At 38.7% G+C, this 288358-nt stretch overlaps 11 protein-coding genes and 2 non-coding genes across 14 annotated transcripts; 7 read left to right on the top strand and 6 right to left on the bottom strand.

Annotated features, from left to right (window-relative positions):
* The first annotated feature begins 40603 nt into the window (after positions 1 to 40603).
* Positions 40604 to 40675, top strand: Trnaa-cgc (transfer RNA alanine (anticodon CGC)). The gene has a single exon. It is a non-coding gene; the product is annotated as a tRNA-Ala (tRNA).
* Positions 40676 to 41901: 1226 nt separating this feature from the next.
* Positions 41902 to 89824, bottom strand: LOC134679940 (serine/arginine repetitive matrix protein 1-like). The gene is made up of 7 exons (XM_063538892.1): positions 89614 to 89824; positions 64117 to 64391; positions 52721 to 52962; positions 51867 to 52123; positions 50588 to 50793; positions 48327 to 48545; positions 41902 to 43029 (listed from the first exon to the last, which is right to left on the bottom strand). The coding sequence occupies exons 2-7, from the start codon at positions 64375 to 64377 to the stop codon at positions 42940 to 42942; spliced, it is 1275 nt and encodes a 424-aa protein (XP_063394962.1). The 5' UTR covers positions 64378 to 64391; positions 89614 to 89824; the 3' UTR covers positions 41902 to 42939.
* Positions 54881 to 55084, top strand: LOC134663293 (small nucleolar RNA U3). The gene has a single exon (XR_010098135.1). It is a non-coding gene; the product is annotated as a small nucleolar RNA U3 (small nucleolar RNA).
* Positions 89825 to 101573: 11749 nt separating the features above from the next.
* LOC134679939 (SHC-transforming protein 1) lies at positions 101574 to 114090 on the top strand. Its single transcript, XM_063538891.1, has 8 exons — positions 101574 to 101970; positions 102095 to 102165; positions 102383 to 102781; positions 105232 to 105366; positions 106533 to 106633; positions 107235 to 107392; positions 108739 to 108861; positions 110424 to 114090. Exons 1-8 carry the CDS (start codon positions 101875 to 101877, stop codon positions 110553 to 110555), a joined length of 1215 nt encoding a protein of 404 aa, XP_063394961.1. The 5' UTR covers positions 101574 to 101874; the 3' UTR covers positions 110556 to 114090.
* Positions 114091 to 114665: 575 nt separating this feature from the next.
* LOC134679942 (lysine-specific demethylase 6A) lies at positions 114666 to 170773 on the bottom strand. Its single transcript, XM_063538893.1, has 12 exons — positions 170547 to 170773; positions 170080 to 170185; positions 169145 to 169253; positions 167177 to 167285; positions 139307 to 139614; positions 137596 to 137821; positions 135293 to 135550; positions 134226 to 134421; positions 132819 to 132878; positions 132563 to 132677; positions 124308 to 124449; positions 114666 to 117900 (listed from the first exon to the last, which is right to left on the bottom strand). The coding sequence occupies exons 1-12, from the start codon at positions 170609 to 170611 to the stop codon at positions 116370 to 116372; spliced, it is 3225 nt and encodes a 1074-aa protein (XP_063394963.1). The 5' UTR covers positions 170612 to 170773; the 3' UTR covers positions 114666 to 116369.
* A 283-nt stretch (positions 170774 to 171056) lies between these two features.
* Positions 171057 to 185494, top strand: LOC134679937 (dual specificity protein phosphatase 13B-like). 2 transcript variants are annotated; one of them, XM_063538888.1, is made up of 5 exons: positions 171057 to 171224; positions 173219 to 173305; positions 176834 to 176964; positions 181146 to 181372; positions 181821 to 185494. In XM_063538888.1, the coding sequence occupies exons 1-5, from the start codon at positions 171207 to 171209 to the stop codon at positions 182015 to 182017; spliced, it is 660 nt and encodes a 219-aa protein (XP_063394958.1). In that variant the 5' UTR covers positions 171057 to 171206; the 3' UTR covers positions 182018 to 185494. The 2 variants fall into 2 exon arrangements, with proteins under 2 accessions (XP_063394958.1, XP_063394959.1); XM_063538889.1 differs by lacking the exon at positions 173219 to 173305 and having other exon boundaries at positions 171069 to 171224.
* On the bottom strand, positions 185481 to 186031 carry LOC134679938 (large ribosomal subunit protein mL42). The gene has a single exon (XM_063538890.1). The coding sequence runs from the start codon at positions 185955 to 185957 to the stop codon at positions 185616 to 185618; it is 342 nt and encodes a 113-aa protein (XP_063394960.1). The 5' UTR covers positions 185958 to 186031; the 3' UTR covers positions 185481 to 185615.
* A 237-nt stretch (positions 186032 to 186268) lies between these two features.
* Positions 186269 to 209557, top strand: LOC134679948 (microspherule protein 1). The gene is made up of 8 exons (XM_063538900.1): positions 186269 to 186448; positions 186537 to 186867; positions 187247 to 187465; positions 188800 to 188956; positions 189470 to 189581; positions 191033 to 191183; positions 208575 to 208790; positions 209435 to 209557. Exons 1-8 carry the CDS (start codon positions 186354 to 186356, stop codon positions 209522 to 209524), a joined length of 1371 nt encoding a protein of 456 aa, XP_063394970.1. The 5' UTR covers positions 186269 to 186353; the 3' UTR covers positions 209525 to 209557.
* An 8-nt stretch (positions 209558 to 209565) lies between these two features.
* On the bottom strand, positions 209566 to 220303 carry LOC134679946 (protein PF3D7_1417600-like). Its single transcript, XM_063538898.1, has 2 exons — positions 220202 to 220303; positions 209566 to 220044 (listed from the first exon to the last, which is right to left on the bottom strand). Exon 2 carries the CDS (start codon positions 219930 to 219932, stop codon positions 212145 to 212147), a length of 7788 nt encoding a protein of 2595 aa, XP_063394968.1. The 5' UTR covers positions 219933 to 220044; positions 220202 to 220303; the 3' UTR covers positions 209566 to 212144.
* Positions 220304 to 221125: 822 nt separating this feature from the next.
* LOC134679936 (lipid scramblase CLPTM1L) lies at positions 221126 to 231681 on the top strand. The gene is made up of 8 exons (XM_063538887.1): positions 221126 to 221473; positions 221916 to 222105; positions 222698 to 222834; positions 223643 to 223925; positions 224410 to 224598; positions 226666 to 226865; positions 227714 to 227965; positions 228843 to 231681. The coding sequence occupies exons 1-8, from the start codon at positions 221205 to 221207 to the stop codon at positions 228934 to 228936; spliced, it is 1614 nt and encodes a 537-aa protein (XP_063394957.1). The 5' UTR covers positions 221126 to 221204; the 3' UTR covers positions 228937 to 231681.
* Positions 231682 to 237362: 5681 nt separating this feature from the next.
* On the top strand, positions 237363 to 261381 carry LOC134679928 (putative phosphoenolpyruvate synthase). The gene is made up of 23 exons (XM_063538875.1): positions 237363 to 237651; positions 238664 to 238924; positions 240807 to 240975; positions 241613 to 241723; positions 244750 to 244849; positions 245737 to 245873; positions 246203 to 246330; positions 247431 to 247592; positions 248304 to 248482; positions 249008 to 249156; positions 249557 to 249832; positions 250489 to 250636; positions 251286 to 251552; positions 254394 to 254525; positions 254800 to 254949; positions 255388 to 255552; positions 256213 to 256432; positions 257176 to 257417; positions 257782 to 257936; positions 258499 to 258726; positions 259067 to 259256; positions 259583 to 259700; positions 260120 to 261381. Exons 1-23 carry the CDS (start codon positions 237540 to 237542, stop codon positions 260266 to 260268), a joined length of 3948 nt encoding a protein of 1315 aa, XP_063394945.1. The 5' UTR covers positions 237363 to 237539; the 3' UTR covers positions 260269 to 261381.
* LOC134679929 (uncharacterized) lies at positions 260123 to 275017 on the bottom strand. The gene is made up of 12 exons (XM_063538877.1): positions 274890 to 275017; positions 274248 to 274298; positions 273705 to 273820; positions 273235 to 273329; positions 272621 to 273087; positions 271783 to 271932; positions 271393 to 271520; positions 269708 to 269769; positions 269170 to 269282; positions 268624 to 268832; positions 261795 to 262021; positions 260123 to 260248 (listed from the first exon to the last, which is right to left on the bottom strand). The coding sequence occupies exons 1-12, from the start codon at positions 274930 to 274932 to the stop codon at positions 260230 to 260232; spliced, it is 1680 nt and encodes a 559-aa protein (XP_063394947.1). The 5' UTR covers positions 274933 to 275017; the 3' UTR covers positions 260123 to 260229.
* A 377-nt stretch (positions 275018 to 275394) lies between these two features.
* Positions 275395 to 283704, bottom strand: LOC134680434 (uncharacterized). The gene is made up of 6 exons (XM_063539566.1): positions 283425 to 283704; positions 278065 to 278115; positions 277442 to 277550; positions 276672 to 276805; positions 275899 to 275949; positions 275395 to 275570 (listed from the first exon to the last, which is right to left on the bottom strand). The coding sequence occupies exons 1-6, from the start codon at positions 283549 to 283551 to the stop codon at positions 275395 to 275397; spliced, it is 648 nt and encodes a 215-aa protein (XP_063395636.1). The 5' UTR covers positions 283552 to 283704.
* Between the last annotated feature and the right edge of the window lie 4654 nt (positions 283705 to 288358).

Raw genomic sequence — 288358 nt, 5'->3', positions numbered from 1 at the left:
CCTGTCAAAAGATAAGTGATCCATTGACAAGAAATCATTATAATAGGCTCCTCCCCATCGTACGATACGACGCGAGTACTCTTTCACAAAAAAATGTGTGTCAATCTGCTCGCTATAGTTCGTTTTTTTTAGCATTAGAAAGAACTTCGCAGAAGTAAGCTTGTGGTTCCAAAACCGGCACTTTTAGCGGTAATAATTTGAAGTAAATTATATGTATTGACCATGCTACATTAGATAATTCAATAATTATTAACAATTAAAGAGCCTGATAAAAACTGCACGCTTGCTTCTGTGGAGTTCTTTCTAATGCTAAAAAAAACGAACTATAGTGTAATGTGAGCTCCATCCATAACAAGTTGAATAGATATTATATCGGTACCTATTTCGTATTTTTCAAAACCGACTTATATCATACGAGGGCACTCTTTTATTACAAGCTTTTATTTACTTTCACCTGACCGTTGTCTGTCTGTCTGTAATCAAATCTTGCAAGTTAAATTTGATACACTTCCCGGTTTCCGATTGAGCTGAAATTTTGCATACATACGTAAGTCGGGTGACAATGCAATATTATGGTGTCATTGAGCTGATCTGATGATGGAGACCGGAGGTGGCCATAGGAACTCGATGAGTATTAGTTGCCTGTGGGAAGAAAAGTACAGTCAGCGATAAAAGCTTGTACCAAAAATGAAATTTTACTATCAGGGAACTATTTAAACAATAAAGGATGACTCACGATACGAAAGCGCCGGAAGCTCCGGCCCGGCCCCGGCAGGTCTAGCAGCTTCCGGCGCTTCGTTTTCCATGGAAATCACCACGTGATCACCGATCAGCTGTCATAGAAAATGACATGGGACACCTCGGCCCGGTCTAGCGTGAGTCATCCTTAGATTTAGTAACACTGGTGGCTGTATAGCGGTGCTCTTAGAGAGCATTGCGAACTACAGACTAGCATTTTATCTGGTGATGCGAATTGTTCAATTGAATACCAAGGGCGGCGGGATCATGCTTAGTTACATTCAATGAACGATGGGTTGGGAAATTTAAATAAACACAATTATTAAATATATACTCGTATATATTTCTAAGCTACTTAATATTCTTGTACGCACAACTGATATAGAATGGTATCCCTATAAATATATGTATATGTAGTAGATAAATAACCAAGGCAGGGATGAAGATTATAATCACTCTACTTTTCATTTCGAATACGAAAACATGATTGACTACTCGTATTTATATTAAAACGCAAGTGAAAAGTAAAATGCCATAGAGCAGAAACGTATTACTTTCTGTAGGTTTTTTCAGAGCATATGATATGATTTTTTTTAGTATTTTGCAATATTTATATACCCAAAAAAAGGTTGAATCGTTAATTGTACTCGTATTAATACATTTTATCAAAATAACCAAGGTGCCCTTATTGTCTTCCAATGTCAGAAACTTAATTAAAAACTTGTTTTGAATATTCCGTTCAGTATTTTTGGGATTACCCTACACAAGGGCAGAGTCAAGAATGTGAAAGTGTAGGGCAATGTCCACAAGGATATAGGCAAATAAACAAATGAGTCAGCAACCTTTGGTAATATTCAGGAACAGAATATAATTCCAATTTCATACGAACCTCAGTGTATCGATACAAGTGCAACAACTACACGTAAGAACGAGATCGAAGCACTCACAATAAAATCATATCTACGTTGTTGAATATGCTGCCCCTTTGTAAGGGGCAACAACAATATACAAAACTCTTACATATATGTATGTATTAAAACCTCTTAAGAAAGGAACACTTATTCTTATTGCCTCAAGTGTACGGAAAGTTTTAGTTAGAAGCTAGAAGCAGTTACTTTCCACTTCTAAAGTACGTACTTAAATACAAAAGTGAACATTGTTGACATTATATGAATATGTGGTGACATATTCGCCACTAGGCGCTGTTTGTTTTGCAACTGTAAAATTGTAAATCTCGGTTGCATTGGGCACTGGTCCCACCGCGAGCTAGTAAGCTATGAGCTATCGGCTATAAACACGAACAAAAGATAAGCTGCACTCCCGTGTAAATAAAAGAGATACGGCGATATTTATAGTTACTCGCCCAGCGGTGAGCTATAAATATCGCCGTGTCTCTTCTATTTACACGGGAGTGCTTATCTTTTGTTCGTGTTTATAGCCGATAGCTCATAGCTTACTAGCTCGCGGTGGGACCAGTGCCTTGGGCTAATAAATTATGCCTACAAGCCAATTTGAGTTTTAGTTATTCGATCTGTTTCCAATATTATACTGTACGGATATGATGGTCATATTTGTCTGCGTGACAGCGTGATAAAACGGTGTCCGACTCTTTCTATCCCGCAGAGTTAAAAAGTGACAGTTGTTTTATCACGTGGATAAATGTGGATAAAGCGATCCATAATAGGCTTGCTGATCTGTCAGTGTCAGTGTCAAAAGTGTCATTTATTCAACCAAAAATGTCACTTTTACACAGATCAGTATCATATCGGAAACAGATCGAATAACGAAAACTCGAATTGGCCTGCTAGTCAATGACCGCTGTCGAGCTCTGTGACGCCCGCAATATTGATCGGAGAAGTGGCATCTGAAGTTTCCCATCACGTCAAGTGCCTTATGTAGCTGTATCATAATACAAATCTGATATCGATGAAGTTTCTATGGCTAATTGAATTACTTGGTACTACAATGCCTCAGGGGCCTATTTTAAATTTAAGCTAGTTATTAATTTCGTTTATTTGTACCACTCCCATCTTACATATTGTATGTAAATAAATGATTTTTGGTACTTTAAAAAAAATTGGATTACTTAGGTATAATGTTTGAGAGAAATTACAATCTTTCTTAAAAATGTAACCAAACGTACGATTATATTATCAATTTAGAGCTATCAAATAAAATAAATTAATTCTATATAGGTAGGTAAATATATATATAACCACGAAAATATTACCACTAGATAACGGACAAAATTAATAGGTATTTCATAAGTAAATAATTAAAGGTGAGCTAAACACCTGCTTCCTGAAAATAAGCTGTTTAACTAATATACCTATTGCTAACTACGTACAAGGTTAGGAGCTGCACACATAAATAACAATGGAAATATTTGCTTTGGTTTCTAAAACCATTAACAATTAGATCTATGTTGCTAAATGTGTTTCTGTTTATGCTTTGAAGAATACTGATTACGAATTAATGGCTCTAATTGTTTCCGCATTGTTCTTTCATATTTTGGTCCTGGAAAGAATTTATAGGTAATGTTGATGATGTCCCAAAAATATGTAAGCAAAAATAAAAAACCGGCCAAGAGCGTGTAGGGTACGGAACCCTTCATTATGAGTACATAATGAAGGGTTCCGTACTTTTATATGATATAAAACGTACCATAAAGACGTATATTCTTGTCATTTACGGCCTTTTAATAAGAAAAGTTTATTTTAACTCATTCACTCGGACAGACAGACAGACGAAACTATAAGGGTTCAGTTTTTGCCATTTTGGCTACGGAACCCTAAAAAGTAGGTACAGAAACCCATTCTAAAAGCCTCCGACAATAGTGTGTACTCTGTATGGTAGAAATATATAGTCAACAATAGATAGCCATCACAAAATTACGAGTATGTCACCATTTAAATCGAATTCAAAACGCAAACTACCCAAATCGGAGGCAATCAGTAACTATCGTAGATGAACTTAATTAAGAAATATATACACATAGGTATTCATAATCATCATCATCTCATCTCAGCCTTACGACGTCCACTGCTGAGCATAGGCCTCCCTCTTGGACCTCCATTCGTACCGGTTGGAAGCGACCCGCATCCAGCGTCTTCCATAGCGCATAGGTATTGGACTAACACAAAATAACAATACAGAGTGACTGAAATTACCTACAGTAGGTACATATCCATTAACTTTTAATAGGAATTTATCTTTTATCGCCCATTTCTGTGCGTAGGCCTCCTCTTTGAGTACCGAATTACTTTACTCGTCTCGCACCTGAGTTAATATTATTCAGAATTTCGAATTTTCGATTACAAATACACTATAGGCATTAAAATATCATACATACATTGACAATAAAAATATTCTGTTGAAATAATATTCGACTGCTGACAATATGTGATTTTTCTTATTTGAAAGTTACATCTTGGACCAACTTTCTCTGCACTTCAAACGCTGCTGTTAATAAATGGATTCTTCTTTTGTATGTCGACAACCTGTTTAGGATGTGTACTTGATTGATAAGCACTTGAACGACAGATTTCATATTCTAAATTATCATTATGTTATGTGTGAACTATTAAGTTTTCTATACTAACTCGTAAGTGAGTAAGGCAAAGGGACAAAGGGCATGAAGATGGATGAGGTCTAGGCGTGAATAGATGACATAATCCATTGAGCAACGTGTAGTGTAAATTACCTACATTGTAAAGTGCGTCAGACCTGCATTGTATAGCCTTCAATGGACAGTTTTTTTGTTCAGGCAATAGGCTTTTTTTAATACTTCGTCGGTGGCAAACATTTATACGGACGGCCTGATGGTAAGCAGTCTCCGTAGCCTATATACGCCTGCAACTCCAGAGGAGTTACATGCGCGTTTCTGACCTTAACACTCCGCAGTCCGAACCCTCGTTCAGCTCTGGCAACCTTCCCTTTATAAGATCGCCTGTTGTTGCTTAGCACGTTATGATAATTATGATGTATTTAATAATATTGTTTTAATTGTGCACAAAAAAGAACTACTTACTACAAAAAAAGAACTATGTACTACTACGTCTACTACTACTTACTCAACGGCAGGAACACAGGAGGGATCGGACTCTCGTATATTTTACAAACTTTTTGCCTTAGGCAGTGAATATCTAGAACTTGTGAACTTGGGTAGAAAAACTCATTTTTAGAAATTAGTGTGATGGATATGATTTAGGATCAATTTCTTCTTATTGCTTCAATCAATGATTATCATGTTTAATGTCTATTTACGTGAAGATATATGCGTTATGGTAGGTATAATAAAAATAACGTTTTATCGCTAGTTTAACCAGCTTTGCATAAACAAACAATTTAACAAAATAAGTGCATAAAATTACTTTAAAAGCACATTTATATTGCATGCCAATCGCAATTCTCGGCACGCAATGCCTTACGTTTGTTGAACAATTTATGTGCTGCGTTGGTAAAGCTAATATAACAGTCGTAATAAGGCCTTCATGACCTATTAACATAACACAACATCATAGCTTATGCCAACTAGGAAATGATGCGATCTGTGGAACCCTTGCCTATATATATCAGTCCATCTTATACACGGTGGCCAAAAAAATAAGTGCATTCCCGTTGCCAGGGAGGTTTTGGGATTATACTGAGCAACTTTTACTATGAGACCAACCCCGAAATCGCGAAAACAAATTGGCGGTTTCACACATTTTGGCTGGTCCATTTCCTATGGGAGGGTCATTTTTATTTCGCGATTTCGGGAATGCACTTATTTTTTGGCCACCCTATGTATAATTTCTGCTGAATAGTTGAAGAATAGCGTCCGCCCGCGATTTCATCTGCGTGGAATGGTGATAATGATTGATAAAAAAAAACTATCCTATCATCTTTCTCAAGTTTCAAACTATCTCCATACAAAATTTCATCTAAATTGGTTCAGCGGATTAAGCGTGAAAAGACAGAGTTAACTAAAGGAATTGTGGATTCTGTAAGAAAAGATTCACAATGAATGAATACCGCGATGGCTCTATAAAAAGACGTGACGTGATAAAAGTTTTGAATTAGTTGAGGCTATTTAAGAGCGCTTTCACAAGAAAAGTCGAAGTAATGCAAAATTGATGGTATTCCTCGATAAAATTCAGGACTTTACGCACATTATGAGAAACAATGAGTACTTGTTCCTTATATTTAGTAATATCGTTTTAAATATTAGAAAAAGGACTTATCAAATTAGTAATGATGTTACCACGTGAGCTCTTATTTGTAAATGTTGGGACGTTTACTCTGCTAATGTCTCGATGTCTCAATGGTCAAATTTTCTACCTCCAAATAATCACATGGCGGGTTCTAACAGTTCCTCGAAACTAAACAGTGTTTTTGTACTGTAGATAATTCTTGATTGTTCGGTGTTATTTCACTAGTTTCTCACCTATTTAATACCTACACCACGTATACTTTGTATAGTTCATAACGACTCAACACTTCAAGTCTAGCTGACGCAAAATGATCTTACATTTACAATAAAGTTTATCTTAATTATAATGCACAAAGTTGAACCGTCGAATGTCCGTATTTAATGTCCAAAAGGCATGTTTATATTTCAATAATCAAACCCTCAGTTTGGTGACTTGGTTATTAAAATTATCTTAGGCAACTAAGTATTGCCACATTTACCTAGCTTCCTTGGAACTTGGACTGGACACCACTCGTGCATTGACCGCTAAAACTAGCATCCAAAGTCCAAAGACCAATCTCAACTCGCAACTTACCGGACAAACTGATAGTAACTAAATTAACTTGTGAGTATCAAGTGCAGACTTAATTATATTCGATGAATAAAATAATTTTAGGATAGTATTTGCTCATGGTTATTTATTTTTCTTGCTGTGCATACCTATTTTGGATGGCATTCCTAAAAAGCCTACCACTTTAATTGTAGTCAATGTAATCATGTATTGAATGTCGACAAGTCTGTTCAATGTGCCTTATAAAAAAATTAAAAAAGATAACAAAGCACACGACAGAGTTCTATTCAAATATAAGTGCTAGGATAACCTTATTTTTTATATTTTTAATAGATGCAATTTACTAAAACAACGGTTATAATTGTTATAAAGTTAGTTGTAATTCGAGAAACGCGCTGACCTCGACAATGACCTATCAATCTAAAACTTGCACAAGACTTGCAAAACACGGTGCGTGCGCACGCAAGACACACCCATTCTTGCCACACGGCGCGGCGACGTGTAAACGACACTAGATTAAAGTAGATTTCATGAATACGAACTTTTATTACAGAAGTAGTTATTAATACCGATCTGATTGACCACATTTGAATAAAAGGTAAAGTGCTATTCTAATATGTATTACATTATTTATAGTCATGACCATCGGCATCGGCATAATTGGCTCGTCAATGTTAATCTATCTTTTCACTTTGCTCTATCCCTGATATCGTCATCGTACTTACATATCTGAATTTTCCTTAAACTTACGAAGTATAAGCACAGATTATAAAATAGTTCTTACGAAGTAAGTAATTACTTCATTTTGACACACTCTGGTTATCTTTGCTGTTTCATCTCTGATCTCTCTACTGAAAAATATGTTTAAGCGGAAGTCTCACTTTATGTAAGCAGTTTCCCCGGATGGCTAATGCGTTTCGAAGACAGGAAGTACATAATTCTGAGCAAACATCTACGACCTTTGTCTGCTGCGCAGACGCCGATGCCCAACCCAACCTAAGCTTGTTCTTCAAGGAAATTGTTTTTTTGTACCTACGTTATTAAAGCAACGATATTTACATATGGCATAGAGTAAGTTTATTTTGGAATGACATACTCTTCGTTGGAATAAGTCGTTAAATTCTGTTCTTTATAGTTGTCTTATCCAAACAAACTAAAAAGAATAGCTTACAACCAATAGTCACAAGTTTATTGACATTTCACAATCGGGTATTATACTGTATTTAAAATAAATTGTTTAATAAATCTGATATAAATATAAAATTAGGTGAGTCGACCGTGACGTCACGATCTCACGATGTAATGTTTCTTAGATAAATTATGATGCTGTTTTTTATGATGTAAATTCATATTAGCAAATCGTTTTGACAGTTTTAAAAAAGTAACTGATTTGACTAGTAGAAAAATACCCTATTGAACAGTCAAGATAGTCCGATAGCAATAACTTTTGAAGTTATAAGATTATTAATGTTGCCTATTTTTTACATATAGTTTTCAGACCACATACTAAACCTAATAATAATAATTTGTGTCATCCTAGGTATTTGCTTAGGTAGAAATTTAGGTATTTCTTTTTTTAAACAGCATTCGGTAAAAAGAATATTCGAGATGAAATTCTTTGTTTCCCTGTAAAAGCAAAGTGGCTTCCGACGTACACACGCATTTTGTGTCATTTTCATCCACGGGTATAATGACATTTAATAAATACCTAATAGTGAACCTAAAATGCCTAAAATAAAATTATAGTCGGTAAGTGAAGTGTTGTACTTCACAGGATATTATAATATGTTATTCAAACAAATGTGTGTCAAATTCATCCACCGCTTTTATTTTTAATCATTTTTTTTCTTATAAACATCATGTATCTGCCACAAAAAAAAATTCATGTTATTAAGTTTACGTCTACATTATTATAATGCCACATCGAGACAACATTCATAATTTGGGTCATTTTCAACAACGGTTTTTTACTATTTGGCAAAATAAAACTTTGCATGAACGGCGTACGCGGGGAAGGCTACCTACGCGGGTAGGGTGCTTGTTAGATGAACATTATGGCTCCTCTACACGATGGGCCAACGCCGGCCACTCCAAGGGACGCATTTATGCGTTAGAGGGAGCAAGTGGCCGGTGTAGAGGAGCCATTACAGTGTATTTATTTCATTCGGAGGCATAATTATTATATTAAGTCTTTTCATAGTGTGGGAGTAGGTATGTTGTAAGTATATTTAAAAATAAAATGTAGGCTCCTCATACTAACCAACATTCGTGACGTTCGCAATCAAAAGGTACCACTTTATCCTTGCCATAAGGACTCTCTGACAGGTTATTTGTATAAAGATACAATAAAATTTCGTCTTTATGGTAAAGGACAAAGTGGTCCCTACCTTTTGAATGAGAATGTCACATCAGCGACTTTTAAAAATAACTTTCATTCGATATTTAGTACACTTTTTAAGATTATTTTAAGACGCAATGTATTGCTAATTTTGTGATTTATAAAGCGTGGCAAGCAACGCCAATTACAATGATGATGGTGTACGTTGAATACAAGACTTCATAAATTTTAAAAGTTATTGAAAAAAATATGTTCCTTTGTGGAGCATAATATTTTCTGTTAGAACGATTATGAAACAATTGAATGAATGAATGATTTTATAGGACATTCTTAAACAGATTGGCTTAGTCGATAAACAACGATATTATAGAATACAAGAAATTATGTATATATATAATATACTATAAGATATTCCACTGCGAGTAAAACGATGATAGTTGCTGAAAAACACCGAGCTGAGGTTTTTAATTTGAAGAGAAATGTAATGTTTGACATTTTAGTAATAAAGGACGCATAAAACTATTTATTTATTAGGCATTATAGACCTTTACGCCCATGAACAAAGATAACTGCAGAAAAAACTCTTAGCGTTAATGCTTTAAAATTTAAGGGCAAACATTACAATGTAGTAATATAGGTCCCAGAAAACTATTTATTTGTTATTATACACCGCTAAGTCCATGTTATTTGTTTTAAATTTAGAGTTTAGAAACTAATTCGTGGTAGTAAACGATACAAATATTTAAAAAGTCCTTTACAACCTTGTTCGCTTCATATACTTATGGTAAAATAATTTTAGGGCGGGTCATAAAGGGCAAGTAAAATAATAATTGTCACTAGTAAAATATGTCCTTTACGACCATATTGACCTTACGAGATACGATATGAAAAATCATCAAGACAAATGAAGGGCTTAAAGGACGACAAAAGACATGTAAGTCATTTACAATCATATTTATATTTAGCGGTAACCTTAACGATAATATCTATGAATTTCTAATTTATAACTGGTCATTTACGCCCCTTGAGATAAGCTGTTTTTGCAAGCTCATTGTGCAAAAATTGGGTCGTAAAGGCAACTTTTTAAGAGATATAAAAATTTTCACTATACAGAACGAAAGCGCTTGGAATTCTGAACAAAACTGTATATAACGACTACCGTAGGCTCAAAGGGCGTAAGGGACAAAAATTGCAAAAATGCTGTTATACTCAGTATTTTTTTTCTCTATCGAATAGTATATTTAACGTATCGATAACTTGAAAAAAATGTCCGTTAAGCCCTATGAAAAATCAATGCTTGAACACAGTTTTCCAACGCATTTGGCCGTATCTGCCAATTCAAACTAACTCCCAACTTTGTGTACGATACGCCGTTTGCATCGGAAATTTTTGAGTGCTAAATGTACGTTATGCCCACAACTAATGTAAAAAAATGTATAATTATTGTATATTTATTAGTGATGTACCGACTATTGATTTGGCCGACTAGCCGACTAATCGGCGCTCGGATGGCCGATTAGTCGGCCGACTAGTCGGCTAGTCGGCCAGATCATTAATTTCCTCCAAGTTCGGTACAGATGCACTTAAAAACAATCGTTTTACCGCTATCGTCGCGCTATTCATCTATCTAAAGGCAAAAAAAAAACCTAAGGCTATATTTCATACGGCAACCGGTCGGACATAAAAAAAGCGACCATACTGTCAATAATTCGAACAAAAGTTTTCGTAAGCACCCTAAATATGAATTTGGGTAAAATAGGTGAAAAGCTAATGTTAAATATTAGCTGTTTATTTCATTTTGCCCTGTTTTTCTGTCACTTATAAAGTGCCGACTAATCGGCCATTTTTGCCGACTAGTCGCCGACTAATCGCCGACTACAAATGAGGCCGGATAGTCGGCTTTCCCGACTAGTCGGCGACTAGTCGGTACATCTCTAATATTTATGCGAGAGAGAGATTCAATGTAAGAGATACGCCCGCGCCCCCATACTATGTATAATTTCGGGTTTATAATTTTTGCTTTTTGTGTTTAAGTGGGATGACCTAGTTATACCTACTTTCCTTGTCAATTTTTTTGTTAAGTAGGTACTTGCACTACCTGCTCATATGCTCATTGCTTTATTTATAGGGTTACTAAATTTTGACAATTTAAACTGAACTAGTGGGTACTTTTTAGAGATGCACCGGATATCCGGTTACTATCCGGTATTGGCCTATACGGCTATTATTTTACTATCCGGCCGGATACCGGATAGTAACATTGCTTGATTTCGGAGTAATAAAATTGGATTTAAGAAACAGACACGGTCATAATCGTACTTATTTATTATTTTAAAACAATTTAATCATTCCACTGACTTGTACGCGCACTCATTTCGAACCTAGAAATGAGTGTGCGCGAACGTTAATTAGGAAACAGGTCAAACCTGCAGAATGCGCACCTGAAAAATCGAAACGTAGGTATAGTTCCTCTGACCGGATATTCGGCGGCCGGATGCCGGATATTCGGCCAATGGTCAGGCCGAATATCCGGTATCCGGCCAAACAACTATCCCTTGCATCTCTAGTACTTATTCATCAGTTTTATAAAAATAATAAAACATGACTATATTCAAATGATAATAAAATTATGGCGTTTAATTAAGGTTAGACTGATAACTATTAGTTTTGTTTATGACTGGGTCATTGGTAATATTAATTAAGACGTAATATTAATATTTTTTTGTTTAAACCCTAATTTACAGGATTAATCTTATTTATTTATTATTTTATTTATTTTATTAGTCAAATAAGTAACACAGCATTACAGTAAAACCAAGGCACTGTGAAACTACAAAAAAAATATAATACAAAGAAACTACAAATAAAAACCAAAGACAAATTAAACATTAGATTTGGGCGACGACGTAACAGCGTGGCTCCGTTGCGTCGTCTGACTTGGTGTAGGATTCGGCAGGTTGCCCCGGTACCGCCGAAACACCACACCCTTCGGCCAGAAGTCCGCGCTTGCGATGGTGTCCTGCAGAGGCCGCGGCACGCGCACCACAAATGAACTGAAGTGCACATAGTGACGCGACTGTAGCTGGTGCACCCTCAGCGTGTAGCCAGTCTTCCGGCGGACGTACTCCACCACCTCCTCGGCCCCGGCGGAGTAATGCAGGCGAGACACGTAGAGCGCCTTACTCGGTGTCGCAATTCGTAGACCAGAATTAACCGGTTCCGCAGTGCCACACAGAGTCTTACGGGGCGCCCTGCGCGCCTTGCTCTTCCTTTCCACCAGTGTGAATCCCTCCTTATCCACATTGGTGCGGGAGGACTTCTCCAAAAGGGGAGCCCGTGATTCACACACCTTAGAAGGCTTATGAAAGTTACTGTCTAGGTATAACGTTTGCATTTAAAATCCATAGAAGTACGTAAGCCTGGCCGCATGCCTTTTTCTACTCTAATATAATGTCATAAATATGCGATCATATTCAATAAGTTTTACTGAATAGACATACGAAATTTCAAAACTACTACTGTACCTAATAGTACTTTAGTATGTAAAAGTAAAATTTATAATCCAATTAACATTATAAACAGAAATAACGCATAACACTTTCTATAGTAAAATTAATTTGTTACAAATTGTTGTATATCAATATCAAGGATCGGACAAACGCCCGTCATTTAGGTAACATACCCCAGTTCCGTACAGTAGAGACTTCCTCGTTTTATGATGTTAACATATTTTATTTTTTAAGATTTATTAAATAACAATTTAACACAAAATATCATCTATTGAGCATTACTAATTCATCGATATTTACCTAATTAATATAGGATATCATCACACCAGATAAATACATACACATAGGTACTTAATTTTAATGACATTGTTTACTACTGGCCATTTAGATAAAATACGTAATATTTCTATCACACTTGTCACACTTTGACGTTGTCTCTTTAGAAACGTATTTTCTTTAAGCAATATAATTTCTTTTAATTACAAATTATGCCTCCCAGACGTCCGGCAAGTGAAAAATGTATACGATCATGGATTTCTTCCTATCCAGATTTATTTTTCGACGGATTTCAATTACGTTGCCGTATTTGTGATAAACGCCTGAGAACCTACCGGAAATCTGATGTTCAGGGTCATGTTGAGTCAAAAAATCACCTGAAGAACCGGAGTAATTCAGAATGCAACACAGATTTTTATATGGATTTGACAATTATGATGATATGTGCTAATATTCCCTGGTCTAAACTGAGCAACTATCATTTTAATACCTTTTTGCAAAAGTATTGTGGTGTCCGCGATATTCCAAGTGAATCAGTAATACGTAAAATTTATTTGGAAAAAGCCTATAAAATGACAATGCAAAATATAAGGAGTGAATTACGAGAGGCTGATAGTTTTTGGGTTTCTATTGACGAAACGCGTGACTGTTTGGGTCGAAAAATTGTACATTTTCTATTGATGCCTTTGAATTTAAACGCTGGTAACAGATTCTATTTAATAGCATCCAAGGTTTTGGAAACGGTAAATGGTGAAACTATTTATCAGTTTTATGAAAATACACTGAACTGGCTATGGACTGACTCTGCTGAAAATTACAAACGGAAAGTATTTATTTTTTCATCGGATTCTGCCAGTTACATGTTAAAGGCTGGAAAATTGTTGAAACGTGCATATTCTCAAATATTGCATGTAACTTGTTTCGCACATGGCCTTCATCGATTAAGTGAAGAAATACGTAATGGATTTTTAAATGCGGATAAGATGATTGCATATATAAAACAAATATTTTTAAAATCGGACTCTAGAGTTAAATATTTCAGAGAACAATGTCCTGGTTTAGCTTTACCACCTAAACCAACAGTTATTCGATGGGGGACTTTGATCGAAGCCGCATGTTACTATGCAGAATACTTTGAACAAATAAAAAGGGTGATAAATGGTTTAAAAAACGAATCTTCCGCGATTCGAAAGGTTAAGAAATTAATAAAAATCCGAAGTCTAAAAAAAGATTTCCTGTTCATCAAAAGATATTTCCAAGTCATTCCACAAAAAATTCTTGAACTACAAAAGACGAAGTTACACATAAAAGATTCATTTAAAATTATTAAAGACATACATACTGTTTTACGAAATATTCCCGGGAGTTTTAGATCTAGAGCTATATCAAAATTTCAATCAATATTTAATAGGAATCCTGATTACGTCACCGTGAAAGAAATTCATGAAAAAATTATCTCCGAGGCACAAGCATATTGGAAGAACAATATACCAATGTCAACGATTACATATGCCCCTATGACGTCCGTAGACTGTGAACGGACTTTTTCAACGCATAAATGGGTCCTCAATTCACGTCGTTATAGGCTCACAAAAGAAAATTTAGAAAAAGTAATGGTTATTCTATTTTACTGGCGAAAGTAATTTTAGGAATGTTAATAATTAAGTACTTTTTCTTTGGATATAAATTATGGTACAATAAATGTATAAAATATATTTTTTTACTTCTTCTTCTTCTTCCTCGCGTTATCCCGGCATTCTGCCGCGGCTCATGGGAGCCTGGGGTCCGCTTGACAACTAATCCCATGATTTGACGTAGGCACTAGTTTTACGAAAGCGACTGCCATCTGACCTTCCAACCCAGAGGGTAAACTAGGCCTTATTGGGATTAGTCCGGTTTCCTCACGATGTTTTCCTTCACCGAAAAGCGACTGGCAAATATCAAATGATATTTCGTACATAAGTTCCGAAAAACTCATTGGTACGAGCCGGGGTTTGAACCCGCGACCTCCAGATTGCAAGTCGCACGCTCTTACCGCTAGGCCACCAGCGCTTTTTTTACTAACATAAGGAAGTCTCTACTGTACGGAACAGGGTTATACCACCCAAATGACGGGCGTTTGTCCGATCCTTGATCAATATATACAGGGTGTCCAGTAATGAATGTACAACCTTCTAACCATCGACAGGGCACCTCAGGCTGGTCCAGAAAATGCACTTATAGGTCTAGTAAAAGTTTCGTGGTTTTCGAGATAATCGCACTTTTATGTCTTTTTACTAGTTAGCACCATACTTCACTTTAATCACCATCTAGGCCATATCTTTGTTTGGAGAAATGTAAATAGCATGTGTGATACCATTTTAGAATCAGTATTAGATAAACTATTTTTAAGAAAGTTGGCCACTCTGTTCTCCATACGTTTTTTTTTCACCACAAGCGATCAGACTTCTTAAAAATGTTAGAGTACAATGTATTGCCTATCGGTTTGGTTAGCAGGCCTATTAGAGAATATTTTTCAAAAAACAGAAGGTAAAAATCTTTTCATTTATGTCCTAAGCGATCATTACAGTAAAACAAGGAACCAAAATTAGAAAAGTGCGATTATCTCGAAAACCACGAAACTTTTACTAAACCTATAAGTACATTTTCTGGACCAGCCTAAGGTGCCCTGTCGATGGTTAGAAGGTTGTCCATTAATTACTGGACACCCTGTATAAATGGTAGGACAGCAGTGATTCTGTTGAAGTAATCATCATCATCATTGTTCTTAAGAGCCTAGCTCTTGTCGGTGGAGTATTCGCCATTCCGTTCTTTTCTCTGCCACTGTTTTGAGCTCCTGATGCGTCACGTCACTACATTAATTTTCTCTTTGGCCTGGTCAATATATGCACGTCTCGGTCTTCCTCTGCCTCTCTGTTCTTCTATTCTGCCTTCAATTATAGACTTTATGTAAGTATCGTGACGTATCAGGTGCCCCAACATGTTCCCCCTTCGGTTTTCAATTGTTTTTAGCAGAGATCTCTTCTCACCTACCAAATTTAATTTAATTAATATACTTGAAGTAATATAAACAAATAAAAATAAACATTGTTTTTGTAGAGTGTAAAAAAACATTGTTTTCTTAAAAACGACATTTTCCACGTTTAAGTATCCAAAATAACAAAAATGGGGAAAACTTGACAGTGAATACATACATCTCTATAATTTTTCCGAAAAAAAAATGTAAATTATAGTACTTAGAAGTATAGTGTTCCCTAAATGCAAGTTGCCAATATTGCAACGAAATTGTTGGATTTACGCCAAATGGTACTAAAACAGTTGAATTTTAGTACATTACGCTCTTTTTCTGATAAGATAAACATTAAAGAAGAGGCGTAAGGGACGCCTTTTTAAAAATAGTCGTGTTTTTTGGCGTAACAGACATGCTATTTTTGTAAATAAGCATTGTATTCAAGAAATCAGTTTAAAAGACCTCAAAAAGTTAGGAATAAGCCACATACAGGCATCAGTTAATTCAAACAAACAAAAAAGGTCTGAATTTTTTCTCAAAACAAAACTGATTTTTGGCTCTCCTGGAAAGATATCCTGGCGTTTTGTCAGTTAAGCCCTTTGAGGCTACGGTAGTGGACATAACTCATTTTCGCCAAAATGTCCTTTACGCCAATTGAACCCAAAGGTAATTATTATTCAAGAAGCTTGAACTATCAAAAGTATTGGTAATTATTATTTAAGGTAAATGTATTCAAAACATCAGAATAAACAGGCACAGGCAGGAAGAGACAGTTAAATAACCTCAATACGTGTACATAATTAATAATATCTATTATAAAAAAAATGCTAAGAACAAAAAATACATTAAAAAAATAATGTGCATAATTTACGTTAATTATGGAAAGACTGGTTTGTGCTATTTATAATGAAAAAAAAATGATTATATTAAAATTTATTAGTCCATATAATTAAGATATATTGAAGTTAGACTTGATTAGATATTAGATATAGAAATCAAAATATTGATAACATTTATATAAATAAAATTAAGTTCAAGAAGTAATATTTTTATCAAAGAATGAAAGTTAGTAAAGTTACCTCAAGTCACGGTATTAATAAGCAAATTTTACTCAAGTGGTACCTTTTCCCTGTCATTGTCACAAGTATATGATGCGTAACCGTAATGTGTATAGATATAAACAGCCCTTAATTCTCGCAATGAGATGTACTTACTTACAGTTCTTTTGCTAAATGGTGACATTGTACAATATTTATAAGTTCTCTTTGTATTAGTATAACTTTGCATAAGTTGCGTTAATTTGGCGCGCAGGCGAAGTAAACATGCGTTGCGTACGCATCGTGTGGTTTTTAGAGAGAGGCCCTTACCCGCCGCCATGCCAAGGTCGCGCCGCGCCCGCCGCGCCCGCTCCCCGTGCATGGCCCGCGTTGCCCGTTAAGAGCCACCCGCTAGCGTCGTATGAACGCGAACATTATTTTTGTATTATTTGTTTATGCAATGGATGAAACTGACACAAATTCATATTTCTTATTTATCCCACCTTTTATATTAATAAGGTGTGAACTCTAGTAACCTTAATATTCTTTTGTTATGGTAATAGCTTGTTAGAACAAAATTATCAAAAATCTTATGAAGCTGTGCCTCAATAAGACACAAAAACATGTAATGTACATATTGACACGATTAAATGCGACGTCAGCAATTTTTTTTAACTTTAATTATTTTTTGAGTAATTTTGAATAGTATGACATAGTATCCGATTGCAATGGACGTAATTGACACAAACTATGTTTTCACATTAAAAAAACTATCTTAAATGCGACACAGTTACATGTTTTCTCTCGAATATTCTTTTCTCCAAAATAATTCAAAATAAAAATAATTACCACAAATTATTAAATAACTGAAAAAGCAAATAATATCTGTGACACAAAACAAAATGTAAGATTAACATCTTAAAACAGCATACGTAAGTGAAAAAAAATTTGACTTTAATATTACTTTAAGTTAGGGCTCAAAATATAGCCAGCGCTACGGGACTAAGAGGGCTGTAACAGAGCCGATACTTCCCTTACATCTGAAGATATACCTACATATTAGGTATATCAGTCCATTATTTGATCATTATATTTAGATTTATTATTTGATTTTTTATGCTGATAGGTAAATCAATTTCGAAATAAAATCATATGACCTATCGGATGTTCAATGTGAAATGGGTTCAAAGTGCAGTAGTAGCAGTTTAGCTTTTCATCGGGCCAAGCTATATTTAAATACTTGGAAATATCTCAGTCTAAATTTAGCAGTCTGGTATAGCGCCAATTTAATAATGTTCCGGTAAAGTTTCAATTCGTTAGAATCGTGCGCTTATCTGCTAACCTGTTGAAAATGTAAACAATCAATATTTAGGAAGCAAATAAACTGTATCGCACCTTAAAAAATAAGTAACTTCCTCAAATTATTGCACATAAGTAGGTATTGCTTGTATATATTTGCTAATCTGGGCATGGATATTTAGTTCACACGTAAACGCCACTACCTCATCCATGTTTACAAATCTGTGCGGAACTTTACAATGGTTCTCGCCATAATTATTTGCTTGAGCTATATTTGATGAACTACTAATGAGTCGAGCCTAACGTGCTGTCAATATTATTCTGTTCTCGAAAATTCTTTTCTTCGAACGTTGGAACTTGTTTTCGTACGTTCACTGGACTTTAGCCGGTTAAGGTCATGTTTGAAATGCGTCCTTTCGTTGTTGATGTCTCTCTTCTGCAGGCTTCATACGGCTAGTAGAAGTGAAAAGAAACATTTTGCAAGCGCGCCGTTCAAATTATTCGAACCGTAACCTTAATTGTTAGGTGCTCGCGGTATCGTATGTGTTGATGTGCAAGCCGAAGCTGACGAACCCGTAGTTTGCGGAAATACCTTCGATTTCTTAACAAGGACGGAAGATTAATCAAAAGGACCTTTACAACAACTTGTTTATGAAATACTTATTTATTATTAATTGCATAGAGACCCAAGTTGTAATTAACACATCCTGATTTCTTATTAAGAATAGGAAAAACAGTTGTTTATAGGTAGATTGACCTTAAGTTTCAGACTAACGGCTCGATTCGGAAAATGAATTAGATCTCTACTAGACCTCAACAAGTTACGATATGGATAATTTAAAGATATTTGTAAGATAGATATGTCAAATTTGACGTTTCCGCGATTCTGGAGGTCCTCTTGAACGATTTCGACAAGTTATGACTTAGATATCCATGTCACATCTAGTCGATATCTAATGTAAATCTAGTTGATCTCTATATCGTCTCTAGATCTTGTGATTATCTCGTTTCCCGAATACGCGTGTTAAGGTCCTTTTCTTTGAAGGCCACATACCTATAGCTCCATCACGCATTTACTTTTCTTACCCCCACGGCCTCGCTTTTAGCGTCCATTTAGAAGACACACAACCTTTGGCTGAGAAGGGCCTAAGTGTGGTCAGAGAGGGGAGGACACAGGACGTTTTGGCCGAGCGTGTATGTGCGCAGTAGCTGCAAGGAGGGCCGCGTGGCGCAATGAACGCGCATGCGTCCTCGCGGGAAGGCCGCGCTTATGTCACACGCACGACCTGAGGATTGTACTTGTCTATCCAGGCAGGCATGCAAAAAAACACCTATTGTACCATATAATACCATAAGTAACCTGGTGAACTTATATTGTGTAAGAAATATACATGATATTATACCAGTCAATCCAGTCATACCTAATTTATAACTGGTATACTACCTATATAAATAACTAAATGAAGATCTTTTAAATATAATAAAATTAGGACTCTATAATCTATAAACTAGGCATAAAATTAGGACTCTATAATCTATAATTTTCTAGCAAATAGCTGTTGAAAACAAATCACCATATGCACGTGAACGTGCACGAAGATCGAACTCTATACTTATTCGATAAGTCTTATTCAATATTCGACGTACTTATTCGATAAGGTCTACGTTTTTAGAGAATGAACCCATGTTCTAAAATATTAAATGCTATGATGAATGATAACCAACTAAATTATTAACCAAACCCCCTTCTATAAAACAATCATAACTTAATAATCTCCTTCATTCGCCACTTCATCCTTGCCCACTCTGTCCATTATCTATGGTAGATAAATAGCAATAAACTAACAAGATGTGACAACTTAATAACCCACTAAAAATAAACTGTTATCAAAGTTATCATGTTATCAACTAAGTACCTATGTCATCGTGTGATTTAAACTGTGGGAAGCAATTTTAAAGCATGGTGTGCGACCTAACAACATATTACATAATAGTACATTTCGATGCTAGTGCGGAAGGTATGTCATTACTTCACGAGTACCGAGATATCTTGCCACGAGCCGCAGGCGAGTGGCAAGACTCGGGACGAGTGAAGAATGACATTTCCGCACGTGTATCGAACGACGTTTTTTAATACAGTTGCGAAAAAATAAGAAAAACATTGTTAATCGTACACTAAACAAAAGTGGTAACAGTGACAGCTCGGTTAGACGTCGTCTTTAAGTATATTATATCTATGGGCGTTTGGCAGCTATTCCGTTCCATTCAGCCAACTTATTAAGAACGGAATTTTCAATATTGAATATTAAAAAATAAACGTGTTATAATGATGAAGAGGTAAGTAATTAAATATGAAATATGTAATATTTTTCGTATTCTTACATTAACGGTAGGTTTTTATGCTGATTACGACGTTTAAAGGAAACTAATATTAACACTCATCAATAAGTAGTCGTGAATTGGAACAAGTATAAATTTAAAAAAATTGGAAAAGTAAAAAGCACTAGTTCGAGATAACCAACTTTCCGCACGCTAAACAGCTACGTAAAGTAGCACTTTTTGAGCAACTGTATTAAAAAGAACTTTTCTGCAATAAATATTCTAGGCGAAGCTTCGAGCAACACCGGCTTCCGACGTGTTGCTCGAAGAGGCGAAGTATCAACCGCAACTGCGTTACCGGGTCGTCGGCACTCGGCACTGCATCTGCGTTATTCACCAATAGATTTTTTCTTTTGACAATGAGAAAATATGGCATTTTGCACTAAATGTTATACATTGTATATTTGTCAACATGTTTGTCATCTGTGTTTGTTTGTCATAAATATATGTTTTTCTATTCTATTCTATTCTAAAATACATTTATTTACATAAAAGATATATACAGTGGTACTACTAAACTAAATTAATAACTAGCTTAAATCTAAAATAGGCCCTTGAGGCATTGTACCAAGGATTTCCTCAGTGTTTCGCAATGCTGATACGTTTCTCTTCGGTCACAAGTTACTTCGCTATTTCTGCAAACATCTTGTAAAGGACCCCATGGACCTAGAGTTTCAACTCCAAATACTACAAAATGGTACTCTTTTTATCATTAGGCCCGATTCTGATTACAACATTGTCATGGTTTCAGTCCTGTTTTGATACGATCTTGATATTCACGCGGATTGATGACATTCAGCCCTATTCGGATTTCGAGATAATCACAAGATCTTGAGACGATTTCGAGATCAACTAGATCTACATTAGATATCGACTAGATGTGACTTGGATATCTAAGTCATAACTTGTCGAAATCGTTTAGTCGTTGTCAGAATCGATTCTGGAGGTCCTCGTCGGAAACGTCAAATTTGACATATATATATCTATCTTACAAATTTAATATCTTTAAATTATCCGTATCGTATATAACTTGTTGAAGCCTAGTAGAAATCTAATTCATTTTTCGAATCGAGCCGATTGGTGTGCGGATTGATGACATTGGTGTGCGCATTAGTCGTGTCATTACACGCCTAAAATGCCAATTGAAGAAACAGAATCTAACTCTATGTGTTAGGAGGAACGATATACCAAGTACAATAGTTTAGTACTTGCATTGCATTGTAGTATACAAGACACGTGTAGACAAACTATTTTAGTGTTTATGTTGTTTTGCCCTTGGTTTAGGCACGTAGGTAAACTATTAATAAATTGGACATACAACTGACTAAATTGAAGTAAGAAATATTCAGGGTAAATGCGTCTCTTGTGGTAAATGCGTCTTTTGAAGATATCTTTCAACCCCAACATATTACAACTATTGTAGGCGTCTACACCAAAATTTCAGTGACCACACTCCGAACACTTCCGTTTAGACGAAAAGTTTAAAAGACGCATTTACCTCAAGAGACGCATTTACCCCGGTTGACCTTAGTTGAAGTTCAAACCATAACTAGGTTGTGATTATTAGCTTTTCCCATGTCCTATAGTTCGTTTTTTTTAGCATTAGAAAGAACTCCACAGAAGTAAGCGTACAGTTTTTATCGGGCTCTTTTATTGTTAATAATTATTGAATTATCTAATGTAGCACGGTCAATACATATAATTTACTTCAAATTATTACCGCTAAAAGTGCCGGATTTGGAACGACAAGCTTACTTCTGCGAAGTTCTTTCTAATGCTAAAAAAAACGAACTATATAAAAAAACAAAAATACAGATGTAAGCAATTAAAATGTCACGTGGCCTCTTTATATACGGATATTATTACTTACAGGCATGCAACGATAGTTAGGTAGGTACTTTTATTGTTGACCTGCCATTTCTTTCAGAGATTTACAGTGCTGAAAAAATATAGCTGATTGTGTTAGATCAGATAATTGCGTAAAGAAGTGTAATCGATTGCAATTACCTAGCCTTACTCGTGTATACTAGTATTTTTTGTATATATTAAACATTATCAGCACTCAGCACAAATAAGTGGAGTCTGTTTTTATTTTATAAATTTAATTGTACATTGATTTAACTAAATTTGTGGCCGCCATTGCAATGCTTAATTGACTCAAGAAGCTGCCTATACAAGAAATTCCACATATTCTTTGGCTGCTTTGATACCCGTTGCATAAAAAAATACAATAAACTTTTTCATAACAAAGAAAATAAGACGTCTTTTTATGAATGGCCACTAATGAAACGCTAGTCAATAACATAGACGTGAAAGTGTGTCTGACGGCGCGATTCGGGAAATGAATTAGACTTTAACTAGATATGAAATATGTAGTAACGATATGTGACGTTCCACGGCAAATGGTACCCTATGGCGGTTGGCGCTTACGATATTGTTAACGCCGCTCCAATATTATTGCGGCCATAAGGTACTTTTGCCGTGGAACGTCACATGTCGTTACTATTTCATATCTAGTGAATGTCTAATTCATTTCCCGAATTGCGCAGAGACTTTCACGCCTTCCTGTTCAGCTAACCCCGTGTCCACCATATAAAGCTCGTTGCCATAGAAACACAACAGTGATTTTATTTACTTAGATTAGAAATTCTGTTCAAATCTACATAATAACAAAGATATAACCGTTATCGATAATCCCAACGAATAATAAAAGATAAATATGTCATTTGGTGTTTATACTAATAAATCTATATTAATTTAGATAGGGGTAATATAATGATGTTTTCTATAGCATACCGATTGTCAGAAAGTATTTTAATACAATCTATTTTATGTACTTTGACAATGAAGAAAGATTCTGCCTATCGCATTGTATATTAACTGAATTACCTTGAAAGGAAGCTTGATTACACCAACATTTGACCATAAATTTAATCTACTTAGGCCCACTTGCACCATCCCACTAACCCAGGGTTAAGCGGTTAAACCGTTAACCCAGTGTCAAATTGTACTGATAACCATGTTACTCCAGGTTTAACCGGTTAACCCCGGGTTAGTGGAATGGTGCAAGTGGGCCTTAGTTATTCTTCCTAGATTTAGAAGGTACAACTAAACGAGGTAGTCTTTCACTCATAGAGACAATATAGATAACTCGTAGATAAGTGTACTAGGTACTTTCTGGCCGTCTATAGCCTTGGAGTCTTCATTCTAAAAGTTTCTAGAAGAAGGTTAAGAGTCACGCGAACCTAGCCGCCATACAACCGAAGAACCGAAGTATGTTTAAAACGACATTCAGAAATAATATGAAATAACAACATACGTATATGTATGTCTGGTACTAGTATTTATTCATTGCTAGTAATTGAAATACAAAATATCTGTAAGACATATAAAAACTCATAAATTTGCGTTTTCCCAGAGATAAGACCTAGCACATATAGTATCATTCAAATCGTTAGAGCCGTTTCCGAGATCCCCGAAATATATACAATAATTGCTCGTTTATATTATAGTATAAGTAAGATAAATTAGAGCAACTATAAGGTTTACCTATTTATAAAAGTAAGCAGTGGTGGCCGAGTGGATATGACGTCTGACTTTCAATCCGGAGGTCGCGGGTTCAAATCCTGGCTCGTGAGTTTTTCGTAACTTATTTACGAAATATCATTTGATATTACCACTAGCTTTTCGGTGAAGGAAAACATCGTGAGGAAACCTGCATACAACTGCGAAGAAATTCAAAGGTGTATGTGAAGTCCTCAATCCGCATTGGGCTAGCTTGGGGACTATAACCCAAGCCCTCTCGCGCATGAGAGGAGGCCTGTGCTCAGCAGTGGGACGTATATAGGCTGAAATTATAATGAAAATGATATTTTCTTTGTATAACTACTTAACAATTGTTAGCAACAAAAACTAGTACCAGACTTATGTACGAGTATGTTTATATATGTTACTTAAATGTCCCTGCCATTTAACATTTATCGTTTTATAATGAGAAGTGAAAACGTAACTTTTGGCAGCGGGTCCGCGTGACTCTTAAAAACCAATGCACAACATCCTGCGCGAGCGCAGCTATACACCATTACACCAAGGTATCTCAGTTCGTGGCCACATCCCTTTTAGCTACAATGCGCCAATTGTTACACAACGTGGAACCATCTGGAACGCCCGTTATGTCACGGCCCAATTCGAACAATGTTTATAAGACGTCACACCGATACGATACTCATCTGTCAGTGTTAAAAGTGACATTTCTTCAACCAAAATTTTTGTCACTCGGTATCGTATCGGTGCGTCATCTTATAAGCATTGTTCGCATTGGGCGGTCAGTACATTTCCTCGGGTCAACACGCGAGAGCATCGCGTGATACATTGAGCGTCCTTATATTGTCATAAACAATGCGCCGCGAGACAAATGCAAGCGTTGAAATTCAGTCACAATCATTGCTACAATTAGTACCCATGGCTAACCAAAATTAGAGTCAGACCAAGAAAAGTCTGCAGAGATTTTGACAGCACACGTAGTGCAAGTGGTATTCATAATTTCATATTCTTCTATACAAGTATTATGCATACTACAATTATATATGTATGTGCAAAATGTATGTTACATAATACTTGGTATACAAGACAAGGGAAACTTACAAGAAAAATTATAATAAAATGCATTATAGATATAGATCATCATCTTCCTCGCGTTGTCCCGGCATTTTGCCACGGGTCATGGGAGCCTGGAGTCCGCTTGACAACAACTAATCCCATGATTTGACATAGGCACTAGTTTTTACGAAAGCGACTGCCATCTGACCTTCCAACCCAGAGGGGAAACTAACTAGGCCTTCTTGGGATTAGTCCGGTTTCCTCACGATGTTTTCCTTCACCGAAAAGCGACTGGTAAATATCAAATGATATTTCGTCCATAAGTTCCGAAAAACTCATTGGTACGAGCCGAGATTCGAACCTGCGACCTCCAGATTGAAAGTCGCATGCTCTTACCGCTAGGCCACCAGCGCTCCATAATAAATAGCATAAATGCATTATAGATAATAAATTAATAAAGCTTGACGTAGGTAATCTCAATAATCCTAATATCTCATATCCGCGTGTGGTTGAAATATATAGGATTACTTGTATCCACACTGAATTGCAATTTGATAATGATAGATGTACCAGGATTATGCGAAATAGATAAACAAACTAATTTAATATGTTTATCATAACAATACCACAGAATAAATAATAGTACTAAGTACAGAAGACTCACTCTCTAACAAAACGCGTCTGTTACGATCACCACAGATATGGCCGCTAGGTGGCGACAGCGCCACGCGCAGCTTATGGCAAACCCCAAAATTGGGGCCGAACGGATGTACTTTTAGCTACCAGTAGCTAAGCGACGAAATCGCGGAGTGAGACACGCCTGACAATACATGAAGTTTGCGTACGAAATGATAGATTACAGCAGTAATTAAGATTTTTAGGAATAATGGTCACAATCTCTATGGAAAGAACCTAGTTCAATAATAAAGTAATTATTCATATTTATATATAAATATTCAGACATATGTATGTATTAGGGTCAGGTGGGTAAATTAAATTTAAGGCACGGGTTAAAATAAGACAAAGTTTTTAACACTCAAATACTTATTATAATTATTTCATTCCTATTCCATTTAAAAAGACGTGTGTAGACTTCTTTTTAAATACAATGAGTTTTCCAGTATTAAAAGCTTTGTCTTAATTATTCCAGTGTCATATATATATCCACCCTGACCCTAAGTGTAATTATTTAAAAACGAACGAACGATCTACCTATTTGCGTTATTGACTTGCTTGACCTGATCTCTAATTAAGTATACATGTATGTATACTACTATACTAGTAGAGCTAACCTCGGGTGATCTTCAGGGCTTAGAGACTATCTGTTAAACAAAGCCACATTTAACATAAATTTTCATCACATTTGCTCATAAATGAACTGTTAAATGTAATTTGAACCATGTAGAAAAGACGATAACATTGCTTTATAAGTTTTGGCTCAGGCTTCTTCAAGTATAATGTTCTACTTTGTTATTACGCGAGAAAATGTTCTATTATCTCCATTTATTTATTTTTCTTCTTAGGCTAGGTCATTTATAACATGAATATAAAAGTAAAATACAAAAACACATAAAAAACAATAAAAAATAAGTATAAACACATTATAAAAAAACCTAACCTAGGGTGCCGCCAGCAGCGGGGCAGGGCCCAAGCTGCCGGTGGTCAGGGCCGCAGAGAGAGGAACCGGCGGACTATCCGCGCCGTGTCCAAGATCACCGCCTTCTGCATCTGACCCTTGATCCAACCACCTAGCGAGAGTCTCTGTCTCTCTATTATCTTATTATTATCATAATACTTAAACCATCCTGTCCTGTCATAGAAAAAAACTTCATTCATTTCAAGCCGGTATACCTTATTTAGTGGGACATTAACTTAATAACATCCGTTTGTGTCATTATCATATAGCTGTTTATTGATACGTAGGTCATGCACCTGCACTCTCGTCATCAGGCATTTCCATTTTGACTATTTACTTTCCATTTAATACCTTATCTTGTGTTAAGTTATAAAAACTGCTTGGTAACAGGTGTGAAACACATGATGATCGAATAGCTTTTTATGTAATGGCGGATAGTCGATAATTTGCAAATTTTGCAACATTTGTTTGACGTCACACGCGTATAGTTCATTAGTACCTTTATTGGCTTTATTATTCGGATAATGGCAAATTTATCAATTTGCAAATCAGTCATAATTTTACACCCGTTCCCGTTTTTTAAGGTAATGAACAATAAAAGTGATGTCACCTGTCGTAGGAAAAAATTGTTATTGACATCATGTTTGACAGCTTTCATAAATAAGTATGATCACTACATAACACCTTACAAAACAAAGTCCCCCGGCGCGTCTGTCTGTTTTTGTGTTTGCGATAAACTTCTGAATTGATTTTCATGCGGTTTTCTCCTATCAATATAGTGATTCTTGAGGAAGGTTTAGGTGTATAATTTGTATTAGACTCGTACGATGCCGGGGCAAGTCGCTAGTAGGTAATATAACAAATTATTATCATAAACGATATAAAGTAAAAGATCATGAATACCTAAGTATAAGTACGCCTTCTAAAATTGTTGATTGACTAACAATAGTGTATGTCAATTGTTATTTTTTATATGTATTTGTTACGCTTCAGGCAACATACTCCTACTTAGACTTTTTTGTTTCACTGATCATTTTTTATGTGTCAATATTTTTTTAATTTTCGTGTTGTTAATGTTATGTAAAAAACATTGGTAAACTTTGGAGATAAAGGGTACTTATATATGGTATTTTTTGTACATTTTTCGCAGTCTGCTCAGTCACTTTCTTAAATTTTCATTTTAAATTATTACCGGCAAAGTGAAAACTTCCTTTATTTCTTGTGATACGTATTTCAATTTTTTTAAAGCCTTCCACAACATGTACGTCCGTTAATTTTCGTGTATCAATTAATAGATAGGTATAAAGTAGCTGTTTATGCTTTTTTAAATAGCATTTTATGACTTTATCTCTATAGAATACTTTAATTATTTAAATTTAGCCTTAATCTAAGTAAATCAGGGTAAGGGACTTGTTGTCTAAAGTCAACATACAGGGTGGAAAGATAAGTCGGGCCCTGGAGGGAAACTACCTTAAATCGTTAAGCTGGCTCATTTTACTTAAAGGAGACATTCCTTTATTTTTAAAAAGAAACAAAACTGCATTCTAAGATTTTTCTTTTTTTCTTCAATTTTGCTTGTCTAAAAAATCTTGAGTACTAAATATTAGATTTTATGGATATTTTGTACGACAGACGAGTGTAAGACCTTATGTTTCTTGGAGAAATGTTATCATTAACATTAACTGTATCGGCTAGTGTAATAAAATTGCGAGTGTTTATTTTTTGGAATTTTTAGTCGGTTCGAGTCCCGGGCGAGGCCGACCGGCCGGGCCGGGAGAAAATCCTTGAATGCAGTTTTGTTTTTTTTTTTAAATAAAGGAATGTCTCCTTTAAGTACAATGAGCCAGCTTGAGGATTTAAGGTAGTTTCCCTCCAGGGCCCGACTTATCTTTCCACACTGTATATCAGGAAACGTTCACCTGACTACCTACATGACTTATCAGAGTGCCTAGCCAACATGCCAATCATTTGCGCCGTAGCGAACGAAACGGTAACATCTCTATCACTCTTCCATATAAATGTGACAGGGAGACATTCATGTAAAGGTAAGATACTTTACACTATATACTCAGTGTATACCTACACCAAAGACATATGTAACTTCGTATAAGATGAATAAAGTCTAAGAAGTCTAAGAAAAAAACGTGCCTCGGAAATCAAGAATAAGTAATTCTCGGATAGATGGCGCACACACCTTTAGCCTATTCTCGGCTAGATGGCGTGACGACACCGTTTCATATTTAACAATTTTAACACATAGATATCAGTGAATGAAAATGGGTCAAAATGATATAAAAATAATAAAATAATTTATCCATTATAGTAATCAGTTTTGATAATTTGATGGCAGTAAATTTACAGTGACTACAACATTTACTGTGACATGACCCCTCTATACTATCTATTCTTTTTGCCTACACCTAGTGTCTCTGTATTAACGCTAGTGTTAGATTAGAGACACCTCTAGGTGTCGTAGTTTAGATACCTTTACATTCACTACGGCACAAACGATTGGCTTCATGACTAGAGATTTCAATACAAACAAAGAAAGACAATAGAGTGGCTGCATTTAGCAAATAGCACATTATTCCGTTCCAAATAAACAAATTTTGTCAGACTTATATTATCCCCCTTAAGATTAAGTAAACAGTTTACGTTACGACAGTGACTTCCCATACAACCATTTCCAGTCGCCGTTACGACGCGGTGTAGACACATCTTGTGTCGACACCGTCTGTTTCGGTCACAATTCCAGTCGCAGAGTCGTCGCCGTGTCGACACAGTTACCAGAAATGGGGAAGGGTCGACACATGACACAAAGTGACATAAAGTGTGGTCGCCGTGTGCACACATTGTTTCGGGTTTGCGACTACTTTATGCCAAAATCATTCGTTCATTCGTTCATTTTGTTCCTGTCAAATGGAAACTGTCAGATGGAAAAATACTTAAATAAAAATAAGTGACATTAATACGCCATCCCTAAAACGGATTACAAGACGTAATTATATATTGTTTGCATTTATATTACAAGAGGACTTAAATTATTATGGGGAATTAAACTGCTCGAGTGATTTGATAAACTAAGTGTAATATAATCAACGCGCCACCATATTGTTTTAGTTTAGCCGGAAATGAAATTGTTTACTTCTCAGTGCCTGTGTTCATAAATATATTATTTGATGCATTTTTAGTACTTCGATGCGTATACTATACTTAAATAACAGAAATAACGCTTTACATACTACGAAACTTGTTAATTATGATGTATAAATATGGTTTAAGGCTGAGAAATATTGCAGTCACAAAGTAGTCGCAAATGTTTCGACTTTGTGTCGACTCTGTGTAGACACATGACACGCGCTGTCAAAAGTAATAACAAAGTTACTGGATTTGCAAAATGGCTCCTTGTGTTCATTTGTTTTCAGATATTCTCAAAGTGTAAAAATGCCGCGGTCAGAGATGGGACTTGATAGATTAACTGTTTATTCGACTAACTAATGGAATAAAAAAGTTAATCCTCAAATTTTAATCACGATAAGTTTAGTCGACCTAACATAGATTGAAATTGAATTAATCTGAACATTAATCGAATAAATTATCGATTAAATCTCGGTTGGAAGTTGACAGGGGGCCATTTTTGTACGTAAAAATAATAGAAATGCCTTGCATGCAGATGGTAGCCAAACACTTTGTCATAAAAGTCGAGATGGGTGTCGATTTATAGGTTTTAGGGAGTGCCGATTTCGAAAATGATGACCATTTTGGAATCCAAAATGGCGGCCATGCACTGTGTCATAAAAGTCGTCATGGATGTCGTTTTATACGTTTTGGGGGGCCCCAATTTTGAAAATGATGACCATTTTGGAATCCAAGATGGCGGCCATGCACTATGTCATAAAAGTCGTCATGGATGTCGTTTTATAGGTTTTAGGGGGCCCCGATTTAGAAAATGATGACCATTTTGAAATCCAAAATGGCGGCCATGCACTATGTCATAAAAGTCGTCATGGATGTCGTTTTATAGGTTTTAGGGGGCCCCGATTTAGAAAATGATGACCATTTTGAAATCCAAAATGGCGGCCATGCACTATGTCATAAAAGTCGTCATGGGTGTCGTTTTATAGGTTTTGGGGGGCGCAGATTTAGAAAATGATGACCATTTTGGATTTCAAAATGGTGGCCATGCACTATGTCATAAAAGTCGTCATGGGTGTCGTTTTATAGGTTTTAGGGGGCGCAGATTTCGAAAACGATGACCATTTTGGATTCCAAGATGGCGGCCATGCACTATGTCATAAAAGTCGTCATGGATGTCGTTTTATAGGTTTTAGGGGGCCCGCTTTCGAAAATGATGACCATTTTGTAATCCCGAATGGCGGCCGTGCACTATGTCATAAAAGTCGTCATGGGTGTCGTTTTATAGGTTTTGGGGGGCGCAGATTTCGAAAATGATGACCATTTTGGAATCCAAAATGGCGGCCATGCACTATGTCATAAAAGTCGTCATGGATGTCGTTTTATAGGTTTTGGGGGGCCCCAATTTTGAAAATGATGACCATTTTGGAATCCATAATGGCGGTCATGCACTATGCCATAAAAGTCGTCATGGGTGTCGTTTTATAGGTTTTAGGAGGCGCAGATTTCAAAAATGATGACCATTTTGGATTCCAAGATGGCGGCCATGCACTATGTCATAAAAGTCGTCATGGATGTCGTTTTATAGGTCTTAGGGGGCCCGCTTTCGAAAATGATGACCATTTTGTAATCCAGAATGGCGGCCATGCACTATGTCATAAAAGTCGTCATGGGTGTCGTTTTATAGGTTTTGGGGGGCGCAGATTTCGAAAATGATAACCATTTTCGATTCCAAAATGGCGGCCATGCACTATGTCATAAAAGTCGTCATGGATGTCGTTTTATAGGTTTTGGGGGGCGCAGATTTAGAAAATGATGACCATTTTGGATTCCAAAATGGTGGCCATGCACTATATCATAAAAGTCGTCATGGGTGTCGTTTTATAGGTTTTAGGGGGCGGAGATTTCGAAAAAGATGACCATTTTGGATTCATAGATGGCGGCCATGCACTATGTCATAAAAGTCGTCATGGATGTCGTTTTATAGGTTTTAGGGGGCCCCGCTTTCGAAAATGATGACCATTTTGGAATCCAGAATGGCGGCCATGCACTTTGTCATAAAAGTCGTCATTGGTGTCCTTTTATAGGTTTTGGGGGGCGCAGATTTCGAAAACGATAACCATTTTCGATTCCAAAATGGCGGCCATGCACTATGTCATAAAAGTCTCATGGGTGTCGTTTTATAGGTTTTGGGGGGCGCAGATTTAGAAAATGATGACCATTTTGGATTCCAAAATGGTGGCCATGCACTATGTCATAAAAGTCGTCATGGGTGTCTTTTTATAGGTTTTAGGAGGCGCAGATTTCGAAAACGATGACCATTTTGGATTTCAAGATGGCGGCCATGCACTACGTCATAAAAGTCCTCATGGATGTCGTTTTATAGGTTTTAGGGGACGCAGATTTCGAAAATGATGGCCATTTTGGAATCCAAAATGGCGGCCATGCACTATGTCATAAAAGTTGTCATGGGTGTCGTTTTATAGGTTTTAGGGGGCCCTGATTTCGAAAATGATGACCATTTTGGAATCCAAAATGGCGGCCATGCAGTATGTCATAAAAGTCGTCATGGCTGTCGTTTTATAGGTTTTAGGGAGCGCAGATTTCGAAAATAATAACTATTTTGGAATCCAAGATGGCGGCCATGCAGTATGTTAAAAGTCGATATGGATGTCGTTTTGTTGGTCATGGTCATCATTTTCGAAATCTGCTCTTCCTAACACCTATAAATCAACATCTATGACGGCTTATATGACAAAGTGCACGGCAGACATCTTGGAATCCAAAATGGTCATCATTTTCGAATTCTGCACTCCCTAAAACCTATAAAACGATATCCATGACGACTTTTATGACAAAGTGCACGGCACACATCTTGGATTCCAAACTGGTCATCATTTTCTAAATCGGCACTTCCTAAAACCTATAAAACGATATTCATGACGACTTTTATGACAAAATACGTAGCCGCCTTCTTGGATTATAAAATGATCATCGTTTTCGAATTCTGCACTCCCTAAAACCTATAAATCGACATCCGTGACGACGCAAGTTATCTTTATTTTCAGATCTAACAAATTGCTACAGAATACAAAGGACAAAAAAAGAAGCGAGGAGGTAATGAAACAAGCAAAAATACAGATGATTCCTCGACGCAATTGGATGCTTCTTAAATTGTGTCCAGATTTTTTTGTCATATAAGTTTTTCTTTTTCACATAATACTCTCACAAGTTCCGTGACATTTCAACCTTGTAATTTTTTAAGTAAATGTTTTTGTTTATCTATGAGGATCTCACTAGAATAATATAATCAAGGTATGTTTATATTTGATGATTGAAATAGTAACGCAAAAAAAATATATATTTGTGTCTTATATTCCTGCCGAAGACTTTTATTTTTCCTTTTCCTTCTACACAAGTTTGGTCAAGTAATAAGAATTTAGGGCTCTCAATTTTATTTTGACTTCTACAACACTAAAGCTACGAGGCCATGTTTGGTATCATTTTCATATAAATTCGCAGTACCAAATTTAGTTATGGTATCACATTGACACCATTCCAAAGTAAAAACATATAAACTTACTTTCTTTTAAACTCCTCTTCACGCTTAAACTGCTGAACAGTTTTAATTTAAATTTAGTACACATATATTTTGAGTCCCGACTGTCCCGAGACAGGACATAATAAGTTATCTCAAAAATCATCCTTTAAAGGTGTGAAATGAGGTGTAGGGGGGAATTCAGAATTAACTTCTTGAATTAACTTCTTCATTTTTAACTAAATCAAAGATGTAGACCATCCCAAATTTAATATAAATCGGTTCAGCGGTTATTGATTTCCCGTACAAATTTCCACGCCACTTTTCACACCTTCAAGAGATGATTTTGGTTATAAGATCTATCCTATGTCCTGTTCCGGGACGCAAACTATTTCTATACCAAATTTCAACGAAATCGGTTCAGCGGTTAAGCGTCAAGAGGAGTTTAAAAAAAACCGGCCATGTGCGAGTCGGACTCGCGTATTAAGGGTTCCGTACATTAAGTCCGACTCGCGCTTGACTGCACATTTCTAATAGGTTTTCCTGTCATCTATAGGTAAAGAACTATTTTGTGTATTCAGACGGACAGGCATAAAGACGCACGAGTGATCCTATAAGGATTCCGTTTTTTTGCTTTTGAGGTACGGAACCCTGAAAAGATTTTTTTTTAATTTTGTGGAATGGTGTCAATGTGATATCTTAAATGGATTCAGCAACCCAGATTTATACGAAAACGATACCATATACGGCCTAGCACCTTCACTGATGTAGATATATCAAGATAAAATTGAGAGCCCTAAATAAACTTTCAAGAGCGGATATCTCAAAAACTATTCAACATATCGAAAAAAGTGACTGAATAAACTTGTATCAAATTAAATTAACTTTCATTTTGTATAAGTGGCCATGTCGCTAAGATGCATAGTTTCCGAGATATAATCGAAAAACCGGAAAATGGGACCTTCAAAGCCCCCTCTCTTCCCCCCGCTCAAGGGCTACGGCCGGGGACTTTTGATATGTTCACCTCCTAACTTGTCCAAACCAAGTTACAGAGTCAAAAATTGTGTTCCGAGCATTTCCCTCTACTACTTTTTGGAGCATTCGTTGGCTGACCTAATTAGCTTATTGCATTTCTTTAAAAACTTTTCTGTAAAAGGTTGACGGGTGTTGGGTGTTTATATGGTTTTGGTCGATTATTATCATTTGCATCGCCCATGATGACTCACTAGAATTACTTACGAGCACACGAGACACTAATAGTAGTTTGACAAACCTTGGTTTTCAAGAGGTATTTTATATTGACATTTGCTGTCACAAATTTGCTGTCAGATTTAGTCGCAAACCGCACGCAAAGTGCACACAAATGTGTCGACACCTTGTTACGGAAAAGTGTACACACGGCGACGACACTTTGTTTCGAAACAATTCTAGACACATTGTGTGGACTCTGTTACGACACATCTGACATTTAGTTACCACTTTGATGATTCTGCGACTGGAATGGTTATATGGGTTAACACGAGTAAATGGACCGAAGGTTAGAAGCGGCCATTTCTCTATTCAACGCTAATTCAGACCTTACTAGTGCAGGTGCCACAGAATAGATTTGAACAGATCTTTTACAGGCCCGGTGTATCATACTGAAATTACAGTCAATTCCTGATCATCTGGGGGTTTGCCCAAAAACATCGACGGAAAGAAATGGGTTACAGTATTTGTAGGACTGTAGGTTGATTCACGAAAGCTGGCACGAATAGAATGAACGAAACTTTCATTGTATGAGTGACACCTGTATCGGTATCGGTATACAGTCAGAGCCCACTATTTTATTAGATATTTAATGTGAGACACAATTATATACTTTCATTCACTCACTCACTCCATTCGTGCCAGCTCTTGTGAATCGATCTAGGTATAGAAGCCTCGCGCAACGGAGGTTTTTAATAGTTTGAATCCAATTTTATCAGATAAAGTAAGATTAAGTTCGCCTTTTGTACAATTTTTACTGTGCAATAAAGTTTAAATAAATAAATAAAGCAATGTGTCTGGCGACCTACGTGAAGGGTCATATTTCGCCCAAAGGCTCAGTTTAACCATACAGCGGGGTAATGCGGCCAGTGTCCTGGGGACTATGCCCCAGGTAACATTAGTGGTCGTCGAAAATTGATTTAGTACAATACATATATTGTAAATATAAATGGTCAAGCAAATCTTGTCAGTAGAAAAGGGCGCGAAATTCAAATTTTCTATGAGACGCTATCCCTTCGCGCCTACATTTTTCAAATTTGCCGCCTTTTTCTACTGACAAGATCTGCTTGACCAAGTATATATATATTTACAATATTTATACGAGTATATGATTTTGTAATTAACTTTGTAATAAATGAATAATAAATATCCTAAGATAAAAGCAATGCCTTGTACAAATGTGCATACAACACATACAGCAACATATTTAATTTTGTATTTCCTCGGTTAAGTAGAAATTATATATTTGCCGGACTCTATTCAACCGAAAATCGTGCATCAAAATTATATTTTCTTTTTGTTAACTACATAGACTTAAACCCATAATTGCATTATCTGTGTCTAAACTTTGTTTCTAGCAATGTGTATTGTCTCGCATAATACATACGTTTAGCAACTCATCAACCTAGAAGGATTGGACTTCGATCGGCCCCTACATTGAAAAACAAATCGTGTAATCTATAGATAACATTCAAGTAGTTATAATTGTAAATAGCGCTATTCATTTGTTTCATCCGATATTTGATTGCATTGGTATTATCAATTATCTAATCTCCTAAATATTTGTTTTGTTACCTACCCTTGCCTTAGTAGTTTAGCCTTTTACTATTTATATATAATCCCTTTAGCTCATTTCTCAACAATGTCTGATAAAAAAAATACGATCCTAAAAGCGTTTATATTCACAACGACGCAGTGGCGTAGCTAGAGGATATGGCGCCCGGGGCAGGCACCAAATTTGCAGGAGGGCCAGATTACCATCCGCATTTCACACTTCACAGTGGTGGTAAATACGACTGACGAAAGTATCCCTGCTGTGCCTTTGGCAAGGCGGAGAGGTAGTATTTTGCCCATTTTGGCGCCCCCCGTAGGACGGCGCCCGGGGCACGTGCCCCCTCCAACCCCCCCCCTAGTTACGCCACTGCAACGACGGGACTTAATCGCGTAAAATTAACTGAGACCACGGGGCAACGCCCGTCCTCGAAACGTCAGAGGTAAATTTTAAACTTAATTTTACGAGATTAAGTCCCGTCGTTGGGAATTTGACGGAGTGGGAATGCACTCACCGTTCCTTGTCCCTCTCTTGGCGAGAGGGAAATCGTGAAAGCCTAAAAGCATAGTTCCTGTAACCTATCTTTTCTTGGCTCGAATCATTCCAACACAGACAAAACATCCTCCAGACTGAGCAAGTGAGCATAGTCGCGCTACCCCCTCTGCCACGCATACGGTAATTTTACTCCATGTTCGAGTCGAAAGTGTCTTTGTGTGACGTCCGTGTCTTTGAACGGACCAATCACGGCACGGGACTTCGCTCACCTCGTCCCGCCCCCCGCACCCCCGCATTTTTGGCATCATCGGTTGCATGAAATAATATATTGCTCTAAACTCGGTCTAGAGGATTTCTAGTCTATGCGTTCCAAGTATCCAACTTTTCAAGAACTTCAGTCGCTGATCGCTGATTGTAGTCTAATGACTGTAGACATTTTTAATTACCTGCTATGATTCATTTCCAGATCTAACTGATTCTTCATTAAGATAATTATCATTAACTAAGTGGTCACAGACGTGAACCGCAAATTAAAATCTCGTACAATCAAGAACAACGTATAATGTCAGGCTATTATTCTAGGAAGCCATCATCAGCAAGTAAAACTTAGTGCGGTTTCTTTCGCGCCGATTTTGTTTGATGGCACCGTCATTCCAGTAACAAAACAAGTGAAAGATCTCGGCCTTGTATTAGACTCGAGCCTTACCTGGAACGACCAAAAGTCTCTGAAATAAGTCGGAAGGTTTGTGGTACATTGCGTTATCTCTATAAATTTAAGAATTTTCTCCCAGTAGGTACCAAGAAATTATTAGTTCAGGCTCTTATTTTGCCAGTTATTGACTATGCGGACGCGTGCATGACTAATATCTCTCAGGAGTACCTCAATAAGCTAGACCGTCTCATTAATAATGGCATACGTTTCATTTTCGGCCTGCGCAAATACGACCATGTTTCTTTTTATCGCCGTCAGCTTAATTGGCTCTCCATCCGTCGTCGTAGGTCCCTTAGAATCCTGTGTATTTTATTCTCCATCTTGTTCGAGCCTGCCTCTCCTGGATATCTTAAATGTAAATTCACTTTCATCACCCCCCGTCCAGGATGTGAACTTCGTTCCTCCCGTTCTCTCAAACTTTCGATTCCTTCTCACCGTACTGGTTTTATGTCCAACTCTTTCGCCGTTGAGGCAATCCGTCTCTGGAACTCCCTCTCTCTATTCGACAAGCCCCAAGCAAACCTGTCTTTAAACGACTACTCCGCAAGCATCTTCTGTCAGAAGAATTTAAATAATGTTCTCCGTCTTCATATTATACAATATATATATATATATATATAATTTATATTTATTACTTTATCTTTGTACATCATATAAGTATTAGTATTTTATCATAATTTTGTAGGTTTATGTTATTATGTTTATATATAATATTTGACTTCTCGGTTACATTTCTCTTTATAAATTATGTATCTCCTGCACCAACATTTGTCTCTGTTTGACCCAATGGTTGACTGGTAGAGAATGCCTTTAGGCATTAAGTCCGCCATTTGTATATTTTTCCTGTGCTTGTGCAATAAAGTTTAAATAAATAAATAAATAAATAAATAAATAAATGTAACGTTAATGACGGCTCTGGAATTTATTTTAATGACATGGTAATTTTCTTCGTCGCATATATTTGCTTTTAACACAGGAGAAAATCTTATAGCCCAACGTTTAAGCTACTTATTATATGACACGACACGAGCTAGCTGAATGGTGTAACATGCGTGTTGCCGACGGGATTGGGAGCTCAAGTAGTAATTTAAACGTCAACTTAAAGTCACTGACCCCAGAATGACCTTTGAGTAATGTCGTTAGGTCGGTCACTGACGTCACAACGCTACTATTAGGGATACCCTTGGTTGATTGATAGCTCGAACATCTCAGATAATGTCTGATACCGTTTCCCATTTACTACAAACATTATGGCTCCTCTACACGAGGGGCCAACGCCGGCCACTCCAAGGGACGCAGCCATGCGGTGGAATGAGACAGCAATATCACTTGCTCCCTCTAACGCATAAATGCGTCCCTTGGAGTGACCGGCGTTGGCCCATCGTGTAGAGGAGCCATTAAAGTTAGGTACAAGACCGCCTTCCTGTACGGTTACCATCAGTCTGTCACTGACATAAACGCCGTCGAGAACGTAATTTACTTTCTATACATCTCGCTCGCACTCGCATATTAGTGCAAACGGGATATATAGAAAGTAAATTACGTTCTCGACGGCGTTTATGTCAGTGATAAACTGATGGTAACCGTACTGTTGGTGTGACAGAGACGCATTTTTGCGTGATGCATATTCAAAACGTCCTGACGACAAAGAGCGCTGCTATTTTAGAAAGCAAGTGTCGGCTTCATGTCATACCATCTTAAAAGTTTATGGCGTATAAACAGCAACAGTCTTAAGGTCTTAACTGTCCATCGGTGGTCTTTTGTAATAATTTGATATTTATTGAAATCAAATTAATAATGTCCACCGATGGATATGATAGTTAACAGGGTGGCCGATTGTACGCTGTCAAAGCAACCTTCATGCTCTCATAAAAGGTGTATACTCATCCTCCTAAGGCCCAACCATACAAATGAAAAATGCACAATTTGCCATAGAAATTTGAACCTACAATGTAGGAAATAGAGTTGATTTTGCGTTGTTCAAAAACTGAACGAGACCGCAAAAGTAGGTAGGACCTTGGGCCTTAGGAGGTTATGACGGTCGAAAGATCAAATCAAAGGATTACAGGCCGTATGTTGTCCTCTTTGACCTCACTAATACGTCATTAAACACTGTATAACAACGATTATCCGATGGCATATACGATTGCATTATAAAATAATTATGCATAATTACTCCATGGAATATAACTGAATCCCGCTAAATGCTACCGCGTGCCTTTGGTGCAACAAGTTGATTTACATACATGTACAAAACGCTGACTATTACGTAATCAACATAGTATAGGTAACTATGGGAAATATTACCTGCACGCAGAGAATATTATGAGTATTGGTTGTATTCAATTTGCAATATGTATGCATAGACATTGTTGCATCTCATTGTATAAGTCATTTCAGCCTCATAGCGCAGGTGCCTCAGGCAAGGCAGGTTTATGGAACAATTTTTCCGTAGAATTAATGACCGTTAAGGCTGTATTTGATTAATTTTTTACTGTTCTCAGTTTGAAATTCCTCAGACTAAAAAGCAGGAAATCTACTACGAAAATTTAAATTTCGTTATCTGCTAACGAAACAAAGAAACAAAAACTAACAAGTCCTATATTTTCCGAATATAGATTAGTCGACACGTCAACACAAACGAAAGCGACTTAATTGGCACTAGATTACACCTATTTTTAGAACTACCCACTCAATCATCGAAACTTCCAGGTCATTTACCCACAAATAGATAGGTAAATAAATAAATATTATAGGACAATATCTGTGTCATCAACTCATCACACAAATAAATGCCCTTACTAGGATTCGAACCCAGGACCATCGGCTTCACAGGCAGGGTCACTACCCACAAAGCCAAAGCAATATGTATTACAATAAAGTTTCCCATGATCTATGACCGACGCTATCCAAAAATATACGCCTAATTTTAGTAAAACGCGTGGCTTTATTGCGTGTATTGATAATATATCACGATTAGGATTAGTATAACTAAATGACTTAATAGAATTACTTTTTACGAGCACATAATACCTTTTAGAATGAGGCGATGCATGCCAACACGCGCGGCCTTTCACGCACAACGCGCATGTCCAGTGCGGTCGGGATCCAAATCTAGAAAAGTGGGATGTGGCGTGATGCGATGGCGTGATCGCTGTAACGGTCTAAACGGGATGGCGACCTTATACCAATGTAATAAGAGCTATTGTTAAAGAATGGTCATTCAAATAACCGTCAAATATAGGGCAGCGGCTTTATATCAAATGTATAAGAGCCAAATTCGAGGGTTAGGTGGACAGATCACTTTTACGCGGTGCGTACGGGATCGCAAATCGTAATTTCGACATATGTAGTTATCGGGGGTGTAACTCAGTGGTAGAGTGTCTGCTTCGCATGCTGGAAGTCCTGGGTTCAAATCCCAGCTCCTCCAAAAATGTGCTTTTGTTGTTTTGTTAAAACAAATCTTATTAACTTAGTAACATTTAGAAAAAAATACATGATTAATGCTTATAATCAAAAAATCCCGTAAAAAGTTCAAGCAAAAGAAGTTATAGTATTATGTCCAATTGTCCACAATGTTTCTTTTATTAGTTATCATATACCACTTCTTAGTTTCTAATCAGACTGCACGTCGTCAAAAGCTCTAGCTTATGTTTCAAATTAAATTGGATGGTGATGTGGGAAACCGCCGTTGGTTACGCCATCTATTAAGTTATGTTGAAAACTAAAATAGTGTGTTGGCGTTGGCGCCACTGTAGCTCTATAGGTAGGACAGCTTACGCCATCTATCGAAAGTTTTGCAAACTAATTCAAACTGGCGGAAAATAACAAAGAAAATGTAATAAAACAGCCGTAGTAATGCAATATTTTAATGAAAATTCAACTAAATGTATAAATCTTATTTATACTTATACAATAAACAAGTAAATGGATAAATCTATTTACATGTTGTTGGAGGAATCGCGTACATTGCGAATTACCTTCCAAAATTGCACTAACAAAAATACGGGACGCTAACGCGTCCCCATACTCAAAGGGTACTTGGGACATATGTTATAAATAATATTATTCAATGATAAATAACAGTTTTGGATTGTTCCATGAGATCATATTTCAAAAGCCTTAGCAAATAAATTAATAAAAACTCTTAGGTCTATGTCAACTTTGGCAATACTGTAATACAAAATTGGTCTCTTTAACGAAGGTATAAGTCCCAGTAACCTGTGGAGCGTGCTCAACGAGTACATTATTTTATTATTAATTGTATAATAGATATTATATCGCAGTCTTAGGACGCCGGGGACCGGCTTCGCCTTACCCTAGAGAGACCGCTCTACTGCTACACCTACTACGGCGCTACATGAAGTACTTGATATTGATACAATGAGCTAAGTAAACGTCTAAGCTGCTGGGTACGTACCTACTTGTAGAAAAATCTAGAAGAAATGGTGTTTGTAAGACTCCAAAGGCTATAATCAAGCGACGTACGAATAAGTATGTATCACTTGGTGTCACTAAGAGTATTTTAGTGTGATATAATGGTAGATCCACTCCTAAGGGTGGTATTTCAGCTATCCAATTTCTTTGTCCAATGAGAGAGTGAGACGCAATGACATTGGACATTGCGTCTCACTCTCTCATCATACTACCCTAAGAAGTTTATTCAAAGCGGTCAATAAACAAAGTGATTTGCCTTTCAAAGGTCTAAAGTCTCTAGGTAAAGTATTTTTTCTGTAGCTGACTAGCAAGTTTTTTTTATTTTTAAATATCTCTTCTAGTTTTTACTACAAACCGCCATCTATTTCATCTAATCTATGCTACCTAATAGAAATGCTACAATTATTATTGGAAGATAGTTAAATGGCCTCGCCTATACGAAACGATAACAAAGTGACTACAACACTTACTAGCCTAAAGATCTACACTAGAAAACGAGGAGGGACTAGAAAACAAATATAGAAGACTACTGGCCGTTTACATTGTCTTTTTGGCAATATGAGGATTCTATAATCATAATTAAGAGGACTTAGTTATGCACAAACGTTCCAAGGATCTCCTTGTGGGTTGGAACGTTTGTGCATAGTTATGATATCTCCAAGATATCTTACCCTTTTACAATGGAATGTACGGTTCGTGTTCATTCTAGTTACAAAAGTGCCAAAGTGTATATCACAAGATACTCCCAGGTAGTTAATCATCATCCAGTAAGCTGCACAGGCGGTGCCAACACACCCTGGCCTGGCCTGGCCTGATGATGTAAGAGTACCTAGGCAGCGATCAAACCTTAAGCAGGCCCGGATTGAGAGACCTAAGGCTCCTAGGCACTTTCTCCACTAGGAATTCAAGGGAGTTAATTTAGGGGAGCGGGGGAGGATTCTCCACCTCAAAACCATCGCTAGGTTGCCTGGGCCCTTAGACCTGGGCCTTGTGAGCCTAATAGGTGGAAATCCGGCCCTGACCTTAAGTATCTCCCACTGGGAAGACAAAGCATTCTTGATCCGTGGCTATAAACTTTACTCCATCTTTGAAAAGTATTCCACTGAATTGACATCAAACTTAACACGCTTTCATAAAAGAACCTATTTTAAAGTTGAATGTTACAAGTAAACGGCCTATTTGGCTACATGGCTACACAGAGGTCTACAATAGGTTTGGCAGGGACGGGAAGAAACGTTAACATACAGCCGTTGCAGGCTATAGAGAGTCGAGGCGGGTGCGCTGTACAGCCAGTAGGGCTGATTGTTGCTGGAGACTCTTGCGCAGGCCTTCTAGTGTTTGGAGGACCTGTGGAACAAATATTGGCAATATTAATTTTATTGGCACACGTATTATGCATTGGTACTCTTGGCGATAACTGACTAAGGGAATATTATGGGTCGCAACACGCATCGATCACATCTTAGATTTCTATAAAAATTGGTATGCTGGTAAAGTACATGAAGCTGAAGCTGAAAGACTGGACAACTCCCACCAATTTTTATAGAAATCTAAGATGTGATCGAAATGTACAAACTTTTTGAGAATTGCTCTAAAAATGCCGGCGGTAACTGACATCGCGGAAAGCTCAAAAATTAGAACTTTATTTAGTGCAACGGCACTTATATTTTCAGAGGGCAATTAGTTGCTTCCAACTTACGCGAAATTACGCTTTCGAGCTTATTTACTACTCACAAATAATTATTATTTTAAATGATTAGTTTTTTTATGTAATAGTCAGAAAACGAGCAGACGAGCCGCCTGATGGGAAACGGTCATCGTCGCCCATGGACATAAGCAACACCACAGGAGCCACTTAAGCGTTAGTTACATGGAAATGGGAAATGTACCGTAACAAAATATGCAAAGTCGGCTATTGATTCTCAAGTAGGTAGTAGCATATAAGGACAAGATAATTTCAAACAAAAAATATAAAAGTATGATAAAAATTATTGCGGACAAGATAATTTCAAACAAAAAATATATAAGGATGATAGAAATTATTGCGGTTTCGTTCCAGGGTCTTAGAAAAAACTTCCAAATTAAGAACCTTGTTTTTGACGTCAGATCCATTAATCGAACCGGATTATGGTTATTACGTAAAAATTGAAAATTCTAGATCAAAACATTAATTTAAAATTTCCGATAATTGGTTTTTAATGTATGTTTTATAGTTTTACATCTTTGTTTACTATCAACCTCTAACATACCTACTCGTATTGTAGGTAGGTATAGATAGATAGACGATTAATTAATTAATACTTATGTATAGAAATTGACGTCAATACTATAAAACGTAAGTCATCATACATATCGTCACTGAAAAACCTCGTATCTCGCACTGCTACTCAAAGTTAAAACGCAGTAACTCTGTATGCATGTCATATATTATTTACCACATTTTTCTCTTGATTGACAGAAAAAGATACGAGTTATTTTCAAAGTAGTCACGATATTATAAACATTTTACGATGACTTGCAAAGGTTTTCCAAAATCCGTGAAACCGGTTAATGTAGTTCTAATGGACAAATTGCGGTTGTAAATATGTCTAGCGGCTGTCAGAACGTTAATAGGTATAGCCCCGTTGTGTCCGGTTTAGTAACACTCTTATTGGTTGGGAACTTTTTGCCTTGCCTATGTTTGATAATATATGACCGTAACGTCCCCATGCCTGGCCTCTATGTATAAGATAGTTTTTACTTAGGTAGGTATACTGATGGCCATTATCACATTGAAGCAACCTAGATAGTTGCTTCATCAGTGTGATGTTTTTGCTTCACTTCAACAGATTGGCCTTATGGAACGGGATTTCTAGGTGTAAATATTTTCTATACCTATTTAGTTTCTCTTACTCTTAATTGAGTTATTCTATGTAATCAATGTATGGGAAAATGAAACAAATTAATATAGTTTTCAAACCTGTGTGACGTGATACGTCTGGGTGTACTGTTTAAAATGCACCACTCTCCCCCCCCCCCCTCCACCTGACGCTCGACCCCCCCTCACCTTGAAATGTGTCCCCGTTGGTAGTTTTTTGGCATTCTCACGAAAACTATAATAGATATCTAAAAAGTGTCAAGTACAGAATTAATCCTCATTAAATTTAGAACAAAAATGGTCTTATGTGTTTTATTATAAGTTGGACGGTATTCAAGCTATAAGCACAGAATAAGTAATAGTATTATCATACAGAACGGACACGCACCGCCCCGCCCCGACTCGGATTACCTCGCCCCGCGACTGAGTTCTGACGGACTCCTGACATACTCTCAGTTCGGCTAGCAACGCCGCGGCGCGATGACGCAACGTTCAAAATGCCGATGTATTTTGCGATGTATGGTTGTTTTTCAAATTCACTAAATAAAGAACATTTATTTTTATTATACATATATTAAAAAGTAGCGTTTTGTAATTATTTATATTTAGTCCAAGCTAATTGTGTATCGACAATTTGACATGACATTTTTGGTAATTTATTGCCGCATCATATACTTTACGTAATATTTTACGGCCTTTACGGGTTACGGGTGAGTTCGCATATACGTTCAAATAATATTAGCTGTGACCTGTGAATAGAACAGTTTATTATAGCAAGGATGTAGGAGAAAATACCATCTTGTAAATTATGTTTGTTTCTTTCATTTTAGGAATAAAAATGTTTGATATTTACGTTACGAGTACAACGATAACGCTCCGTGAACTCAAAAACATGTAAATAGTAGCCCTAAGCGACTTACTCACACAATGACGCGTGTACAGACGTGCCGTTCACACATATACACGCAAACGAGTTTTGATGTATGGCGTGTCCGCCCTGTGCTATAAGTACTTGTATAACCTTAAAATAACAAAATAACCATACTGGTATGACGAAATGCAGAATATCTTCAAAACGGCTAGACCGATTTTAATAAAATATGCCTAAAAAATCACCGCAGTGAAGCCAGCTATCAAACAAAAGAAACTACATCAAAATCGGTTCATCCGTTTCGGCGTTACGAAGTCACAGGTAAACACAGAAATACAATTTTTTTTCAACTGCACCCAATAATTTTGTAAACCGATTAATTTTGATCAATTATTTTAATGGGATCATGTCCCTTGAAGTTTTAGCTTTACGAAAAGTTAAAAAATATGGAAAACGGCCCAGTATTTTTCAAATTATCGGCATTTTCCCGATTTGTGAGTGGTTTCGTGTTATCACGCGCACGAGTTGCCCTTGACCCCTATAATACGGGGGGTAGGGGAGGGGTTGTTATCAGTCACTTATCAGAAGTTGACCGGTACACATATCCGCATATTTTCCCGTAGAGAAGACCTGTGAAAAATGGAAACCACTGAAGCTGAAGTCCGCCAAGTCGTCCAGCTCAGCTCCTGCAAGAGGGGCATAGCCAACGTTCAGTAGCTGCCACGCTGAATTTAAGTCAATCTACAGTTTGCAGAGTTTACCAGAGGTTCCAACGGACTGGATCCTTTACTTCAAGACCAAGAAGCGGCCGCAAAAAGTGTACATCAGAGAGGGACGACCGCTTCATTGTCACAACATCTCTCCGAGATCGACACCTGACAAGCGTTGCCATCCAGCAGCGTCTGCGTGAGATACGAGGAGTGGCTGCCAGTGAGTGGACAATAAGAAGAAGACTTAAGAAAGCGAACTTGACACCCAGGAGGCCTGTAACGGGGCCCAGATGGCTGGCGCGACACCGTACAGCCCGAAGAGAGTTTGCAGAAAATCATATGGACTGGACCATTGAGCAATGGGCCCCAGTTCTCTTCTCGGACGTGTGCAGAATATGCTTGAATGGATGTGACCGAAGAGGAAGAGTCTACAGAAGGCCAGAAGAACGGTTCGCCCAATGTTGCTTCTCCGAAAGGGTCGCCTATGGCGGTGGATCCGTGATGTTCTGGGACGACGTTTCCTACGACGCGCGAACAGAGCTGGTTTTCGTGCCTGGTGGGGGCCGTTGCGCGACCCGTTGCAGGCCTCCTGGGTATCAAGTTCGCTTTCTTAAGTCTTCTTCTTATTGTCCACTCACTGGCAGCCACTCCTCGTATCTCACGCAGACGCTGCTGGATGGCAACGCTTGTCAGGTGTCGATCTCGGAGAGATGTTGTGACAATGAAGCGGTCGTCCCTCTCTGATGTACACTTTTTGCGGCCGCTTCTTGGTCTTGAAGTAAAGGATCCAGTCCGTTGGAACCTCTGGTAAACTCTGCAAACTGTAGATTGACTTAAATTCAGCGTGGCAGCTACTGAACGTTGGCTATGCCCCTCTTGCAGGAGCTGAGCTGGACGACTTGGCGGACTTCAGCTTCAGTGGTTTCCATTTTTCACAGATTTTCTCTACGGGAAAATATGCGGATATGTGTACCGGTCAACTTCTGATAAGTGACTGATAACAACCCCTCCCCTACCCCCCGTTTTATAGGGGTCAAGGGCAACTCGTGCGCGTGATAACACGAAACCACTCACAAATCGGGAAAATGCCGATAATTTGAAAAATACTGGGCCGTTTTCCATGTTTTTTAACTTTTCGTAAAGCTAAAACTTCAAGGGACATGATCCCATTAAAATAATTGATCAAAATTAATCGGTTTACAAAATTATTGGGTGCAGTTGAAAAAAAATTGTATTTCTGTGTTTACCTGTGACTTCGTAACGCCGAAACGGATGAACCGATTTTGATGTAGTTTCTTTTGTTTGATAGCTGGCTTCACTGCGGTGATTTTTTAGGCATATTTTATTAAAATCGGTCTAGCCGTTTTGAAGATATTCTGCATTTCGTCATACTAGTATGGTTATTTTGTTCTTTTAAGGTTATACAAGTACTTATAGCTTGAATACCGTCCAACTTATAATAAAACACATAAGACCATTTTTGTTCTAAATTTAATGAGGATTAATTCTGTCCTTGACACTTTTTTGATATCTATTATAGTTTTCGTGAGAATGCCAAAAAACTACCAACGGGGACACATTTCAAGGTGGGGGGGGGGTCGAGCGTCAGGTGGAGGGGGGGGGAGAGTGGTGCATTTTAAACAGTACACCTAGACGTATCACGTCACACAGGTTTGAAAACTATATTAATTTGTTTGTCTGAAAACATATAATGACTGTATTATCTAGAACGATACCCTGGATATACTCGTAGTCTATGATCTTTAAGATAAAATAACTTAATTGCTATCGCTTTATACCTCTGAACGCGAGTTTGTCGCGGCTCTCGCGCGTGAGTTGTGCTGCCAACACGCGACAAGCCCTCAAGTCGGTAAGTTATGCTAGAGGTGCTGTATCTCCCGTCATCGCATTATTCACTTGCGCGGGGGTGGCTAATAGTGGCAGGGAAAACGTGGATGCTTCTTCTTGGTTTGCTTTTCCTCTTACATTCGTTCATATTCATCCCTGATACCTTTCTCGTCATGACTTTCTTGGTCTCTCCGCACTACATGTTCATAAACCACACCCGCCAGGCTACCACATGATTGGTGCGACAGTATCTTCGTCCCTCTTTTTTTAACATAGTTAGTAAAAGACGGGTATAGTCTACGTCGCCGCGAGATACTGTCGCGCCAATCATGTGCTAGGTCTACTGAAAGGTTCTCACCTCATCCCTCTGGTAGGCCTTCCTCTTCGGCGGCTCGGAGTGAGGTCGGTCGGGGCCGGGCGCGGCGCGGGGCCGGGGGGGCGGCGGCGGGGGCGGGGGCGGCGCGGCGAGCGGGGAGCGGCGCGCGGGGGTGAGGGGCTGGCGCCGCGGCTCGGGCGAGTTGGCGCGCATGAAGTTGGTCAGGTGCGTGCGCTCGGGGCTGCGGCGGGGGGCTTCCACCTTTGGGGGGACATAGGACATAGGGACATTAGAGGTGCGAGTCTGGGGTCGGAACCGAAACCGGTTTTTTTTTACTTCTATTGTAACAAAACTGATTAGAGTCAGACCTAGAAAAGTCTGCAGCTATTTTACTAGCCCACGCAGTGCAAGTGTTATATACTTATACGTCAAAATTTCATAGAAGTTTGACGTTTAAAATAACACTTGCACTGCGTGGGGCTATTAAAATCGCTGCAGACTTTTCTTGGTCTAACTCTGTCTTCGCTGGATGCACGACTATAGTGTCCATAATCCTTTTGTATTAGTACTTAAAATTAGTTCCAATGGCAATAACGTGTGTTTGTGACAGTCAGCCCCACTTCTCCCTCCACATCCTTGCCAATACACAGACCTCCTAAGCTCTCATACACGAGCAGGATTGGACTTTATATGGAGATTATTCCTCATACTGGACCAAAGCAGGTTGCTGGGCACTTTCCATACTTTGAATTTTTGGATTTCTTCTCGGATAAATTCAAGATTTTTCGGTTTTTCCTTCCCAAAAAATAAATGATTAAAAAACCTAAATTATAAACCGATTCATTGTTTGAGTAAAATTACCGGTTCCAACCCTAGTAAGGGTGCAGTGCAGCATACAGGTTAGGTATAGGGCTCCTCAAGCTCATTGGCCCTCATGTCAATAGGTGGGGGTTGCTTCATTATTGATATACCTAAAGCTACAGATATATACATAAGTGGTACCTAGGTTTATTAAGAGGTACTTATTTGTATGGCATTATCCTTGGTGAGAAACAGAGGTTCGTGAGCTTTCACTTATTCCATATTTGGCATAGGTAGTTTGCCATGTTGTACAAATATTCGACATAAAGAGCTTAAATATGTTATGTTACCACTAATATATACTCGTAATTATAAGCTCAATCTCATTGACTGTTACAAGGAGTGAAATAAATATAAGTAATGAGAATGCTTGCTCTATCGATAAGTGGATTTAACAAATAATACAACGAAAGAGGAATCCTATTGGTTTTACTGCGTGAAACTGCCCAAAAATGGAATTATATTATAACTTTTAAAAGTACGTAATTTGAAGACTACTAGCGCCATCTAGTTTGACTTTCAGTATAAACCAACAGTATTGTAAAACACAGACAGGTTTGGGCTCAGATGTTGGGTGATACGTCTAGGAAAATGCTGAAAAAAATGAATTATGATTAGTATGGATGACATACACAAATGAATAATGAACCATTGATAAGAGCCGTTTGTCTGTAAAATGACTTCTCTAAGAACGCCAATGTTTATCAACTTTAATGTTGTTGGAATTATGTATTGCAGCTATGTTTTGTATAGGCAACAGTAATGAAATGACGTTTAAATGGTTAAATAAGACGATGTTTCCGCCAAAAGATGGAGCCGATCACAATGATTGATAAATGATAACAATGGGAATTTTATACGGTCATTTTATAAAGATGATTCCCACCCAAATGAGATGGTGCGGTAACACAAGCATTGTCGCTGACAACGCGTGGCTTCTATTTAATAGGAGATCACGGACGGAGCTATGTTTACACTTACATCCGTAGCCCTGGAGCTTGGACTCTCAGGGCCTCGTCCTCGTAACAAAAACCAGCGTTGCGTTCTCGTGAGTGAGCTTCTTGTACCTACATATTATTTACCTATACTTGGTCAAGCAGATCTTGTCAGTAGAAAAAGGCGGCAAATTTGAAAAATGTAGGCGCGAAGGGATAGCGTCTCATAGAAAATTTGAATTTCGCGCCTTTTTCTACTGACAAGATTTGCTTGACCATCTATAGTTGCTATTCCTCATATTCGACACCAACCTCCACCAGCAGATGGCTTAATACCAACGATACAACCGATTGTAAGAATTTTCCACCAGTTTGTCATGGACTCTCACATTGTAGGGGGTCGATGGGTACCAGTACCAGCTTCTCGGCTTCCCCGTTGCTCAAGCAACACGTCTCAAGCACGAGTAGAAGTAAATTTTGTGTTTCCCTACTTATTTGTTTACTTACCTCCGTAGCCCTAAGCTCACGAACTCTAGGATTGTGCGGTGGCTCGATCGGAGCCCGCGACACGGTGACTAGCAGCTTTTCGGCCTCGCGGATGAGCTCGCGGTACTTGCGTTCGGCCTCGCGGTCGGCCTCCAATAACGGGTCGCGCTCGCGGACCGGCGGCGCTGATGGAGCGTGCCGGCGTCGAGCTCGTGGTGGTGTTGCTCCTGAAATGTAATTTGAATAAATAAATCACTACACATGTTGTTTACCTATACATGTCAAGTATTCATAGTCAATAGGTATCCCATAGTCATTGCTCCCTGAATGTCCCATGAAGCCGTAGGTTGGTTATTCCCTTGAATACCTTAGTTAACACGTTCGCTGCGATATAAGGCTTAAAAACCCGATGCATGTACTCCCACTCTGTGCGGAGGCGAGAAACGGTGAACTTCCCCTGGTGCGGCGGCTGTATAAGGAGCATTTCTGTATGTACAAAAGAGACAAGTATAGGTTTGAGTTCACGACCTTAAGGGCTACTCAAAAAAGCATGAAAATTGTGCTAAGGCTTTCCGGCCTGATAACGCACTAAGTAATTCTTTTTTCGATTCCTTGCGGGTAACGGGCCGGAACGTCTGTCATAGAACACAAGGTCACTCCACCCCTTCCCGCACTGTTATAGGTGATTGAATTACTTACTTACGATTAGTGTTGTGTCGTAATTAGCGGGAACAGACGTAAATACGATAGTGCATTATTCGAGTGTTTGTTTACGTTTTTACATGGTGTTATTGAAGTTTAATTGTGTATTATGTCTCGGCCAAATAAACGATGTAGAAAAATGCTGGAACTATCGTTTCAGCAAGATAGAAACCTTGAAAGTGAACTTTCTGATACAGACAAATCAAAGTGGAGAAAGGTGTTTGTGAAAAATGATTTAAAAAAGAATGACTCGCAGCAAAATCGCTCCGAAATTAATGTCACCAATCCTTGATATTAAAAATATTATGTCGATAACTTATTTCCCAACACTAATACTTCCTGAAATAAACCACCAATAAATGAAATGAAATAAGCACCAGGCCAATCGGCCAGTTAACGCACCATATAAAAAACCGCCAGTTTTGGTCCCGCAGCGAACGTGTTAAGACGTTTTACTCAACGTGCATCGATGGCATGCCAAAGATGGCCAAACTCCTTAACTTTAAACTGTAAGATCCTTATTAGGTCTTATATTCCTCATCAAGTCCTTGCCATATCCAATAAGCATTTATTTGAATAATATATATATGTCACTCACCAGCTGATCGCGGTGGTCGTCGAGGCGGCCGCCTTCTCCTCGCCCGTCTTCGTCCCGGCGATGCAGTCTCATCAGGCTCGTCCTCATCCCCACCATCCAGCCCTGTATCCCCGTCAGAATCTATATCGGCATCCGACAGTATAGCCGTCTCTCTCCCCCTCGTGCGCATGCCCCTGCACTCCTCGTCGCTGCTCGCTCCCTCGCGGTAGTACGGAGAGCGAGGCTGTGGTGACAAGTGGGGCGACAGGTGCGGTGACCTGAAATGGGCACAAGATCTTGTTATACGAGATATGCTGTGATATGTCTTGTGGTTGAGACTGGAAGACTCAGTGGGTAATGGATATGACAAACGAAGTATTTTATAACTGTTCTGAGGTTAAAACTAAAATTTACAGACAGTTTTTGTAATGGTCAGTGGCATATTTTAGTTTTTAATTATTTTCGTTACCGATGACATACCTAAGTATTATGCACAGGGGCCATTGGCACAAATCGATCAGCTTATAGTCTTATACTTATTCTAATGGCTGCCTTGAATACTAGAGTAGGGCTTCGTTAAGAAGGACGTTGAACTGTTCGAGGTTGAGTAATCCTTTGCGGCATAACATAATCCTTCAAGTCGTTGCCCAGTATTATTTTATTTTGTAATGTCGAGAGTTACTTAATTTACTTAAATCGGGTAATTTGGTGAATATATCCTTCTTATTATTAGGACAGCACCCGTTTGCGTGAAGCAAATGGTTCCGAAAACTTTAGCAATCAAACTAAATTAAGGCTGCCGTAAATTGACTGAGATTATGAAAGAATAATAAGTCATTAGTCAGAACCGGAAACCAAAATATATTGTAACCCACCTGTTGCTAAACTTAGCAGGATGGGAGTCCAAAGAGTACGGCGCGTGGTGTAACTGAGGCGCCTGCTGCGGGCACTGGAGCGACTGCTGATGTAGAAGGTGTGGGGGTCGCCGCCGGGGGTTGGGAGACGTGGCCCCCAGCCAGGGGTTGGTGCGGATCCGACAGCGAGGCCGGGGCGACGGGGTCATGCACACCACGGGCGGCTCGGGCACCGGCCGACGGACTCCCACGCTCGATCGACGCTGGAAAATGGTTTTTTAGTTATTTTTATTGCGTTTCGTTTCACTCACTCTTAAATTCAACCACTATCATAGTCTAATAAAACATGGTCTTCTTTTCCCAGAGTGACACAAGCCTACGTCACAATAACATGGCCGCTATATATAGCGCTATCGCATATTATCATATAGCGCTGTCGCATGATGTAATTATGTCAGTCAGGTGACCTAGAAAAGACGGGAAGAGAGTACCAGGCGGAGTATATTATTAGGTATACCATGACCACTATTATGCACTGAGCCCCTTTTCATAAAACTTTACGGGCCTCATTTAGTTAAATTATGTTTTATCCCTTTCTTACAAATACATAACTCAAAATGACACATAAAGACGATTATTACCTAATTGACATTTGCAGCGCATTTATGAATAAGGGGTAAGTATATAGACAATTAGAAATCAGTTAAATACCTACCCCCTTATTCATAAAACTTTACGGGCCTGATTTAGTTAAATTATGTTTTATCCCTTTCTTTTCTTACAAATACATGTCAAAATAGCAGATAACGACAAAGACAAACGATTATTAGCTAATTGAGGCTTGTAGCGCGTTTATGAATAAGGGCGTAAATCTTTTTTTTTACATGGTTATATTTTATCTTACTATTACGTTTTAGGTAAAGCCTGACAACAGTTTATTTAACCCTGAGATAGTGTCGCTGCAAACAGCTTACGTATGGCAATAATGTGCGTACGTCATGTATAGTTGGGGTAGTGGGCATTGGCTTCATGTTGATACTCGTATAATGTCAGAAACATTCCTTACAGAGAATTCGGTTCTTTCAATTTACCTAATCGTCAAAATCTGATTCTAAATATTTAATATTCATATATTCTTCGTTTTCTGACTCTGACGAAGTCTGATTTTCATCAGATGTTGTGTCGCTTTCAGGACGACCAACCTCTATTATAAAACGTTCAGTCTCCAATTCAATTATAGGACCTTTATTCCTATAATCGCCTTCAATTTTTTTAACATGATCACAGCAATTGCTTCAATTTTCTTGAGTTACTTCCTATACGATACGATAACCAGTTCAATACAACCGCACTATAAAACGTCAATACCGGTCATGTCAACTTTAAAATTTACCAACAACAACAAGTCAAACAACACAATCCTTCGTCTTTTTTAAGCTGTAAGTATTTGATTGCATTCACTACAATTTTTTAGCATCTTTGGAATATTTTTAATGGCATTTTTGTAATAAAACCGTTTATATTTGAATATATTCGTAGATATTTTCTATTTGTTTACATCGGTGACATTCGATGACATCCAACGTTCGTTGTCAAAGAGTACTTGTTGCCAGTAAAAGAAATTAGTACCATTGAAAATCCGCAAAATGGCGAGGGTCAAATAAACTGTTGTCAGGCTATAGTTATATTTATCTTACTATTTACTAATTTCTTTGTTGTTACATAACTGGTCCAATAAATAATATTTACTTACTTTAATAACTTTCATTTGGGTATGAAAACAAACAGTACTATTTAAATACATATTAATTTAATAATGATTAAAATAGTGAAATTTTAAAAGACCTTAAGATTTTAACCGGTTTATAAAACTATCCTACCGTAAAAAAGGGCGTATGTGTCAGGAGTAACTTTTAAAGATACGACCTATTGTGTGCGCCATATTTATATAAATGCTCAAATCCAAACAGCTGTATATCAGCTATTATCGGCAAGGCGAGGCCACGTGCGCGTACGCATGCTGACATCACCACGAACTAAATATAAAGTCCACGTGGTGGCCCCGTTTACGTTTACCCAATTTCATGGAAGATGTCGCTGTTCCGTCCGCGACGAATCCTACTTCGCGGTGTTAAGATTTTTCTCGAGATCATGACCCTCCCCGCTTGAAATTGTTGCGGCAAGACCTTACTTCATAGGATCATTTCTATAGTAAGCTCTTCGCCAGGCTATCACAATACGTGAGCTAACCCCATCCACGAAGATGAGATGTGGCGCGGTGCCCTGAGCGTGAGAAAGGCGATGACTGTCTGGTCATCAGCCATCGATGATCGTTCACCTCTCTCTTCGGAGAGAGGCGTGGGGTACCGTCGCTGTCTGAGTGGCTGGTTTTTTAACACCTTTTAAATTATTGAAAACTATTTATTATTACTCTCGCAATATGAATGACACGGTTTCTACAGTGTTCACATTATTTTGATATTATTATTTTTGACAGTTTTTTTAGGAAAATAAATTTCAAAATAAGTTAATAACAAAAATTATATTTAGATAATTTCCATAAAAAACAACCACATACGCTTCAAGCTATGTATGAAATATCCAAACTAAATATGAGTAAATATACTAAATTAACTTATAAAATTATAAATAAAAATTCTATCAGTTTCGATATAAGTAGGTACCTGACGTTTTAAATCCCTAATGTATATACTAGAAAAATATACTATTAATTAAAAAAACCTGGTGAAAATGTTACCTATTCTTAGCCTTTGATATTTTTATTTCAGCATATTAATAGAAGAAATTAGAAAATAGTACTTATGACAAAAATCGCCAAGATCCCTCGCTAGATGTCGCTTGGCACCACTTACTCGTAGCCATGAAGTTATATTGTTTAAACTGGAGCGATTTGTCACTTTTTTTGCCACACTAATTTGAACCTTATCACCGAGACAGAAAGTTGTTCGTACCAGACTAGAGAAAACGGTCCACATGAGATAGAAAACCCGAGCCCTGTGTCTCACTCGCACATGTTGCCAATGTTAAAAAGATACCATTGTGGTAGAAATTATATCAATATACTACTGAAATTAATTATCTTCTTATAATATTTTAGTGCTATATTCCGATTACAGTTCTGATATCTTTTAAGTAATTTGTTAATTATTATGATGTTAATATTATTAACTGATTAAACCAAGCATGTGCAAAACAAAAAAAAACATTAAATTGAATATGGTAGAAATTGTAGTAACTTTGGATATTAATTGGTATCCCCAACTTGATGACATATTTTTCGTGTACACACACACACACACACTTGTACAATACAAGAAAACATTGTCAAACTCATTAGGGTGACTATGATATCGGTACGATTTGGATCGGTCTTACAGAATTGTTATTACGTACATACTTAATGTAAAAATACTTAATGTACTACTACTAAACCACTAATCTAGACACGCGGCAGCGTGTCAAGCCAAGTTCAAGCAAAGGAACTGGCTAGCCAGCGCCAAGTGTAATATTACACGAACCACTTGGTGCCACTTTTGACCCTTCTATAACTCAAAACATCTTTAACGTAAACACATAAAACTACGTGTGTTTAATTATATCCATAAGGACATCTAGAAGCCCAAATTTCATGAAGCTAGCTCAAACGGTTATAAAGATATGAAGGTCAAAAAGTCGTAAATTTTAAGACTGACTGACATACCTATAGTACCTAAACCTAACCTACTTCCAGATGACCTAGAAGGATGAAATTTGGAATCCAGCTCAGTTATTGTGTGAAAGCGTAGGAAAAAATCTAAAAATTAAAAAAAGTTATAAAATAGGGGGGGTCCCCATACAAAAAAACCATTTTTTATTGTGACTGACATATAAGTACCTAAACCTAACCTACTTCCAGATGACCTAGAAGGATGAAATTTGGAATCCAGCTCAGTTATGGTGTGAAAGCGTAGGAAAAAATCTAAAAATTAAAAAAAGTTATAAAATAGGGGGGGTCCCCATACAAAAAAACCATTTTTTATTGTGACTGACATATAAGTACCTAAACCTAACCTACTTCCAGATGACCTAGAAGGATGAAATTTGGAATCCAGCTCGGTTATTGTGTGTAAACGTAGGAAAAAATCTAAAACCAAAAAAAAGTTAATAAATAGGGGGGGTTCCCATACAAATTTCTTTTTTATTGTGACTGGCATATAGTACCTAAACCTAACCTACTTCCAGATGACCTAGAAGGATGAAATTTGGTATCCAGCTCGGTAATTGTGTGTAAGCGTAGGAAAAAATCTAAAAATAAAAAAAGTTAAAAAATAGGGGGGGTCCCCATACAAAAAACCTGTAATACGCGCTAAACAACCGGCCAACGGTGTGTCGTTGGCGGCGCGCGGCACCACATAATTAATACAAAGAACAGAAGTAAAAAACATGCAGCGGAAACACAAGAAAAAACATTAAATCTCAATACCTGCCTAGTTTTCTTTACAAAAAGTATTGATATCCCATCAAAAACATAAATGTAAAAAAGGAGAGCCAAGTTCAATACAAAAATTATGCTTGGCTGTGGGGTTCGCCGCAAAAAGAATGGAGATTTAAATGAGTGCCAAGTTCTATGCAAAATCCAAATATGTATTTATAGGAACAAAATAACATTATAAACAAGTATTAAACTCTATTTCTTTGCTTTATTGGATACCTATAACAATTGCTGTTATTTAAAAAAAATGTGAGATCTTAAAGTAGGTTAGATTTGGCTTGGCCAGTTTTTATCAGAATTACAAAATATATATGTTGAATAACTTTATAAAATGACTGATGTAATGAAAACTGGCCAAGTCAAATCTAACCTGCTTTAAGATCTCGCATTTTTTTTAAATAACAGCAATTGTTATAGGTATCCAATAAAGCAAAGAAATAGAGTTTAATACTTGTTTATAATGTTATTTTGTTCCTATAAATACATATTTGGATTTTGCATAGAACTTGGCACTCATTTAAATCTCCATTCTTTTTGCGGCGAACCCCACAGCCAAGCATAATTTTTGTATTGAACTTGGCTCTCCTTTTTTACATTTATGTTTTTGATGGGATACTAATACTACCACCACCACTAATACTAATGTAATACTTAATGTAAGATATACTTATTTCGGCATGTTTAATTATTCGATTCATGTTATGAGAGCTATATAGGTAATTGCCAAAAATTAAATACTAAGTCCTTAGACATTACAGACTTATATTTATACTTACTTACATAATATTTAATTACTGAAACGTTAATCCTAACTATTTATATATATGTAATCGATTCTATATAGGTTGGACACACATTTCCGTCAGTATACAAAGGCGGCAAATTTGAATATTTTGTTACAATCACAGATCTACGATGACGCTTACGCTTAAAGAATAGCTTAAGTATGCAAAAGGGAAGTCATCACGTATATGAACACGCCATGAGTATGATATTGATAGTGATAGGTATTTTGTTAAATTATGAGGAGCATAAATAGTGTAAGATGCCGGTTTACACAGTTAAATGTAAGTTTTTATTTCGTTGTGTTCTAATATTTTATTATTTTAGTCAATACTCAAGATAATTTCGTGTATAAACATAAATTGTTACGCCACGCTACGCTAGGGCTTGAGAAAATGACTAGTATCGATAACTAGTCGGTATAGTATTAATATAAAGTAATTTGCGATACAAGTGTTGAAAGTAGGAATTAAATTCGTAGAGTGGTGATAAATTAAAATACGACCGAGGGCAGTGTTTTTAATCTACACGATTTGCGAATTACCTAGTTACGTAGTACAACGTTTTACCCCATCCTGGATATCTGTCTCGCTCTCTCTTATAGCTGTGTTTTTGATGTACGTACGGCGGACCACACCTTCCTCACCATCGACCATGATCGCGATTACGCCCATCCACAGTAACAGCTTTTATAACGACTAAATTAAGTAAGGTTGTGTCAAGCGTTTTACAGGAGAGAAAATAACTATATCCATCTCTTTTCTGGGACGATTATACTAGCATAGGGAAAATACAGTATGATTTTCTCTGATTATGCATGAATGAGAAAAGATCCTGGCCTGGATTATGCTAATATCCCACATATATATGACTTATGGTCACCCTAATTAGAAAGAGATGGAGGGCTCAGGTTTGATGTCTCATGTGGACACACTTTTTGGCCAGTGTACACTATCCCGATTACTCTCTACGTCCGTGCTCGTAGCTCACGACATTAACACCGCCGCAAATTATTTATTATTATTTGTTAGCCTGTTGTGTCCCATATAAATATATTATTACAAACAATTTTGTGTGTTATTGAAGAAGTGTTATTGAAATATATCATTATTATAGTTATAGGTAGGTAATATTATTATATACATGTTTAGAGTAAATAATATTTTTTACAAAATATATGAAGCTAAATTATTTCCACAGTTCGCATGACTTTACTAGCAATAATCTTACAAATGACCTTTAATCCCATGGGAATAAAATCAGCTATCAACTAACGAACGAGCTCTTTGTCATGCAGTTGTCATGTCGCTTCTCCTTTACGATAGTCATTTGATTTTATAGGTTTTTGTTTAGAGGTAGATACATCTTAATGTTTACGTCGCGTGCTAGTCCGCTACATATCAAAATAAATAAATTATATCCGATTTAATAATGGAATGTTATATTATGCACCCAGTACATCGCCCCTAGTCAGTTTATAAACAAGTCTCGACTTTAACTAATTTATACGAAATGAAAAACCTGGAGGCGAATTAATATAAACAAGACAATGCCAGTAACACAGCATGCTCGACTCATTACCTCACCCAGGGGCTTAATTTCCAAAAAACAGGGAGATATGTTAAAATTTACGACTTGAATTAATCACACGAGGGTTCAACGCTTGATCCTTTTAATTTTTACACGCTACGAGCAAAATGAAACGCGTAAAAGTTCGGGCGCCAACAAAGATAATCAATCAATTAGGCAAGTCATTTTTCCCCTACAAAACGCTATACGAACAAAAGAAGATCGGAAGCATATTAGGTCTTTAACTGTAACATCATTCTGTTTTAAAATAATGGACGTTCGGTGTTGTTATTCCAAATGCAAGCCTTGTGGAACCAGTGTAATGAGCTCCCTGATTTCGCGCAGATAAATACCTAGATCTCTTGATAACTATTACACTGGTGATTGTTAGCTTCACGCTTGTTAAGCAATGTAAATATACGCCCATGAGGCTTTGTGTGGCTTAGATGAAAGACCACCCTCGTCAATTTATCTGCTCTACTTAATTAACGAAGTTGCGCGAAGCGTACTCCGCATATAAAGCGAGCGAAGTAGAGTAACTATATGTTTGAACTATAACCCAATTAATGCAAAACGGGGATTTAACGTAAACTTATTATAAATGTGCAATCACGAACTTTGTGTGGGAAAATTTATTCCATAATAATTAAACTCGCGTCAGGGACTTTAATTAAAATGGTTCCATTTACCAGCCCAACTTAAATACAGAATTATAGACTATCAACCTCTAGTAGGCCATACAAAGTTGCGTACGTTATTATTTGTAGCAATTGTAGCGGTTCAATATATTTATGTCTAATTTTAATTATAAGGTTTGTAAGCACTATAAGCAGGGCTCGGAACCAGTTTTTTTAAAACGAACTAGCCCAATATTTTTAATTATTTTATACTCTTTACTTAGGACTGCATCATGTATTTAGGTAATAACTTCGTATTATTACTATTAGATTATCCCAGTAAATAATAAACCAAAGAACGAAAAAGAACGTAAATAATAGCGATATTTTTTGTATGAAGAAAAAAGAGCCTCGTTTGTAAGTTTAGTATCTCCTAACGCGGCAACTACATCTATTTTAATTTATTTAAATAGATAACAATACCTATATTGTTAGCTATTTGGTACTGTACATTGTCTTTATTTTATACTAGCAGGTACTCGTATCTATCTATCTTTGCCAAAAAAGGACCAGTTTACGTGTCGTGCTTAAGGAGCCGACAACCCGAGAAGAGGGCGCTTCATTATTATTTAGACCTTTTTCCCGGAAAATATACGCCTTTTCCGGTAAGAAAGCACTTCAGAGTCTTCAGACCTCTCGTGACGAAACAAAGGTTCTAAATAATACTTACGAGTAGTAGGGATTTATGTGGCCACAGATTGTAATCTATATTGTTACTTTAGCGACCTTCTAAATAATATTGTGTTGTGTCACAGAATAAATAATAGTACTAGGTACAGAAGACTCACTCTCTAACAAAACGCGTCTGTCACGATCAGCACAGATATGGCCGCTAGGTGGCGACAGCGCCACGCGCGGCTTATGGCAAACCCCAAAATTGGGGTCGAACGGATGGAGTTTTAGCTACCTGTAGCAAAGCGACGAAATCGCGGAGTGAGCCACGGCTGGTTGTGTAGATAAATTGCGTGTAAATCCGGAGGAGTAACTACTTAGCGCCACTTACACCATCCCACTAACCCAGGGTTAAGTTAACCGGATAACCTGGAGTCACCATGGTTATACCAGTATAATTTGACACTGGATTAACAGTTTAACCGCTTAACCTCGGGTTAACGGGATGATGCAAGAGGCGCTAAGATAGTTTTTGCCTTAACCCGTGGAGCATCCTATTATTACCGTAGTATCGAACTCCTACACAATTACTATCACACGTGTGACAGTAGGGCGCTCCACGGGTTAAGTATCTTAGCTAAATTACGAGAACGAGTGCTAAAGCTTAGTTAGTTTACTATTGCATAACTCTTGCATAATAGGTACAAAGTAGAATCTCTATACCTATACATATTTGAACCGTCACACGTTACTCGGTCTTGTTAGAACTATACCTACCTATAGTTCGTATCTCCTTTTATCAGACACGTATAGTTCGCGAGTCGAGAACGTATCTCGCAATAAAATCAGTTAGTAGCCGGGATAAATATTAGAGATCTCATCCCAGTTCGCTAGTTCTACGTGAGCACAATGTGAAACCCGCAGCTCCGAGCTGGATTTTATTTATTTCATTTCCAGCAAGTTATGCGCCGTTTCCGTGTTTTGAATATGATTTAGCATGCGAGAGTTTATGATGAGAGTGTTTTATGAAGGTTTTTGAATGTTTTCAAAGAGCTACACATGCTGGCTGCTTCAATTTGACTGATATTCGCGCATCCTTGCATTCAAAAACGTGCATGATAATTATATATTATGCAAAATATTTTATAATTCGTTCGTTACAGAACCAAATTTTCACTATGGTTTTGATGAGGTAGTTTTCTTGTGATTTCAAGGGACGTAGTAGGAATGTAGTACTAATACAAAAAACCGCCAATTGACTCTAGGTACCTATTTATAAAAATATGTGTTTTTGAAATGAACTATCAATCTAGACACGCGGCAGCGTGTCAAGCCAAGTTCAAGCAAAGGAACTGGCTAGCCAGCGCCAAGTGTAATATTACACGAACCACTTGGTGCCACTTTTGACCCTTCTATAACTCAAAACATCTTTAACGTAAACACATAAAACTACGTGTGTTTAATTATATCCATAAGGACATCTAGAAGCCCAAATTTCATGAAGCTAGCTCAAACGGTTATAAAGATATGAAGGTCAAAAAGTCGTAAATTTTAAGACTGACTGACATACCTATAGTACCTAAACCTAACCTACTTCCAGATGACCTAGAAGGATGAAATTTGGAATCCAGCTCAGTTATTGTGTGAAAGCGTAGGAAAAAATCTAAAAATTAAAAAAAGTTATAAAATAGGGGGGGTCCCCATACAAAAAAACCATTTTTTATTGTGACTGACATATAAGTACCTAAACCTAACCTACTTCCAGATGACCTAGAAGGATGAAATTTGGAAACCAGCTCAGTTATTGTGTGAAAGCGTAGGAAAAAATCTAAAAATTAAAAAAAGTTATAAAATAGGGGGGGTCCCCATACAAAAAAACCATTTTTTATTGTGACTGACATATAAGTACCTAAACCTAACCTACTTCCAGATGACCTAGAAGGATGAAATTTGGAATCCAGCTCGGTTATTGTGTGTAAGTGTAGGAAAAAATCTAAAAACAAAAAAAAGTTAATAAATAGGGGGGGTTCCCATACAAATTTCTTTTTTATTGTGACTGACATATAGTACCTAAACCTAACCTACTTCCAGATGACCTAGAAGGATGAAATTTGGAATCTAGCTCGGTAATTGTGTGTAAGCGTAGGAAAAAATCTAAAAATAAAAAAAGTTAAAAAATAGGGGGGGTCCCCATACAAAAAACCTGTAATACGCGCTAAACAACCGGCCAACGGTGTGTCGTTGGCGGCGCGCGGCACCACATAATTAATACAAAGAACAGAAGTAAAAAACATGCAGCGGAAACACAAGAAAAAACATTAAATCTCAATACCTGCCTAGTTTTCTTTACAAAAAGTATTGATATCCCATCAAAAACATAAATGTAAAAAAGGAGAGCCAAGTTCAATACAAAAATTATGCTTGGCTGTGGGGTTCGCCGCAAAAAGAATGGAGATTTAAATGAGTGCCAAGTTCTATGCAAAATCCAAATATGTATTTATAGGAACAAAATAACATTATAAACAAGTATTAAACTCTATTTCTTTGCTTTATTGGATACCTATAACAATTGCTGTTATTTAAAAAAAATGTGAGATCTTAAAGTAGGTTAGATTTGGCTTGGCCAGTTTTTATCAGAATTACAAAATATATATGTTGAATAACTTTATAAAATGACTGATGTAATGAAAACTGGCCAAGTCAAATCTAACCTGCTTTAAGATCTCACATTTTTTTTAAATAACAGCAATTGTTATAGGTATCCAATAAAGCAAAGAAATAGAGTTTAATACTTGTTTATAATGTTATTTTGTTCCTATAAATACATATTTGGATTTTGCATAGAACTTGGCACTCATTTAAATCTCCATTCTTTTTGCGGCGAACCCCACAGCCAAGCATAATTTTTGTATTGAACTTGGCTCTCCTTTTTTACATTTATGTTTTTGATGGGATATGATAAAGCGTAATGCGTTGATCGGCCTTTACCCTGCATCTATGGATGCTAATTTTAAAACGGTTGTAGAGTCGTTTTCGAGGTTGTGTATCATCGAATCATAACACTAATAAAAATAAACCGTAGGTACCATTTCAAACGGACTTTTTAAGCATATATGTATTTATATGACAGTATTTATGATTCATTTATTTAATATTGTATTGTCATGTATGTACATACTTACATTAGATACATTATATAAAGTCAGATCATGACCCTGTAAGGGCGCACAATGGTACTATTATTCTATTCTATTTATTAATAAACAGAGAGTATTTAAACATACCTTAGCTGGCTCATGGTAAAGGTGTGTAGTCGGCGGTGCAGGCGGCGGCGGCGGAGCGACAAGCGGAGCGGCGAGCGTAGCGGGCGGCGCGCCGGGCGACGTGCCATCGGTGGAGTACCCGGTGCTGTAGGCGCTCTCGGGGGAGGAGAGGTGGGGCGGCGGCAGCGGGCCGGTGGTGGCGGGGAGCCGCTGTTTCTGCTTGCGCTTCTTGGCGCGCCCCAGCTGCGCTTCCATCCAGGACTTCAGCCGCGCGCCCAACATGCCGCCGTCGGCACCTGAGAACACCAGGGAATTAAATAGGGTCTAGTTTTCGTCCGGCTCTAGTTTTCGTCCACTTGACGAAATTTGAATATAAACCTTAATTGCTGCACAAATTTGGACTTATTGCAATACTTAATATTTAAAAAAAATCTTCATATAAAATATATTTCGCAAGTAGCAAATTATAAATGAAATGTATTATTTGCTAATCCGTCAAGTGGGCGGAAACTGACACCGGACGGTAAACTGACGCAGTTACCCCTAACTCTTTCATTTTTAACCGACTTCCAAATCTCAAAGAAGGAGGTTATCAATTCGGTTGTATGTTTTTTTTTATTTTTTTTATGTTTGTTACTCCATATCTCCGTCATTACTAGATCGATTTTGAAAATTCTTTTTTTGATTGAATGTATCCAGATTGGTCCCGTTTTTGTCAAAACCCAGTTCTGATGATGGGATCCATGAGGAATCGAGGGAACTCCTCAAATCTTAAAGGCATACATATAGTGATTTTTGGGTTTTTATCAACAAATCAAGCATATACACCCAAAAAAGTGACATTTGATGAAGTGGAACTGCTGATGATGATCAGAACGGAACTCTTTAACGACGCATAGTTCACGGTTGGCGATTTGTCCTCTTCGTTATGTTTGTTAAGCAAGTTAAGTTTTTAAGCCACATTTTTGTCAAGCTCGAGTTCTGATGATGGGATCCATGAGGAATCAAGGGAACTCCTCAAATCTTAAAGGCATGCGTATAGAGATTTTTGTATTTACATCAGAAAATCAAGCATTTTCATTAAAAACTGTTGCATTTGATGAAGTGGAACTGTTGATGATGACCAGAACAGAACTCTTCAATGACGCATAGTTCACGGTTGGCGATTTGTCCTCTTCGTTATGTTTGTTAAGCAAGTTAAGTTTTTAAGCCACATTTTTGTCAAGCTCGAGTTCTGATGATGGGATCCATGAGGAATCAAGGGAACTCCTCAAATCTTAAAGGCATGCGTATAGAGATTTTTGTATTTACATCAGAAAATCAAGCATTTTCATTAAAAACTGTTGCATTTGATGAAGTGGAACTGCTGATGATGATCAGAACAGAACTCTTCAACGACGCATAGTTCACGGTTGGCGATTTGTCCTCGTCGTTATGTTTGTTAAGCAAGTTAAGTTTTTAAGCCACATTTTTGTCAAGCTCGAGTTCTGATGATGGGATCCATGAGGAATCAAGGGAACTCCTCAAATCTTAAATGCATGTGTATAGAGGTTTTTGTATTTACATCAGAAAATCAAGCATTTTCATTAAAAACTGTTGCATTTGATGAAGTGGAACTGCTGATGATGATCAGAACAGAACTCTTAAACGACGCATAGTTCACGTTTGGCGATTTTTCCTTTTCGTTATGTTCGTTAAGCAAGATAAGTTTTTAAGCCACATTTTTGTCAAGCTCGAGTTCTGATGATGGGATCCATAAGGAATCGAGGGAACTCCTCAAATATTAAAGGCATACGTATAGATTTTTTTGTATTTTCATCATAAAAAGATCAAGCATTTACAATAAAAACTGTTAGACCGGGAGATAGTGACACATTTTACTGGGTCATTTGTACCAGTATGGCGGTTCGTCAGGGGTCTAAGTACGTAATGAACGAAATAAAAATGATGGTCATAGCGCTGGTACCGGCGGCCCAATCGCGTGGGCGTTAGTCGAACGTGTCGGATAAAATACGAGTGTCGAAAGATTTGTTCCACAAAAATCCTCGTATTTTTCGATAGTCCATAAAAAAGAAGTAGACGGTACCGTAATGCCATACTTCTCCGGTGTGACTTACAGCCCGCCATACTGAGGCGAACACATTAATCTAAAAAAAACAATTCAATGATTTGTGCCAAGCTAATTTTTGCACAGGTGATCACTGATCATCGTCGAGCAGCCATTCATGGACATCACCATGCCATACTTTTCCGCCGCCGGCAAAGGAGTTAATTTTTTTTTATTGCTAAACGATTTGTACCGTCTTGTAATTTTTTTTCAAGACTTTCTGTGTGATCATAAATGGAAATCTCATAATGCCATACCTGTAGGCGGTGGCAAATGTGTACAATTTTTTTTTTATTTCAAGTATGGTGCCCCTTTTTCCCCCTATTAGAAGTATGGCAAATATAATAATGGTCACATTGCATCATATAATTTCCAAAAATCCAAATGCCATACTGGCACAAATCGTCAAAAAATTGTTTTTTGTTTTAAGTCTTGGCTTAAGTCTCACAGTCGTCCGCCCCGTAGTTATAATCTGAAATAATTTGCCATGCCATGATGCCATGCTGTAAAAAATTATTTAACGTATACATAGTCGTATTTTTGAAACGTGTCGATTAAATAAGTTTTTCAAGTATGGCAGCACTTTTTCCCCCTACTATAAGTATGGCAATTATAATAACGGTCACATTTTATCAAATACTTTCCAAAAATTTAAATGCAATACTGATACAAATCGTTTAGCAAAAAAAAAATTAACTCCCTTGCGGCGGTATGGCGGCCATTTGGAACCGTCCGAAGAGTATGGCATGGTGATGTCCATGAATGGCTGCTCAACGATGATCACCTGTGCAAAAATTAGCTTGGCACAAATGGTTGAATTGTTTTTTTTTAATTAATGTGTTCGCCTCAGTATGGCGGGCTGTAAGTCACACCGGAGAAGTATGGCATTACGCTACCGCCTACTTCTTTTTTATGGACTATCGGAAAATACGAGGATTTTTGTGGAACAAATCGTTCGACACTCGTATTTTATCCGACACGTTCGACTAACGCCCACGCGATTGGGCCGCCGGTACCAGCGCTATGACCATCATTTTTCTTTCCTTCATTACTGTGCTTAGACCCCTGACGAACCGCCATACTGGTACAAATGATCCAGTAAAATGTGTCACTATCTCCCGGTCTATGTCGCATTTGATGAAGTGGAACTGCTGATGATGACCAGAACAGAACTCTTCAATGACGCATGGTAGACGTTTGGTGATTACGAATTTCGATTTTGACTTGGACTGGGACCCGGACTCGGACTCATACCCGGATCCGGTTCGGACCCGGACCTGGACTCGGATCCGGATTCGGACCCGGACTCGGATCCGGACTCGGACCCGGTCTCGGACCCGGACACGGACCCGGACTCGGACCCGGATTCGGACCCGGACTCTGACCCGGACTCGGACCCGGGCTCGGACCCGGACTCGGACCCAAACTCGGACCCGGACTCGGACGCGGACTCGGACCCGGACTCGGACCCGGACCTTGACCCAGAAAACCACTCCTACCATAAAATTAATGTAGGTATAAAGTACGATGATGCCAATCTTACTAGCCCCTCCCGCTTAAACCCCCGGACACCGCACGGCATGCGCCATTAAGTGGGTTAGGTTAGGTTTGAACAGCGATCCTCACAGAACCGAATAAGGATTAGGTTAGGTTAGAACTGCGAGCCTTACAGAAACGAAATGCTACTTGAAAAGTGGGTTTGATTAGGTTCGAACTGCGATCCGCACAGAACCGAACTGCTATCTGAGGAGTGGGTTAGGTTAGGCTAGAACTACGACCCTCATGGCTCCTCTTCACGATGGGCCAACGCCGGCCACTCCAAGGGACGCATTTATGCGTTAGAGGGAGCAAGTGATATTGCTATCTCATTCTACCGCATGGCTGCGTCCCTTGGAGTGGCCGGCGTTGGCCCATCCTGTAGAGGAGCCATTATACAGAAGCGAAATGCTAGTAGAAAAGTGGGTGGTTTTACCTCCTTTTCTACATAGTGTACCATCTACAATAATCTTTCATAGGCCCCCATGGAAGTCGGTTTTTTTTTCTTAAAAATTATGAAATGAAAACTCAACACTAAGTAGATACTTATCTCCATATAAACGACTCTTTATAAACATTGCTAAGAAAATCAATTCAAAAGAAGATCAATTGATCGCTGGCTCAAGGAAAGGAATGATAGAATATAAAATGGTAGAGGTATCCATGCGAAAGGAAGAAAATAATGGTTCTGAAACTTTGAGAAAGGCCTAAGGGGGGAATTTGTTATTAAATATTAAATAAATGTTACAAAAAGCATCTTTTGTAGCATCTTTTAGCGCATATCATTTATCCATTTGAGCATAAACATCTGCTGTAGTAAGACCGATAAAGATTTCATCTAAACGATAAGCAATTAGGTAGATCTTTAAGAAAATAGATCCGCTCGTTAACACAAGTGGACCTAAATAGGCCATGAAATTTCTCATTAGCGTCACAAAGGCCTCCTCTCTCGAACCTGACAATCGCAACGGGAGCGCGCCTCAAATCCCAATTAAAGAAGAAATCAAAAACCTCGACTCGAGACCTTTCACTGAAAAGATCGCCACATTTTAGAAACAATTTCCAAGCAACAGCCTTTAACTCTAAGCTCTCGAATTTTAAATGTAGCCATTAGTCGGCTCAAACATCTTTCTCCGAGTCATTTCGGAACTTGAATGCCCTCCACCGCACCCGACGCTCATTCAACGGTTATTACAAAATGTAACATGAAAATCTCTCGCGTCATTTCACGCTTTCATATGTCACACCTTCCGGCATAAACTTTTTAACAGAATAAACAAAGGTGGGAAACTCTTGCGTTTAACACAAACAATTGCGCTCTCGCTATATATTCATCCAAAACGTTTGAAGTATAAACAACAGTAGTGACATAAAATGTTTTTATCGCGGCGTCATTTTATTCGACGCGAGGAAATGAATGGTTCGCAGATAGACAGTGCGCTATACCAACCAACTTAACTAGGACACGAATAAGTTCTTAATACGTTGAAAGAAAGGTCGTTATTGCTCGATTCACACCTAACGTAGGTTGTCAGTGTAGTGCGGACGAGTCATATCTCAGAATTTCTAACCGTTGCTCGTAAAAAGTCGGAGCCCGCACCCTCTTCATTTCCATCAGCGAATAACGTCTTACAGTTACTAAATAAAAAACGTTTATTGGCTTCTGTTGAGCTTCTCAAGTGAAATTAAAATATTTGAAGTTGCAGGGGTTTCACAACTTTCACAAAAATAGGGGAGAGAAAAGAAAGCTTTTTGGTTCATTTGTTTAGTAAGCTTTCAAAGCTGTTGGCCAACTCTTGGCAACAATGGAAAACGTTTCATCATTTAAATATATACATTGCCGACATTTTAGGAACTTTGCTTATACCGTGATTGTGTTGTTAATAATAATTTTATTAAGTACAAGTAGGTAAACTTAACCCACCACTTCCACATTTCGTAGGTAGGTATATATTAACAAAAATTGATGAAATTCAATCAGTAAATTTTAATGTAAATTCGGGAACGCTTTTCAATTTCGTTCATTTCCTGACACGCCACGGCTATGCGGCACCCTTGCCTTACACACCCAGTACTTTAAGTAATGTGTCGACACCCCTTGGCTCTACGGGAATCTACCGACAAAAAGACGGATGATAGCGGCTTATCCAGAGGGTGTAGACCTACGACTCAGCCAATATTAGCAATCCATTACCCACCGCTTGCGGTAGCCTGTCAACTTATTGATGGAATATCAAGATTCTACAAGCTCGTACATTACTAAACAATGCAGTGATCTCGACCCAACTCGCATGGTATAAAGTTTAAATCGCAGTGCCTGATCATTTGAACATGTGGTCCATATCACACGTAAAGCAAATAAATTCTACTGCTGTGTCAATATGGAAAATATTTGGTAAGTAAAGATGAAAACGTCTATCCATCATGTGAAACTTGGAAGGATTTTGTTTGGGTCCTTCTTATGCTCGTATCCGCTTTCAAAGATTTTCGGGAAACCCGACCCAGGCCAAGCGTAACTAAGTGAGCGCGAGTATACAGTAACCGTGGCTTACCTAGCTACCTACATAACATATAATATATACTTAATATTATTATATATCTACTTAGCTTTATAAAGAGATCATCTACCAAGTGCATTGCCAACTAAGTAACTTCCATATTAAATTGTTGAACAAAATGTAAAATGAAGCGAGCTTCTCACCCTTTTTAGAGATAAATTAACAACTAAATTGAAGAACGTACATATTAGAAAGCAGCTATTTTGCAACGGGAAATGTAAAATACTAGCGTACAAAACAAACCACAAACCACAAGGGATACGTAACAGATGTATACAAATGTCTTATAGTAGTAGTAGTAGTAGTAATCACTTTATTGTACACAACACAGGTTTACAAAAATAAATTACAGTAATGGAAGTACAAAGGCGAACTTATCCCTATAAGGGATCTCTTCCAGCTAACCTTCGATTAGATGAGAGGAAAACTCCAGTCAGGTCAGATAGACAAACTTACGGGATGTACAGTAATATTTAGAATTCTTATTACAATTTAAACGAAATTACAAACTATAAGTATTACATATATTCCTGAATATAGCCACGTATACTTTGTTATTGTCGCAGCTCCGCAGGGAGATTTGTAATTAAAGATACGCATACCCAAATAAGGCCCCGAGAAAAACATGTCAAGTGAGGAAGCTGACGTAGGGAATTGTGGAAAACGAATAAAGGACAGACTACACCGGAACTAGATAGCAATGTGCAAGTTGCAAAACATTGTCAAAAAAGCAGGAACATTAGCGGAAGTTTGTATAAACTTACACGAGAATTTAAAGCAAGCTTCCATTCGGAAACTACTTGTGGGAATTTTTCAAATAAGTAAGTGTAAGGTCCACAGCGTGAGGATTATATTTATTCTATGAACACCCCAGGAAAGACGCATTTTAACCGTATTAACATTAAAGGATGACTCATGCTTTTATTATTTATGGATTTTATATATTTTATTTATGGATTACAGATCAGCCGTCATAGAAAATGATATGTCGGACTCCTCGGCCCGGGCACAGCCCGGTCTAGCGTGAGTCATCTTTAAATCACACAAAAACCGGGCAAGTGCGAGTCGGACTCGCGCACGAAGGGTTCCGTACCATAATGCAAAAAAAAAAATACAAAAAAAAGCAAAAAGAAAACGGTCACCCATCCAAGTACTGACCCCTCCCGACGTTGCTTAACTTTGGTCAAAAATCACGTTTGTTGTATGGGAGCCCCATTTAAATCTTTATTTTATTCTGTTTTTAGTATTTGTTGTTATAGCGGCAACAGAAATACATCATCTGTGAAAATTTCAACTGTCTAGCTATCACGGTTCGTGAGATACAGCCTGGTGATAGACGGACGGACAGACGGACGGCCGGACGGACGGACAGCGAAGTCTTAGTAATAGGGTCCCGTTTTACCCTTTGGGTACGGAACCCTAAAAAATACCCAGGCGTCTGCTGCGTTACAAATAGGTAAACAATGTACCTAAAAACGTATGTTTTTTTCTTCATAAACACATAAATAACACGGTGGTCAACGTCGCGTCAAAACGAAAGCTCCCGTTTTCAGGCCGTCAGATCTAAGGCGGATAACTCGTGATTTATTTATGAGAATTGCCCTTTCGCTACCAGATGTTTTCTTTTATTTCCACTGAATTATTGTGAAGGCCGGTTTTTTGGTCAGTGGGATATGGAATTTATTACCCTATATAATAAATTTAAAGGCAAATACGACTACAAACGAGACACTGCGCACTCCCAACTCTCCCAAGGGAAGTTAGGAAACTGATATGGATATCTTTTAAGAAAACTAAAACATTGTGTATTAAATACCTATAAAGTACTACACCTGACGCAGCACTTCCTAATAAAATGTATATAAAAGTAATATCACATATTACAAAACTCAATCTACTGAAACGAAACGTAACCGTACATTGAAGAAAATCACGATTGAAAATACAAGTAACAACTGCCATTGATATTGTTACAGAAATGGAAGAGATAATAGTCTACATTGTTGTGAGAAGAACCGAAATACGATTCTCACACAACACAATGTGCTAATAGCACTCTGAAAGCAAAACAAATTGTTTCACTTATACCTCTACACCTTTATCTATACCTACCTACTTATAGGGACAATTTGATGAGTGACTCTCTTTCGGTTGAAATGGCGTACATTTCTTACGAACCAATGGGACTGAGATTTTGGCGATTTGTATTTTCAACAGGTAAGGTAAACGTACTAGTGCTCGATATGCTAATGCCCTCTACTGACAATGACTTAAGTTTCAAGATGACATATAGGTACTGGGACCGCGTCGAGCACCAGCCTACTCGCAGTTTCTTGGGAATTTTATTTGAAATTAGGCCTATAATATGGCCTTTTCAGATTCCCGTTTTCTTAGATAAAACGTTTTTTTATTGCTGCGACAAGACACAGTACCTATGCTCTCTTATGAAATTTAACACTGAGGAAGATTTTCGATTTAAAAAAATTAACATTGTGGACGACGCACCTTTTTATACGTTTACTTTTTATAATTTTATTGTATTTTTGAATTCCTTTGTTCTTATAATTTTATGTTCTTTTTGACACCATATTTCTGTTCAGTCTTCTCTTAGGATTCATGTAATAAAGTACTATCTTGAACCAGTGCGCCTTTATCATTTTCATTGTGATCCTTCGTGGATTTAAAAGTGATAGTCTGATAGTGAATCATGAATCAACATTAAGTGCGAGCTGTATTATTGGTAAATATGGTCGTCACACGATCGGTGAAAGCGGGTAAGGATGGTAACGAAGGTAAGACCGTTGCGGAGAGTGAGGCTGGGCCGTCAACCGTGCCCTCAACCCCTCTTGTCGACCCGACAACCGCACCACCGGCGCCTTCACAATCCCGACCCGTAAGTATGTCATCTCGCTCTTCATCCACGGTAGTGGCCAGGAGGTTGGCGGCTGAAGCGCAGCACGCGCGTCGCCTCGTCGAGCTAGAGACACAACAAATACGCCGCCGCCGTGAGGCCGCTGAAGTGGCCGAGCTAGATGCACGCCGGCTGGTCGATCTGGAACGAGTGACCGCCGACCTAGAGTTAAAAGCGGAAATCGCCGCCATCGACGTAGACGCGAGTCGTCATAGCTCTAGGAGCAGCCATATTAATATAGACCAATGGCTCAGTAAGTCTGAAGCTGCTTTTAACCATGAAGAAACATTAACGAACAATGATTTTTTCAGGGATCTGGAAGCTAAAGCCCCTCGCGCGCATGTCATATCCCCTGTGCGGACAGTGACTGTGCGTCGCGACTGTGGTGCCGCGACAACGGCGGCTCCTCTCGAACGCCGCGACTGTGGTGTCGCGATGTCAGCGGTCATTCCTGAACGCCGCGACTATGGTGCTGCGATGACTGCGGCCCATCCCGAGCGGCCCGAGAGTGGAGAAGTTCCACAGTTGGTTAGGAGTCTGGGTGTTTTAGTTGACAGTGTAAATAAAGGCATTGGCCACGCAATAAATCGTGTTCCGTTACCCCGTTTCGATGGCAGGTCGCATTTAGATTGGCTTAGTTTGAAAAAAGCCTTTGAAAATACACAAGGTTCCTACACAGCCGCGAATAATCTGTCAAGACTGAATACTGCGCTAACGGGCGCGGCGCGCGAGGCAGTCGCCGCGCTGCTTGTGTCTGCGCGCGACCCCGGCGTCGTGGTGCGCGCTCTCGACGCGCGCTTCGGCCGCCTCGAGATGGTGGTGGCGCACGAAGTAGCTGCGGTGCGCGCATTGCCGCGCGTGAGCGCTGAAGGTAAGGGATTTAGCTGTGTTTGCCAGTCGAGTTCGCAACTGTGTCGAAATAATACGTTTATTGGGTCATACGGAATATCTGGCCTCGCCTGAACTATTTCAGGCCTTAATTACTAAAATATCTCCACTGTTGCGAGCTAAATGGCTAGACTATGCCGTTCGTTATGAGGCTACCGGTCTGTCAAAGCTAGAAAACCTAGCTGGTTTCCTCGCTAACGAAGTCGACCTGCAGTCTCGGTTCAGCATAATACCTGAGCCGACTACTGCGTCACAAGCGGTAGATAGTAGGCGGGCCAGGGATAGTGTGCACGTTGCCGCTGAAAATCATTCTGTGAATTCAAATTCTACATCGCGAAATAACGCTAAATTGAATTCATCGGCGACTGCACCTAAAATTAAATCATGCGTCGTGTGTGAAAAATCGCATGATTTAATTCAATGTGACAAATTTAAGTCAATGTCTGTCGATGACAGATGGAATTTGATTAAAAAGAAAAGAGTCTGTCATCGATGTCTCAAAGTAGGTTGGCATAGGTTTAATTTTTGTAAAGCAAAGAAAGTTTGTGACGTTGACGGATGTACGTTCCGTCACCACGTATTACTGCACAACCCGAATTACGAGCGTTCTGCAGCTGCGCATTTTGAGGTGGAAGACGATGAGCCGGTAGCGGGAACTTCTGGCACTGCACCGCGATCTTCTGCTGACAACGCCGCGGCATCTACTGTTGTGAGCGACTCCGCGTGTGATGTCGAATCAAAGGAGATTCTGACCCACACATCGACATCGGTTGCCACGGGATCTCCAGCTCAGACGTTGCCTGCTCGCCCGCTTTTGAAGATCGTAGCCGTAACCGTGTCCGGCCCGTTAGGTTCCGTGAATACGTACGCTATGTTAGACGACGGGGCCACAGGTTCGTTTATTGAGCAAGATATCGCCGCGCAAATAGGTGCCTGTGGACCCGAGCGACGCATGAGGTTAGACTGTGTCGGCGGGTTAGGAAAGCATACGTCCGTGCAATATGTCGATTTCCAAATGAAAGGCCGCCATGGTAAGGATACGCACTATATTAGCAAAGCGCGGGCTATGAAAGGTTTAGGTCTTGCTACTCAAACCCCCGACAGGTCGAGCGTACTTAAATTTCCTCACCTTGCAGACATCGCGGATGAGTTTTGTTATGGAAACATACAGCCGTCGATTATAGTCGGTCTCGATAACTGGCACCTCACTATTCCCAGGGCTATACGCGAGGGCACTAGGGCAGAACCAGTCGCGATTAACACCGCGTTAGGTTGGGTCCTATTCGCCTTTGGTTGCAGTAAAACCGCTCCTGCCGAAACTGTCAACCACGCTATAGTGAGCGAGCCCGCGGCCGCGGATGTCAGCGATCGCGCAGTTTTAGAGCAGTTGATTCGCGAGCAATATAGTTTAGACTCAATCGGCATTTCGAAACACGAAGCGCGCAGCGTTGATGATGATCGCGCTATCCAAATTCTCGAACGTACTGCGCGTCACCTGCCTAACGGGCATTTTGAAGTCGGTTTACTTTGGAAATCGGACAATTTATCTGTGCCTGATAGTCGCAAGCTTGCCTTATCTAGGTTTCTTAGTCTCGAGAAAAAGATGGCCCGTGATTTTCAGTATGCAGAGCGTTACCGTGAAAACATACACGACATGTTTCGGAAAGGTTATGCTGAACTGTGCACCGAAGAGCCTAGCGCCAAGTCGCCCGATTGGATTTTGCCACATTTCGGCGTAACCAATCCAAACAAACCGAACAAATTAAGAGTCGTACACGATGCTGCTGCTAAAAGTCACGGTGTTTCGCTAAATTCACTTCTATTAACCGGCCCAGATTTGTTGCAGCCCCTGCTTGGAATCTTATTGCGTTTTAGAGAGGGAAAAATTGCCATGACTGGTGATATTCGCGAGATGTTTCCTCAAGTTAAGATCCGAGCAGAGGATCGCGACGCTCAGAGGTTTTTGTGGCGCGACTCGCCCAAAGACCCTATCATGACATACCGTATGTCATCCATGATTTTCGGTGCCGCTTCCAGCCCTTTCACTGCCATTTATATAAAAAACAAGAACGCAGTGGAATGGCAGGAGCGCTTTCCAGACGCAGCTCAAGCCATCATAGCTGACCACTATATGGATGACTGTATAGTTAGCTTAAATTGTGTTGACAAGGCCGCAAAACTTGCCGCCGAGATCACCAACATCCATAAACATGCTGGCTTTGAGATGTGTTCTTGGACTTCAAACAATCCCTCTGCGCTGCGTCTACTGCCCAAAGAGAGCTTGGCTGAAGTCTCAGTAGCTAGAAATGACGTAGATGTTGATCTTGGACGCCTCACTGCTCCTGTGCGCACACTGGGACTTATTTGGCAACCCGTTTCTGATAAGATTGGGTTTAATATCGGAATAAAAGGAGAACGTTCGTTGCCGAATAGGCTCACTAAGCGCGAAGTGTTAGCTCACGTTATGCGGGTTTTCGATCCACTCGGTATCCTGGCGCCAGTTGTGATTACGGGTCGCATCATGTTCCAAAATGCGTGGCGTAAGGGGATCGATTGGGACGAGGAGCTGTCGCAAAGTGACAGTGCAGCATGGAGACTCTGGTTTGACGATTTAATCGCAATTTCTGGTTTACAGATTCCACGCTGTTACTTACTTAGCGAATTAAAAATTGATAAGTGCGAGCTTCATTTGTTTTGTGACGCGAGCGAGTCTGCTTTCGCTGCGGTTGCATATTGGCGGTTCGTCTTAGAAAATGGTGAAGTGAAGCTGGCTCTTATATGCAGCAAAGTCCGCGTAGCTCCTTTAAAACAAATCTCCATAAATCGCTTAGAGCTCCAAGGAGCGTTGATCGCAGCCCGTCTCGCTTCTACGATTTGCGAAGCACACAGATTCAAGCCTATAAATCGCGTATTCTGGTGCGATTCTATGACCGTTTTGGGGTGGCTTCGAAGCGAGGCGCGCTTATTTAAACTATTTGTTTCTCACAGAGTAGCCGAGATTATGGAAATAACCGACGTAAAAGAATGGCGATGGGTGCCAAGTCAACTCAACGTAGCTGACGATGCTACACGCATCAAGCGAGTGACGTTATCTCCAGAATCGCGCTGGATTTCGGGTCCTGAATTTTTGCTCTCTTCGGAGTGGCCCAGCGAGCCCAATTCACCTGAATATCCAGGCATGGAAGAAGAGAGCAAACGTGCAGCGCGTCCTGATTTAGTTCATCTCATTAGTGACGTTGAAAGGCACGAGCCAGTCTCAGCCGATCCTAAACGGTTCAGTTCTTGGGTGAGGCTGGTACGCGCAACAGCCATAGCTCATAAGTATTTGACGTTACTTAGAATCCGTTGCCTAGCTAGAAGGGGTCTAGGTGTAAACAATTTAGTTCGCTTAGAGGGGGGCTTGTGTAGTTTTGTGTTTCAGCCAGCCAACCAATGGCAACAGTTCGCTGCTCCGCGCTCTGTGTGCGAATCTGCCGCGGGCCTGACCGCCACAGATCTTCGCCTAGCCGAAGTTCACATCCTGCGCCAGTCACAGTTGAACACATTCCCAGACGAGATGGCCAGCCTACACAGCCATCCCGCACAGCTTATGCCACGCACCAGCCGTTTATCCAAGCTATCAGTGACCATCGGAGACGACAAACTTATGCGTTTGTCTGGCCGTATAAGGGCAGCGTCGCAAGTACGGGATGAGATGAAAAACCCCATTGTGCTTGATGGCAAAGACCTAGCTGTGCGCCTACTTGTTCAGAACCACCATCGCAGGGCTGCCCACGGCAATACGGAGACCGTGGTAAACGAGCTGCGACAAGAATACCACCTATTGTCGCTAAGAAGTACCGTCCGCAATATCACTTATAACTGCTTATTTTGCCGAATACGCCGGGCCAAGCAGTTTCAACCCGTGACGGGAGACTTACCGGAAGCACGCCTTGGACACCACAGACGGCCGTTTACGTTCACAAGGCTGGACTACTTCGGCCCAATACAAGTTACCGTTGGCCGAAGACGAGAAAAAAGATATGTTGCCCTGTACACTTGCCTTGTGGTACGCGCAGTCCACTTAGAAATCGTAGACAGTCTCACAACCGACTCTGCGATCATGAGCCTCCGCAGATTCACTGCTCGAAGAGGGACCCCATCCGAGCTGTGGTCGGACAATGGAACTGCTTTTGTGGGTGCCAGCCGGGAGCTTCGACGCTTATACGACGACGCTACGTCCCAGTTCGCTGCCGCGCAGAGAATCAACTGGCGTTTCATCCCACCGGCGGCGCCGTTTATGGGTGGCTGCTGGGAGAGGCTTGTGAAGAGCGTGAAAACTGCACTCAAGGTGACTCTCACTGAGCGAGCCCCAACTGACGAGGTGCTACGTACACTTTTGGCTGAGGCGGAGGCCTTGGTAAATTCGCGGCCACTAACTCATGTTTCCGTTGACCCTCAGAGTGAGGAATCACTAACACCCATGCATTTTTTGTTGGGTTCGTCTTCGGGACGCCCACTTCCAGTCACATCATCAGAAACGGACCTCCTATCACGAACCAGCTGGCGTAAGGCTGTCGGATTATCAGAGCATTTTTGGCGCCGCTGGTTAAAAGAATATCTTCCGACGTTAACACCCAGACGTGGTCGAGGTGAGGTTCCCCAATTAGCAGTCGGAGACTTGGTGCTCATTGCGGACGGTAATTCTCCGAGAGGTTCCTGGCCCCGTGGACGCATTACTGCTGTCTTCCCAGGCCCTGATGGCATCATAAGAGTTGCGGATGTGCACAGCCTTGGAGGTGTTATGCGGCGGCCCCTGAAGAAGCTGATCAAGCTCCCCCTTTAATAAAAAAGGGGTGAAAGTGGACGACGCACCTTTTTATACGTTTACTTTTTATAATTTTATTGTATTTTTGAATTCCTTTGTTCTTATAATTTTATGTTCTTTTTGACACCATATTTCTGTTCAGTCTTCTCTTAGGATTCATGTAATAAAGTACTATCTTGAACCAGTGCGCCTTCATCATTTACAAACATCATTAAACAACTACCTACTTAATGGTAGTTTTGCTTGTGTGTTTTAACAAAAGGGCTCACAGCTTACAAAGCTCATTCTATTCGGATGGACGGATCATTGATTATCTGATTAATCTAAATAATATAATACTTCCATGTCCTTTATACATATACCTAAGTATATGTAGTTTTGAAAGTGCTATGAGCTTTTGTACAGTAGGTATCTGCAGTCTGCACCAGCGACAGACAATACGATACGTTTTCATTGTTGCGTTAAAAATGTTGTTATAGAAAATGGAACAGGTACTTAATGGCATCTATTGTAGCTAGAATGCTGTGTAGCAAAACATGAACTGCAACACTGAATAATGCAATTAAAGAGGAGAAAGAAATTTCTGCACTTTGTGCTACTATTCAAACGATAGGTAGGTTAAGATATAAGTAAGCAGCTTATACGCAGTAAAAAAAAAATAGTCACAGATCTATCTTAATTAATAAGTACAAATTGAAAAAAATCCCAAAAATTAAAGAGTTCTTACAAATCTGAAAGATTTCATGAAAAAATAAAGGAAAATTGCTATACAGGGTGATTTCGGGGTCGTGTGGCAAGAGAACAAGACATCATACAGAATTCAAAGATGACCACAATGATGTTGTTAATTATTGTTTATCATCAATAATGATGATTATTTTTCAAACGACAAGTAGAAGAAAACATTTTTGCATACAATTTGGTCACCCTACTCAATGTGACGTCTTGTCGTTTTCCAAACAGCGTATGTAAAAAGTCATAGGGTGACCATGATTACTTAATATAAGATAAATTTTACTTGAAAAATAAGAAAAATAAAACTAGATCTATTTTAATCAAGTACTACCATATATGATAATATGGATCACTTACAGAGTCAGAAAAAGTGAATTTGGATCACGACCCAGAAATCACCCTGTAAATTTTCTAAGAATTAAAAATAAAACTCCGCAATTTCCACATCTGTAAACATTAAATTAGGCAAATCGAAAACCCAGTCACTACTTAGGTACGGTCGAAAGAGGTAGTCGATAATGTATCGTTGTGTAGGTATCTACCTAATTTGGATATAAAACAGTAATCGCAGTCTTTCATGTCATTAAAATTTAACATTTTTCGACTCCGGATGCGTTCTTACTTCTTAAAACCTAAAAGTCAGTCCAACATGAATAATAAAGAACGGGAACCAAAAACAAGTTCCGTAAACAACCATTACGATCCCGCCGCAAATAAGTCGCGCAAACACCTGCAGGGCGGTTGATTAATAAATCAGGCATTCATTTATGCAGGACGTCTCTAATGCGAGGCTAGTGATGTGCCCTGTGTGCCCGTCGTAAGCTCAGGGGACAGTCGTATATAAAGCCCTTTATTCGAAAGAATAGCGCCATCTATATTACTTAACGCTAATTATTTTTTAAATATGGCTACACTTTATTTCGTCAGAACGTCTTAAAATTCTCGTATCCAGGGCATGAAACAAACAAAAAACATTGGCAAGCGACTGATGTACAAATTGTTGCAGATATAAAATTTGATACAACTTTTTAATTTTGTAGGGGTTTTCTTAGTCAGAATCTTTGGTAATTCGGATCCAGATTAACTCATTATTTTTATTTCACGTTTTTACGGAATATTTAGCTCACGGTGTCACCTCAAAATCGTTGCATTAATAAAAACTTTTTACAAAAAAAAGAAAACCGACTTCAAAAAGGATGAAATAAAATATTATCCTTTTTAAGTCTATGCGTTACCAACTGATATGTTTGAAGTCGGTGCCAAGCCAACTTTTGAAGCATACCATGATTTTGGTGCGATTCGATAAGGATGTACGTTAGATTGCCTTACACGACGACAATGAACGTAGTTTTTGTAGGTACAGTCGACGTTAAAATATGTTTACACTTTTCGTCTTATTACAAAGGAGTAAGGTGCAAAAGTGTAAACATATCTTTGACGTCGACTGTACCTAAGAACACACCTCAGAACATACGATCAAACCTTCCACAGTTCGTACCATGTTTGTCGGCACTCAAGCGTGGGATTGGGACTGAAGTTATTTCCCGTCCCTTATTCAGAGGACTACATTTCAAAATATAAAACAATTCAAGGAATTTACTTTCTTGCCAAATTTCATCTAAAGCGGTTCAGTTGTTTAGCTATGAAAAGGCGACAAAGAGGCAGACAGAATTACTTACATATTTATAATAGTTATTAGTACAGTTCTAATGGGATTTATAGTCATAAAGCTGATTATTTTTGACGGATATTGTTACTACTTGGCTTGGCACCGACTTCAAACATATCAGTTGGTAACGCATAGACTTAAAAAGGATAATATTTTATTTCATCCTTTTTGAAGTCGGTTTTCTTTTTTTTGTAAAAAGTTTTTATTTTTCCATTTTTAGTTTTAACGCATTGTTAAGAGCGCGACGCATGAATGAAAAACAACATCATGATTAACACTAAATTCGTGTACCTACTTTCATAAATATGTAATCAGGAATTTTCTCGAGTCCGACTGGGAAATTATAATTCCTGTCACTACACTAAATCCATCCTCTGCCCCGCCACTGACCCAATCCCTCAACCCCCCCGATCACTCTACCTCACAGCGCATCAACCCCTGATCCATGTCGTACCCCTCGGCCCTGAACCAGCAGCCCTTCAACCACCATTACCCGACCCCTTAACTCCTAACCCTAACCCCCGATCAGTAGCCTTACCAGCTTACCAAGAGTTTGACATCGATTTATTCGCTAGCGCGTGTAGCGTAGCTTTCTTTGCATCTCGCTCGTACTCGCATATTAGTGCGAGCGAGATGCAAAAGAAGTAAGTTTCGAAGACATCAGCATCGCTAACTTAGCGAATATGTCAATGTCAAACTCGTGGTAAGGCTACATTTGCACTACATCAAATTGGCGGTGTTCGGAAGCAAATGCTCGAGTTACTTTAGAAAACACCGAAATCACTTTACACGTGCCTTTAAAAACTGAGGAGTTCCCTCAATTCCTCATGGATCCCATCATCAGAACAGAACCAAAAATAATACGTAAACACCTTGGAGGCAACTCCTTCCAAACAAAAAAAGAATTACTCAAATCGGATAACAGGTGCCGGAGTAATCGCTCAACATACTACATTTAAAAAATCATCATCATTATCATCAAAACAATCATCATCATCAGGTCTACTTCATCAAAGTGGTGGTTTTCGGAAGAAAATGCTCGAGTTGCTTAATAAAACACCCAAATCATCATGCACGTGCCTTTAAAAATTGAGGAGTTCCCTCAATTCCTCATGGATCCCATCACCAGAACAGAACCAAATTAAAATGGGACCAACTCGGAGGTAGCTCCTTTCAAACAAAAAAAGAATTATTCAAATCGGACTACGGATGTCGGAGTAATCGGTGAACGTACATAGAAAAAAAAAATAGCCACAACCGAATACAGAACCTCCTCCTTCTATGAAATGGAAGTCGGTTAAAAAAATAGTCCTAATTGGCGAACTGGAATGAACATTTTGTGGCTTTTAAGTATTAAACCAACATTGCTTAACAAACATACCCGTAGGTAAATAAATTCTCTGTTATGTTATAAAAAATTAGGAAAAAGGATATAAAAGTTTATATTGCATTGTGTTTTTCGATGCCTACATATTTTTTAACCCGGATTCCATTTAAAAATGTTTTCGATCAATGTCGATTAAACGTGTACATTTTTTAAATTATCATTGTTTCATTGCCATTCGAATATTTTCGTAATCAAGCAAAAAATATTCCTAAAAACAGGCCAGGGAACTTTTGAGTTCCCGGTTCCCGGTAACGGCACATCACTAAATAGCAGAGAAGGAAAGAAAACAGCCGGCTGTTATTTATAAAGTCAATCGATACGGGTGTGCGACAAATGGGTCAACATTGCATTAGCTCTTCATCCCGCATATTACATCCAAACACGGCTCAGCTTCGGGATCAAAATTCTGAACGTGTACGCTCATATTAATTACAAACGGCACATGGCGTAGGCATCGAAGGTGAACATTTTGTGAATTACAGGCTGGAAGTGTAATTTTAACTTGTGACATCTTGCATGAACAAAATTAATAAACAACTCGCAGCCTATAGGTAGTTATTTAATAGAAGTAAATAAGAGGAACACTATAAAACCCGTATGTTTTAATTTCTCGTAAGAAATATGTGAATTGATTCATAGCCATAGCAACATCTACTTAGTTGTTATTATGCCTAGTAGCTGTGATGTGCAATTATCTAATTGGTGCATAATTTATCTCACAAAATAGACTGTTGAATCACAATCGTATGTAGGTGTATATATATGCAATAAGTAGTTATATTTTTTTGCATTTACCTACCCTCCTTTTGATGATATACACAAATATAGCTCACTGCGATGTCGATTTTCTTGAGTTCCTATTGTATATGATGAAAAGGGTGGTTGAACCCAGCTGGCAAGTGTTCCGGTAAAGCGGTCGTATTCCGAGGTAGGCTGCCAACGTCTTGGGACTATGCCAAAAGGTCCTCAATAATTCAGTTGGGAGCACCTGAACTTAATTAAAATTTACAATGCTAGGAATTTCATTACTTTCATTAGCCTCCCTGAAATTCTGTCCAACTACTGAACTGAAAAAATGCCGAAATCCGCTCTCTGAATAATTGATACGTAGATTCGCTTGGGAAAAACTGTTAACCTTTTTTTGTCAAACGCAGAAAAACATCGCTGGCAGTCGTACTGCGGAACATGTAGGCTTGTTCAGAAAAAGATTTCAGCTGGCGTATATTTCTCTAGGGAAATCCGCCTTCTGAATGTCAGTCCGCATGTAGCCGTTTCTCGGCATACATATAAAGTGTACAACCAGAACGCAAGCAATGCTGCAACATATTAATTTTTCATACCGCCTCATAACTTCAAAGAAGATTTACGCCCCGTAATAATGGAACCTTAAGTATGAACATTCCGTATATCAAAGCGGGAATCTCAGTGGCAAATACGAAGGATCACAGAACGTGTATTTAATTCTGTCTTTATCCACTCCGTCTCATTACCAGCGATCCCCGCGATCTCCAAAACAAGTTCTGACAAATTATCGTCAACTTTGAGGATGAAAGATGAATTTTGCGCTCCCCTCTCGTCTTAATCGTGTTAGTCGGAATATTTATCTTCTAATTATGAAAACGTACGACGTTTCTGCAAGGGATCAAAATGCTTCCGTCCAGTAACATGTCTAAAGTATGTGAATTATCCGCTGCGAACTTTTCCTTTTATATATTTCAGAAACTTTACTCTGGTTCAATAGATAAGTAGTTCACGTACAGCTTAGTTAGAAATAGTTTCACCCCAAATTCATGAGCCTTTGTCCATTCATGCGGACTTTTCCCTCTCAATACGCAAGAGTTATTCTTTCCAAATAGAACGGGATATTTGAAATACGCAAGTCTTTGGAGGAAACCTTTTTATCGCAATGGGTGTCATTGGGCCGAGCAATTTTGGTGAACGTTACGAGGGTATAAAATGTTACAGGCCAGTATAAAGCAGGTGAATAACAATTGGAACATCTAAATTAAAACCCTTAGCACATCCAGCGACGTATTCAAGAGTCCTTAAATAAATGAGTGCATAATTTATTTTTAGGTCAGCATTCGTTGCAAAAAATAAAGCGAATTCGGCTGGCTTTCGGAGAATTTCGCTGAATACTTTGAATAAACTGCTTTGAGCCTCGCTTCTTGTTTGTTTTGTAAATCTGCCTACAAGGGTTTGGCGGGTGTTGTTAGTATAACTAATTGCGATTTGCGTCTCATTTCATAGACCAGAGACTTCCATTGATTATTTAATGCTACCGGGACTCCTTAGGGAGCTTTTAACTGTTGAAACTTGAACGTTAATGTTTGTTTAGAATTTGATGAAATGGGTTAGGTAAATAAGCCCACCATTTTCCCTGCAATGTGAACCCAATTAGATGGAAACGTATCCATCATATCCATTAACCAATATCCCACGTCTGTTTCCATAACATCCTTTATAATTAATGGGAACTTTTGTGTTTCGTGACCTCGAATTAAAATTTCGTTGCTAATGGTCACATAGAGCCGATAAAAATTATAATAGACCTAGGTACCTATACGAAGAGGACTTCGTATAGGCTTTGTTTATAGCTAGGAAGCTATACGAGTATACTGATAAAAGTGATAAACTATAATAATATGCAAGTTAAAACGAAACCGAGACTCATTAAGTCCTTCTAAAACCGCTTAGATTAGTTCGAAGCGGAAATGCAGTGAAACTCGCTAAAACTATCACTCATGCGATTGCAAGTGGCAAGTACCGAAAAGCTGCCAGAGCGTCAGCCGGATTCAGCCGAGTCAGACGGGCTAATTGCGGGCCGCTTTCAGTCTAGCTGAGCTAGGCTATACAAACTGAGCTAAAAGACTGCAAGCTGAAAAGCGCCAGACGGCCTGCGATTGTGAGCTTGCTGTATATTCCCATTTGCATCGCGAACACAGGCTATACTCTGGGGACCTGTACCTATAACAAGATTTCGAAATCCGTAATTAGAGTCGGTCCAAGCTAACTCTGCATGGCATTTACAGTGACAAAGTGTGACAATGTCATCAGTAATGTCAAATTTCTATGAACATATGACGTTTATGACACTCAGTTTGTTTTAATCAAGTCGGTGCAAAAATTGGCTTATATTACATCAGACTCTATGAGGAAATAAGACGAAGCACTTATAAGTAGGTACTGGTTCTCCTGAGCCATCTACTCGGTAAGTGCTTGAAATTACACCCCAGCGCTGTAGTCTACATGAGGAATTAGGAAACGTCTAGTTAAGTCAGAGTTTTAACGTAGTGAGATTTAAATATGAAAATTTTAGAGGTATTTTTTACACAAATTGGAGACGCTATGGCATGCATTTATTGGAGTCAGAAGTTTGTTAATTCGCGTAAGTATACGTATACACAAATGAATGTTTCAGAAAAGGCATGTAAGCCTATCATCTGAGCATTCCAACCCGTGGTTACGGGTAGCCTACTTACAAGTAGTTTATGCCACAAGAATTTGGAAACCCACGTAACTGCGCTAAAGAGTTACAAGTTTAATTTCAACTTCAAGTTTAGTTAAAGAATTAGTGGCGACATCAATTATTGTAAGTTATATCGTAAACGAAACAACCTGTGAATTCGGTACAGTTAGTAATTAGGGAAGTTTCGACACTTTCCGTAACAGCTTTGGAAAGTAATTATAAGCAACAAGAACAGATACCTATACAGACGCAGCAATGTTTGTGAATTCATATAAACGGAGTAAAAGTAAAATTAATTATTTTTGTTTTGTATGTATTTTATTCGATCACTGCTAAGCCACAATTGCGTAGAGTTAAGTCGTAGCCCTTAGCAGGTACTTCTTGCTTTGTAGCAAGAATATTATTATTATTAACGGCGTTAAATAATGTGTGACGACAATGCGTCGTTAAAATCGGCGCTGAACGGGTTCATAAGTAATTAAAAATTAATACTAATTCCTACCTATTATATACCCAATTAACCCTCTAGTTCAATACGAAGTCATATTAGTTATAACATTGAACTCTTTTGACATCTGATGAAGAACAAATTTAAACAAAAATAAATTATGACTAGAGGGTTAAGACATAATGGAGTAATTTTATTTAATAACATTTTTACAACTTTATAACAAATCACTAAAACTTATAAATAAACAATTTGCCCTAAGTCATGGTCCGTAGGTAGGGTGCCCAGAAGGCTAGCCGCATTGCCCCGCTGGATGGCAATGCTGATCCTTTGGGCAAAATATAGGCCAGCCCTCTGGTCACCGGAGGCCTCTATGAGGCGCTTTGATAACTCCCCATAGAGGCGACGCGCGCTAGGTCCCCACGGCCCCAAGGTTTCCACACCAAACGCCGCAAATATATAGCTACTACCTAGTGTGAGATATTTGCGGCGTTTGAGGCTTTCGGCCGAGGATGCGGCCGCACCAGCGCCAACTTTGGTGCCTGGAATATGGGACGGCGCCAGGGTATCAACGCACGTAGCGTCCCAGACAAGTGGCCGTCCCATACTCCAAGGCACCAGCGTCATTCCGTCAGGCCTCTTGCCATCGACCCTGGCCAGACCGTTGGGCTCGAGGACCGCCGGTACCTTGGCACTGACAAGGGCCCTTCGGATGACGTCGTTGAGGCTGGCGTGGCGGGGGATCCTTCCAGCGCTACGGCTGCATGAGAGGCCGTGGTGGCCCAGATTATCCACCATAATTCCGCATTGGCACCGGTGGGGTATGTTTGTTGATGCCCCTATTCTTAAACATGTGGCCAAACGGAATGTAGTATTATCCAGCAATGTGCCCACAGTTGTGGATGGTAGTGTCTGTAACCACAGACCCGACTCCCATTCCGCAGTGGCAAGAAGACGAGCGCGATCTGTCGGACTAAGTGCCGAATCTAGGAGACGGTTCCTAGTTAGACGGCAGAGAGGCTCGTCCCACTGCCTCTGCGAACATGGGTTGACAGGCGGGTCTGTGTTAGGACATGTTAAATGCCATACGTTCTTGGCCTCGGTACAGTGCGAAGCCTCCAGGGCCCCAAGGGAAGGGGCTAAAATTTTCCCGATGAGGTTTTGAGCACCGTGTACCGAAGCCAAGAAAGCGGGTAGCGCCACGCTGGAAATTTTGCGGATGCCCAGGCCGCCCAACCTAATGGGTAGGCTAGCCTGGGTCCATGTTCTTTCGCCAAAAGAAATGTTGAAAATGGTGGTGAGTGTTTCTAAAACTAAGTTGTCCAAGTTTGATAACAAAGAAGGGTGTTTCCAAAGGTGTGATCCGCGGAGAATGTAAGTAAATTTTGGGACGAATAAACAATGTTTAATGATACAATACGCCGAATGTATATTAATTTTGATCAGACGATGTGAGGATGCCTTAAAATTTTGAATTTTTGTATCTATGAAATTTTCAAAAGATTGGTCCAAGATGGGACAACCAAGGAGGTGAAGCGTTTCTTTTGTAATAATTTTGATTCCAGGAGCTAGTTGTTCAAACTGTTCTATTGTTCTTTCCTTGTTTGGGCAAGAGTCTGTAACAAAGAGTTCGCATTTCGAGAAGTTAAGAGATAAGCCAATGATACTGAGGTCTGTTTTTAATTTTTCTAAATCACCGAGAACTGAAAACGCTTCACCACCTAGGGTCCCGTCATCAAGGTACCATAATTGATGTAAGTACTCAGTATGATGATGTAACGTGATACGGTATCAACTAGTGTTTCACTAGTAGATAAATGATTATCAAACGATCAAAATGATTTAACTATAGTATCTCATTACATTATAGTCATTATATAATAATATAAAGTATTAAGACGGCCATTCGATATTTTATCAGTATCCGATAGATAAAATATGCTCAGGATAATCCGGGACCGTTTGTGGACTTTTCTACCCTCATCCGTCGACGTATCCCTTATCCCTTCGAGATTGCTTTAGATACCAGAATTTAATTTCCGAAAGTGTGCATACTTCTTCACTTCGCCAGAACTTTAGGACTACGGTTTATAAGGAGAGAGCTGCAAAATTAAATTAGACACTTCGCACCTTAGGGGAAGCGCCTATCTGATATTGGACACGAATTTCAGAAGTCCTTAAAAATTTAGATGCTTTATTAAGAAATATCAACTTCCCCTTAAGTCTTTATAGGGTGACTAAATTATTGGAAGTAGATCACCATTGAGCATAATGTTGCATTTTATAATATTCCACGAAAGATAACGCTGCTATCTTGACATTTTTGGATGATAACATTGTTCACATGAAGAATAGAATATAGTCATACATTAGTCATATTTTCACGTTAATCTGTAAGTAAGAATCTTAATAAGTAGCAAAAAATCTTCCGAGATAGTATTAAAAATGAATAATGAATAATTGAAAATTATGAATAACAAGTCAGTACACAACCTTATTGTAGAAAATAATTATTCGAAAAATTCGTTCCTATAAAAAAATACTTCAATTTAATATCTAATTATTCTCATGTCTTCCCCTGCAAATTGTAATCACTTTACGCAATTTGCCTACTATTGATGTTATTTTTTACTCCGAGTCTATAATTTGGAAGCAGAACCATAAACAACACTTTAAAATGCACGCAAACGATTCACGTGCACCACGTACGGGCAATCTCCGGAGCCGGTACAAATTCACCAGTGAAAGCCTAACTGCCGCACATAAATCTCCGAGCATACCGATACAAAGCCTATTAATCTGAATTCAACACAACCCTTCAGGAGGGCGTACTTGTGAACCTTTCACAGGGGCAGTGGGCTATCGAACGAACCGCTCATAGTGCGTCGCCGGCAGCGGCAGCCAAACATCCACGTGTAGCGCCGATTTATGAATTAAAAACAAAACAATTACACAGATTAAAAACACATTTAGTTTTTTTTTTCAGAATTAGTGTTTACTTACAGGGGCGCGCGGTGTTGTGTGGTGATTCTGTGAGGTTGGCAGCGCCGGGCGCGTAGCATGCCGGGCGTGGTGCGGCGTCGCGCGGCTGCGGCCGACTGACGCACGCACGCGCCTCGCAAGGACGCTACGCGCTACGGCTACGAGGGCGCCTTTGCACCGAAGCTACGAAGGGTGCCTTTTGCACCGTTAGGGGGTGAATTTTAGTTTCGAGTAGAAGTCGAGTCGTTTTAGCGAACCAGTATAACTGCTCTCCTCGTGAACTCATTGGTACGGATTTCGCGGTCACACTTACACCGGTTCAGCTAAGCGTTTGTCGTGATGCGTCTCGGCTGCGCACGGTAAACAATGCGAACACACGGGCAGCTTACAGCCTTCTATGAAACGCTGTCGCGAATGGGGAAGCGTATTCTTTTCAAAATAATGATGTGCGTGTCGCTTTAACTGTCGACTTTCTAGTTTCGCTGCCAACTTGAAAGCCAAGTTATAGAGCTAGGTACGATTTTTTACTTCAACTTTAAAAAACGTTTAAATATTTTTCATTTCGGTGTAAAAGTGTCCGGTCGTAGCTCAATCCCGAGACGGTGATTACGCTAACGTCCGGGGGTAGATTTGGACAATAAACGTAAACGTTTTAGGCCGCCGGAACAAAACTCCTAAATGGCATAACTTTGTTATTCATGTTACGGTAAGACAACAGATTTTTCGCGTTGAAAGTTGGCGCAAACAATAATAAAAGTCTTAGGTTTGATCCCGTGAAATGTTTTTTTGCAGTTTGCGGCGAAGTTAGGACAAAGTTCGTTCATGTCCAGCATACTGTATTAGTACAGTAGTTTGTAAATATTATGAGGCTTATCTTAAGTATAGTCTATTACAGTTGGATACAGTTTATTGTGACATATTTTTGTTTAAGTAGATAATTTATTTTACGTGCAACCAGCGTTGTTTATTTAAAATGCTTACCATAGTGCATAAAACAAGTAAATACTGTAAATAGGCATGTATGTAGCTACCCCTCTGGGTAGCAATCCGTAAGTACAGTATAGTAGTGTACCCTATGATGGGCGAGGAACCAGTAATGGGACAAAAAACCACAAATCCTGTAAAATAAGTGTCTAAAAGTAGTTTATAAACACTGCCTGTATATTATCATAAATAAGAGTCCTAGAGCTGTTTCAGTTTGAATTTTTATTAAATTTGGTTGTTTTTTAAGAAATTGGCGTCAACCCAAAAGTTGTCGTGTCACTGAAAAAAAATACCACTACGAATTCTTAACAACTTCGCTAAGAGAGGTGAGTTAATTTATTAAATTTTAATTAATTAATACTTGATGAAAACTAGAATGTGTTTTGTTAATTGCATTTACCATGAGATAAGGTATACAACATACTATGTTGTGACTCCACAGATGTAAAAAAATAGTGGTATTTGGCCCAATCCCATTATAGGAGCTGTAAAACTGCATACCTCCTATAATGGGCAATTTACATAATGATGCTTGCCATGCCATCATTTCATGTTTAAACAATACAGAAGTAAAATGTAGTTACGAAATATGTCAACCAGGAGGTATGCTCGGACTACGGATAAATTAATATCGTTTTTTAGTGTGGGTTAAATCTTGGTAGCCGAGTTTGAGCCACTTTCCCGTTTTCCGATTGAGTTGAAATTTTGTATTCGTAATTAAATATGCAAATCGGATGATAATGCAATATTATGATAACATGGACCAGATCTGATGCCCTGTTTCAATATTTTATACTGATAGAGCAGTGCCCATTACTGGGGGGCCCATTACTGGAGCTTTGGTGTCCATGACTGGAGAAAAATAGCATAGTTTTAATTTGTTAAGTATGTGGAAACTCATTGCAGTATCTTTGATACAACACGCCTGAAACATGAAAGACGGGTAGGACTTTCATCTTTCAATACGCTAAGCGGTAGACCATTCACATGTATTAGGGAAATATCAAAAATACTCCAAATTCCCTCTTAAATGTCCCATGACTGGTGCTGTTACTATACGGGTACAGTATAGCAATACGTATCAATTATTAAATTTCGATTTAATGCGTGCTATGATTATGTTTATTTACTCGTATGTTCAACATTTTTAGCCAAATAATTAGGCAGAACCTATAAGCTCAGATGCTTTTTCTAGGTAAAATCTTATTTCTGTAATGTAATAAAACACCACTGAGTAAATAGTTCGGCGGTTACAGTCATCTAAAAACTGTTCCACAAACCAATAACTTACTAGTAATGGGAGCGCAGGGACTATTATACTACTCTTTGGCGGGGACTTTTAGGATGGCCGAATAGCGCTGTCTCGGCCACTAGCCCACGGACCCGTGGACCCGGAAATAATACGTTCACAGGGAATTTGTGGCTTTTTCAATAGGGACTGTGGGTAGTGATACGTATTTTTAGAATGGTAAAGTATACTCAAATTACTGGGTTTAGTTAATGCTTGCGGCACGGGCGCAAGTTATTTGGTTAAGAGAAAGCATTATATCCACTGATGAGTTACTCCCATCTCGCACTAATACAAGTAAGCCAATCAAAATGTTAATATATATATATATATATACCTTAATCAGTCGCGCTTTTATCCATCAGGCTATTCAGGCTCAACTTTACTATGATTGAATTGATTATAAAATATGATTGCCTAAACCAGCCTAAACTAAAGAACACGTAACGTCGCATGAAGATGCTTTATGAAGTAAAACCATCAAAAATATATATAGTCAGACCAAGAATAATCTGCAGCGGATTTGATAGCCTATGTAGGGAAAGTGTTATTTTAAACGTCAAACTTCTATGAAATTATGACTTAATGACGTATAAATGACACTTGCACTGCGTGGGCTATCAAATCCGCTGCAGACTTTCTTTGGTCCAATTCTAATCTTCATTCATTGCGGAATCATAAAACCACCAATAGCAAATAATTATAAATTTTTAGCTCGCCTTCTCGCATCTGATACTAAAAATAAAGTTTTATGATGCTGACCACGTATGTTAGTGCTGGTAAACCAATTAATTAACTAGGTCGCAAGAGTCTTGCCCGAAGCCGTAAATATTCCATTTTTCCTTTAATATTAATTTGGACATCTGTTTATACGCTAATTAATACCTTCTTACTCTATCTAGGTACCTATTGCCTTTCTGGCAAATATTGCAATGCGTATTGCGTCTACACGCGAATAGGCGAATCATTATCCCGGTATATGTTCAACACGCGCATTTTTCTCAGAGATTAGAAGATATTAGGAGAATTAACTGAAAAAGCGGAAGATAACAATTTTGTAAAACAGGTATGTTTTGTAAAACAGGTAGGTAATTTTGTAAATAAATGCTAAGTGAGGATAATTTGCGTCGAAAAGCATAAGGGTCGACCTTTCGGCACACCCCTCGATTCAATTACCTGGCCCTAATTTGAATTAGGTGGGCACTGTCTAAAAATACTCCCATTTTTAATGCTGTACGAAGCTTTAAAGGTAGTAACTATTAGGGTAAGCTTCAAAATATTTATTATCCTTATCGTCGGTCTAAGCTAACTCTGCACAAATTTTAAAGTGACAGAGTGTGAAAGTGCCGTCATAAACGTTATAAAGGCTTGTATTCTGTAATACCAGCGGAATTCATATTACAGTACACAGCCGTTTAAGTTGCCCACAGTTAAAATCTCAGTTTACAGCAGTTTCGTTTTCATTTCTTCGTTTATCTAGACGCAAAATCCTCGAAAGCAGCCATTATGGGCCCGATTCGGATTTTGAAATAGATATCTATTAGATATCTTTTAGACATCACCAAGATACGATAACGATATGTTTAAGATCTAATCTGTCAAATTTGACATTTGCGCGGTTCTGGAGATACTGTTGAACGATTTCCACAGGATATGACTTAGAGATCCAATTCACATCTAATAGATATCTTACTCTATCTAACGTACCTAAAAGTGACATTGGTTGCCCGAATTGCGCTGCAAAAGAGAACTATAGTTGATATCTAAACTATAACGTATCTAGAATGGATCTAGTATGTGTCGTCTCTTGTGAATATCTTGAAGTTCGAATACAGCAGTATGACCCGTCTACATTTTCTGCTACAACTTTTAGAATGTTACGAGTACCTAAACCTATTGCATGCATTAATTTATTTCGGAACCCTTCGAATGCCAAAGTATTGGGAAAGAACAAAATGATCGTTAAATTATCGCGATCCGAAGCCTTGCTCGATTCCCAGCAACTTTTTTACTTAGCTAAAAGCCATAAATTACGCAATATATCAGTGATAATATATGTATATTAATTATTATCATCGACTAGCTGGACGTCTGTAGTTGTAAACCATGCATGAAATTCTTTATAGTTTAAGCTCATTGTAAGTGAACTTTTGTTCTTTAAAACCAAACCCATAATGTAATTATCGTGTATCAAAGATCTAATAGCACGAAAAAATCTAATAAAATTCCAAGAAAAATCTAATGGCACGATTCAGGATTTTTAGTTCACCGAGCAGCGCCATCTAACGTGCAATTTGGTTACCAAACAAAAATTATGATCGACCATCTGTCCATCACCTCGATCGACCACCTATAGTGCGTCAAGCAAATCTTGTCAGTAGCAATGTAAAGCAAACTAAAGTAGGGCAACACTCAAAGAGTAGTATTGCGCTAAGAAAAGCAGCAATGTACAATGTACATCGAACCTAAACTTTTTTTTCCGCTGAGCGCGATCGTCAATTCAAATTGTCACTCGCGGATTCTCTATTGAAAATGTTTGAAATTGTTATTAATAGGTATAGCGGAAGCAGTTATAAAGTTGACCCAAAAATTTTTTATTAAGCTATGAGCTTCATCACATATGTTCCTTGAGTAATTCTAAGCATTTCAAGCCTGGGAGGCAATAAGAAATGTGTGTCTGCTCGGATTTGTAATGGATTCAAACTTTCAACCCCTTTTTAACCCTGTTAGGGGATGAATTTTACAAAACGCTGAAATTACTTTTCCTGTCTTTTAATAATATCTCCAAATACAAAGATTCAAGTCCCGCGTTCGAAAATTTTTTTGATATCCATACAAACTTTCAACTCCTTTTTCACCACCTTAGGGGATGAATTTTCAAAAACGCTGAAATCAGTTTTCTTGTATTTTAATAATATATCGTTTTACGAAGTTTCAAATTCCTAGCTTAAAATAAAACTTGAACCCCATACAAACTTTCATCCCCTTTTTAACCCCCTTAGGGGTTGAATTTCTCAAAATCGCTTCTTATCTCTTGTACACTTTATAAATGTAATCTAGTGTGCAAATTTCAACTTTCTATCTTTTGTAGTTTCGGCTCCGCGTAGCAAAAATCTCCAACCAAATTTTTCACCTTTTTACGTTTTTCTTGTAAAATTACTATGAAATTGAAAAAACAAATATCAGCAATGAATTCTACGTCTTTGGTTTATACGAAAATGATACCAAACTTGCCCTAGTACCCACCAGGATCAGAGTAGATTTTTTTTAAAGATGACGGATGGCGGCCGTCTTTGTACCCCACCCTCCCCCCCACTTCACGCTAGAAATGCTTAGAATTACTCAAATATCAGATGTGATGAAGCTCATAGCTTAATAAAATTTTTTTGGGTCATGTATGGCAGCGTTACATAACTGACTCCAGTAGTATGGACGGACAATTTAAAAGCGGTGTGTGATGTTGATAAAAATGATTAACTAAAAATTAGAAGTGGACTATGCCGTTAAACAAGAATGTATGAATAAAATCATTGCTTCAGCAGGTAGATGTCCTACTACTGGATTTTAATATTTTATTAGATTTCTCAGTTGCCACCGTAGGCATTGTAGGCATCTTAGCTTTGATTAAGCACAATCTTATTTAATATATTGGTATTTAATGGTGACACAGCAGAAATATCTCTTGAAATAGAATCGATTCAGAATGTAAACACAGATGATGGCTGTCATTCCCGATCCACATTCCACAGATAAAGCACAGATGACACGCGATTTTCGAATTATTCGAACACAGTGTTGCTAACCCGCGATTTTTCAAATTTGCCGCCGTTTGCTACTGACAAGATTTGCTTGACCCAGTATATCTTTCAAGAAGTGATTTAGGAACTTTTGTTAGAAACGATATCAACCACATTTTTAGATTTTATTCCATTATATTTATATGCTATTGTCATCTCATTCTTTAATATGGCAATCAAAAGTGACACAACCACACTAGACTCAGTGCCGGATTTAGACATTTGCCGCCCGTATGATATTATTACACATAATATTATCACTACTTGTAACGCAGAGTCCCTTGTGAATAAAAAGATATTAAATAATAAATTAGTACTAATTTATTATTATGTAAAATTAAACCATCAACAAAGAGCAAAAAACACAGACAGTTACGCAGCATGACACTTGATAGAATCTAATTTTCAAACACGATTTGATATGAAATTATAGAATACCAAATGCGGCCAGTACTCTGGCGCCAAACCTCTTTTGACCATTCTAACACTCCTCCTTAATTTCATACCTCTAGAGGTCTAGACCAATGCCTCTTGCACACGACACAAACTTACCCTTCAATAAGGCTTTCGTAAGTACGTCCGCCACCATTCGTTCTGTCTCCAAGTACACTAACTGGATATGCCCATTCTCAACCGCTTCTCTCACATAGTGGTGGCGCACATCAATGTGCTTTGTGCGTTGATGGTGCACAGGATTCTGCGCGATGGCAACTGCTGACTGGCTATCACTGAAGATAGTTAACTGCTTTTCTTGTTCTCCAGTGATCTCAGCAACAAATCGTTTTATAAATATTGCCTCTCTGGCTGCTTCTGAGATGGCAACATACTCGGCTTCCGCAGTTGAAAGGGCAATCGTTTTCTGTTTTTTGCTCTCCCAGCAAACAGCTCCTCCTTTCCATAGGAAGACCAAACCAGTAAACGATTTCCTATCGTAGGATGTAGCATGGCTAGCATCCGCATAACCGACTAGGCCTTTCATCTTGTCCGACTTTTTGTACTTGAGTCCTTGACTCTTTGTACCCTTTAGGTATCTAAGCACTCGCTTCGCTGCGATCCAGTGCTCGTCAGTATAGCACGTGTTAAATTGGCTTATATAAGTCACAGTATGTGCTATGTCCGGCCTCGTGCAGACCGCCAGATACATAAGTGACCCTATGAGATTCTGATATGGTATGCCCTCATCAGTTTTGTGTGTTTCTCCTGGCTTCTCAAGCTTTTGTCCAGGCACTGCAGGCGTTGATGCGACCTTGCAGTCAACCATACCAAAGGTTTTCAATATTTTATCTACATAGCTCTCTTGGTCGATTTTGATCGAAGTATCAGTTTGAGTAATCCGAATTCCCAAGATAAATTTCGCACGACCAAGATCCTTCATCTCAAACTTTTTCATGAGATCGGTTTTGACAGAGTTCAGCTCCTTTTTATCATGCCACAAGATAAGGATGTCATCCACGTACACTGCGAGTATAGTAATCTTTTTGTTACTAGATTTAATATAAACGCATGGTTCGTTCTTAGACCTCGTAAAACCTAATTGTAGCAACTCATTGTTCAGTTTCGTGTTCCATGCTCTAGGGGCTTGTTTTAACCCGTACAGGGAACGTTTGAGTAAGCATACGTAGTCCGAACTCCCTTCTTCAAAACCTTCTGGTTGCTTCATGTACACAGTTTCAGATAAGTCTCCATTTAGGAATGCCGTTTTGACATCCATCTGGTCAATGTGAAGGCGATAATCAGCTGCCAATGCTAAAAGTGTCCTTAGCGAGCTGTGTCTAACGACCGGGGAGAAGGTTTCATCATAATCAATGCCATATCTCTGGCTGAAACCGCGAGCCACGAGCCGAGCCTTGTACCTTTTTCTTCCCTCCCCCTCGTCTTTGATTTTAAAGATCCACTTTGAATCAACGACGTTGCATCGCTCTGGTCGTTTGACTAAGACCCATGTCTTATTTTTCTTTATCGCATTCAACTCCTCCTGAATGGCGACTTTCCACTCTTTGCTGTCATCTCTTGACAGTGCTTCACGAATCGTTCTGGGTTCCTGTTCCGATTCTATGGCTTGATACAGTACATGATCCGGAAACTGAATTGGTTTCCTTGTTCGAAGGGGGTACCTCCGTTCCTGTTCCTCCTCAGGTTCTTCATCGATACTTAAAAATGATCCACAGTCCGACTCGGCCAGATCAGATTCTATGTTTGGCTCATGGTCGACTCTAGGACTGTTGATACCACTTTCCGGTCTTTCCTCTCTAGGAAGGACGTCTTCCACTCTAGGAATTACGACTTCTTATCTAGGAACCTCATTTTCTACTGCAAGTGGAATTTCTATTTCATCACAGTCATCACACATGTTCTGATGAGGTGTCGCCTTGACGCTTTCTTCAGACATATTAAGTATCTCCTCTGGATCTGTTTCCAAATGCTGATGATGTATTTCACTTTCTAAGAATATCACATCTCTTGCCTTATGCAGTTCGCCTGTAGTGGGGTTCACTAATCTATAAGCTTTGGAATTATCACAGAAGCCTATATAAATCAGTTCTTTACTTTTGGGATCCCACTTTCTCCTTTTTGTTTAGGGATATGCATAAATGCTTTACACCCGAAGATTTTCACATTGCTGAGGTCACATTTCCGCCGTGACCACTTTTCTTCAGGTGTCATATTCTTCACCGCTAGCGTTGGTGACCTGTTTTTTAAGAAAACGGCATGGTGGACTGCTTCTGCCCAAAAACGTTTAGCCAAACCGGAGTCATGCAGCATGCTTCTTGCTTTTTCGCATATCGTCCTGTTTGCCCGCTCGGCGACGCCATTTTGTTCTGGTGTGTAGTCAACTGTCAGTTGATGCTGTATCCCGAACTTTTTCAAGTAGTTGTCCATCTGTTTATTGACAAACTCTGTGCCGTTATCTGTGCGAAGGATCTTCAGTTTCTTCCCACTTTGATTCTCAGCAAACTCTTTAAACTCCATAAATTTTTCAAATACTTCACTTTTTTGTTTTAGAAAATATACAAAAGTTTTTCGAGTAAAATCATCAATAAACGTTAAAAAGTATCGGGCCTTACTGACTGAAGGAACCTCCATAGGTCCGCAGACGTCTGAATGTACCAGACCTAGCACCTCAGTGCTTCGCGTCGCTTTATTTTTTTTATAAAGGGTTGTTTTGTCTGTTTTCCCATGATGCAGGGTATACACTCAAGTTTAGATAAAGTGTTAGGAAAACTTACCCCTGTTGCCATCTTATCTCTGAGTAATTTGAGGTTTTTCATACCAAGATGCCCCATCCTCCGATGCCACTGCATCAGCTGGTCACTTGCAGTTGCAGATGAAAGCGCAGAACCCTGTGAACAGCACTTTATTTTATAAATGCCTCGTTCTTCCACACCTTTCACTACAGCCTTACCTCTAATCTCGCATTCATCACTCTTAAAGATGTCACACCCTTTTTCAGTAAATACCACCACATGTCCCTTTTTCGCGATAGCATTCACACTCAATAAATTAGAGGCTAATTCAGGGACATAAGTTACATTGCTTATAGTCAAATCTATAGATTCACAAACTACCGTACCTTCACTTTCGCCAAGTACCTCATTACCATTTGCACATGTCACTCTCAAGGGTTTCTTAGAGTCTTTTAAGTTTTTGAACCAAGATTTCCGATGAGTCATATTTGAAGACGCTCCCGAGTCTATGATCCAGTCATCTGCGTGTGGATTCATCGCTGTACCAAACGCATAGGCTTGCAGTGCCTCCTTCCTCGTTTTCGGATTCCCTGGACATTCCTGTGCCTTATGAGGTCCTTCACAAATGAAGCATTTGACCTTTCCTTTGATCTTCCATTTAGGTGCACTCTTGCCCTTATGCTTCTTTGTTAGCAGCGCAGATGTTGGTTGCTTCTCGCTGGAGCCTGCTGCGAAGGTATCTTCCATTTGAAACAGCTTGGTTTTCACATAATCGGTAGTTAAACTAATGTTGCTGTTCTCTATGGCCAACCTCAACGGTTGAAACTCTGGGGTAAGGTCTTGAAGAAGTAAAGCTGCTAGTAGCTCATCATCAATCTCCTTCCCTAAATCTAACAGCTCTTGTGACGTCGCCATGACAGATGTCACATAATCTCGAACCGACGAGAATTGTTCCAGCCTCAAGCTCACTAGCTTTGACAATAGGCGGCAGCGATTGTTCAGACCTTTGTCTTCAAATGCATTCTTTAATGCTTTCCAAGCTTCCTTAGCTGATTTTGCTTTACGGACATGCACTAGACAATGGGGTCGGACCATAAGACAAATCTTTGCACGCGCTCTTTGGTCCCGTTTCGTACCTGAAACGTCGGTGGCTGCAGGAGTAGCACTCGTGTATTCCCACAAATCCTCGTGGACCAAATACAGTTCCATCATAAACTTCCATGTTGCGTAATTGGAATTACCATCCAGTTTTTCTATAGATGGCAAACCACTGATGCTACTACTCGAAGTTGCATTTCCACTGTTGCTACTACTCGAAGTTGCATTTTCACTCATTTTGCCAACACTATCTTCTAAATTATTCACACTATGGGCATAACGCAGTTATGGTTGCGCGACGGCCCTTAACCTGATATTATTACACATAATATTATCACTACTTGTAACGCAGAGTCCCTTGTGAATAAAAAGATATTAAATAATAAATTAGTACTAATTTATTATGTAAAATTAAACCATCAACAAAGAGCAAAAAACACAGACAGTTACGCAGCATGACACTTGATAGAATCTAATTTTCAAACACGATTTGATATGAAATTATAGAATACCAAATGCGGCCAGTACTCTGGCGCCAAACCTCTTTTGACCATTCTAACACCGTAGGCTATGCCGATTTTGCCGCCCCTATCCGCCTCGCTACAACACACCATAGCCATATTAACATGCACATAAGGTAACGTCACAAATGTCACATTCTAGATACAGATTTATATGGGCCGTTTTTGTCACTCAATGACGATGCAACCTCTTTATATTTGCCTGATCTGATCGGTGACCGGTGGGTACCGCTGGGTTTTGGCCATTGAGAATCAAGGTGAGGCATTGGCAGTCAGGCTGGATATAGCTAAGGAGTTCGGTCGGGTCTGGCATTGAGTCTGCTCGAAAGACTATGCCATACAAATGGATCGCTAGCTTTTTATCCGGTAGACGCATATGAGCCGTATAGTAGACGAAAGCTGCTCCGATAGCGTGGACATTACCGCTGGCGTTCTACTAGGTTCTGTGCTATCATTCAATGATATGGTCAGATGGCTCACAATAAAATGTAGTTAGGTAAACGAAAACGCGAGCGTAGCGAGCGCGAAATTTTTTCGAGAAAATAGTACGTAGGTAAATTTTTAGGGTTCCGTATCCGTACTTCAAAAGGAAAAAAACGGAACCCATAATACCACGAAGATACAAGAATCGACGACCATCCCAAATTTACAATGTAGTCAGATGGGTCACAAATAATGTAGGTACTTAAATGAAAACGCGAGCGTAGCGAGCGCGAAATTTTTCGAGAAAATGGTAGGTGGGTAGGTACATTTTTAGGGTTCCGTACTTCAAAAAGGTCTTGACATGACAGAGGGCGGCAAAATCGACAAATTATGCTTGTTATTTAAATTTTACAAATAAATTCTGGTCTACCCTATCTGAACAGCACATAAAATATTTTTTTTACCCAAATTTGCCGCCCCCTAAAATCTGCCGCCCTAGGCTTCAGCCTACTCAGCCTAGTGGTAAATCCGGCACTGACTAGACTAGAGAAACGAAAACCACCACGAAATTAATTACCGCTAAAAAACGTTCAGCCAACATTACGCGCGTAAAAGAATCAATGTAATGTAATGTCTTCCCATGGTCTTCCCTCCCTTTTAAATGATTTATTTTGCTTATCTGTGGTTGGTTATGAATTCTGTCAAAAAAGTTGTAACTTTTGTGATTGTGTGGAATTTATTTTTTTAAACACTATTGTTAAATTGTACCACGATTCGCACGCTTTCGCAAAATTGAACATTGCAATTTCCTAATAAAGTATTGAATTTAAATCGTTATGCGTGAGCTGTTTCGCCAGCGACAATTGCAGCGCCGTCTGTGAATTAATGGTTTGAATCATAATGAAAGCGTATATAAAATAACTTAGAGTAGGCGAAGTGTGAAGAGAGTTTGTTTGTTGTGGTAGTGTTTTGAAATAGTGTTGGAGATGGCGGAAAACGGGGCGTTTGTGGCTAAGCCGGTCCGCGGTTGGATCCACCCGGACTCCGTGCTAGCGAGCGACGGCATAACATATGCGGTCAGGGTAAGAAACAGCGACATTCCTAGCTCACCTCGAACATTGTGATCACAACAGGAAGTCCCCTGTGACGCAAATATGCCTTAAGTTATGCACATTCTAAATTTATAGGCTTGTGTGTATTTTGCAGTACATTGGGTGTATGGAGGTGCTGACTTCTATGAAAAAGCTGGATTTTGAGACCAGATCTCAAGTAGCTAAGTAAGTAATTCAAGTTTTGGCTGTGTAGCCGTACATTTGAAAAACATACCTACATTATTCAAAATGACTTATAAAATCAGTAAGAGGAAAATTGTTGAATTGTTTCTTAATAACACCCAGACCAAGGCAGTTTTCTGTGTTAATAACAAGCAGTTTTTTTGTAAATAAAACTAGTGAAATTAATTTATGAAAACAAACCCATACATTACATTCACAGAGAATGCATAGCCCGAGTTTGTGCAGCAGCGGGCTTAAGATCAGCAGACAAAAAGCGCCGTGTCGGCCAAGCTGCAGCAAGAGCTTTAGCGGCAAAGCCCCGCATGGCACATTCCGGAGCCAATGTGGCCCTCACCATCTCATCCAAAGCCATAACTTTAGCAGCACTTGAAGGACACGAGACAGTAGCCCGACATGATATGCCAAGAGTGTCATTTGCGTCTGGCGGTGACGCAGACTCTTTAGACTTTGTAGCATATGTAGCCAAATCAGCGCCACCTTCAGAATGGAGAGCATGCTATGTGTTAGAGTGTGGGGGGAGGTTAGCTCAGGATGTTATTGCTACCATTGGACAAGCCTTTGAACTCCGCTTCAAGGAATTTTTAACAAAACCTTCCTCGTAAGTAAAACATTCATCTATTCTGTTCTTTAACCTAAACTATGGCCCTAAACCTGATGCCCCTAGCGGCCATTGACTTCCTGCCTTTTGTTATTGCTTCTAGCCCATTTAAGCAAGGTGGTTCTTAACAAAAAAACAATATTCATAACAAACAAATGGAATTAAACCTTTCCTGTCAAAATTAAACTGAAAGTAACTATACTTTGTTTAATATTTTTCCTCAAATGAGATCACCATATTTCAAATTCCACAAATATGATAAAGGTATAGATAACTACCCCTTCTAAAATTGTTGCTAAATCAATACATCAAACATACACAATGTTTGCTAAGCTGATTCACTGCACAGTAAAGCTATCAATTAACTGGTCTGCTGTGTACTGCTAATAAATTAGGATGACTCAGACCTTGTTGCTTTTATACTGAATTCAATGGCTCTTGCATTTTGCATATTTTTATTGCATTCATGTAGTATTTTGTCAATGCAAATTGGACTGTATGATACAGTTATAAGGTGCAGTTTCTAATAACACTTTTTCAAGCCTTGCATTGACTTGAGAAAGCTGATTTGGTAATATACATGTAGTTGTAATATGTTTTATGAGTTTTAATAATATATATGGGCAAGACCACTTAATTTACAGACATTATTAAGGTTTATACCATATTGTTGGTGGTAATGAGGTTGATTTCTAATTGAAACTTGATTGCAGTGCTGCCTTCTTAACTAACAACAATACATACATGTGTATACATATGTATTGATGTTTTTTAAGAAGTCACATATGTATACATATGTATTGTCGTTAGTTAAGAAGGCACCACTGCACCCTTGGACTAAAATCGACATTTATGACCTCTCGTAAGTCGCGCGACGTCAGTGGGTTACTTTTTTAAGCATATACAGAGTTACATATGTATGTATTGTTGTTAGTTAAGAATATGCCTTGTTTTATTTTGGACCATAAGGAAGGCACCCCTGCACCCTTGGACTTAAAATCGACATTTATGACCTCTCGTAAGTCGCGCGACGTCAGTGGGTTACTTTTTTAAGCATATACAGAGTTACATATGTATGTATTGTTGTTAGTTAAGAATATGCCTTGTTTTATTTTGGACCATAAGGAAGGCACCCCTGCACCCTTGGACTTAAAATCGACATTTATGACCTCTCGTAAGGGGTCATCCATTAATTACGTCACACGAATTTCTAGGTTTTTTGACCCCTCCCCCCCTCCTTGTCACACTTGGTCACATTTGGCAAACCCCTCCCCCCTAGTGTGACGTCACATTTTTTCTACGAAATCGCCAAATCGAATTAACTAAGTACCTAAGTATTATTAATATTTTATCAAAATATTTTTGACGATATAAATATTAGTAATTTTATAACCCAAAACTACTTAGGAAAGAAAATTAAACAAATAAAAACGATTATCGTTTTAAAACTTGTTATTTAAATGTACAGCGAATAAAATAATTTAAATAAATTTTCGGTTACTGATGAAGTTAAAGTGACGTCACAAAGTTTGTGTCTCCCCCCTCCCCCATGTCACAATATGTCACATTTTCTTGACCCCCTCCCTCCCCCTAAACGTGTGATGTAATTAATGGATGACCCCTAAGTCGCGCGACGTCATTGGGTTACTTTTTTTAAGCATATAGTAAGTTATGGTCCAAAATAAAACAAGGCACGTGAAGTTGTGTAACAACGCGAACACCTGAAGTTAAGCTAATTTGAAGCTATTAAAGTATATATATATATATATATATATATATATATATATATTTTCGCCCAGAGTAAGGTATTAAAAATTAATAAGTTACATTGCTAGACTGTTAGAGGTAGATAAACTATCAAGAGGAAAGAATGGTCTGCTAAAGTAGATGTTTGATAAATATGACAGTCAATGTATGACTATATTGTTAATACTTAGAATTTTATTGTTCATATAAGTGATGAAATGATGTCATCTAATAACTATTCCTAGAACTATGATGTCTTAAGTGTACTATGTCTATTATTATATGAACACAAAGAGCATATTTCCGTATGCTCCTTCATGAAATCCATTCACATGTACTCCGTCAATATACATGAACCACCAGGCAAACAGAACTGTTTACTTAAAACTATAAATACTATATAATATATAAATACCAATCTTACACAAATCGACCTAGTTCCACAGTAAGCTCAATAAGGCTTGTTATGTGATGTGACGATATATAGATATTATGCATAGATATACAGATAATTACTTGAATACATAGAAAACAGCCATGTGACATTTGACATTTATTTGTGATAAAATAAATTCCCTTAGTTACCAGGATTTGAATCTCCTACATCGTAGGTAGGGGCACTACTAACTATAGGCTAGGAGGCTGTTAAATATGTTTATGATAAGTCTGTTTCAACCTTCTTACCGAATTATTCCTGTCCACAGTCTAAACCTAAACGGCTCCCGGCCGCTAGATGATCGCGAGTACTACAACGACATGCCGGACAAGATGCCGCCGGAGCCTCCGTCCCACCGCCACCCGCCGCCGCCGCCTCTGCAGCCGATTCCCCCAATGTCCTCGTAAGTAATATATTACCGACTATGCCCATACTCTTCACAACCTGACCCTAAACGGCTCCCGGCCGCTGGATGATCGCGAGTGCTACAACTACAACGACATGCCAGTCAAGATGCCGCCGGAGCCTCCGTCCCACCGCCACCCGCCGCCGCCGCCGCTGCAACCCATTCCCCCAATCTCCTCGTAAGTTAATAATATTGCTATATTCCACCTAACTTACCTGAGGGCCACGAAATGTACACTCAGAGCGTCAGGAGCGTGCACGCTTAATTCTAACGCCACAAATGTATGGAGGTCGGCGAGGTCTTGAGGCTCAGACTTCGCGTTCCGTGGCCGAAGCATTATTCGTTACGATTTAATGTTAGCGGTGGTTCCCTAGTGGCCTAATATCTTGAGCATGAGCTCTGAGCATCAGGTAACTTTTTACCAGCCTAAGCAGAAAAGTTACCCTCAAAATTGTATTAATATATTAGCAAATGGACGGATGCTGCAGTTATGGTAATATTCCATTTCTAACCGCAGCTGCACTACCGGTACTGGACGCGTCGCTGTCATTGTCAATTTCCATAGTAAAATTGACAGTAATGCAGCTGCGGTTAGAAATGGAATGTTACCATTAATCTGGAAGAGTGAAAGTCAAGAGCCTATAAGCACTGCTGCTGCTGGGCAAAGACCTCCCCAATATCTTTGCCCAGCAGCAGCAGTGCTTATAGGCTCTTAACACATTCAGCGCCAAGAACCCGACTGTACACTGTTCGTAGCGACTACGCGCTCCATGCGGCAAAGAAGTGGCTACGCGCTGCTAGCGTAACCCGTAGCACTTAGTGGCAATGAATGTGTTAAAGAAATAGAGGAAGTCCGTTTCCAGTCCGTTTTGAATGACAGAAAACTGATAGGAGACTGATCGTGTAACCTCTTTGTGTCATTCTCGCGTCAGTCACCGACGTCACATTCCATGCAACAATGGAATGATGGACTGAACTGACGCCAGAATTAGCGTGTAACCGATGTCTGTTGTCGTAATTTTATCATTCTGTTGTCAGTCTGGACTGATCGTCTAACCGTGTCCATTTTCCATCATTCTGGCATCAGTCAAAACTCGAATGGAGTGATGGACTGAATTGACGCCAGAATTAGCGTGTAACCGATGTCTAACATGTTGTAACAGGTGCGAGGAGAGTGTCCGGCACTACGTGAACCAGACGCCGCCGCCGCGCACGCCGCCGACGGCGCTGCTGCCCAACCATCACACCGACATCTTCGACATGCGTGAGTACCTGCCCTGCTTAACAAGTGCACATCGTTCACATGCGTGAATATGACCTATACTAGAAACATTTACTCATTTGGAAATATGGCTTTTTAGCTATATTTATATATATATAATATATATTTATATTTATTTATTTAATAAAGTATGTCATCTATGTGATGTCTATGTCATCTTCCTCGTGTTATCCCGGCTTTTTGCCACGGCTCATGGGAGCCTGGGGTCCGCTTGACAGAGAATTGGCATAGGCACTAGTTTTTTGCTATGTATACATTCAAATGTGAAATACTCCCAAATATCCAAATATGCATGGGAATTTCTAAATACATCAAAGTTATATCTAGAATAAAATACAACCTTTCCCAACTTTCTTTTGAAAAAAAGAGAAAACCATCCAAATTGCTGATTACCTATTATTCATGGATACACAATTTTTTTAGGGTGGTCCTAATTTTAATAAAGTTTAAATTGTGAACGCGTGGTTTATTGTATTATTTCACATTTTAGTAGCCAGAGGGCACCCAGAAAATTCTAAAATATATTTAGCACATCAATACTAGATTGTTAACACATTCTATACATAGATACTGCGTGTTTCAGAACCGTTCACCGCGGCGCCAGTAACGTCGCCGGCGACCACCTCGGCGACCTCCAGCTCGTCAGCGGAGCCCGAGCCTCTCTCGGCCGCCGAGCAGGCCGCACTGTTGGCGCGCGAACCTTGGTTCCACGGACCCATAGCACGGAGCACCGCTGAAAAGGTACCTACAGTTAACCTAAGTAACTTTAGAGCCTAACATTTGAAAATAAAGGAAAAGTAGATTCCACACTTTGGGTATATGACCCGCCATTATAAAAATAAAGTACTGAGATTTTACTCGTCGGTTGGTAGTAATTAGTAAATATTTCCACCATATCCTTCATATGCGTCTTTCGGTGGCGCCTAGCGACATCTATCGTAACAATATGACACTTTGGAAACGGCTGCTAGGGGTGGTATTCCGCCTATCCTCTGGAATTCTTTGTCCAATGTCAGTGCGTCTCACTCTCTCATTAAGTAAAATGTAAGATGCAAATAAGCACACATTGCTCCAAGAAATTGAACAGGTAGAATACCACCCACGAAAACAGAATGTATGTAAAAGAAGTTTGGAATTTCACAATCTTCATCAGATTCTGTGATCTAATAAATAAACTATTGTATGTATACGAGTATTATACTTTCTAAAACATATTCACCCAGTATTCACCATGATAGGCAATGTCATTCACATAATGAAGTTTGGTTTTTGATCAGGACGCGTGTGACTACTAGCGACATCTATTGGTGATTATATTATTTGTACGCGCTAACCATTTCTCTTTGCTACTGTCAAGTTTTAGATAAACTTTATCTGAAGTCTAGTCAGTTCAGATATTAAATATTCCCTTGGCCATGTATTTTTCTTAATTAACAAGAAGTTCGTAGAAGTAATATAATGAAAATAGTATAATGAAATAATCTCAAGCATTCAAGGGAGTCGCCAACCAATGAACTAGGGGGGCAAGTCGATATCGTCGCCTAGCAGAGGGATGAACGATAAATATTTGATGTGGCTGTTTTCTTCTGCAGGTTCAATACTCTGCTTGAACCGTTATCTTCAAGTGGTAAATCTATATAGCAATATGAATATTGTTTTCACACCACCTATTCGGAAAAGAGCTTTTTCTTCCCTGCTAGGAGGGATCAAAGTGGCACTTTTCCTCCCTGCTAGGAGGGATCAAAGTGACACTTTTTCGTTCAAGCACACTATTTTTACATTTTTTTGTACATTATTTTTTTAGCTTAAATACTCTGTTTAAGCATCAGATTGTGTCAACACCAAGATTTTTTATTTTCCTCATTGTTGATGTGAAAAGCAGTATTGTGTCACACGGTATCAAAATTATTTCGTCTTGGGCGTTAACACTTGAATCCCTCATTACGCTCAGGATTCTACTTTAGAATCCCTCACGTTCGGGATTCTATTGTAGAATCCATCGCTTCATTCAGGATTCAATGTACGCCCTTGACGGAAATATATCATTTTGATCCCTTGTAATACTAACTACTATTTTTTTATTTCAGCTGGTGACGGCGGACGGCGAGTTCCTGGTGCGCGAGTCGGCGGGCAGCGCGGGGCAGTTCGTGCTGACGGGCGCGCGGCGCGGCGCGCACAAGCACCTGCTGCTCGTCGACCCCAACGGCGTGGTGAGCACCTCTACTGCTACACACAAGGCCCACTTGCACCATTCCACTACCCCGGGGTGAACCGGTTAAACCTGGAGCTGCCAGTTTTTTTATTTTTTATTATGAATGGGCTTAGCCATGGAAAAAGAATGGGGTCCTGTCATTGTAAATTTTGTAGTCACAGTACATTTACTGCCATATATCGATACACGACTAAAACTCATAATGAAAACGTATAAAATTATCAAAAAAAATTATATACAGGCTGGAAAGATAAGTCGGACCCTGGAGGGAAACTACCTTAAATCCTTAAGCTGGCTCATTTTACTTAAAGGAGACATTCCTTTATTTTTAAAAAGAAACAAAACTGCATTCAAAGTATTTTTCTTTTTTTCTTCAATTTGGCTTGTCTAAAAATATCTCAAGTACTAAATATTAGATTTTATGGATATTTTGTACGACAGACGAGTGTAAGACCTAATGTTTCTTGGAGATTTATTTTTTGGAATTTTTAGTTGGTTCGAGTCCTGGGCGAGGCTAGCGAGTTTTAGAAAATCTTTGAATGCAGTTTTGTTTCTTTTTAATAATAAAGGACTCAAAGTCTCCTTTAAGTAAAATGAGCCAGCTTAAGGATTTAAGGTAGTTCCCCTCCAGGGCCCGACTCATCTTTCCACCCTGTATATGGATAAATAATTTTATTATTTTCATATCATTTTGATCCATGTTCATTCACTGATGTCTATGTGTTAAAATTGTTAAATATGAAACGGTGTCGTCACGCCATCTAGCCGAGGATAGGCTAAAGGTGTGTGCGGCATCTATCCGAGAATGACTTTTTCTTGATTTCCTTAGACTTTATTCATCTTATACGAAGTTACATATGTCTTTGCTCATGGCCACAGACTAGTTACCATAGTTACCAGTACAATTTGACACTAGGTTGACGGTTTAACAGCTTAACCCCGGGTTAGTGCGATGGTGCAAGTGGGCCTAAGAGTGGTATTCCACCTGTCCAATGTGTATTGCGTCTCACTCAATATTAAGCATAATTTGAGACGTAAATACTTTGTCAGACTTTGGACAGATGGAATACCACCCACGAATGTTAGGAGTTTAGGACCGACGAGTCGTGATTTTAAGTAGAAGTTGCATAAAAAATAAAAATCAAAGTGTGATAAAAATGGCTCTTTTGCTCGATGCTTTTGATCGATTATATTTATTAGTTCCCCATTTCCCTACTAGATGTCGCTAGTGGTAGTATTTTTACACCGAATGGGGGTCAGAAGATTTTATTGCTTTAAACTGCTGTTAGTTCTGTTACATTCATAAGCGCATTGCACTTAATATCCTTGAAATAAACAAGATTGTAATTTGATTATTAATGATTAATAAATTAGAGTTCCTTCTTTTCGTACTAGATGGCGCTAGTGGTAGTCACTAACGAGAATATTGCTCTGAAAACTAATATTTTTCCTTCAAATATTCGCATTGCTTATTTCTCTTACAACCAAAAGCACATACAGAATTTTAAAAACTTACCGGGGTTAACCTAGGAAGGTTAAAAAACCACATTACAATTCCAGGTGCGAACAAAAGACCGCGTGTTCGAGAGCGTGCCGCACCTGATCAAGTACCACTGCGCCAACGAGCTGCCCATCGTGTCCGCCGACTCCGCGCTGCTGCTGCGCCGCCCCGTGCCGCGCGCCGACTCCTGAGGCCGCGCACCCGGCCGGCCCGACCACCAGGTCAACGTGTGACGCGTGACCCTACGGCCAACGGAAATGTACTACTGAATGCCAACGTTTCAATACATTGACTTGTATAAAAGATGGGCCTTACGAACGGTACGAAGTGGGCCAATACACATACAAAAGAGTGTGTAGAGACGAATTGTTAAAGTAAATTATGTAGCCACTGTAATTTTACTGCCACCTTTCGACAGAACATAAAACTGTATGAACGCCATTTGACTTTGATCCTTATTCTTTCTCTGATCTGTGTTAACTTATTAAACATTATTAATATTAATGCCATCTACTCGACTATAGGCCAATGGTATGAGGCAATCTATTCGAGCGATGGCGCCATAACCTTCAACTCTCGAGTAGATGGCATTAATATTTAACAAGTTAACACATCAGTCAAAGAATAATGATCAAAGTCAAATGGCGTTCTAACAGTTTTAATCTTCTGTCGAAAGATGGCAGTAAATGTACTATAGCTACATAACTTACCATGACAGTAACTCTCTATTTCAAATTCTCTTTGCATATACCCACTTCGTTTTGCCTGTAAGGCCCGTCACTACGAAGTAATATTATAAGTCAATGATTGAATATAGATAATCAGTCGAGTTGATATCACCTTGATGCTTACGCGAGGCGTAATAGCAGGAACACTTACAACTTTAAAAATATGGGTGTAGCCAACTTATTCAAAAATATGTCCCATAGTTCTTAATTCGCTGACAAGGACATATTATTGAGATGATTTGTGCACCCATATTTTTACACTAGACTGTACAACGAGTGATTTATGTCAGAATTTTAAAGCAATCGTAGCCATTACGAACAACTTTTACACGAAAAATATTAGACTGAGAGTTAAAGTTTCTAAAATGATCTGCAAATTTATGATATGCATTTTAACGTTAATTTTAAACTACATACTTTATTTAGGTATTATTTTACTAATGCCAGTGCATGGAAGTTGCACTGATTTATTAAAAAAAAAATGTACTAGTAAGTTTACACTGCACTAAAAAGTCCTACGTAATGTCGTCGATGGTTAATATATATGAATAAAAAAATTTGACACGTATACATTATTGATGATAAAATTTACAGATATTCAAATTGGACAAATTGTGATTTTCCGCAAGACTTACAGTCATTTAATTTTAATACTAGAAGTCAGCATTGTTACCTAAAAACTGTAAATTATATTTGTCAAAATTATTTATTTATTTGCTTTTTTATGTCATGCTATTCATGCTTATTAAAATTGTCTTTGTCCTTGTGTGTAAATAGTTCCACGAAAATAAAGTTGTTCAGTGAAACATACTAGATGTCGCTAGTGATACCTTATGTCAAGGGTTCGCAACGCATCTTGAATTATTTTATTTATTCACATATTTTACAGTGCAGTAAAACTACGTGTGGATGGATTATTTTATTCTAATACTAATATGAATGCCACTGGTAAGAAGGTAAACGTAGAACCGAAAACGTAATTGTTAATTTAAATAACCCCGTGTGATATATGTATTGATTGGCTGTATTGAACACTATTATAATATAACTTAAAGCTACTTTACAACAAAAAAATACACACTTCTAGTTCCACTGTTGAAACTTAGCATATGTCTTATCACAATGCGTCACTAGAGGGCACTGTATTTCACAATATTGTACTATTGTAACTAGGTGTTGTGGAATATAAAATATAATCGACACTGAACTTATTATAAGTACAATAATTAGTTCATCCTAGATATAAATTTAGTATGCCTTAGGTTTTGAAAGGTTTTTGAATACGTAAACACTTAAACAATATTAGTAAACAGACTCTCTGCAATGATCTTTAATTGTTTATTACGTTATGTGTGTTAAATGTCATTGTGAAATTTATTATCTATTGAAATCTAATGAAATCTTCATATTTTGCTCGTTGATTGTGATTGTTGTTTCCTTTAATTGTCATTCGCTCTCTCGAATTTGAAATAGAGGAATATTGTCAAAGTAAATTATGTAGTCAGTACATTTACTGCCATCTATCGACACAAATGATTAACACTTTAGAACAAGGATCAAAGACATCAAAGTTGTAAAAGGCGTTCTAAAAGTGTTAATCATTTGTGTCGAAAGATGGCAGTAAATGTACTGACAACATAATTTACTTTAACAATATTCATCTAGTCTAAATTCTCTTTGATTTTTACATTCTGTATTTTTACTAAACAACTATTTTTGTATGTTATTTTTAATGTTAGTAATTTAGGTGCGCCTTTACCAAACACGCAGCAATAAGTTGTATCGATGTTTTACGATTAAGTAATATTATATTTAACGAAAATATATAACATAGGTGCTATGAAGGCTTACTTAAAATTGAATGTGAACTTAGTTTTAAGCTTTAAGTAATAAGAACTGTTAATCTCTATACAAATTCATTATTATTAGTCGTTGATGGCGCCACTTAAGAGGTAAAACAATATAATATTTTAAGACATTCAGAAAACACAAAGTAGCAAGCTAAACTCTGGCACACCCGTTTTGGCAGTAGATTATAGAGGGCTATTGCCAAAGTAAATTTTGTAGTCACGGTACATTTACTGCCATCTATCGACACACGATTAAAACTTAAAATAAAATTGAAAATGTATTAATTAATCAAAATATGTTTACGGATAAATGATTTTTATTTTTTATTATTCCATTCTGACCCATGTTCTTTCACTGATATGTGTTAAAATTGTTAAATATCAAACGGTGTCGTCAGCGCCATCTAGCCGGGAATGACTTTCTTGATTTTCGAGGCACGTTTTTTTCTTAGACTTTATTTATCTTATATGGAGTTATATATATCTCTGGCAGTAGTAAAAAGTGACATTTAAAAAAAATGTAGGCGCGTGGAGTTGACTTTCCATAGGAAAGTTGAATTACGCACCTTTTCCTACTGACAAGGTGGGTGTGTTTGTGTATATTTTAGGATGGTATCCCACCGGTCCAATGTCAATGTATCTCACTCTGTCATTAAGCAAAATGTGAGACAAAATACACATTGGACAGATGGAATACCACCCTTAGGTATTTTTACTACGAGACCACTGTAGTGACGGCAACGCCATCTATCTCATCAACATGACTATATGGATGGATGTTAACAATTTTAATAACCTACTTGTCTGTTTACACGTATAGTATAGGTACATAAACCATGATGAATAGTTGTACATAAACCATCACACTACTATTATATTATGAAGTTAATTATTTAAGACTAAAAAAACCTTTTCCATTTAAAGTGATATAATGTGTCATTCGCAATGCTTTAAACTAAATTTTCTCAAAATTTTCAATATTTAGTGAATAATATTAATTTATCCCTTTTCAATATCTAGTGAATAATATTAATTATACTGTATTATTACCAGCGCACAAAGATTAGCTCTGAGAAATACTTGGCTTCATTTAAATTATGTTTATGTGAAGATATATGAATGTGATTTAATAAATAATTCGTTAAACCCTCTTATTTGTTTTGTCATTTTTGCGTAAGAACATTCCACCTGTACAATTTCTTTGTGCAATGTGTATTTGCTATTCAGATTTTGCTCAGTGAGAGAGTGAGACGCAATGCACATTGGACCCAAGATACCGGTCAGGTGGAATGCGATCCTCTGAAATATGAATTTATCTCGTCTATCACATTCACTACCAGCGACCCGCTATTACTCGATTTTTTAGCGTTAGAAAAAGTGTAAACAATATGTACATGTTTTTGTATTGTAGAAATAATTGAAGAATAAGTTACAGCAAATATTTAACAATAATACTAATATTTACATTATTTTCGTTTTATAAGTAATAGCAAGGTAATAGTTAATATTTATATAAAAGCGTTTTTCAATAAGACATGTCTAGATTGTTTACCCTATTCTAATGCAAAATAAAAAAATTGGTATGTATGTACTTTTGGTTCTCTGTTCGTAGGCGCTTTTCACTACAAAGCGAACAAAATAGATCAGTTACTAGCATTAGCGCGCAGCTGCGTTTATTCACTAATTTCTAGAAAGGTAGATAAGTCGAAGAAAAACAAAGAAATTAGGTACATTATTTGTTTATTAAAAATTTAATATTATAGTATAAACAGTAAGGTCATACATGGCAGTGATGTTTTCTTATAATTAATTATAAATATCGGCATTACATCCACCGACACCCGACACTCGGGCGAGGCGAGGCGCTCTAAAGACTCATTTACGTTTTGAGAAGTGAAAAGCACGAGTTGGCCCATTATCGAAGTGTTTCTTTCGAATCAATGACGACTTTTTTATAATTATCCATTTATTCTCCGTTTGGTACATGATCAAATAACGAAAGAACAAAACAAATCTACAGCAAGTCAAAGGGGTAATTATCACAAGTGGTTCGGTCGCCTAATTTCTTTGGATTCTTTTATGACAGAGCGTCTATATATTCAGATGATATTTTTGGTCCTTTGGTAGTAGAGTCTACTAGAAAACCGGAAATGTCATGTCATAATGTGGTGAGAGTGACCACTAAAACGTGTCTACGCTAATAATGAAACGCTCAAAGAATGATCTAATAAATACATTAATGCTTTATAACAAACTTGTTGCTCTAGTAAAAAAGGGGCATAAGTCTCGCGGGGAAAAAGGGTAGGTTATATATCACTTACACCCTTTTTCATCTGAGCTGCGCGAGACTTGTACTTTTTCACTAGAGCCACAGATATTATAGCACATATTACTTCTCAAAACGTAAGCCAGCCGTAACACTCCGTCGACACTCAACACGAATAAACTCCAAGAGAACAACAACCAGCGAGCGCCCGCCCCGCTGCCACACTGAGCTTACTCCACTAATCCATCCTACTATACATCAATCCGAGGAATCAATTTCATTACCACTAATTTAAACAGTCCAATTCGAATTTAAGAACACAGTCATGTCAATTTTCTAAACAAATAATTCTTTAAATAATGCCAATAAGAGGAAAATTGTCAGTTCCCAATATTACAGGATTCAGGCACTTAACATAGAAATGCGATGTATCAGGATTTCGATATCCTCTTGCCTACACGAGTATAACATTCTTTGGGACATTGCAGCACTATTCAACGGGCCCTGCTAAAACGCAGGACCCCACTCGGTGCGATCGCTTACACTACTATTCGCTAAGAGATGTACTAGAAAATCAAACTAACTCACAGTAAAATAAATAAATATGCCTCTATACAAAAATAACACATTTATATCGCGGTGAACACCTGAGCCCGAGGAGTACCTCGCTACGCTACGTCGGAGTACAAACTGTACGAACACTAACCTAATCCGCTATCTCACGATACCCTCAAATTGACTTCGAATTATAATCGATATCTCTCACAATTACAAAAGTGATCGAGGAGCTTGTAAAATTTATCTTTTACAAAATTACATTTATATCACCAAAAATAGTCGCGTCAACAACTCTATACTCACACGGCGTAGTAAAAATAGATCGTGAACATTTACATCGCGTTTTAAATTTAAATGGTCTCAGATAATAATAAAAACGACCCGACTAACCTAGTAACAAAATTACGAGGGGCCGACGAACGACGAATATTACGGTCTCTAACACGCGCAACACTAGCATCGGAACACGTCCACGAAACGACGAAAGCGGACCGGACCGAACTACCATACACTCGCACACGAAATAAATACAGGCGCGGCGACGCCGGCCGGCCGGGCCGGCGCCGCCTAACTAAACGGAACCCGGCGCCGGACCGCGCCGGCTCAGTCCGGCACCGCCGGCAGCGCGGGCACGGCCGCGTGCGGCGCGCCCGGCGGCGGCGCCGGCCGGTGCAGCGTGAACGCGTCGTACACCTGCACCAGCTCGTCCAGGTGGTGCTCCTCCAGGCACAGGAAGCCGGTGAGCTGCGGCTCGGCCTTGCGCGCGCACGCCAGGCAGTGCACCACGTGGCGCCGCTCGTGCTCGCGCACCAGCAGCGCGTGCCACACCTCGCGCTCGCACACGCCGCAGTAGTGCGAGGCCTCGCCGCGCGCGCGGCCGTGGAAGCGCACGCCCACGCCGCGCGCGCGCACGGCGGCCAGCGTGCCCAGCGCCGCGCGCAGCGTCTGCAGCAGGCACGTGCGCATGGCCGTGTGCAGGCGCGGGTCCGACACGCGGATGTTGCGCGCCAGGTTCCAAGTGAGGTGCACCATCGGCACGATCGACTTGAAGTTCTGCACCTTGTTCCACTCGTAGCGCTCGAGCGCGAGGCCGTACTGGCGCGCGGTGAGCGGGCCGACGTTCCACGCGATGTTGTTGCACCAGCCGGTGGCCTGCACCCAGTGCACGCAGCCGGCGTTCACCCACACGAGGTCGCCGGGCCGCTGCGTGAAGCGGTACACGGGCACGCCGTGCGCGCGCAGCTCGGCCGGGTCGGGCCACCACGAGCCGTGCAGGTACGACAGCTGGTGCCGCTCGCACAGCTCGCGCACGCCGCCCCAGTACGCGTCCGGCACGCCGAACCACTCGCAGTCGCCGGGGCCGATGTTGATGTTGATCGAGCAGAAGTTGTTGTTCTCCTGGTGGCCGGGCGTGCGCGAGCCGGGCACCTTCATGTACAGCTGCACGGTGTTCATGCCGAGGATCACGTGGCCGACGTGCGACAGCATGTTGGCGGCGGAGGCGACGCGCGCGAACGCGGGCAGCTTCTGCAGCTCGGTGAGCTGCGCGCGCCACTTGCGCTCGTCGGAGAGGTCCACGTTGGTGCCGAAGCGCAGCATGCGCGCCTGGCGGCGGCGCTTGGCCGGGCCGGACTCGCGGCCGTCCGAGTCCGACAGCGCGCCGTGCGCCGGCGCCGGCGCGCCGCCGCGCTCGCGCTCCTCGCGCAGCGACTCCTGGAAGGAGCCGGCCTGGTACTGCGCGTACTTGCGCACGGTGGTGTGCGAGCGGTGCGAGGCGCACGCCCACACGCGGCGGCGGCCGGTCGGGTCCCAGTTCTCGTCGGCGGACTGCATCAGCTGCGTGCGCACCTCGACCGCGTGGTCGGGCCACGCCTCGACGAGCGTCTTGGTGGAGAAGAGGCCGAGGTCGAGCTTGAGCGCGGCGGTGAGGCCGCGCACCACGGCGATGGGATGCTTGAGGCAGAAGTCCTGCAGCTGCGGGCTGAAGGCGTCGCGCTTGGACTCGACGTAGACGAAGGGCGCGGGCGGCGCCAGCTGCTCGGCGCTGAGGCGCGGCGGCGGCACCGGCGGCGGCTCCGGCGGGCCCAGCCCCGGGCCCAGCACCGACCACGCCGACGGGCTGCCGGCGTCGTGTCTGCAACACAACGACACGCATTACTCCACCGGCTCGGGGACTTGCGCCGGGACCGAGCGTTCTATTAACACAGTAAATTAGTACCCGTGTCGGTTGTCACCTCGATACGGTTGTTACGTCGACTTTGTTTTTAAATACGCAGATACTTAGTAAGATACCAAAATATGAAAGTACAAAACCCGATACTAGATTGAGGAATCGAACATTACCACTATGATTTAAAATATTTAAACTTTTACGATTTTCGCTATTTCTACGAAATTGTACTTTATCTTTCCCGACGACTCATCATCAACTTCGAATTGTTGAAATTAATATTTGACAAGCTGTCATCCTTCCATTAAAGGTAAAAACCCAAAATGTACCGAGCTGGCAGCTGACACGAGCACAAAGCTACGGTGAAAACATAATAGGCGCCCGGGCCCGGCCATTTACTTGCGTTCCGAGTGGCGCGCCGCTAGCCTCGCCAGCCGCTGTAGTCTCTGGCAACTTGTGATCCTGTTTTGGCACAAATCTTTTATTTTGTGCACAAGGGTAAGGTAAAAGTAAGCGATTGAGAAATTTGATGACCGTACAGCAACGTATAAGATTTGAGATATAGCTGTATTGTTACAAACGTAATTATTTCTCATTCACTTCTAAATCTAATGCAGATTAACCTTTCATCTGCCTATGCATTGATCAGTGCGCTCGAATTAAAATCCTTTGTTTAATACAATAGGTTTAACTTCGTTCGCACTGATCAGTGCTTAGACATACGAAGGGTTAAAAACAGGATTGCAAAACTACTTCTAAAAGCATTTTGTTCGAAATCTTTCGTATTACACGGAAGTGGGAGAATGGAAACCTCACCAGAAAAAACTTAGGAAACATTTTTTTAGAATAACAACATTTAAAAATAACTTCAAACTTGCATTTATTCACCAATAGAGTTACATTTAATTTTGAAAATCACTTTGATACGATAAAACTTGGATATTATAGGAAGAAATTAGTAAATATCACGCTCCGCAAAGTACGATCAATTTCTAATCAATACTTTTACAAGCAACTATGCCTATACATGGGGACCAAACAACCGCACAACTATTTCAGAGGAAAAATGTAAAAAAAAGTTAAATGTAATAATTCCCGTATTATTATAATCTTTCAGTGTACAAAGTAAAAAAATTCTAACAACATTTTCTCAGAGCTTGGTGGTTGTTTGATTCACATGGTTGTCCGGAGCTGTGTACAATGGAACCAAAAAGAACACTCGAGACACAAATTTCACTAAATACAAGGATATTCAACAATCCTTCCGCACTTTTAAATTTAGTCTGGACTCTCTGGAATTGAAAAAATCCTGTGTCTCATACCTACTGCTGTTCAAAAATGAAACGCAGAAATTCTGAATGCAACTCATACGAGATTTTCTCAAGTAGTTAAAAATAAAATAAATAAAAATAAAAATAAATTATTGTATTGTTAAAATTTGATAGTTACGGTATTATACTGGGTCAAGCAAATCTTGTCAGTAGCAAACGGCGGCAAATTTGAAAAATCGCGGGTTAGCAACACTGTGTTCGAATAATTCGAAAATCGCGTGTCATCTGTGCTTTATCTGTGGAATGTGGATCGCGAATGACAGCCATCATCTTTGTTTACATTCTGAATCGATTCTATTTCAAGAGATATTTCTGCTGTCACCATTAAATACCAATATATTAAATAAGATTGTGCTTAATCAAAGCTAAGATGCCTACAATGCCTACGGTGGCAACTGAGAAATCTAATAAAATATTAAAATCCAGTAGTAGGACATCTACCTGCTGAAGCAATGATTTTATTCATACATTCTTGTTTAACGGCATAGTCCACTTCTAATTTTATTTTGAGATCTTCAAATTAGTTAAGAGCGCTCTTACAAGAAAAGTCGAAATAATGCAAAATTGATGATACTAGTCGACGAAATTCAGGACTTTGTGCTCATTATTAGAAACAATGAGTACTTGTTCCAGTAAAAGCGTCTTCTTATCTTTTTAAATATCGTTGTAAATATTAGAAAAAGGACTTATTAAATTAGTAATGAATTTTTTTCTGATGGTTGTTTCCGAAAAACCCCGTGAAGCACTGAACGGCAAGCTCTTATTTGGAAATGTTGAGAAGTTTACTCTGCTAAACCTGGCTATTTTGTATTACTAATACCCTGTACTTTAGGCATATCAAACGATATTTTTCCTACATACCTTTGAGAAAGAGAAAATCAAAGTAAAACGAACTCAATTTTCTCTCCGAAACAAGTGTCAATTTCTACGAAAATCTACTTAATATTGAAGTCATTTTCATACTCAAGCAATCTGCAACGTTTGCTTATACTGTTGGTATACATTAGTGTTTATGAAATTCTACTATAATTTTTTGGCAATTTTTTGAAAACTACTCTATATTACCGATGACGCGCGCTCGCCAGCTCAGTGCCGCGGCAGAGCTTGTACAGGCAGGACGTGTGTCGGTCGGCTCCGCACATTTTCAACGGCGACGACGAGGTTTTTTATCATTGTGTGCGGCGGGCGCCGTGTAAAACGCTATACTGTGTGCGTGAAAACCGCAACGAGAGACTTTGATCCTAGCACTGTTTTTATAGTATTATAATTTATAATGGTACAGTTTAATAAACTACCGGACAGGATTAAAAATATTTGAAACGACCTGACATTCTATATGTATTTATTTGACTCAAGATAGTACTCAGGGTCTGATGATGGAGCCGGAAGGTGGTCACCGGTACCAATCAACCATGCAACTAAACCACTTCGTGTTTGGGCACGTTTGATTCGGCTCAACAAGATCTTTGACTTAAGATAGTACTCAGGGTCTGATGATGGAGCCGGAAGGTGGTCACCAGTACCAGTCAACCATGCAACTAAACCACTTCGTGTTTAGGCTCGTTTTATTCGTCTCAACAAGATCTTTGACACAAGATAGTACTCAGGGTCTGATGATGGAGCCGGAAGGTGGTCACCGGTAGCAATCAATCATGCAACTAAACCACTTCGTGTTTGGGCTCGTTAGATTCGCATTCGTCTCAACAAGATCTTTGACACAAGATAGTACTCAGGGTCTGATGATGGAGCCGGAAGGTGGTCACCGGTACCAATCAACCATGCAACTAAACCACTTCGTGTTTAGGCTCGTTTTATTCGTCTTAACAAGATCTTTGACACAAAATAGTACTCAGGGTCTGATGATGGAGCCGGAAGGTGGTCACCGGTACCAATCAACCATGCAACTAAACCACTTCGTGTTTGGGCTCGTTTGATTCGGCTCAACAAGATCTTTGACTTAAGATAGTACTCAGGGTCTGATGATGGAGCCGGAAGGTGGACACCAGTACCAATCAACCATGCAACTAAACCACTTCGTGTTTAGGCTCGTTTTATTCGTCTTAACAAGATCTTTGACATAAGATAGTACTCAGGGTCTGATGATGGAGCCGGAAGGTGGTCACCGGTACCAATCAACCGTGCAACGAAACCACTTCGTGTTTAGGCTCGTTTTATTCGTCTCAATAAGATCTTTGACACAAGATAGTACTCAGGGTCTGATGATGGAGCCGGAAGGTGGTCACCGGTACCAATCAACCATGCAACTAAACCACTTCGTGTTTGGGCTCGTTTGATTAGTCTCAACACGATCTTTGACACTGAAGATACACAAGGTTTGATTATGGAGCTGAAAGGTGGCCACGGGTACCAGTCTATCATGTAACTGAACCACTTCGTGTTTAAGCACGTTTTATTCATCTCAACAAACTCTTTGACACAAGATAGTACTCAGGATCTGATGATGGAGCTCGAAGGTGGCGACGGGTACCTGTCTATCATGCAGTGTTGGCATCAATCTGAACTAAATCAATCCGGATTGATCAATCGAATTGATTTAATTCTGATTGACGCGTCAATCCGATTGAATCAATTGGAATTAACGCATCAATCCTCAATTCGGATTAAATCAATTCTCAATCTAGATTAACCTAGGGTCCCTTTCCCTTCCCTAAGATTAGTTTTCAAAGGTGTCCTTTTTAGGGACTTACTTACTGGACTTAAAGTCGATATCTGAGGTTCCCAGAGGTTCGAAAACATGTTCCTGATGTCAGTATTGACTTATAGGGACATTTTTCGAAATTCGCCAATTACGTTCATATTCGTAATCGATGTCGACCATAGGTCGCGAAAAATGTTTCTGACGTCAGTATCCTTTTTTTAGCAGGGTGGCGTAATGCAGGTAGTAAAGTACGCGGCTAAAGTGTAGAATCTAAATATTGCCGTTGAAACCATATTTTGCACCTCAGATATCGATGCAATATTGCAGTTGAAAAAATGTTTAGAAACCTCTGTTTACCTCAGATATCGATTTTAAACGCAATCGGGTAATTTCTAGAAATGTCCCAAAAAAGGACATCTCTCAATATTTCCCTCGGAAACAAGTTGATTTTTGAAACGAATTGATTTTTTGCCAACACTGCTATCATGTAACTGAACCACTTCATGTTTGGGCTCGTTTGATTCGTCTCAACAAGACCTTGGACACAAGTTAGTACTCAGGGTCTGATGATGGAGCTGGACTGTGGCCACGGGTACCAGTCTACCATGTAACTGAACCACTTCGTGTTTGGGCTCGTTTGATTCGTCGCAACAAGATCTTAGATCACCTAGTGTCAAAGATCTTGTTGAGACTAATCAAACGAGCCTAAACATGAAGTGGTTTAGTTGCATGGTTGATTGGTACCGATGACCACCTTCCGGCTCCATCATCAGACTCTGAGTATCACCTAGTTTCAAAGATCTTGTTGAGACTAGTCAAACGAGCCTAAACATGAAGTGGTTTAGTTGCATGGTTGATTGGTACCGGTAACCAACTTCCACCTCCATCATCAGACTCTGAGTATCACCTAGTGTCAAAGATCTTGTTGAGATGAATAAAACGAGCCTAAACACGATGTGGTTTAGTTGTATGGTTGATTGGTAATGGTGACCACCTTCCAGCTCCATCATCAGACCCTGAGTACTGTCTTGTGTCAAAGATCTTGTTGAGACGAATCAAACGAGCCCAAACACGAAATTGTTTAGTTACATGAGAGACTGGTACCCGTGGCCACCTTCCAGCTCCATCATCAGACCCTGTGTATCTTCAGTTTCTTGTAACTTGTTTCTTGTAAATAAGCGAGTACCTATAATTTCTTTTGAGTAATATACGTTCATAAGTACGAGTATGGGGCTATTCATAAATTACGTCGTTTCAAATGGGAGGAGGGGGGGGTCTGGACATCGGATGATGGTAGCATGACGTAGGAGGAAACAGTGTCATCCGAAGCATGATTTTTGGATGATTTGAGGGATGGGGGGGGGGGGTCAAAAATAGATGACGTAATTTATGAACAGCCCCTATGTACATTTGCACTGCATTTAGTATTTTCGTACTTATCAAATAACAGTTTTAGGACTTTACAAGTTAAGTACAGTTAGTGTTGTTATGGTTGATTTCAATATGCTTCGCGAAGGATCAAGAATGTTTAATCCATCATTGTAGTGCGAGTGTGGTAGAAGGGATCGGAATACTGAGCTCTCACGGCCTGCCGCAGCGCGTAAAATACCTAAACTCGCTCAACCCCGAAATGTAATAGCACTCTTAATCATTTTTATCAACAACACACACCGCTTTTAAATTGTCCGGCCATACGTATTAATAACAATTTCAAACATTTTCAATAGAGAATCCGCGAGTGACAATTTGAATTGACGGGCGCGCTCAGCGGAAAAAAAAGTTTAGGTTCGATGTACATTGTACATTGCTGCTTTTCTTAGCGCAATACTACTCTTTGAGTGTTGCCCTACTTTAGTTTGCTTTACATTGCTACTGACAAGATTTGCTTGACGCACTATAAATAATTTTACGGTTTAGACTAACTTGTTTTAAGTAATTCGCGCGACATCATCACCACTCACCGCACTGTTAGGGCTTGAGAAAGGAGACCTAGACTTTCCGACACATGTCACGGGAGTGACTTAAAACAAGTGATTCTAAACCGTAAAATTATTCAATGTTAGTATGTCTCACCGGACCCGGGTATGGCCTTAAACTACGTCCAAGACCACCGGTGGACGGGCAGCAGCGTCCTCAAATTCGGTGTACTCAACTGCGACCGCCAACCCGCCTGCCAAGCGTGGCGATTACGGCATTCACTCCCCATCATGCTAAGGGGGAGGCCTATGTTCAGCAGTGGACGTCTTATGGCTGAGATGATGAGTATATCTCATAACAGTTAAAATTCGATTACCGATATGATTATTGTAATTTTTTTTGTCTGAAGTGTTCCTTTCAGCGATTGTTTCTTACTATTTCGTACTAGGTAAAGTGTGACTCACTTGCAAGCCTCGAGGATCTGCTTGGCGCTCATGCCGATGTGGAAGGAGACGGGCTTGAGCGGCTCGGCCTTGAGAGGCTCCAGCTTGACCACGGGCTGCCGCCCGCCCAGCACCACCTCGCTGCTACTAGGGGCAGGGCATTCTGTAAACAAACACTTTGTTAACACTTTGACCGTGAAAGACGTCAACTGAGGCGTGCGGCTATATCTCAATATCAACGTTCATTCCGGTAAGGTACACGACTACGCGTCCCAAAGCTAAACTACCTTCTACTAGAAAAACACCCAGCAATTGCGTAGGGTGGTATTCCACCTGTCCAATGTCATTGCCTCTCCCTCTCTCATTAAGAGCCAACAGGAGTGGTCATTTGCCCATACAAACGTACTCGACTGTTTCCTCCGTGGGTTTTGATGCTAAAGCAATGATTTCATCAACACAGATTAATATTGTCAATATCTGTGTCGGACCGTTTTGCTTTTTTTGATACTTTTGTTTTTTAAGGCGCTAGAGGCCCTTCAAAAATGACCTAATTGACTATGCCGCAATGAGAAGCGTAGTATTCAAAACTGATATCAATTAGCCAAAAAAGCAAAACGATCCGACACAGATAATTTCATAATCATTTAGATTTCCAAGTTTGGCTAGGATTGGTTAAGTTTTGGAGGAGGAAACAGTCGAGTACGAAACCTCGATTTTTGAGATTTTTACGCAGGATTTTTCGCCTTGTCCTTATCGCACTAGTTTTAGGAGCCGCTTCCGTTAGCGAGACGGGTATATTTACCTAAAATATTTAAAACTCGGCTCCTGTTTCGTCTGAACACTTTGACCGTGAAAGACGTCAACTGACGCGTGCGGCTACAGACCAACCTTCGTTCCGGTAAGGTACATGACGACGCGTCCCAAAGCTTAGCTACCTTCTACTAGAAAAACACCCAGCAATTGCTTAGGGTGGTATTCCACCTGTCCAATGTCATTGCCTCTCCCTCTCTCATTAAGCAAAATTGCGCGACGCAATTCACATTGGACAAAGATATTGAAGAAGAAGAAGAAGAAAGAAGAAATACATTTATTTTAACGTCACAACATAGTACATGTAAAAAAAAGAAAAGTATGCAGACATAAAACAGATTAGGACGCTAAAATAGGATCCCCACTCAGCATGATGCCGCGGCAGACCGTGGCGCTGGTTTTCTGTGGGGACCTGACTTAATCTAAAATTGAATGGCGACACGTATTACGCCAACGACACACAAGTAAATTATTTACATTGATTAAAAAAAAAAACATGGAATATTGCACAGATGGAATACCATCCTTACCCAACTGCCTGCGATATGTGGGAGACCTATAAATTTGTATGTAGATTAACGCATTCACTGCCAGGGGGCGTGGCCTAGGAACAAACTTGTATGACGGTGAACGCACATGTGCGTTGGGGGCAGTGAATGTGTTAAGACCAGATTTTACGAAGATAACCTATAATTGGCTTTGTAATTCTATTGTAATTTCTGGATTAGCTATATATATCTGTTGGTTTTCCAAAAATAGAATAAAATATAACAAATCAATAAGATCAAGTATTTTTACCTGACCTCGGAAGGGTTATGATTTTAGCATTTATAGCAGTATAATAAGTGTCATTTTTCATGATGAATTATTTATGAAACTGCGTCAAAACAGTACAAAATATTATATCATTAGTACATTCCTAAAACGCGCTCAAACACCCTATGCCAAATGGTGACAACAGCTCACGTCACAGATTCCTATCAGATATTCATGTATGGGAAACTAAATGACTTGTCTGACCATGAAATAATCGTATAGAATAGAGTATAGTCTCCTTTTTCCACTGAAATGTAATAAGTAGATGATAGCCATTTTCAATTTCATTTTGGAAGACTATAAATCGTACTTTAAACCACAGATTATATAATAGTTCTTACGAATTTAAACTTATTCGGATACAGGGTGTTTGGTACATCGTTTGCCAAATTAAAACGGCAGATAGGTTGAGTCATTTGCTATCTTCTCATGCCTAGAAAAACAAAATTGGCCATGTTTTTTTTTACTACTATGCAAGTAAAAATTTGGAATTAACAAAAAACTGGCATAGAAGTGAAAACATTTTTTTGCGTCAAATTAAAAATTTCTAGGCCTGAGAAGATAGCAAATGACTCAACCTATCTGCCATTTTAATTTGGCAAACGATGTACAGTCACCTGCAATAGTATGTTACTCTTCGAAGGCCGCAAAAATATGTGACACGCTCTTATGGCTCTACAAATAAGACAGTGTCAGATATTTCTGTGGCCTTCGAAGAGTAACATATTATTGCAGGTGACTGTACCAAACACCCTGTATAACAATGCACCATATTAAACTGAGAAAGTTTTGGTACGTAAGGTAGTATAAAATAATTGCGTTCCATCATACACTTGGTTGAAGATTGGGGTGTGAGCAAGTGGAGTATTTGCACTAATTGCCCTGCTGAGTCTAAGTGCCCCGTAACAGCCCCTCTCGTAAGATAAAAGAGAAATGACAGCCCAAATTGTTCCCACTAATACTATGTCTCCAGCGAAATGCTATACATGGAAGTATTCTGTCCGCTCAATTATGACCCAACGCAAACTACCCCGCGATAGGCGGTACTTACAAACTGCTCGATTGGCAATCTCAGTACGACCGAGATGACAGTCAGTGACAAATGGCTAAATTGATTTATAAAAACCACGTTTTTTTGTAATTAAAAATATATTCATGTGTCGTGAAGTGGTGCAGAAGTTATTTTAATACCAAGGACAGCGGAATCACTTTTCACTTGTAGTAAACAGATAACTTCAGTAGAATTTGGAAAAAACATGACGATTTGTTTTCAATACTACCGTGCTAAGCTAAAACGTAACAACTGCATACGACTTTCATAACAACATACGACTTTTTAAATTGCGAGGATAATAGGGATGGTGTTATGCTAAATGAAGTAGACTATTTTATTAACTTGTGTTTGGTTTAGGTATTTTCTATATAATTATAAATGTAGTAATAAATTCCTTCTTACAGATTTGTATTTTCCATTTTTATTTCATGAGATGGAGCTATAATAAAACTAGTTATTTCAAATTAATAATCAAATTTGGTATTGTCATTTTACATTACTTTCCATTCAGATTCCCACAAGATGCTATTCGTAGAGAACTATGAAAAAAAGCTGTCCAATTAGAGAGACATGAAATTGAGTGGATGCCTGGCAAGATATCTAGAATATGTTCTATTCATGAGATATAACCCGTGAGATAATCATACGCGGTCTCCTATATGTAGATACATTTTTCCTATCATGCTTTCACTGAATTAATTTAACAAATACACACATTATCTGAAAATGTTGATCATTTGAATCCACCCTCTACTGTCACATATATGTAGGTAGGTTCTCTCTCAAGCCGTTTCCGTCAGTAGAAAAGAGCGGCAAACATATTAACTCACATTATAGACGGGTCTAACGCGGATTATATTCAATTACCTTGATTTACCGACGTAAATCAGTTTCGTTTCGTATAATGTGAGTTAATATGTGTTCAAAACGCGAAAGTTTAAAATATTATAAGAGCGGCAAATTTAGAAAATGTAAGCGCGTGAACGGCTGTGGTCCTATACAAAATTTTAATTTTGCACCTTTTTCTACTGACAAACTTGCTTGACCGGCTATAAACATAAAATATTCTGAAAAGTGGGGATTTATTGTGACTCCGCCTGTTCAAATATTTTTGACCCGATTCGTGTACCCATGTAAATTTTGCAGACTGTATAGCCAGTCCGATTTCTAAGATCAAGTTCGCCATACATTTACTATGGCGTACTTGATCTTAGAAAAACCGACAGACTATACCTGAACGTGACTTCGCACTGCCATGCAGATTGATAATAAAATATACAAAATACTTATTATAGCGGAATACATTTATACAACAATGATATATTTACTCATGTTGAGTTAGTCTGTCATGTCATAACAACATTTTAACTAGTTATCTTTTAATCTGCATTAAATTATTATACGTGAATTATTTGACTGGTTCTTCACTGTATGGCATAAACCTATCCCTGTCCAAGTCATATTCTAATCAAATATGAACCGCGAACTCTCAGCGGCCAGTACGTACAGCAAGAAGGTTATTAGCGGATTAATGTCGCTGATTGGTAGTTATTGACATTATATGCATTTCATCTACACTTAGCTATGTACCATTAGTGTAATAAAGATGACTATTATTTCGTTTACCAGCTTTGATTACAGGCTCTGTAAACGCGTCGTCTTATTTGAATGTAGGCGTAATTGTGTATGTGTGCTAATTTGGCCCGAGAATTTGAACGGTAATGTTCCTAAAGGCGGTATCCATGGTTATATATGATCGCAGTATGTCTCCAGCTAACTGCAGCTGTTATGCGTCTTGCTCTTGCAAATTTGGTTATGCGTAAGTGTGAGGGAGCAATGTTTCATTTTGGAGAGTTTCAGCGAAAGTGTCAGCTATGTGTTGATATTCTTTGGATATCTATATATATAAATGCAAGTGTCCTGACTGACTGATTCATCAACGCAGAGCCGAAACTACAAAAGCCAGAAAGTTGAAATTTGCACACCAGATTGCATTTATAAAGTGTACAAGAGATAAGAAGCGATTTTGAGAAATTCAACCCCTAAGGGGGTTAAAAAGGGGATGAAAGTTAGTATGGGGTTAAAGTTTTCTTTTAAGCTAGGAATTTGAAACTTCGTAAAAAGATTTATTATTAAAATACAAGAAAACTAATTTCAGCGTTTTTGAAAATTCATCCCCTAAGGTGGTGAAAAAGGGGTTGAAAGTTTCTATGGATATCAAAAATTTTTCCGAGTGCGGGACTTGAATCTTTGTATTTAGGGATATTATTAGAAGACAGGAAAAGTAATTTCAGCGTTTTGTAAAATTCATCCCCTAACAGGGTTAAAAAGGGGTAGAAAATTTTAATCCATTACAAATGCTTTGAAACTTTTTAGAAACGCATAATAGCCGAAAAGAAAAAAAAGTGATTGCAACGTTTTTGGAAATTCAACCCCTAAGGGGGTTAAAAAGGGGATGAAAGTTCGTCTTCGGGTGCAAATTTTATTTTAAGCTAGGAACTTGAAACTTTGTAAAAACGTATCAAATTCAAAAATAAGTAAACTAATTTCAGCGTTTTAGAACATTCATCCCCCAAGGTGGTGAAAAAGGGGTTGAAAGTTTGTATGGATATCAAAAATTTTTTCGACTGCGGGACTTGAATCTTTGCATTTGGGGATATTATCAGAAGACAGGAAAAGTGATTTCAGCGATTTGTAAAATTCATCCCCTAACAGGGTTAAAAAGGGGATGATAGTTTGTATGGGGTTAAAGTTTTCTTTTGAGCTAGGAATTGGAAACTTTGTTAAAAGATATATTATTAAAATACAAGAAAACTAATTTCAGCGTTTTTGAAAATTCATCCCCTAAGGTGATGAAAAAGGGGTTGGAAGTTTGTATGGATATCAAACATTTTTTCGAGTGTGGGACTTGAATCTTTGTATTTAGGGATATTATCAGAAGACAGGAAAAGTGATTTCAGCTATTTGTAAAATTCATCCCCTAGCAGGGTTAAAATGGGGTTCAAAGTTTGAATCCAGTACAAATGCTTTGAAACTTCTTAGGAAGACATATTAGCCGATTACAAAAAAAGGAATTGCAACGTTTTTGGAAATTCAAGCCCTAAGGGGGTTAAATAGGGGATGAAAGTTCGTCTTGGGGTTTAATTTTATTTTAAGCTAGGAACTTGTACTTTTTGCAAAAAAAAGGTATTAAATTAAAAAACATGAAAACTAATTCAAGCATAGGGGTTGAAAGTTTGTATAGCGATCAGATATTTTGTGAGTGCCGAACTTGAATCTTTGTATAAGGGCATAGGTAGGTACCTGTTATGAGAATACAAAAAAAGTAATTTCAGCAACCAACATCAAAATCCACTTGACTTAAAACTTCATACAACTTGCATATGAAAATTATAGGTACTAAAGATGTAAAATGTAGAAGATAAGATTCCACGCGGACGAAGTCGCGGGCAACAGCTAGTTAAGGTATACGCGGGTAACTCCATATCACGTCGGAATATTGGAACATTCCGAAAATCACACATAAAACACCAAGTAAAACAAACTGCGAATTCATATATTTGCTACTAAATGCAAGTAGCAGGCCCTATTTTTCATGGTTCAGGTAAATAATATTTCAGTTTTCTAAAATTGCATACTAATAAAGTATGGTAGCTTCCGTAAGCATCATGAAATGTAAACAATAAAACCTTCAATAGGATTTAGCAAATGTGATAAGTCCTTTTCCTGTAATGATTAAATCTTTTAATCGAATGCCTTTAAACGAGTAATTCTTGTTTATTTATACGTATATTTATTTATATATTTCGGGGATCTCGGACGATTTCGATCAAATTTGCTATATGGGGGTTTTCCGGGGTGATAAATCGATCTAGCTAGGTCTTATCTCTGGGAAAACGCGCATTTTTTTTATTATTATGAAACAAACAGTCTTATAAAACAGATAAGTATATAGAGTAACATTCTTCTAGTAATAGACTTATAGTTTCCTATATGTAAACAAATATTATAATAAAAACTTATTACTACGTATAAATGACATGCATATGTACTAGTATGTGTGACGAGATATGTGAGGAAATTTTAATTTAGCTGGTCATACAGGTGTTTATTATTTTAAAGAAGAAAAAACTAATTTTTTAAACTTAGTGAGCTGCTAAATATGTCTACGTTTTGGCACTTTACATTGTACAACCTACATGTGCGTTTAATGTATGAGTGCTGCGCATTTTTGAGTATTTATATGTTTTCTGAGCAAAGTTCGGTCTCCCAGATATTATGGATTACGGGCATTGTATCTTTAAATCTTATAATATGTCTTAAGAGCATTGTCTAAACTAACTTTTTTCAGTGTCCATCGCCCGGGTCATCATTAACAATTTATCCTTATACCTCTTGTACTTTACCATTTTAAAACTTAAAATTATACTTTTGCTATGATTATTCACATTTGACGGTGACAAATGTCCAGTCACATGACATATTGACAATGTATTTATAAAGGAATTATTAGATAACAAACCTTATGAAGGTCGAATGATATGAAGGTTGGTGGATAGTTATTTACATGGCCATACGAACCTCATGAAATCATTCTACACATTTCAACATTATGAATTGAAATTCTATTTTAGGATTCTATCTACCGGGTGTGGCCTGTAACACGAGCAAATAATTCTGTGGCCCTAGTGAAAAAGGGTACAAGTCTCACGCAGCTTAGGAGTAAAAGGGCACAGGTGTTACTTGGAACTTATACCCATTTACAACTGCGCTGCTCGAGACTTATACCTTTTTTCACTAGGGACACAGAATTTAAACATAGATTGTACTCCTCAAACGGCGACACTTTTGTTCAACAACTTTTAAAAATTCTGAAGTATTTAGACTTCCTATTTTTCATACAAAATAAATATTATCTTCAATGGACGCCATCGCCACGCCATATCATTGTGATTGACGTTGCTTGTCACGCCTTAAACATAACAAAATTCGTAATACATTGCGTCTTAGAATAAACTTTAAAGTGTATTAAAAATCAAACCACAAGTTATTTTTAAAAGTCGCTGAACAAATGTTAATCATTATGAGGAGTACAGCCTACAGTTAAATTTTTTGCTCATATTACAGGCCACACCCGGTATACTACGCACTCTCTGTACTTATGTCCGTCCTAACTAATTTTCCTAAAAAATAACATGTACATATATATAAAGACGGAATGTATCTAAGGTTAGACCAAGAGAATTCTGCTTCACACGCAGTGCAAGTGTTACTTATACGTCATAATTTTATAGAAGTTGGACGAAATCGTTGCAGGCTTTTCTTGGTCTATAGTTTTAGCATTAGAAAGAACTTGTAAGAAGGTAAGCGATCTTGACATGTCTTTTAATTGAAAAACGCTTTTTAAAAATCAATAACTATTACTTATGAAAGCAGAAGAATATAAAAGATCGTATTCGATTCATAATTGTTACATATTTGCCGTAACTTATTTTTAAAATGTGTCTTTCCATTAAAAGACACATCAAGATTGTTTACCTTATTTCTAATGCTAAAAAAACGAACTATAAGTAGAAAAATAACTAAACAAACATACCTGACACGGGTTCCTTTTTAATTTCAGGCGGATTATCGGAGAACCTCTTCAGTAAGTCTTCGGCGAGCGACTCGGCGGTCTCGCCGCCGTTCGCGTTGCCTTCACTCTTCGTAACCTGACAATTAAAAAATACATTAGCCTTATAGTTTTAAATATATTTTGCCTAATACCCAATAGGGTTGGAAAAATAGTGATATGTGACCTGCCGCCGAAAAGGGAATAGGGATAGGTAAAAGGGTTTAATTCTAGTACGAACCGCTCGCGCCCGCGCTGCTTGCGAAAGTCGGTATTGGGAGAGCAGCTGTTGCATCAATGCCTGGAACAAAGTAAAGGAAATTAAGTGCAAGTTATTATGCTTCCGGCTTTAATTTAAAACGATTGGGTAATAAAATTGTGTTTTAAACAGGTTAACATGGAATGGCTTATTGTGAACGCGACTATAGAATATTACTTGGACAATTAGTACTTGCAAACAAACCTAGTCACATTTCAACTGTATATCAATAAGTTAAAAAATTTCGTCAATGTCAATTAAAATTTTAATCATAAGTAAGTCACATCTTAGGGTGGTATTCCACCTGTCCAATGAGTATTTTGTCTCACATTCTGCTTAATGAGAGACTGAGACGCAATGACATTGGACCAATATATTGGACATATGGAATACCACCCTTAGTAACCAAAATATAATATTTTTTTGCCTAAAACAAAGAATGATTGATTAAATAACCGTTCATTTACTTAGTCTCATAATTTGATAACATATACATGCCACAAACATGAACATAATATAGAATCACATAAATAAAACAGCGATCAATACAAGTATGTACATATTTCAATGTCGCTAAAACCTTGGATACTCGCCGAGCCGTACAGCGCAGCGTTATCAGAGGATGCGTTCGTGTATATTTTCCGATTTGCATCAATTTGAGTGGAGTTTTTTTCCCACAGCGAAACAGGTTTCGGACCCCTCGGGATCGCCTGTTCATAATGGTTTTAATTTCGAGGACCTTGGTTTATACCCTTGTGTGTTAGTGAACAGATATTGTAATTGAAAATATAATGTTTATATAAGTCAAGGCTGGTATTAGAATTGTGACTAATGTAGTGTTTAAATTCTGTCGACGTCGATATCTCACAATTTGTATATGCAATATGAAACTCCGTATTTCAAAGTTTGATTTTCTCTTATGCTTAGAATAAATTTAAAAGTGGAAAATTTTATTGGGCGACACATTAACTCAAGGACAGCAAATATTTCCACGGTAGGGAGGCACTTTTAAATTTATTCTAAGCTTAATAGTATCGTTCGCATACGTTACTGCTCGATACAAAATTAATCTAGATTTTGATATGTTCGAGGAGAAAATTAGAACTTTATTGAATAGAATTAAAAAAAATTCTGTTGTCTTTTTTGCAATGTTATGAATTATGAAATAGGTTATCAATAGGTATCTTATGAGATTACATTAAGAAGTTGATGGTCGTGGAAACCTCCTGATTGCGCCAAGGATTACTTTCCCTTTTTAGTTTGGGGCCACAGGACATTTATAATTGTTAATAAGGTTTTCTGTGATTTTTTTTTTCTTTTTATTCCTTTTTTCAACGCACCCCCCAACTCCTAAACCGTGTGTCCACAAATATACCGCAAGAACCGTACTTGTTGCTGCGGCGACAGATTATGCGAGTTCCTCTGCAAGTACTGCAGGGTCTGCAGCTGGTGCTGCGTGAGCGGCGGCGGCTCGTCCGGCCGCTTGCCGGGGTAGGGCGGGGGGGCGGACTTGGGCGCGCGAGACGACATCTCCGCGGAGATTGGTAGGTTCCAGGCTTCTTCGATGGATGGGAGCTGCCGTCGTCTGTAAAAGGAAACAAAAGACTGTTAGTGTGTCACACACTATTGCTTTATAAAACTGTGAGATAACCCTATAGTTCGTATTTTTAGCATTAGAAAGAACTTGACAGAAGGTAAGCGATTTTGACATGTCTTTTAATTGAAAAACACTTTAAAAAAAATCAATAACTATTACTTATGAAAGCAGAAGACTATAAAAGATCGTACTAGATTCATAATTGTTACATATTTACTGTAACTTATTTTTAAAATGTGTGTTTTCAATTAAAAGACACATCAAGATTGTTTACCTTATTTCTAATGCTAAAAAAAACGAACTATGTATATATGAAAGCGACATACAGGTGTAGTGAACAATCCTTTGCCATCGTATTTTTTCGGAAACGTTCGTATGTCATGCTTCTTCAGTCAACCTCAGTACTGTTTGTATTGACACTGATTGAAATAGCATAACACGTTCGTGCGTTTCCGTGAACATACGATATTAAATGATTATTCACTGTATTTGTTATACCGGGGTCCCTTTGTTTGGCATAATTATTGAAAGTCATAATGTAATGATTGTCAGATTATCATTAGTCATAATTCTGAAACCGTTAACTTTTCAGGACTTTCGTAGGGTTATCCTCCTATAGATAGGTTATTAGGTTTGTTTTATGGCAATCCTGAAAAGTTATGCGTTTCTGAGAAAAACTAAATTATGACTAACGAAAACGTGGACAAACAATACAATATGACTTAAAACATGGGAAACAATAGAGAGCCTTGTAATAGGTACCCCAACTAGCAAAATCAGGAAAGGAAGTATTTAAATCTCTGCTACCACTATCAGCCACTTATGAGGAAAATAAAAATTATACATTCGGCATACTCACTTGCCAGTAACAGACGGCAAAGGCGCATGGGCCAAATGCGCCTTCAAGAACGCCAAACGCTGCCTCAGAGCAGAATGGGACGCCGTGGCCGCGGCCCCGCCATTGTTATAGCACGCGAACGCGTCGCGCGGCATCTGACAGCTCTCGTATAGACTCCCGAGGTTGGTCCACGCCGCTGAGTGTCCCTTGTCTAGTTGGACGGCACAGATGTACGCTTGGAGGGCGTCCATAGGCTGGTTCTGTTGCTGGTAAAGTACCCTGTAGAAAAATATTCGATGAGTGACGGTAGTCGAGCACTAACTTTTTAACAAGTAATGGACAAGAACTACTTCTGCACACTGAGAGAAAAATCATCACCAGGAATTAAAAAACAGTTCTGTACTGGGGGAAAAAGCGAAGTTTTAGTAATAATTATGGACGTTTCACTATTTCTGTAAAGTTTATTTATTTCTACAAACAGCTCAGTAATCCCAAATATAATTTCAACAAAGAGATAATAGAAATTGCAAAAACTAATAGAAATTGCAAAAGTCAATTTGTTCCTATTAGTTAACTCTCCTTGTCCCCGGATTAAGTTTATTTTTGTAATTCTAAGTGTATTTTTGTTGTACTTTTCTCTCAGTGCAATAGAAGGAAAACATCCTGAGGTGTCCATACAAAATCTTGAGATAAGTCGCCTTAACGAAACTTGGGCTCTTACGATACGACTGAGAAAGCGCTAAAAGGAAACCTTTCCAAGTACACATAGCAACTAGTTTACTGTGAAGTAATAACTTTGTTAGGAGCTTGACTACGGTGGTTAAGCGCTTCGTTGCGTGTGATTTGTATTTTACTCAGTAAGTTGAGTAAGTCAATTAATTGGTACCGTATTATCGAGCGTTGGATTTTTCGTGAATAGGTATTCTTTCCTGTGACCTTTTCACTATAGCTCAGTTAGCCTTTTACCTTTTAATTAACACAATTGCAGTTCGCTTTATTAATTAATATGATGGATTTTCCTAGAACATTGTCCTTTTAACACAGGAAATTGGACAATTAAATATGTTTATCTCTAAAGAAACATCCGGCGGAATTTCATGGAAATTCTCATGATTGATAAACAGTAATTACGACAATACATAGAAAATCAGAAAAAGTCGACAAATATAGCGTTCGTTTTCGTCACGCGTTTTCACTTTATCTCGGCGCTCAGAAAACACCAGCTATAATATACAGTGAAACCTGGATAAGTGAGATCTCAAGGGACGAGCAAATTTGTCTCACTTAAAGAGGTTTTCCACTTACCCAGGCTCCCAGTTAGCCAGGTACAAATAAATTTCTGTCTCATTTACAGAGGGTCTCATTAATAGAGGTGCGAATAGAGGATTATATCTCAGTTATAGAGGTGGTTAATAAGGTATTTTGTAAATATCTTTAAATGTTTAGGTAAAATAATCCTTATCCCTAAATATGTTTTAAGTCTGTTTAAATATTTCTTTGAATTTAATTTGAATGATTTTCCAAAGGATAGCTTTTTTCAATTAATTTTGATACGGACTTCATTGCGTCCTAGAAATTTAATAAATAAAAATTTATTTTTTCGTGTTATTTATCAAAATTTCCGCTTTCATTACGATAGTTTTAAGTACTTACATTAATTAACTAAATCAAACTTGAAGTTGTTTAGACACAATTAGGCAAATGCGGAATTTTGTGGATAGACTAAGAGTTAGTAAGAATACGGAAATTGTTCAATGAAGTCCAAGTTAGAGAGGTCATAGATTGACGTTATCTCAGATACAGAAGTAAATTCCCTATAAAATTCTAAAAAACAATTAGGAAAATGTAATCTTATAAATATAATCTCAGTAAAAGAGGTAAAATACACTCTCTGTCTCAATTATAGAGGTCAATGTGACTATAAAATCACAACAACGAATCCCAATTATAGAGGTTCGTTTTTTCTCAGTAACAGAGGTAATTCAGTGCTAAAGTGTCGGGACCGCACCATGAGTCCCAGCTATAGAGGTTTCTCACTTATCCAGGTCCCACTTAACCAGGTTTCACTGTATTGCCAGTCTAAGCTCGCTACTGTGGGAGAAAAATCAAGTGTAACTAACTACTAAGAAGCAACTATGGCAAGCTTTTGGTTCAAAATTCGGCAATTTGCTTGATGTAAGAACACAGAAATTTATAAACACTTGTGCGTAGATCTACGTTTTCATGTTTCTCTTTATGTATTTTATCAGCAAGATCAATTCCGTTTAAAATTGCCCCATGATATTTATGCGATGGTATAAATGGTACATAAAAGTTCCTCTCACCCAATAGAGCACCACGTGTCCGCGTTGCCCTCCGACTTCTCAACGGAGTTCCTGTAGGCTACGAAGGCGTCGTGCACTTTGCCCTGGGCCGCGAAACAGCGCCCGAGCAGGTAGAGCCCCGCGCCGGACTCGGGCTCGGCCTTCACCGCGCGGTTCAGGCACCAGATGGCGGCGCGGGCCCGCGCGGCCGGCTCGCCCAGGGACGCGCAGCGGTGGTACAGCCAACCTGGAAACTTCTTGGTTAAAAGTGGACACAGAGTATGGAGCGAAGTTCGGGTGCCATATAAGCGAAATGGCTGAAAAGATGTTAAGCAGTTGCGAACAAGCTACTGGTCGATTCATTTCTACAAGGAATCCCGCGCAGAAGAACTCTTTTGGACCATCGTGCTGATTTGACTGTGAGTAGGTACCTAGTACCTACTGTTTAAAAAAAATACATATTAGGGATTCGAACCCAATACAAAATTCCACCCAAAATAGAACAAAGTTTAAGATCACACCGCACTGATAATGAATGTTTGCATCGAGCGAAAACATCAATATTTGTGGCTATTTTCAGAAAGTAAAAGCTATTTATTGCATTTAATATTCAACGAACAAAACAATAGCTCTAATAGAGTCTGTACAACGCAATGCACAACAAAGGGCACAGAAAATAGAACTCGAAATTGAAAGGTACATACAGCAATGTCAATAATAATACGCAAATGGGTCAAACAGATCACTGTGTTACGTTCTTTCCTGTAGACATCACAAGAGTTAAGGGCTATAAAGATTAATTTTCTTATTTAACCCTTATCCACGTAAAAAGGTCCTCCTTTTATTTACAGAACTATGATAAAATCATTACTTACATGCCCAAAAGCTGTTAACTATTGCCCACAGGAGAGAAAACTAGCGTGTTCGCGCGAACTGTACATTTTTCTCTCCTGTGGGCAATAGTTAACAGCTTGTGGGCATAGCTCTAATAGAGTCTGTACAACGCAATGCACAACAAAGGGCACAGAAAATAGAACTCGAAATTGAAAGGTACATACAGCAATGTCAATAATAATACGCAATCTGATAGGCCAAGGTTCACAGAAATACATCGATATTTCTGTGAACCTGAGCTTCATAGAAGTACATCAGTATTTCTGTGAATTTTTATTCGGACAGAAATTCAAAGTGCAAGCCTCGGGAAACTGGTTATAACCTCATTTCCATTCGCATTAAGTGTCAACGTTATTTATTGTTTGACCGAGGCACTGACCATTACGCTCGGCCCGTGTTTAGAGATAGCCGGCCTGCGGTAAACGGCCACAACAATACATTATTGCACATTTTATTAAACTACTTTTATCACCTCTGTAAAATGGAAAATTAGCTTTTCAACACTTTATGTCCTTACAACTAAAGGACTAAAGTAATAGCGGAACTTATTTTGCCCATAAAACAAAAATAAACAAATGCACGGTATCGTCTCACGTTTTAGAGCCGCTATTCATTTATGCAATGGAGTCTGCTCTTTTGTTTAGCAAGTATGGGGTGCCTCTTTGTCTCAAGTTTTTTTTATAGCCCTTTGAGTCACGTTCAATGTCAAGTAGTTATGTTTTTATTTAACTGACATAAATATTATTTAACAGTGCAACCGTAGCATCTTTAGGCTGCCGACCCATAAAACTATTGCTTTGTCCAAGTAAACAAGAAAGGAAAACAAAGTTTGACTTACCAAGTTGCCGACAGATATCGGCTTTGAGCGTGAGGGCCAGTTGCGGCTCGTTGAGGAGTTTGGTGTACGCGTCTCTGGCCGCTTTCCTCAGTCCTCTCGCTTCTAGGAGATGCGCGGCATGGAAGCTGAGCTCGAGGCGGGTGAAGGTAGCGTCTTGATGGGGCGCGAGCTTGGCGCGGCGGAAGTGGGCCGCCGCGGCGCCCCAGTAGCGGCGCGCCTTGAACATGAGCGCGAGCCGCAGGTGCGCGTCCGCGGCGCGGGAGAACCCCGGGGACACGTACAGGGACATCTGCAGCGCTTTCGTCGCCCTACACGTGTTAAGGGTGGGCAAGGTTAGCGTTAGCCTGGATGACTACATGCGGTCCGAGGACAGCGTTTTCGTCCGACACGGGCATAGAAAGACAACATACTAATTCGATCTAGAAATAATTTAATCTAGTAGTTCAACATATGTTTTGAATTTATTTTCCGTTTAGACTCAGATTAATTAGTTGATTAGAATTACCAACTTATTCCGGTTTAAATAAATTGGGCCTTCTCGATAACCTACGTGATTATCATGACCGGCAACCATAAGTAGCAACACCCACTCTCTTCTACTGGCACTACTGGCATTTTTATGGTTAAGTCTTGTTAGGAAGCGATTTAAAACATGGTAAGTACATATTTGTTCATTACTTTATAGATATATTCAACTAGAATATTTACCACAGAAGCGCATCAAAAACCGCACATTGTCTAAGACAATTGATGGTTCAGTTATATTGTTCCTGACAAAGTATGAAACAAAGCATAGTTTGCAGTAAAGTGGTTCATTTGTCCATAATATCCATAATAAAATGCAAGTCTAGAAACAAAACAAATGAAACAATGTCAAAGTAACAGCTGAACTTGACCGCGCCAAGGTTAGACAACACGTAAATAAGAGGCAGGCGATCTGTTGTCATAATAAACGCTCACTGCAACACGGTCATATAACACTCCGGCTCGATAATAAAACTTTACTTTGCTTTTTTTGCTCTCCTTATTCCCGAGAAGCCTTCAAAGAAAGCGGACGCTGTACAATGCTCAAGCAAAAACTTTTACGATTTCTGTCTATCCTACCCAAAACCTAAACCGGTCGGCTTTGTGAGGTATTGAAAGAGATTGCATTACGGCTGAGGATTTATTGTATTGCTCTTGGATTATTGTACCTACTAAAGCAAAGTAAAAAATAAAATGCTCAAGATAGGTGAGCTAAAAGCACGTCTGAATTGAATTGATCTGTCATGGTCATGGTGTTGTGTATAAGGCACGAAGTAAGACTCTTGGCATCTTACGGATAAATATGAAATAAGTTATCGTCCGGGGAGAGCGCGCGAGGGTGGGTCGAAAAGGAATGCAATCAATTGGAGCGGTGGTAACATCCGTGAGGTTATTTAGGAGCGCATCAGCGGAGCGTAACGTCACCGATGCGCGGGGTCAGTGACCGTCTGAGGCTCGTCCGTGCAATCGATCGGACGATGCAACGCAACGTCTAGACAGACCGCGGCCGAATCCGTCGTAGCGCCTACACCGCCTTTATTTAGATGACCTCCGCTGACATTTGCATGTAGAAACAAAGAAGGCAGGTGGAGGCATGGCATCCGGTGGCCGCCGATACCGATGACCAGAGAGCGCAACTTTGGTGCCGATGACAGACGTATGACGTGACGCTAAATACAGAGTGTTGTTATCTAGATTATAGATACTTAAACAAATAACAACTTATTAGCCTCTTTAGTTTACTGATATTGAAACTTGAGTTGAGAGTTTTTATACGTACTAGCCACGTACCTATAAAAACATAACTGTCTTTGTCATGTTAAAAATAAGATTGCTGGAAATGACAACCAATTACTGTTTACTTATTTTTTTATTTGTAAAATTTAACCGAAATATTATTGTTTGAAGTCGCTATGGAGTCTTTGCAGCCGTATTTGCAGAAATTTCCTTTTCTGATTGTAAAATATGAAAAAATGTGACCAAAATTTAACAGCAAAAGCAAGCAATATAGATAAACATTTGAAAACAACAAAGCATATTGAATGAGAAGGAGATCGTTTCGTATCGTTTTTTAATGTTTACATTATTTTTTATGTAAAGCCAAGCATTTTTATAAATAAACATTAATATAGGTAGGTATAAATTATCATTATTAAGAATCATTGAGGTGTTACAACGTTGTTTTAAAAAAACATCCTATATGCGACTTAACGTCATAATGACGTCATCGGCACCAAAGTTGCGCTCTCTGCCGATGACTAAAATTAAATGATCATTACCGTACACACACACACGAGACACGAGCCCGGGCTTTCACCGCGCGCCCGCAGCGCTGGGTTGATCTTCCCCATTTCTTACCGACTACATCACCTCAGACGATCCAATATAGGCATAACCTTGTGGTCCGCAACAAGAACGCGGAATCGAAGACCACACATGTACTGGTTCACCTATGTCGTGTATATTCGAATAACGACGGGAATACAGACCCTGCTCGACATACACTCCAGCTCGCTTCTTATTCGCATTCATTGTTCCTCGGTAATAATAACTTATGATTGCGTCCTGTCACGCAACATTCAAAAGTAATTTTCAACATACAAACCGGAGGAAGCCACAAAACTCCAAAAGTGGAAAATACTTTCTTTGTTCAAAACGCTGTTGGGCGAGATTGGAAATTTCCTCTAATTACGTAAATTTTCATCAGGATGATTAGCTAACGCTTACGTATTTGTTTGACTCTTGTAATTGAAACAAAATTAAAACTTCTTACTTGCCTAAACAAACCCTAATTGTGTTTTCATTTGATTAATAAATTACACCTTAAAACTTTCTTACTTCCGTCTAAAAAAACACGTTTCGTATCTAAAATCGTTATTGTATTTTTAGGTAGGTATCACACATCACAATACGCAGTTCCTCGTCAAGATATAATTTAGTCCATTTGGACTATAGTTAGGTGGTGGTAGTAGTATAATGAACAAAACTAAACAGATATTACGTGTAAAGAACTTTGTCATTGTGCTAACACCTGACGCACACAAAGGCAGCAGGCACCAGTTGCATACAAATGCAATGTGAATGCAGAAGGCACTCGGGCCGGGCCGGGCTAATGAAGAACGAATGAGCACAATGCATATTAATGAGGTGTAATTGAATGCGGTTAAACGCTCATCGTTATACTTGTCATTATCAGGCCCTCGACTTAACACTGCATAATAATAAAATTACACTTTAGAGATAGGTGCATAAGTAGTTTCTTTTGAGTATTTACTAGTGACTGATGGTCACTGAGCTAAGTCGCCGACAGACGGAACTAGCAAAATAAGGGTAGCCTACATAACCCTAAAACGAAGTTCTTGGATAACACGAGGTACATATAAACAGCCGCATACATACACGCAGAGGGATCGATTATAATCCAAGCTACCTGCCCGGCCATTATCGCTCAGGTAACGAATTATGTATACAGTCAGTACCCTATTTATACATCCAAAATGCTCTCCATCGCTCGTTGCTATTCAAATGCGGAGCGTAAAAGAATCGATTACGTCGAGCTCAAGGCATGAATGAACATTAAGTAAACTTATGTTTCCGTGCTCGGTTTGTAAGAGTTTGTAGGGCTGGGATATGTACAATTTGTAAGACGTGGAACATAAGAAATGTTGACGTGAAAGGAGACATATAAGCAGAAGTACAGCTGTTTAGCGGAGCGGGGTGAGGGGTGCAGCTGGGATGTTATTCCTATGGCGTAACAACGGCAGTCTCAGAAATCCAATATAAGCGCGAGTTCCGAATACGCTAGTAGTTGCGGATATCGCGGCTGCAGTTAAACTGGCTCTAAGATCGATGGGTGAGCAGTAGGAACCCACTGGCCTGACCTAGTTCTGCACTCGCCGCGGCTCAAGGACGGGCCGCTATTTATAGTTCCGTCGTCATCACATCGCATTCACTTTACATAACTGAAGCTGTCACTAGGTACTGCTGCGCCCAGGTGTATTCCCATTGTCAATTAACGCAGGCGAATCAGCTTCAACATTGGGCTGTCTAACTACGCATATAGTTGTCGATAACTTCAAGACACTGAAAGAATCACCCGTTATGTAATGAGTATACCAGTACGTGACGCCTCACAATAACACGGGGATCCGCACGAGACTTTCCCACGCCGCCGCCGGCGAATCAACGCGACACTTAATAACCCACTTCCCTATTAACAAGGACGCTCGAAACTGGAACACGCTAACACAATTAGCGAATTGCGAACGAATCCTTGCGAGGAAGTCCAGACAACGATTTAAATACATAAATATAAATTAATCTGAATAACTAGATCACCCAAACATGAATACTTATTAAATTTGGCGTGCCCATGCAAGATTATGCCGTAAGGCTATAGATTTGTGGAATATTTATCGTGCAAATTTTTCGACGTTAGGAGAAGAGCTGTTTTAGAACACAATTAGGAAATGTGTAGGTATTTGTCTGTGACCCAAAATAAACAAAACTATGTTAGTAAATATTCTAAAACTGAAGTAGAGCGCCGTGTCGCACAATGCAATTATACGATGCACTCAGCAACTCACAATTCACCTGACCATATTGCATCACGGCCTTGGCTCCACGGCAACAGTGCAACGCAAATTGTATGCACCACAAACGCAATGCCATTCTATACGATACACGTACCACTGCTACAACATGTATACTATACGTAGTACCTAGTTACCTAGTTATTCATGCATCATGATGTGAATGTGTTTCTTCAAGGCAATTGATGAAATATGCGTAAAATTCGATACGGATTGTGTTACATAGCTACTTAATCATAAATGAACACGTTTCATAATTTTAGCATGTTGGCAACGTTTTTCGAGCACATACGCGTCATAAAAATGCTTGTCTTTCAATACCTTGTCCATCATTCTTTCATAATATCTAGTTCAAAAATAGTCTGTAAGAATAGTTTAACGTAAAAACGTTTTAGTCATAACGTAAAAACTATAAAGATAGTGAAGGATAAAACGAATGTGAAACAAGCCGGCATAGAGACAGTTGGATTCGATCGTAGTAGATATCAATGTTTATTTTGCAAACTAAAGCGATTGCAAACTGAAAGCAAACACAACTAACACACGGTACTTCGAACAAAATTGATAATGGTCGGACGAGGGCTCGTTTATCGGCTGGCGTCATACCAGTTGACCCACTTTCGTGCGATTCGACTTACAGAGTACCTAACTCTAATATGCAATGTATGTGCAGCTATTTTCAATATTGGCACAGTTTTGAAACGAAGTGTTCAATTTGAGAAAAACTTGACCTATACAGTCTAGCCGCGGTGACACATTTAAAGGCTATTCATGTCTAGTCTAATTTAAAACATGCTACAGATACCTAACCAATTGCCTAGCGCATTGTATTGTTTGTAGTATTTTGTAGAACAAATGCTGCAGTGCAAACACGTATTATGTGAATGGACGCATAGGTATAGCGTTGTGAAATGAAGCGTTAAAGTAAGGAAACACTACCTAACAAGACAAGCTAGTTATCGTCAACCTGTATAAGTGCAGCCTTGCGTCTTAGCTGCAGCTTGCAGAGGCCATCCTTACGGTACTAGATGCCTGAGCCGAGTACAGCTATTGTATTAAACTTATCTATTTTAGCATCTAGGTCAAGCATGCAATGAAACGTTGTACCTAGTTCCTTAGAGAACAGTATGTACTGTACCTACTTAGATTAGATAGGTATAATGAGTAATCTTGAGTAGAAAGGTGGGTTTTAGTTTATGTATACTAAATCAATTGAAGAGTCCTTGATTTTTTTTATACTGACTGACATATATAAGCTAGGAATACAAATACATACTTATAGTAATAGAGCGACTTAAGGACAAAGGAAAGTTGTAGACAGATGACATGCTAAACGAATGCACAAGGAAGCTATCAAAGGAGAATAGCATACATGTCATGTAGTTGTGGTCCACATACACTAGCAGAAATATCCACGACAAAATTGCAACGGAGGAAAAGAACAAGATGTTTCTGCTTCCGTTCTATTCTATCTTCAATCTTCTATGTATATATGCCAAATATATTATCTCACGTTTGTGAGGAGACTTATTAAACTCCTTCCAATCCATTGGCTAGTAGCTACTAGTAGTAAATAGTACAAATTTAGTTGGTTTAATAATAGTAGCAAACGTCTCGACTCTCGAGTCCTCGCCTTGAGGCGGCTATGCGGAAGCGACGACAGCTGCACATGCATCGCAGCATGATATGACACTAATAAAAACCGCAACATTATGCGGAGCACGGTACCGACGAACAGGTTCCATGGGAGCTGCGCCCCACGACGTTGGATAATAGATAAACAACCTGAACGACTACAGTTTTTGTGGGATTATCATTAGGTACTAAATGATGCAGCAAGTATGAATTAAGGAAATGCGTGGACATCAGTACGTGCTGTTAATTACTCGAATGCCGTCCGCGTTAACGAGTTCACGCCAGTATTTTACCTAATAAACGATGCGTGAAATAGTTTATTAGTGTTTGCTGCAAGCGCGCTTGAAATTATGCAAAATGTACTTCCCCTAACACCAAAAGAACTGAACATTCTGCGCTATTATTACATTACAACGGCGGAGTGCCCTTGATAACTACCCCATACGATTCCCGGTTCACAAGTGTCGTAACAAGTCCAATACTTATTTACATGCAGCTGAATTAAAAGCTCTGCCCCATCCCTACGGCATCGGAAGGGTTCAACCCTTTGTAGACGACAATTTTAGGTTTACGTCATAGATTGTTCATCAAACAAAAGCCGGGGCAGTAGCATACGATAGTAGAGTCACACGCATATCGTGCGTGCAGGGATCTTATTCCAAAGGCTACCGTGCTTAGAAAAACCAGCATAAAAGCCCTGATTAATTACGCGTAGCTGTATTTTATGTTGAGGTCATAGTTACACTGGTACTCCTGAACATTAAACTCGGTAGACAGTGGTAATGTTGCAGAGCCCTTCGCGGGGCTCGCGGGGGCGGGGCCGCTCGATACTGACGTAACCTCATCTCGCAATACGGCGAAGTTTCGACTCCGCGCGGCACTGAGCCCTTTCCATTTGCTCCCTTTTTGCGGTCACAAGCCGCTTTCTAATGCCTATTGTGCGTACAACGTGACGGTAAGATGGTAAGTAAGTACGGATCGACATCCGTGAGAACTTTCTGAGATCACGTAGACACGTACGCACTGCAGTATCTGCAGTATTTTGGAATATTCACTAAAATTCAATGTTTGGCTTATCGCATGCGTTTAACGTTTTTTACTACACGCGTTATCGCATTGTTTTAGCCATTCATGGTCGTAAAAAAACGTAAACGCGAGTTTTTACTTCAAAGTTATTTATTACTTTCAATTACATATTACTTACATGTTATCTTTCAGGTATTTCCCCTAGTCGGCGTCAGAGCTACGCAAGACTCATTAAAAGTCCTACTTAGGTAATTTAAATTTATAGTAGTGAATTACAGTGACGAAACCAATTAAAATTTTGTTATGAACGTCAGTTTCACATGACTGATTTCCGATTAGTGCATGTAATCGTTCTATTTGCATAATTTATAGTACACTTTTCAGAAAACATTTTAAACAAGACTCAAACATCTGCGTCATATTTGTACAATTTGTAAACGCAAATCAATAATTCCATATTCAGTTTTGAAAGCAATATATGACTCCCAGTACAATACAATAGGGGTTGGTACAATGTCAGACACTCGTTATAATCTACACAGACATTTTACAACTTCGGCATTTCATTATCATAGAAAATACGTTTCAAGGTGAAGTAGAATCTATAGTAATTATATTTGTGTTAGGTATTTGCACTTTAGGCTGATGAAACTGATGAACAATATCTTTATAGGTAAGTACTTATTAGGTACCTACATTTCAGATAAACGCAAAAACGACACTATTACGTAAAACCCGATAAGAGACACTACTGGCACGTGAATCTGGTGCTAAGTAGTCGACAATCAATTCTACTTTACTAAGAAAACTTGCTGGCCGTATTACCGCGAAGTTTCCATGGGAACATCGAGAGAATACTTAATAGAGCAAAGTGCTGTAAATGGAATCCGTAAATATTTGATGGTACGACGAAAATTCATGCTTCATTTATTTTACTTGTCTGCAGCATGAATTGCAGAATCCTAGCATAATGGGGCGAAATATTGATCCTTTCGTGTAGCGTTCGTACTGCGGACCAACACTTTGGAACTGAGATTGTTTTACGTATTAATCACAGAATAAATAATATTACTAGGTACAGAAGACTCACTCTCTAACAAAACGCGTCTGTCACGATCAGCACAGATATGGCCGCTAGGTGGCGACAGCGCCACGCGCGGCTTGGCAAACCCCAAGATTTGGGTCGAACGGATGTACTTTCAGCTACCTGTAGCAAAGCGACGAAATCGCGGAGTGAGCCACGCCTGGTATTAGGGCCTCCGTACACGACTCTGTAGACTTAACGCATCACGATTTTGTGTCAATAATTCAGGTACCAAAGTTGAAAAAGTTGGAACTCAAGTATTATTGCGGCGTTCCCTTGCTTCTCTGCGTCATATTTTGCAAATTGACTTGCAAAGGTGTCCATTCCTCCTATTTGCGAAATATTGTTTATTAGCTTTTCCACTCGATTTCGTCAGAGTTGCTCTTTAGCACACTCATGCACATTTCCATCACCTCCATATTTCCTGTTAAATCCCTTTAGATGATGTTTCCCGCGATGAATAGGATCGTATGTGTTAATTTAGTCAGACGATAAACCATGCATAGGTATGTCAAATTTTATCCTAATTTGTTCACCAGTTTTAAAAGGGTTCCCTAGGTTCCCTAATATCCATCCATAATCGTATTTAATAAAATAAAATTGTATTAAGGAGGGCTCTAAATATAAGTGATGCTAATTAGTATAATACCTAATGGTCATGACCGTATTTAGCCGGTCGTCAGTCGGCCTTGTGCGTGACGTACCGGCGCGCCCGCGACCACGTGACTCGTGACGTATGCAACATTTCGCGGAAAATCCAGCGCGGCAGGCACTTGCGACCGAATTGCGACCTAGCAATGCGGACGCACACCGTTCAGACAATTGGCGAATTTGACCGCGCTTGCGTAACGTCTGCGTTTTGCGTTTGTACGGTTGTTCATATTGTGTCGGGGAAAATTGTTAAAATTAGGGTAGTTGGGAAACAGTCTTCAGTGTTCCAGGAATAAATACCAAATATAAAATACTTTTGGACAAATACAAGTTTTGGCGAATATAAGTACGAATAAGCAATGTAAACTAGGGAAACGATTGCTTGGTTGTTATCTTCGCAATGTCCCGGCGATAAATGGCAGAATAGTTTCGCAAAAGATGATATTAAAGAAGATAATGTCGAAAAGCGTCGGACAATTGGTAGTTGTGAAGCAGTTGCTGAGGATACAACCAGAGTAAACGCTAAAGGAGAATCATTAGAAAATATCGATGGCTCTCGGTACTCTCAGTTAAGTGTTGCTCTTAGCATACCGACGTGACGAAAGCGGAGCTTAGCTTAGTCACAACGAACTACTTTTTTAATTAATGCCACGGTGTAGTCATAATCGTGGCCACACCTGCAATGAATTGACAATGAATTCCTAATCGCACGTCATCGTCGGCTTAGCAAACATTTCCTGTCTTCAAATATAGGCATGGAATCTCGGAGTTTTCTCGTTATAAAGACAAAAGGGCTCGTGTTTGCTTAGCACGTGTAAAAACATCTTGAGTAAAAACTAGGGCAAGTGGGTCGCAGAGTTCACGTCCTGCGTGGGTGGCTTCAGGGGTGCTATTACACCCGCTAGTCAAGTCCACCGCTCAGAAAAACCAGTGTGAGTCCTCTCTTAGATAATGCAAATTTAGTATGGATCGTGAGATCCCTGTTACAATGGTTTTCTCGAGAGCTAGAAAAGCCTGCACTCGAAAAGTAATGAGAATACAGCCAGCCTAGTAATGTGGGCTTAGTTTTCTTACGTAAACCAAGCCGAAGGGCAGCCGGTTGCGGCATGCCCTTTCGCAATGGACGCCCTACGAGCTACGATATCGTTTGTGTAGGAGAATAATAGGCAACTTTGACTCAGTTTGAAATAGAACCGCGTGGATGAAATATTACTTTATCCTTATATAAACCGCTATATTCGCTATAATCTTGTAATGGAAAACCCCTAATTCAATTTTCCTCAAAGATCCCGTGGCAAATATACTCAGAGAGAGAAAATACAGAATATTTGTCGAATATATCAGGTAACCGTGGAGATAATGAGGGATTAAGCGAGCTTATAACAAGGAGAGCTTTATTTCGGTGATGTAGGAAGCTCGCGCTCGTGGTAAGGAGGTCATTGACAGGGCGCCTCGCTCGGCTCGGATGCAGCGAGTGCACAGAGTTCCGGTGCACTACGCGGCAGGTATAAATAGCGAGCCGTTAGTGTCGACGACCGCACGCCTGCCCTCCTCTGACCCACTTCTTAATAAAACGCCAATTACGTCACAGGACTAGAGTTTTGTAATAGTCGAAGAAATGCGCCCCTCACACCGGGGTGTGGGAACGTCGAGCTAAGCTCGAACGCGAAGGGCGAAGGGAGATTCGGGGCGAATGGAAGGGGCCGGGCTGTGTGTTCTCTAATGTTTGACGAGCGCTGGCGAACCAAACACTCTTACTAACCAGTGTAACTGTAACTATGAAATGTATGAAAATAAAGCGCGTAGTTATGCTGGTTTTGCAAGCTATTAGAACAGAGACCTAGCTAATAATGCATACGCCCTTCGAGGGCTGCGAGCGGTGCGCGCGCGGGCCCGCGCAGGTTTGTGCGTCGAGTGCGTACGTGACTTGGCCCAGGCCCGATCGAAGAGCCCGCCACACCCGCGCGAGATGCACTGGCCCCCTAAAGCTACTACACCAAGCTAATTTACATCTACAGATTGAACTCGCGCACCGCTAGTTGCGTTATGGTTTTTCGCATACCGTCGGAGTTAGATGCTCCGTAATTAAATTCCGGTTTTGCCGCTATACTCTGTTGCTAACTGACGGACTTTGCCTTGTCTAAATCTATGATTTGTTATGTTATGTAACTTGTGACACGAAGAGTTCATACTTCAAACTTTTCATAGTATGATCGAATAAGAATAATATGTAGTTAAAATACCTAGGTATTATTGTTTTGAAATAGGGAAAAAAAATATTTGAGCACCTACATAGGTAGGTACCTACATAACTTATGTAAGCGAGGGGCTGTCAGATCAACACATACATATTTTTTTTTATCTTTATCGTCAATATTTTTCGATTTATAAGGTTTTTCGAGGCCATATTGTAAGCATGTTTTATTTATAGGCATAAATTTAAGATTTTCTACTTATAGAAACAGTTCGAGAACAAACAACCAGAATGACATTGATTTTGATTTGCAAAGTGAACTTCCACTAGTTACCTAATTCCTAAGCATTTTTTTTCGACTGTAAGAACGTCTCCAGTTTAACATTGGGCTCGAAATACGTAGCAAATATTGATAACCGGAGACCACACTTATACCGGTTTGTTTGAGAAAACTGGCCCGGGACTGTTGTTAAACTTGTAAACAGCAAAGTGCATCATCCTGTTAATTGCACGCGCTAACGTGGCACGCGCCGTCGCCAACAAAAAGTGCATTAAACTTGCTATTCGCGAATCGCATAAATATACCAGACCGTCCCGGCCGTCCCTATTAACATTTACAATTTTAATGTCGCATTATTTATCCAAACAAAGTGCCTATAGTTTTCTTAACATAAAAACATTCGAGAATATAAAGCACCTACTACCTATTTTTATCCTCATAACCGCCAGGAATAAAATATCATCTCTATGTTCGCAGATCCGGAAAAATATCTGAAATATCCATTGTACATACACGGGCCAGATCTTTTTCAAGTTGAAATACAAGCTTCACACACCTGATATACGGATTAAAGGATTAAAATAAAACTATACGACGGCAGTATATACAATGTATTTTGTTGAGCGTTACTGTAACACGTAGGGAACACAAATTTAACATGACCGACGAGCAAATATTTGAGAGAAACCGCTGCACGAGTTAAACACGTCACAGATCACCGGAAAAGTTCGCCGGTAATGGTGAAATTACCCACCAAATGCAATTAAACCGCCAACGAGCGTGCGCCGTCGGGAAATTTTATCGCTTTCTACGTCTGTTTATTTACTACACTCACACTGCGTAGTATGCAATTCTACTATGTATATTTCTGTCTCATGTAGATACAGCAAGCATTGACCGATAAGTTAATTAAATGTCATTTGAGCCTGCATGATGCGAACTAGCCAGTGAGTGACCGGCGGACTCGTTATCCGTTTTTTCTAATTATTCAAGTTTGAATTGTAACTCAATGCGGGTAAATAACTGCTTCCGGAAGATCCTTATATGAAACTGGTTTAAGAGGACAGATGCGCTTTGAAGGGTCTTGATTTCTCAGGGGTGGCGGGGTGGTAAAGTAGAAACAAAGACTAGTAAGCAGCTTGTAGAGACAGGTGGGGAAACAGCCGGCAAGACACCTGCCTGAGGCACGCGCTACACACAAGCTGCTAAACCATGTACTAGCTATTACATATCCTATGCCTACTGTCAGTCTACGTTTTAATACTAGCAGCTGACTGGCAAATGTCACAGTTTAAATTATACGATGCTAATGAACTGCTGCTAGAATATAGTGGCAATTTACGCTGAATAATGACTTGGGAAGTCATAAGCCTATAAAGGAACCGGTAAAGCCATTAGTGATACGAGCAATGTGACGCCCAGAAATTGTGCAGTGCCAGAAAATGCAATCACGTTCTCAAGGAGATTCTCTAAAATATCCATTAAATCAGCCATACCTTGTGTTCTATATCTATCATACAGGACTATAAGGTAATATAAACATTTCCTAATTTAAAGGAACTCGGCATTTCCAAACGAGTTGGGGATCCCTGTCAAGCGGTAGGTCGTTGTTTCTCTGGATATATCATGCGGTCATGGACCTAAGCCTTGTGAAGCAACGAATTATACTTGAATCTATGGGGGGCTAACGCGATGAAAAAATGCCATTGGGCTGAAGCGACCCAATCCTGAGTGCATGCAGTCTTTAAGAGGCGGTCCACTCAGAAATTAGCTCAATAGTGGGACCGGATTTTTGCACTATAAGTTTTGATAATTCTAAAGTTGAAAAAGTGATACTTACCTGATATGGGACATATTTTTAAGCATATTTGCAATATGTGATGAAAAGTTAGAACGAGCGTTAGATATAAATTAGGTATTTATATATTTTTAGTAATGATTTTTTAATATTGAATTAAAGTGCAATGTTTAAGTTCCATTGTTTATAATATGTATGACGCTTTATAATGTAAAATTATTAGAAATTTTTTTAACGTGCTTCTTTGTCAAACTACTAATTAGCTTATTATTTTGTCGATATTGAATTAAAGTTTAATAAATCCACAACAACATATCTCATTTTTTAAGTTAATAGGCACGCTAAAAAGCTAGAAGAATAAGATATATGCTCTAGAATTAATATGCGTTTTTTGTCCTATAAGATCTAATATTGAATTAGAGTCTGTAAAAATAAGTCTATTACTATAAAATAATATACGCAGCCATATTATGGAAAGTAAGAAATTTCTGCGTGTAGCTTGCATTGTAATAGTAAAATCTAGTTAAAAAGGCGCGAAATTCATACATACGCCGCGCTGGTCCGTCGGTCGCCGGCGCGGCGCTCGAGAGCCTATCATAGCCTACCTATACTTCGCCCCTCGCCCCACCTCCCGCTCAGTAACACTGTCTGTCTTTTCTTATCATTCATTTGTTTGTTTACCGTGCACATATATAAATTAGATGCAGACATTACGTGAAATTAAAATATCTTATTACGTATAAATACCTACAGCTGGTCAATCAGATCTGGGCAGTAGAAAGAGGCGGCAAATTTGAAAAATGTAGGCGCGAAGGGATATCGTCCCATAGAAAATTTGTGTTTCGCGCCTTTTTTTTGTGACAAGATTTGCTTGACCAGCTATATTTCATTATCTTGACTAATATTGTAATAAAAATGTACAAGATATTCACAACTATTTTTTACTATACATAGTTTGTCAAAGGAATGTCTCATTTCAAACATAGACAGAGAGAATCATCATACTATCTTTCACTTACACTAGTACTAGCACCCAAAAGAAAAGGATGAATATAGTTTTTTTGTTTTTATTTACTGACAAATGGTTTGACCAACTATACCTATTTCTGGTTCCTATTGTCATGTCCTGTACTATTCAAGGTCAATATCATAATATGTATGTATATTATAAACCAACTGCTCAATATTACACGGTAAAGTAAGGTAAAGTAAGTGAGGCCACTTACCTTATTCTATATTCCGTGTGGGCCGTATATGCCTATATACAGCCCACCTTAAATTAAAATGTTTTTTTTTTAATAAACAGGATATGAAGTATGAAAAACTCACTCAAATAGGTTTCTCATTTATTTAAGTTTCTTCATTATACCAAAATAGTTATAAAAATATTACGATACTCTTGGAAAATATACCTTAAAAGTCCTATTATGGGCCTTATTGAACACTAGCAGTGTATTACTTAATCCCGCAAAAAATAATCATTTCGACAGTAGGTAATAACAGATTTTATTGTTTTTAACTTAAGAGCTATACATATACAAATAACAATATTTGATACTTCATAACAGGAGGATTTATTTATAATAAGTGAAAATAATTATTTTGGGCCTTAATAACTAAAGATATAAAAACTGTCTAGTTTACGCGAAAATAGTAGGTAACTAAACATAAATCTTTATTAGTTACAGTAGTATCATCTTTTAACATCTGGGGGCACGGCAGTGCCCCTGCCAAGACGAGCAAAGCGCAAAGGCACTATCTACCTTTTCTCGAAGCGCTTCGTCGTTTTTTGGAACCCTCATAACTTGGGGTTGGATTATACCAGATAAACAAAGTTCTCGGACTTATTAAGCATATCAATTGCATAGCTCTTATACTTTAGATTTTATTCATATCTAAAAACTTCGATTTCGTCACTGACTCACTCACTTGATGATCATCAATACCGGGTACTTCCTGAAGTCCTCTAAGAAGCTGAAAAAAATGTTATCCCTAAGGGGATGAAGAGGGGGTTTAATTTTGTATGGGGAATCAATAATCGCTGAAACGATTTAGTTGAAATTTGGTATGTAGATAGGTATTGTTATGGGGAAGGATATAGAATAGATTTCAACCTCAAAGTTTACCCTTACGGGGTGAAGGCAGATTTCAACTCCAAAGTTTACCCTTACGGGGTGAAGGGTTTATATGGGGAATCAGTAAGAAGTACATACATTGTGTAACAAATGCCCCCAGATACTTATTTCAGGATTTTTAATAGTAAGTCACCCCCAACCCTTTAAATTAGGGCATGGAAGATTGTCATAAGCAACTTACAAAAAGAAGTGAAATCCCACCAAAAACATTTTGATGTAAAATGTTGCCCAAACGAAACCATAAGGCTCGCACTGTCAAAAAGTTATCAGATCTCTTGCCAAGCTTCTAACTCTACAAGCCCTCTAACTTTACTAGCTCTACACCAAAAGTATGTGGCTTGGCCGTTTCGTTTCTACAAGAACTACTGTAAGTATAATACAAAAACCGCCCAAATGCGAGTCGGACTCGCGTTCCAAGGGTTCCGTACATTACACAAGTTTAACAATATATAGTTTTTTTAGAGAAAAGTGAGTAAAATGTCTTTAAAAAACCCGTAGGGATCGGAAAACTAGGTACTTAAGTCCGACTCACGCTTGACTGCACATTTCTAATAGGTTTTTCTGGCATCTATAGGAAAAGAGCTAATATGTGTATTTTTTTCATAATTTTAGACCCAGTAGTTTCGGAGATAAGGGGGGGGGGGGGGGGAAATGGTCAGTTTTTGCGTATTTTCTTAAATAACTTCTAAACTATTTATTTTAAAATTATGAAAAAATATATCTGAGGTTCTCACAATGAGCCCCTTAATTTGATATATAACAAGATATAGTGTTTTTTTCTTCTATTTATCATTCATCTCAAAAGTGACCCCTTTATTTGAATTTCTATTATTTACTTTACATGTATGTTCTTGGGTTATAGACTTACATGTGTATACCAAATTTCGACTTATTGGTGCAGTAGTTACGGAGCAAATAGGCTGTGACAGACGGACAGCCAGACACACGAGTGATCCTATAAGGGTTCAGTATTTTTCCTTTTGAGGTACGGAACCCTAAAAATAATGAATTTAATAAATTTTTCACCTTATGCCCATGTGGCGGTAGCGAAACAGCCAAGCCACATATTTTGACTAAGGTGTAGAGTTAGTGAAGTTAGGGCTTGTAGAGTTTGAAGCTTGGCTCGACAAGAGATCTGACAACTTTTTGACAGTGCGAGTCTTATGGTTTCGTCTTAGCAACAATTTACATGAAAATGTGTTTGGTGGGATAATTTTTTACAGTATAAATATTTATTCGTAAGAAATAAGTATTATCTTTTAACATAATTTTGACAGTACATCTGGTGCTATATTACGACACCGGTGCTATAATAAGCACATTAAAACACTCCCTTTGGCCGTGTGCTAAAATTTGTCACTCGTTGCAAAATATCTATTTTTCGCACTTCTATCGTAAATACCTACCTATGTATTAACAAAAAAAGTCACTTGTAAATAGTTACTGCCTTTAAAAAGTATAAGTGCCTCAATGTCATTAGACTTTTTGATTCTATAAACGTCTTTAGGTCAATAAAGCAAGTGATAAATTATTAGAGTTAGACCAAGAAAAGTCTGCAGCAATTTTGTCAGCCCACGCAGTGCAAGTGTTACTTATAAGTCATAATTTTATAGAAGTTTCTTCAAATCGACCTTATTAATAAGAGATTAAAAATATTCAAAATTATCTTAAAATATTTTAATCTAATATTTCATCTCATACGTTCAATAAGGCCCGGAACTGGACCTTTTTACCTGCACTGACAGTGGGCCTTCTTAGCAACAAGTACAAATTCAGAATAATTGGGAATAATAGGGAGCAACTGTTATTTTTGAATGCTGGGCCTTGTTACCCGCCGGGCCTCATATGCCTGCACTTCACCTACCTTATTTGTTCTACAAGGGGAAAAGTTGTTGATTAACCGCTCGTGCTAATATTGATACCCAAACAAGCGAAACATTTTTTTTTATTAAATAGGAGGCAAACGAGCAGACGGATCACCTGGTGGTTAGCGATTACCGCCGCCCATGGACACCCGCAACACCAGAAGGGTTGCAAGCGCGTTGCCTACCTTTAAGATGGGGGTCTTTTAAGGTTTGAAGGTCGTATCGGACAGTTCATTCCACAGTTTGGCTGTGCGAGGCAGGAAGTACATTCACAAATTCAAACATTCTAAAATTGAAGCACGAGCGTAGCGAGTGGTTCGTAAAATTGAACCTTGAGCGTAGTGAAGGTTTCGAGGGACGAAGGTTAAATAAAATTTTCATCACATCAGCTCGTAAAGGCCCTCTTGATTGTTCGAAACGGATAAGAAAAGTGGCATTTAATTTGATGCAAATTTTGAGTTGTTTCCGTAGGTAAATTGGATCAGTTGGTTGGTAATATTGACTTTAAAATGATAAATATTGAATAACGTTAGTTTGAAATTGATTTTATGATAAAGTAAATATTATCGGAGATGATCGCTCTTAAAAAATATATGTCGCTAGTCATTTATAACCTAAAAGCGCCAAATTACGCAAAATTATATTGAAATGACACCTGTGTATTGAATCCCACCAAAAACATAAATGTAAAAAAGGAGAGCCAAGTTCAATACAAAAATTATGCTTGGCTGTGGGGCTCGCCGCAAAAAGAATGGAGATCTAAATGAGTGCCACTGCCAAGTTCTATGCAAAATCCAAATATGTATTTATAGGAACAAAATAACATTATAAACAAGTATTAAACTCTATTTCTTTGCTTTATTGGATACCTATAACAATTGCTGTTATTTAAAAAAATGTGAGACCTTAAAGTAGGTTAGATTTGACTTGGCCCGTTTTCATTATATCAATCATTTTATATATATTGTAATTCTGATAAAACCTGGCCAAGCCAAATCTAACCTACTTTAAGATCTCACATTTTTTTAAATAACAGCAATTGTTATAGGTATCCAATAAAGCAAAGAAATAGAGTTTAATACTTGTTTATAATGTTATTTTGTTCCTATAAATACATATTTGGATTTTGCATAGAACTTGGCAGTGGCACTCATTTAGATCTCCATTCTTTTTGCGGCGAACCCCACAGCCAAGCATAATTTTTGTATTGAACTTGGCTCTCCTTTTTTACATTTATGTTTTTGGTGGGATATCAATACTTTTTGTAAAGAAAACTAGGCAGGTATTGAGATTTAATGTTTTTTCTTGTGTTTCCGCTGTATGGTTTTTACTTCTGTTCTTTGTATAATTATGTGGTACCGCGCGCCGCCGACGACACACCGTTGGCCGGTTGTTTAGAGCGTATTAAAAGTTTTTTGTATGGGGCACCACTTATTTTTTGACTAAACTTTATTTTAATATAGCAAATATAATAATACATATATTGGGGTAGTTTCAAATATCTGCATGTAACGGTTCCAACGCTACAATAAAAAAATATTTTTTTGTATGGGGACCCCCCCTATTTTTTAACTTTTTTTTATTTTTAGATTTTTTCCTACGCTTACACACAATAACCGAGCTGGATTCCAAATTTCATCCTTCTAGTTCATCTGGAAGTAGGTTAGGTTTAGGTACTTATATCAGTCCCAATAAAAAATGTTTTTTGTATGGGGACCCCCCCTATTTTTAAACTTTATTTTATTTTTAGATTTTTTCCTACGGTTACACACAATAACCGAGCTGGATTCCAAATTTCATCCTTCTAGGTCATCTGGAAGTAGGTTAGGTTTAGGTACTTATATGTCAGTCCCAATAAAAAGTGGTTTTTTTGTATGGGGACCCCCCCTATTTTTTAACTTTATTTTATTTTTAGATTTTTTCCTACGGTTACACATAATAACCAAGCTGGATTCCAAATTTCATCCTTCTAGGTCATCTGGAAGTAGGTTAGGTTTAGGTACTATAAGTCATAAGTCAGTCTTAAAATTTACGACTTTTTGACCTTCATACCTTTATAACCGTTTGAGCTAGCTTCATGAAATTTGGGCTTCTAGATATCCTTATGGATATAATTAAACACACGTAGTTTTATGTGTTTACGTCAAAGATGTTTTGAGTTATAGAAGGGTCAAAAGTGGCACCAAGTGGTTCGTGTAATATTACACTCGGCGCTGGCTAGCCAGTTCCTTTGCTTGAACTTGGCTTGACACGCTGCCGCGTGTCTAGATTTGAAGAATACTTTAACAAGGGTAGTTATCTGTATGACAATGCACCTAAAATAATTTTCATCCTTAACATCCTGTACTACATGTTGTTTTAAGTATTCTAGCAAATAAAATAATTCTGATTCTGATTCAAATGTATCTATTATTTTTATACTTAACACGATAACGAATTCTACGTAAACGAAACCGCGGGTAATCCCTAGTACATATAGAAATAAATAAGGGAAGGTAAGTTTCCATTAGTGTACTGTGTAAAATAACTATTTACCATTGATAATAATTTTATAAACGCTTTGCGTATTTTTAAGGTCACCGCGCTAACCGCTAGCCCGCGACCGTCGATCGCTGCCTCCTGCCCCGGGCACAGCGCGGCGCGCGAAAACGCCGCGCGTTTGAAATGTAACTTAATATAAGCTCGGAATGCATACTTACGTATCAGTATTTAGTGTCGCCGTGATTTTATATTTCTAATCTTTTGTGTGAGAAGTAAGATCTTTATTATGACCGTGTAATATTAACTCTACAAACTTTAATTCAATATTGGCTATACTGCTTAACCAGAAATCAATATCTAGACAAGCACATTGTCTACATTTCTAACTTTTTACATGTATACTAAGTTGATAGGTAATATCGTAATTTTGCAATATCAGCTACTCTAATTCTGTATTTACATAATAATTCGTGTTTTTACGTTCACCAGAAAGCAGCTGTTCCAGATTTCTAAAAACCGAATATTGTGACTAAATTAAAGTGTTATTGAATATGTTAAAGTTTTTTGTAACTTTAATTTTATATTTACATAGTTATTTAGCAAAAATTGAAATATTTAAATATGGCCGAACGCTCCACCTAAAATTTTCTAACTTTTTACATGAATGTTATTTAACATGCTTACAATAACATATCAAAAAAGAAAAAACTTTAATGTTATCAAAACCCATTTTTGTTCCACCGCTGGTCTAAATAATATGGTCACGAATCTGACCCTCAGACATGAGACGGGATTGAGACGCATATTATTTACAGGTACTGTATATTATATAAACCCAAGAAATGGATATGTAAGAAAATATTACGAGTAAAATGAAGCGTAGACATTTTAATTAGGTACTTGTCAGCATTCTAAAACTTTTTGTACGTGGATTCAACGTTCATATAGAATTCTAAATGTAATATTGACGTTGACGACGATGTGGGAATACTGAAGCTATAATGTTACAAGGAAGAGGAACCGAATACATGAATAATAAATAATAATACGAAGAAAAATATTTATCGTGTTTAGACTTATCGAAACATCGTTTTACATTTCTTGAGTGTTTCTTACTTGTCACAAGAAATGTATTTGTATAAGCATAAAATATTATACTGTAACCACGTCAGGTTTAATGAATAATGAATCTAATAGCTTATTTTTAATAAAACATCGATGAACCAATTGACTACTAAGAGAGTAAAGTCATATGATGACGTACCAATTTGCTATGGCCAAAGCATCTTATTTAAATAAGTTTCGCTAATTTAAAAATTGTCGAAAGCGCTAAGTTTGACCTTATTTCCGAACATTTTACTTGGTCTGTGATTTTACTCAAATAAATTCCATGATTACTGTGAAACAGCCTAAAGGAAACTAGCCTAGCATAGCTACAGCCTTCGGATACCCAGAAGCAATTATTTTGTTATTGAAATTGGAACCCTTAGAACACAATAAAAGTTAATAGATTTTTGAATATGTACAAAAAATTGTACGCAGGTACTTAGGAGGATAAAATAACGGGTTGGCTTAAAGTAATGAGAATTTTTGTTTTCGGACATAAAGACAAAAAGACAATGGCCATGGATTTCTGTTATATTGAAGAACTATGCAATATCCAACATTAGAACCAAATTCAAGAATGAAGTAATTGGCCTCCCTTGTGTTAGTTTACGTAACATGCTTCTGACCGTTTGCTTTTCACTTTGGACAAACTACCAAGTACTCTCTGACTGATCGTTTTGTAATTACACGGTAAAATTTATTTTATTCTATAATATTTTTGCTTACTATCGCAATATACATATCAGAGTATATAATATTTGCCAAAATTCTTCGATTGATTTAAGTCTTGGGGATATTCTAGGGTTGGAAACGTTTAGTCGTTTTTCCGCGAGAGCCTAAAACCAGTTAAAAACGTCATTGCATACATTTTACCAAAATATGATACATAAACAATTTTCTCTAAATATCAATCAGTTGCAGATTTCATGAAAATGTTAATCAGTTAGCAATTGTGAATGATGGCATGATATAGATAACAAGCTAATATGCCGAAATAATTAAAATTAACGGCAATAAAACAGTTATGGAATGTAAATAAAACGTTGTCCAAAGCATGACGCAGAGGGTTTGAACACAGTTATGAGAAATCGGATGTGGGAGATGTTATAGTATATATAATGTTTTCTTGTAATTTAAAATATGATCTTGTTTGTCACTGTAAAATTTCGAAAACCCACAGCTATTGTCTTTTTTTTTATATTTCCGAAAACGAAAATTCTCATTACTTTAAGCCAACCCGTTAGTTCCGCTAAAACTAGCATCATCTGGCTCCTATACTAGTATAGGAGTGCTTCGGAGTAGGAATAGGATACCGTTAGCGGCCGCGGCGTTGCGTGGATAATGCGCCAACCGGTTGCGAACCGTGATAACGATACAGGTATAATAATATAATGTAATATTAGATACAACATAGGAACAAGATAAAGCTAATCTAACGAAACTTTATGAAACTGTTGTGACGTTCATTTTACGAAATAGGTAGGTAAAAGAGGTACTTAGTGAATAATTATTTTCCATCGTTTTTTCACGGGAACGTACGAATGTGTCATGCAAATGCAGTCAGTCAGTACAAAAAGTACTGAGGTTGACTGATGTAGCATGACAAATACGAACGCTTCCGAGAAAATACGATGGAAATCAATTACATCTGACTCTAGTTCCATGAAACAAGTGAATCGCTAAGTTTTCCCAGAGATTCTTATTGTGATATTTTTTTGGAATTACTGTGGTTTTCCCTAAACGGGGAATTACGTGTCGAACGGTATAATTAAGCTCAATGGATTTCCATATGGCATCGCGCGGTCAACAGAGCAGTGACGTAAGAAAAAGTGCGCGAAAACTTAGCGAACGGTCATGACTCACGGAGTTACGCTGACGTACAAATTGGAAGGATTGTCCTCCTTATGGGTTACTCATCGTTATCTAGTCCGTAGTACGCAGAAACCACGCATTGTATGTATGAGTAAGTCGAATTAATGAATGACGCTTATGTCATAAATACTATAAATAGTACCGAGTTCCGCGGGCTACAAAATGTTGCAATTTGACAACATAGTAATGTTTGTTTATGCGAATATCAATATTGTCATACGATTTTAGACTGATGTTTATAAATTTAACGTTATATTAGTAAGCTTTAGCTAATTATAGCAAATAATAACCACTAACGTCAGGACATAGAAAACCTTTTAGATCGCCAAGAACGAGTGCAAATATGCACATCCGTACTAGAAATGGGCACATAGTTAACTTTCATCTAGCTAGCTCGGTCTGTTGCTAAACCTTGCAAGAACGTCCGGTTACTGCGTTCGGTTACTCCGTTGGGCCCGGGACCGTTAGCTCGAGGAACAATGAGGTATAATGCAATAGTGCAATAACTTGAGTGTTAGAAGGGCGAGTTAGCAAGCCAAGTATCGCGTGCCGTTCCGACCACACTACCGACCTATATTTTATGCGGTGGCGTTTTATTGTTTACTAGCCATACACGCACCCTCACATGTTCACTACCCCTGGATTTCCATTCTTAATGGTATGTACTAAGTTATGTAATATTGAAACTAAAAACAAACGACTACGATCGCCCTATCACCCTCATTGTGTATACAAATAAAACTGTACATAACTTTAATCACATTGCCCTTCCCTTGTACCAACACATGTAGGGATGAATGACTGAGGGCTCCGGCTACCTGCGAAAATACACCCAAAAAAATATGCACACATGCACAAAAACGCGACCTCTCGTCGGATCAGGCTTCGTGCAGCCGACTCGACGTAGGTGTCTGCTGTCTGCATTTCGGAAGAAACAAAACAATAGAAAGGAGTCGCGTGTGAGCGAGCGCAACATCGGGATACGGGCGGCAGGTCGTGCGAGAGAGAAAGAGAAGTCACGAAGCGACGTAAACAAACTAGCGGTGGCTTCGACCGCACTCACCATTTCGGGGATCCTGGGTTCGGAGGTCGGCGATGGCCGCAGCGGCCCAGGTAGTGTCGAGCGGGGTCGTCGTAGTTCAGCACAAGCACTCGGTCAGACTCAGATCACACAGGATGGTTCAGCACTGGTCACATACGATCACGACAAATCCCGATCTACACTACGCTCGCGGCCCGCGCCGGTGCAGTTTACGTCACCGCATCCCGCTCCCGACTGGCTCGCGCGGCGCTCGCGAGCGACGACCTCGCTGCAGCGTGCACCTCCCCGCGCCCCGCCGCCCGCCCGAGGCCCTACGCCCCTCGCGCCCGCGCCGCGCGTCCTACGTCCGGTGAATCACGAATGTCGACCGACGACCGAGGAGCGAGGACCGAGCACCGAGGACTAAGGACCTACTACACCTAGGACCGCCCGCGCGACCGCGCGACCGCGCGACCGATGTGCCGACACCAGCCCGAACAACAAAAACAAACAGGACCCAAACATAATGAGAGCAAGGAACTCATACTTCCATTAAATTTTTTTTTTTAATACCCTGTTTTGTGTCCCACTGCTGGGCAAAGGCCCTTTCTTCCGATGTAGGTAAAACCCTAATAAATTTCAAAGTTCAACATTCAGCAAATAGGCCACAGGGGCACTTTTACCCCTTTTTTTAATAGTAATACATCAACAATTATAAATTATAAAATACAACTAAGGGGTCATCCATTAATTACGTCACACGAATTTCTAGGTTTTTTGACCCCTCCCCCCCCCCCCCTCCTTGTCACACTTGGTCACATTTGGCAAACCCCTCCCCCCCTAGTGTGACGTCACATTTTTTCTACGAAATCGCCAAATCGAATTAAGTAAGTACCTAAGTATTATTTATATTTTATCAAAATATTTTTGACAATAAAAATATTAGTAATTTTATAACCCAAAGCTGCTTAGGAAAGAAAATTAAACGAATAAAAACGATTATCGTTTTAAAAACTTGTTATTTAAATGTACAGCGAATAAAATAATTTTAATAAATTTTCGGTTACTGATGAAGTTAAAGTGACGTCACAAAGTTTGTGTCTCCCCCCTCCCCCATGTCACAATATGTCACATTTTCTTGACCCCCTCCCTCCCCCTAAACGTGTGATGTAATTAATGGATGACCCCTAACTGCAACTATCAATATCCTACATTTTAATAGGAAGAACATCTTGATGCTTGTGTATTTACCTAACTTACACGAAGATTTTAGTTTCAGCATAGAAATAAAAAAAGTTTAGTTTAACACAATAAGCTCCAAGTTGCATAACGTTAACTCGCTTCGTAGCGTACTGCGTAGTAGTTTATTTATTATGTGCGAACTCCGGAAAAATCTGCATACAATAAAATCCACCCTACAGCTTTGATAGGGCATGCATCCTATAAGGGACTTAACCACCTGTTAGGGATTTATTCGCAAGGGGACATTTCACTGAGATTAATTAGAAAATATTACTTCGAGTCAAAAACAAGTCAGAAACGCGCGAGTCTTTCATTAAAATAATTAACTGATGAATGGTTCCCCTTGCATTTCTTTTCTATAAATACCACTTGTACCGGTTGCCTTCCGGGCAAGGTTTCCTCGAATCGAACGCTTATTCCTGCATATTTAATGGAAAGAGGATATCGTGTTACGAATCGATACTTAGGACGTGAAAGTGTTGTGCGATATTCTGAAATAAATGGCGTTTATTTCAGGTAATGTCAGGGGTAATGTCAGGGGTGCGAAACTCCTGACTTCGGTCAAACTCGGCTTCGCTCGGGTCAGCATTGCTCCGAGCAATTATTAGGGTTGGCACCACTTGACTTCCTTTTGCGTGATTTTTTGATGAATTTAGGGGGGGGGGGGTCAAAAATCGATGACGTAATTTATGGACAGCCCCTAAGATAATCACTTGATTTTTGACAACCCTAAATAGCCGAAAGGGATAGTGCCATACATTAGAAAGGGACAGCATGATTCGACCCTGAACCGCTGTCAAACTTCGTTTTTGTAGGAAGTTTCCTTTCTGTACTATTAATTATTCTGTGGTAATGTGTTAGTCAGGTTTAGTAATAACTAAATAAATAGATAATAAATCTATTTGTATGCCAACATTTATGCAAATTCGTTTAAATACTAATTGACCGAGCGTCAGCGAAGGTCTCCGTTTCAGCTTCGGCAAAAATGCATTCGTACGTCTGGAAGTCTGGATGTTCTGACTACATGTCGCAATTCTGAACCGATTTAAGTGAAATTTTGTGAGCCGGTTCCATGATCAATAGATTTTTTGGTCCATTTTTTTGTTTATTTTTTTCAAAATGGCAGACCCTTATTACATTCATTAAGTTTTAAGTTATGCTCGTGAGGTCTACAACTCAAGAGCCAATGCCTAGTTTTTGTGTGATTACTTACTTTAAAAACATACACAATTTGACATCCAAATATAATTTTGCTAGATAAATTATTGTAGATTAGATGTAAAAATGTGCGCTGCTGTGAGGTTTTTGTACGAGATTATAATTTCGCATTCTAAAAATTATCAACCATCATTTTATAAGAAGGGTAAAGGGAAAGATGACCTATTGTCGTCGCGACCCGCGACCCTTCGCTTAAGTCATATTCAATTTTACCCCAACAATAATGCAAAAAACGTCAATGTCAGATACTTTGGGTTCCAAAGGTAAACACCGTAAACAGGACATAAATAAATATTGCTGTCATGTTATTGAAACGAGTTGAAACTAGGTAGATATACATACTTGTTAGCTAGTAATAAAAAACTGGAGCAGTGCGAGTCGGACTCGCCCAGCGAGGGTTCCGTACTTTTTAGTATTTGTTGTTATAGCGGCAACAGAAAGCAGAGAGCCTACCGCGAACCACGATCGACGTGTTGCCTCCCTGTCACACTTACGTACGAATTTACAAGTGCGACAGAGAGGCGTCGCAGTAGGCCCTCAGGGCCTCGATAATCCGTACCCACGCTAATGCGAACACCTCTATAATTCGAACGACCCCCTCCCCACCCGCGCAACCGCCGTTTCGCTCAGTTTCTGTCTCTCAGGGCCACGAAGTACCTACGTTTTAGGTGCAACACGTATTGTTTTATCGTCCGCCACGCGTCGATACTTCAAAAATACGGTTCTTCTTGTTCTCCGTCGAATTACTCTTGGCAGAGCAGTCGTGGTCACGTTGAACGACGAACGATTCTACGCCAGTTCTCCCTGGCAGATGCTTCTCTGGCACATGTGTTAAGTAAGTGGGGTGTTGGTAAGGACTTTTATCTGATCCGTCCAACGCATTGGGGAACGTCCTCTCGACAAAAATACGGTTAGCATTGATTCTTTATAACCTACTTAAATATACGTAACGATAATTGTCGAATATGCGTGTTCTATTCTAAAAATTTTCTTTGAAAATGTCTACATATACATATTAAAATCCGAACGCTCCGTGCATCCGAACAGGGTATAAATTTTGAGTGTTCAGATTATCGAGGCCCTGCAGTACATCATCTGTGAAAATTTCTACTGTCTTGCTATCACAGTTCATGAGATACAGCCTGGTGACAGACAGACGGACAGTGGAGTCTTAGTAATAGGGTACCGTTTTTAGCCTTTGGGTACGGGATCTTTAAAACCGGTCAAGTGCGAGTCGAACTCGCGCACGAAGGGTTCCGCAATACCATTACGCAGAAAACGGCAAAATAATCACGTTTGTTGTATGGGAGCCCCACTTAAATATTTATTTTATTTCGTTTTTAATATTTGTTGTTATGGTGGCAACAGAAATACATCATCTGTGAAAATTTCAACCGTCTAGCTTACACGGTTCATGAGATACGTTCACGTTCACGGTAAAAACAGAATAAAATAAATATTTAAGTGGGGCTCCCATATAACAAACGTGATTTTTGACCGAAGTTAAGCAACGTCGGGCGGGGTCAGTACTTGGATAGGTGACCGTTTTTTTTTTTGCCTTTTTTTGCATTATGGTACGGAAACCTTCGTGCGCGAGTCTGACTCGCACTTGACCGGTTTTTAAAAATAATAATGATGAACTTACCATTCGAAGGCGTTATAGTGGTAGTAGCAGAGCCCCAGCCCGTACAGGAACAAAGGGTCCTTCCAGTTGTCCTGCTCCAGCGCGTAGAACTTCTGGTATGCTGACATGGCTGGTGGAAAACAAGTATCTATTAAAAACTGGTAACCAGAGACAATTTATTTAGTCTCCCAAACTTTTTGACCCGAGGCGTACGGTCATGCCTTTGCTAACTTTGCTTCCTTTTTGCGGGCCTGATTGTATGGAATAGGGCTCTTATCGCCGGCCGGCTTGGCGCTGCGCTGGATCGTAGTTTTGGAGACCCCTGATTCTATTTTATGTTTTCCATGACATTTATGTGAAACACAGAACAAGTTCCGGCAGACCAAATATATTATGGGTGTTCAGTTCTCCTCGGGAAGTCACCTCGAGTGACCTGAGATGTGTAAAATGATTGCTAACCTTTCAGAAGTTAAACTGTGCCTCTCCAGCGCGGATCCAAATTCATTATCTTTTCAAGCTACTATCTATTGCTACACCAGTTAGAAAAAATAAACATATACAGGCACAGATAGGCATGGGATTCATTTGAAATTGTGGTTCTCAACTTTGTTAGTTGATGTTGTTTTTACTTCATCCCTGTCGCTACTTATATTATCCTGCACCAATAGGGTATTTGACTACTATAGTTCGTTTTTTTAGCATTAGAAATAAGGTAAACAATCTTGATGTGTCTTTTAATTGAAAAACACATATTAAAAATTAGTTACGGCAAATATGTAACAAATATGAATCTAATACGATCATTTATATTCTTCTGCTTTCATGAGTAATATTTTTTGAATTTTAAAAAGCGTTTTTCAATTAAAAGACATGTCAAGATCGCTTACCTTCTTGCAAGTTCTTTCTAATGCTAAAAAAAACGAACTACATATGTATAGGCAAATCAGTTTCTTTTTTTGAACTGTCAAAACGATTTTGCTACTATGGAATTTATATTCTGAAACACTAGCTTGTGACGTCATGATCAAATTACCTACTCTTTATTTTCAATATAGAAATTTTGTCTAAAAATAACTTCTGTCAGGCGTGGCTCACTCCGCGATTTCGTCGCTTTGCTACAGGTAGCTAAAAGTACATCCGTTCGGCCCCAATTTTGGGGTTTGCCATAAGCCGCGCGTGGCGCTGTCGCCACCTAGCGGCCATATCTGTGCTGATCGTAACAGACGGTTTTGTTAGGGAGTGAGTCTTCTGTACCTAGTACTTTTATTTATTCTGTGCTTCTGTCTATGTTTCTCTATTAGTCTTCTGGTGCTTTATTTCATGCATGGTGTAAAATAATTTATTTTAAACACAGTCAAATACCCTATTTATAAGTTTCTATCTGACCCAATGTTGAGTGGTGAGTACATCTATTTCTACATTTTCTACTACTTAAAATATAGGTTGTGTTAGAGATGGCAATAATATTTTAGCGATCATACCGATGTTCAGTGTTGGCGACTGGCTGGCGCGCGACCTCCTTGGAATACATACTATTTTCTATTTTAATTTATTATATCAATTGGAGTCTGCCTGTCACCGTGTTACAAATAACATCCTTGTACTTAATATTGTTTATTAAAATATTTAATTATACGAGTCTAACGCGTTTCCATTATCCCATTAGTCATAATATTTACAGTCCACTTCATTACCTATCATTCAGAACAAACTCTTTTTTTATCTATGTTTTTTAAAGGATGGGGTTTCGTCACACAGTGACAATATCACCCCCATAATGAGCTAGTAATAATGTAGTACTGTAGTATGTATTACTTACTACATTATTTTTAAGTATAAATTGCACATCATCCTGGGCTTGCCTGATAGTGGTAATAGTCATAAAAAATTGTATTAACCTACAGACTATAACATTTTAAGCTCTCGCATTTTGTACACATATTTAATTACACAAACGGGTTTACCACAATACGATTGCATTGTTTTTACCTTTAGCATAATCCTCTAGCAGTAGATGGAAGTGTCCCAACTTGCAGTACGTCTTGGGATCTATGCAGATATCCCTCCGGGCTCCGGGTGAGCTAGCTCTGTCCTCCTCCTGAAGATAATACACATATGTTTTAGATTAAAGGAATTATTAATGTTTTTTGTCATGAATAGTAGAGTATCCCGCAAGAGTGTCAGATAATAATGATCTTTACATATTAATAAAAATTTTGGGAACCAATTGTAGGCTTATAGTTCGTTTTTTTTTAGCATTAGAAAGAACTTGCAAGAAGGTAAGCGATCTTGAGATGTCTTTTAATTGAAAAACGCTTTTTATAAATCAAAAACTATTACTTATGAAAGCAGAAGAATATAAATAAAAAAAAAGGAATATAAACTGTTATATAATTGCCGTAAATTATTTTTAAAATGTGTTTATCAATTAAAAGGCACATCAAGATTGTTTACCTTATTTCTAATGCTTAATAAAACGAACTATATATAATTTGAGTGTCTAACCAAAACCTGACTTACTAATATACATATAATAAATATTGAAGCCTAAATGGGTTGTATGCTTTGCTGGGCACATGCCTCTTCTAATGTGCGAGAGGGCTTGAACTATTGGCCAAGCTATATCTGCGTTCGTAAATTCCAACATGTGCTTGATTTATGCAAATCACAATCAAACCCCGAAACTAAACATAAGGTCTTCTTTTCAAAAAAATTTACAGATTGTATAGTAGAATTTTCAAGCGGAACAACAGTTTTAGATTACCAGTTTATTATACTAGATTAGTCTAGTTTACTAGTTTTTCAAAACCAGGTTAATCAGCAGCAGTAAAAGTGTTAATAGCCTCACTGATAATATTTGTGTAATATCACCGCACCACCAGTAAGCTTTCTGTATGTATGCAAATGTAACATTAGAACATTACCTTAACTTGTACCAGCATTCCCTCCAAATATTTAACAGCTTTGAGAATAAGAGCTCTGGTCCGAACATGTTCACTGCCACGAAGCTTTAGGAAGCCAAACTGGCGACTGAAATTTGGAGAAAAGAATATTATGATTGATGTTCATTTTGAGTATGTTTGTTCTTGTTAGGTTAGAGTTACAGCTCTATTGTTATTGTATTTATTAGTCACAAGTTTACTTCAATAAACCATTATTCTTCATGAATCTCGTCCTACTGTAAAACCTTTAACTATAATTACGAAAATACGAGCCACTTTATGTCAACAGCCGACGTATTTTGAGAAAGTAGACGCACAGTAGATGTATCACGTACACAAATGTGCTCTTCGTAGTTCCGTGTAAAACTCATGTTATACTTTACAAATAACTACAACAGTCTAGTAATTACAATGTTAAAAACTCTGAAAAACATTCAAAGCTTGCTCACCTATCAAGCTCCGATAAAACTTGTAGCTCTTGAGAGGTTAGATGTAACTCTTCCTTCTCGTCCATCTTACCGAAAGCTTATAGAAACTGAGCCTATCATCAATAATATAGTTTTAACGCGGTTTTTATCACTTTGAAGTCATTATTATCTTAGAAATTATGAGGAAAGTAGAATAAGACTTTTTTTCCCGAAGTTTGATGTCATTTATTGTCCACAGATAAGGAACACACAAAGAGCGGGAGACTTAAACCATAGACACTTTAGTCAAAGTTGAACAAAGAAAAAGAAATCATTGTAAGAAAAATCGAACTTCTTGTCACGTTGGCAACATTGTACCGCGGTGTGGACGCACCATCATATAATTTCATTCATTCGTTTTACGTCATAATCATAGTACACCCCCACCAACCACCGTTGACCATTCATTCATCCTGATTTATTTTATGACAATGTATTGAATTGAAGTGAAGACGTTGCATTGTACACAACGTATGTGTGGAGCGTAGTTATCACATCGTAATTGATAATTTACATTATTTGCCATTAGTTTAATAGTATATTCTGTTTATTCTCATAAAGTAATACACAATTCCGCGCTGTCGACGCTTTTGGAAATAAAAAGGCATTCAGCTATTAAATTAAATTATAACTCCTACAAAAATGAGCTACAGGGACACGGTAAGTACGCGCAATGTTTATTTTCGTATATTTACTATTACTTATGTGTTAACTGGAAAAGTACAATGTAATAAAGGCATAGTACCTATCGACAGCAACACAAGTGCTATCTAGACACGCGGCAGCGTGTCAAGCCAAGTTCAAGCAAAGGAACTGGCTAGCCAGCGCCAAGTGTAATATTACACGAACCACTTGGTGCCACTTTTGACCCTTCTATAACTCAAAACATCTTTAACGTAAACACATAAAACTACGTGTGTTTAATTATATCCATAAGGACATCTAGAAGCCCAAATTTCATGAAGCTAGCTCAAACGGTTATAAAGATATGAAGGTCAAAAAGTCGTAAATTTTAAGACTGACTGACATACCTATAGTACCTAAACCTAACCTACTTCCAGATGACCTAGAAGGATGAAATTTGGAATCCAGCTCAGTTATTGTGTGAAAGCGTAGGAAAAAATCTAAAAATTAAAAAAAGTTATAAAATAGGGGGGGTCCCCATACAAAAAAACCATTTTTTATTGTGACTGACATATAAGTACCTAAACCTAACCTACTTCCAGATGACCTAGAAGGATGAAATTTGGAATCCAGCTCAGTTATTGTGTGAAAGCGTAGGAAAAAATCTAAAAATTAAAAAAAGTTATAAAATAGGGGGGGTCCCCATACAAAAAAACCATTTTTTATTGTGACTGACATATAAGTACCTAAACCTAACCTACTTCCAGATGACCTAGAAGGATGAAATTTGGAATCCAGCTCGGTTATTGTGTGTAAGCGTAGGGAAAAATCTAAAAACAAAAAAAAGTTAATAAATAGGGGGGGTTCCCATACAAATTTCTTTTTTATTGTGACTGACATATAGTACCTAAACCTAACCTACTTCCAGATGACCTAGAAGGATGAAATTTGGAATCCAGCTCGGTAATTGTGTGTAAGCGTAGGAAAAAATCTAAAAATAAAAAAAGTTAAAAAATAGGGGGGGTCCCCATACAAAAAACCTGTAATACGCGCTAAACAACCGGCCAACGGTGTGTCGTTGGCGGCGCGCGGCACCACATAATTAATACAAAGAACAGAAGTAAAAAACATGCAGCGGAAACACAAGAAAAAACATTAAATCTCAATACCTGCCTAGTTTTCTTTACAAAAAGTATTGATATCCCATCAAAAACATAAATGTAAAAAAGGAGAGCCAAGTTCAATACAAAAATTATGCTTGGCTGTGGGGTTCGCTGCAAAAAGAATGGAGATTTAAATGAGTGCCAAGTTCTATGCAAAATCCAAATATGTATTTATAGGAACAAAATAACATTATAAACAAGTATTAAACTCTATTTCTTTGCTTTATTGGATACCTATAACAATTGCTGTTATTTAAAAAAAATGTGAGATCTTAAAGTAGGTTAGATTTGGCTTGGCCAGTTTTTATCAGAATTACAAAATATATATGTTGAATAACTTTATAAAATGACTGATGTAATGAAAACTGGCCAAGTCAAATCTAACCTGCTTTAAGATCTCGCATTTTTTTAAATAACAGCAATTGTTATAGGTATCCAATAAAGCAAAGAAATAGAGTTTAATACTTGTTTATAATGTTATTTTGTTCCTATAAATACATATTTGGATTTTGCATAGAACTTGGCACTCATTTAAATCTCCATTCTTTTTGCAGCGAACCCCACAGCCAAGCATAATTTTTGTATTGAACTTGGCTCTCCTTTTTTACATTTATGTTTTTGATGGGATTTTTAATACAAAAGTATTAGTCATGGATACAAGGTCGCCTCATTTCATGCGAACTTACGGGATATCAGCTTTCATAACAAATGTGCAATCGTACATAATATGCCGCTTGCTAGATGTTTGCCTGAGTTGGCTGAATTTGGAAGTTTGGCTTTTTTTTAAAAGTACAATTGGACTTGATACTAATCGGATTCTGCCGACTGCAATAACTGGCTTAAATAATAAAGTGATGGTGTGTTCAGGCTGTTCAGCAGTGCACATTGTTTCCGAGACACAAATACTGTGCTGCTAATGAACAACGGGTAGGATCCTACCTGCGAACGCTAATGGTATTTATCAATTGGTTTATTTGTGTGTTCCTTGTGTTCTGTTAGTGTAGCTGATCAATTTGATTTTTTTATTTTATCCATTTGATTTTACCTTGGATTTGGTTTTATGGCAGTCATAATTGAAGCCAAATTTTGTGATGTTCATGATTAATTGATTTGTCAATACCGAAGTAACAGGAACTTCATAAGAAGGACATGATAGATATATTCAAATTTATCAGCTGTTTGTGTGTAAAAAAGTAGTGAACTTCTGACACAGCTAAATATTTTTTCCATCTGTGATGCTTAGAATTCAATTTGATGTACCACCAGCACTTTGTAAATAATACAATTCCTAAGAAAATTGCCTTTGTATTATTATTGAAAACTATGCCATCCCAGGGTGCATAACATCAACATCACACTAACATGAATTTAGATGTGCAAGATTGATTTGACAAATGTAACAATATTATTAAATTTTCATTAAGTTATTTTTATATTTTTTAAGTATTGTCTTAGAATTCAATTTATACAAAATATGCCAAAGGTTGTCTGGAAAAAATCACTATTTCAAAATAATTCAGCATAATTATAATACCTAATTATCAAATAATTATTTTGAAATAGTTCAAAATAATTCAGGATGTTACGCTATCAGCAGTATCAGCCTTTTAGTTTCTGTACAATTTTTTTTAAACATATATTAACATACAGTGTGGAAAGATAAGTCGGGCCCTGGAGGGAAACTACCTTAAATCCTTAAGCTAGCTCATTTTACTTAAAGGAGACATTCATTTATTTTTAAAAAGCAACAAATCTGCATTTAAAGATTTTTCTTTTTTTTCTTCAATTTGGCTTGTCTAAAAAAAACTTGAGTGCTAAATATTAAATTTTATGTATATTTTATAAGATAGACGAGTGTAAGACCTAATGTTTCTTGGAGAAATGTTATCATTAACATTAACTGTATCGACTAATAGAATAAAATTGCGAGTGTTTATTTTTTGGAATTTTTAGTCGGTTCGAGTCCCCCGCGAGGCAAGCGAGTTAAAAAAAATCTTAGAATGCAGTTTTGTTTCTTTTTAAAAATAAAGGAATGTCTCCTTTAAGTAAAATGAGCTAGCTTAAGGATTTAAGGTAGTTTCCCTCCAGGGCCCGACTTATCTTTCCACACTGTATATAAAATTAATGGTGTGCTTTCTAAAGCATGGCAACGGGCAGTTGTAGTTCTCTTTGTGGTCACAAGAGGTCAACCATCCTAAATTAATAAAAAAAGATATTCAGCAAAAACACGTAAATTCAATGTATCAAAAATTATTGCCTGAAAAATTTGTGACTAACTGTTAGGCTGTCAAGAATGTCAGTATGAACTCAATATTAATTAATTAAACCATACCTCACTTGATTGACCGTTTGGCAACTATAATTAATGGTTTTATGCCTGGCCCTGTTTGCTGTTTGAAATAATACCTGCCACTCAAACACCTGTGGTATTTATTAATGGTTTATTTTTACATGAACTAATTTCAACTTATGTGTGTCAATAATTTTATAACTTATAACCATTGGTGGATCTTATTTATATTTTTGCAATACGGTTTAAAATAAGTAAATGCCAGTTAAGAGGGAGCGTAAAGCCAGGAAATTAGAAGAAACCTGCGGCGGATAATATGGCTATTGCGCGGGTTTTAACGTCATACCTCAGTGACTCTTTAAAAATACTTTACTAGTTATTTTATACTAAAATTATACTGCTGTGATACGCAAGGTATACAATTGAAATTAAACTGGACTTGTTTTGTTTTCTTGTTTTTTTTTTCTATAGAGCCAACTTTAACCTACCTAGTTAGATTTTGGTTAGAGTCTACCCTTGCTTAATAGGTACATACATATACATAGTCTAGTTTCCGTGTGATTTTTTTCAAGGCCTTAGTAGTTAAAATGTGTAACAATAACAATTCAATACACAAACTACAATTGTATTAGCCTCCTCTTAACTGTGTGGACGATGATGGTACCTACCTACACTTGTATATAGGTATGTAGGTACTGTAGGTAGCAGACTGTAAACAAATAAGGACTGGTAAACAAATGCTTATCCACTTATACGATACCTACCTAATTTATAAACGGATGTCATTTAATGATGCATGTTTTATTTTCAATTATATACCTACATTACGATAATTTACGACTTAAAAGTCGTTATTTAAATACCTATTCTATTCTAATACGACAATCTAATTCATGTCTAGTCATAAACTCAGTATTTGCATTGATTTTATCATGGACAGACTTTTATATTGAATGAAAGTACCTACCCGCAATATTTATTATTTATTGGAACAATGACACGAACGTTTACCCTCTTATCATCGATACAAACTGTTTATATTTAGAGAAGTAAATATTTACCAGCAAAATCGTACGATACTGAGGGTCTACCGCGAACAACCTTCGAAGTGTTGCCTGATTCGTGTTGCCTGATTCGTTCGTGTTGAGTCATTCGTGACTCCCGTGGAAGTCTGTCGCACTTGTAAATTCGTACGTAAGTGACTAAGTGTACAGGGAGGCAACACGTCGAACGTGGTTCGCGGTAGGCCCTCTGCTTATTAACGTCACAAGTATTTTGCTTTTCACGTTCTTAACATCATAAGTGTTGTGTAAATTATATTTAGGAAGATAGCGTGTACCTATATTGTGGTTGTAAAAGATAATTTATCGTTGGTGTTTTGATGAATCCGTGCCAAAGGTGTCTTTTAAGAGGAAAAGCGGCGGCTGTTTCATGGCGTATTGTCTCTAATTACCGCGTCCATGTATTTTCTGTTTACCGCAACTTTCCAATATGGTTCTAGAATGCCCGATCCAATATTCATGGTCAGGCATGGATAGTTTAGTTAGATCGTCTTTAAAGGGGCCCACTGATTAACAGTCCGCCGGACGGTATCGGCCTGTCAGTTAGAACAAAATTTTGACAGTTCCGAACAACTGACAGGCCGATACCGTCCGGCGGACTGTTAATCAGTGGGCCCCTTAAATGGGCAAGAGGCGCCACCGCGTTTCCTCTTAACACAGGACGTAATTTCGCAAAAAGGATCTAACCCGCAAGAATTTGCAATTGAATACTTTTGTTTTAAACATTAGGTAAGGTTTCAATAAAATTGCAACATGTTAAGCGCTTCACACACCCTACTTAATTCAGTAAGTTGACACTTTTGCGTATTGCTGCGCCCCTGTCGACCGTTACCGTTACTGAATTAAGTAAGGTGTGTGAAGCGTTTAAGGCCGCTTGTAAACGTCCTGGGTTTTTGCCGGACAAACGACCGTGTTAAGCGACTACGTCCATTTATGTGGCTACCGATAGCTACAGCTACACCCAAGAAAATAAAACATCGTCGCCTGACACGGACAATTGTCCGGCGAAAACAGGACGTTATACAAGCGGCCTTGCGGGTCCTTTTAGCTAAACGACATCCAAACGTCCGTGACACGCTTTCGGGGATGGGTCAGCTTCTCTGTTGTGTGACGTGCGGCTCCCGTGTGCAGAGTTTCGGCTCGTCCTCGTCGATGTCCATGCTGAGCTCGCTGAGCGCGTACCGGCGGCCGATGGACGTGCACTCCTACAGCCCGACGCCGGACGTTAATGAGGTGTATCCTGGACTGTACGTGGGGGATGCGTGAGTATTCAACATTTATACAAGCGGCCGCGGCCTTGCGGGTCCTTTTAACTAGCTAATCGACGTCAACGTCCGTGACACACTTTCGGGGATGGGTCAGCTTCTCTGTTGTGTGATGCGCGGCTCCCGTGTGCAGAGTTTCGGCTCGTCCTCGTCGATGTCCATGCTGAGCTCGCTGAGCGCGTACCGGCGGCCGATGGACGTGCACTCCTACAGCCCGACGCCGGACGTCAATGAGGTGTATCCTGGACTGTACGTGGGGGATGCGTGAGTATTCAACATTTATACAAGCGGCCTTGCGGGTCCTTTTAGCTAATCGACGTCCACGTCCGTGACACACTCGGGGATGGGTCAGCTTCTCTGTTGTGTGACACGCGGCTCCCGTGTGCAGAGTTTCGGCTCGTCCTCGTCGATGTCCATGCTGCATGGTATAATAATATACTCCGTCTGGTACTCTCTTCCCGACTTTTCTAGGTGACCTGGCTGATACAAGCCTACGTCATCATGCGACAGCGCTATATGATTATTTGCGACAGCGCTATATATAGCGGCCATGTTATTGTGACGTAGGCTTGTGTCACTCTGGGAAGAGAAGACCATGTTTTATTAGACTTTACCTAATACCTATATGCATAATGCTGATTAGTTAAGCATTACACTTGTCTGTGCTCGGTAAGCGATGGGATTTCTACAATAGCCAAAAATGCTGAGACTATGGCTTATTATTGCAGTTTATAACTTTTTTTCATGATCTTGAACCCTCAAATGGTGGTATTTTCGGTAGGGTTAGAAGTTAGAACACACATACGGAATGTTAGGGTCGGCAATGCGCATGTAACACCTTAGGAATTGCAGGCATCCAAAAGCTACGGAGACGCTTACCATCAGGCGGGCCGTATGATTGTTTGCCACCGACGTAGTATATTAAAAAACCGGGCAAGTGCGAGTCGGACTCGCGCACGAAGGGTTCCGTACCATAATGCAAAAAAAAAACAAAAAAAAACGGTCACCCATCCAAGTACTGACCACTCCCGACGTTGCTTAACTTTGGTCAAAAATCACGTTTGTTGTATGGGAGCCCCATTTAAATCTTTATTCTATCTAGCTATCACGGTTCGTGAGATACAGCCTGGTGACAGACGGACGGACGGACGGACAGCGAAGTCTTAGTAATAGGGTCCCGTTTTACCCTTTGGGTACGGAACCCTAAAAACGCAAAAAAAAAACAAAGATCCCGACAAATAGAGAGCCTTCCCTATTCTCTTAAAGCCTTCCCTATTTTAAAGTCACTTGTGTTAGAATTGCAAGACGTGATATTCGTATTATTAAATAACTTATCGACCGAAAACATCGTCTTAATCAATCTCATTCTGAATAGTTCGGTAGTTAGAAAACACAGGTTAATCATAAAACGATGCCTAGGTACTATGCGCGTCTAGTCTAGGATATGACGCCACAAGCCACAATCGCGTGAAGTGTTGACTGAAATATAGGTAATGGCAGAGGCAGATTTAATCCGTCTCTGTTACTGTGCGACTACAATAGATTTGCCATTCGTAACAATTAAATATAGCCGTCGGTCAAATTTAAGCTGGTCAACGCACATAGCAGCGCATAGTTTTGTAAATTGTAACTTTGTAACCACTGTCCACGTGCTAAAACTCGTTGTAATATAAATAAATCTCGTGATGAATCTGTCAGTAGGCGGCTGCCCACGTAACTTTAGTCATAGTGTACTGTGTGCACGACTGAAAACAAAGCCAAGTCTCAGTTGTAAATCGCCAGGCAATTACGGTAATTAACAAGATAACGATAACTGGGGGACCTGTAGATCGTTAATTAAATTGTTATTTTGCATTAATCGTTGCCTACATTTATCTAGACATATCTAACATAAGCATTAGATATCTAAGTAAGTACGTCCTCATCGGACTGACCATTAGATTTTTACCGACCGAAGTGAGGTCTTAGGGCCAACTAGAGGTTTTTCATGTTTGTAAAAGTTCTAAATGTTTGTTAGATGACTATTAGAATGAACACAGCTCGGATTTTTGGAGTAGCATAGTACGTATAACATTTTTTCGATTCACGCTTGATCATCTTATAGGTTTTATTGTGATCTATGGAAGAACAATATATTTTTCTGTATTTTTTCCTTTTAAGTTACGGATATGGACGAACCGTAAAAGCGAATGTAGGTATCTAATAATTATGTATGGTGATATTGGTGGTGAGTGTGGTGACTCAAAGATTATACATCCTCTCCTAATCCATGCATTAGGTAATTCTATTGTTCTAATATGCATCCCCAGAGGCATTCCTTATAAAGTATTCAATAATCCTCTGATATACCTCACCATCTACGTATAGTCTGCCCACGCATGTTTCCCGCTGCGCAAATAATAAACTACTCTACCGTTATAGACAGTTGGAAAATTATTGCGTCATACGGGCGTACTTGTGCGTAATGCGTAACGTTAACTTTATTTGGGAAATCTACACCGTGTTTTTTTATTTCCGTTAACTTCGGGGAATGGTTAAGTACGTTTAAGAGAACTAAATGGCATAGTTAATGTAAAAAATTTTTTTTCTTTTTAAAAAAGTAATTAAATGTAGCATATTAGCGTTGTTGTAACACGGGCATTACATTTAACTCAACCAAACAATTGAAATATGTGACATATCAATGTCATTTAGAACATCGATCGACCGAGATTGAACTTATGTTTAGTAGCAAATGTATGAACTCATTCTAACTAAACACTAATCAATATGTAAACCGGCCCTAAGGCAAGTGTACACGCTTGTAGAGGCCTTATAGGAAAAAAATAAATTATTGATTATCTCCGAAATTGATTTAAGCTCAGGAATGCACCCTTGAAATTAACGGAAATGAAGAAAAAAACACGGTGTATAGGGCTATTTTTAGTTAGAAGTGCTAATTTTTGCGTCTTTTCGCGGTACTGTCCTGTGCAAAAGTATGGATGTATTTTATTACAAAATGTTTGGTTATACAAAGGTGACTTGATTTAAGATATGGCATGTAGGTATAAAAGATAGGTAAAAATAAAAATAACAAACTCCTTTATATTTAGTACAAGTTGTTTAGCTCGTTGTTTATTTATTGATATCACAAGCATTTTTACAGAAAACCATAGTATTCGAAAGAAGGGTTCACTAACTTTATTCGTCGAGTTTTTAACTAAGAGATTTGTTCCTGAGCGCGTTAATAATGTATTATGTCAAGTTTGCTAACCATAAGAATACATTCTAAAACCTTATAGTTCAATTTAAAAATCAATGTTACCCATGAAATCAAAGTAACTCCACAGTCTACGGAACTCAAAAGTGAAAAGATATTCCAGAGTTTCTTATTCGGCTTACTAATTCCTTCACTAATTTAAGTAAATCGTGAAAGCAGATTCCCGAAATAACAGCCACCCTGAATACCAGACCACTGTCGCAATACATTCCCAAAATACTTACCGAGTTGCGACAACATTTAGGTTTCAAATAGTTTCAATATTGATTAAAATTCAGATTCCAATGTTATTTTAGCTACCGAATCTATCGAAATTCAAAGAATGAATCAGTAGAAACGTTTACATCATCATTCTTGTATAGGTACCTACCTACGATATAAGACAGAATTTCCGAATTTAATCAAGATTACAACAACATAATAAAACATTGTTTTGGGATAATAACTAAGTACTTAAGTATTTAGGTCTCACAATCTACAGATGACTACGGTCACCTAAGATGCTTGACAAGAGTCAAAATTGTGAACGTGCAATATCTTTAAACGTGCAATATTTGTATACATATATATTTATATATTTCGGGATTCTCGTAAACGGCTCTAACCTTTCGATGAAATTTGCTATATGGGGGACATGGGGGTGTTCGGGGGCGATAAATCGATTTAACTAGGTCTTATCTCTGGGAAAACACAAATTTTGTTTTGCGAGCAAAGCTCGGTCTCCCAGAGATTACCTATACCTAGATAAAAGGTACGGAGTGGTAACTACTGCTGCCTGCTCGATGTCGTTTTATCGCCGCCGTAGGAATCCTAATCTTTCGTACCTAAGTAATTGCTTTCGCAGTTAAAGTGGAATTCTCCAACTGTAAATGCTATCGGCGCTTCTCAAATTCCTCGTTTCAAATATCCTTGTATACAGGGTGGCCGCAAAAGACAAGGCGTTCCTCCGCCGGATGGGCATCAACTACGTGCTCAACACCGCCGAGGGCAAGCGGTACACACAGGTCGACACCGACCATCTCTACTACCGAGACTGCCCCGGCCTGCGGTACAAGGGCTTCCCGATGATGGACTTGCCAACCACAGACATATCCAAGTATTTCCACATCGCTGCCAACTTTATCGACGAGGGCATTTCTAGAGGAGGTGAGTTCATTTTTCTATTTATGAGATAATTTCTATTCTTAGCGTAATATCCTAATTGTAACAGAAGAGTAGGTAGATACACCTACCGTAATATGTTTTTGCTACTTACTGCAATTATTATCTGTCGTTTTTATAGATAGGTACACGGTACACCTACACTGTACCTTGAGGAAAAATCGTATAACGTTTTCTTTGCGTTATACGGTTTTTGGGTTGATTATTAGATAATGCCTTAAGGCCTTTTGTACGAGACGTTTTTCGTTTATATAAACCCTCATATAATGTTGATAGGTCCAAACCTGATCCTCACTTTTAAACTTGAAATTGAAGAGTAAAAGAGTACAATTTGAGTGGAAAATCATATATAATGTAGCACTCAGATCTCAGAGCCAAGATTCTTAAAATGCCTAACGATTTGGCAGCGAAAGTAACCAAGCCGTGTGTGCAGGTCGCGTGCTCGTCCACTGCTTCATGGGCGTGTCCCGGTCGGCGACCTGCGCCATCGCCTTTCTCATGATCAAGCGCAACATGTCCCTGACGGAGGCGCTGGCGACCGTGCGCGCGCGCCGCGACATCCACCCCAACGAGGGCTTCCTGCGCCAACTCCAGGCGCTCGACAGGGACCTGCGCCTCCGCCTCCGCTGACCCAGAACCCCCTTCGCCTACCACAGCCTCTCCTGCGACCTGAGGCTGCCTCATCGCGTCCGGAGCCTCGACCGCTCCTACAGCCATCACTATTAACGCGAATTTCGACTGGACTTTGAGGTTTTACCAGTGATTGTGAGATTTAAACTGTTTTCAGTTTCATAAATTCGAATTAACAATAGTCCATGTTAACCGTGCACTCTATTTTTAGAGTTGAATTGTGATTTTTAGAGTCATCGTTGATATCGTATGCCATTTTATTTTTGAGCCAAAGGTAATTATTTTTATAGTATGATCTGTTGTAGTATAAGTAAAGTTATGTCCAGTATCAGTAAATAATATAAGATGTTAAAACTTCTTTAAATTAGAGTACATTATTATATAAATGATATTTATTCAACAAAATAGTACAAGTCTTCTAGCCTTAAGTCATAAAATGACTCTTATATGTTGTATGTAAAGTAAATGCGCTTGTTAAGGGCAAGTTTATTTTTATAGCAGTAAATTATTGCTTCAAGACTGGGTATTAAGGGGCCTGTCCTATTTGTCCCGACTTCGCATTGAATGTGCTCTTGTCATTGTATACATATTAACACCTAGGTAATCTACCTTTATTTTGGCAAATAAAAAAAACAACAGGGCAATCAACCTCACTGATAGACCAAAAAAATGCTATACGAAAAAAAACACAAAAGGAGAATTATGTATCTTGTAAGATACGTAGCCAATAAAAGGGTTATTGGGCGCTGCCAATGTCGCCTTGTTTTTGAAATGATTTGAAAAGGCACATACAAATAATTTCATGACAAGTTATGGATTTGATGAGAAGTTATAGAACTCAACTTGCTCAAATGGAAGTAACACGCAGCGTGTTCACGAAAATAGGAATAATTCCCATCCATGGCAGTGACATCAGGGAAAACTAAAGTCTGTGTTTAGGAAAACAAGAAAACTAAGCATAAATGTGAAGCTAGGACAAATTGGAATTGGGCACTTGTGCAACACGATAGCTGTCTAAAGTAATGGACGTGTTTAACAGTATTTAGTTCAGCGTGTCATTGTCTCGGCGAGTGTCACGGCGCGCGGGCACATTGTCCGCTGCCAGCGTGACAGTTGGCTGCACATTCGTGTCGTTAAAGCTCTATTTTAGATACCACGAAACAGGTCATAATACTCATAATCAAGATCTTTGCACTATGGTTGCCCCGTGGATATTGTTGGCCCTATGAAATAAAATAGCAAAGATTCACTCATTGTATTAGATGTGTAAAGTCTAAGACAAATTTATGCTTCGAATTTAACGGGTAGATGGCGCTATACAGCTTCGTTGAATATGCGGTAATTCCCTCCAAGGGTAATTCCCGTTGTCAAACGTTGACGTTTGAAAAATGCAGCTACAGCGCCATACTCACTTTTTTTAGCTTCAGTGCGTATATAGGTACCTCTTTGTATATATGGTGCTTCAAATCTTGTAACTTAAATTTGAACCACTTCCACTGTCTGATTGAGCTGAAATTTCGTATACTTCCACATTTCCGATGACAATGCAATAATATGCTAACAAGGAGCTGATCTGATGATGCAGTCGGAAGGTAGCCAAAGGAACTCTTCGAAACACTTTCGAGTTTAGGCTCATTTGAAAGGTCTCGAGAAGTACTTGATAGACATGCCAAGGAAAGAAAGTACAGTCGGCAATAAAAGTGTGTATTAAAAAATATTTTGGACGGTTAAATACTTGTTTACACATTCTAATATAATCAATGAATATTTGGTAATATACAATGCTGTTAGAGATTTTAAATTTTAAGCCCGCGGTTTATTGTACAATTTGGTCTTTTGTGCAAAGTTTAGTTATTTGTACCTTACATGTTGAATTGTTAAGTTTTAAGTAAAGCTATTTTTGTCTCGCTTATTTAACCTATTTATGAAATTTTATCATTAGATTCTATAATATGAAACTGAGTTTCAGTGCAATATTACATTACAAAAGCACCAAGGGAAGCTAATATGTGATAGTTGATAAGAATAATAACAGTATATTTTGAAAATAAAGGTACTTCTATGTTTATAAAGATTACAATCACAGACTAATATTTTTGTTAACACATTTATTTATCTTGCCGGAGATGTGTCAGAACAATATAGAAGTATGATAGTGTTAAGCAGTTTGCTTGTAACTGTGATAAACATTGTATTGTAGTCGGAAGTGGGTTGCTTTAATGATTTAGGTCTTACCCATGTTATAGTAATGTTCGACACACTTCTCATAGCCTAGTTGAAAGATATTTATAAGAGGCACTTCTTACATTACATTTTATGGCTAGTTATAATGTTATGGAGGAAAAACTTAGGAAGTGGTAATGGACATTAATAAAAGTCAAATTAACAACACCTGATCTCAAGTTCTGTCATTGTGATCTATGTACCAAATTGTGATCAAAAACCGTTTTGCATCAGAAATAGGAACTGAGTGGAACTTTACATAGGCCTCCTGGGTCCCTGAGGTCTTTTTTATAAAGTATTTAATCCAAATGGAATATAATAAGGTTCCAAATTCAAAACTGCAATAATGACAAGGGGGACTCAGGAGGATAGAGTTAAAATTTCAAAACATTGTACATCTCATCACAATGGCTTAAAATGGAGTGGCTAAAGCATAAATGATTGAGATTTATAGTAAAAGTGCCACTTCCAAGGTGCCTTTGCTAGTATTTTGTCTATCACAATTTTTCTCTGGATTATAGCTATGATTGATATGAGGTAACTTAAGGGGGCTTGTTGGTTGCTTAAAGCCCTTAAATAAAATATGAATTTATTTGTTTTCAAACTAACATAAAAGTAACTTTTGTTTTTAAAGTTAGCCTCTTGAACAAGGGTTGGAACAAGAGGCAGATTATGACTATGGAGCTACCTTCAAATCAGCTACCTTGCTTTCTAAGATTGAAAATTTACATTAACATCTTAAAGGCCTTAAAACTGGGCTAATCAACTTTTTCTTGTCATGAGATGCCGTTGTTATGATGTACCTTAATAAAAACCATAATTAAAAATAAAACATTCTATTTTGTGGCAGTTATACAGCCCTTTCAATTATGGGCCAGCTACTAAACATGTTAGTTTTGTCTTAAAACATTTTTTCTAAGAATCTTACTGTGATCATCTGGCTGACAGGATGGAATAACAAGGAATAACTGATCAAACCAGAAAATCAGGAATTGAATTGTGAGTGATGTCTATAACTTGTTTTAATTGGTGACAATACAGCCTGTGTTGGGTCTAGTCTTGTAAACTGTTTGATCTATTGTAAATTCTACTGATATCATTAAGAGTAGGGACCTGAGTTTTAATTGTAAAAGGAATAATTCTATAATACTCTGTTTATCATTGAGGTTGATGGATATATTCTTAACATTTTAGGATATGATATATTCAAGATGATGTATATGTACTGAAAATAAAAGTATTTTATTTCGGAAACAGTTTTTATTCACCTAAAATAATGTTACTGCTACTTCCTATACAATGCATGCTCCTCAAAGCTTAAAGTATTTTCTATTAAGTTAATCTATACAAGAATTCATGTTTGTTTATATTTTTTTTACAAGTACGGCCTGTCCATTTCAGTATTCTTAGCTTTCTTGTCTCTCGCTCTCGGGAACCAGCGGTGCTTCGTAGTCAGTGTCATTGCAGATAAGTGTTGCCTCGCTATCTCCGGTTTAACATTATAGAAAACTCTCTTCACCTCCTTGTAATCAGACATTCTCAGGATAGATTCGTCCTTAACTTCATCAGGAAGAGGTCTTGAATGTTCATATGGAAATTCTTGGTCTCTGTGAAGTGCAACTATCGTAGATCCGTCGTCCGTAATTACGATTTTGTTAAAGTTCCTAGTTATCACACCTACAGGTTTGAATCCTACCGCACGTATCAAATGAGCCATTGCTTTCTTATACTTTTCTTATTTTATTGTATTTTCCAAAGAAACAACGTAACCTCAAAGCATAGCATATTTGCTTTGACAATTTGACAAGAATTGTAGAAATGTCAAACTATAAGGATGCTTATACACGATCCCTATAAAAATTAATAAATACATTATCAACAAGGCGTTAAAAACTTGAGCTTGAATAAGCTTTCGAAGCAATTGTCTATGGTATTTTACGTTCCATTTCACGTTAGTATACTAATGACGACATTGCGGTTTAGAGTATGACAATTGACTTCTGCTTATAATGGAACAATACTGTCAAATGCATGTTTTTATTTTGTAACGCAGCATTGGTGTGGTGAAATTAATTAAATTGATTAATGCTTCTCAAAACACTGATTTATTGATATGGATTTCCCACCAACACCGTCTCCTTCAGATAGCAATGACTATCCTGGAATTCCGCCTTCTTTTGACGCACAAGACAATACTAAGCGACGAAGGTAGGTAACGATTCTGATTCCACAATGTTCCGTTTTTACTGTGATATCAGTGTCAGATCATTAGTCAGTTACGTTTTATTTGTTTCAGTTCATCTCGATCGATAAAGCGTCGACGATTCGACGACGAATTGGTGGAATACAGTCTCGGCATTCCAGGGGCTTCGATAGGCAAGAGTGAGAAGCGAATGCGTACACAATCCTACACCAGTCACTTGCCGGAGTTCCCGTTAGTGAGTGCGCCCCCCACGCCCGTAGTGCCGACGCCGCCAGACCGTCGGCGTGGCTCGGGAAAACTGTCTCTGGGCCCGGGTGTATCTAAAAAGTCGAGGCGTAAGGGACAGCTGAGTCAGTTGTCTACAAAGGATCTTGGAAGATGGAAACCTACGGACGATCTGGCACTGATATTGGGAGTGCAACAGGTATCACGTGGCCACAGTCTTGTCATATTTACTTTATTTAAATGAAACACATTATATTAGAATCAAAATCAAGTATATTAATGAATTAGTATCTACTCAGAGGCCCAATCCCAACTGAGTGTTTTTATATTATCTTATATAAATTGAGGCAGGCTAGTGCCAGATTATTACTAAATTGTTATATTATTTGTTACCTAAAATGTTTCTAATAGGGTGTCGTCCACACATCACACATAATATGGGTATTTTGGACCCCTTGTCACTCTTTTCCCACATTTGGCATGACCCACTCTCCCCCCATTGCTATAACGTTATATGACCCTTAGTCTTGCTAGCAACAACAAATAATTGACAATTGCTAAACATTATTTTATTGCAGACCAACGACCTGCGCATAGTCCACCGAGGTATCAAGTTCTCCTGCCGCTTCACCCTGGGAGAGCTGCAGTCCCGCTGGTATGCTCTGCTGTACAACACTGAGATCTCCCGAGTTGCTGTAGCAGCTATGAGGAACCTCCACCCTGACCTGGTGTCTGCTGTACAGCAGCAGGCTTTGTATTCAAATGCTGAGGAAGATCTACTTGGCACAATGAATAGTGTAAGCTTTAAAAGTTGTATAAAAGTAGACACAAGGTTTTAGACAAAATTAAAATTAGTAATCTGAAGGTTACAATACTGCAAATCTATTAAAGTCGCACACTTTCGAGTTGACGCTATTATAGTAGGTACGGAAGTATGGAGGAAATCCAATAGTAATTATATGTACGAGTATGCGGAGTATGACATACTCCTATAACTTATTTCCTCCTTATATTAACCATTATTACTGGTATTAATAAGAACAGTAACAAAAAGTGAAAAGTAAGTAAGTAGCGTCTTTATTAAATTTGTCCATAGTGGATTAGTTTATTATTTATGTCAATCGCATAGAACAAACGATAGCACCTTCTATCTTACATGCAGAGCCATCTGTTATTAAATATTGTTACAAATAATGGTCAATCTGTTGCTATGAAAATGTGTATATTACAGTTTTTGGTCTAATTTGGAACATTCAATTATACAGGGTGTCCCAGAATTCGACGTCAAGCCCTAAACGGATGATAGACCAAGTCATAACAGTTATCATAAAAATACAAAAAAAAATCCAACTCATGTTTTTTTTTTAATTATGGTCTTTTTAAAAATTCACTAAAAAATCCACACCCTGTAATGGTTCTTTAACTCTTGTTACTACAAATTCCATAATATACTAATTTTTTTATTATCGTGTAATCTTGAATAATTACAGGGTGTGGATTTTTTAGTGAATTTTTAATGTGACCATAATTTTTAAAGAACATGAGTTGGATTTTTTTTTGTATTTTTATGATAACTGTTATGACTTGGTCTATCATCCGTTTACGGCTTGACGTCGAATTCTGGGACACCCTGTATAACACTGAACAGCTTAAATATTGATTTAAGCTGTTCAGTGTTATATAATGAACACTGGGCAATGATAGATTTAGGATGTTAACAAACAGTTTTCGGTCTTACAGTAAAAGGCCAGTTAATACCAAAACTTGATACAAATTTTTTACACATTATTAAATTGCACAACAAGACTTAATCGCGTATTTAAGTTTTAAGATTTACCTCCGACGTTTCGAGGACGGCGTTGTCCCCGTGTTCTCGGAGGAGACTGGCTCAAGTTGACATCAACATCTTCTAGCCGCGCGGGTTTTTCGAACTACCCGCACTTGGTCTTGTTTATCAGTTTGAACGTTTTGCGCACTAGGGGTTTTGCGTTTTGCATTGTGCAATTTAATAATTGTGAAAGTATAAATCAGAACTTTGTCACATGTTAAAATCTTTGTATCATAATTATTGAATTTATTTATCATGTTGCTATGATAACCCAAATGTCACATCACATATATCTTCTTCCAGAGCTCTCAACCAACAGTAGAGAGATTCCAGGAGCTCTTAGAACAGAACCCGCATGTGTTCTACCCGTCGAGGACTGCCAAGTCACTGATGGCACACTGGCAACTTCTCAAGCAATACCAACTGCTGCCTGATCAAGTTGTGACACCGCTGCCTAAAGGTATGTTTGGATTATCTATCTATCAAATACCTTTAAACAAGCAATTCTTGTTTATTCATATATATATTTCTGAGATCTTGGAATTGGCTCTAACAATTTCTATGACATTGCTTTGGGGGTTTACGGGGGCGATAAATCGATCTAGTTAGATCTAGCTAGGTAGTCTTTTCTCTGGCAAAACGCGTATTTTTGAGTTTTTATGTTTTCCAAGCAAAGCTTGGTCTTCCAGATATTTATTGGTAATGTGGATGTTTTAAGAACTGTCACAATAATGGTCTGCTGTTTGAAATAAGTACAGGTCTAGAACAAACAAGATTACCTGCCAAAAATCAAAAGCGCAACTGACACAGATGTTCGAACTTTCCAGGTGCTTTGATGATTAAATATATAACTCTCTTGGATGCATAACACAAGTCACCTTATGAAAATGAATTACACACAAGCTGTACTTGTGTATCTATGTTGGTCTGTCTGATTAACTGGTCCCATTCCGTTTTACCTTATTCATTTCAGGCACTGATGAGAATATTTTGACATTTTCGGACGCGGAAGATACAATGAATGACTCAGAATTACCAGATTACAAGGAAGGTGGCATTGATGTCGAAATGCAGCTAGCAGACAGGTAAATCACGTGTTTTATTAATTTTATTTATGAGTAACTTGACTTGACTTGACTTTATCAAAGGAAATAATGTACTCTTGTTCCATTAAGATATTGGATGCTCGCCATTGCCATAAAATTTTGTAATGGTTCATTATAATTTATAGTCAAGATCAATAATATTAACCTTCAAGAAGCCAAGGTTGTGAATGAAAGTTCCGCTAGTATGAATAAAAAAAAATGTTATCCTAGGCCTACACAATACACATGACAGAATTTATTTACAAAAAAATTGAAATGTAAATCATTTCTCTTCCGATATTTAACAAAATATAAACAAAATAAAAACAATTATAAACTAAAATTAAAACTACATAAAGCTACAACTAAAATAACTACTAAACTAAAATAACCTATAAATAAAAAACTGGCTCCAGTTCAGTGCCTTGGGGCAGGGTGCCAAGAAGGCTGGCGGCATTGCCGCGCTGGACGGCAATACCAATGCGTTGCGCAAGGTATGAGCCAGCCCTCTTGTCACCCGTTGCCTCCACGAGGCGCTTCGCCAGCTCGGCGAATATGCCGTGGGCGCCAGAGCCCCACGGCCCTAGGGTTTCCACCCCAAACGGCTCAAACATGCAGCCAGAATCAATGGCTGCATATTTGCGCCGCTTGAGGTGTTCAGCCGCGTTGGCGGCCGCACCAGCTCTGTTAGATGTTCCTGGAAGATGGGACTGCGCAAGGGTGTCCACGCATGTGGCATCCCAAACCAAAGGCCGTCCCATCTTCCAGGGAACGAGGGTCATGCCGTCCGGTCTTTTCCCGTCATCGCGGGCCAAACCAGACGGTTCCAGAACCGCCGGCACCCCAGCCGTGACAAGAGCTCGGCGGAGGATGTCGTTTAGGCTCGCGTGTCGTGAAAGACGGCCGACACTTCTCGCAATGTAAATTAAATTCCCATAATTTATATAATTTAGTACACCACATTAGATTTGTGAGCTGTGATGTGAGCGACCTAATTACATTACATGGTGTAACACCGTAGGTAATGGTAATTCACGCGGTCTTTATATTAGGTATCCCGTGCCAAGCGCTTTATAGGCCCCGTGCAATCGTGCATGAACTATAGGGGGCAGCATAGGAGCCATCAGATTTTTGGCGCGAGGCCTAAATGTGTCGTTTATGCTTCCGATGTTGCCCACAAGATGGCAGAACCTACTATGCACAAGGAAACGTACCGACGCGAACGCGGTAGATGGTAGCACTTGCTTTGGCTATATACATGTGCACATATGTTTCCGATTCAGGCCACAAGATGGCAGACCCTCCAACGCGCACGGTCCCTATAGTTCGTGTCATTCACGCGCTTTGACAAATCTGCGCGACATCTTCAACCTTTAATAACATGAAAATACGAGTCAAGGCACGCGTTTTTGTGAATGACACGATAGCGTAATTTTTGTTATACCTTATAGGATACAGAAGAAGGACATCCGCCTGCTAGAAACATCGCTGAGCCGCTGGCAGGTGCTGGTGCAGTCAGTGGCGGGCGGCGGGGAGCTGGACAAGCACACGCTGGCCGTGCTGCGCGGCCGCCGAGTGCGCTACCTCATGCGCTCTAGGGAGGTTAGTAAAAAATCCCATCCGCGTCGCCACTGATAGGTATGTACTTGGCAATGAAACAAGTGCGTACGATGGAAGCTCGTTTATTACTGGCGCAGGCCAGGATACAGCGGACGCGCGGATTGAAGCGCGGGGACGTCACATGCATACATATCACCATTCCTATTTATATTAGAATTTCGAAAGCTTCGTATGATCGTTACCTTTTAATGATTTAACTGCTGGACCAAATGCCCTTGACGTCTCACTATTAATCGTGTCCGCTGTCTATCCGTATCCCACAATTGCCACCTTAGAATTTTTCATCTCATAAATTACGTCATTTCAAATTAGGGGGGGGGGGAGGGTCTGGACATCGGATGACGGTAGCGTGAAGTAAGAGGAAATGGGGTCATTTGAAGCATGATTTTTGGATGATTATAGGGGGGGGGGGGGGGGGGGGGTCAAAAATCCTCAAAAATCGATGACGTAATTTATGGACAGCCCCATCGGATAATCACAGGTACGTGTACAACGTAACGTAGGTACGTGGTCTCTTGTCATGTTTAAAAACAACTTAAAGGGGCCCACAGATTACCAGTTCGCTGGACGATATCAGCCTGTCAGTTGCTCAGAGTTGCCAACTTTCACGTTTAACTGACAGGCCGATATCGTTCGGCGGACTGTTAATCAGTGGGCCCCTTTAAGTTTAACAAGTTTCTTAAGCTTTTTGAGTAGGTTAGTCAGTTTATTTTATTAATTGTTCTAAAAGTCGAAAAAAATGTCCGTCGTCTAACCTAAAAATTATCAAAAAAATTAAAACATGTAACAAAAATTTCGTATCACGCAGACTCCATTATAATTTACAGCGCCATCTATCTATAACGTGTCAATCTAAACACGACATGCGGTATGTTAAAAATTGTCTCAATTTCATGCTAGGTGGCGGTAAATAGGTGTTTGCGACTTTGTTTACCCTTCTCAATAAGACATGCTCGACCAGTGTCACTCACCTCCGCTGGCATTGCAAAGTGCAAAAAATGCCCTTATGCAACTTGCAAGATCAAGATGATGATACCATTGATACCTACTTACCTCACAATAGATGTCAACCAGCAAAATAATGTTCTCATTACTGATTCAGTTACAGTTTCCCAAATACATAATATTATTTAGGAATCTGTAACTGAATCTAGTTGTTACCCATCGGGTTCAGAATCCTAAAAATACTTAGCAGAATTCATACCTGGACCCTTGTACCTGACTGGGACGAGATGGGTCAGATGGGTGTACCTACCAACGTACATATAAATCATATAATGTTGATTATTATGAGGAGTACGGCGTGGACAGTACTTACAGTAATTCAACCAAAGAAACATAGGTCACATGTATACACCGGGTATACACTGTCCACAGTCGTCACGTCCCTCAGCCATGGGGATACGACAAAGGAGAGACTTACAGTATTTTCATTTAGAGACAAAACTCTTTGCGATGTGCTGGTATCTATCTTATTATTGTACGGTTATCGGATAAAATCTATCTTCTTCTTCTTCCTCGCGTTCGCCCGGCATTTTGCCACGGCTCATGGGAGCCTGGGGTCCGCTTGACAACTAATCCCATGAATTGGCGTAGGCACTAGTTTTTACGAAAGCGACTGCCATCTGACCTTCCAACCCAGAGGGTAAACTAGGCCTTATTGGGATTATTCTGGTTCCCTCACGATGTTTTCCTTCACCGAAAAGCGACTGGTAATCGGATCTGGTGGTTATCGGATAAAATCTGTAAGGAGGGAAAATCTACTTTAACAAACTGTTGATAGACAAAAAAAATACAATTGAATTTAGTAAGTATTATCATGTATGAATTTATTTCTTATTACATTGGCATGCTTCTCCCACGGAATACATACCGTGGAAAGTTCTAGATAAACACATTGCCCTCACATACTCGGCTCCGAACCAATCGAGCTGATGATTGTCAATATTTTTCAAAGATAATGTAAATTAAAATAGTTGAAGCGATTAATCACGCGTCACGTCAAGGTCTGACATCGCCTGTCTGTTGTGGGGTAGTTGCCATGGCGGTGTCCCACCTGGTTGACTGACATATAGTGAACCTTGTTATAAAGACACAAGGGTCATATATGGTCAATGAACAGTGTTAGTATGCCACTAGGGCGGGACCGTGACCGTACTTGTGAACTAGTAATCTTGATCACAAATGTTGCATGCACTTGCAGGATAGAAATACCTGTTGGACCTTTGACCTTGAAGAACTACAGAAAAACGTTGAGGTTGCTTATTTTTGGCTGAAATGGAAATATTATCAATTTTTTCTAAGAACTAATAAAAACTTTAATAATGGAATGTCACGTAAAAAGTTTTTGGCGAAAATTTCATTTTTGGTACAAGCTTTTATCGCTGACTGTACTTTTCTTTCCACAGGCAACTAATGCTCATCGAGACAATTCTAAAAACCCCAAACACAATTAGGTTTCGTTGTTTTATCACATAGTTCCTATGGCCACCTCCGGTCTCCATCATCAGATCAGCTCGATGACACCATAATATTGCATTGTCACCCGACTTACGTATGTGTGCAAATATTCAGCTCAATCGGAAACCGGGAAGTGGATCAAATTTAACTTGCAAGATTTGATTACACACAGACAATGGACAGGTGAAACGAAATAAAAGCTTGTAAAAAATATCTATCTTTTGTGCAAAAATTTTTTGATGTCAATTGATTTTATCTGGATTATCCCCCTGAGTGCCATTTGCACCATGTCACTAACCCGGGGTTAACCATTTATGCCTGGAATTACGATGGTTACACCCCGGGTTAGTGGGATGGTGCAAGTGGCTTATTTATAAACCTCAATTAGCTAATAATCGTTGGTCTTTATCCGTCATTTTGAATTATGTATTTGTAAGAAAGGGATAAAACATAATTTAACTCAGCAGTTCTCAAACTTTTTTGGTGACGGAACCCTTTTGCAAAGCGAAATATTTGCAGGTACCCCAAATTAAAAATATTCGTTCGTCACTGTGGACCAGATATACCTACCTATAGAAGTGCTGGTTTTTTTCTTATTACCTATTACAAGTATTTTCGCGGAACCCCAACAGAGGCTTTGCGGAACCCTAGGGTTCCGCGGAACACACTTTGAGAATGGCTGATTTAACTAAATCAGGCCCGTCAGTAGTAGTAGTAGGTATTGCAGGAAAAGAGGAATAGCGATACATTACTTAATTGAAGTCAATGTGGCGAAGACCGTCTATAAACTTTTTCGTCGCTTTTAATTCTTGCGTTTTGTACATACTCCACCACCCTATGGTATTCCATTCGCGTCTCACTCTCTCATTAAGCAAAATGTGAGACAAAATATACATGTTCTGCACAAAAATGTTATAATATCGTTCTTCTCCATAGTTTCTTGTAATAAAACTACAATAAGTTACCATTAGAACATTGATTGTACGATTGTTTTATTTTCGTCCTCTACATATTGATTCTGATATCCAAAAATAACAGACGAGTTTGACGTGTGTCTGTGAAACCGGATCCTATCAGGTGCTTAATTATTTTAAGATATTTGAGCAACCTTACTTATCGACCTTAAATAAAAGTAACATGAATAGGTGCTAGACGCTACCGGTAACCTATAGAGTACCTATCTCAATCTTACCCAGACAACCAGGTTAACTGGAAGAGATCCCTCAAAGGGATAAGTTCGCCTTTGTACTTCTTGCTCATTGTATGTTATTTTTAATATGTCTTTTTGTACAATAAAGAGTTTACTACTACTACTACTACAACCTTACCATAAAAATCCAAAAATGGGAAGGCCTTGTGATTTGTGGCATGGCGAGAAAATGCCACCAGTAACTAAGCATTCCCCTAATATTAGGCAGTACCAGCAGTGATACTAGTACAGTCGCCATCAGAGATACAAGGTGCTCACAAATATCTGAGCACGCCTCTATTGTCAAGGCGCTAGAGTGCGTGTTCAGATATTTTTGAGCACCTCGGCCGCGCCGATATATCTGATGGCGACTGTACCAGCAGTGATACTAGTACTAGCAGAGGGCCGAAGAAATGGATTCTGATGGAAGGCGATTTATCTCTTTACCAGTCCAAGGGACATCATTATATTTCCCAGACACGGCATTTCAAACATGTGTTCTATTTTCGATGAGTAAAACTGACATTCGATGGTCATTTTTTAAATGTTAGTCTGGTAAAGGGTTATATTTTTTTTATAGGACATTTTTACACAAATTGGCTAAGCCCCACGGTAAGCTCAAGAAGGCTTGTGTTGTGGGTACTCAGACAACGATATATGTAATATATAAATACTTAAATACATAGATAACAATCATGACTCAGGAACAAATATCTGTATCATCATACAAATAAATGCCCTTACCAGGATTCGAACCCGGGACCATCGGCTTCATAGGCAGGGTCACTACCTACTAGGCCAGACCGGTCGACTATGTAGGTCGACTATATACATCATAAGGACACTTGGCTCCTGAACTGTGGCGTGGAAAGCAAGTACTACGTACCATACTATTGACCACATTAAACTGTCCACAAATTCGGAGTAACGAAAATGCCAAACAATGCTTTAACTGTTATTGACATCGGGCAAGAAAATGCCGTGGCGATCAGTGCTGCGATCAGTGTAACAAGAGTAACAAGAGGCTGAACTGGTCATCATCAGGCCCCGTAAACAACATGCCAATCGCTAATGCTCTGTAGCGAACGAAACCCAACAGTCACTATCACACTAATATGGAAGAGTGATAGAAAGACACAAAGCGGTTCGTAGCGTATCGTAAGCGATTGTCACCTTGGCTAGACCGCCAGTTGCTGCCACGTCCTACTAGGAAGTCAAGAGACTGCATGGCAATAAAGATTGGCCATTACTTCACCGACAAGATCATAGCTCTTAAGTTAAGTAGGCATTGACGATGCTCAACCTTACAGGAGAGACCACATCATATTAAGGTTACTATTACCAGCGCTCCCGAAGAATAATTGAAGGTGAGAGACCAGGGTTATTACCGTGAACCACTACGTTCATTCGTTTGTCTATTTTCCTCTATCGCACTTGCATATTGGAGTGATAGAGACGCAAATGGACGAAACTTCGATTTTCGATGTTCGCGGTAGACCCTCAGCTGTGTCAATAAAGCAAACCTTAATAAGCAACACGTATTATGACATCTTAAATATAAATTTGGATACACGTGCTTGTAGTTAAAAAAAGTCTGGCTTATTACATTAGGTCAATGGTAAATAATACAGTTAAGAAAATTTACATAAAATTAACATACAATAGGTACATAGAGTATTTATAACAAATGTTCGTATTTATGTTTTCTATAGTACCTACCTAATCAATAACTTGATATGTACATTAACAACGGGTACGTTTAGTGATACTTTTGTGTGTAATACTATTTAATTGTGTTATTTAAATTATATTCTATATTCAAAACGTACTATTGATATAGAAAACCAACAAAACAGGTTTCTTATCTTGTTGATAATCAGTAAGTATCATAATCCGATAGTAAGTGTTTATCTGCTAAACCTTAATTAACAATTTCCTAATGAACGTATGGCATGTACCTATGTACTTTCTTGTTAAGTAATCTACTCCATTTTGATAAACAAATGCATGATTTGATAACTGAAAGCTTAGTTGTTTTACTTATGTTTCTTATCGTATCTTAACATTATGATATCTAGACAATATCGGTTTATAGTCTATTTTGGCGGAACCCCTATCTAAAAGTGCAAAATTAGTGTACCATTTTTTTGATAGCTGGTATAAAATTTATTGAAACTCATATAATGTAGAGGCCCAACGGAGCCGACATGTCCCGTTTGATAAAGGTTCCTTTTAAAATAAGTAAATTAAAAAAATATCTAGACAATATTAAAAACATAGCCGGCATAAGGAATATATACATTATTTATTACAGTAGCAGTGGAACTTCTTTAAGTGAATTCGGGTTAAAAGAAAAATATTTTTAAAGAATAAAATAACATGTCATTTTAAGCCTTATTAAACTTAAAACAACTAAATATTATTTGTGTCGAATCTAGTATTTTAATATAGATTTTCCTGTATTAAATTGAAATTATTATGTTTGCCCTGTAATAAAATAACTCATGTGCTAGTTTTATCATTTTTGCCCTGTATCACTCAAGTTTCTTGTTACCTAGGTTTTAGGTACAGTTTTGGCCATCAGATATATCCGACCGGTCAAGGTGTTCACAATATCTGAACACGCACTCTAATGACTCTAACGCCTTGACAATAGAGGCGTGCTCAGATCTTTGTGAGCACCTTGGCCGCTCCGATATATCTGATGGCGACTGTACAGTGTTAGGAATTTCATTAAAACAATTTCGATCCAGTATCCCATTAAAGTCGTTAAACCCTCACAATCAATGCTTCGCGTGGACAATAATGAAAAAGTGGTACAGCTTTTTAATGTAGGTATTCGTGCTACCCCTGACACCCGGCTCAAGGCCGCAGCCCTAATGGCTCTGCCGTATGATTTGACGCTCACTATCAGTCGCATCGATACAATATACGTATTGATTGCCCTCGTTCCCATTCATCTATTCTAAGACCAGTTGCTTAAATATATATTGTGATTGTGACACCGTGCCTTTATCTAAGACTTCGTAATACCCTTCGGTTTTTATCAGCTATTATCACTTGAATATATGATATCGAATTAACAATCTGCACCTATTTTCCATACCGCTAAGTCTTGTAAGACTCGAACCGCTTGCGACAAAAATGACTGAGCACAGTATGCAGTGGTTATTGACGACAGGTAATTCCATTGTGTCAATGTTTTGCGAGCCGGAGTGCTAAACGTACCATGTTTACACAATAACACTTAAAACACGACCATTGTTTTGCTATAGCCCGCGCATTGATTCAAAACATTTCGAGTAGCCTGAAAGGAATACTGGAGGAAATTTGTTCATGTCCGGTGGATCTGCCGTGCCAAGTTTGAGTGATGCTGTAATTTCTTCGTTGATTACTTAGTGCTTATAAGTGAGGTAAATGTTTGCTAATGTACCGATAAGAAGTCTTTCGTTACTGTTCGGAGAATATCGTCAGATTCGGGGAATCAGTCGGTGTCAGTTTGTGTGAAGTTGCTGGTCGAGCGTAATCCATTCTCTTGCATGGTGTAATGTGTATCTTAGTCGGAAAGTATGATGGGTGCAATAATAAAATATTTTGAAAAGCAATAAAAGCAGAGGTGGAAATCTGGCTGGCACTTCAAACTAATTACCTATATTTCTTTTGTATGTTGTTCCATACATTAATATGAGTATTATACTACTCAATTGTATACCTATTCCTATATTTGCTACATTTAAAAAATGTACTTAGTCTTGATTACCAAGCCAATAACGAGATTTGTCGATGTGGAAATTAAGCGATAGTGGTTAGCAAAAAGACCATTTTCTAATATTTCATAAAGCCATATTCTAGAAAGAGATACATAGTCAGTAGTTTTTTCTCAATTTCCTTAATGGTGTTAGTTCAAAACAATCAATATCAATAAATTAAATGGGGTGTTTATTTTATTGTTATATTAATAGTTATTGTATTAACTATTGGGGCATTCCATGAAATCGTCTACCGTTTACAAACGCGAATGTTCTGAAGATTTGCAGGTATAAGAGTTTCTTTTTTATGACAAATAGTCAAAAATATGCACAGACAAATAATCGATTGCTTTAAATGCCAAAAAAAAAGTCGCAACACAGGAAATAAAATGCGTTTGTACGGGACAGCCCGTGGAATGCTCCTATTCTGCAATGAGGAGAGTACAGAGCATCGTTGTCGCATTGCAATATGGTTTAGATATACAATTTATTGAATGAATTAGGATATTTTCAGATGTATTACAAATTACAAGCATACTTTCAGATGTTAAAATAACTTGGAATTTTAAAGAAAAAATATCTTTAAATTGTAAACAATTGATTTTTTCTATCTTAGCGTTTATCACATACAATCTCAGCTACTACTTACCTAGGTTCTTATTCTTAGGTAGGTATAGGTATATACAGGTGTCGAAGTAATTTTTTACAAATTTATTACAAAGTTACTGTTGAAATCAGTTCTTAGCTCATATTATAATTAGTAATTACGGACTTGCGTACAAAAATCGATTTTACTCTCGTACCTAACTTGACTTATCAATGTTTGTACAAGTGCGATGTTAGGTAATCTCAAACTAACCATATTTGTATTTTATGTTCTTACATAGAATAAAAATGTGGCAAACTAAAGTAAATCCGGCAAGATGATAGAGTCGGACCAAAAAAAGTCTGCAGCGGATTTGATAGCCCACGCAGTGCAAGTGTCATTTATACGTCATCAGTTTATAGAAGTTTGACGTTTAAAATAACACTTTCGTCTAAAATAACACTAACACCGTGCGAAATCGCCTTTTTATACACACGTAGTCCTCATTTTCCTCTCTGGATATTAAAATTATTGAAAATATCTTTACACAATAAGTTTTCGTTTATCGACCACAGCCATGCCCCTACGTTAGATTTTTTTCTAATTATAATTATGTATTATGAGACTTATGACTCTTATGAGCATTTAAAAATATGTATGAAATCTGTTTTTCGCTCCTAACTTATACAATAAGTAATCAAAAAATCTAAAAATATCTAACGGAGGGGCATAGCTATGGTTAATACACCTACATCAAATTATGAAAAATATTTTCGATAACGTATAATAACGCAATATTCGGAGAGGAAAATGGGGACTACGTTTGTATGGAGAAGCGGCCGTCCCCTTTCCTCTTGAGTAGGTACTGTAGCTTCGAGACCCTTGCAAGATTGTAAACTTAAAAAATCTGAAATTATTTATAATGTTGCGGATTAAATAGGAGTATTTATCAGGCTTGAAGTCCCTTCTAAAATTCCGCTTCCATAAGTACCTACCTACGGTCTATATATCAACATGGTGGGCATTTTTTGAATTTCGATCGTTCGATTTCGTCACTCGAAAATCGGTGGAAAAAGGCAAAATGCAAATTTTTGAAATACGAGCGATAGAAATTGGGAATCGAGTGTTATTGACCACTCGTTTTCAATTCTATTAGTAGAATTTAAATGCCTTGTAGTGGAGATATTATTGAACGCAATACACGAAATCAAGCGGTCGTTGTTTCAAAAATCGGCTTCTTGGTGGTAATGGCTGAACCATTTCAATATGGACAAGGAAGCATAATGGTGACTGAAATGTACATAGACATAATTTACCTGCTTGTTTTATACCTACATATACCTATCAAGTTTACTACCGAAGGTTACTCAAATTCAATCAATTTGCCATTTCGAAATTGTCGAATCCTGCACATGCGGTTTTTATTGTCCTGATAAGAGAACCTTGCATTATACGCCTGTTTAGATCAGCTTTGGCTGAAGGTCGATTGTGGAAACTGAAAAGGCAATTAAATATACATATAACCTTTGAATTACAACTATGTCCATTGATATGTTGTCTCTCTAGCGGCTCAAAGCCAGGTTGTAGTTATAATTAAAATCATATCAGTATTATGCATGTAAAGTGTTATTTTGGAGTTTGGATATTTGTTACTCAATCAGGAAAAGACAGCTGAAAATAATAGGTGAAATAACGATAATTAACATAACATACAGCTGGCGCGGCACATCATTATAGTTTAGTGTGGCTCCAACTAATTTGAAGGTTTCAAAATATTTTTAAGGTTTCTTATTTACTGAGTAAATAATATCGGAATTGATTCCTCCAAAAGTCACAAAATACTGACACCTCCTCGCCTAACTTTGAAATCTATACAACCTGAATAAAGTGAATACACGGCTGTTTTATTTTGGAAAAAAAATCCTTATTTATTTACATTTTTATAATGGCTAAACACATCAGACCTGTTGTTTGCTCGAAACATAAACTAATATCATTATAATATCCAATGTTTGCACGCGTCGTTAGCGACTGTAACAATGGCCCGAGTTCATTTGGAGCGTAATTAGATCTGAATTTGTTGAACTTGACCACGTGACATTATTGTTATAATATTGTAAAATATATTGGTGGCCGTTTAAACAAGGCAAAAAGTAGCCACTGATTTTATATCTGATTTACGGTATGTGCAGTCACCGAAGGCCGCAAAACCTGACACGATCTTATTTGTAGAGTCATAACAGCGTACGCTTGTCACATATTTTTGCGGCCTTCGAAGAGTAACATGTTATTCCAGGTTGCTGTACCTAATAAAATAACAGTTCTATTGGGCAATCTACTACCTTGTTTATACGACAACGGTTTCACTCACTTGAATTTTTAGTCGCTATTGGCGACATGTTTCGCGGGCCCGTCGGAATATGAATGATGTGGTTAGAATATGTCTCACGAAAGTTTAATATCGAATCTACTACCTACTACCAATTTGACCGGTTTGTAGTTGGCTTGGGTAGTACAATAGATTAGCCATACCAACTGTCGTTTTACTATCTAGAATATAAAATCACAATTTCATGTTCCGAATAATGCAACCTGAGACTTGACTAGAGCAATTTTTCGTGTTTGTAAGCCATTGGAACCGTGGCTTACAAATAATAGAACGATGGCATAATACTTTAAAGCAAGTCCTAAGATAAGGCGAATAATATATACTAGGGTGTTGCTTATTTCGTCGAAATTGAAATTTTCTATGTCTCACCCCCTTAAATTGTTCTCTTTCACTAAAAAACAAATGTGGATTTATTTCAGAATTTTTAATTTCGTTTTAGGGGTCGCTACCGCGCGCCCTGTAGCCCGGGCGTAAGAATACGGCTACGGTATCCCCTGCCTGTCGTAAAAGGCGACTAAAAGGGGTTCTCGGGGTCGGAGACGGTCGCAGCTAGGGACTGCGACCAAAAAAAAAAAGGAGAGTACCCTCAAAGAGGCATAGCGTTAGGACGGCACTGACGCGTTCACTGGAGATCCCAGAGCCGTCCGAAATGCGCTGAGAAGGACTACTGGGAGGTTTTTAGTCGGTGAAAGTCCGACATAACCTCCGCGCTGTCCCTGCGGTGCGGAGGTATCCATAACGGATTTTCCTTTAGAAAATTTATATTATGTACTACCTTAATATGTACTTCTGGACTGTCTATGTAGCAAAATATAACATTATCTAGTACAATTTGAAAGTATATCTACCTACGTAAATACGTATTAAGTACACACCGACTAATCCTAGCACTCCTACCACTCACGGCTGACCAAGAACAAACAGAAGTATTACAGAACAGAACAACAGAATGTCTAATAAAATATATTAAATCGAGAAACAACACGAACTTTGAGGAAACAAACTTTATGGTATATTAATTATAACGATAAATAGGGAAATAAGTGTTAGTCGGAGCCTGAAAATAATTATTATCGTTTATCCTTCAACATACATTGAAACGTTATTTAACCAGACGCAAAACAAATAAGTCTTTATTGTTGATAAACACAACTATATGGTTATACCACATTTATATAAATTGTACCAAACTACAAGAATTAAAGTCGGTTTACTCTTTAAAAGCCCCTGATAAAATTCAAATAGCGGCACCCTATTAACTCTTTACGTTTATAAGTATTTGGGTTTTCCGTAGTTAAATTCATACTTAAGCCTTGAGATCGATGTAAAATAATGTGATCGCTGATTAGAGCTGTATATAGGTATTCTAAGGCAGAGCAAACTTTGCTTACCTTATCTTTATGAGCAATTTAAGTATAATTTTCAAATATCATAAAATATATTATGCAAGCAGTACCTACAAGACTGAAACTATTAGTAATGCACTGCCATAAGTGCCAGATGTAAAATTCTAGAGGACGGGGCACATTTCGACTAAGTTTAAAAACTGAAATATAAAAAAACTCCGGGAGTGCCGACAGAAGTGAAAACTCAATGACTAGTCCAAAATGTCTGCAGCACTATGTATAAATGACCCATCCTCCTTTCTATTGAAAAACTTCAGTTCCGAAATTGCTGGCCAGTGAGCTTAAATTTGTAGCGTTTTGTTTAAAATTCGAATAGAAATTGTAAAGTTACCTTGCAGACCTCGCATCTAAATATATTTGGTCATGATATTTTGAGTTTTATTCACCAGTACTAGAGTTCACTTTTACTAGCGATTTCATCAAGATGTAGCTTTGTTGAATTATATTAGAGTGATATAAAGTTAGAACACTTAGGCCCACTTGCACCATTCCACTAACTCGGGGTTAACCAGTTAAACCTGGAGTTACTATGGTTACCAGTACAATTTGACACTGGGTTAACGGTTTAACCGTTTAACCCCGGGTTAGTGGGATGGTGCAAGTGGGCCTTAGAATGTAACTGTGAGATCCCCAACTTTCAGCCCGTACAAGATTAGAACATTGAGCTTTATTGCTTAATATACAAGTCCAGTTTTAAATAATTGACCCAGGCCGGCGGCGCGGCTGAGCAGGCCCAGGTTCTCAAGCGCCGCAAATATTCGTCCTTACTTAAGGACTACGAGTTTGCGGCGCTCGCGGTAGAGACACTGGGCCCTTGGTCAGCCGACATGCAGGCCTTTGTGAGGGCCCTGTCGGGACGGCTGATTGACGCCACAGGGGATCCCAGAGCTGGCGCGTATTTCTCGCAACGAATCGCCCTGGCGGTTCAGCGAGGAAACGCCGCCAGCGTAATGGGTACCATGCCACAGGCGGACCTGCTAGAGGGGGTATTCTTTTTATAATTAGGTTTTTATTTTATAGGTAAGTTTCTTTTATTTTAGTATTAATTTTAATTTCTTTGTAGTTTTAGTTTATTTTAATAAGTTATTTTATATTCAATATGTTATACATAGTTAGTTTCTTTGAAATAAAAAGATTCTTTATTAAAGTTATTTAGCCCATTGACCTGATTATGATACGTTATGACTAAAGTTCTTTGGTGAATAACATTGTCCGTTACACATGACGTCAGCGTTACGTTACGCGTTACGCTGTCTCGAGTTTATCATTTTTTCCCCACCTCAAAAAGTGCTCAGCTAAAGAAGTTTTCACTTCAAAAAATTGGTACCGAAAGCTGCGACGTGGCAATGCCCCCAAGGTGAAAGAAAAATTTATCGTTAATATCGTAGGGCATCGTTAGCTGATAACACGCAGATTTTTGTCAAAGAGTAGTTGTTATCTGAAATGTTTCCTATTTTTCTTGAATGGGCAATAATAGCATAGGTATATTAATTAAGACGCTGGATGCGGATCGCTTCCAACCGGTACGAGTGGAGGTCCAAGGGGGAGGCCTAAGTTCAGCAGTGGACGTCTTATGGCTGAGATGATGATGATGATGATATTAATTAACAATGTTTTTTTATACAGGAAATATTTTTAATTTCTATTACATTTTTTATTTCTCTTTATTTTATTGTTTGCGGATTTTAATCACGATCTTTAGAGAGCTTTAGTAGTTTGTTTTCGAAAATGGTTTGTTAATTATTATTTGGTTTCTTTTCAACTCTAACTTGTGTCAAATCCTAATGTGCTGTGCTTTGGTATGACTGACGAACGGCAGCTAACTGTAGCGCACCATATTAACTCAGTAAGTACTACACTAAGTACTCAAATTCGTAGAATTTTCACCCGTATGATAATTGATGCCACCGTTATCTCCAAACACAGGAAATTTCTGAAGTTTCTTCAACCCGCTTTACATACTTTTGTCATTTCCATAACAACGTCGAGCTCTACAGTAATTTTTAGTAGATATGCGCTGTCGATATTTGTGACAATACTCAATCCGTAATGTACCTATGTTACGCAATTTGTGATTACATTTTCAATGCCTATATGTGTCAGGATAGAGCAGATGTGAAATATTATCAAGTTATTTTGATAACGTTTTCGGTGAATCCGTTTTTTGTTCAGGTCAAAAGGCATAATAACTGCATATATATGTTTGGCGGCATTGTCCTTAACGCGGCCCAATCTGATTGTAAACAATTATGAGTAAAAATACTTAATTTAAGTAAAGTGTTTCTATTATTTTAGAACAAAAAAAGAACACGATTTGTTCGCCGTTGGTCTGGCTCGCATTTGGTCCAGGTATAGGTACTTTAAGCCAGTCAAATTGCGTAAATACACGTGTCCTCGTACCTTGTTCAAGTGTTCACTAATATATTTATGAAAGTAATTGTTCATCAAAATAATTGACTTACTGAACATATTGATCGGTGGTACGTTCTTTCGTAGAGTTGGTGACAAAAATAAACAACTAAGTATAGTGATATTACAGAAAAAAATATGTGTTATTGACTGTAAACTTAATTATTACTCACTAAAGTATCGCAATAAAACAAATCGTGTGCCACGTGATGGCAGGTCTAGATATGTTTCGATGTGTTTGAGTTTGTACATGTGCATTGTGCACGCAAGTAGGTAGGTACTTAGGTGGAGTTGGCGCACTAGGTTCGAGTAGACAAATAGAATTTCCACTTGCACAAATGCTGGCGGGGCAGACCCTCCCGCTTCCTCAGACCCTTACCTTACACTGGCAATGATAACTAAATGTTTAATTAACTCGATAAATTGTTGATAAGAGCCGTTTCTCTTGTAGTATAAATAGGTACAATGTATACTATGTACGATAAAAGAGGTAGGTCTTTATAATTCGATGCGTTTAATTTCTTATTATTAAGTATATACTAGCTGTGCTCGCGACTTCGCCCGTGTTAGAGTCGCTCCGTATAATTTCCCCCCCTTATGTTCAAAATAAACTGCCCTACGTCAGTGTCCGAAGTATTTTTGCATGTCAAATTTTAACATTACTGTAATTAGGTAGGTAGTTTAGTCGTAAAAAGGTAACCGACAGACAGTTTCTTGCGCATTAATATTAGTGCTTTAGTACCTATAAATTTTAAAGATGTAGGTCTGTATATTAAACCCTGATAAATACATAGGTGTAGATGAGCGATTTGAAATGGTAATGATTTGAGGTAAATTACATGGTAGGTAGGTACTCGTATTAAGTGGCGTAACAAAACTATAACCTTTTTCATTCAAGGGGCCTGGGGGAAATGTCTTATAGGTAGTGAGGAGGATGATTATGATGATTATTTCTAGAAAACTTATCTGGAGACGAAGTTGTAATTAGTTAGACATTTTCAGAGGTGATTCTTAACATTTTGTGAAACGCTTACCTACTCGTAATTCGTTAAGTTAAATTAGAATAACCGGGCCAAAACATTTTTAACTTACCGCTCAACCGGACAAATTGTAGGATAATTAATCTACAAGACTTTTACTTGCACTCTTAGCCTACCAAGTCGGGACTCTGTCAGTAAGTACAGTCAAGGAATTTAAATTCCGACCCATTTCGTACTTTGTCACAGTGACAACCGTATGAGGTCTCTAGCGGCTTTCATATTGATTGTCACTGTGACAAGGTACGAAATGGGTCGGAATTTAAAATCCTTGACTGTACTTCGTGACTAAACTCTTAGTGTAGAAATATCGGGAACTCAAAATAACAAATTGACATAAGTGTAGCTGTAGCCTTCTGCCTTCTGCTATTTACTATTCGCTGCCACTTAATAAATAAAAATGTAAATCACTTGCATGTCTATTTTTACGATGCATTTTTGCAAAAAAATGCGTTAAATTAGCGTATTATACAACTAGTACCGGACAACAATAATTACATATTTACCACTGCTTATATTAGGTACCTACCACCCTACCTACTTGCAACAGTGAAACAATTCTAACCATTAAATCCTTCCGATGCATCGTGTAAACTCACGGCCTCGAATGTTAAACGTTAAAATGGTGTGCAAACAGTAGCTTGTTGAGATACAGTACGGGCTATAGCTAATAGCTAGGTAACGCTGTGCAAAGGGTACTGGGTACTGGTGGTACAGAGCTCTCCACACACACAACCAGGCTACTTCCTTTGCTCACCAACTGCGTTGCCTCAATCGCATCAATAGTAAGTTTGACCTCCGATTACGCTTAGCTGTTACAAATTTAGAGGTCTCTTTTTAAATGTTGGCCTGAGGCTACTCGCTCAGCAAGCAGGAATAGCAGCACTGATAGCGTTATCGAGGAATTGTCATGTCAACAACACTATCTTGCTTGTTACAATAGTTATTACAATAACGAGATATTTTACAATACGGTTGGAAAAAAATATATGTAGTGTTTAATTTCTGTCGTTCAACTCGTTCATATTATAGTTGACCCAAACCAAACGGACGACCGGGGTCGTAAAACTTCTCATTCACACTCGCACGGTTGAAGCTGGGGTGAGAGAGATAGAGATATGATCCCAGTCGTCCGTTTGGTTTGAGTCTACTATAGTACCTAGTTATGATGATGTTTTTGTAAGGTACCTATTACTAAGGTACCTAGTGCTATTTAATTTATTATTCATATTTACGCATTAATTATAAAATTATAAATTACCTAACTGTTCCCTAACTCCTAGTTTTTCCGGGAAAATGTGAAGTGACATTACTACACATTATAAGGTCACAAGTTCTTTGAAGTTACCTTAATAACTCGGGTCGCCCAACATAGGAACTTTTTGTTTCTATTACGCTAACGTTACGAACTTATATCGTTCTATTTGCGAGGGTACTTGTAGGTACTTGCACAGTCTAAAAAACTATTAAATTAAGTAGGTACGTGGGTACTCACTGCACATTATAGGTACAAATTGGAATCGTATCTAATCGTATTTAAGTGGATAACAATATAATTTCCGATTTCAGCAGTTTTAATTGCGACGTAGTTACGTTTAACACGAATCTCAATTTTATGCGCACAGGCTTATTTTCTATTATTTTGTTTAGTCGTGCGTTTGTCGTCTTTCTAATACTTTTAAGTATCTGAGCACGTTTTCGTTTTATATTATTTTTACTATATGTAGATAGAGCACGTACTCTGCTGGTCTTAAACATGTCTTCCAAATATATGTAGGTACATACCTACATTGTTTCTGTTGTCAGCGTAAAAAGGATTCTTTCTCCGACCTTGTGTGTTGCATACTTAACCATGCAAGGTTGCTATCGCCTTCGTTATCCAACTAGGTGGTTTAATTAAGCGTATCAATTAACAGCTGTGCCTACACTGGCATTAATTAGTTCAATATTGAGCTCGTCGAACAACGCAGCAACTATAAAGGATCTAGGGACTTGTTTAATAATTGGACGCAAAGGGATAATAATAGTAGATGTGTATCGTGGCATCATAACTCCAAAACGAATGAAATATACCTGGAACAAGTCGTGAATCCTTACCAGTCTTGATAAAAATAAATATTGTGTATTGATCAGTGTTTTGGTCGGCAGATCGCAGTGGGGCGGAGTACCCGCGACCACACGATCGACGTGGACCTGACGCTGGAAGGGCCCGCAGCCAAAGTGTCCCGCAAGCAGGCAACCATCCGTTTGAGGAACACGGGTGACTTCTTCATGTCCTCGGAGGGCAAGCGGCCGATCTTCGTCGACGGGCGGCCCGTTCTTCAGGGGAATAAAGTGAAGCTCAATCATAACAGTGTTATTGAGGTGAGAATACAACTCAGTTTAAAAATTGACGAATTTATCAAGTTAGCACTTTCGTTTGTTTCTCATTAACGCTGGGTTGTAAGCCAATCTAATACCTAGTTATGCTCGGGACAGAATTTCTAAATTGTACCTAAACTTTGTCATATGACTTGTTTTAAAAACAATCATTACCCTCCATCGATTTGATGCTTACCATCCTAAATTTAAAATGGTTAACCGCTTCTGACGTTCGGAAAACCGTTCAACTCAGTACCTATATAATAAATTTCAGTTAAAAAATGGTAATCGATTGTAAATCTTAGATAGGCACCTACTCGTAAAGATAAATGAGAAAGAGCTGTGTGTGTGAGCTGTGCGAGATTAATATGTTAGCAAACACTGTTTCATCCACTGTTAAATTGGTATGTTGTTACTAATGCTGACGCCAGAGACCATTGTTCAAGCTAAGTCACGATCCACTATGGATCGTATACCAGCAAGTCCAGTGTTGCCACAACCCATTCGACGGTATCAGCTTACAATATACTTACCTTTGTACATCTTTACGTTTTTGTTAATGAGCTAAAATGTAAAAGTTTTTTTCCCTTTGCTAGCGGTCCGATATATGTATATTGTATACTTTATTCATGTATTTGTATTCACAGATTGCGGGCCTCTGCTTCGTGTTTCTCATTAACCAAGACCTCATCAGCGCCATTCGCCAAGAAGCCGTTAAAGTGAATATTCCTGTATAAAAGTTTTCAATAAAGGGGATTAATTAATACATACTCAAGGATTTTTATTTAGAACACATTTATTTGGTCAATATTAGAACAATTCTCAAAACTAGGTTTCACTCGAAAACTTAATATTCCCTTTAACAAATAGCGCACTGCTCCCCGCAACAGACCGCCCCGCGGAGCGAGCGCGCGCCTTTTGGTTTACATCTATCACGAAACACTATCACGTGCGTTACTGGCATTAAACGATATGCATTTAACATTAAACGCAAAACAAATATTTTACGTTCTCTTATAACTTACTCCATAACCCTTAATGTAATAAAACTTACTATTCGCTTAAAATATAACAATTACCAACAGTGCTGTAAAATAAAACTCTCAAACAGTCCACTCAATAGTGCGAAACTACAAAGATTTTTTTAGGATATAGAAAAAAATATACAAAACTCAACAACGTACGTGACATAGCAAATAGTAAAAGAACCAACATGCGTAATCAGTCGGACTGTCCCACAGGAACCATGAATTTGCTTTTAAATAGAACAGCCTCAAAACTATCAAAACATCTTGTAAATTATGCAGATATCTATAGCACATCATTCATATCCATACTTATTTATTTTGTACATTTCGTAAGTATTCATAAAATTACCCCAGTTTTGCAACATTTAGCCTAAAATAGGTTATTATAAATATATTTATAATATATAAAACCGTTTCAAACCACTATACAAATGAGCATCACTCACTCAATACAAGGAAAATTAATTTTAAATTTAATATACATGCTTAACAACTAATTTCTACAATATACGAGACGGCGGTTGATACTACAATGTATGCAGGACTCTAATAAAAGCACTTTATTTGGTATATATTTATTTAACACCCTGTACACAATATAAAAATAGTGTATCATTTTATTTTAATAGGCACAATCAGGATAAAACGTTTAAATGGCGAGTGCCTTGATTATGAGATCAGTAAATACACCATTTTCTGAAGTGTCTGTGTATATTATACACACACTGTAATTACATTACAATATTAGGTACTCCGCATTTTACGGTGGTGTAAAATTTTAGCTCAAACGTTAAAGGCACTGCAGCATATGTATGCGAGTATACGGTATTTTCAAAATACATAATATATAATATTACGTTACTGCAAACAAAATATATCAGGCACTTGATTTTAATAAGGACAACATTAGGAAATTACGGGTTAAGCAAATCCCATCAAATATTAAAATTTAAATACATCGCTCGATCGCAAGAAGAGCGTGAAACAGAGCAATATAAAAATATTTCATAGAAAAAGCTAGTTCATTTTCCAATATATATATAACGTCTGAGTATTGGTTCTGCTTATTTCACGCTGAAAGTTCATTACACTATGCCGTTGTAACATACTACAACGTTTAAATCAACATTGCAGACAACATTAAACGACAACAAGCATAATGTTTATAAATACACAATACAGTATAGGACATCAATAACAGCAGTACGCACTCTTTGTACTTGAGCCTAAGTAACACCTATTTCTCGCAATACACATATATTAAAATGGTGCTTAGAATTTACGTGAGCAATTGTTAACCATATCAACAAAGGTTGTTTGGTCATATTAATAATTACATCCTAATTTTTATATACAGTAGTAGATAGTTCACATTTCATTCACAATTAACCAATCTTAGTATATGATTAATATTTGTTTACCGGTGTCCCATGAAAATGACCTGTTTATTATAAAATTCAAACCCCATTTTCGGCGAGCCCGTTTCGTATAACACGTTCGCCGGCGGTATCCAATGCCCTGGCTATAGGACCTACTACCAAATCATACGGTTCGAAGTTATATCGCAAACCGCCGGCAAACGTGTCCTACTTACTAGTAGAAGTTAAAATATAAATACGTGCAACAATAACTTAATATTTCTAGTAGAAATAACAAGTAGATATTAAAATTACGATTTCATGTTAGACAGTACCGTCATAACGAAATTATTAAAAAAATTCAACATGGCCATGTTGTTTATTTATGACTGTGTAGGTAGGTTTTTATCTGTGAGCAACCTTAAGGTTTATACTCGTATTGCACTAAGTGTTATTTAATGTTTATGAAACAAATCCCTGCAACACTAAACAATCATAAAACAGTACTTATTAACAAACCTAAACCTTTATACATATAAATATAACTTACTAAATTTTAATAAAAACAATATTAAGTTATGACAATAAATAAACAATTAATACTAATTTATGGCTTATAAAGTGCTAAGTGCAGATATATATATATTTTTATAATTCTGCTATAAAATGGAATGACTTTAATAAAAACAATTTTAATAAACTTTGTAATACAGTAACAAATTACAGATCAGATCAAATTGCACTCCTAATAAGTTTATTATACAGTACCTACATAATTTTATTTCTCATATCACACTGTAGAAAATTTGGCTTTGTCACAAGGTAGTGAACTAAACTGTTGACATCCTAACTAAATAAAATTATTTGGAATCGAAGGAATGTTAATTTGGGTGGGCTCCAGTCTTGGATGTGCAGATACATTTGTAATGCAGACCCTGAAAAACCAGTTCCAAACATACTTACTTTAGTAGCTACCTATGTTTCAATTTTATTGTGTATTTTAGATTTCCTGTAGAAAAATCGCTTAATTTGGGTTGGGATATGACAAATTTTGCAGTACTAATTGATTTGTACTTGCAAAACTTCTCAGCCAAGACAAAGGACTTCCTTCTGTGACTGAACACAGCCCTTGTCTTGTTCCTGAGTGCCATGTTGTCAATAAATTTATTTTTTTCAATAAATACCCATGGCTGCCATTTCCTCCCTGTCAAATCTGGATTAAATCCTTCTTTTGTACTGGCATAATGTGAACCATTTTCGGACTTTTTTATAACCACCTTGGGAATGTACTTTTTAGATTTTTTAGTCTTTGCCTTGTGCATTTGAAACTGAGCTTCATCAATATTTTTAAGAACATCTTCAAATTTAGGTTTAATTTTCTTTGGGATTTCTTTTTTTAGCTTAATATTGTTATTATCACTATAAATATTCCGAGTGCTAAACTTTGGTTCTTCTTTGGCTACTTTATTTTTTTGCAACTTCAGTAGACTTTGTTGTGGTAAAGCCAATTTTACTTTTAGATCAGGAATAGACTCCCTAAGCGGGGGAATATATTTTTGAGCAGCTTTAGTGAGCAATGGTCGCTTTGAAGCGGTACCATGGCTGTAATCAGGTTTAAAATATTCGTTGGTAGTACGTTTACAGCTACTGTATTCTTGCTTATCGGAACTTAAGTTTTTTACTTCAGATATTCGTGAACCTTTGAAATTAGAAATTTTAAGTAATAAACTTGAATTTTTTTCTTCAGATGTAGTAGACGAAACTTCGGGTGAACTAGAAGTTTTATGTATACTGTTCCTTTTATCAACGTAAGAGAAAACATTGTCTAAACTTGACTCACATGAGTGTATTGTACCGTCCTGAGTATCATCACAATTATTATCAGCAGATGGCTCCGTATCATTATTTATCGATTCTATATACTCCTCATTTGGGATAGCGTCAATCGTCAGTATATTATTTATAGGTGAGGGAACTTGTAAACACTTTGAATTCAGGTTTTCTTTGTTCATTGTGCCTGCCTCAGGTCCCTGCCGGTTCGGTAGGCTAATAGAGCTTATGTTTGACTCTGTAACCGCACGAGGGATATTGTCAACAGGTTCAGCTAATAACATTTCTAATGAATCGCTATCATAATATTTACTACCTTTCTCGGTTATATGAGATTCCTTATCCATTAGTTTTTTATTAACATCCATTTGAGGCGTTCTGTACAATGCGTCAACTAATTGAGCATCATTTGTGCACATGTTATCGCCATATATGTGTTTAACTTTGCTCGTGTGATCTGCGTCTTCATTACTTAAGGTATCCATGTCTTCATCGTCCGATTCATAATCGGTTAAATCCGTATCCTTTGGAGAAGTTGGATCACCAATAACGATATTTTCTGCGATGTCCTCGGTTTCAATAGTTTCTTCACAGCCAACGTCTTCGACCCAAATTTTTTCTTCTTCATATTTGGTTATGTATGTGTCAGAAGTATTTTCGTTCTGGTCTTCTAAGTTATACGCTAGAGATGTACTCTTTTCATCCACTACAGGATCTTTAAGCGAATGGTTTGAGAAATTGTTTTCAAACTGCATATAATTTTCTTGTTCATAATTTTCATCAGAGACAATACAATGGTCATCTATCAGTATGCAAAACGAAAAATTTTCGTTGCTAAGTGTTGACACAGAATTTCTTCTACTACTTTGAATTATGTTCAGCAAATGGGATTCGTCTATTTTGCTGATGTCACAGATTTTTTTCCGCCTCTTGGGAAACATACATCTTTTTGATGGACACTCGTCACCGTCATCATCATAGGCATTTAAAGCAGAGTCAGATAGTGATCTTTTGAGGGAAAAACGCGGCCGAGTACTTAAATTTTCAACGAAAGATTCAAGTTTTTTATCTAACTCATTCTCGACAGGTGTACCAATTTTACTGTACTCGTTACAGTGTTCTGGTGTCACGCTTATAGAATTATCAATGACTATAATATTAGTGGCACAAGCATCACTTTCGACATTATTAATTAATTGTAAATCTGAGTCACCATTATTATTTTCTAAATCCTTAACACATTCATCGTCCATTTCTTGGCAAGGTGACTTATAACCAGAATCGTCAACTGATTTTGGAAACGTTTCTTTATTTGTACATGTGTCATTGGCGTTTTCTAAATTGTTTACACATTCATCAACGATTTCTACGCCAGATGACTTATAACGGGAGTTGTCCACCGATTCTGAAAAAGTTTCTTTATTTGTGTATTGTATATCTGATTTGCATTTACCACTTTTGTTTTCTAAATCTTTTCTCCATGCTATATCTATTTCTTGGCAAGAAGACTTAGAAACTGAACTACCCACCGATTTTTCAACTGTATCTGTGACAGTATGCATAACATTTTTATCAAAACTTTTTATTTGAGTTTCTGGCGATGGCATAGTACTTTCTTTATCGTTTTGAATACAATTTTTGTTAAGATTATCCTCGTTTTTAAGACCATCGCTTATGTTGTTATTTTCCAAAGAAGTGACGTCAAATATATTTTCTTCACCAAGATTTCCGTTACCACATTCCTCACTCGTAGCGGCTTCATCCATTTTTTCGATTCGATCAGACGAATCCAAATCCCTAATATTTTGATCACTACCAATTTTATTTTCAATATTTATATCAACTTCATCAGTTTTTGGACTATTGGCCATATGATCACATACACTATTATCCATGGTAGGTTGTTTATTAATTATCTTGTATTCACCAGTATTAAAACTATTATCCATGGTAGGTTGTTTATTAATTATCTTGTATTCACCAGTATTAAAACAGGTATCGAAATTTTCATTGTAAAAAAGTAAGTTCTGAAAACGAGACGAAAAAAGCTCTTTATTAACAAATCCATGACACGCCGGGACGTTTTTAGTTTTTGTTTCGTCTTGACAAAAGTTCTTTTGAATATCATGTTCGAAGACTGTCACGACGGAATTATCTCTATTAATAAGCATTTGGATATCATGATGTAGGCCTTCGTTTTTACATTCAACATTTTCTAGTTTTTGCGATTGATATTCGGTTTTCTGTACGTTAGTGGTAGTATTTATGTTTTCATTTTCAAAGTAAGTACTTTTCATTACATTCAATTCTACACCGTGTTCTACACATTGATCAGTGACATTGAGCATATCCACTTTCTTCGTAACACAGCTCATAGTGTAATTTTTTATTGTTTCTTCTTTTATATCAGAACTAACCAGTGGATCGAAATCTTTGTTCGTAAGATTAATGTCTATTGATTGATTTTGGGATTGAGTTTCATCTTGATGGTACATTATTTGCGTATTTGATTCTTTTGCTTCATAATTAATACTCGCGTTTGCGTGCTCCAAAGACTTTTCTTCTTGTTCAATTAAATCACTGGAATACTCTAACGCATCGTTATTAACAACTTTGTTTGACTTACTTTGACTTTCTACTGGGTTATCCGAAATTGGATTATTTTTCACTGCCGAATAAGAGTTTTTAATAATTTTTTTGGTGTCAATATCAGTATCCAAAGACAAATTATTTTGTAGTGATTTCGTCTCAGATTCGCATATTTTTTCGAAACGATTGTCTATGATAGGCGACGATGAAACTTGCATATTGGTATTTATATCGTCAGGTAAATTATGCGAAATGTTCTCAATAACGTCATTATTTGCTTCGGTTTCTGTAGGCCCATTTTTATTAACGTTCGTACATTCTATATTCATCAAATGAACCCGTGTTTTGATATTTTCTTCTGCTATAACGTTTCCTGGTATAATCTGGGCTTGATTCTGTATTAGATGTCCTCCAGATTCTTTTTTATCGGGACAAAACAATAAATTCTGTTTTTCCTTACTTTTTACAATATTGTGTTTAACGATGTCTACAGGTTTATTTTCGTAACTTCGTTTTCGATGAGTGGCCTCACCCCTAAATTTCTTTCTTTTTAGTTTGGGAACATACGTTATACTGTCGTAGTTTTTGCGATACTGCTCTGAAATGATATTATTTTCCGCTTGCAACAAATAAAGCGTATCTTTATTGTTTACTTTATCGCACATGGTTTTGGGTTCATTTTTATTTTCCGAAATGTCTGCCCCGCAGTCTATCATGCTCATTTTATTGGCAACTAGTGCTTTTTCATTCAAAGTAACTTTTTCTTCATTTTCTAGAATAGTTTTTTTCTCTTTATTGTAATCTACAGTTGTTGTGTGGAAAGTTTGATTTTCACTACGCGTAATTGAATGATCGGTTTCAATTTCAATTTTTGGAGAATATGAAGTTTGATTCACAATATGTGAAACGGAATTATTTGTTTCAGTTTCCATTTTTGGAAAAAGTGAAGTTTGATTCTCTATATGCGAAATTGAAATACCTTTTTCATCTTTTTGTATGTCGCATTCTTTGCTTAACCCAGTAGTAAGGCTATTGCTATGGTTATTTGGAGTCGTACGCGGCTTCTCACGAGTATTAAAATATTCCTTATCAGATGTATCGTTTTGTGAATCCATTGAAATATCGTCAGTTTTTTCTACACTAACACCACTAATACAATTTTCTTCATTATTTATTTGTTTTTTCGTGCAAATATTACCTACAGCAAACTGATGCTTCTCTTCTAAAACAGAGGTTTTATCACCCTTTTCAGTATTTCTGCATTCTTCGTCTACCTCGATCATTGAATATCTTGCCTGCGGTGACAGATTCATTGGAATGTCCAAAGCAGCCTTTTCTAAATATTGGTTTGAAATATCTTTACTGTGCATATTACAATCTTCTGTTTGTGCGTGAACAGAATTATTACGGTCTTCATTCACGTTAAAATGTTTGTTTGATAAATTACTTGTTTGATGCATAAAAGTGCTAGGTAAATTAGTATTAACATCGTCATATCTACCAGTGATAGTGGAGTTGGTGGAAGGGCCAAACATTTTATCCACATCATTTTGTTGTTTTGTATTTTTAGTTTGAGACACTAAATTCATAGCAAATTCTTGAAGGTCATCTTTAAAACCGCTCCCAGAATTATCATTGCTTTCTTCAAGACTTCTTGTGTTATCGGGATTTTTTATGATTACACTATCTACTCTTGTAGCTTGAACTTTTGCTGGTTCTGTATCATTCTCATCTGGAACACATTTTTTTAATTTTCTGTATTTGCTCAATCGAGAAAAATCTGTTTCAGTTTCAGTTTTAGGTGAATATTGATAATTCATATCACATTCAGTAGTGGCAATAGCAGACCGGTCAATATCCAAGGTAGGAAGATCTTTAGTGAAAGATGTAGTTATGACCGAATCTGTTTTGTTTGCGTTAATAAATTGTTGATTTACTTCAGGGAAATTCAATTCTATATCTGTGTCTAGTCTGGGTAAAGAAGCTAAACAAACACCTGAATTACTTTCTAAATCTTGTAAAGTATAACTTGTTTTTAAATGATCAATGGTAGGTGAATTAGATAGATGTTGATTGCTTATCATTTTGCAACTTGATGCTGTGTTTGGTATGGGACATTTTATTGTTTTATTCAGTAAAGTGTGGTCTAAGTTGTCATCCACTGCTTGTATTATTATAGGTGACTTATGTGGATTAGCCACTTTTTCAATAACTCTTTCATTGAGCATCTGCATGGGTGTGGCCACCTCGACATTCAACATTTTCGGGCTACATGGCTTAATTTCGAAATTACAGCCAACTTCTTTATGAATAACAGATTGACTGATTTTTGCTTCAACATCTAATGGTGACAAAGCACGAGGTATTGGCTCATGTTTGTGTGAAATGCTTTTTAACGGCATTTGTATTGTCCTTGGCGTAGGAGGTTTAACACTGGAAATATTTGAAGATTCTATAGCTTCTTCAAATTGATTGAGCAATTCAAGACTGTTATAGCCTTTAATATTTTCTGGTAATTTAGATACTTTTTGAATGTGTTCATATTTGCTAAGCTCTTCACTTGGAACATTGACTAATCCAAGGACATAGAGTTGTTCCTGATTGTTAACACTATCATACTGCCTACTAAAAGTATGTTTATCATCAGTGATGTTCCTAACACCATCTCTTTTAGCACTGTTTTCAGCATTTTCATCATCTCCTTCACTCCAGGATGATATAAATTGTCTTATATCTTTTTTAGATTTTGACCCTTGACTACTGCTGGGATCTGGTTTGGTTGGTGGGGAAGCTCTTACTATTGGACCATATCTGTAGTCATATCTACCATAAGGATCCATTGGAATTCTGTTTAGACTCTCTATACTTCTCACACTTGTCACTGAGGATTGGCTTACATATCCACAGTCTTCTTGAGAAGTTCCATGAGTCAGTGCTGTTTCATTGCTAGCATTTGAATCTGCTGGTGATATTGCTAAGGTACTGGGGGAAAACTGAGGTGGTAGTTTTGTTAGAGGATGATTTATCATAGATGGATCCATGTTTTTATATCGAGGATAGTCAAAATTTTTTAATGACATATTCTCTTTTATATAATATGGATGAGCATTTACTCCATGCATTGAAGAAGCTAAATTTGGTACAACAATTGTGTTTTTAGCATGATATGGCCTTGACACATCATTAAGGTAATAATTATCAGGCATAGGCATGGCCTTTGAACGGGTATCATAATCAAGGTACATCTTACTTGCAGGGTCATAAGGCAGTTTGTTTGGAACTGGTTTATGTTGGGCATCGAGTGGGTATGGGTTCAATTTATTTTGCATATGGTTCCCAGGCACAGGTCTATAAGAAGAATGAATAACAGGGTTACGCATGGGAACACCATAATTGCCTTGTTGACTGAGGGCCCTTTGGTAACTATCCATAAGAGGCTCAGGTATCCTCTCAGTATATTTAGGTACTTGGGGATAGCCAGGATATGAGTGAGGCGGCATAGTCTTTGGTAATTCATATTTATGAGCAAAGGGATTGGGGGGATGGTAAGGACTTGGATAATTTCCTAGATATTCATACCTGCTCTGTGGGTATCTCTCCTTGATGTTGGGATAGGGTTTGAAGCGGATGTTGTTCTCATGGTAATAGGGGTCCGGATACAGTGGTTCTTCATGAGTCCGGGTAAGCACTGGCCGGGGACCAGTACAGTTGACATAGTCTGGATATGGCAGCACTTCCGGAGCACCATATGTCCTCAGTGGGCGTACATGCACACTACCCGCAGGCCACCCATGAGGAACTCCTCTCATAAGCATTGGGTTTACATTTGATGCACTGTGATCAGGATTCCTAATATGTTTTTGGTCACTACTTACTTGATTAATATTATAAGGCACTTCACAATACTTTACCTCAGTGGGCACATTCAACTTTGTATTCTTGGATGCAAACGGGGAATCTTCATGCAGTTTAGTAGAATTATATCCAGGTGGCATGATAATGCGCTGCATATTTTCTTGGAATGTTTGTCGTGGTGATATGTTTCTTGTGGGATCCTTGTGGTCGGGCATCTTGTAAGTGTAATCAGGCAAGCGCCGGTAGATGGGGTCGGGGGCGAGCCATGGCTCGGTTGGCGTCTTCTTGGGGCCTTCCCGCGAGGGTGGCACGACGCGGTCGGGGCCTATGACGGCGCACGGGCGCACACCCGCCGTGTCCCCCTTGAATGCGCTCGCTGCGGCGTCGTGACTCTTGCTCCTGTCGTACTGGAGCGCGAACTTCGCGCCGCCATCGTTGCTACGTTCCGTCAGCGCTGCCTCAGCCCGCGAGTCCTTAGCATCCATGGCCAACCCGAGTTCCACAGTGGACCTTACTTGATAACATCTTTTACGTATACTTTATTGCACGTCGTTACTTTTAGTTCATATTCCCAACATAATGAATATAGTGCTCGTCCTGAAAATATAAACAAAATACCAATCAATATCACAGATACCTAACTACTTTGGCAACTGTCAAAACACAGTGCCACATACCCCTTGTAAATTTGGATTCAATAAATAATTAAAGCACAATTTTACAGTGAAAATGCTACAGTACACATTTAGTTTACCTGAAGTACCTAAGACATCAATAATATTTCCTAGGAGACACCGATTTATTACGTTCCTACGTTTGTCGTCCATGCACAGACAAGAGTTGAGTGTTGCTTGTCACCAAAACAATAATAAGGATGTGATCAGTGTACCATATATTATACAGCTACAATAGTAATTCAAAAAAGTATCTAAAGTGAATCCATATGTAATATGTAATGTATTTATGACAAAACCACAATATTTAAATGTTAAAGAAAAGATATTGAATTTCGTTTCACCTTTGCGTTTGTTTTTTTAATTATACACGCGACTCCTGCTCGGTGCTCCTGCCTCTCTATTTTTAAGTTCTCGCGGTTATTCCTTGGAACAATTTTAAATGCCCTAACACACTACTGCACTGCACCGCGACCTCGGTGCCCCGCACCGTGCCCTTGGTGCGGTACGGTAGTGTGTTATACGGCTTTTAAGTAGCTAACACACTATCGCACCGCACCAAGGTCATTGAGGGACGCACCCATAAGTAAGAGGGAGAAAGAGATATCGCTTTCTTCCTCTTACTTATGGGTGCGTCCCTCAATGACCTTGGTGCGGTGCGATAGTGTGTTAGCTACCTTAGACTTATAATAATAGGGCTACCACAATTATCATGATACATTAAAAATAAATAAATTAACCGTTATACTTTCAGATTTTTCTAACATAATAACGGTAAAATTCAGAATTCATATCACTTTCGAAACAGTTTTAATGTAAAAATTATAAATGAAATAAATAAATGCTAAATTAAAGAAAATGTAACTTACCCTTAAATAACACTTTGTTGATATGCGAACATTGCGAACGTACCCAAAATGTCAAACTAAAGCTGTCAACCAACGTCAACTCAATCGTCAATAATGTCAATGTCATGTCAATTTTTTCAATTTAACTATTTTAACTTGACAAATCCATACAGAAAACGAGAGGCTGCTAAATTAAATTCAATTGTATAGTAATAGTTTTATAAATTATTTCGTGATGAAATACATCTCAGTTAGTTTGATATTAACTTTAATATTTGCTGGATATGTTATTAATACGATATGGACTCTAGCTGAAATATTCATACCGCCCGAATGTAGTCGTGGCGAACGATGTTTTAGTTCCTATTTAGCTTCAGATCCAGTACAGCATTTAGTTCTTTACACCTCTGTTAGAGAACATCCGCACGCCGGTGATCCCGCCTCAGAAGCGGTGACAAAGGTGCATACTTCGGTGAATTTCGACTACCGGAATTCGGCTTCTATGTGAGTGTATAAACATCCTTAAACATCGTTATTCGTTTGTTTTTAACCTTAAGTTAGAGAAACCTATTTTTTTTATAAATAAGATTTTTTTTAAAATATATTTATGGATCATGGAACAATAATTCTTGTACTTACACCACTTACACCTTATAAAACAAAGTCCCCCCCGCGTCCGTCTGTTAGTGTGTTTGTATGTATGTTTGTATAAACTCAAAAACTACTGAACTGATTTTCATGCGGTTTTCTCCTATCAATAGAGTGATTCTTGAGGAAGGTTTAGGTGTATAATTTGTTAAACCATGCTCATTATTAACCAATTAAATTCTGCATATTCCACTAGAGCCTATAAAAACTACTTTCAGCATTATTTCAAGACAAAAATTTAATGGAAAGTGGAATAAGTGCCCTCTGTTAACTAACAAAATCATTGTTTGTTTAACAGTGACGTCACATTGAAGATTCCTCGCAGAACCCGCAATAATGGCACATTGTTCATGCATGCGGTTCTCCTTGATGAAGACCGGTTGTACAAGCAGTTTGATGACATCGTTAGGACAGAAACATTGCATACCTTGCCATTGATCACATTTATTGAACCACAGGCTGCCACATTTAACTTATTAAATAAAGATGTAAGAGATTTAAGTATAAAGCTTTCTTAGAAGACTTAAGTAAAACTCTTCTTAAAAAACTCTTGAGTATAAGTAAAAAAGTAATTCCACTCCTGAATGTAGATGTGTAAAGTTGACAAAATTGCATGTAGTAAATGAATTGACATTGATAACTAATTTTGCTTATTTTATTACAATTTGCATTAATACCATATTTGGAAAATATGGAAAAATGCAAATATGGAATGTCTATCTTAACACTTGATTACTAATTACAAGAGGGGCTTTGGTTAATTTTTTACTTATTTCTCTCTATTACCTAATTCATTCAAATCCTTGAAGGTTAAAGTATGAAAAAAAAAACTATGTGACTTGGTAATTCAGCCAGTGAGCTACAATATTTTTTAGTTTTGCTTGAATGAGTTACAGTGCGTTTGTATACATTTTAACCTTTTGAACGCTGCGCGTATCGTTTGTGGCGCGTCATCGTGAACCTTGCTGGAATGCACGAAGGTTGATATTGGGCTGTAGCCGCGTGCGGCTTTTGATGTCTTTGACGGTCAAAAGGTTAAAAGTATTTTGTAAAATACACTAATTATATTTAAATTTTCAGACCGAAGAGAAAAATCCAAAGGTTCATAATGTAAAGCCCATAGCTCATATAAACACCATAGTTCCTCTGTCTGTTCTAACAGACAACTTAAATCTTCCATCTAACAAAATACCTGGGGAATTATACTCTTTCATAAGGTAAGTGGTTAACTAAGTGACAAAGTAAATAAGTAAATAACTAAGTACATTAACATTACTAAGTAAGGTATTTAGTAATGAAGCCTCCAATTTGAATTCTAGTAAAGCCATTTATTTGTGTGTTTATCACCAATATTTCTTCCTGAGATAAGGGTGTTTTCTATGTGTATAAGTGTCTATTTGTAGGACAAGCAAAACTCACTAATCAATACTGCAAGTTAATAGCCATAGTGAAACCATATAAATACCTAAATAAGGTTGATTTTTGTTAAATCGTATTTAAGTAGTAATTAATGAGTTTTGCTTGTCACCTGATGGTATATCGTCATCTTATTGCAAGCCTTATTGAGTTTAGTGTGGGACTAGGTTGATTTGTGTAAGATTGTCCTACACTTATTTATTTATTTATCTCATGACTATAGTTCGTTTTTTTAGCATTAGAAATAAGGTAAACAATCTTGATGTGTCTTTTAATTGAAAAACTCATTTTAAAAATAAGTTACGGCAAATATGTAACAATTATGAATCTAATACGATCATTTATATTCTTCTGCTTTTAAAGTAATAGTTTTTGATTTTTAAAAAGCGTTTTTCAATTAAAAGACATGTCAAGATCGCCCTTCTTGCAAGTTCTTTCTAATGCTAAAAAAAAACGAACTATACGCTTGAAAACCACTAGAAAATTTCTAGTAGAAACATACATTATGTCAGGAATTATCAACAATCTAAAAGGTATTTTATACAATTACTTTTAGAGTAAACAAAGTGTGAAATATCTTCAACCATGTTAATCTCACATATTTTTCAGGTTACGCAACCGTAAGTTCTTGCCAATTATTCAGCACAATGTACTGAAATCTCGACTGTCAAACCTTCAGCCGTTGAACAGCAGCAGTTCTGAAGTGAACATAACCGTCACTGTGTCACCGTCCTCATATGGCTCCTTACGTTTGGCCCTACATGTCCGCCTGGCTTTGGAACAACTGCATAACCTCGGATTTAGCGACAAAGATGTTGATGATGTCAAGGGTATCTTTGCTGATACCAATCTGTACCTGCTGTCTGCAACGCTTTTGATTGCTAGTTGTCATGTGAGTACATTGTGACATTATTATTGTTTGTAACATTGTTATTATCTTAATCTTATGTTTATTCAGATGCCACTTTACGTCCCTAAATAATATGCAAACATAGGATGTGTTTATTGCAAAATACACTTGAGTAATATGGATCAGTTGATCAAATAATTTTAGTTTACGTCATTTTATTACTCATGGTTTAATTATGCATTCATAATGATGAACACCACAACTTTATCACCTTGATATACTTTTCACATGTTGGACTAACGCCTTACACTTTTTTTCTTGTCTTACCGTCATGAGGGACAACTAAATGCGTTTTTAACACTCGAAATTGGACCCTATACATGCATGCAATAAAATATTTCTCTTTGACATGCTGTTCTAGATGTTTTTGTGTCCACCCAACATAGTATATCTTATACTCGCTATCTTTGCCAGTTTGCCCATGGAAGATGACAAAATTTCTATAACTGACTACATTACCCTGCAGTTGCTGTTCGACTTCCTGTCATTCAAGAACGATGTGTCATTCTGGCGAAGCAAGCGTTCCCTGGGCGGGCTCTCAACTCGCACCGTGCTATGGCGCGCGTTCTCGCAGCTGGTCATTTTCTTCTACCTGCTGGACGAGCACACGTCGCTGCTGGTGCTGGTGCCGGCTGGCGTCAGCGCAGTTATTGAGGTGAGACCTCATTTTCTACTATACAAACTACTATAAAATAGATAGATCGCGATAGATGGCGGGGTACCATCGCGAAATTGAAGACAACGCATGATTCCAAGATCTTGCCCAAAAAAACGCAGAGGCACAATCCAGATGAAGCTGCTGCCAGTCCCGCATTGGCTTATACAAATATACAGCCACACGAGTCGTTGTCCCTCGCATACAAACGCTACATAAGGGCCCTCCCACATCTAGCGTCTTTCGAGCGTCGGCGTCTGGTCAGCGCTATGGAAAATGACGTCGCTGCGCAGTTGCGTCGACGTTGCGTCGAGCAGCGGCCATAGAGTTGTAGACGCCGACCCTCGAAAGACGCTAGATGTTGGGGGGGCCCTAAGTCCGTGACTGTACGAAAAGATACAACGGCGAAGTATTTACTTAAATTGGTATATATAAATCACAAAGGGTTATTCGAATGTTTTGTTTTGTTTAAACTTCACGTAGAAAACAACCTACCTATACATATGGATGGGATATGACCTACATCGCTAACCACCATGAAAACCGTTTTCTCAGGCCGACGTGTCATACATGTCACGCGTCAGTTGTCGCTGCCACTGTATAGGAACAATTGCAGTACCATATCTCATGTTGTTTAAGAATTGTCACGTCACGTACGAACGTGCTTGCTACGCTTACACTTGCTTCCTACGAGCGGTAATAAATAGGTCTGAATGATTCACGGTTAGTTTTACTAGACTTAAATATCGACCGGGATATGGACCGTGATTACCTTTTGTATTGTTTTCGAGGTCCCGATATTTCAATAACAATACAAAAGGTAATCACGGTCCATATCCCGGTTGATATAAGTCCATCAGTCACAAATCCAAGTCAGCGGAGAGTAGCGTGCATCGTACTCGTATAATTCGCGTCTTAAATACGAGTATTTTGTACTTTTGTTTGATGATGGATTACTCTGTATAAATCTACTCTGTCGCTGCTCTAAATGTGCAACTAAATCGAGTAGAGACGCTGGTGATATAGAAAAAATACAGTCAGCCGTATAAGTTGCTAAACGGCAAACGCGCTCTTATTATCTTAAAAAGAAAGTTGTATTCAATACACGGTGTAACATGAGTAAACCGAATAATTTTAACAGCATATTCCTAATCATATTTAAACACAAAAATGTCCTATAAACTTTTTTGAAATTCGCCTAGTTTCAGAGATATTATTAATTTAAAAAAAACCAAGTTTTTTATTGTTACATAGTGTAAAAGGCCTTTTTGGTGGTGATGTTGCTGCTATGGGACGTAGTCTAAATATCCTTATTGATAGATGTCAAAAAGTGACAAGTAACACTTTGCAAAAAGTAGGTTCTACGAAAAAAAAATGTAAAAATCAATTTTAAGTGACAAGTTTACTAATAACATTTATTTTTTATGTACAAAAACATTCAAAAAATTGAAAAAATAAAACAAATAAAAAAATATTTTTTTGGCGAAATTGACCTAAACTCATATTACATTTTCTTCGACTTCTTTTGATCTCAGAAATGCGTGGTTAAAATTATTCGGTTTCCTCATGTTACACCGTGTATATTTTGTGAACCTTACCTGCTTAGATACTTCTGCTACTGATTGTGGTTAGTAGGTTTGTTTCAATAGGTAAGCAAAGTTATTTTTCTCTACACTGGGCATGATAACAAATATAGGTATTTTACCCAATAAACTTTTTTATTTTCCCCGTTTCCTCCCTATTAGTCATTTCTAGTTACACGCAATCATTTGAAGCACCTATACTCGTAGTAACCTATATTTATTTAAGTAAACTACTTAATATCGCAGCTTAAGGAATATGCCTGGGTTCTGTTAGAAAAGCATATAATCTCTTTAATTTTGAATTCAATAGGTACTTCCAATAGTTGCCGAATTAATAAATAAGCCAATGAGGCAGTTAATAGGGAGGCACCCAAAAACTTTGGGATCAATCGAATATGATGATGATTAATGATCCCTGATAGAGGGGGATTAGCAATGTTTAGAGCAGGAAAATGTCTTAATCTGGCGCTCCTTGTATTTCCAGCTATGGAAGGTGACGAAGATCCTCCACGTGCGCGTCTCCTGGTCGGGCTGGCGGCCTCGCGTGTGGCGCGACGTACCGGACGCGGCCGAGCGCAGCACCGCCGCCGCCGACGCCGAGGCCATGAAGTACCTGTCCATGCTGCTGTACCCGCTGTGTCTCGCCGGCGCGGTCTACTCGCTGCTCTACGAGCCCCACAAGAGGTGAGTGCGGCCGCGGCGTGCCGGACGCGGCCTCATGAAGTACCTGTCCATGCTGCTGTATCCGCTGTGTCTGGCCGGCGCGGTCTACTCGCTGCTCTACGAGCCCCACAAGAGGTGAGTGCGGCCTCGACGTGCCGGACGAGGCCTCATGCAGTACCTGTCCATGCTGCTGTACCCGCTGTGTCTGGCCGGCGCGGTCTACTCGCTGCTCTACGAGCCCCACAAGAGGTGAGTGCGGCCTCGGCGTGCCGGACGCGGCCTCATGAAGTACCTGTCCATGCTGCTGTACCCGCTGTGTCTGGCCGGCGCGGTCTACTCGCTGCTCTACGAGCCCCACAAGAGGTGAGTGCGGCCTCGACGTGCCGGACGCGGCCTCATGAAGTACCTGTCCATGCTGCTGTATCCGCTGTGCCTGGCCGGCGCGGTCTACTCGCTGCTCTACGAGCCCCACAAGAGGTGAATGCGGCCTCGGCGTGCCGGACGCGGCCTCATGAAGTACCTGTCCATGCTGCTGTACCCGCTGTGTCTCGCCGGCGCGGTCTACTCGCTGCTCTACGAGCCCCACAAGAGGTGAGTGCGGCCTCGACGTGCCGGACGCGGCCTCATGAAGTACCTGTCCATGCTGCTGTACCCGCTGTGTCTCGCCGGTGCCGTTTTTACGAGCCCCACTAGAGGTGACTGCGGCCTCGGCGTGCCGGATGCGGCCTAGGCCATGAAGTGTGAATCCACTGGAGTTACAAGCGCCCATAGACTGCGGAGGCTACTTAACATCAGGCGGGCCGCACGCTTATTTGCCACCGTCGTGGTATAAAGAAACACTTTTCACATACTTATTCGTCTTGTTTCAGTTGGTACTCCTGGGCACTCCACAGCGTCGTGAACGGCGTCTACGCGTTCGGATTCCTCTTCATGCTTCCCCAACTCTTCGTGAACTACCGCCTGCGCTCCGTGGCGGCGCTACCGTGGCGCGCGTTCATGTACAAGGCGTTCAACACGTTCATAGATGATGTGTTTGCGTTCATCATCACTATGCCGACCGCGCATCGAGTGGCTTGCTTTAGAGATGACTTGGTGTTCCTCGTGTATCTATACCAACGATGGTAAGTAGTTTGAAATATTTCTCCGTGGCGGCGCTACCGTGGCGCGCCTTCATGTACAAGGCGTTCAACACGTTCATAGATGATGTGTTTGCGTTCATTATCACTATGCCGACCGCGCATCGAGTGGCTTGCCTTAGAGATGACTTGGTGTTCCTCGTTTATCTATACCAGCGATGGTAAGTAGTTTGAAATATTACTTTACTAGTGACCCGCCAAGGCTTCGCACGTGTTACACAAAACCTTATCTAACTATATACCTAAACCTTCCTCAATAATCACTCTATTGATAGGTGAAATCCACATGAAAATCTGTTCAGTAGTTTTTGAGTTTATCGCGAACATATATACACACAGACAGACGCGCCGGGGGCTTTGTTTTTATAAAGTGTAGTGATGTCTATGTGTACTCTGTCTAAGCTCCGTGGTGGTCCTACCTTGGCGCGCCTTCACGTACAGTCGCTATCAGATATATCGGAGCGGCCAAGGTGCTCACAAATATCTGAGCACGCCTCTATTGTCAAAGCGTTAGAGCACGTGTTCAGATATTGTGAACACCTTGGCCGCTCCGATATATCTGATGGCGACTGTACATGCCCTTTAAGAGGACGATATTTGCAAGGGCCCATTCGCGCGATTGTTATTCATTTAAATGCAAGTAAATTTTTGAAATTTCGTGCTAGGTAAACGACTACCCGTCCTCTACTAACTACAGTTAGAAAAAAAACATGTAGTCAATCTCTAGCGATATTGTCGATCTGGAGAGATTGTCGCGGCGCACTCGTGCTGAGCTATGAAAAAAAAACAATCCCTCGTCACGTCATTCCATCAATAAGCTACGTCTGTTTTAAGAATTCACTTGACATGGTGTTGTTTTTAGGTTATACCCGGTGGACAAGTCGCGAACAGACTCGGCGGTCAGTATGGACGAGAACCCGGAAGAGTTGGAGCCGCTGAAAGAAAAAGCCGAATAAGGTCTATTAGTCCAAATCGTCCATGAGATGTTCAAAAAATCATTTTGAATTTGGTGAAATCATTTTGAGCATTAGAATATACAATATTAAAGAAAAGACGCTTACCTACCACAAGGCTTTTCGTACATTGACTTGCCTGTTGCTACCTCTATTGTACAATTATATTGCTGTCACGCTCGCACAGTGACATTGACAGCCGGCATCATGGGCGGTACCGGTACCAGTTATCAATCTTATTACCTAGGGAATAGAGTTCAAAAAATCAAGTGTTCGAATGGCTAAAGTTTATACTCTCTGTCTCTCACGGCCACGGCGACTGTTTCAGCTCCCTTGTTGAAGGCGTTCACTTTGCACCAAGAGAGATTCTCTTGCACTAACAACAGCACACTTGACTGACGGAGTAGACCTTATTTAATTGTAATAAGGTTTACATATAGCATTAGTCTAGGAATCCTCTAGACCGAGTTTAGAGCAACTATTTCATGCAACCGATGATCCCAAAAATGCGGGGGTGCGCGGGACGAGGTGAGCGAAGTCCCGTGCCGTGATTGGTCCGTTCAAAGACACGGACGTCACACAAAGACACTTTCGACTCGAACATGGAGTAAAATTACCGTATGCGTGGCAGAGGGGGTAGCGCGACTATGCTCAGTCTGGAGGATGTTTTGTCTGTGACGTATAAGTCATATAACTGCGTCAATAGGGAATATTACGCGAAACTTTGCATAGGGGACGCCACTACCACAATCCATCATAATCTGGGGGTCTACCGCGGTCTTGCAATTCGAACGTCACAAATCGTTGCAAAAAACGTCAAAAATCGATGACGTAATTTATGGACAGCTCCTCGTCAAAAACAGTTTAAGGCAAAGTATGTATAAGTTACTCTATGGTTTGCTAAAGGCGCTAGTGCTGCCCTCTGGCGGCAGAACATTGCAGTAATAATCACTATTTTGGTTCTTATAATACTATCTTTGTGGTTAAATTCATTTTCTTTTACTCAAGAACGCCGTCCGCGGCCAAATTATTCCAAATAGGCTTTTTCAACATCTCACGGACATAATATATATGTAGAGAAGCTAGTTATTTGGTTATACCTATAATATTGGAGACGGCTGCTTGTTTATATGAATATTGAATAAGCGGAACTGTATTGTTTTACTGTTATTTATTTGCTGTATTTTTTCGGTACGTGTTCTGTCAACAAACAAAATTGGTACGTAATATAACTCAAATGTGCTCAAAATTACACAAGTCTCGAATCTGAAGCTGTAGGATACGGTGACTGCTTACCATTAGGCGGGCCGTAATATGCTTGTTTGACACCGACGTGGTATAAAAAGTGTTTTTGTTCATAAACGCCTTCCAAACCTCGAATAGCTATAGTTCGTTTGTCCTTGTCTGTCACTTTAACATTTGCGTTTGTTAGAAACAGACAATAAGGTACTTTAAAACTAAGTAGTAGAGGCTTGGTAATGTTTAATGAATTAGTGGGTTCTCTTGACAATGTAAATCAGCAGATATTTCGAGCACATAACTAGTCTAATAAAACATGGTCTTCTCTTCCCAGAGTGACACAAGCCTACGTCACAATAACATGGCCGCTATATATAGCGCTATCGCATATTATCATATAGCTCTGTCGCATGATGACGTAGGCTTGTGTCAGTCAGGTGACCTAGAAAAGACGGGAAGAGAGTACCAGGCGGAGTATATTATTATACCATGTTTCGAGCATATTGTGTAACTACTTTTGTTGCTGACTGTACATTTTACGGTGCCAGAGGAGAACTTTTTTATTTTGTGCAATGAACTAGAAACGATTCGAAAAATGAAATTATTAATTTAAGTTACGCTTAGACATAGACTAGGAATCCTCTAGACGTAGTTTAGAGTAATTATTTCATGCAGCTGATGCTGCCAAATATGCGGGGGTGCGCGGGACGAGGTGAGCGAAGTCCCGTGTCGTGATTGGTCCGTTCAAACGACGTTCACGGACGTCACACAAAGACACTTTCGACTCGAACATGGAGTAAAACTACCGTATGCGTGGCAGCGGGGGTAGCGCGACTATGCTCAGTCTAGAGGATGTTTTGTCTGTGCGCTTAGATTAGCTTTATTTCTCAAATGAACTGTGAACGAGGCTGTCTAAGGTGCTAAAAAGATTTGCGCCATTCCTGTTTGTTTAATATGATTAACGCATATAAGTATACTTGGTCATTTGCTAAACTCCTGTTAACATAACTGTAGAATAAGCCCTGCACGGCTACCATGAGTTGACATTTGACATTTACGCTGTCGACTGCACTTTCAATTGCACCATTACATTAGTGCCATAGTGCGAGCGAGATAGACTGCGATCGAGTTCACGAAGTCGCTAGCGTAAACACCAAGTATCAACTCATGGTAGCCCTACTAGTATTTAGAAATATCTATTGAGCAATAATTTGAACTTGCGTCTGAGTGTTGTAAGAAAATTAGGAAGTAAATTGCTAAACTATGTTAAATATATGGTAAAAATAATTTATTGAAATGCCTAATGTGTATTTTTAGTAAATAGCACAACGATATAAATTACTTATTAACATAAATGCATAGAATACCTGAAATTTTCGAACTATAAGGCAAACAGTTCAGATTCAAGTTGTTACAGCGTATGCTGTCCTCCTGCCCAGAGTTTATATTCACTCCCATATAAGGACTTATTGCAATCCTTGACGTATAAACAATATATATATATATATATATATATATATATATATATATATATATATATATATATATATATATATATATATATATATATATATGTATATGTATTGTAGGACTGTAGGTCCTACATACAAACGTGAACGCTGAAAACAATACACTCCTTATTTTGGGCAGTCGTGTAAACAGGAAAAACTGTAAAAATTGTAGGTACAATTTTCATCTACTTGACGGATTAGCAAATAATATATTTCATTTTTAATTAGCTACTTGCGAAATATTGTATTTATTTTATGTGGATATATCGTTTAGACATTAAGGATTGCAATAAGTCCAAATGTGTACAGCAATTTTAGTTTATTTTCATATTTCGTCAAGTAGACGAAAACGAGAGCCGGACGAAAACTAGCCCAATGACCCGACTTACTGAACTTACTTACGCCTTTGAGGCGCGAGTCCGACTCGCACTTGGTCGCCTTTTATTTCTATGTGAAACGGCTAAAATTCCTTTTTTTTTATGTATGTATAATAAGTAACAATATTTTGTTGTGAAATATTATTCGTAGTTGTTAATTAGTGGATAAATTTACGACCTAGCGTCAATTCAAAATTGTAAGTTCGATCTGTATAGTCGACCACTCGTGTCCAGAATTAGAAAGAATAAACGTACAGTAGTGACCATGTGGCTCAAGAGATAACTGCAATATTGTGTAAATCGTATAAGTTTTAACACTTAATTCGGCTAAGTTCAAAATACTGGACATAACCTTTGATAAAAAGAGCGTCTTTTGTATTTTTTTCTTACCCAGTCCATTGAAGGGAAAACTAGAAACTAAGTAATTTACTTTTAATTGCGCGTCTTGTAAAAAAAAGTGCTGCCAGCTTACTCTATCTTATTCTGAATAAAAAAAAAATTAAAGTTAACTTCACCATCATGATTAGGTATATTACATTTTTCTAAATTGAAATAAAATTAACGGCAAGCTCAGAATAAATAACTTATTTATTCTTAGCTTGGAGGATATAACCAAACGGAGTAACAGGCGTTCCCCTTTGTCGAAACTCTATGACCAATGGTCATGCACATTGTATGAACTGACGTTTATCTGACGTGGCTATTTTTATGAAGTATTTGAACAAATTAAATTATTTTCAGAAAAACGATTTTTTATTTTATTTCAGTTTATGGCTATTTTTACTTTACGTATACATGTGCCCCTTACCCGCAAAAATCGGCAGACTGTTTTGTACAGAAAATTACAGACAAGGGTCTCCATTTGGTTATATCCACCAAGATCCTGAGAGTAAAATTGTCTATTTTATGTATTTATACCGGTATTGTGCAATTTAAACCGCGCGGTAGTTTTATGCGTTAAACGCAATGCCATTTTTCATTGGCATGCGCTTGCGCATTGTCATTTTTCCTACATTCCTTTGGCGCATGAGTTTAACGCTTGTCGCATAAAACAACCGCGCGCTTAAATGTTACTTGTATGTAAGATTCTTGTTCACATATTTTATATTTGATAAATCATATTATGCGTATATTTTTTGTAAGTACAGTACAGTCAACATCACATAGATAGTGAAAGCCAATGTGGCCCATATATCGTAACACACCTTTGTTACCAAAGAAATGAGGACGTGTACCGATATATGTGGCTATGGCTAACCATCAGAAACGGGTCGTTATTCTTTATCTGCAATAAGAACCTTTTTATCAGAAAATCTATTGGAATTTCAGATGGAAACGTCCTAATTGCATTTGAAGCATAAGGACTCTTCTGTGATGGAAAGCCACATATTTGGCCACTTAGGCGGTTACTATACTTAATGCCGACTGTACAGCGCTGTAGGTAGTCCTCAAATGCTTAGAGAATATAATACCAAACGAAGTGGTCATTAACAGGCGTTCCCCTCTGTCGAAAATAGGCGGCCAACGGTCAACGACAAGTATGGACTGACGGTTATCTGACATGGCTATGTTTATTTACGTATACATTTGATGTGCCCCTCCCCCGCAAAAAACGGCAGATTATTTTGTACCCGTTGGTTATATCCTCTAAGCTCAAATGTGTTCTAAAAATACAATCAATAATTTCTTATAACTTTGGATGAATAGAATGATAGTTATGGGTCAAACAGATCACTGTGTTACGTTCTTTCCTGTGGACATACACAAAGTTAAGGGCTATAAAGATACATTTTCTTATTTAACCCTTATCCACGTAAAAAGGTCCTCCTTTTATTTACAGAACTATGATAAAATCATTACTTACATGCCCACAAGCTGTTAACTATTGCCCACAGGAGAGAAAACTAGCGTGTTCGCGCGAACTGTACATTTTTCTCTCCTGTGGGCAATAGTTAACAGCTTGTGGGCATGTAAGTAATGATTTTATCATAGTTCTGTAAATAAAAGGAGGACCTTTTTACGTGGGTTAGGGTTAAATAAGAAAATTAACCTTTATAGCCCTTAACTTTGTGTATGTCCACAGGAAAGAACGTAACACAGTGATCTGTTTGACCCTTATAGATGTTGTAATGTTTAGGCAGGTTGGTATATATATAGGTATATATCTTATAGATCCGATTCCTGACGCAATGGAGGTACACTATTAATTATTAATGATGCTATTTAGTGGCGTTAATGACATATTATTATTTTACAACTATGACGGTTATATTTGTACGTATGTACAATATAGATGGGCTAATTTTTGCAAGACTCAAATTGATATACTCTTATTGCGTCCACACTCAAAAATATCTAACGGATTCAAAAGAAAATGAACCATGTTTTTTAAACATCCTTTAGGTGCCAAAACACCTTGAACGAGGTCTGAATGTCGAGTTTTATAGGTGCCGAGTTTGAAAAGCCATCTTTTATACCTATTGAATACTACTTTGAGTTATCAAAGTAATTTATAATATAAGACAATGTTTTCTATTGAATGTTACTATTTATTTCAGGGTGACTGAACCCGGGTAAAGTAAATTAATGGAACTACAAATTAACAGAAAGAAATATATCTTAGGCCCACTTGCACCATCCCACTAACCCGGGGTTAAGCGGTTAAACCGTAAACCTAGTTTCATATTGTACTGGTAACCATAACAACTCCAGGTTTCACCGGTTAACCCCGGGTTAGTGGAATGGTGCAAGTATTAGGCCTTACTGTTTTAGTTATAAATGTCAAAATCACGTGTTATAACTTATACGTGATTTTGACATGGTCCTACGCAAAGAGAATTAAATCACTAGTCCTACGGTGGCTTAATTAGCGCCACTTGCACCATCCCACAAACCTGGGGTTAACCAGTTAAACCGTTAACTCAGTGTTAAATTGTACTGGTAACCACAGTGCCGGATTTAGACATTTGCCGCCCGTAGGCTATGCCGATTTTGCCACCCCTATCCGCCTTGCTTATAGGCTTTTTAAAGTACTTTCCTTTCAGAGGCGTTTAATTTTATAGTACAACACACCATAGCCATATTAAAATGCATATAAGGTGACGTCACTAATGTCACATTCTAGATACACTCTTTATATTCGCGCCTGATCTGATCGGTGACCGGTGGGTACCGCTGGGTTTTGGCCATTGAGAATCAAGGTGAGGCATTGGCAGTCAGGTTGGACTAAGGAGTTCGGTCGGGTCTGGCATTGAGTCTGCTCGAGAGACTATACAACATCGTACTCGCCTCGGTGTGGTTCGCCTTTGTACTTCTTGCTAATTGTATGTTATTTTTAATATGTCTTTTTGTACAATAAAGAGTTTACTACTACTACTACTATACAAATGGATCGCTAGCTTTTTATCCGGTAGACGCATATGAGCCGTATAGTAGACGGAAGCTGCTGCGATACCGTGGACATTACCGCTGGCGTTCTACTAGGTTCTGTGCTATCATTCAATGATATGGTCAGATGGGTCACAATAAAATGTAGTTAATTAAGCGAAAGCGACATTTTTTCGTGAAAATAGTAGGTAGGTACATTTTTAGGGTTCCGTACTTCAAAAGGAAAAATCTGAACTCATAATACCACGAAGATACAAGAATCGACGACCATCCCAAATTTACAATGTAGTCAGATGGGTCACAAATAATGTAGGTACTTAAATGAGAACGCGAGCGTAGCGAGCGCGAATTTTTTTCGAGAAAATAGTAGGTACTTATTTAGGGTTCCGTACTTCAAAAAGGTCTTGACATGACAGAGGGCGGCAAAATCGACAAATTATGCTTGTTATTTAAATATTACAAATAAATTCTGGTCTACCCTATCAAACAGCACATAAAATATTTTATTGAACCAAATTTGCCGCCCCCTAAAATCTGCCGCCCTAGGCTTCAGCCTACTCAGCCTAGTGGTAAATTCGGCACTGGGTAACCATGGTAACTCCAGGTTTAACCGGTTAACCCCGGGTTATTAGGATGGTGCAAGTGACCCTTAGTGTCGCATTAGTTACTATGCCTACCCAACTTAGGAGTAATAAACGAATTAATTTACTTATGAAATTATAAACTTGCTTTGTAACATTGATGTAAGATTGTTAGAACTTATTATATATTCTGCTGGATTTATATTTATTTTATCGTAACCAAAATATTTACAGGACTATATTAAATTGTTCTTGTTTTTTGTAAAAAATGACCGAATATTATTTACTTCCAGTTTTACTCCAGCCTTTATCATCCAATGATATTGAATTTATTTATATACTTCTTACTTCGTATATTGTACCCGTGGGTAAAAGAAAAATTCTTCTCGTATCTTATATCAGGGCTATAACCGCGAAAATAGAAGTTCGCAAGGTTCGGGCATTTTTCTCTGTCACTCTAATTACGCCTTCATTGGAGTAAAAGAGGAAGATCCCCGCAATTTGCGAATTTCGGTTCTGGCGGTAGCCCCTCAATTCCGTTCATTGGACCGTTCATCTTCCCAGAGTGACACAAGCCTACGTCACAATAACATTGCCACTTTATATAGCGCTATCGCATATTATCATATAGCGCTGTCGCATGATGACGTAGGCTTGTGTCAGTCACGTGACCACAAAAAGACGGGAAGAGAGTACCAGGCGGAGTATATTATTATACCATGATTGGTTGAAAAGCATCTGTTGAAAGAAATCTGTATGGAACTGTAAATACTCGTATGCGTCTTTATTGTTTCAGTTTTCTTCATCTTTAAAATAAGTTTTCTTGACGTAGGATTTGGATGAACCCAGTGAACCCACCCACTTAATAAATAATAGGTACCCACCTACCCAAAATACCTATTAGGTACCTAAGTACTTACCTACCTAATATATATCGTATTACTAAGCACTACGATTGAAATTTAGTGAGTATGTACCTATATTTTAAGGCCTATTAGTTGAGTGTGGCCATAAAAAGGTTAACTTACGGCGTTCACTGAATAAGAGATTTCCTTTAGCAGAATTTAATCTTTGTGTTCCTAAAGTGATTCTTGATGAAGTTCATTAGTCTTACATAAAACTAATTTAGAGGAACATAGCGATATCTACGATATCTAAGAATATCTTAACGGTAAGTCATCTTATATCATTATGTTCCATCTATTAGGGATGTGATCTATGCACTATCACGTTAACTTTGTTTACTTATATTCTTATTAACTACCTACACGTAACGCTAATCCGTCCTCAACCTAACGGCCCAATAGAATTGCAGCAGTTGTTTATCGTCCGGCGTGACAACATTTAAATCCGATCGGTGCGGCCGGCTGCGCGGTCGCTTACAAAAAAACGCGCTCCCGGATTTTGACGACCAACTTTATCAAGAGATAAAAGTGATGATGATAGATTAGTGGGTCAGACATTAAAAATAATAAGTGATTGTATAATTGGTGCGATAGAAGTAAATCGACATGATTCTCTTCGATCTGTTATTATCAGCCGGTTTAACTACGGCGGCATTGGTGTCGTATTTGTTATTATTTAGGAAAGCATCAGCAAGAAAAGGACCCTACAGATCACCAGGTCAGTTTTTAATACTATATGAGTTTATGATTTTTTTCCAGGCGTGTTGGTTTTTAATGTAGGTAGGTATTACGTACCTAGATGCTAAGGATAGTTAATTATTTGCGCAATTTTTGCAACCGACTCTGTTGTATAAAGAGTTCTCAAGAAAAAAACAAAAGTGTATTTATAAAACATGCTCTCTTATGCCAATAAATATAGAAAGTGAAACCGGGCAAGTGCGAGTCGGACTCGCGCACGAAGGGTTCCGTACCATAATGCAAAAAAAAAAAGGTCACCCATCCAAGTACTGACCACTCCCGACGTTGCTTAACTTTGGTCAAAAATCACGTTTGTTGTATGGGAGCCCCATTTAAATCTTTATTTTATTCTTAGTTGTTATAGCGGCAACAGAAATACATCATCTGTGAAAATTTCAACTGTCTAGCTATCACGGTTCGTGAGATACAGCCTGGTGACAGACGGACGGACGGACAGCGAAGTCTTAGTAATAGGGTCCCGTTTTACCCTTTGGGTACGGAACCCTAATAAATTAATAACACTTACTAATATCAAAGTTTAAGTAGATATAAGAAGGAAGGTAGGTACTAGGTGTTTAGAACGTAGACATTCTAGGTTCTAAACTAAATTGTAATGAGATTTTCTTATCTCTATGAAAAATTGTCACTGACCTTTTTAATAATGTAATAAGTAATGGTTGCTAAGCGAAGCGTCACATTATCTTTAATCGTTTTCAGATAATACTTTATACTTTGATATCTTAATTCTTAAATCACCATAGGTACATTGTTTTCCCGCAATGCAATTACCTACAACACTAACATAAGAATTTAAAAAAAATACCTGGATCAAGCAATATCTATGTTTTTGATTCAAATACGAAACATCTTTTGCTAAATAAACGGTTAAATAGTAGCTAAGCTGAGCCTACCATCTTACCTAAAATGACGAATCAACTCTATTGAAGTAATAGTGTCTACTCTCAGGTATTTAATAATTTTGTGCCGCACAGGATGGAATTACTACCTAAAGCTGGTCTGCGCGCGGTGGGCTGTCAGACGATGGAAGTCCCGAAGAAAGGCCACATCCATAACAGAAGACTCGCCACTTCCCACCCACACGGCCGAGGACCTAGACAGCATCAGCATCAAAGCAACATCACCACAGGGACCCACCGTGTTACTAGGAATACGCAAAATGGCTGGAAAAAAGCCGTTAGCAGAAATCACTCTCCACGTGAAGCTAGCGGACGGGAGCGCTTACAAATTACTACGTAAGTCGACCTTGGTACTATGTCACGGATAAATGAATGCGCGGTCTTCCATATCTATAACCTTGACTTTTATAATTGTAAGTAAGCTAAACGTAACTAGGCACAATCAAAATAATCATGCATGTCACATTAAGTCTCAGATATATCGCTTGTTTTTCCTTGTTTGTTAAAATCCTAGTGGGTATATACTTGGCTGCACTTTTTAACAGCACATATTGTTGTTCACGGGAAGAATGTCTTGAATTCTGTAAAAAATCAGTGATGTTCTGATGTTGTAATGAGGTCCTAAGTAGGTACTTCGACATCCCATTATTTATGCTATATTCACTACGTGCTTGCTACGATCCAGAATCTAAATTCAGGGCGATTATTACGTTAAGGCAACAGTAGATAAGATACGATTAATATTTTCTGCATTGCTGCAGTTCTTACTTATTTAATGGATGTCAGTTTTTCGAGTTTTACCACCTATACCTCGAATAATTACTACTTACTTATACTACTACTTACTTACTTACTCCGCAGATAAAACTGCGCATTTGCTATACTTCGTTTTTTTTAGCATTAGAAATAAGGTAAACAATTTTGATGTGTCTTTTAATTGAAAAACACATTTTAAAAATAAGTTACGGCAAATATGTAACAATTATGAATCTAATATGATCATTTATATTCTTCTGCTTTCATAAGTAATAGTTATTGATTTTTAAAAAGCGTTTTTCAATTAAAAGACATGCCAAGATCGCTTACCTTGTTTCAAGTTCTTTCTAATGCTAAAAAAACGAACTATAGGTGACATCACGTTCGTATGACCATATTGAGTTGACCGTGGTTGACCATCAACTGGGCTAGACATGAACAAACAGCTACCAATTGATATCGGGAGTGGGGGAATGAAATAAACAACCAATTTATTTGAAAACGCCGGAGACAGAAGTGTCATAATTTCGGCAATTACTTGACATTTATTTGTAGGAACACGGGACTAAATTAGGTAGGTACCTAAGTACCTATAGAGCTAATAGAAAATATTCTGTTTTTGGATATTAAGGTAGGATGTTGCAAGCTGATTTTCAATGGGATTTCATTAGCTACTTAATAAATTTAATGAAGTCAAATGATTTCTATTAGATAGTTTAATTAAAGGATGTAGGTAAATTCAAAGTCGGCGAGGCCTATCAGTTGCAAAATAAATGGCAGATTTAGCGAAGCGAAAAAAAACGTTTTGGACTGCAATAAATATCGATGAAGTCGAAAGTGTCAGGTACCTACCACATTGTTTTCGTCGAGGTCATTCGCAGGTCGCAGTCAAGGTTAGTAGTACCAGGGTAAACACTGCCGTAATAATCGTACAGGAAATTGCAGCATTCATTGATTACCACTAAAGGTAAATTTTATCTACTATTAAAAGGTGTTTAGAGGAGTTACTAAAAGATACTGACAATAAACTATTATTCCTCGATAATAATAAAGCTGTATAGCCAGATAGCCACCAACAGGTTATGGTTATTAGACGCTTTTTGTCATTCACTAGCAAAGACGTAATCTTAGATGCGGCAGACCGGAACCGGTTAATGTAACCATACCCACGTCGAATCGTCATTACCAATCCCACCCGTTAGGGTGACCATTTAATACCCTATTCTATAAAAAAATATCTAAACGAATAAATAGGTGCTAAGCGTATTGCTACTTTACGTATACCTACGTTCCGTTTCCTGGATGTTACTGTACTGGGTACTGACTACTGTAATAACCCTTTGCTACTATATATATTTTAAGAACTGCTTATTTTCTCATTCTCGTTTGTTGTTGTGTTGTCAATATTGGGTACCAACCAAGCAACAAATAGTAAATAATATATTTTTTACTGTTACTACAGATCACCCAGACACTGCAGTGGGAGCTTGGGAGGCCGCCGATGGAACGTGGCACGCAGGAGGCCTGAAGATACAAGTGCTAGAGAGACACACACGCCTGAGGATCATCTACAACGGCCTCGTCACTAAAGTTGGTGACAACACTACACATCACGCTAAGTTCAATGCCCTGTAAGTCAATATTACCAAGAAAATAAAGGTACCTACTATATTTCGTCAGGTGACAAGCAAAAGTCACTAATTAGTCTAATTACTAAAAAAAAATCGACCTTCTATTAGTACTAATATGGTTCACTATGGCTATGAACTTGTGGTGGTACTTAGTGACTTTTGCTAGTCACCCGACGATTTGATCACCACAATGGTGATAGCTTAGGATTCTGTAGTAGAGGAACAAAGTATCTTACTTGTTTTTTTTGTTTAAAAAATAATCTAGATAGACAGTAATAGACACCTTGCGATATTTGCAAATTGACAGGCTTTGCCACTTTCTAAAAACATTTATGCCAAATACTCGGCCCAATGGTCTGTAAATGCTGTACCTACCTCTCGCCCCTGAGAGTGGCTTTAAATAGTTACTTTTACCACACCAACTCGTAAACATATAAAGGTTCGGTTTCAAAAATGAGAAAGTTGCGTTTTATCCAAAAGAGTGGCAAAGTAATTTTATGCAAATTTCGAGTTGTTTCCTTATGTTGGAGACCGCAATATAATTACGCGCGTGCGACAGAGATAGGAAAAGGCGAGTCAATGTACGATATTCTTGGTGCTTAGCGTCCTTACTTTATTATTATATATTTTGTTATAGTTGGATGGCGGCGTCGAATCCGGTGCGGCATCCCGAAGACTGGAGCAACGAGTTAGCGGCCGAAGCGCTCGCGCTCGAACCTTGGCGGGATGGGGACTGGCCCAATATTTTGTGAGTGATAGTATTTAAACTAATCGTATTACCGTACATTAACGGACTTTAATTAATTCAGTGATCGGGGATTTCTATGCCACACCGCGGGATATCAAGTCGAAATGGTAATATGGATACGCCGCTTGGCCCGCGATAGGAACAAAACTGTTCGAAAAGTAAACGCTATTTCGGTGTTGGTAATTCGTTTATAAAATAAAGGACTGTAAAAAAACAGTGTTGGTTATGATTTAAAGAAAAAATATTATTCAAAAAAATTATTCAAAAATGTTCCTATAAGTACATATATTAATAATTTACGTACGTACGTATTTCTATTTTAACAGTTATGTCGGGATGTTGTTTGTCATTAAGACACGTGGTATTTTTGCACTTAATAATATAATGAGTGCAAAAAGCAGCTGCAGTGCGGTTTGTATTTACAATGTCATTCTACGGTGCTAATACTTAGTAGATAAGATAAGCGTTTGAAGAAGTGATTCAGTCGGCTTAGATAATGCATGATTAATTGATTAACAGTAACATGCCAAAACACTCTCCTATATCGCACACGAATCCCGGAATCCCGCGGCATATCCATACTAGCATAATGAATGATTGAGGTCATTCACCTCAAGTGGCATAGAAATCCCCGATCACTGTTAATTATTGAGCCATTTAGGCTTCAAGCTTTGGTTGTCGATACTATGGTCCATGATACTATCTTTATGAAATGTCCAATGTAAAGTTAACCCTAAATGGCCCAACAAACTCCGTACCTACATATACATTATATATTAAAAACTAAGTAGTGATTTTTAAAATCAATGGCTAGACTACAATTTAGGCAAATTCTGAACTTTATTTATATCCCAAAGTGAACTAAAACATACATATATAATCACATATATATAAATCTCAATTATTTACTAGCTAAGTTACGACGCATATTCTTAATATTGTGGAAGGTACTTGGCTCTCATTTTATTGTTTTATGTTTTTGGGGGTTTATATTAACACAAATTGATCAGGGCATAATTCAATTTAAATTTTGATTATCAGAAGATTGACCTGCAGGTGTTTGGACCCTTATCACTCATTTATTCAAACAATCAACATGTAATTTGTCAAGATAATGGAATACCGAAGTTTATCGCTTAATCAAGGATATGGTTGTGTAGTTTTACCTATTAAGAATGTAATTATTTGTAGGTATTCCTTAAGAGCCCATCAACGTGCACACTAGCGCCACGCCACACAATCTTCTCTTCTTCTTCCTCGCGTTATCCCGGCATTTCGCCACGGCTTATGAGAGCCTGGGGTCCGCTTGACAACTAATCCCATGGTTTGACGTAGGAACTAGTTTTTACGAAAGCGACTGCCATCTGACCGACCACGCCACACAATCTATGCGTCCAAAATTAAAACGGCCGTGTTTGTTTTGAGGTCCTATTATATAGTTCGACGAATCCATCAACATAACAATTAGTATGATGTATTCAAAAGGTACTTCAATATACAATACAGTACGTAGCGGCCCCCTCTTTTAAATATCTGTCGTAAAATTTAAATAATCACGATTAATCAGCAATGGCGCTAGTGTCCATGGACCGTTGATGGGCTCTTAAGACCCCTGGGAATTGCTTCAGTGAGTGAGGGTCAAAGTGTCCAAAAATAACGTAACACACATTTGTTACCATATGGACGTGTTCCAATATCCTCTAGCCACCCAGAGACCTATAAAAAGGTCTCCTGTTCCATTCTAATTTGAAATTTGTGTTGACAAAATAAAGTTTCATTTTGTTTGGCAAGGTTTGACGTATGGGCGGCTGGAGGATATGTATGGTCACCTTGATCTGCTGATTGTATGAAGGTTCCATTGACAGCGCCAGCATCCGCCATATTACGCTAAGAAGCAAGCGTTTTGGCGCTGCGCGCCGTGGACACGGGTACTTTTGCAGTTCAATGTTTCCATGGAACTCTTGCATATTAACCTTGATTAGCGTGGAATGGTCATTAACACATGACCGAGGATCGTGTGTGTCACTGGATAGTCCACGTTTGAAGTTTATGATGGCCACTGTCCATCGCAGCTCTTACAATAGAGCAATACTTCGAAGAATCCTTCAATTAACTGGAATATTAACCAGCGAGATGTTGATTATAAATAAAAATACTACCAAAGTCATTATCGTGGCCTGGTGCCCTTATATCCGTGGAATTATTTTGTGCTCTGTAAATAGGGATGATAGATTAACAAAGCGATTTGCGTACCTAAATAAATAAGAACATTATGTTGCCAAATTATTAGGTAAAGTAAACAATATTTTACGATTGACAACATATTACGCACATGTCTTTGAGGAAGCAGAGTAATTAATAGGTAGGTAACTATTGATAAATCCTTAGGAATTAGGTTAAGTATCTACGATATGCCACTTCATAGGTAACTGTTGAGTGTTTTATCTGATTGATGTGTAAATAGCATCACTGATAGTTATTATATCATAGTATAAGGCACTGGTCCCACCGCGAGCTAGTAAGCTATGAGCTATCGGCTATAAACACGAACAAAAGATAAGCACTCCCGTGTAAATAAAAGAGACACGGCGATATTTATAGTTACTCGCCCAGCGGTGAGCTATAAATATCGCCGTGTCTCTTTTATTTACACGGGAGTGCTTATCTTTTGTTCGTGTTTATAGCCGATAGCTCATAGCTTACTAGCTCGCGGTGGGACCAGTGCCTAAGGAAGGACAATAACTGTTAGGTAAGATATATTTTCGTATCTCTGAAGCAACTTCCTCAGCATTAGTATCGAGCAATATACTTATAATAGAATGAGGACCACCGCAAATTTCGTCTAGAGTCGGATCAAAGCTGACTCGGCACAGATTTTGCAGTGACCATGGAAGAGACACCAATAAAACATCAAAATATGATATATGTTTTAGACGAACTCTTCTTGTTTAAAAACATAGACGGGCTTTTTTACGTACTTGGAGCATAAAATAACCAGTCACACAACAAACAGAATATTTGTCCAGGGATAGATGGGAAGATGGCAGCTGGTCGCAATGGGGCGTGGTGCAGGGCCGGTTCCAGATCTTCGACCAGGACGTGGCTACTACGAGCGAGTACTTGCAGGTAACGAGAAAGTTCCTATAGTCTGTATCTTTAGGTATTTAAATGAAACTAAACTAACAATTTGTACATTTTCGGGTAGTTAATTAATACTTATAACATTTATTGGTTAACCGACCAATTACAAAACCGCCTGGACCAGTCACTGAACGACCTGACTTTAACCTACATTATTTGATTGTGTAATGTTTTCATCTACCCTCAACTGGCTTAAGGGGTCATCCATTAATTACATCACACGTTTAGGGGGAGGGAGGGGGTCAAGAAAATGTGACATATTGTGACATGGGGGAGGGGGGAGACACAAACTTTGTGACGTCACTTTAACTTCATCAGTAACCGAAAATGTATTTAAATTATTTTATTCGCTGTACATTTAAATAACAAGTTTTAAAAACGATAATCGTTTTTATTCGTTTAATTTTCTTTCCTAAGCAGTTTTGGGTTATAAAATTACTAATATTTATGTCGTCAAAAATATTTTGATAAAATATTAATAATACTTAGGTACTTACTTAATTCGATTTGGCGATTTCGTAGAAAAAATGTGACGTCACACTAGGGGGGAGGGGTTTGCCAAATGTGACCAAGTGTGACAAGGAGGGGGGGAGGGGTCAAAAAACCTAGAAATTCGTGTGACGTAATTAATGGATGACCCCTAAGGACCACTTGAGGGTAACTACCATTTGATTTATATAGGATAAGGCTCTCGACAAAGGTATACTGACATTACTGACGATCTAATAAATAATAATATATATTAGTAATAATTTTAGCAAACATTCGGTGGATGACATTGGTAAGTGGTCCGCTATAGTAGGTATCTATCATGGGATGAACCTTATATTAGACATTGGGTGTATTTTAAAGCATATTCTGACGATCTGCAGGTCCGTGGAGTGAAGGAGCGTAAATGGGCACCGCATGGCTACCAAGGGCTGAGGAGGACGGTGGACATAATGGTAGCGGCTAAAGATGGTACCGCCGTACAGCTTAAAGCGGTGTCTTACAAGAATGTTTTGACGCAGTGAGTTAATCGGTGATTTTTCTCAATTGGGAAGAGGTTTACTCAAGTCTTACTTCTTAAAACTGAATATGAATTACCTATCGTATAAAAAATATTGATTTAGTAATCTTCATAGGGTCGATCTTAAAAACAATCCTGTGTCTTCTTTTCTGTAAAAAAAATGATACTCAGAACTTCAAATTAGTTATTTTTAGTAATTTAATAATACTACTTACTATATAATATTTATTCTTAGTAGTGCCGATATTCTGCATTGCTAGTTTGATGGAGATTAAATCGAGCAAAAAATCCTTATTATACAATACAAATTTAGTAAATTTTCTTTACAGATGCTATTCTGGGTGTGTCCGGTTTCCGGACTTCCAAGTGCAAAGTATCACGGCCACCGATTTCGTCATGTCAGACTTTTGCGAGCTACCGGTCAGCGTACCGAAGACTTACACGATCAACGTTAGCAGTAAGTTCCATTGGTCGAGGTGTTTTAAATACAGGGTGTTTGGTACATCGTTTGCCAAATTAAAATGGCAGATAGGTTGAGTCATTTTGCTATCTTCCCAGGCCTAGAAATTTTTAATTTGGCGCACATTTTTTTTTCTCTTCTATGCCAGTTTTTCGTAAATTTCAAATTTTTACTTGCATAGTAGTAAAAAAAAACTATGGCCAATTTTGTTTTTCTAGGCATGAGAAGGTAGCAAATGACTCAACCTATCTGCCGTTTTAATTTGGCAAACGATGTACCAAACACCCTGTATAAAGAGTTATCGTATGTATAAAATGATGTATCGGTGGAAATTATAAAGGCCTGAGCACACCGGGTGCGTGTGCGTAGACGATCACATGCACGTTGTAATAACCTATACGTAGATTTCCTTATGTTATGAGAGACGACACACCGCTTGCGTGACGTGTACGTGCGTGGCTCCAACATTTTAGCGCACTTGCACAAAAAAATAAGCAAGCAACTTCGATCTTCGCGATGAACTAGACTCACAAATTATTTTTCTCAAAAATGGACGGCAAAGTCGACTTTGCCATCTAAAAAATAGGTCGCGAAGCGCGGAGTTTATGGTCAGTCAAAAATTAAAAAGTTAAAAACATTGCAGTCTCGATTTTAGGACTGCAATGTTGCATACAAATTCCATTATTTGTCGAGATCCAAACTTTTTAAAAGTTGAAATGGCCATAACAAAAGAAGGCACAGGCCCATGAAACAGCCAAACAGATGATTAGTACCGCGACTATTTAGCTGTCTCAAATAGGTTGGCGTATTTTCGGCAGAAAAACACACTTCTATTTTTTTATAAAAAAAAATAAAAAGGCGGCAAGGGCTTTTTTCTGTGAAAATATATACGTAAGAATGTTGCTTTTGTAAAATATTTCTATGATATTTATATTTCTAGCACCATTTTTGAGAAAAGCACTATATATGACTCGGCTGGAAGGCTACTTGCTGGCTTCGGATTCAATTAAACGGACTCCCAAGGTCGTCCGTTTAAAACGAATCCTCAGCCTGCAAGTAGCTACTTCCGAGCCTCGACAATAATGTACTATTTTCAGCAAAGAAGAGGGACCTAAAAGTAGTGATACGGATCAACTCTGAAGGCGGACAGTTGTTCAGCGGTGTGCCGTATCAGCAAGAGATGGTGTATCGCACGCTGGTGGTGGAAATCAACGGGGAACCCGGCACGGGGATTCTGGAGATGGGCTACCAACCGACAGGTCAGGATCGAGTACTCTTAGAATTACCTACATTTATAATATACAACAAACCATTTCTTCTTGTACACTTTGTACAGTCAGTAGCAGAAGTTGCTAAGTGGGCGAGGGGTTCAAAATGATTTTGATGCGACTTTATTGTTAAGAGAATAAGAGAGCGTCAAGATAATTTTGAACACCTTGCCCGCTTAGCAACTATTGCTGCTAACTGTACAAGAAGAAATGGTTTGATAGAACACACTCCACAGTGTTGCTGCACCTCATGTAACTTACGATTCTTTATATAACAGACCTTAATGACATTCGATGTAGACGAAACATAGACCACCAGTAAAATAAATTTAAATTTGTCTTTTTTCGAAATTATTTTAATTGACTGTTTTTTTTTTAGCACAGACAGTGCAATTGTTATTTAACCTCTTGGACGCCAATGACCGATATATATCCGAACCGCAGGTCCAACGCCAAAGATGGAATAATCGGTCACAAACCACAGAGCAACATTACGTGCATATGCATAAAGTTCAATTTCAGTTTTGACACTTCGGTTACGTGGCGTCCGAGTGACAGCTTTTGTGTTTGACACGGCGTCGAAAAAATTAAAACGTCCAACCTCTATGAAATTATGACGTTTAAATAACACTTGCACTGTCTGGGCTATCAAAATCGCTGCCAACTTAGCTTGTAACTATATTAAAACATGGTATATTTCAGACATAAGAGAACCAGCTGTTCGGCTCGCCCCGGCGCGCGCCCTCAAATGGCTCGCCGCGAGCGAAGTGGGCCCGGCCTCGTACTGCGCCCCCTTCGAGTCTCCAGTGGCGTCCTGCCCGGAGTATGTCGGCGGCAAGGGGGCTTCGCTGTCGCTAATGGTGTCCATGCAGGATCAAGAGGTGATTCATGATGAAATGTTTTCTTGAAATTTTATTTTTATTTTGTATTTTTTTTATTATGAATGGGCTTACTCATGGCCACAGACTAGCTGAGGCGTAGACGTGGCCTACGATGGAGCGAGCTCGCCCAGAAGGTGCCTGTTCACTCTTGATTTGAAGGTTGTTCCTTTAACATTATTCAACATTTAAAGTAAATGTTTCAATGTTGGATACTGTCCCAATAGTTGCTACCTTTAATTTAATTCCACTGCTATCTTCTTCTACTTCGTAATATGTGACACGAATTACCGATTTATTTAGGAAGGAATATCTGATTAATGCTTATCAGTCCTCGATGGATTTTTAAACTCCTTGTCCAGTCACGTCTAAACACATCGATATGATAAGTCTCAAAAATATATATACACGAGTTTATTGCCCATATATTAAGGTGCAACGTTTGGAACTTTGTTCGTGTCGATATTTTTAGACGTGACCGTATTTAGATTCGTTGAACAAAGTGTGCTCAGTTCGAGTTATTTTCAGGGTTACAAAGTCCCGCCAGGGTATTGTTTGACCACTAAAGCGCTCGAGAAGCATCTAGAAATGAACCCGAAATTGAAAGCAGCTATTCTAGAAATTGAAAAGGCTGGCGGTGATTACGAAGAGGCACACTTCAAACAAACATGTACTAGGTAAATAAAAGATGAGCCCATAAGTAATAGTGGCGTAAGGACAATCGTACCTATATTATAGAGTAGGTGTGTTAGTTTTCGTCCACTTGACGAAATTTGAATTTAAACCTACATTAGTGCACAAATTTGTACCTATTGCAATCCTTAATGTCAAAACAATATATCTGTCTACATAAAAATGATATTTTGCATTAAGAATATTAAAAATCAAATATATTATTTGCGAATCTGTCAAGTGGACGAAAACTAGAGCATGGACGGAAACTAGCGCAATGACCCTGTGCACGTTAAATATCATAGCTCCACTTGCCCATGTGGCTTGCATGTAGCGTCACTGTCTAAGATCTATAATTGACAAAAAAAAAAGAAATTCATACAATGTAATTACAAACTCTTACAGGGCAGCAGAATTGATAACTGAAACTGAAATAACGGGAGACATTAAAGAGGAAATTCTGAAGGACTTAAATGACTTAAAGGAGAAAGCTGTGAAAGCAGGCTTGGGCCCAGCGCTCCGGTTCGCAGTTCGGTCTTCGGCCGTGGGAGAAGACAGCGAGTCTCTGTCCGCGGCCGGCCAGAATGAGACCGTGCTCGGGTGTACCGAGGAGGACGTGCTCCGTGGGGTGCAGAAGTGCTGGGGATCTATGTTCGCGTTCACTAGCGCTTACTATCGCAGGTACGTGGGCCATACTGAAAGTTTCTGTATTCTGATATAAAAAAAAATATATATATATATATATATATATATATTTTAGTAGTATTTCAACATGAATTCATGCAGTTTTCGAAATTTATTATAGCTATATTACAGACTTAGTTATGTTAACGTCAGATTTTGATTACAATTCCCATTTTAACCAGTTGAATTTGCACAATATTTTTTTAGCTTATTTCCAGTTTTGATTTAGGTTGTTCCTTCTCTATAAACAGGTGACCTTTATACTATGTACAAATCGGCCCAATCGATGCGCTGCCACACACTCTGAAAGAAATGTTTGCATACTCGTAAAAGTTACAAAATATTTGGTCTTATTTACACAACAATTGGCACTTGCGAACTATGTTACACCGGCCGACAGGTCGATTTGTAACAACATAATTTTAGTATATTGATGTTTTTTTGCTTTGCTTTGAGGCCCGTGAGCCTCCCTGGCTGTTTTGTATGTAATATAGACAAACGACAATGTCTGATAAAGTCATAAATATTAACAACGTGCGGCCCGCGTAAAATTTCGGTAACTAGTATATGGCCCTTAGCTGCTGGTTGCCGACCGCTGCTTTAGCCGATCCTACAGATAAAACATACATACATTAGGCTGTATTTTGTTTCAGACAAAACGGCCAGCAATGCCTATGCGGTGGTGGCGTGGTAGTCCAAGCGCTGGTGGCCCCGCGCGCCGCTGGAGTGCTATTCACGAGGCACCCTGCGGCCGGCGACCCATCGCGGCTACTTATCACTGCCAACTACGGACTTGGCGAGGTCAGTATTTCTTTTGTCTTCAAATTTGGTCCAGGCTATAAGTTAAAATCTCTGGCGCTCGCACACAATTGCAGCGTCAGGAGTCTCGGCTCCTTAGTTGACCACATTACACAAACGCGAAGTACTTTTTTAGGTCGGGATGCTCCGAATTAGAGGCTTAAGTCACAGTGGACCGACGCCTTTGATGTTTGCGTAAATGCCGACACCGCGCAAGAACAAGGGTTGTCACAGACTTTTATACGACTGCCCAAAATTTACACTTGACTTATAAGACACACTTACCCTGTAAGTAGTACGGAGCTACTAACAATGGTGGGTGATGTATGCAGCTCGGGTACGCGCGACCCACCTCTCGCCCCTTGCAACCCGCACGATTGCCCTGGCTAGACGGCTTCTTCGATTACTATAAATATTGTTTTATATACTGTGCCAGGCGTGGCTCACTCCGCGATTTCGTCGACAAGTACATCCGTCCTACACCAATTTTGGTGGCTAGCCCGAAGCCGCGCGTGGCGCTGTCGCCACCTAGCGGTCATATCTGTCCTAATCGTAACAGACGCGTTTTGTTACAGAGTGAATCTTCTGTACCTAGTACTATTATTTATTCTGTGATTGTGCTTATAAATGTTAATCTCATTATATTTTTTAGAGCGTGGTATCCGGCGCAGTGGAGCCCGACACGATAACCGTCTCCCGCGGCCGAGACGGCGGCCTCACGATATCCAGCATCGTGCTCGGCTCGAAGTCGTCCCGCGTGTCGGCCGCCGGCGGCGGCGTGGAGACGCAGGCGGTGTCGGAGGCCGAGCGGGCGGTGCCGTGCCTCGCGGAGAGCGAGGTGCTGAGGCTGGCGCGGCTCGGCGAGCGGCAGGAGGAGCTGTGGGGCGCCGGCAGGGATATAGAATGGGCTGTTTGTAATGTAAGTAACCTATTCACTGTAACAGACACCGCATTACGAAGCGTTTACAAAGAGCACGGGGTCACCACACATATGTCCAATTTTAATTGTAAAATGCTACGAATCCAGCAGCATAAGAGAGTTGTATTCTTCGCTATTTTATACTGTAATAACCCAAGAACACACCTAAAGCTTAATAAGTATACGTCTTTTTAAAATTCTCGAGTAGTGGTCCTAATTGTGAGCGCAACTGAAATAAGCGGTCGCTTTGCCATACTAAATTTGTACGGGAGAGCATATGTGTGGTGACCTCGACTGACTTATGTGTTCCGTCTAGTAGTTGAGGTGGTCTGTGCTGTAACCTAGATGCAGGGGTTGTTTGATGTCGACCAAAATATGTCTTTCCGAGAGGAAAATTAAACATCGATGCTGGCTTCTTATATAGGGACTTCTGGTGAGAGTCAGGATGGCGGGGGTACATAAACAAATGGAGCTGCGGTATACGTCAGGAATGAGTGCTAGCAATGTGCCAAATGTGCGCCAAAATTGGAGCAATGTGCTCTTTAAACCCCAGAGATATTTAAGAAATAAATGACGCCCGCCACCCTGACGTCAGGTTGGCGGGTGCATTTCCAGTTATATAAGGCCTGATTCGAAACAAATTTGACAAATTCAGAGTGATTTTTCTTGGATATTTTCTAGCTTACTTTATATATACACTACGACATTATAATTATCAGAATCACAAAATTATTATACCAAAAAATTTTTTTTTTATCAATTCTAAGATGATCAAAAAAATCAAATAAACGCCGCCGTCTTTTTAATTAGGCGCCAAATTGCTGTCAAAAACTTGATAAGTATGGAAGAAACTTGCACATAACTAATTTCCAACATAACCTGTTACCTAATATTATACCAATACTGAAAGGTAATTTCATTGCAATATCCATGAAACAATGAGGATCTAGACATATCTTCAAATATCTGGCGTATCAGGAATTTCGTCGATGTGGTGTCAGTTACCGGGCATTGGTTACTTTTCGACAGAGAAATCGACACCAACATCACTAAAAGAAACGGTTCGCAGCTTTAGTTTAATAATGCGGATTTCCAATATTACTTTGATAATATTTGGAGATGATCCACGATGTTTATGAGGCAATCAGCATGCTTAAGCCAGTACCCTCGAAATCGGACCAAAAAACTTGATTCAACAAAGTCCCACAGTATTGACCTATTGAACGGTATGGAGTGGAGTGTCCAAGGAATTAGTTCGTTAAAACAACAAAAACTATATGCAATATAATATTTCAAAATAAACATTGTTCTTGATAGGACTCAAACTAAGAAACTGTCAAAAAACACTGTCGGATGTATGATGGAGGGCATACAACAAAACTAACGACAGGAGCGGGAAGAAATGGAAAATGATGAATTTATAGGTGAACCAGGATCTATTGAGGGTGCGCCATGTTACGGAAATTTGTTGGTACTAATTTCTAGCAATGGCAACAATTTTAATAATAGACAACATCTACCCTCTATGATAGTTGTCAATATTGACAATGTAAACATTGCTTTGTCTAGTTTCGTGTGAATTATTATTAGACTGCCATAATCATGCCGAAAGTTTTAGATTTTACGGAGAAAAAAGTTGTAAATAGTGTATATAGTTATTTATTGGCAAAAAAACGTGCGGGAGATACATTTCTTCCATTAGAAAACATAACGAAATTAGCATCTGAATTGACGGGTAAGTTTCAAACTTATGGACAAATGTCACTATAGTCAGGTCGTCACGATTTGGTTGATGTCTTGTAATAATTTGATTTGTGTATTAGGTGTATCGCATGCATCGGTATCACGGATTGCTAGCGAAGGGCGTAAGGGCGGAATTAAACGACCAAACCTAAAAAAAAGAAAACAAAAAAGGAAATAGATTAAAACTCTTGCGTTACTTACTTTACGCTTACTTGACTTTACTTTACGCTATTCATTTTATCTAAATCGAGTCAGCCATTAAAGCGTAATAACCGAAGAAATATCCAAACATCAAACTTCGCACTTATTAACGTTGTCGGAATAAAACAAAAATCATCTGCCAATTTCCATTGTCCCCACTATACAAATTGTTGCTATATAAAATTCAAAACGAGCGCCCTCTTGACAACACTCCCAAAGTTCTGGTTTACCTATACTTATAAATAACAATTTTTAAACAAATTTTCAATAAATTATGGAAAAACAAATCTTGATTCAGCTAGCTTCAGTACCATTAATAGGGTTTTCAATTTGGCAGATTGAATTCGAATCAGGCCTTAGTTCGTATTTTTAGCATTAGAACGAAATTGCAAGAAGGTAAGCGATCTTGACATGTCTTTTAATTGAAAAACGCTTTTTAAAAATCAAAAACTTCTTATGAAAGCAGAAGAATATAAATGATCGTATTAGATTCATAATTGTTGCATATTTGCCGTAACTTATTTTTAAAATGTGTTTTTCAATTAAAAGACACATTAAGATATATATATACCTTATTTCTAATGCTAAAAAAACGAGCTATAGCTAATGGCTGCCTACTCAAGGGTGAAAGTACTGCGTAAGGTTAGTGCTCGCAATGTGCTTCCACATGTATGTATGAAGCACAATCACATTCAGAGAGCGTGACCTTACACGGGCTTCAAGAGCCTTAGCAGTGACATTGAGTTGCCAGTCTTAACATATTATTTACCTATGACGTTGAATAGTTTTTGATGTAGGTACGTATTTGCAGTCAGCTGTTTATTGTTTGGCATTATGTCTTGTAATCGTTTTTGGTAAATGTGTGAATAATATAACATAGTTATACAATTTGTGCAGGATGGTATCTACCTGCTTCAAGCTCGACCCATCACATCTCTGGAGCGGTGGACGGAAGAGGAGCTACTGCACGAGATGGACTTCCCGATCATGTCGGATGACGAGCTCATCACCTTCGCCAACACTGGCGAGGTAAGGTGTCACATTTGTGCAGGATGGTATATCTACTTCAAGCTCGGCCCATCACATCTCTGGAGCGGTGGACATAAGAGGATTTATTTATACCACTCATCGATTTCATAGGAGTACTATGACTACAGTGTGGAACACAATTTAAATGGTTAAATGCCAATGGTTGAATGGTTGAGTCTTGTATTCCAATTTTTTGTCTTAAGCAATTTAAAGAAATTGCAGTTTTAGACACTTTTGCCGTTGAAAAATTTAATTATGGTTATGTTGTTACCAGGTGTTACCTAAGGCGCTGTCGCCGCTGAGCTATGACGTAATGTTGCAACCGCTACAGAGAGCCATCGATTGCATGATCGGCAACAGCGAAGGCGGGTTCGACCAGATCATCGTCGTGACACACAGCCGCTGCGCTATAGCTCTGTATAACGTGAGTCCTTTATTTACTATTGTCTTCGATTACCGCGTTATTTAGGGTGGTATTCCAGCTTTCCAATTTCTTTGTCCAATGTGTATGTGTGTGTATCAGTCTCTCATTAAGCAAAATGTGATTGAGTATCACATTAAGCAAAATGTGATTGAGTATCACATTTTGCTTAATGAGAGACTGAGACGCAATGAGATTGGGCATGTGGCATACCACCCTTAGGGCTCATTTAAATTGTTGAACATCTTCTGGTCTTAAGGGGCCCTCTGATTACATTACTGATGGCCCTCTGGTTCGCCGGACGATATCACGGACGACGACAAAATTTGACAGCTCCTAACAACTGCCAGGCTGATATAGTCCGGCGAACTCGTAATCTGTACGCCCCTTTATAGTTTCCAAAAAAAAGATATCATTGAAACCACAGACTTGTTGTTTCAGTCTATATACAAAAAGGTATCATCAGAAATCGACGTGGGCACCCGCATGATCGAGATGGCAGTTCACGGCCACAAGGTGGCCGACGACCGTATCTTCAGCGTGGCCTTGCACCGCCGGAAACCCCAGTGGACCGATAAGCCCTCCATGATCATCAATATGATTCGGGTAACCTACCTTATCCTGTATGTAACAAGGTTTAGTTTGGTATGACAAAGTGACCGACGACTTTATATGTATTTTTAGCCCTCTGCACCGCCGGAACCGCACCGGACTGATATAAACCATGTGATCACGTGACTAAAACCACGAATCCATGAATTGGGTAAAAGACCCTATTCTGTATAGCACAAGATTCAGTTTCTTCTGCTGTATGTTTGGTATGACTAAGTGGGCGACGACCATATATTTTTAGCGTACTGCACCACCGGAACCGCACCGGATTGACAAGCCCGCCGTGATCCATGAATCGGGTCAAAAGACCCTATTCTGTATAGCACAAGATTCAGTTTTCTTTGCAGTTTCTGCACGATACGAAACGTCTCGAAACGTTCGACGAAAGCGTCTTCAGTATACCGATCACCTTTGATCGGGAATTACTTATTGTTTGACAAGGTAGCCTACGGCAGCCCCTTTAGCGTGACCCTGTATGTCCCAGGTTAACGAATTTATAACTTCCACAGCAAGGTTCAGTTTTCTTGGAACATACCTTCCATAATAGACGCTGACATGACCGTATCTATAGCGTAGCTCTGTGCACCTTAACACAAGTTGTGTATTGGTTAAAGTAGTTTTCTTATCCATTCGCTTTGCCATTTTCTTTTCCAGGACTTACTGTTCACCAAATGGCACATGAACGATACGATCAAGAAGGTGGACCGTATGACCATCGACTCGTTCCAGTCCGACCGGCCCGAGGATTACCTGGCGGCTTTGCTGGATGTAGACCAAGATATGCGACGGTTCTCATTCAACCACATGAGCACTAGCGCTGCGAGTTCAGCTAGCCAGTTTATTGCTATGACAGTGCTGTTGGAAGGGGGGCAGGGTATGTAAATTGTAGTGTATAAGTTTTTACTTCTAGCCGCCAATAAATCAAAACTTTTGATACGTGATAAAGAACTCTATACATGTGGCTTTCCATCACAGAAGGGTCCATATGCTACAAGTGCAATAAGGACCTTTTTATCTGAAATTCCAACTGAAATTCTGATAGAATGGTCCTTATTGCATGCCAAAAGTGGCTTATAGAAAGCCACATAAAGGCCTAGCTTTATATAAGTAGGTAATGAAGACGAAGTATGTAATGTAGTATAATATGGTATCTCATACAAAAACCTATTAGAAATCTCAAATCCTATTAGAAGATAGGATAGGGAATACTCTGGCAGCTCCCCTTCTCGGCTTCTAGCAAGATCTATATAGGGTCTCTCCTGGAACCCAAGGCATTTTACTGCCAATATTCGCCATATTCGGTTACATAGGTATGTACCCGAACTCCGACCCGAGGTAAGTAACCGAATATATTTCCGACGTGGGTTCAATTTCCTAGCTAACTAGCAACAGTGTTTAGCCCATACCGTATTTGTGTGCATCCAAGGCACTTGTCCCACCGCCGACGATAAGCGATAAGCGAGTAGAACGATAAACTAGAAACGAGTGGGCGAGCAGCGAGAAGCGAGTGTTAGCTCCAATAGTTTTGTCGCTCGGCTATAGGCGAGCAGTTGCATATGCATTTGCCCAGTACAATCAATTTCCTTAACTAAAACTACCAACCCAATCACTTTTCAGATTTCACCTCCGAGCAATGCAACGAGATAAGCGTAATCCTCAGCTCAGGCGACGTGTTGTCAGCCGAAGTACCGCACATGCTGGACCGCCTGGCGCGCAAGCTGGGCGCTTCCAGCAAGATCGATGAATTCCGCGCGCAGAAACCTAAGGACGCGCTCGGCTGGCTACGGGATAATCTGCCCGATATTCACAAAGAAGTTATGGAGTTCTTGAACAAACATGGCCATAGATGCATTATGGAGGTAAGTCATTATTTTATATTATCTATATAAGCACGCGATTTACTTACTTGGAAACTCAAATTGAAGTTCATTACTAAAGTCCTTAAGTTTACCTATTAGTTCTTCTGACTTTTCATTATTGAAGTGAAAACTTCTTTAGCGGCGCTGTGCACTTTTTGATAGGGAAAAAAATGCTAAACTCGCGAGAGTGTAAGACGCAAGACGCTTCGTAACGTCGTAAGACGGACACGTGACCTGATCGAAAAACTGTAACAATGTCATTGAGTTTTCACTTCTGCAGGCACTCCCGGAGTGCAACCCGTTGTTTTTTTTCTTGTTCCTGTCTTCAAGCCCGTCATTTGACCACGTATATTTTGGTTGTCAGTTCGACTTGGCGACGAAACCTTGGGCCCTGGTTCCCGATGACCTGATGGAGGTCTTGCAGAACATGCGGCCTCCCAAGGAGCCCGTCAAATCGCACGCTAAGACCGACGCCGAAATCATCGCAGCACTAAAAACACCGAAGAAATCTAGCACAAGGTACATACTTTTATCTTCCGGTTTCTTTGTATCTCTTTGGTAATGCAATCCATAAAAATGTGCTATCAAATCTTTACTTTATCAATTGGCACTAAGTAAAACAAAAACAAACTTATCTATACTTAGTTCGTTTTTTTTAGTATTAGAGAAAATGTTTTTAGCATTAGAGGAAAGGGGAGAAGGGAGGGGAATCTTGATGTGTCTTTTTATTAAAAAAACATTGAAAAACGCTTTAAAAAATTTGTTTATAATATGACTTATGAAAGCAAAGCAATGTAAAATATCGTATATGATTTATAATTTTAACATATTTACTGTGACTTATTGTCCAATGGTGATATCTAATAAAAAGACATGTCAAGATCGCTAACCTTTCTAATGCTAAAAAAACTAACTATAAAACTAAGACTTACATTGTTATAACATCTTTTGCTTCCTTGTAGCCCAAGGAACGCATGAATGAAATGGTGACCAGGAGGGATCAGTCGGATTCCTCCTGGTCACACTGTAACTGCAAATGTATAAATATGTAAATCAAATGTAAATCCGGCGTCCATTACAGGAAGGTCCTAAGCTGGCTTCTACCTCTATGCCGGCGCACCGTGCGGCACCGCGAAGGCACAAAAGCGCACCTAATCCTGGCCATCCACAAGATACGCCTGGCTGTCGAGCGGCTGGGCCAGCTCCTCGTGCGGCGGTGGTTCCTTCCCGAAGCCGACCTGGTCTACTACTTCCGCCGTCACGAGCTGATGGAGTATATCGAGACTAGGAACCCTGATTTGCTTAAAAAGTGAGTACACGAGGTGCAGCACAACGTTATCGTAGCCATCTACATATTAGTACCTGCCACATTTTATTGTTGCCATTTACAAGATACAGGAAGCTGTTCCGCAGCTAGGCCAAAAGTTCATCTAGCTTCTAGCATCTACCCGATATATGGAATCTGGCAATAGTTATCTGACAAATCAGCTACATCACATCAGCCGGAATGTATGTAACGGCCAAATCTTTTTCGCGATTTCGGCGTGGATCCCAAAAGTTATTCAGTATGATCTTTAAAGTCACTATGTAGAGTATGAACGGTGGTTAACTTTTCCTTTTCACCCCGTATGTTTTATGCACATTTACAGAGCCATGCAGCGCTACCAGCATTCCACTGCTTGGTCAAAACTGCGCTTTGCCGAGTTGAACATGGGCTGGCTGTCGCCTCTGCCGGCGGCGAGGCCGCGCGTGGAGGCCGGCGACGCGCGCCTCGAGGCCACGTCGGTGTGCGGCGGCGAGACCATAGCGCGCGCCTGCGTCGTGAAGGATCTTTCGGAGGTATACACTCATCAGTCATCACACTCTACACTACTAATGTCTTATTAATCTTATTATATGCATGCCGTTAAGAGCCAAAACCAAACCTTGGCCAGCGCTGATGAGGTGCTATGCCGATAATTCTCAACATGTGATATCCCACCGCTCCACACATTATCGCCCATCTTTGAGTAAATATGTTACCCTTCTTGATAGTTCTCCATCGTCACTCTTGCCTGTCTAAAAATGTATAAACTCCATTTTTTTTTTTTGGACACTCGTATAGATTTTTTGTTGCGGACGGAAACGATCGAACTTACATCACAACATAACTAATCGTTTTCCAGATTGGACAGCTACAACAAGGAGACGTTCTAATAACTCACTCGACTGATATTGGATGGTCGCCGTATTTCCCTCTCTTGACTGGTATCGTCACGGAACTCGGGGGACTCATTTCACATGGTTAGTATGCGCAATCTTTTAGAAGCTAGTCGTCGGCCTTACGACGCAGAATATGCTTGATTTGATCACAAATATTATTTACCAAACGTGTATTTTGATTACCGTTACGTACGTACTCCCATTGTCGAGCACACCCAAACTAGTTTCCTATAATTACGAGTATATGGTCTCAAATTTACACGAACACCTTTCCGGTCGGTATCGAGAAATCAGCAACGCAATTTCGCTCTTTTTGTACTTGCACTACTTTACCTCCTTTGCGATTGCGATTTGGCGTCGCTAAGGGTGGTGACTTTATTTCAAAATCCAAAAATATCAATTTGTAGATAGGTAGGTACCTATACTTTAGATTCAATTTTAAAATACATACTTAAGTAATATATATTGGAGCCGAGGAGTTAATGGTTGAATGTTCGCAGGGGCGGTGATAGCGCGAGAGTACGGGCTGCCGTGCATAGTGGGCGCGGCCAACGCGACGGACATGTTCCGCACGGGCGACATGGTGCGCCTGTCCGGCACGCACGGCGTGCTAGAGCGCGTCACCGTCGCTAAAGAAGAACACGCCTAGCTGCTGTGACCCCGATATGACTCACGACTTATTTGTTATGTTACTGGACAGCGTTGATCAAGCCTTCTAAGAAGAGAAGACTTCTCTTACGGAAGTAGGGCTGCCATCTCTAAATTCACCGAACCCGGACAATGACTACAAACCCGGACATTTGGCGTAAATCGCATTTTCCCCGGACCAGGCGTGGCTCACTCCGTGATTTCGTAGCTTTGCTGCAGGTAGCTAAAAGTACATCTGTTCCACACAAATTTTGGTGGCTAACCATAATTCGCGCGTGGCGCTGTCGCCACCTAGCGGCCATATCTGTCTTGATCGTAACAGACGCGTTTTGTTAGAGAGTGAGTCTTTTGTACCTAGTACTATTATTTTATTCTGTGCCCGGACGTGTATTTATACGGTTTTTACCTACTTCGTACACATTAAATTCAATAAGGTGTTTCGTCACAATAAAAGACTCATGGGAAAACCCGGACACTTTTTGAAAACCCCGCCCCGGACGCCCTCAGAACCAGGACAAATCCAGGGAAACCTGGACGGATGGCAGCCCTATACGGAAGTTATAAAGTTATAAACGATTACTGCAGTGGGCTTCATCAACTTTAGTACTTATTCTGTATACATATCAGCGTTTTTGAACATGAACCTGTTCCTAGTATGATGGTGGTGTGTGGTGCAGCTAAATGGCACGTCGTGACCAAATAACCGAAGTTAGTTCGTACAAATAATTATGTTAACCGTCGGATTTGTGGCGAAATAGCCCGCCCGAAATGAGATTTTATTATGTGATTTTATAGTTTTATTACCTAATTGTGATAAATGATAATTGTACAATATTATATTATACAGTGTGTTTTTTGCAAAGTTACCTATTTAATGTTTTATTTTTATACAAAGTGATAAACATTTACTAATAAAAAACAGCACCAGGTGGACAGGGTTCTGTAATATTATGTCGAGCCTTAGAAATAATACTTATTGCGCAAATGGTGAGATTTTATATTGTGATTTATTTAATTAGCTATATATTAAGTGTAAAATATTATACCTATTGTGATAATTTATTATAGTGTTTTTAATACTGGATTTTTATAAATTAATATACAAATTATTCATAAAAGATGTGTATATTTCAAAAATTCCCATAGCTAAGAAATCACAAAATATTCACAAAACGCTCACTGGACGTTCACAAGTAATTTCGCTGTGAGCAAAATTATTCATAAAGATTGTATATGTAAACATTCACATTACGTTCACAATTAATTTCACTGTGAGAAAAATTGTCCGCTCCTAGTATTGTTATTAGGTAATCAATTTGTTACCTAGCATTTTTATAGCAATAACTTAAGTTATATTGCATAATTTCCATCGCTTCATCGAAATACAATAAAAATGCGTTCCTAATACTCCGATTTTCCAATCCCCGACTTTTCACCGATCCCGATTTCGCACGTAGCCTGCGACTCCAAACATTTAAATTTCGAAGCTCACTTAAAATTTCTGGATAGTTCACTCCGAAAGATTACGTGTCCGTGTCCACCAAGACCAGCAGGTCGTAGGTGTTGACAGCGAAGGGGCGGCCGAGGATGACGATGTGGCAGCGGTAGTGGGGCGCCGGCACCGCGCCGAGCAGGAACGAGCCGCGGTAGCGCACGCGCCCCACCAGCACGCGCGGCGCCACCACCACCGAACGCGTCGGCACCGACCCGTCCGACCGCCAAGGGATCCACTCCACGTCCGCGTTGCATAGTACCTGACGGAAAGTTCACGTTGGCCAAACTCACAACTTATCCTCTATAGTTCGTTTTTAGGGTTCCGTAACTCAAAAGAAAAAAACGGAACCCTTATAGGATCACTCGTGCGTCTGTCTGTCTGCCGACCAATCCTTTATCTCTGAAACTACTGGGCCTAAAATTTTGAAAAAATACACTATATAGTACTTTACCTATGACAGGAAAACCTATTAAAAATGTGTAGTTAAGCGTGAGTCAGACATGTACGGAACCCTTGGAACGCGAGTGCGACTCGCACTTGACCGGTTTCTTTTTTTATTAGAAAAACGTAAACAATCTTGATGTGTCTTTTAATTGAAAAACACGTTTTAAAAATAAGTCACGGCAAATATGTAACAATTATGAATCTAATACGATCATTTATATTCTTCTGCTTTCTTTCATAAGCATACATCGTTATCGCGGGAGCAAATATAAATTTATTAAAGAAGTGGTAAAACAGACTGCCCGTTTAGTAAAAACAGACCTTTCTGCCTACACATTATAAGCCTCCAAGAAGTTCATCATACATAGCACGAAGTTTTTGTTGCATAATGTTCATAAATCTTGCTTTACACTCTGTTAGTAAATAATGACCCGGAATCGACATATCAAATAAATATTCATGATTTATTTTGTACAACATTATTTAATTTTTGTTGATCTTAAGTGATTTTCGTAATATACGACATAAATTTTCTCTATGTTTTCTACTCTTAATCTGCGGCGTCGTGCAGTAAATATCCATTTTAATTGGCTAAATGATCTTTCGACTGCTACTGTTGTAATGGGTGCGTTTTTAAAACGACGGAAGTAATCAAATGTAGAACGATATATCGTTGAATCTAGTACTATCTCCTTCTCCGATATCAGTTCACACATTTTTTTCATAACTTCATATCCGGCATTTTTCTGCAAAAATCTGTTTTCCATCTTTATTCAAAATTAATTTGGATATATGTTTGTATGTATTTTGTACTATGTTCAAACTTTCACTAAGAGATAGATTTTGGCACTGCAGTTTATTTATAGCATCTGGTATTACTTGCAGATACTTTGCTATGAAATTTACATCTTTTCGAACTTTTGCACTGAGTAAAGATTTTTTTGCTTTGACGATGCACTGTGCGTCTGAATTACGAAATGTGTCTATAACGCTTTTTATTTCATCAAAATACTTGTTGTAGTAAGTGGTAGCCTCGATCCATGTTCCCCAGCGAATAATTGTTGGGTTTGGAGGCAAAGGAATTCCATTAAACATTTCTCTTAATGCTTTTACTCTTTTCGGAGATTTGCGAAATACTTTCTTTACATTTGAAATTAATAGGTTAACTTCTGGAAAAAGAACACGAACTTGATCGGCAACTCTGTTAAGAGCATGGGCTAAACATGTAACATGGACAATGTTCGGAAAAAGTGTTTTCAAATTTCTGCCAGCTTTCAACATATACCCCACACCATCAGTCAATAACAACAACACCTTGTCATGCTTATTGTGACCAGGGCCCCACAAATCATCCAGGGCATTTTTTACAGTATTAGTTATACTGATATTGTTCGTTTCATTTAAACATTTGCTTGACAGCACGTGTGGAGTTCCAACATCATCTTCAAGCATAGCACCTACTATAACGTGAGATTGGTGAAATGTACCTGTTTTCAGTGGTTCTTTTGTTAATTTTTGACTATTTATTACTTGTTAGCGATTTGACGACCTATAGCATCTGTGGTTTCATCAACACTTACATATATATACGCGTCTTTTAATTCGTCTCTAATTATATCCATCTCTTTGTCGTATAATTCATTCACGCAAGTCTGCCTCAGCAAACATTCTGAAGGGACCTGAACAGTTTTTTCAAATTTTCCAGATACACAATCTTCAATGAAATTTTTAAATACAGGGTTCTCTATTTGAGACCACGGTATGTTACAGCTTACTAGAAATTTTGTCAGTTCCAACCTAAAATCTTTTTTGAGAGAAGTGTGTCTTTCAGAGTTAAAATGACGTTTCACGGAAGATTTAGTTTTACAAAAACTAATATTGCACTTCGAGCAAAATAGATTTGTATCGCGAGCCTCTAGCTCAGGATAATCCTGTATAAACAACCCCACAAATTCATCACATGTTATTTTCCTTCGAGGCATTTTAAAGGCAACTTCTATTTGATTATGTTGTTACAAATAAAGATCAGTCAAGATTGACCATAGATATAAACTATGGATGAGCGCATGCATACGAATTGCCCGTTGCGATCTTCATGTCAGCAAAAAAGCGCCATCTGTTACACACTGCGTACAACTACGTGAGCTCGACTCTCGCGATAACTTTGTACGGGCGTACAAGGCTTGTTAAGTTTATTCGCGGTTTATATCAGAAGAGCGTCGATTAAGTTTATGGTTAATCAAAATTATTTGTTGTATTTGTTGGCGTTGTTTGATATCCGTGTCGTCGACACTGACGCTCCTTCTTACCTCTCAAGACCCGTGACATATTATCTGTACTAAAATCAGCTGAAGACGAAAAACAGAGAAAATATTCCACGGCCTGTGAAATGCGACATGCAACTTTCACACCACTTGTAACATCTGTTGACAGCGTCTATGCACCCCAAATGTCCTCCGTTATAAAACATATGGCAGAAACCATATCTCAACGTTGGAACCGATCTCTAAGTACTGTACTGGGCTGGCTGAGATGCAGGATCAGTAACGCCGTTATACGTGCCACCACCATGTGCATCCGAGGCACACGCCACCGGTTTAAGTCCCCCGCCAGGTGGCTTGGGTTCGACGACGGTGCCGCCCTTCCACACATCGACTGAAACCCCTTTTCTACCCTACCTACATATGTCTTAACCTAACCCTTTGCCTATGTATTACTTATGATTCTCGTAATAAATGCTTTAGTTAACATATTTATTGTATTAAAATGGGCGAACTTATCCTTATAAGTTTCCGTTCTTCTACGTTATTTCGTGATGTCATTATCGTCTCAGGCGGCAATGCAATATTTTAAACATTCGCGCAGTACGGTGTGCCGTCCTGTGTAAGCCGGCTCTGTCAAGGTCGACAATTTGGCCGAGCTACTAGCTACAGCAGTACAGTTCGATAAGTACCTCCCGAGCTTTCGCGAGTAAAATGCGGCGAACAACTATTTCTGTTAGTTTCTTGCTTGCAAAACAGGTAGAGTAAAAAAGAAGGAAACAGCAATACAAACTAACTATTTTGGCTCAGTGATCCAAAGAGAATCTTGGCCTCCGAAACGAGAGCGTGCCACCTGTCCACAAATATGATGCAAAAATATAAGTAGGTAATGGAAAGTATTAAATACAGCGATGTGAATTAATCGGTGTTTGAAAATGCGCGCTTTGTTTCTAGCGCTCACCTGTTAATTTTTTTTGAGTTTTACCTACAGTTAATTAAAAACTTATACCTGACAAGAATCAATATACTAGGTACCTAAGTCAACGAATAAAACAATAACAAATACTTGATCTTGTTATTTCGAATGTTTTTAATAATTATGTAAAAGAAACGGGAACAAACTCTGTAAGACAGACAATAGGTACTTTAATTTCGGTAATTATATCCGGTAGGTAATCAACTAATCATATTTAAGTAGATTTACCTATACAAATCACGCAGTATGCATTTCTACTTCATAATAACTTCCAAAGAGAAATGACGTCCTTACAAGGTTAATGCATTAGCGCTATGACGTACGAGCGAACATCAGTTGCTCGTGAGAATGAAATAAAATTATCGTTTAAAATTGGTTTTAAGCAATAAATAAACCTAATTGGAAATTACTTACCGATGATATGAGATCCCATTTTTTTTCTTATACTTCCTATAATGGTTTTTGCACCCTTTTACAACGCAATAAGGCATTTTTGTGTTATGCTGCGTGACAACTTTCTACTGCGCAATTCGCCACACGACTGAGCGCCGGGGTGTGATAAATGCAAATATCACACCCTTGTAGCGGCCCCCTTTTTAGTGCTCGTTAGCCGCGTCCTTACGAAGTAATATATATGTCCATGACCTACGACCTTAAAATGTATAATTATTTTATTGAATATCAATGCTATCTTACCTCCATACTTGACTTGATTGGTACTTAAAAAGATTACCTATTAGGTACGCAACCTTATCAGTCAATTTAGACATTTGTCAATCTCATGGACATATATATTACTTCGTAAGGACGCGGCTAACGAGCACTAAAAAGGGGGCCGCTACATGGGTGTGATATTTGCATTTATCACACCCCGGCGCTCAGTCGTGTGGCGAATTGCGCAGTAGAAAGTTGTCACGCAGCATAACACAAAAATGCCTTATTGCGTTGTAAAAGGGTGCAAAAACCATTATAGGAAGTATAAGAAAAAAAATGGGATCTCATATCATCGGTAAGTAATTTCCAATTAGGTTTATTTATTGCTTAAAACCAATTTTAAACGATAATTTTATTTCATTCTCACGAGCAACTGATGTTCGCTCGTACGTCATAGCGCTAATGCATTAACCTTGTAAGGACGTCATTTCTCTTTGGAAGTTATTATGAAGTAGAAATGCATACTGCGTGATTTGTATAGGTAAATCTACTTAAATATGATTAGTTGATTACCTACCGGATATAATTACCGAAATTAAAGTACCTATTGTCTGTCTTACAGAGTTTGTTCCCGTTTCTTTTACATAATTATTAAAAACATTCGAAATAACAAGATCAAGTATTTGTTATTGTTTTATTCGTTCACTTAGGTACCTAGTATATTGATTCTTGTCAGGTATAAGTTTTTAATTAACTGTAGGTAAAACTCAAAAAAAATTAACAGGTGAGCGCTAGAAACAAAGCGCGCATTTTCAAACACCGATTAATTCACATCGCTGTATTTAATACTTTCCATTACCTACTTATATTTTTGCATCATATTTGTGGACAGGTGGCACGCTCTCGTTTCGGAGGCCAAGATTCTCTTTGGATCACTGAGCCAAAATAGTTAGTTTGTATTGCTGTTTCCTTCTTTTTTACTCTACCTGTTTTGCAAGCAAGAAACTAACAGAAATAGTTGTTCGCCGCATTTTACTCGCGAAAGCTCGGGAGGTACTTATCGAACTGTACTGCTGTAGCTAGTAGCTCGGCCAAATTGTCGACCTTGACAGAGCCGGCTTACACAGGACGGCACACCGTACTGCGCGAATGTTTAAAATATTGCATTGCCGCCTGAGACGATAATGACATCACGAAATAACGTAGAAGAACGGAAACTTATAAGGATAAGTTCGCCCATTTTAATACAATAAATATGTTAACTAAAGCATTTATTACGAGAATCATAAGTAATACATAGGCAAAGGGTTAGGTTAAGACATATGTAGGTAGGGTAGAAAAGGGGTTTCAGTCGATGTGTGGAAGGGCGGCACCGTCGTCGAACCCAAGCCACCTGGCGGGGGACTTAAACCGGTGGCGTGTGCCTCGGATGCACATGGTGGTGGCACGTATAACGGCGTTACTGATCCTGCATCTCAGCCAGCCCAGTACAGTACTTAGAGATCGGTTCCAACGTTGAGATATGGTTTCTGCCATATGTTTTATAACGGAGGACATTTGGGGTGCATAGACGCTGTCAACAGATGTTACAAGTGGTGTGAAAGTTGCATGTCGCATTTCACAGGCCGTGGAATATTTTCTCTGTTTTTCGTCTTCAGCTGATTTTAGTACAGATAATATGTCACGGGTCTTGAGAGGTAAGAAGGAGCGTCAGTGTCGACGACACGGATATCAAACAACGCCAACAAATACAACAAATAATTTTGATTAACCATAAACTTAATCGACGCTCTTCTGATATAAACCGCGAATAAACTTAACAAGCCTTGTACGCCCGTACAAAGTTATCGCGAGAGTCGAGCTCACGTAGTTGTACGCAGTGTGTAACAGATGGCGCTTTTTTGCTGACATGAAGATCGCAACGGGCAATTCGTATGCATGCGCTCATCCATAGTTTATATCTATGTCGTAGGTATAAACGTTTCTCTATACGAATGTCATTTCTGTTTTTGACTGTTTTTTATAATCTTTCAGTATTGTCAAATCGTATTTGCTCCCGCGATAACGATGTATGTTCATAAGTAATAGTTACTGATTTTTAATAAAAACCGTTTTTCTATTAAAAGACATGTCAAGATTGCTTTTACCTTCTCATCATAGGCCTTCTCGTCTATATCAGAAGATTTATGGTGTAACACCGTTTTTGATGGCTGAATAGACCGATGCGAGATCGACATGGTCTACCACAGGTCTGACAAGAGAAGTTTGCGGAAACCGGTACTGAGACACCTTGTCGTCGTCTTACCTTCTAATGCTACAAAAAACGAACTATAGCGTCCCACCATCCTAATCTACTTACTAGACTCCTAAAGGTTAAGGTATTTTTGGCTAAAGTTGCATTGCAAATACTTAATGCCCTTCAAATGGAGTTACGAGGTTAGGAATTACGTAGGCGTCGGACAGCACGCCGCCACGGCGAGTCCCGCGTGGCTGACGCACCTGGTACGACCCGCGTGGCTCACGTACCTGGTACCTGGTATAGTGGTGCACGGCGCCCTGCGCGTACAGGACGCAGCAGTGCTTGGAGGGGCGCAGGGCGGCGGGCAGCACGCGGCCGCGGTGCGTGGTGCGCGCGACCCACGTGTCCTCGTCGGCCTTCACCGCGCCGCTCGGCACGGCGCCGCACGCGCTCACCACCCACACCGGCCCGCCTGATTTCCACAGTGATATCCATTCTGGAAATATATTGTTGCACGGTACTTCTGTAAGCCACCATTTGCGGTATCGTCTTGGGTCGTCCCATTCGTGCTTCGTCAAGTTCTTAAATTAGTCCTATTCTACTTTCGTCACTCATTCTACATTGAAAGCCACCGACGATTGTGACGAATGTAGAATGGGTGACGAAAGCAGAATAGGACTAATTTAAGAACTTGACGAAAAACGAATGGGACGACCCAAGACGATACCCCATTTGCTACTGCCGGAAGGCAACTTAATAGCATTTTTGATCAGAAAATAATAGGTACCTATAGTATGGTTCAAAATATTAATGAAACGGTCTAATCAATTTACCTGGAATGAGTCCCATGAAGTGGTTTTCCCAATTTATTTTAATGATTTGCGTATTGAAGTTTTTCCAATCTTCAGCATATTCCTCCACTTTACTTTTGAAGTAATTCCATCGCCTAGAGGAGCAAACATGTTATTTTACGTTATTAAGATATAAACGAATTGTATTGAGCCAAGACGAGCGAAGCGAAGCGCAAGGGCACTACCTGCTGAAATTTTGCACATTAATTACTAATGTAGAGCCATACCATCCATAAAAAAATACCCGTCGGAATTCGAGGGGGGCAGAGTCACTTAGCTTATCCTGACGCGGCCTTTATTCACTATTCATTATTTTTTATTATAACGTTCTTGTAGTAACGAAACGGTCAATTCACATATTTTGACAAAGATGTAGAGTTTGTGGAATTAGGGCTTGTATGTAGAGTTAGAAGCTTGGCTCTACAAAAGATCTGATAACTTTTTGACAGTGCGAGCCTTATGTTTTCGTCTTGGCAACATGAAAATGTTTTGGTGGTTACTTATTTACAACGTCACTTACAAATCTTGTTTCTGTGAGTCCGTAGTAGATGGGGGCAGTCGTAATGAATCGGTCTCCTTTACCTATAATATTAAATAGGTACAGATTACAAATCACCACAGTTTATCCTATAGGCAGGTGAAATGAAAAATACCAATAAGGAGTGTTTCTTTCTCATAAATTCGGTTCGGTTCGGTTCAAAATGGTTAAAATTATAGCGTCAATCGTTGCTCAAACAAAAAAGCACATGGACTTTCTCCTCCTCCTCCTCGCGTCGGTTTCCTCAATGCTGAGGGTCGTGACCATCTCGTCGAAATAGTTTTGTGTGGACCACTCGGCGCCACACACTTCTATCTGCTGCCTCGTGAAGAGCGTCGTGTACTGTGGTGTCGAGGGTGGTGCGAACCTGGTCAGTCCAACGTATCGGGCTTCTGCCCCTAGGTCTGTTTCCTTCCACTTTGCCAGTGACCACTAATTTTTCAAGATTATCGCTGCTTTTCCTGGCTATGTGTCCGAAGTACTCCAGAATCCTTCGTAGGCAGGTGGTAGAAAGTCTCGTCTGGATCTTGAGCTCCTGAAGAATCGATACATTGGTGCGATGTGCTGTCCAGGGAATCCCCAGCATCCTGCGCCAGCACCACATCTCAAAAGCATCAATGCGGTCACGGTCGGCTTTCTTTAAGGTCCACGTCTCTGCGCCATATAAGAATATGGAGAACACCAAAGTGCGCACAAGGTTGGTCTTGGTTTTCAGGGTGATGCTCCTGTCCTTCCATATCTTTTGTAGCTGCGCCATAGCTCCTTTTGCCATCCCGATTCGACGTCGCACCTCAGCTTCGCAAGAGCCATTATTACTAATGCTTGAGCCCAGGTATGTGAAGTTGTCAACTACCTCCAAGTCAAGTGTTCCGGTGAGCTCAAGCTTGCCTGTGCGATTTACGACCATTTAACCACATGGACTTTATTACCTATTAATTTACATGCAATCTAGGATCGTCTGCTATTAAAGTACAATCGTAAGATAAGTTACTTACGTAGGTAAAAAATTAAAAGGGATCTTACTGTGACAGATATAAAGTGGGTCCATTTCTTAAACATCTCGATAACTTGTAACATTTCTGTTTGACAGTCCATGTAATTTTTATTCTTAACAGTCCCTCTGGTCGGAGAGACGATCTGGAAGAAGATACTTATCACCATGAGACATGAATGAAATTAGAATTCGAGTAGCATCCTTATTTTTTTTACGATTCATCATTCATTCATTCATTCATTCATTTATTCCTTTATAAAACATAGTTTTACATGTCAATTAATTAAAATCTTGAAGCAATAAGTATTGATTGGTTCAAGAAGAGTCGTTAAAATTTTTGGTTGAGAACATTGACGTATAATATCTAAGGACGGGCTAATGGGGCACTAAAAATGGTACTAGTTCAGCGGCGTTACTCACGAATTCCAGCCAATCTTGCAGTCTAACACAACTAGTTGCGACCAATAGTGCGCGTAATGCGAACTCGTCAACCAATCGCGCGCGTAATGCGAACTCGTCAACCAATCGCGCGCGTGATGCGAACTCATCAATCGCGTTGTAGCGATTTCACACCGCTGTACTGGCCCCTGTCATGCTTCATTATTATTGCCCGTAAAGCCAGTCCCTACATATCTATGTCAATGGTTGAGAATGAACCGTATATCATACACACCTTTTTATCCTGGTACCGGAGAACAAGTCTCAGAATCAACTGCCGACTGAAAAGATTGTACTGGCGCCATTGTAGGGCCTCTGTAGTTATTTTTTTCCGAAAATTATTCCATGATTCTGCAGGTTTATCTACAAACAATTTTCAAACTTTTATTTATTTTATTTGTTAGGAAAACTTACAGCTAGAGTAACAAGTTAGGTAATAACAAGGAAACAGTAAGCCAATTACAAATTTAGTTTATAACTCTATCAAATTGTTTAAAGGTGTTCGGAGATCGACATTTCATGTGGACGCTGTGGTGCTATGACACTTGCAGGCATGCACATTCCAAGTCTGCTTACCATCATAGTATTCATAACGACCCACTCGCCCATTGGTTCCGAATATTACCTGTCAAATGACTACTGTGCTGATATGACAGCGCGCGGTCCACGGTCTCTTGTATCCACTTGCGCCAGGCTTGCACGTTCCACGTCAGGCTCACCATCATTGCGTGCCAGTCGCCCATTTGATCGGTTGAGATCACCGGTATGCCTGAAACTGACGTCCACCTCTTGCTTAAATAAAACTGGACGGTGTGCTAAACAATAACTAGTGTTGGTTGGGACTCCAGCTCTTTGAATCCTCTGCTTCAAGGCTCCATTCATTTTTACGGACTCTTATAATTAAATTCAATCTAAACTCGGTGTCGTCTTGGGTCGTCCCATTCGTTTTTCGTCAAGTTGTTAAATTAGTCCTATTCTGCTTTCGTCACTCATTCTACATTCGTCACAATCGTTGGTGGCTTTCAATGTAGAATGAGTGACAAAAGCAGAATAGGACCAATTTAAGAACTTGACGAAAAACGAATGGGACGACCCAAGACGATACCCTAAACTCGAGTTCTTTTCAACTTGTTAGAGATCTGAGTCTTTTGTAGAGACTTGAGTCCTTTTTTTACAATTTTTAAATGCATTGTAAGTATTTTCTTTATGTCGAACTTCTGGATTAGGTAGACACATCATACACTAACGCCTAATTTCTTTACTGCTTTTTAGGAAAAACCTGTAAAATTGTTGACGCAGCCTTTATTCGGAGGCTCGAGCTAGTCCTTTTGAGTGGCTCTTAAAAAAGACTCAAGAAAGGCCTCGAGTCTCGAGACTTTTTTAAAACGAGCTGAATTCTTCAAATTCAGACTCAAAGGACTCTAGTTCCTACCAACACTAACTGTAACTAGAAAATGATTTACCATTTGAATCTGGATTTGTAGTCTCAATACGAGTATAGCCCAACTCTGAGAATAGTGTTGCCGGATTAGTTTGCGTACGTAATGGACGATGTGATCTCCAAGCGAAGCCCGGCGATGACCTGGTAGCTTCAAAGGCACCACATTGATCGGTAGATGGTGCCGATGTTGTATGGTACGACCAGGACTTAGACATGTCCTCAGAGTGCGATTGGGTTAAAAAGTATGAGCTCGAGGGTATAGATTCAGATGTACGTTCTTCGGAAGATGGACTTAACGCTTCGAGGGACAAGTCGCTGATGTTAGTGTCGTGGAAGGACGAGCGTGCGAGTTTGGTCGGCGAATCGAGGTACTGGCGCTGTCGGTCGTACTCGGTGGAGTAGAGCATATAGGAGGTCTGGCAGCCCTCTGTTGGGGCGTCCGCGGGGCATGTGGGGTCGTTCGCGGGGCATGAGGGCGCAGGGCAGGGCCTAAAGATGAAATATTAGTATATTAAGCGCCAATATTTCAAACAATCCTAAAAGGTTTCCTGATTTTATTTAGAATAGAATAATAAGAGACTAATAATATATATTGTATATCTTGCTGGCGCTCAGAAAGAAAACAAAACACAGTACCTGATGGTGATATCGACACCGGGCCCGTAGACGCGATCTCCCCGAGTTGACGGTTGGAGCAGCTCGTTGGGCGCTAGATCTGACAGCGTATGCATCTAAGGAAGATACACCATTATACTATAAGGAAAACTTAGGCACATGCTGGGCACTTGCTAAATTAGGCAACAATTTTAAATTAGGTATGGCCAAAGTGAACTATCATAGTACGACTTTGTATGCTGAAAGCTGCTTGCATCTCTGAGAGACTGGATGTGGTTGTGGTTGATCTACTGAATCCATCAACAGTTTATTAGGCGTTATTTTGATGGCTCCTCTACACGATGGGCCAGCGCCGGCCACTCCAAGGGACGTAGCCACGCGGTAGAATGAGATAGCAATATCACTTGCTCCCTCTAACGTAAATGCGTCCATTGGAGTAGCCGGCTTTGGCCCATCGTGTAGAGGAGCCCTGATATATCTGATGTACTCACCACCAGCTGCCGCGAGCATGAGCAGCACGGGCGGGACATGCGCCTGAAGATCTCGTCGCACCACAACTCGCATTGCACGAACACGCTCTTCATGCACTTGCACACTTGGATCACACCTGAAAACCCAACCAGCTCTCTGGTTGAATCTAGGGTATCGTTTTGCAACCAGCTCTCTGGTTTTAAATACAGTGAAATCTAGGGGTATCGTCTTGATTCCTATTCTGCTTTCGTCACCCATTCTACATTCGTCACAGTCGTCGGTGGCTTTCAATGTAGAATGCGTGACGAAAGCAGAATAGGAGTAATTTAAGAACTTCACGAAAAACTAATGGGACGAACCAAGACGATACCAAATCTAGTACATTGTAGTTAATTGTACGGTCGCCATTAGATACAGAGCGGACGAAGATATCGCAACATGCACTCTTAACGCCTTGACAATAGAGGCTTGTTCAGATATTTATGAGTACCATAACAACATGCTCGTCAAAAGATCAAGATAAACATTTTGGCTACGAAGGCAAAAATGTATTTTGTACTCACGTGGTTGTAAAAGATGAACAGCAAGATACCGAGTAGCATCAGCAATTACACCTGCAAATTGATAATAAACGTAAGTAACATGTGTCTCAGGGTCAGTCACTCCTGTAGGTCAAGTTGATGAGGTCGAGAGGAAGCTATAAATGCTGGGGAAGTTTATAGTTTCACAGTTGCGTCCCAGGCGATGCAGTGCTTGTGGAGAGGTCACTATGTTCTGAGGACATAGAATTATTTTGTGTTTGAAATACTACAGCACCCAATTTTACCCTACTATAGTTCGTTTTTTTAGCATTAGAAAGAAGTTGCAAGAAGGTAAGCGATCTTGACATGTCTTTTAATTGAAAAACGCTTTTTAAAAATCAAAAACTATTACTTATGAAAGCAGAACAATATAAATGATCGTATTATAGGTTCATAATTGTTACATATTTGCCGTAACTTATTTTTAAAATGTGTTTTTCAATTAAAAGACACATCAAGATTGTTTACCTTATTTCTAATGCTGAAAAAAACGAACTACTTATAACTGGGTAATATTTGATGCTCAGGGTTCCTTTAAATTCATAACAATTTCATAACAAAGTCATGTTCCTATAAAGTACATAAGTAGTAATACATAAATAAGACTATTATGACATTTCTCACCATCCATGAGCTCTTTTTGGTTATCGGGTACTAATCCTTCCATCAAACCAACAATTTTGTTTTGAACTTTACGTCCCACTACGGGATCTGCTCCGGTCACCGTTAGCTGATCGGTATTTTTTCCAGCTAATCTGAAATCGGATGCCATTTATAAATGTCGGATGATGAAATTGCTTAAAATATTTTGAGAGGGGACGATAAAAAGGGCTCTCCCATAAGCATTTTATAGTGACCAGACGAAAACCATCCAGGCAACAAAGCGTTAATAGCGGTTAACGTTGGTTTCTTTGCAATATTCGACAAATTACGACTCCCCATTTATCCCATAAATACTAGAATAGTAGCCACATCCTTTGTCAGTGGCGGACTTGCAGTATTTGCCACCCTAGGCTCTCATCACCCATCACATTGACTACATTTTGAGTTGTTTCTTTCTATCATCAGCGAATTTTTTGTCACAATTTACCGCCCCTAATATCTTGCTGCCCTAGGCCTAGGCGCGGGCCTACTTGGTCTTCGGGCAAATCCGCCATAGTCCTTTGTGAAAAGAAAAGTAGTTGAAAACTTGCATGCGAGCTCCATCTCCGTTTGACTGGCGAACGGTGCCGTGCCGCAGCAGGAGACCCTCAGGAGCAGAGGCAAGCCGGTCTACGACTTGATTTAGCAAAGCCGTCCTTTGTTCTGCCAGAATTACATTTATATTATTATAGGAAATACCATATATGGATGGTGTTTAGCAAAATGAGTCATCCCACATCCATTTTGCAATAAAATGACAACTTTAAGCGTCAATATTTTGAGTTGACATCTTATTGAAAAATTGATGTGGGTTGACACATTATTGCGTAACAGCATCTATAAAAGGCCAATCTCAAATAACGGGACATGGCAAAGAAGAAGATAGGAAATCCATATTCGTACTTGTAAATGGGTCAGCTATAGGAACAAAGGTACATACTAGATACCTTAATTTTGTACCTAAATCTATCAAATAACGGATTTGTTTTACCTTGAAGCATGATGTACGACACCAATAATTTCGTTTGTGCGCGTATGACACCTGTAAAAATAATTTTGATACATTATTTATGCAAACGTATCTAGTCCATAGTCGCACTAGCGCGAATTGGTAGGGCTCACTGATATCACTTGAGTATATTATACTCAAGTATTTCTTATTGTAAAAAAACCTTTTAGAATGGAAATATACTGTACAACTTCATGCTTTTCTGTGCTGTTAGCTTAAGAAAGTTAGAAAGCGTCATTCAAATAATCTTTCGGAATCCTCTAAACACCGTCAAATCTAAAATTATTTGGATCCTTCACAGGGATGCCAACTTAGTGGTTTTACCACTAAATTTAGGGGGAAATAAACCAGCTAGGGGTTTTTTTTAGGGGCTAAATATTTTTAGTGGTTTTTTTAGAGTAGAAAAGTGCGGCAAATTTGAAAAAATGTAGGCGCGAAGGGATATCGTCTCATAGAAAATTTGAACTTCGCGCCTTTTTCTACTGACAAGATTTTCTTGACCATCTATGTATAACGTTCATATGTATGATCATTAAAATGTCGAACCGGTTGAAAATCATAATAATGTTCTAAATTTGGAAAATCTATAATAATCGGTTTTATTTTTAATTTAGTGGGTTTTCCAAAATAATAGTACAGTTTTAGGGGTTTTTAAGTTGAGCTCAGGGGGAAATAAAATTTGGAGTTGGCAACCCTGATCCTTCACCTGCTTTGTGAACCTAGTCATGGCAGAGGCTATTGTTTTGTGAACATACCGTCTAAGTCGGATTTAGTGTATCCTCTTTCGGGCACGTTATTCATTATTCTGGTCAGTTTTTTCTTGATATTGTTTTCCATACATAAGTTAGAGAGATTGATCTGATCTGTATACGATGTCAATAACCGAAGGCTGAAATAAGAAAAAAGTACAATGTGCGGTCAGTCAGTACCTACAAAACTTTGCTTACCATAGAAATAAGCATGTGTTTGGATATAGGAGTATTTGGCCACTTTGGTCATCATTATTTATTTATTTTGATGTAGACTGTAGTACGAGTATATACCTAGTTACCTCCGCACATTAGGTAAGCATTATATTAAAATTAATGTTTTAGATTATGTTTGTGCTATTTGTGCTCAACGGAAAACAGTTCAATACAGATTATAGTAGGGTTAGTAAGCGTATTGAGTATGCACTTTAGTCTCAGGCGATGATGCTTGGCACGATTATTCCTTAGGTCAAACAAACCTGGTTTGGCCCGGTAGCCAAGAGATCGTACCGTGCATACCCCCCAAAAAGGTTATACCTACCTTTCCATACAAATACCAGTTGCTTTTGTGTTGCGGTCAAGGAAAAAATCGTGAGGAAACCGGACTAATCCCAAAACCTAAAGCCTAGTTTGCCCTCTGAGTTGGAAGGTCAAACGGCAGTCGACGTTTTTTCAACGGCTCATGGGAGCCTGTCTGTAAATGCCGGGATAACGGGAGGATGAGAAGAGCATATTTAACACGCCCTATTAGGGAAGGATTAATTTGTTCCACTTACTAAGCGGCGGAGTCCTTGTACGTTTTGGAGATAGCTCCCTCAACGAGCAGCGCGCTTCCCTGCGTGTCCATCTCTTTGAGGAGCGCCACGTAGGCCTCAATGCTCGCATCTGCAAATTAAAACACGACACGTTACTATTATAAAATATATGACTTGCTCGTAAAAGGTGTTATTACACGTAGGTGCTGCGATCCGTAAATCCTAAATTTCGAAAATGTGAGTAAGTACCTCCGATATTAACAATAAGTTTTATTTTTCCCTTTTTCCATCACAAGTGTGATGAAAATTCATGAAATATATTGTGTTTGCCACGGGTGGTACAGGGATTACGAACTCGTGTTAATTAACCTTTTCGCCGCCACGTCAATGAAATAATAAAGTGTCATCAGCGCCATGTCAAAAATTGCTCGTATTCAAACCTACAAACTACGACTTGATATCAAATCGTGGCGTGTGGGCACGAAATGTTCGGACTTCATATCAAGTCAATGGCGGCGAAAGGGTTAAGCGTTCGGCTTCAGGCTTCAACGTTCGTTAAATATTGTTTACACAATGTATTATTATCTAATTATATTTAGATTTTCAGAGATAGAAAGGTATACATTGAAAGCAATGTAACAAACCTGGTCTACCCACAACGCCGGACAAATAGAAAGCAGTATTTCGGATGTGTTCTGAAAAAAAAAAGTTTTTTAAACACACATCTGACGTTGACCATGCTTTTTTGCATGACACACATGCAGTGGCGTGCAGTGCATACAAAAAAAGTTAGGCACTAGGGTAGGCAGTCCATACTGTAAGGAACATTATTTATTAATAGCTTATATTTTGATCATTCTTACTTTTATTTATGATTAGATTATAAAAGAGTATCAATTGACTCATACTTGTCACTGGTGCCCGCCATTTTGAATTGTTATAAAAAGGCCGGTATGACAGTGACAAGTGGCCAGTTCGAGTACGGACAAGTTAGAGTGAAGACGTCTTGAATATTTTATTGTAAATTGGTTGTTATTATGTTTGTAACAAATGAATAAAGTTAAAATATTGGTACAAGTATTAGTTTTCATCATCAACCCGGTAATAACTCAATAATACAAAATGACCAAAAAAAAAGTTGCCGATTTTTATAGTTTGCGTTACATTCCTTCAAGAATGACTCTTCTAGAGCCCGATTTAAGTCTTATCTCCACTGCACGCCACTGCACACATGCTATAGCTACTATAGATAGCTATGTATATTACCTATACATAGCACACTAAGTATTAAGTACCGATTTATACTACAAAACAAGGTCTCTAAGATGGCAAAGATCTAAAAGATCTAAGGTTTACTCGGGTAATTCCGAATGTCGAAAACTGTCGGATAATTCCGAAATGAGACTTTTATTATGATGGAATTAAGGGTGATTTTCATCTGAATTTCGGAATTATCCGACATTCGGTATTACCCGAATACACCTTATTTATAAAGATTGTGTAATACAGATACAGAGTAAAAAGAAACCTGTGTCTCACGATAGCTCAGTCATACAGACGATTCTACGTAAATCTACGTAAATGGCAACTTTTCAAAGAAATACAACCCATACAACCATTTCCAGTCGCCGTTACGACGCCGTGTAGACACATCTTGTGTCGACACCGTCTGTTTCGGTCACAATTCCAGTCGCAGAGTCGTCGCCGTGTCGACACAGTTACCAGAAATGGGGAAGGGTCGACACATGACACAAAGTGACATAAAGTGTGGTCGCCGTGTGCACACATTGTTTCGGGTTTGCGACTACTTTATGCCAAAATCATTCGTTCATTCGTTCATTTTGTTCCTGTCAAATGGAAACTGTCAGATGGAAAAATAGTTAAATAAAAATAAGTGACATTAATACGCCATCTCTAAAACGGATTACAAGACGTAATTATATATTGTTTGCATTTATATTACAATAGGACTTAAATTATTATGGGGAATTAAACTGCTCGAGTGATTTGATAAACTAAGTGTAATATAATCAACGCGCCACCACATTGTTTTAGTTTAGCCGGAAATGAAATTGTTTACTTCTCAGTGCTTGTGTTCATAAATATATTATTTGATGCATTTTTAGTACTTCGATGCGTATACTATACTTAAATAACAGAAATAACGCTTTACATACTACGAAACTTGTTAATTATGATGTATAAATATGGTTTAAGGCTGAGAAATATTGCAGTCACAAAGTAGTCGCAAATGTTTCGACTTTGTGTCGACTCTGTGTAGACACATGACACGCGCTGTCAAAAGTAATAACAAAGTTACTGGATTTGCAAAATGGCTCCTTGTGTTCATTTGTTTTCAGATATTCTCAAAGTGTAAAAATGACGTGGTCAGAGATGGGACTTAATAGATTAACTGTTTATTCGACTAATTAATGGAATAAAAAAAAGTTAATCCTCAAATTTTAATCACGATTAGTTTAGTCGACCTAACATAGATTGAAATTGAATTAATCTGAACATTAATCGAATAAATTATCGATTAAATCTCGGTTGGAAGTTGACAGGGGGCCATTTTTGTACGTAAAAATAGTAGAAATGTCTTGCATGCAGATGGTAGCCAAACACTTTGTCATAAAAGTCAAGATGGGTGTCGATTTATAGGTTTTAGGGAGTGCCGATTTCGAAAATGATGACCATTTTGGAATCCAAAATGGCGGCCATGCACTGTGTCATAAAAGTCGTCATGGATGTCGTTTTATACGTTTTAGGGGGCCCCAATTTTGAAAATGATGACCATTTTGGAATCCAGAATGGCGGCCATGCACTATGTCATAAAAGTCGTCATGGGTGTCGTTTTATAGGTTTTGGGGGGCGCAGATTTCGAAAACGATAACCATTTTCGATTCCAAAATGGCGGCCATGCACTATGTCATAAAAGTCGTCATGGATGTCGTTTTATAGGTTTTAGGGGGCCCCAATTTAGAAAATGATGACCATTTTGAAATCCAAAATGGCGGCCATGCACTGTCATAAAAGTTGTCATGGGTGTCGTTTTATAGGTTTTGGGGGGCGCAGATTTAGAAAATGATGACCATTTTGGATTCCAAAATGGTGGCCATGCACTATGTCATAAAAGTCGTCATGGGTGTCGTTTTATAGGTTTTAGGGGGCGCAGATTTCGAAAACGATGACCATTTTGGATTCCAAGATGGCGGCCATGCACTATGTCATAAAAGTCGTCATGGATGTCGTTTTGTAGGTTTTAGGGGACGCAGATTTCGAAAATGATGGCCATTTTGGAATCCAAAATGGCGACCACGCACTATGTCATAAAAGTTGTCATGGGTGTCGTTTTATAGGTTTTAGGGGGCCCTGATTTCGAAAATGATGACCATTTTGGAATCCAAAATGGCGGCCATGCACTATGTTAAAAGTCGACATGGATGTCGTTTTGTTGGTCATGGTCATCATTTTCGAAATCTGCTCTTCCTAACACCTATAAATCAACATCTATGACGGCTTATATGACAAAGTGCACGGCAGACATCTTGGAATCCAAAATGGTCATCATTTTCGAATTCTGCACTCCCTAAAACCTATAAAACGATATCCATGACGACTTTTATGACAAAGTGCACGGCACACATCTTGGATTCCAAACTGGTCATCATTTTCGAAATCGGCACTTCCTAAAACCTATAAAACGATATTCATGACGACTTTTATGACAAAATACGTAGCGGCCATCTTGGATTATAAAATGATCATCGTTTTCGAATTCTGCACTCCCTAAAACCTATAAATCGACATCCGTGACGACGCAAGTTATCTTTATTTTCAGATCTAACAAATTGCTACAGAATACAAAGGACAAAAAAAGAAGCGTAATGAAACAAGCAAAAATACAGATGATTCCTCGACGCAATTGGATGCTTCTTAAATTGTGTCCAGATTTTTTTGTCATAAAAGTTTTTATTTTTCACGTATTACTCTCATAAGTTCCGTGACATTTCGACCTTGTAATTTTTTAAGTAAATGTTTTTGTTTATCTGTGAGGATCTCACTACAATAATATAATCAAGGTATGTTTATATTTGATAATTGAAATAGTAACGCAAAAAAAAATTATATTTGTGTCTTATATTCCTGCCGGAGACTTTTATTTTTCCTTTTCCTTCTACACAAGTTTGGTCAAGTAATAAGAATTTAGGGCTCTCAATTTTATTTTGACTTCTACAACAGTAAAGCTACGAGGCCATGTTTGGTATCGTTTTCGTATAAATTCGCAGTCCCAAATTTAGTTATGGTATCACATTGACACCATTCCAAAGTAAAAACATATAAACTTACTTTCTTTTAAACTCCTCTTCACGCTTAAACTGCTGAACAGTTTTAATTTAAATTTAGTACACATATATTTTGAGTCCCGAGACAGGACATAATAAGTTATCTCAAAAATCATCCTTCAAAGGTGTGAAATGAGGTGTAGGGGGGAATTCAGAATTGATTTCTTGAAGTTAATACTGTTTAAGTTTAGGTTTGAAGTCATGTTTTTTTTTCATTTTTAACTAAATCAAAGATGTAGACCATCCCAAATTTAATATAAATCGGTTCAGCGGTTATTGATTTCCCGTACAAATTTCCACGCCACTTTTTACACCTTCAAAAGATGATTTTGGTTATAAGATCTATCCTATGTCCTGTTCCGGGACGCAAACTATTTCTATACCAAATTTCAACGAAATCGGTTCAGCAGTTAAGCGTCAAGAGGAGTTTAAAAAAAACCGACCAAGTGCGAGTCGGACTCGCGTATTAAGGGTTCCGTACATTAAGTCCGACTCGCGCTTGACTGCACATTTCTAATAGGTTTTCCTGTCATCTATAGGTAAAGAACTATTTTATGTATTCAGACAGACAGACATACAGACGCACGAGTGATCCTATAAGGATTCCGTTTTTTGCTTTTGAGGTACGGAACCCTAAAAAGATTTTTTTAATTTTGTGGAATGGTTTCAATGTGATACCTTAAATGGATTCAGCAACCCAGATTTATACGAAAACGATACCATACACGGCCTAGCACCTTCACTGATGTAGATATCATCATCATCATCATCATCTCAGCCTATATACGTCTCACTGCTGGGCACAGGCCTCCTCTCGAGCGCGAGAGGGCTTGGGCTATAGTCCCCACGCTAGCCCAATGCGGATTGGGGACTTCACTTGGGGGATGTAGATATATCAAGATAAAATTGAGAGCCCTAAATAAACTTTCAAGAGCGGATATCTCAAAAACTATTCAACATATCGAAAAAATTGACTGAATAAACTTGTAACAAATTAAATTAACTTTCATTTTGTATAAGTGGCCATGTCGCTAAGATGCATAGTTTCCGAGATATAATCGAAAAACCGGAAAATGGGACATTCAAAGCCCCCTCTCATCCCCCCGCTCAAGGGCTACGGCCGGGGACTTTTGATATGTTCACTTCCTAACTTGTCCAAACCAAGTTACAGAGTCAAAAATTGTGTTCCGAGCATTTCCCTCTACAACTTTTTTGAGCATTCGTTGGCTGACCTAAATAGCTTATTGCATTTCTTTAATAACTTTTCTGTAAAAGGTTGACGGGTGTTGGGTGTTTATATGGTTTTGGTCGATTATTATCATTTGCATCGCCCATGATGACTTACTAGAATTACTTACGAGCACACGAGACACTAATAATAGTTTGACAAACCTTGGTTTTCAAGAGGTATTTTATATTGACATTTGCTGTCACAAATTTGCTGTCAGATTTAGTCGCAAACCGCACGCAAAGTGCACACAAATGTGTCGACACCTTGTTACGGAAAAGTGTACACACGGCGACGACACTTTGTTTCGAAACAATTCTAGACACATTGTGTGGACTCTGTTACGACACATCTGACATTTAGTTACCACTTTGATGATTCTGCGACTGGAATGGTTATATGGGAATACTGATCGACTTTGACTTGCAACCTTTCATAGTGCCTAATAATTTGCGAGGCATAGTGCGACATCGGATTGTTTCTTCTAATTTCCTGGACAGATGAGCGACAGTTCGCGATGGCTCTACATCTGGCGCCTCTGGTATAGCATGTTGCATTTTCTTCAACCTGGCGGCAGCAATAATTTAACCATTTACCTTTAGGCTGACATTTCAAAAATGACAATCGAATGTCAGTCTTACTCATCGAAAATAGAACACATGTTTGAAGTGCAGTATGTGGGAAATATATATCCCTTAGCCCCGTAAAGGGTTAAAGATACACCCACGTCCCACGAATTAAAATAATTATTTCAAAACGACTACAACACGAAGAAACAAAAAAACAAGTGTATGTGTGTGCTGTAAGTAATAGATATAATGTGTTGACATGTAAAATATTTCTTTTTTATCAATAAAAGTTCGATTGATAGATTAATTGATTGATTGATATGTATTTATTCGAGCCATCATTTTGTATATCTGGTATGGGTATCTTAGATACAGGCCCTAATCTTTTTAATCGAAATGTGTTGTTTCCTTTATGCAGTGGTTACACTGCATACTGCTAAAAGCCTCGACATAAGTAACGGGAACAAGCCCGTTTAAAAAGCAAACTTACCATTCTATTTATATGGTTCAAATTCATGAAACGGCCCATTCGGAGATAACACGTTTTGTTATCTCCAAAGATAAGACCACCCCGATTGTTCTCTGAATGAGCTGAATAAATTTAAACCTTAATACTATCACTATAGTTGCTTTTTAAACGACATGGTTGCTTTGGCACGTGCTGAAGACCATTCTTAAAAGAAAAAAACTTTGCTTTTGCTTTGCAAACAGTCTTTTGTTAAACAGATTAGCATCCGAGCTCGAAAAAAAACAGAAAATGTATACTAAGTATATTAAGTCTCAATGCTGAGCAGGATCATGATCCGAAACCAGAAAGAAGATTGAAGAACCTAAGATTGTTTAGTTTAAGGCTTAGACAGTCTCACCTCTGTGCAGCAAAGAAATTAGTCTCATTCATTTCATTTTTGACAATCAATGTATTGTTCCCATGTTTTTGCATTTCATATATTAGTCCATCTTTCACAAGCGCCTTGTAACCTAAAATATTTAATATTAAATTATCATTATTTCGACCGTCTGGGATCAAGCTTAACAAACACAAGAAAATAATACATTACAATCAATTAACTTAAATTACTTAATTATACTTATAATTAAATTATACTTTTATTTATAAAATAACACAATCTTTTAAAACGAATTAAAAAACTAAACTTAAATATAAACTAAATATGTATAAACTACCTACTGAAGCCCGTCCCGGGCTGCCCCCGACGCAAAGGTGCCCATCACGCTCGCTGCGTTGCCACGTTGGGTTGGATTGCGATATTTGCGATGGACAACCTTTGCATCAGGAAAAACCCGGAGCGAAGGGTCAAGGCCTCTTTTAAGCAGGCAACGAGGCGAGCGAATTAGTTAATTAATAAAATTGTATACTCAACCAAGTTTAAAGGATTTTATACAATTAGTATTTATGTAGATACTTTTTTGCTAATTTAAATAACGAATTGTTAATACATACTATCAGCAACAAAGAATTCGGCAAGGCTATGTGAAGCTTCAATGACAACATCTGTAAATATGAAGAAAATATTTGTCCAGTACATATATTATTAATTTATTAAGTAAGAGTTGTGTGACCCGGGTATGTCCCTAAACTACGTCCAAGACCACCGGTGGACGGGCAGCAGCGTCCCTCAAAATCGGTGTACTCGACTGCGATCGCCAACCCGCCTGCCAAGCGTGGCGATTATGGCATTCACCCCCCATGACAAGGGGGAGGCCTATGTTCAGCAGTGGACGTCTAATGGCTGAGATGATGATGATGATGATGAAGTAAGAGTTAAGCGCGGCGAGCCAACAAACTGGCTACTCCAGTTTGGCGCATTTATTGTACTTATGTAACTTTGTAATTGTTTTACATGAATAAATGAATAAATAATAATAAAAAAAATGCATCAGCTAGCATAGCTACTAGCTAGGTCTTATCTCTGGGTAGACGCGCATTTTTGAGTTTTTATATGTTTTCCGAGCAAAGCTCGCGCGGTCTTCTAGATGTTTAGTTTAAATACCTGTCATGGTATCCTGCAGCTGAGCCGGAGTACTGCTACTGACAAGCGTGTCTAGCTTCCGCTCAAACTTGTTGGCCAAACGCGACGTATCACCAGACTCCTTTACAGATTGGTGCACTTCGGATGGATTCTTCAACCTGATAGAATTTATGCTTAGAGCAAGCTACACTGGCAGTGATTTTGATAGCTCAGAACAGTCTGGGCTACACTTTCACAGGAAAGTGTTATTTAAGCGTTAAGCTGTTGACGTAACGTTGACAAGAAGTTGAACACTTGCACAGTCTGTGCTATCAAAAACGCTGCCTAGCTTAGCTTGACCTCTAACTCTATCAGCATTTTTATATCTAAATATTCGTTTTATGCCAGGTAATGAATGCTCATAAAAATTGTACAGAGAAATGCTTGGAACACAATTTTTGACTTCGTAACTTTGTTTGGACTAGTTACGATGTGAACATATTAAAAGTTCCCGGCCATAGCCCTTGAGCCTTGAGGGGGGGAGAGGTGGATTTGAAGGTCCCATTTTTCGGTTTTTCGATTATAAGCTCCTACGCTAATGCTTTAGTTGGCGTGCTGTACTGTACCACAATATTTAGCGTTTGCTGGATCTCAAAATTACGAGTTCTCACCAATCCGAGGCGCCCTTGTGCGAGAGTTCGGAGTGAGTATGTTTGTAGAACGTTTCGCCGCCCTTGGCCTGTAGTTGCCTGTGCAGAATAGCCAACGCAGCCTGCTGCTCCGCTTCGTCGGCATCTGTTCACGATAGGTGGAGTGCGTATAATTAATAAAGATTTTAATTAACAACTATGTACTCTTTTCAGAATTCCAGTCGGTAATATAGCTACGATTTATAAGAGGACTCACACGGCTCGATTCTGAAAATGAATTAGATCTCTACTAGACCTCAACAAGTTACGATATGGATAATTTAAAGATATTTGTAAGATAGATATGTCAAATTTGACGTTTCCGCGATTCTGGAGGTCCCCTTGAACGATTTCGACAAGTTATGACTTAGATATCCAAGTCACATCTAGTCGATATCTAATGTAAATCTAGTTGATCTCTATATCGTCTCTAGATCTTGTGATTATCTCGTTTCCCGAATACGCGTGACAGTGTCACAGTTAAAGTTTTTGTCCACAACATACCAACTACTTATTTTGTTGCTATTAGTTGTAATGTAAGTAATACGTGAAACAAATACTCGGAAATTACAAAAAAGGTGTAGTCTTGGCTCGTCCCATTAGTTTTTCGTTAAGTTCTTAAATTAGTCCTATTCTGCTTTCGTCACCCATTCTACATTCATCACAATCGTCGATGGCTTTCAATGTAGAATGAGTGACGAAAGCAGAATAGGACTAATTTAAGAACTTGACGAAAAACGCATGGGACGACTCAAGACGATACCACAAAAAACGTTAAAGTTTACAGTATAAGTTATAGTGTAGTAAATAAAGGTAGTGGACCCCGCAGTAATTCCTCAGCCAGAAAAAACTTTACAGTATGATAAAGTATCAATAAATAATAAGTATTGTATAAATATCCAAAGAATAATAATAATAGAATTAAAGTAAATACCTAAGGTGTTTAATCGATAATATCTTTTTACAAAATAATGCTCCTTTCAAACTTTCGTCTTCACCGGAAATATTTATGTAACGTATTGCAACAATATATGAAATACATATTAAAAAAAAATATCCCAGCAGAAATACCAATAACATATTTGGTAAAAAAATTTTGGACGGAAGAATTACTCGGTTAAATACATAAACAGATTCGTATTTTTACGTATAAATACCTAACTTAGGAGTGTTTTTAGGGTTCCGTACTTCAAAACGAAAAAACGGAACCCTTATAGGATCATCTCGTGCGTCTGTCTGCCTGTTTGTCACAGCCTATTTTCTCGGAAACTACTGGACCAATTAAGTTGAAATTTGGTACAGATATGTAAATTAGTAACCCAAAGATGGACATATTTTTTTTATAATTTTAAAATCATAGGTTCGAAGTTATTTAAGAAAATACAAATAGCCAAAAAATGATTATTCCCCCTGTATCTCCGAAACTACTGGGTCTAAAATTTTGAAAAAAATACACAAAATAGTTCTTTACCTATAGATGACAGAAAAACCTATTAGAAATGTGCAGTCAAGCGTGAGTCGGAATTATGTACGGAACCCTAGAAACGCGAGTCAGACTCGCACTTGGCCGGTTTTTTTTTGGATATTTATAATGTTAGTTTCAGTTCATACTATACAATAACCAAGCAAAATTTCATCGACTGAGGAATTAATGCATGGGTCTTCATACAACAACTTGCTTCGTTTACTACATTATTATAGGTACCTACTTATAGGATGCAAAAAAAGCTTTCATTGGACTCACCGGTATAACCGCCACGCTTTTTCTTGGCACTAAAAATACAAAGGCATTAGAGATAATAGAGACAGTATACAGATATCGTTGACAAAATTTAATGATTAACTATTCTATTTTTTTTCATTGCTATACGCGTTTTACACATCTCTGACCATCTAGCATAAGTTGCGTTCTCGCGCGCAAGTCCATACTTCTCGCGCAAGAGGTATGGATGGATGTCTCGCGCGCGAGAACGCAACTCACGCTAACAGGACGCTCGACGCAAAAATAGAGTGTATTGTAAATAATAAGATTATTACTAAAACAATACAGTCGTTGAACTCGTTGATGAGGCTAGAATGATGTTTTTTTTAAATAAATAGTATATAATTTTAAAATAATGATTTGATATGGAAAAA

This window comes from Cydia fagiglandana, chromosome 3, assembly GCF_963556715.1.
Source record: "Cydia fagiglandana chromosome 3, ilCydFagi1.1, whole genome shotgun sequence".
Classification (NCBI taxonomy): Eukaryota; Metazoa; Arthropoda; class Insecta; order Lepidoptera; family Tortricidae; genus Cydia; species Cydia fagiglandana.
Note: the sequence above shows the minus strand (reverse complement) of the source record. Positions and strands in the feature narration are given on the sequence as shown.

What these genes read in the sequence shown, in the direction of transcription:
- LOC134679940 (XM_063538892.1), bottom strand. Translation starts at nt 64,377, where the DNA reads ATGTTGGGCGCGCGGCTGAAGTCCTGGATGGAAGCGCAGCTGGGGCGC. An exon ending in ACGACCACCGCGATCAGCTG is followed by an intron (nt 50,794 to 51,866) that starts GTGAGTGACATA and finishes ATTACATTTCAG; the next exon opens with GAGCAACACCACCACGAGCT. An exon ending in AGGCCTACCAGAGGGATGAG is followed by an intron (nt 43,030 to 48,326) that starts GTGAGAACCTTT and finishes TTTGTTCCACAG; the next exon opens with GTCCTCCAAACACTAGAAGG.
- LOC134679939 (XM_063538891.1), top strand. Translation starts at nt 101,875, where the DNA reads ATGGCGGAAAACGGGGCGTTTGTGGCTAAGCCGGTCCGCGGTTGGATC. An exon ending in GCATAACATATGCGGTCAGG is followed by an intron (nt 101,971 to 102,094) that starts GTAAGAAACAGC and finishes TGTATTTTGCAG; the next exon opens with TACATTGGGTGTATGGAGGT. An exon ending in ACCAGATCTCAAGTAGCTAA is followed by an intron (nt 102,166 to 102,382) that starts GTAAGTAATTCA and finishes TTACATTCACAG; the next exon opens with AGAATGCATAGCCCGAGTTT.
- LOC134679942 (XM_063538893.1), bottom strand. Translation starts at nt 170,611, where the DNA reads ATGGACGAGAAGGAAGAGTTACATCTAACCTCTCAAGAGCTACAAGTT. An exon ending in GAATGCTGGTACAAGTTAAG is followed by an intron (nt 169,254 to 170,079) that starts GTAATGTTCTAA and finishes TATTATCTTCAG; the next exon opens with GAGGAGGACAGAGCTAGCTC. An exon ending in AAGCAGCGCGGGCGCGAGCG is followed by an intron (nt 132,678 to 132,818) that starts GTTCGTACTAGA and finishes TTTAATTGTCAG; the next exon opens with GTTACGAAGAGTGAAGGCAA.
- LOC134679937 (XM_063538888.1), top strand. An exon ending in CCTACCTGCGAACGCTAATG is followed by an intron (nt 173,306 to 176,833) that starts GTATTTATCAAT and finishes TCCCGTGTGCAG; the next exon opens with AGTTTCGGCTCGTCCTCGTC. An exon ending in CGAGGGCATTTCTAGAGGAG is followed by an intron (nt 181,373 to 181,820) that starts GTGAGTTCATTT and finishes CCGTGTGTGCAG; the next exon opens with GTCGCGTGCTCGTCCACTGC.
- LOC134679938 (XM_063538890.1), bottom strand. Translation starts at nt 185,957, where the DNA reads ATGGCTCATTTGATACGTGCGGTAGGATTCAAACCTGTAGGTGTGATA.
- LOC134679948 (XM_063538900.1), top strand. Translation starts at nt 186,354, where the DNA reads ATGGATTTCCCACCAACACCGTCTCCTTCAGATAGCAATGACTATCCT. An exon ending in GAAATGCAGCTAGCAGACAG is followed by an intron (nt 189,582 to 191,032) that starts GTAAATCACGTG and finishes TATACCTTATAG; the next exon opens with GATACAGAAGAAGGACATCC. An exon ending in ATCATAACAGTGTTATTGAG is followed by an intron (nt 208,791 to 209,434) that starts GTGAGAATACAA and finishes TTGTATTCACAG; the next exon opens with ATTGCGGGCCTCTGCTTCGT.
- LOC134679946 (XM_063538898.1), bottom strand. Translation starts at nt 219,932, where the DNA reads ATGGATGCTAAGGACTCGCGGGCTGAGGCAGCGCTGACGGAACGTAGC.
- LOC134679936 (XM_063538887.1), top strand. Translation starts at nt 221,205, where the DNA reads ATGAAATACATCTCAGTTAGTTTGATATTAACTTTAATATTTGCTGGA. An exon ending in TTTTGATTGCTAGTTGTCAT is followed by an intron (nt 223,926 to 224,409) that starts GTGAGTACATTG and finishes ATTACCCTGCAG; the next exon opens with TTGCTGTTCGACTTCCTGTC. An exon ending in GTGTATCTATACCAACGATG is followed by an intron (nt 227,966 to 228,842) that starts GTAAGTAGTTTG and finishes TGTTGTTTTTAG; the next exon opens with GTTATACCCGGTGGACAAGT.
- LOC134679928 (XM_063538875.1), top strand. Translation starts at nt 237,540, where the DNA reads ATGATTCTCTTCGATCTGTTATTATCAGCCGGTTTAACTACGGCGGCA. An exon ending in TACAAGAATGTTTTGACGCA is followed by an intron (nt 245,874 to 246,202) that starts GTGAGTTAATCG and finishes TTTTCTTTACAG; the next exon opens with ATGCTATTCTGGGTGTGTCC. An exon ending in TCGTGAAGGATCTTTCGGAG is followed by an intron (nt 259,257 to 259,582) that starts GTATACACTCAT and finishes ATCGTTTTCCAG; the next exon opens with ATTGGACAGCTACAACAAGG.
- LOC134679929 (XM_063538877.1), bottom strand. Translation starts at nt 274,932, where the DNA reads ATGGAAGGATTAGTACCCGATAACCAAAAAGAGCTCATGGATG. An exon ending in GACTCACAGAAACAAGATTT is followed by an intron (nt 269,283 to 269,707) that starts GTAAGTGACGTT and finishes TTGCTCCTCTAG; the next exon opens with GCGATGGAATTACTTCAAAA. An exon ending in ACCACTATACCAGGTACCAG is followed by an intron (nt 262,022 to 268,623) that starts GTACGTGAGCCA and finishes ACTTTCCGTCAG; the next exon opens with GTACTATGCAACGCGGACGT.
- LOC134680434 (XM_063539566.1), bottom strand. Translation starts at nt 283,551, where the DNA reads ATGCAACATGCTATACCAGAGGCGCCAGATGTAGAGCCATCGCGAACT. An exon ending in CGGCGTTGTGGGTAGACCAG is followed by an intron (nt 277,551 to 278,064) that starts GTTTGTTACATT and finishes TTTAATTTGCAG; the next exon opens with ATGCGAGCATTGAGGCCTAC. An exon ending in CACTAAATCCGACTTAGACG is followed by an intron (nt 275,950 to 276,671) that starts GTATGTTCACAA and finishes TTATTTTTACAG; the next exon opens with GTGTCATACGCGCACAAACG.